Genomic DNA, 265168 nt, shown 5'->3' on the forward strand with positions numbered 1-265168 from the left:
CCCACTGAGCTCAGCCTGTCCCCCAGACCTCAAACCTCTCCTCGTCTGTTGGGGGTGGCCCTCCACTGTCCCAGGGTCCCAGGGGTCTGGCCCTCATTCCTCCCTTTTGCCCCCAGAATCGCCCGACTGTGTCCCTCTTCCCCTCCCCAGGGTCTGGACTCAGGCCTCTGTCCTCTCCCATCTGGACCCTCAGCCTTCTCCCAGGCCTCCTGGCCGCCAGGCTGTCCCCACACCATCCCCAAGGGGGCTTTCTGAGCCCAGGACTGACCTGTGCCCCCCCCAGCCCCCCCCCCCCCCCCCCCCCCACTGTCCTGGACCAAGTCCAGCCCTCAGTGACCCCTTGGAGGCCTTGTGGCCTGGCGGGGACCCACCCTCATCACCTGTCAGTAACAACTGCCCTCCTCGGATTCCAGGTTTCATTGAGAGTTCTTTCAGGTTCTGGAATGGCCCCCTTCCCTCCCACTGGCCCTCTGGAGAGCCCTCTTGGCCTTCTGGAGCCAGCAACCCCAGGTTCCCTCATCTTCCCCTGGCCCCTGAAGGTCCCCCTTAAAACACCCCCCCCCCAACTGGGACGGTGGGGGGCGGGTGCTTCCTGTCCTCTTATGTCTTCCTCCCAGCCTGAGAGCAAGCGCCTGGCTTCGGCAGCACAGGCCAGACCCAGAAGTAGGGCCAGGGAGCCGTGTGAATGGCTGACAGGACAAGGACAAGGAAGCGGCAGGGGCAGCGAGGGATGGGGGGATGGGGGACGGCAGGCCCCCGGGGAAAAGACCCAGAACAGGAGGGGGGTCCTGCTCAGGTGAGAATGTGGAGAGAAGACACCTAACTGGTGCCTGTCCTCCTGCTCAAATCCACGAGGGACTGACCGTCTTCCCCCTGTCACCTCCCTGCCCAGCGTCGCTCCAGTCACACCAGCCTCCTCAGGGCCTTTGCGCTCGCTGCTCCTTCAGCCTGGAATGCCTTTCCCCCCGCACCTCCCCGCAGCTCCCTCCTTCTCGGAGAGGCCCTTGGTGCTAGAAGAATCCTAACCAGTGTACTGGTTCCTGCGGCTGCTCGAACAAAGCCAGTGCCTTAAACAACACACATTTACTCTTTACGCTTGTGGCCGGAAGTCCGGTGAGCCTCCCTGGGCTGGAGTCCTGGGCAGGGCTGTTCCCCCCGGGGCCCGGGGAAGAATCCGTTTCCTTGCCGGTTCCGGCCCCTAGAGGTGGCTCCGCTTCCCGGCCGTGGCCCCTTCTGGTCTTCGAGGCTGCCGGCCGCGTGGCATCTCTGACCTGCTGCCTTCTTTCTGAATTTCCTGCCTCCTCCTCCACCTGTAAGGACCCTCACAATTGCCTCGGGCACCCGGATAACGCAGGATAATTTCCCTGCGTTCAGGTCAGTGGATTAGCGACCTTTGTCACCTACCGGAGCATATTGGCAATTCCGGGGGTCATCTTTTGGAGCAATTGATGGGGGAGAATTGAGAATCAAGAAACTTGTTTTCTCCTCAGCACTTATCCCATCGATCATTCTAGAAATGTTTATTTGTTTTGAGAGAGAGTGAGCGAGCTGGGGAGGGGCAGAGAGAGGGAAGAGAGAGAATCCCAAGCAGGCTCCACGCTGAGTGTGGCAGCTGACGCAGGGCTCGATCCCATGACCACGAGATCAGGACCTGGGCCGAAAATCAAGAGTCGGAGGCTCAACTGACTGAGCCACCCAGGCGCCCCACTGAACATTCTACATTGTTCCCGGTCTCTCCCACCAGCTCACAAGCATGGGTCTTTGTGCTGTTTTCTGCTGTGCTACAGACGAGGAAACTGAGGCCCAGGGAGGTGGGCAACTCCTACGAGCTGGCGAAGCCGGGAAGTGGTGGAGAGTCGGCGCCCGGACTCCGGGCTCCCGGCAGTGCCCGCCGGGCTGATGGCCTCTCTGGTAAACGGGAGTAACCGGAGGCGAGGGGCCCCCCAGGCAGACGCGGGCCAGGCCGGGAGCAAATCGGCAGATTTATTGAGGCAGCAGAGGCACTGGGGAGCAGGGGGTGCGGAAAAGGGGCTGGGCCTCCGCGGGGTCCTTCCCTGGCGTTCAGGAGCCAGACGTGGATGCACGGGGACCGCACGGACGGTGGCCTGGTTCTCTCCTCCGCGGGGTCAGTCTGTCCGCAGCCAGCAGCCCTTTTCCTCCACCTCCTTGGTCACCACCAGCAGCACCTCGCACAGGCCCTGAGCCAGCGCCCCCGCCAGGAAGGCCCTGGGCAGAGAAGCGAGGAGACTGAGGCCCGGGGGCCCCGCGTGCTGCCTCCTGGGGTGGGGGAGTCGGTCGCCGAGCCCCAGCCCGAGTCGCCTCCCCCTCACCTGACGCCGTCCTCGCCCCCCAGGGCCTCAGGCGCCCGCAGCTTGGAGTCCAGGTTGTAGTAGACGCCGTCCACCTGGCGGAGGGCCACCCAGTGCCGCCGGCGGAGCGGCAGGGACAGCAGCCCCAGAGACATGGGTGAGGGCAGGTTCAGGATCAGTCCCAGCACTTGGGGCAGGGCCAGCTGGGACAGGGGCCTGTGCGGGAGGGGTGGGGACGCCACCGTCTGGGTCCAGTGCTCAGCGAGCACCTGCCGGCCCAACGTTACTGAGCTCACGGGACCCAGGCTGGCGTGGCAGCAGTGGCCCCCCCCCCCCCCCCGAGCCTGCCCAAGGACTCTCCTCAGCGCCCCCTTCATCTCCTCCCACTCGCCCACCACCCAGGCACCCAAACTGCCAGCCGTCTAACAACCACCCCCGCACCCAGCTGCCCGTGAACTGTCCACCCGAACATCATCCACCTAATGACGCAACCGACCGGCCAGCCACCAACTCGGCTTACTCACCATCCTCCCGAGTCCGCATCCACTCGGAACCCGTCCATCCGTCCACCCATCCAATTAACTACTCGACCACCTATTTGCTATCCTTTATTCACTCAACCGCTCCTCTGCCCATCCACACCCCCCCCCCCCCCACCAACCACCTACTCAACACGTCCAACTACCCTTTTACCATCCACTCGGTCACCGGATGACCATCTCCCAGCCCGTCGGCCGGCCCTCCGTCCAGCACCCACCCGTGCCGACCTTCCCCCCGTCTGCCCCTTCTTTCTTCCCTCCTGCCCACCGGTTCCCCTCCTGCTGTCCCACCGCACCCATGTGCCAGGCTCAGCACACGTGATGAAGCGCTTGGGGTCCCACCTCCTTCGGTCCCACCACACGGTGGCCAGGCCCAGCCCCTGCAGGGCGGCCATGATCACGTTGACGTCATAGTTGCCGGTGCCCAGAAGGCTGCGATGGGGATTCAGCCGGGAGTCCGGGGCCAACCTGGGCGGGGGAGGGTCAGAGCCTGAGACGGGGCCCCTGCAAAGGTCTCATCCTCCCCACAACGCAGGAGAGTCCCGGGGCCCTTGAGTCACCCAGCCTTTGGACTCTTCCCTTTCCGCAGCCGCGTGGCTCATCAGCCCCAAGCCTGATTCCCCCTGTCCCCGACTCTCTCTGCCCCGTCCCGTAACCACATTTCCCCCCGCTCAGGTCTCGTCCTCCTCCACCTGGACCCTCACCCAGCCTCCAGCCTCCCCTCCGATCCCAGGGGCTCTTTCCACACCTGACACTGACCCCACCGCTCCCCTGTTCCCTGCCCTCCCTGGTGCCTTGTCACCCCAGGATAAAGTCCTAGTCCCTCAGCTGGCCTCCTAGCCTCAGTCCCGCCCCACCCCCTCCCAGCCACCTGTCCCCGACCACGTCTCCTGTGCTCCCCTCTCAGTCTTTCCTCCTGCTATCCCCCAGCTCAGGGGGCCCACCCCGCCACCACTTGGCTCTCTGGGTCCTGCCTTCTCCAAACAGTGGCACCTTTGTTCTTTCTCCGGGCCCTTGGTGGGCAGGGCAGGGGGAGGGGCCGGAGAGGAAAAGTCTGCGTATTATTTTCCTGTGCATCTGTTTCCCTGGCCTCCCTCAGGGCAGGGCTCACACTGGCCTCATCTCTGGGTCTCCAGCATGGCCTTGGTGTAAAAGAGTTGATGGATCCCTGTCGTGAATGACACACATGAATAAATTCTGCGATGTTCAGTTTGAGGGGCTGGGACTCTGCCTGCGGGTACTGGGGGTCCACGGGAGGGCCGTAAGAGTGGGGAAGACAGGGTCATCTCTGGGTGTAGCATCGTGTGCGTTACTGGCAGGAGGGAGGATCTGGGAGATGATGGGCTTGAGCCAGGGCGGGGGCTGCGGGGACAGAGAGGAGACAAGGCAGAGCAATACTAAAGAAGTGATGTTTGACATCTTGCATGGTGAGGAGGAACATTCCGGGCTGCTGAGAGAAGGAAGCTGTGCCAGAAAGAAGGCACAGCCCGGAGGCATCGTAGTAGGGCTCCTTCGGGGACTGGGGAGGCATCTGGTTTGGGGGGGGGGGGTACAGTGAGATGGGACACTGCAGAGGAAGGTGGGGCCCAGAGCATGCAGGGCCTTGGCTATTAGGCTGCATGACTTGGGACTTCTCCCAGGGCTGCTGGGGAGCCACATGAGGGCTGTGAGGGAGGGCAGGGTCAGCACTGGGGCCGTGTGTGGCGCGGACTGGCAGAGAAAAACCAGAAGCTAAGAGGCTGGAGGGGATGAGGGTCCAGATAAGGGAAGGGGAGGCCTGGGTCCAGATAAGGGAAGGGGGGCCAGGGCCATGGCCAAGGACGGGTGTGAGAGGCAACCTCTCCATCTCTCAGTCCCGGGGTTCCCCAGGCGGGTGCTGGGGCAGCAGAAAGCCCCGGGGCTCTGTCCCAGCCGTGCCCCGAGACCCGGGTGGGTCGCTCTGCGCGTCGGCCCTGTGTCTCCAGGAGTTAGGGCGGGTGATGGTCACCTCTTGCAGATCTCGTCGGCAGCCTCCTGGCTAAAGAGCTGCTGCTGCAGAACGTTGTTGAGGGCGTGGACGGCACACAGCTCCAGGCGTTGCCGCTCGTGATAAACGGAGGGCCGGCTCGGCTGTGCTCCTGGGGCCTGGGACATACCGTCCTCGGCTCCTGCTTGGGGGTGGGGGGGGAGAAGGTACTCAGGGGCTTGGGATCTGGAGGCCCAACCTGCCAGCGGGCCCTGGGGGGCAGTGCCACTGAGCTGGGGTCTTAGGGCAGCCTGAGGGGACACGAGGCCCCTGACCCTGCTCCCCAGGTGCTCTCCTGACAACAGGGTACCTCCATCCCCCATTACTAGGCAAAAGGCTGTCCTACTCACCTAGCAACAGAGGACCGCCCCCCCCCCCATCCCTAAGAGAAAGGGTCCCTCCGGTGGTCACCTAGCAACCTCTCTCCCCTGTCCCTAGGTAACAGGCGCCCTCTCTGGTTACGTAGCAACAGAGGACCCCCGCCCCACTAGGTAACAAGTCTCTTCTCTGGTTACTTAGCAATGGAGTAATCCTCCTCCCCTGTTTCTAGGTAACAGGGTCTCTTCCAGTCGCCTAGCAACAGAAGACTCCCCTCCCCTATCAAACAACGGGGTTCTCTTCTCCCATCACTCGGCAACAGGGCCCCCTCCCCGGACACCAAGGAACAGAGCCCTTTCCCCGACCCGTACCCCAACCACGGCGCTCGCCCGTTGCCTGGCAACGCCCCTCACCCCGCCTGCCTCTCTGCTCCCCGAAACCAGGGGCTCCCGCATCCCCCTGGGCGGCGGCTGTGGGTTCCGAGTGCGGGGCGGGCAGCACGACGCCGACTGGGCGGCCGCGACACACACAGCTCCCGGCGGCCCCCGCGTGCCCCGACTACAGCTTCCGGCGGCCCCCGCGAAGGCCCTTTGCCCCTCACGCAACTTCCGGGCAGCTTGGCCCGGAAGTCCACTGCCGCCCCGAGAACGCGGAGCTGCAATGCCATTCCCGCGGTGAATCCCGGAAATATGCCGTGCAGAGGCCCGCCCCTTCGCGTACGGCCGCGCCCCCTGGTGCTCAGAGGATTCTGGGAAATGTAGTGGGTAGGCTCTCGCGATAGCTTCCGGGAGCGTAGCTCCCGCGAGTGCTCCTCCCCTGTGATGGCGCCAATGCTAGTGTGAGATCGCCGCGTGGCGTCACAGGACGGCAGCAAGGGACCGGAGACATCAGGGCTTGTAGGGAGAAGAGTCTCCAATATTTACTGAGCCAGGAGGAAGGGCCGGGGTAACCGAGCTCAGGGCAGCAGCGGGCTGGTAGTGGGGGGCCGTAAATGAGACGAAGGTGTCCACTAGGGAAGGAGGCGGCTTCTCAGCAGAGATGGATCCCCGGCCTGGAGGGGAGCTGGCAGCAGCCTGCGGGGGAGATATAGGGACTAAAAGGCTGGGGCAGAGAGATGAGGAGGGGCAGACACCTGGTGGCAGGGACAGACCAGGGTGGGGGCGGAGGAAGATCTAGAGAGAGGGACTGAGACCGAAAGGGGGACAGAGACCTGGGGGATGAACAGAGACACGCAGCGAGAGAGGTGGTAGGGTCCCAGCGAGAGGGGGACACAAACTCAGAGAAAGGAGGCTTGGACAGACACAGATACATAAGGATTCAAAGTCGTGGACTAGAAGGTGGAGACACAGAAATAAAGATCAGTCAGCAGAGACCGAATCAGAGCTGCAGAACCAGGCAGAGGCGGAGACCCAAGCTCCGCAGAGCACGGGGGGGGGCAGGGCTTGGGGAGGGGGCCGCACCCAGGAGGCTGCGCCAGAACGCGGTAACGGTGGCAGAGCCCGTGACCGCGCCTGGCTCTGCGGGGTTCTCCCTGTGGGTGTGCACGGCAAAGCATCGTCCTGTGGGGCCCGGGGGGCCCGTCAGCTCCACGTCCACCACGTGCATGTCTGCGAGGCTGGGGCAGGCAGGGCGGTCAGTGTGGCTGGCCCGGCCCCGGCCCGAACCCCAACCCCCACACCTTAGCTCACCTGAGGTCAGCCACAAGCACTCCAACCACGCGGTCAAAGCCCAGGCTGGGGGCAGCCAGGGCAGCGGCCGCCATGGTATTGGAGTTGCGGGGGGCGAAGGGGCAGAGCCCGCGGACGGGACCTTCATAGAGCACCGTGCGATGCTCAGTGCTGCGCACTGCCGCCAGCGGTCCCTCAAGCCGGAAACCATTGGGGTGCGTGGCCATGGTGACACGAAGACTCTGGAAGTGACAGCCAGGGTGAGGGGATCGGGGGTCTCTGGAGGTCCCCCTCTGGATCGCCGGGGAGCCCAGCGGGCCCTCACCTGGAGGCCCCCAGCTGCGTCCAATCTGGTGATGTCCTCAGTGCCCCACAGGGCCCCCCGGGCCACAAACACAGCATGGTCCCAGCGGTGCGAGGCCTCCAGGAGCCGCTGCTCTGTGGCCTGATCAGCCAGTGCTGAGGGGGACCCCACCTGGGGCGGATGGAGGGGGGGGGGTCTGAGGTCAGGGGATGGATGCCACTTCGGGGTGACGTGGGGCCAAGGCAGACTGGGTGGGGCTCACCAGGAGATTGGCGTGGCGCAGGATTTGTGCCCCAGATTCCTGGATTATTTGGGGATGGGCCACTTCCACTACAAGGTCGGGGTGCCTGGGAGAAGGGAGAGATGGGGGAGGGTCTTGGAGAGGTGTCGGACCTCTCCTCCTCAGATTCCCTCAGAGTCTCTGGAGGCCTGTCCCTCTTCACCCTGGCCTGAGAGGGGAAGCAGAATGGACAGGCTTGTCCCGCTTCTGGTTTGGCCCAGAGAGGGTGACAGACTGGCCTGCGATCACAGCACCTAAGGGAGGCCAGGACAGGAGCTCCAGGGAGCCCCACTCATGGTGAGATCACTGACCTCTCCCCGAGGGCAGCGAGGTTCTGGAGCTGCAGGGAAGGAGGCACGCTCCCTGCCATTCGTCCTGGGTCGCGATTCCAGACAAAAACAAGTTCGAGGCCCAGTTCTGGTCCCTGAGTCAGCAGGTGAGAAACAAGGGACTGTCCTGGGGAGAGGGAGGGAGACCAGAGAGAGGGGACTGGGACCCAGAGAGAGGGGACAGAGACCCAGAGGGAGGGGGACAAGGACAAGGACAGGAGGGAGGGAGAGAGAGACCCAGGGAGCGAATGCCAGAGATGAGGGAGGGGGTACATGGACGCAGGGGGCGGGCGGGGGGCACACAAAAACTTGGGTGGAGGACAGAGAAGCCGGAAGGCGGGACAGGCGGGGCGGACACCGAGAGAGGGGAGGGGGCCCCGTGGGGTCGGGGGAGTGGAAGATATTTAGACAGACACAGGCAGAGCCGGGGCACCAAAGACACGGACGAAGGTGTGTTTGTGGAGGGCACGGGGTTTTGGGGGCTTCAGAAAGAGGCCCGGGAAGGGGCCCAGAGGGTCAGTGACTCACCAAGGCGGCCGTAGCCCACCACCCCGACTCTCCTCGGGACGCTGTCAGAAGCCATGACCCTGAATCTGAGCTCTGGCAGCTGCTCACCGCCCCCGTCCCCTCCAGGCCTGGGCAGTAGCTGATCTTTGGACATTGGACCCTTGATCCTCTCCAGAACCTTCCCCTCTCCCCACAGTGGTCCGGCGGCGGCGGAGAGGGTGCAGGTTCGCCAGGTGGGGGTGGGTGAGAATCCCGGGGCAGTGGGCACGAGGACTTGGGGTTCCGGGGCCCTGGGGGGCCCTCACCTTGCCCAGTTCCTTCCTTCCTGCATTCTACCTCCTCCCTTTCTGCTGATGTGGAAAATTTCCTCTGCAGTCCCCAGCCCCCCTTTCTGCCCTGCCAGGTTGTCATGGAAACCGCATCCTGCCTGGGGTGGGGGCAGAGAGGGTTGGGAGTGAGGGAGAGGAGACGGTGTTGGAGACTCTGGGCTCTCCGTCCCTTGCTCCTGAGTTTCCGGCCCTGTCCTTGGCCCTGCCGCGCCCCCGCCCAGCCCGGTGCCTCGTGCCCATGTTTCTTGTCTACCTCCCTCCATGTTTTCCTCCCTTGGTTCTCTGTCCCTGACTCTCTCCTTCCCTCCTGTCGCTGTCTCAGGGCCTCTCCCTGGACCTCCAGCCCCGCCCCATCTTCTCTGGGCTGGTGGCCATTCCGTCCGTCCCGGCTGGGCCAGGCCCACATCTCCTGCCCGCCCCGAGTTCCCAGGGAGGCCGGGCCTGGTCTCCGTGCCCCATCTCCCCACAGGCAGCAGGAGCTGGAGCCCCGCTCCTCCCAGCTTCCACCACCAGCCCTGTCCCAGTCTGCTCGGCCCTCAGTTCACCTTGACTTCTCACCTTTCATGCACCCTTCTTCCAGCCACGATGCCATCAGCTCCCCCCCCCCCCATCTTGTATTCTCACTCCCACACCGGGTCCTCCCCTCCCCCGACTCCCATTGACCAAGGAGAAGCTCGTGAGGCCTGGGGAGACACCCAGGTCCCCCCCAAGTGAGGCCCGGCCACCGCACCCTGCAGGTGCCTGGCACTGGAGATGGCGGAGGCTGCGGCAGCGCGGCTCCCCGCCCCCAGCCACCACCTGGTACCCGCCGCAGTGTTGCCATGGCAACCAGGATCGCACCGAACGAGGACGAGAGAGAGAGAGAGAGAGAGAGAGAGAGAGAGAGCGCGCGAGAGCATGAAAGGAGCGACAGGGGAGCCGGGCTCAGAGTCCCGGGTCGACAGGCAGGGGCAGACAGATGCAGACAGACAGGGCCGGAGACCCCAGAGGCAGGCGGCTGTCAGGTCCCTAAGGGAGGAATTTGCTTTTGGAGCCCCAGGTGGGGGAGAGATGGGACACCGTGGACCCTCTGCTTCCAGTGGCCTGGGCCTGGCTAGACAGCACTAAACGGCATCTGCCCACTGTCCCGGTGGACCCAGCTGGCACCACCTGCTGGCTCCTGTCCCTCCCAGGGCTCTGGGTGAGCCCCCGCCCTTCTGAGTTACAGCGCGGCCCCCTCCCGCTCCCGGGCCGACCCGTCCCCTCTCCTGCCTCGGCGTAAGCAGGACAGAGGCGAGGCTTCGGCCCGCAGGCCCAGCTACAGCGGGAGCACATCACTCCTTCCCTCCTTCAGCCTGACTCGCTTTCTCCCCCCAGTGCCTTGTGGGTCGGCAGAGGGGACCGACGGGGTTTGGCTGGGTTTGGCTCTGTGGCCGGTCGAGTCGCGTCCTCTAAAAAGGATCTGTTGAAGTCCTGACCCCCAGGACCTGTGCACGTGGCCTTATTTGGAAACAGGGTCTCTGCGGATGATGCCGCGAAGACGAGGTCGTGCTGGGCCCTGATCCTGTAGGACCAGTGTCCCCCTATAAAACAGGGGAAATCCGCACAGAGAGACGGAGTGTGCGCGGAAGGAAGGCCATGTGGAGACGTGGGGGACGTGGGGTGCCGCGGAGCTGGAAGAGGCAAGAAGGATCTTCCCCTAGAGGCCCCGAGGGGAAGCACGGCCCTGCCCACGACCTCGATCCTGGGCTCCTGGATCAGAACGAGGAGCCTCCCAGCCTGTGGAACCAGGGAGCATGAGGTGGGGGGCGGGGGGAGGCTCACGTGAGCCGTGGGGAGGCTAAACACAAGGGCCAGGTGTGCGGGGTGACTGAGCCCCTCTCTGGGGCTCTGGGGGGGGGGGGAGGGGGCCTAAGACCACCCAGAGGTGCTGACCCTGCCGACCCTCGGGAGGGGCCCCTGACACCTGACGTTTCCGTCCTCTCCTTGCACCGCCCCCTCCCCCCCCCGCATTCACTCTGTTTTCTGTCCTCTATGCTTTCATGACCAAAAAAAAAATTTTTTTTTTTTACTTTTTCCGTGTTTTTTTTTTAAAGTAATTACAGAGCAGGTAGTCATTGACGCAAACCTCCCTTCAGTATCAAAAGAGTCTGTGGGGCAGGTGAGGGCGGGGGGGTGGGCGGGGGGGGCGGGGCAGGGTGTCCGGAGGCTCTGACCGCGCGCGCGTCGTCCGTCTCTTCAGTTTCGGGGGGGGGGGGGGGCGGAGGGGCGGGAGGAGGGGGACAGGCGTCAAACTGCAAAAAATGAACCGTAAAAGGAGGGTTGTCGGGGATGAGGGGAAAGGACGCCCCCCCTCCCCGGAAAGCTCCTCTCTCCCCTGGAAGGCGGAGGGCGGGGAGGGGTCGCTAGAGAGAGCGAGGCGGAAAAGCGGAGGGTTCCGGCCACTTCTCCCGAATCCTGCATCCCCTCCCTTCGCCGGGGCTGGGAGGGGGGCGGGGCGGTGAGGCCAGAATCGCGGAGGCGGCTCGGTTGCCGGCGCCCCACCCTGTCCTCGCCGGAGGGGGGCCGCCCTGGGGTCCGCACGCGGGCGGGGCTTCGAGCCCTGCTTCCCCGGCCTCCCCTGCGCGGTCCGAGAGCGGCGGCGGCGGCGGGGCCGCGGGGAGGGTCCCAGTCCGGCCCGGGGCCCGGGGCCCCCGCCCGGCGGCTTCAGATCTGCGTCTCTTGCACATTCTCCTTGGAGCCGCTCTTGAAGAGGAGAGGTTCGTGGATGGAGTTGAGCCCCGGGGGGCCCTTGCCCCCGCAGCCCCCGCCGCTGGGGTTGCCGCTGTAGTGCGCCTTGAAGGCGGCCGCCACGTAGTGGTGGTGGTTCAGGTGGTCGCGCTCCAGGGCGGGCAGGGCCAGGTGGCTGTCCCCGCCGACGCCCCCGCCCCCGGCCACGGCGGCGGCGGCGGCCACGGACACGGCCGAGGCCGCGGGCAGCTCGTCCTCCACGTTGATGATCTCCACGGTGCGCGTGGGCCCGTGGTGCTTGTGGAGCTGGTGCTGCTTCCGCAGCTTGTAGAAGGCCACGAGCATCACGGCGGCCATGAACGTGATGGCCACGAAGCAGCCGATGATGATCTTGGTGGTCTTCATGACGTCGTCCAGGTCCTTGAGGGCGTTCTCCGTCACGTCCGTGATGGGCACGGTGAACGCCTTCTCCGTGGGCCGCGAGGAGCGCGGGGCGGGCGCCGTGGTGGACGACGAGGCCGGGCCGGCGGCGTCCCCGGGCCGGCCCCCGCCCCAGACGCCGTCCGTCGTGGGCCCCGGCGGCTCCTTCTCCGTCCCCCGCGGCTGCAGGGTCTCCTCTCCGGGCTGCGTCTCCAGGGTCTCCACGGTCACGGTGGTGAAGTAGGTGTAGCCGCCCCCGCCCCCTCCGCCGCCGCCGCCGCCGCCTCCCGGGCCGCCTCCGCCGCCTCCGCCTCCGCCGCCGCCGCCGCCGGCCGCCACGGGGTCGACGGCCGAGACGTTGAGCGTGGCCGAGGCCGTGGTGTTGCCGGCCGAGTTCGTCACCATGCACGTGTACTGGCCCGTGTCCTGCACGGTGACGTTGGTGAAGTTGAGCGTGCCGTCGTGCAGGACGGAGATGCGCACGCGGTACGAGCCGTGCGTCATGAGGGTGCCGTTGGGCGTCAGCCAGTTGACGGACGTCATGGAGGTGCCCGTGCGACACTTGAGCTCGGCGGCCATGCCCTCGGTGACGTTGAGGTCCGTGGGCGGCTCCACGATGACGGGCGCGTAGCAGGTGAAGTGCGACTGGTCCAGCTCGCCGATGTAGCGGCCCTTGAGGCCGGCGGGCGCGTGGCAGCGGGCGCAGCACGTCGTGTTGCTGGGCACCGTCTCCTTGAGCCACCAGCTCAGCCACAGCACGTCGCAGTTGCAGTGCCACGGGTTATGGTTGAGGTGGACGCGCTCCAGGCGGTGCAGGGGCGTGAAGAGGTCGTGGGGCAGCGACATCAGGTTGTTGTGGGACAGGTTGAGCTCCTCCAGCGACTTGAGGTCGTCGAAGGCGTTGCGCTCGATGGTGGCCACCTGGGCGTGCATGAGCCACAGCTTGCGCAGGCTGGTGAGGCCCTGGAAGGAGCCCGGGCGGATCAGGTCCAGCCGGTTGCCGGACAGCTCGAGCTCCTCCAGGCGCACCAGGGCCGTCAGGTTGGGGATGTCCTTGAGATTGCACATGCCCAGGTTGAGGTAGCGCAGGTTGACCAGGCCCTCGAAGGCCGCCTCCGAGATGTACTCCAGCCGCTTGAGCTCGCCCAGGTCGAGGCGCCGCAGGGAGGGCACGCGGTTGAAGGCGTACGAGGGGATGCTCTCGATGGGGTTGTTGCGCAGCCAGAGCTCCCGCAGCTTGGACAGGTACTCGAAGGCCTGCGTGGGCACCGTCGTGAGCCGGTTGTCGAACAGCTCCAGCGTGTTGAGGCTGGGCAGCCCGTTGAAGGCGCCCACCTCGATCTTGCGCACCAGGTTCTTGCTCAGCTGCAGGATCTCCAGGTGCCGCAGGTGCTTGAACGTGTCGGTCCGGATCACCTGCGGTGGGGGAGGGGAGACACGGATCAGCGACGCCGATGCTGGTCATCGGAAAGTCACCCAGAATGCGAGAATGCGGGCTGCGAGGGCGCAGAGCGGGCCCGCCCCTTGCTGGTGGGAGTATCAGACGGGAAGACCACCCTCGGGAAACGACTGGATTGTTTCGGTTAAGGCTAAACAACCCCCCCCCCCCCCCAACACACCACCCGGCCCTTCCACTCCCGAGTCTTTTTTTCCCCAGGAGAGAGGAGAGCAGCTGCCCATCCAAGGTTCTGTGATGGGCGCTCACGGCATCTGCGTTCATGACCGCCTGACCGGAAACGACCCCGATGTCTGTCAGCCCTGGAGAGGCACACGCTGTGTGTCCGTCCGTCTGCACGGTGGAACACGATTATCCACACACACCACGAATCTCGTGGGCCGGCATCGCGTTGAGCAAAAGAAGCCAGGCCCAAGAAGGCGCGTGTGGTAGGGTCCCGTCCGTTCCACGTCGTTGGTGTGCTAAGAGGCCCTCTCTGAGTGTGTGTGTGTGGGGGGGCGGGGGGGGGGGGGCAGGCCAGGCGGGAAAGGGGCGTGAGAGAACTTTCTGGGGATGATAGAAATGTTCCCAATTGGGGTGGTGGCTACGTGGATGAATAAGACGGTCAGACCTCCCCGCACTATTCAGATAAAACGGGGCATTTCATTATATGTAAATTACACTCCAGTATGTAAATTACACCTCAATAAAAAAAGGATTAAAAATACACCAACAGTTAACATGCACTGAGCCCTTCTTTGGCACGGGACACCGTTCTAAATGCTTTATGGGCAACAACTCATTTAATCCGACAAACTGTCCTACGAGATGGGTACTTACTCAGTATCTGCAACTGTGAAATCCATCAAGCTGTGAAAACCAGAAGATTGTTCATAACTTTGGCACCAAATGCCACTGGGTGGTAGGGCCCGATCAGAACTCGGGGGAGGCTATTTAAAGCTTTTATTGATCCCACTCATGTGACTATTCAAACACTTCACTCTAGAAATATTCCCACACTTGATGGGGTTTAGAAGAGCCAGGAGGTGCTATCAGATATATGCTGCGCATTAGTACCTCACCTGTCTTTTTTTTTTTTAAAGATTTGTTTTAATGTTTATTTATGTTGGGGGGGGGGCGGGAGGGGCAGAGAGAGAGGGAGAGACAGAATCCTAGAATCCTAAGCAGGCTCCACACTGTCAGTGCAGAGCCCGATGCGGGGCTCAAACCCACAAACTGTGAGATCACGACCTGAGCTGAGACCCAAGAGTGGGACGTCTAACTCAGGCGCCCCAGGGCCTCACTGTCCTAACATCAGATGCCAAAACACATCTGGCCTCAAGGGTTCCACTTGGGGGCTTATGAGTTATCTCCATCTTAGCAGGAGGCACAGAGAGGGGCAGTGACTGACCCAAGGTCACACAGGACGGACTTGGGATGGGACTGAGGCTGCCTGCCCCCAGAGTCCCAGCTCTTAACCCCTGAACTTGGCCGCCCCCTCTCAGGCTGAGGCTGAGGGGTCACGGGGGGTGGGGGGCAGTGCTGGGCTGGGCCTGGGAGGCGGAACCTTACCAGATTCTCCCTCATAGTCATGGTGCTGGGTACACTGAGACCATCAGATGGTGTTTCTGAAGCCTAGTTAATGCCTTGGGGGGACGCTTCATTGTAATCTTAAGGGGGAAATGGAGAACTCTAAACAGCATTCCATGCGGTCACGGCTTCGTAGGATTCTACGTTAAAGATTTCATTTTGGGGGCGTCTGGGTGGCTCAGTTCATTACACGGCTGACTCTGGATTTTGGCTCAGGTCATGATCACATGGTTTGGGAGATCCAGCCCTGAGTCAGAGCAAGGCCTGCCTGCGATTCTCCCTTTCCCTCTCTCTCTGCCCCTCCCATGCTTGTGCTCTCTCCCTTTCTCAAAATAAATGAACTTAAATAAACAGATAGATAAATCCTTTTTTTTTTTTTTTAAACCTAATCTCTATGCCCAATGTGGGGCTCGAACTCACAACCCTGAGATCAAGAGTTGCACGCTCCACCACCTATCGACCCAGCCAGGAGCCCTGTGACTTTGTAGAACTTTAAAAAGAAGCAGAAGAATTAGGTGTTCTCATCTATGCACCGAGAAAAGACTGTCAGGAACTACTCCAAGCTCTTCTTGGTAGTGAGCTTGGTAGGGATTATGGGAAATTTTTATTCTTTCCATATATTAAAACAAAATTTAATGTTTATTTTTGAGAGAGAAAGAGAGAGAGAGAGGCAGAGAGAGAGGGAGGCACAGAATCTGAAGCAGGCTCCAGGCTCTGAGCTGTCAGCACAGAGCCCGACATGGGGCCATCATGGCCTGAGCCGAAGTCGGGACACTCAGCCGACTGAGACACCCACCCAGTTGCCCCTCTTTCCAGATGTAAAAAAAAATATTTTTTAATATTTATTTTTGAGAGAGAGACAGAGTGGGAGCGGGGGAGGAGCAGAGAGAGAGGGAGACACAGAATCCGAAACAGGCTCCAGGCTCTGAGCTGTCAGCACAGAGCCTGACGCGGGGCTTGAACTCACGAGCCGGGAGATCATGACCTGAGCTGAAGTCGGACGCCTACCGACTGAGCCACCCAGGCTCCCCTTTCCATATTTTTTTAATGAACAAAAAATTATTTTTATAATAAGTAGAAAAACACTTTAAAAAGTTTTTTGGTTTTTTTTCTTAACCTGAGAGGCACCTGGTTTAAGGAACAGTGACAACATTCCCGGTCCTGCCATAATCTCAAAATAACAACAGTCACTACTTATGCCAGTGCTATGCAGCAGAAATGCAGTGCGGACTACATAGATACTTTTAAATTTCCTAGAAGCCACATGAAAGAAACAAACAAACCCCAGACAGGTGAAATTAATTTTAAAAATATATTTATTCAACCCAGTATATCCAAAATGTTATGATTTCAACACGTCAACAGAACTGACGAAGGAGGTACGTTACACTCTCTTTGCACAAAGTCTCTGAAATTCCATGCGTGGCTTGTAGCCCGCGCGCTCAGTGGCCCCGCGTGGCCAGCGTGTTCGGCTGTGCAGATGTACCGGGTGCTTCCTTGACTCCTCGATGCTTTCTGAGTACGACTGAGTTTTATCCTCCAGCAGCTTTATGAACTGGGACTGGTAGTGCCCATTTCTGACAGTGCCTGGAGGAAGCCAGTGGCTGGGGCACCATCTCTTAACATCTTTGTACCATTGGGCAGACGCAGGTGTGGCCGTGAACTTGGAGCCCGGTTCACGTCCCCTTCCTCCCCCCCACCCCGCCCCCCAGCTATCAGCCTAGCCCATTCTGAGCCTCCCACCCAGAGCCGGCCACGAAGGGAGAACGGGAGTCCCTTTGGGGGCCACGATGCCCGCGCTGGAGAGTGCTCAGGGGCTCTTGACCCATCGATATTATTGTTGGCATCCGGTGGTGCACCATTGGCCCCAGAGCCTGTGGAGGGCAGCTCCTGGGGCACAGAGCCCCCTTCCGGCACATCCAGCTGAAAATCAGAGGCGAGAGCCTGACACTGTTCTCCGCTCTCTTCTCGGTTCCCTGTCTCACCCCCTCCTCTCCATCCGTGGCCCAGCCGGGCTCAGCCTCCTCCTCTCCCGCCCGGACACCCGGCCCCAGACTTCTGTTTACACCCACACCCCCGGTCCCTCCAGGAACCCCCATTATTCCCAGCGCAAGATTCTCCAGCTCCGCACTGGTGGTGCCATCCCATAATAAGACCCAGTCTCTGGGCAGCCTGGGTGGCTCAGTCGGTTAAGCGTCCGACTCTTGATATCAGCTCAGGTCATGATTTCGTGGCTCATGGGATTAAGCCCCACGTCAGGCTCTGTGCTGTCAGCATGGAGCTTGCTTGGGATTCTCTCTCTCCCTCTCTCTGTGCCCCTCCCCTGCTCTCTAAATAAATAAATAAATAAATAAACTTAAAAAAAAAAAAAAGACCCTGTCTCCACCCTCCAGTGGCATCGATCGGCTTGGCATGAGCTCCCTTCCTCTTCCAGGGTCGCTCCCTCCCGCTGTCCTGCTCTCAGCAGGTCCCAGAACACAGCCCCTGGACTCTGCACTTCCTGTGCCCTCTGCCAGGAAGACCGTCCCTACTTTTTCTTCTGGCCTCCTGCCATCTGCCCTTCAACACCCAGCTCCTGTGTCACGAGCCCCCAGCCCCTGCCGCAGCTGTCCATATGCCCGTCACCCACCCGAGTCCAGGCCCCTCCAGGGGTCACCGCCGCAGGGCTTGGAGCACAGCACTGTCTTGGGGGTCCTTTCTGACCAGAACGGAGGTCCAGTCCCTTCCTGGAAACCAGATTCCCGAGGAAAACAACCCCCCCCCCCTCCGGCAGCTGCCCTAAGCAAGGTGGTCTCTGTGGGCTCAGGGCGAAAGGGGTAGACGACAAAATACATCTGGGCTGTTAAAACGTCGTGACCCTCAGATCACCTGAATGGTTTCCAGGAACAGTGGGATGGAGTCTGGGTGGTGGAGGAAAATGTACAGCTCAGAGCAGGAATCAGGACAGGACCCACCTCTCTACCACACATTGGCTAAAGTCCCCTGCGGGCCTCTGGGGATGTTAGAACAACAGAGCACATTTCCATGGGCCTTTTCCCCCTGCTGATAAAAGTATTATATATTCATTTTAGGAAAAAGTATACGAAGACAAGAAAGTCAACCATGGGACATGTATTTATGTTAACTTACGTGAACAATTTCATATATATCCTTCCAGTCTTTTCTCTATGCATACAATGCAGAGATATCTCTTTTTCATCTTTTTTTTTTCTCATATTTTACAAATTTTGGTGACATAATATACTTTCCTTCAGGGTGCCTGGGGGGCTCAGTTGGTTGGGCGTCTGACTCTTGACTTTGGCTCAGGTCATGATCTCATGGTTTGTGGGATTGAGTCCCGAATAGGGCTCTACGCTGACCGCTCAGAGCCTGCTTGGGACTCTCTCTCTCTCTGCCCCTCTCCTCCTTGCACTCTTTCTCTCTCAAATTAAATAAATAAACTTAAAAATACAAACGCGCGCACACACACACACACACACACACTTAGGCCCTGCATTTCCCCTTAATAGTAGTACACTGTATTTTCCCATATCATGATATATACTTTGAAAACAAGTTTCATGGCTATCCAGAATTCTTTCCCAGGGCTACACCTCCTTTGGGACATTGAGATGGAATTGCCAGGGTCAATTATTTATTTTCCTTAACACACTTCTGCCTTCTTTAAGTTCCTGCAGTGAACACAGCTAACTTCTAGAATGGGACAAAACCTCGGTAAATGCTATCGCAGGAAGGAGTCTGTCTAAAGCGCGCTGGTGGGGGATGGGTCCTCGCTGGCAGGGGATGGGTCCTCGGGAAGCTCCCCGCCCTGGAGTGGCACCTGCGGGATTTGACCTCCAGGGCTGGAGGGAAGGGGCACAGCACGCTGGCCTGGGGTCTCTGCAGGCGGCCGGCGGTGTGGCCGTGCCTGCGTCCGAGACTGGGGGCAGCCCCAGGACCCTGAGAGGCCCTGGGGCTTGGCTCCTGCGGCCTCATGGGTCACTGCACCCTCGCCTCCTCCTCCGAGGGAGCAAGGGGGAGAGTTCGGCCGGCTGGTCCCAGTGCGTTCCGTGGGGTGCTACTCCACAGCAGTGACAAAAAGCTTTCCTGATCAAACAGGAGCCGCGCGGTCCCTCCTGGAGGTGCCGCTGCCGGGGGCTGAAGTTCTGGGAAGTCCTGCGGGAAAGGACAGTTCCACTTCGCTCCATTCTCTGGGTTTCCCAAACATCACAAGCACAGAACCCTCCTCGCAGGGTGCCTTTGATCATCGCCCTGGGAAACGCTGGTGTTGCACAGAGCAGGCCCTCACTCGCTGTTTGTATTAAAAATAATAGTAACGGGGCGCCTGGGTGGCTCCGTCGGTTAAGCGGCCGACTTTGGCTGAGGCCATGGATCTCATGGTTTGCGGGTTCGAGCCCCGCGTGGGGTTCTGTGCTGCCGGCTCGGGGCCTGGAGCCTGCTTCGCATTCTGTGTCTCCCTCTCTCTCTGCCCCGCCCCCACTCACATTCTGTCTCTCTCTCAACAAGAAATAAACATTAAAAAATTTTTTTAAATAAAAAAATAATAATAGTAACAACAATAGCAGCAGCAGCAGCTGGAGGATCTGGCTGTCACTAATCACCAGGGAGAGAATGAGGTGGGCTCTTAAAAAGTTAGACGTGAGAGTTTGGACAGAGAATTCTAGAAGGACAAGTCCGCTGGGCCAGGTTCCTGAGACACCGCGCCTTCACTCGGTCTTGGTGGCACTCAGTTCTGAGGCCTCCCCAGGTCCCTGAAAGCCGAGCGGGAGCTCACTGAATGCCCGCTTGCTCCTCCCTCCTGCCAGGGTCCCAGCTCTCAGTGCGGTCCCCCAGCCCACCTTCCTGGTCCAAGGCGGGCCTGCAGCCTCAGACCCCACGCCACCTGTGGCCTCACCCGTGGGGTTGGCTAGCAAGCCTGTGGTTCTTCTCTTCTGGAAGGTCTCACAGCCACAGCCCATCTCCAGGGTCTTGCCACACCCAGGGCCTTCCTCTGGAGCCTTCCATGGCTCCCCAGTGCTCTCAGAGAAGAAGACTCGGCCTGCATCAGAAGCCCTGCTTGGCCCGGCACCTGCTTGCCTCTCCCCTCCCTTCTACACGTCCCCCCCGCACCCTCACTGCCGCCACTACCCTAGCCATCCTCACTCCAGTGACCTTTCACAGCCAACTCCTGGAACTATCTCACCAGGTCCTCCCCCTTTACATATGCTGTTCCCTCTTCTCAGGCTGCCCTTCCCTTTTCTTCGGCCCTTTTCTTCCAGCCCAAACGTCTCATTCATCATTCATTCATTCATTCATCCATCCATCGCTTTTTATTTCGTGGGGATAAACCAGTTCTGAAGGAGCAGATGGGGGAGGGGCCGTTCCCCGTGAAAGGGCTTCGCAACGTCCACCTTACAAAGCTAGCCTCAAGACTCGGGGGAATCGCTGACATCTGCCCGGCACGGGGTGTGGCACTGCAGGTGCTCGCTGAGCCCCAGTGACAAGTGCCAAGTTCTGGGCTGCGCATTCTCCATCCAAGGCGGCTGTCCCCCAGCAGCCCCCAAGGCAGGTGTTGTTAGGCTTTCGTTTCAGAGAAGGAACCCGCTTTGCCAAGTCACCCAATGAGGAAGCAGCAGAGCCGGATTTGAACCTGCAGGCTGAGGCTCAGTGGGGTCCAGTGACTCAGTAGGGCTGCCCGCTGCGCCCTCGGGGAAGGGCACAGGTGCGCCATCTCCCCGACCCTCTGCATAGAGGGACCCCAACTACAGTCTGTCCACAGTGTGCATCTCGGCAGCGTCTGAGGCTCTTCCGGCTCCGCATGCTTTGTCTCAGTTGCCACGGGAAGGGTGTGCGTGGAGGGAGACGAAGGGCATTTCCCGGGGGGGGGGGGGTGGGGTCCCCCCAACCACTTTACTAATGCGCTTGGGAACCGAGCGGGACGGGGGTGTTGCTGCAAAGGAAGCCTGGTTTTATTGAAGATGTGCTGTAGGGTTGCTTTAAATAGCGAGTGCTTTTTATTTTTACCAGGATTCCAGTAGTTCTCCCTTCTCCGCAGGATGCCTGGGGAGCAGCCTAGCGGGGAGTTGCTGGGTCTGGGTTTGAATCCTGGCTTTGCTGCCAATCAGCAATGTGACCTTCGGCAAGTGCCCTACTGTCTCTGAACCCTCTTTCCTCGCAGGTACTGCACGATTACTGTGAGGCTTGGACACGATCGTGAGTACTTGGAGCAGGGCAAGCATGCAGTATATATATACACATATACATATATATACATACATGTATATATATATACATACAGGTATGTATATATATGTATATATATATACATAACATTGTTGATTCAGCTATTAATGATCATGAACATTTGTCCCATCTCTGGGCATCCAGTTTCTTCCTCAGCATCCTTCCTCTACACAGGCTAACATGCAGTTCAGACACCGCCACATCCCTGCTCATAGTCCTCCCATGGCTCCCTATCACCCTTGATGTGGGGTCAAAGGCCCTGCAGGCCTGCCTCAGTGCCTCTCCTCTACTCCAGCCATATGGAGGTGTATGGATGGATTCCATAGGCTCACCAGGCTCTGCCTAGCTTCTCTGCCTTTGCACTGAGGCTGTGCCCTCTGCTTGGAATGCTGTCCTCCTCCTTATTCTCTGGGAAATTTCAGTTGCCTTCCCCCAGCAAGCCCTCTTTGTTCCCCTGCTCACTAAGGTGTCAAACACATTCTCTTATCACATTGCTTTGACACGTCCTTCTCCTCGGCTAGGCTATGAGTGTATGAGTAGAGAGTCCATCTGGATGGTTTCCGCATTCCCTGTCCCCAGTACAAGGCCTAGTTCATGGCTGACTTCAGCCAAGTGTGTTGAATGAATAGCCCAGAACGGACAAGGCTCTGGTTTGGAGAGCACCCAGTAACGCCAGTTGATGTGGGCCTACACACCTTTTGGCCTGGGTGACAATGCCACCACGTTGAAACCCTTAGTGATGGAACTTGGGAGCTGAAAGAGCACTAGCCTTCTGGTTCCAACTTACTCTTTTTTTTTTTTTTTTTTTTTTTGGTAAGCATTTGCCATCTTTTTTGCTTTCATCCATTCTGACCTGATGTTTTAGGTGCGTCTTTTGGATTTTTTTTTAAGTTTATTTATTTGTTTTTAGAGAGAGAGAGAGAACACACACAGAAGGGGCAAAAAGGGGCAAAGAGAGAGGGAGAGAGAGAGAATCACCAGCAGGCTCCACACCATCAGCATGGAGCCTGATGTGAGGCTCGAACTCATGAACCGTTAGATCATGACCTGAGCTGAAATTGAGAGTTGGGACACTTAACCAAATGAGTCACCTTGGTGCCCCTGGATTTTGTTTTTAGTACAGTCTGAAAATTGCTGTCTTTTAACTGGAAGTTTAGTCCATTTACATTTATTGTAATTACTAATACATTTGGAATTATTCTTACTGTTACTTTATGCTTTCTGTTTGTCCTGATTTTTTGCAGCCTATTCTTTCTCTTTTCCTGTCATCTTTTTCATTGATTTTTTTTTCTTATTCAATTTCCCCCATCTACTATTTTAGAATCTATATATTTTCCTTTTCTCTTCTTTTAGTGGTTACCCTTAAAATTTAACACGCATACCTAAAGACTAAAGTCAGCCAGTTCCTCTCTTCTCCTTCCTCTCACAAACAATACAAGGCTGATCCCATCCTGACTCTGAAACAAGATGCCCTCCTGGGCAGGTTCCCAATAAGGCAGAAGGGGAAAGCCGTTATTTGTTAAGTGCCTATTGTGTACCCGACCTTGTATTAAATGCTCTGAGGTGGTGATCTCATTTAGTCCTTGTAGAAATCCTGTCACATGGGTGTTATCAACCACACGTCCCTGCCTCTCTTCTTATTTGATGGTTTACCGCTGAGGAAATGGAGATTCAAAGAGGAAAACTTATCTGCCTTTGGTCTCACAGATCCAAAGTAGCAGAACCAAGATCGGACGTCTGCTTTTCCTCAATCTAAATAAATACAAAGTCTCCATCCGTCTGCGCATCCTAAGCCAAGAGGGTTGGACTCTCTGTTGGTTTCAATGCAGTTTGAGCCATGGGGCTTGTTCATTATTCAGCCATTACCCTCGTGTTGATTTGCTCATTTGACAGATATTCTTGGAGTGCCTGCTATGTGTCAAGTATCTTGCTGGGCTCTGGGGATCCGGCCGTGGACAAGAAAGAAGCAGCCCTGACTTCCCACAACCTGATCTTGAGTGGGGAGGGCACTAAACATAATAATTATGCAAATGATCCTTTAAATGGCAATGGTGTAAACAGATCATGGGTGCTTCCCTGGTTGTAGGGGGAGAGGCAGGTGTGGGCCGTTGTACAGCACAGTTTGACCCTCCCCCTCCCCCCACCCAGAGCAGATGATATTTAAATGGGGGTCACTGTTGTGACCACTGACACAAAGTAGGATGGACAAGGTGGGGACTGGTTCTTGGAGTGGGCAAATCCCCCTTCCCTCCCAGTCTAACATTTGGCCTGGCAGGACACTGATGTCCTCTTATGTTGCAGAGGAGATAGTCCTGGGGTCTTGCCTCTGACAGCAACCTAATAGCCAAGTACCCTTGTCCCCTCGCTTCTTCAGCCCATGGTTGCTGAGCCCTCTTCCCCCTAGGCCCGGCTCTGTGCTCACCGTCAAGGGTACAGACACCAGTCGGACAAGGGAACATGGCCCCATCGATGACCAGTCCCAACCCCAAGGTGGAAGGGGGGTCTCTCCTTCATCCTGGAGCTTGGTCTATTACTTAGGGGACTTGCCACTTCAGCTATAGTTGGTAAACATTACTAACACTGAAAAAAAATCCCACTGCGTTCTGTTGGGGTTTTTAAGAAAATAAACTGTCAAGAATTCCTTTATTAACAATTTAACTGTGGTGGGAGATGATTAAGTGAATTGTTCATCTAAACACTATTAAGATAAATTGTTCTTATACGTTTTGAACGTACTGAACCGACAACGAAGCTTAGCAGCTCGCTGTCTTTTCTTGTGTGTGTTAGTGTTTTGCATTCACGGTTTTAAAAACATTGTTATTTTTCTGTACTAAGTGCTTTTATGACGACTTCTCATAGTTCCTCCTTCCCTGAGATAAGGGCCTTGTGCCTCCTTTTCCGTGGGGATTTCCCTGACCGCCGGGACCCGCCAGGAGCCTGGCAGGCTTGGGTCTAGACTCAGCTTCCCCAGGCCTCAGTGTTCTCTTCTGTAGCACAGGTGCAGGGGCCGTGAGGACTGAGAACCAGCCCGTATCACCGCAACACAGCTCAGCCCAGGGGCAGGGTGGCCACTTAGGACGCAGCATCTCCTCCTTCAGTGAAATCCATAAATGTCACTTCTGTCACTAATATTACCTTGCCCAACAACAGGTTCTAAACTTGTCCCTGTTCGAAGGTTCCAGGCCATGCTGGCACTGACTTCTACTGGCAGGAGCCCAGAGGCTCCGGGCCCCACCTTCCAGGAGCCATATTGGGTGAGGGCAGCTGGGACCAATGTGTCAGCCTCCACAGCACCCCTGCTCCCACACCCACAGGCCGACCCTCAAGGGCGGTGGGTGGGGAAGGGCTCTGGCCAGAGCTCAGTGGCCCCCGCTATCTATCTCAGGGGAGAGAGCTCAAACCCCAGGGCTCCTCAGCACCCCAGACCACTACTGTGCTCAGACAGACTTGTCTCGTCCCTGCCCCAACCCGGCCGGCTGCTCTCGCTCTTGCTCGTGGGCCCTGTAGCCTGGTGGTTCAAGCGGTGGGGTCAGACAGCTGGAGTCCTGATTCGGGCTGCCTCTCTACCACTTCTGGGACTTGGGTGAATTTTTTTTATTATTATTTTTAAATGTTTGTTAATTTTTTTTTTTTTTTTTGAGAGAGAGAACCCCTCTGCACTGTTAGCACAGAGCCTGGCACAGGGCTTGAACTCACGAACCCTGAGATCATGACCTGAGTCGAAGTTGGACGCTCAATCGACTGAGCCCCCCCCAAGTGCCCCTTGGGTGCATTTTAGACCTCTTGGGGCCTGCTTCTCCATCTGTGCGACGGGGATTATAAAATCTACTTCTTAGGATTGGTGAGGGAATTAAATGTCTTTCCACACATGAGGGGCTTAGTGCCTTCAAGGTTAAGTGCACCATCTATGAACCTGTCACTTTCCTCCTCCTCTACACCTGAGCTCATGCTGTCCTGGAACGCCATCCCAGCCTCTGCACCTGCTCGGGGCCCAAGTCACTCAAGGCTCCCTAAAAACAGAAAAAAAAAGCCTTTCTCCTTGCTAAGGCTTCCTGACCGTCCCTGCCCCGTGAGAAGTCTTTCTCCCAGACGCCAGCTCCTCTCATCCATGTATGTGACTGTCCATCTACACTCACCGGGCCATTGCCCGCCCTCCGGTCCTCCCCCTCATCTCCTTCCATTCATCCACCGGGGAGTTGCCTTCTCGGGCCTCCTGGGCCAAGCCCTGCCCTGTTTGCTGAGTCTGGCCTGCTCCTCACCTCTGTACCCCTGCCCCCACCCCAGACAGGCGTCTGAACCTGTGCAGATAATGCCCTGGGAAGCAGGGGGGGGGGACGGGGTGGGTACGATCTGTATCAGGCGCTAAGTGCACCCCAGCTTTGCCTAAGGCGGTGGGTGGGTGGGGTTAGGTGAAGGCTCAGGCGGGGTCAAAGACCTCCTTCCCAGTGAGGTTCCCTGGTCCCCTGCCCCCCATCCGGCTTCCACCTCCATCTTGTGAGCTCACGGGTCCTGCCTTCCGTGTGCTTCCCTCTCTGCATCCAGCTGTGCAAAGGTCCTGCAGCAGAGCCTGACACATAGTAGTTGTTCAATAGGGAACTGGGGCATGAGCTGGGTGCTGCGGACTGACAGACCGGGGCCAATCAGACGCAGAAGGGACAGGCGTTCGGGGAGCAGCTTGCAGCCTGCTTCCACGTGGGGAGGAGAGCCCGTGCCCGGTGTTGTAAGGATTAAACTCTCAGTGTCTGGGGTCCATGAGGAAGTGTGCCTGGTGCCAGGCAAGTGCGGAATGTGACTCTGGCCCTTCAGAGGTGAGGTGTGTTTTCGGAAGGGCTGGAAGGGCAGGGCTGGGGCGGTGTCTGGGTCCAGCAGAGGGCACCCCCGAGTGTGGTGTGGCTGGGACAAGGACAGGCTGGCTGGCGAAGGGTCCTTGCAGCAAGGGGAGCACTGTCCGTCTTAAGGTCAAGGGATGGCATGGTGACTCTCACTGGGGTGGCGGGTGTGGGGGCGGCAGTGCACGGTAGGCTAGGAGGAAGCTGGGGCAGGTGTCCTGATGAGCAAGGACAAGGCCAGAGCAGGAGCTGGCTTTGTGGACCGCATCAGGACTGACTTAGCTTTGAGCCTGAGGCGCCAGGACTACACAGAGCCCAGCCAGCTACGAATTAGGAAACATCAGGAAATTAGTGTTGGAAAAATCAAATTCTGTAGCCAGTCGGCCTGGGCTAAGTCCCAACTCTACCCCCCACCTGCGGCTTTTTGCACAAGGGTCTCACTTCCTGCACCACAGTCTTGCTGGGAGCAGCAAGGACTTATAGGGTAGTTGTGGACAGAGCTCAGAGCATTGCTGGGAGGCTGCACACACACCCCTACTCCCACCCTCCCAAGCGGGAGGTGGGCTCAGAGAGGCAACCTGAGTAATAGAGGGGGAGATGTGGGTCTCCTGTCTCTCAGGCCTCAGTCTACTCAACTGAAAAATGGGGATCCCCACCTGTCCCTCTCCTGGGGCTCTCATGAGGCTCCGAGGCCACAAGACTCTGCAAGATGGCGAGACGCCCTCTGATTGGCTCATGTAACGGTTGCATTTTGGGCCAGTGGTGCCGTGAACAAGTGTGCACAAGTGCAATCAATGAATTTGGGGTGCCACGGGGACTGGGGGGCCTTGACCTGACTGGGGGCTCGGGGAAGGCGCCTCTGGGGTTGAGTCAAGAAAGACGAGGCCGACCTTGACAAAGATCTCACTGTCAATCCTTGCTAGAGCTGCTCAGCTCCTGGCCCCTCACCAGGGTCCTCTCCCACCTTAAGTCCGCATTCGAATGCACTGCCCCCAGGTGACGTCGTGTCCCCAGGGCATCCGGGAGCACCTAGAATGCAGTGGCGTTCAATACCTGCTTGTCCAAAGAATGAAAGCATTGAATTTCTCAGCGGCTCTATGACGGAAGGGCTGTTGTTACCCCCGTTTCACAGATGACAAAACTGAGGCCCAGACAGGTTTGACAATGTGCCCGAGGAAGAGTTGTGAGTGAAGCCTCAACTGTCCCCACAACTGTTAAGCGCTGGTGCTAAGTAGATGTAGGGGAGAGTGGAAGAACATTCCAGAAAGAGGGAACGTCCAGTGTGAAGGGGCCCAGGGATGCAGGAGGCCGGAGGCAGGGGCCATGTCCTGAAGGGCGCTATCTCAGTCAGAGAAGGTAACAGGTGGAGCACCTGGGGGCCTGAGCTCGATGGCGTCGGACTCCGCCACTTGTGACATGTGGCTCGTGCTGTCCTTCCTGGAGCCGGCTCGCTGACAGTCCCATTCCTGCTCCGGCCTGGAGCGCACAGGCCACTCTCCACGGCATGAATGGGGAGGAGGGACTCCACTACACCCTCCCCGGCTCGAAAAGATTCTATGTCGAAGGTCAGGTGGAGTAGGGACCGCCCCCAAATTGGAAAAGGTCCGAATGCCCATCCAGAGGAAATGGATCAAGAGATCGCGGTAACTTCATCGGACAGAATATTACCCAACAATAAAGAAGGAAAAGGAGGGAGCGCCGGGCTACAGGAGAACGACGAGGAGACCAGGCGGCCGAGAGGCACAAACAGCAGCTGGGGGGGCAGCCGTGTAGACGGTGTAGATGGTGTAGATGCACTATTCTGGCTGTTAGAAGTCAGGGGAGGGGCTGTCCCATTTTCCATCTGTCAAATGGGACAAACAGTCCTGTCCTTGTGAGAACGAAGAGGCCTGGGGAAGGGAGAGCACTCCCAGTCCCCCGGCTCAGGGTAAACGCTCCGCAGATTTGGGTTTCTGCTCCCTTTTCCAGGGACAGGTGAGCGAATCCCACCACAGACTGTTGCCTTCAGCTTGTATACCATTTTGTACATATTATATATTTAAGTAGAATTTTTCTTGATAACAAAAAGCACTAGGTGCCCGCACTGAAGAAAATTTAGCAACTGAAGAAAGCGAACAGAAGAAATGCAATTATCCTCCAAAATGCTAGTGTGATGGGAAAGGCGGGGCCAACGTTTCTGGGTGGTCCCTGCATTTTGTGTTTGCTTTCAGGACAGTTTTATTATTTTATTATTATGTTTAAAGTTTACTTATTTATTTTTGAGAAAGAGAGAGAGAGCACAGCAGGAGAGGGGCAGAGAGGGAGACACAGAATCTAAAGCTGGCTCCAGCCTCTGAGTTGTCAACGCAGAATGCTGATGCGGGCCTTGAACTCACAAACCCTCGAGATCATGACCTGAGCTGAAGTCGGAAGCTCAATCGACTGAGCCACCCAGACCCCCCCTCCTTTCAGGGCAGTTTTAAAACAAACTGGACGTCCTGCTTGCATCCTTTGAAAGCTCAGTGTTACATTCTAAGCACTTCCCTGTGTCCTTTGATATTCTTCGAAACTCTGTTTTAAATATTCAAGTAACACTCTGTTGTAAGAATGCGCCCCAATTCACTTGACCAATGCCCTGATTACCAAGAACTGAGGCGGCTTCTGTTCTACACTTTGGCCCCCTTGGGCCATCCTTCAACCTCTCTCTGAAGCACCTCTGAGCACTTCTTTCCGGTGGGTGGATGGGTTTCTTAGGCCAGAAGCACACGTCCTTGCAGAGCACCTTCACACACTGCCCACACGACCTCCCGGTGGACCCCGAGGGACCCTGGTTAAGCCCACGCGTGAAGTCGGATCCAGAGAGTTCCCCAAAGATGTTACCACGAGGCTCCCAAAGGGGTCCTGAGGGGGATTTTGTGGTGGAGGCAGCTCCAAGCCTCCTGGGTGTCTGTCCTGATTCAGAGGTGGGGGGGGCAGGAGGTGGGGGGCACCCACCAAGGAGAATTCTGCAGTGGGTGGCCACGCGCGCGCACACACCCTGATGTGGATGGCTCTTAAAACACCCCGGGCTGAGTGAAAACAGTAAGACAAAGAAAGCCATCTATAATGCAGCTTCATCTACATAAATTAAAAATACATGCACACAATAAGCATTTTGCAAGAACACACACAAGCAGAAAGATCCACAGTAAACACATTAGGATGACTGGCTCTGGGGAGGAGGGGAACAGAGCCGGCCGAGGAGAGGAGGAGTAGGCCCGGCCCAGGTGGGAGCTGTGTGGGGTCCCTGGGGCATGTGGCCTCAGGGCTGTCAGGGCTGGGAGGTCAGGGGGAAGGGGCGTCTCTAGGCCTCTGCCTAGAAGGTGACTCCACAGGCTCGGGCTTTCGCGCCCCTGTCCAGTCTCAGAAACGATTTGGGGGCCCATGGAAGGCTGCTGATATTTAAAAATTATTTTGCTTGCAAAGGCCATTAAAACAACCATTTCCACCACCTGCTGGCCCTGTCGTGTCCCAGGAGGGCATTTGAACCCTCTCCAGAGATGGACACCACTGTTCTAGACGGAAGCTTTTGCTCGGGAGCCAGCCGACCTTCCATTCATAGACAACTATCTGCTATGCACCTGCTGTGTACCAGGCTCTGTTCTCGGTGCTGGGGGTCCAGCAGGGAGCAGGGTGAAGACCCCCTTCAGGGAGTCATCGTCTGTGCAGAGCCAGATGACAAGCAAGTGACCACGGACAGGACAGGGAGGCTCTCAAATCCCCGGAACTCAGGCCATTTCTACGGCGCTTTGGTGTCAGGCTGCGTGTGTGTGTGTGTGTGTGTGTGTGTGCGCGCGCGCGCGCGCACGCACAGTCCCCTGCATGTTTGGGGAAGTACCAGCCACCACGAGCAGGACACATAGGGCTTGCAGGGCAGTGGCTCTATGATCATCCCTCTGACTCCGAGATTCTACTTCTAGGAATTTCTCCCAAGGGCAGAATCCGGAAAGTTCCCAAGACTGAGCACGGAGGTTGTTGACCACAGCGCTGTCTGTATCAGTGAAAACACTGGAGAGAAGAACGGACTAGTTAAGTAACGGGATGGCCAGAATCCTACACAGTGATTAAAACTGATATTTTGGACGAGCATTAGTGTCAGGGAGAAAGGTGTTCATGCTACGCTCTCAGGTGTCGAAAGTCAGCTACAAACTGATATCAAATGGTGTGATTTCATTTTTTTTCTCAAAAAAGTAAAAAAAAAAAAAAAAAAAGAAATCCCTTTACCAACCCCCCGTACCAGGGCACTGGCCAGAAAGACACTAAATGCTAATGGGAGTTACCTGTGAGTGTCGAATTACGCTTGGCTTTTGTCCCTGTGTTTTTACTTAGGTATATATTCTAGGTTTTCTAAATTAATTTGCATTCATTCTGTAATAAATAATTTAAAAGTCAATTTGTATAGGCTCAAAAAAGAGCCAGGAAGCCTTTAAAAACAAAATGTAAACAGTAGTTATTTATATCTAGGTGGTGGGACTAGGGGTAATTTTTTTTCTTTTTCTTTTTCTTTTTAACTGGATAATGAAAAAGTTACTTTCTCGGGGTGCCTGGATGGCTCAGTCGGTTAAGCATCTGACTCTTGATATCGGCTCAGGTCATAATCTCATGGTTTGTGGGATCGAGCCCCACGTCGGGCTCTGTGCTAGCAGAGCTTGGGGTTCTCTGTCTCCCTCTCTCCTTCTCGTGTGTGCGCGCTCTCTCAAAATAAATAAATAAACTTTTTTTTTTTTTTTTCCTACAGTTACATTCCCAAGCTCCTCCACTGGCTCCCTCGGCAGCCCCACTCCTGCCACCTGCAAGGTGCCCACGAAGGGAGGCCAGTCTGACTGAACGTTCACAAGCACCTGCTCTCGTGGACAGCACTCTTTCCACCCTGGGGGAACATGCAGTTTGCGGGGGGACGGAAGCCTCTGGGGTGGGGGTGCCAGAACCCCCAGGGATGAAACATGCCCACTTTTGTGTGTGTTTAGCACTGTGCACGCCGCGTGGCTGCAGCAGACCCGTGCGTGACTTATAAAGAAGTTCACTCACGTCCATGGGGCTCAAGTGCACACCCGGACAGAGATGTGGGTCAAACGTCTGGAGGCCAGTGGCCCCACGAGATGGGGTGACAGACGCGCCAGCAAACAGGCCCAGGCAAAGGGGCCAGCTCAACCCCAAAAGAAAACCATCCTCTCTTGCCTCTTCCCACACCCGCTCTGCTGGAACGTCCTGGTGTCTCCACCTTCAAAACACGCCCAGAACCGGCCGACTTCTCACCACCTCCACCGCAAGCAGCCTGGTCCCAGCCGAGCCCCCGGCATTTCTCACCAGAACTCTGCACCAGCAAGGAGACAGCAGATCCGGGATTCAAACCCAGCCCCCCTGGCGCAGGATCCACGTGCCGTATGGGCCTCCCTGCACCTCAGCCGGGGAGACCCAAGTCAGCAGCCCGTCTGCCCTCTGCTCAGAGCTTCCCCCGGCTCCTGGCTCATTCTGAGAAGAGCCCACGTCCTCACCATGAGGCCAAGAGGCCCTGCGGCCCTGCGGGATCGGCCCTCACCTCCCACCCTCTCTCCTGGCTCACTGTGCTCCGGTCACACCTGCTTGTTGCTGTTCCTCCCACACACCAGGCAGGATCCTACCCCAGGGCCTTTGCATTTGCTGTCCTCTGCCTGGAATGCCCTTCCATGAGATTCCACCTTCACGTCCTCCAAACGTTTGCTCAGATGTCACCTTCTCCACTAGGCCACCTGGACCTCCTGTCTTTAAAGCTGCAGCCAGTCACCCCTCCTCCTCCTGCACCCACCGTCCCCAGCCCCCATCTATTTCCTTTTCCCACAGCCCTCAGCATGTTTAACACATGCCATTTACTTATCATGCCGAAGTCTAGAATGCGGGCTGGGGGTAGGTAGGACAGGTTGTCTGTTTCGCTCACTGATGTATCTGGAGTGACTGGACCACGCCTCCCACGCAGAAGACAACCAAGAGATATTTAGCAAACACAAGCGTCCTGGGTAAGGGCAGGGATGTCTGGAGGTGGGGGCGGGGGGAGTCCACGGGCCCAGACTGGAAGGCGGCGAAGGAAGGCTAGGCTGGGGGACCCAGGGGCCACAGAGAGGCATATTTGGACGGAGGGGTGAAATGGGAGGGCAACTGGCGGCAATCGTAGGGGCCGGCAGGCCAGGCCCAGCTGTGTGGGACTCGGCTGTCACAATATAGAGGCTGGATTTCACTCCTGAGGCCAGGAGGCTTCAGTGGGTTTCAGGCAGAGGCCAGCACCCCTTGGGGGCCACTGGGAGGAGGGACTGGGCCTGAGAGTAGGGGCTGGAGGTGCCAGGGGAGCACTGCTCGGGCCGTTGTGCGCCTGCGGGCAGCCACAAGTCTGTGGGCGGAGCCCCGTGCCGGCAAAGGCACTGAATCGTTCATCGAGCTCCCCAAAGAGAAAATGGCCCAGTTCTACTGCAGGGTCACTGCCGCGGCCTGGGGCTGCTGGTGGGGCGGACTCAGCGGCCCCTCATCGCACGTACTTCCTGATGTGCTAACGTCTCCCCTCCGACTTCCATTCCCCAGAATGCAGTTGTCCCAGCCCAACTCGCCATCCCGTTCGTTTTACAGTCTCTTCCCTTATACGTACACAAGGGGAGGGCCCTGCCCTTCCGTCAGTGTCAGTACCTAAATCAGGGCTTGGCTCGGAGCTGGTGGCAACACGTGTGGAACGTCACGTGAGTAAAGAAAGGCCGGAACCGGGGCGGCAGAGTCCAGGGAACAAGGGCGAGAAGGAAGTGAGGGTGTCGGCCCCCTGACAGGAGTCAGGGGCAGGTCAGCAGGGACTCCAGCCTGAGGATGCAGGTTAGACTCCCAGCGCACTCTACAGAAGGCACCCTGTTGAGGAGGTGGGGCCGAGCTGGAGGACACGATCCTGACCCCAACACTGGCTTCACTGGTCCTTGCCGTGCAGCCACCAGGATAGCCTTCTCGACTTGGGCAGTAGTGCCCTTGGTGCTGCGCCCCTGAAAGATCCCCTCTGTCTTCTGCAGAGGGGAGCCCTGTCCCCAGGCTCTCCGGGACAGTGAGATGGGTGCCACTGACCCCTTCCCCTCCTAGGGACAGATAGGGAAGTGCCATGGCGGAGGGGAACCTTAGCTTCCAGGGGCCTGGGACGTCACACGCGAGCCGTCTTCTCTCCTAGCTTTATGGGCGGGGGTCGGGGAAGGCTTGCGTGGTGTGCGGTACCGACCCTGTGCCTTTAAAATGGTGGTTCTCGGGGCGGCTGGGTGGCTCAGTAGGTTAAGCGCCCGACTTCGGCTCAGGTCATGATCTCAAGGTTGGTGGGTTCGAACCCCGCGTCGGGCTCAGGGCTGACAGCTCGGAGCCTGGAGCCTGCTTCGGATTCTGCGTCTCCCTCTCTCTCTGCCCCTCCCTCACTTGAACTCTCTCTCTCAAAAGTAACATTTAAAAACTTAAAAAAAAAATAGTGGCTCTCAACTAGGGAGATCCCCCCCCCTTCAGTATCTGGCAACATTTGGAGACATTTGGGCACCAGGGGCGAGGTGCTGCTGGCGTCTGGTGGCCAGGGTTACTGCTCAGCACCCTACAGCACATAGGAGGTCCCCACAACCAAAGACGATTGGGCCCCAAACGTCAACAGAGTAGAGAAGGAGAGACCCTGCTTTAAAAATGCACAGCTCTGCCCTCGAGGCATCATTTATACCCCATCTTAGCCACAGTCACAATTAACCGGATGGCACCTGCCCCGTCCAGGCACCAGCCACGCGCTTGGACAGGAGACGAGGCCCACGGGAGTGCTCAGGTCTCCAAATGTCACGCCACCCTCCGGGAAGTGGGCACATGAGCCCCACACCGCACGGCAAAGGAGTGCTCGCCAGGTGCCAGAAGATTCTAAGTCCCTGGCAAGTCTGAAACCCATCAGCCGTCACCCAACTCCCCCGGGGCAGGAGGTCTTAGCATCCCCATTTTGCAGACGAAGAAACGGAGGCGCAGAGACCACATGAGCCCGAGGCCACGCAGCAGGTGTAGCGGCGCAGAAGGCATGGAGGCCTCGAGCAAGGGTCGCTTTGCCCACCTGTGACTCCAAGGGCAGGCCGAGGGCTTGCCTGTCCTGTGCTGGCAGAGGCAGGCAGGTGGCCGTGCCTCCGAGCCCCAACGCACTGGCACAGAGGTGTTTTCTCGTCAGAGAAAACCCGGGCAGCCTGAGCTCAAGTTAATAGGATGCAAACAGTATCTCCTAAGTGCCACAGGGACGGCCGTGAGGAGCTGGAGGGGACGCCCAGAAGGCCTTCGCCACCTCGAGGAAGAGGAACTGGCCACCACCTGTGCAGCGCCACTACCCTCCACGGCTGTGTGTCCCCCCTCCCCCACCCCACCGGATGCCGGCCCAGCTCACCTGGATGCCATTCTCCTGCAGGTTCAGGTACCGCGTGTTGACAGGGATGCTGGCGGGGACCTCGGCCAGCTCTCTCCGCGTGCAGATCACCCGGCTGGCCTGGTTGCTGCAGGAGCAGGCCGCGGGGCAGGAGGTAGCCGGCGGGGAGCCCCCTCCGGCGGCCAATGTCATGGCCACGCCGCCCCCGCCGGCCCCCAGGGGTGGGGAGAAGAGCCAGAGGAAGAGCAGGGCCCCATGGGGCCAGGACATCCTACCGGGCGGCAGTGGGGGGCACGGGGAGCTGCGGGCGCACGCCATCCTCAATGTTCATGCTCCGCGTGGGCGCCGGGGGGCTGTCGGGGTGGGGGGGAGAGAGGGAGAAGCTCAGTGAGGGACAAGGACCCCGTTGGCCCACCTGCTCCCCAACCCCCAGGCAGCTCTCAGCCACTGCTGCCACCGTCACCTCCCTGGTCTACTCAGGACCCGGAGAGCAGGGCTCCCCCTGCCCCGTGGGGGGCCGACCCACCCCCTGAGGGAGGCAGACAATGGCGCTAGCCCTGCCCTCCCTGCACTGTCTCACGTCCTTCCCCGACTGGAAGATTGTGCCCATTTCGCAGAACGGACAACCGAGGCAAGGGTGAGGTGGGGAGAGAACGGCTGCCCCAGGCGCTTGGCCAGTAACGGAGATGTCAGGTCCAAACCCTGGTTCTAGGCATGGTTTCAGAGATGGAGACAAAGAGGCAGAGATGGAGGGAGAGGAAGAGAGACGAGATGAAGTGCCAGAGAAAGGATGAAGTGCCGGGTCTGGAAGCCTGGGTGGTGGTCTGGAGTCTGGCTTCCGTCACAGTGGCCGTCTAGGCCCCCCTTGCCTCCGGCGCGACCTCCTGTCCCCTCACCCCACTCCCTACCCAGGAGCCTTTGCAAAGAGGCCGGGTGCCCAGCACCAAACGCCCCCCACACTGGGCCCGCCGCCCCTCAGACTCCTGTCACCCCCGTCAGGGGCCGGGGGTGGCCTCTCAGCAGCCAGAGAGACTTGAGTTAGACTCAGAGGAGGAACTTCAAGAAGGTAAGTGCCAGACAAGGCACCTGTTGAGGTGAAGTGTGGGCAGGAGAGGCTGGGAGCAGACTGGAGAAGGCAAGGGGGAGGAGGGGGCCGCGGGGGCCTGGGATGGCAGCACAGGCGGGAGGCCGTGGGATTGCAGGTGCCCAGGGCCAAGGCAGCGCCTGGTGGCTCCGTGCCAGCAGCTGCCGGGGATGGTGTCGGGGCGGTCGGTGGGGAGGGGGCTGGGGGCCAGAGACCCTGTGCTCGAACTCTGGGGTGGGCAACGGGCGGGGTGGGGTCAGGGCAAGACAAAGGGGGGACGGGCCAATCGTAACAACAGCGATGGTGAGAACGGCAACGATAATAACAGCTCCGGTCTTCCGGGTTAGCCCTTTCTATGCCCCAGACTCTGCGCACACAGTGTTCTCATGGAAGCCTCCCGGGAACCGTAGGAGGAAGCCGTTAGGACGCCCAATCTGCAGATGAGGACACTGAGGCGCTGGAAGGGGGACGGCTCGTCCCGGCGTGGAGCCGGCCAGCGAGTGGCAGAGGGGGCTGGTGGCCCTGGCTTTCCCTTCCCTTCCAGGCAGTGTCTGGAGCACATGCACGTGCACCCACATCAGCAGGCCGCCCTGAGTCCCCCGGCTAGCGGGGGGCGGGGGGGAGACGGAAGTGGTCTGCACAAACATGCCCACCAGCAGCAGAGACCCGGGCACACCGCAGACAGCTGACTCTCAGACCCACGGACACGGGGCCACCAGCCCCAACCCCGCACGCGCGTGCGCACACGCACACACACACACGCACACACACACACACACATACATTCGCTTCCTCCTTCTGCAGTTTCCAAGATCATTTTAACTCCGATAAAAATGCATGTGCGTAGTCTGTGCGCCTGGATGCATGTGTGAGAGCCAGAGCTAGACGGAGAGACGCAGAGACAGAGACGAGAAAGCCTGAGAGACAGAGATGAGGAGGGGTCGGTTCTGTGTCTGAATCCTGGACTCATTTTTCCACCTGGTGGGCTGGGGGCTGTGTGCGCCTCTATCTGTGAGTCATGTGAGCGCAGCGGGGTCTCCCCTTCCCGAGTGTGACGGGGGGGGGGGTCTCCGCTGGCCCTAGTCCTGCACCCCCATCCCCTTTCCCACCTCCTAAGACTGGCGACGACTCAGCCCACACCCTCGAAGCCAGGGGCAGAAATTGCGGCTGCAGCACTCGCCCCAGGTCCAGGCCTGCAGCCGCGCGTCTCTACCGCATCTGTCCCCATCTCTCCTGCAGCCGCCCGCATCCCTCCCCCCCTCCCATCACAGCTTCTGCGGTGGCGGCTGGGCCTCCCGCCCCTTCCCTCCTTCGCCCTCAGCCATCTCTGTCCTTGTCCCCCCCACCCAACCACAGTGAGGGACACTCACCCCGGTGGCTCCGCTTCCGCTGGGCCTCTCCCTGGGCCCCAGGCCCCCCCCTCCACATGCCTCCAGCCGGCGGGGGGGCTCTGCCTCCCCGGTTCTCCAGGGCTTCCTTCGAGGTCGGGCTGGGGGGGGGGCGCAGGGGCTTCTTGGGTCTCCCCGCGCCCCCCCCTCCTCGCCGGTCGCCCTTCCCGCCCCGGGGAGGCCCGTCCAGGCCACTGCAGCGGTCTCCTCCCCCTCCTCCCTGCTGGCCTCCTCTTGCTTCCTACCCCCACCCCCACCGCTACCTCCGCTCTCCCCCCCCCCCCACCGCCGGCTGCTCTGCTCTCCCCCCACCGACCCCGGCCCCCTTCTCCTCTCTCCCGGCCCCCTGGCCTTGTCCCTCCTCAGCCCCAGCCCCCTCTTCGGGGCTCCCCCTCACTGTCTCGCCTCCCTCGGGACGACCAGGCCCCCTCTCTCCTTCTCCTCCATGTCCTCCTCACTCTCGCTCTGTCCCCATCACCCTCTCCGTAGGTTGGGGAGCCCGTCTGGGTCGGATTCTCTGTCTGTCTGTCCGTCTGTCTCGGTCTCTCTCGGCCAGGCTCTGTCTGTCTCTCTCTTTCCCCGCGATTACAATTTCTAGTCACACGGCAGTGCAGAGCCAAGCTGTGCCTCAGCTCCCTCCCTCCCCACCCCCTCCCTCCTTCTTTCTCTCCTTCCGAACGGGGAGGGCGCCTCTCCTCCCTCCTCCTCGGCCCCCCTTCCCTGCACCGAGAGGCCTCCCCCTCCCCCGCTAATCAAAGGCTCCGTTATCTAATTAACCCATTGGTTCTGGGCGGCAGGGGAAGGTCGGGGGAAGCGGGGGGGAGGAAGGTTGACGGCCGGCTGCCCTGGGAAGGGGGGGGGGGCGTGTGGGCTGTGCCAAGCCCGGCCTCGTGGCACAGACTGGCTGCAAAACCAGGCTGGGCCACGGCTGACCCCACCCCCCCCCCCCACCGCTGACCACAGCCACCCCTCCTGCACCTGTCCCCAGGCCCAAGGACAGACAGCCTAGCACAGTCTCCCCTCAGGAGCTAGTACCTCCAGGCCCCCCCGGGGGAGCTCCCCGAGCCCCTCACCACGCCGCGTGGCCATTTACTCCTACCCCCACCACTGACACACCAGCGATCCTGGGCCAACATCCTCGTCACCCAGTCCTGCAGCCAAGGGCCGGCCCCCATTCGTGCCACAAAGAAACCCGGCCCCAGATGCAGCTCTCTCCCCCCCGGACCTCAGCCAGGGCCCGCTAGCCGCCTCCCCATACGCTTCTGCAAAATGGGCAGGGAAGCCGCTCGCGTTTCTTCCATTCACCCAGCCAGCCAGCCAGCCGGCAGATATTTTCTGAGTCCCTACTGTGTGCAAGCACTGGTGTCGGTGCCGCCAAAGGCCACCTCCATACTCAAAGCCCAGGGCACCCGCAGGGCACACAAGGTAAGTGGCAGCATTAGGGCACATGAAGCAAGGGGGACTGTTTCCCTTGCTGTGTGACCTCAGGCCAGTGACTTCGTGGTTCTGAGCTGCAGGAAATGCTGGGAGACGGGGCGGGGGGTGGGGGGGGGGTAACAAGAGTATCGGCCTCCTAGGGCTGTTGGGGGCTGGCTAGCTAGATCCTCAGTGAAAACGCTCTACCTGTGCCCCACATGCAGATCTGACCCCCTTTCCTCCTCGCCCCCAAGCCATCTCCCCTGAGATCAGAGTCCTTCTTCACTGGTGCCCCGCTTCTGTCCCGCCCTCCCTCCCAGTCTGTTCCCACAGGCAGCCAGAGGGGTCCTGTCAACATCCAACCTGCCCTCCAGACCCTGCCCTCCTCTGTTCCACAGCCCCTCACCCCCTCACTCAGGTGGTCTCACTAGGTGCAAGGGCAGGGGACATCACCTGGGTTCCCAGGCCCCCTCTCCTCAGGCTGGGCCACTTCTCTGGCTTCAGCTCTGGTCTCCTCCCCTGCTCACTCGCTGACTTCAGGCCACACTGGCCTCCTCAGTTTCTGGAACAGGCTGCATACATTTCTGCCTCAGGGCCTTTGCTCTTGCTCTTCCCTGTCTGGATCCCAGAGGCCCCCCCCCCCCCCCCCCGCCACCGCCCCGCCTCCCAGATTGGGCCTGCCTCCTCTCAGGTCTTTGCTCAGGTGTTACCTTCTCCGGGGAGACCATCCTGACGACCTCAAATCACAGCACCCTAGCCGTCTCCAGAACCTTCACTCTTGTACTTTTCTATATGACATTCGTCACCATCTAGCCTCTTACAAACCCACACACTTGAGTGTAAGCTCCCCAAGGGCAGGCACTCCATCTGTTGTGGGCAGTTTGGTTCCCAGTATTTATGACGGTGCCTGGCACACGTTAGGTGCTCAGTAAACTGAGTGAGGAATGAATGAGCGAGTTATCATGGCTGTTAGTCTATACTCCTCACGGACTGAACACTTTGCCTCGTTACAGTTGCACGGAGACCCACCCGCACCCAGCCCAGGACACACTCTTAACAGCTGCAACCTCTCAAGCTCACACCTCAGGCGGCCCAGAGCCTGAGGTCCCCGCCCATCCCAGGAGGCCCGCCCAGCAGAGGCAGCACATCCCTATGCAAACACAACTGCCTTCAGTTTGACGCCCACGCCGCACCAAGGCGCAACCTGGATGGAGAGGTCCAGGTACCACACTCTAGAGTCCCAAACAGCAGGCCCCCAGGGCAGCTCCTGCACCCCACTAACCGTCATGCTGTGAGGACAACCCTTCCCCTGCTGAGCACGTTCCCAAAGCCCTGGGGCACACGTCTGAGCGGTCTGACACCACTGACGATGTCGATGCCTGCCAGGTACCTGGCATTTCCTGGGGCACCGTTCTGGGCTCTGTACTTGGCAATAACCGCAGTTCTCCCCTGGGCCCTCAGAGAGGCGCTGCTACTACCCCCATTTCACAGATAGGAAAGCCGAGGCACCGAAAGACAAAGGCACTTGCCCCAGGCCATGCAAGGCTACGAAATGGTCCCTCCCTGGTCAGCCTCACCAGAGCCAACAGGTCCCAGAGACCCCAAAGCTTGTCAGGACAGCAACCTCAGTCCCACGGAGGTCTCTCAGGGTGGGGGGACATGTTAAACAATAGTCAGCATCCTGCAAAGCCTGTCTCATCCCCACTGCATAGGATGAGACAAACCTCCCCTGGTCCACACCCTGCTGCCAGGGGTCACATGACCTGCTGTCAGCGATCGCCTTGCTCCCCACAGTGCAATCCTAATAGCGATGGGAAGCGTTTCCTGGGCACCCACAACGTGCCTGGTGCTGGCCTAAGCACTGCCCGCGCCTGCAGCCACTGGCTTCTCCCCGTGGCCTGTTCTGGTGTCCATTTCACAGTTGGAGCAACAGATCGGGAGGGCTGAAGACACTGGCCGATGGCCGGTCACACAGCTTGTCCGTGGGACAGCGGGCATTGGAAGCCAAGGCCCAGAACCTGGCCAGGTCACCACGTGCCCTGGGGGGAGGCCTCTTGCCTGTTCTCCACCCCTACCTGGTCGAAGGAATGAAACAGCCAGAGAGGCAAGAGGCCCCAAAGAGAGAAGAGGGGCGCAAGGCAGAGAGGGGCAGAGACATGGGAAGACAGAGGAACAAAGACAGGGGCTAGAGACCAAAACACGACCGTGCACGAGGGGCCAGGGAGAGGGAGAGACTACAAGAAGGGCAGGAGAGCAGAGGAAGCCCGAGAGGGACGTGCGGGCCAGGGGAAGCATCGCCATCCTCCCCAGACCAAGCTCTGAGAGATCTCGGGCACCGTGCCTGAGAGGATTCGGGCAGACGGCAGGTCGGAAACTCGGGGGCCCAGGGGAGGTGGGGCGAGGAGAGAAGGGAGGCAGGGAACGTTCCTGTCGGGCATACTCATTTTTCTGGGGGGAGTTCAGAAGGTGAGAGAAAAGATAGGAAATTGACTGCCATCGCAGCAAGAGGGATGGAGGTTAGATCTAAAGAAGAACTTCCCGACTGTGAGGGACTGGGGCGGAAGTGGAACCTGGAGCCAGGAGGGTGGAGAGACATCAAAGCCAGAGAGAGCTGAACACTTCTCTCGCTGGATGCCTGTCATATGCGCAAGGCTGGGAGCTGTTAAGTTGGTGGGGGGGAGGGTATGGGCAGAGGCGGCTTCGGGGACGGATGAAACAACTTCACACGTGTGTCCCTCTGAGCCAGTCCCTGTCCTGAAGGCTTTTCAAACAAAAGCAACCCCAAAGCCCGGAGAATCGACAGTCCCCTAACTTTTGAGCTAGCAGAACCCTGGGAAAGGCTTGTGGGGGCTCAGCCCTTGACTTGCCCTGCCCCCACCTCTTACACTGACATACTTCCTTTGCTCCCCAGCCCTCGGATGGCCAGAAGGTACCCTGTAGACAGCGATTTGTTCTGTCCATTATTGTCCGTCTCCCACCAGAAGGTGAGCTCCCCAGGCGGGGAGTTTGTCTGGCTTGCTCACGGCTGCGTCCCCAATGCCCACACGCGGGCCCCCACAAAGCCTCGGCAAGAAGAGCCAGCGAGCACCCCCTACCGCCAGGTCCCCTGCTGGCACTGGCTGGGGAGGCCGGAGGGGAGCCTGTGAGCACAGGTGGGGGTTCCCGGAATGTCTAGGCAAATCACCGCCCATGGGCCCATGGCCGGTGGAGGGGAGTCGGGAGGAGGTGATCGCAAAGCTGAGACCAGAAGCAGGAGCAACAGGTGCGCAGGTGATGAAAGGACCCCAGGGTGCCAAGGCCTGGGGGCCAGAGAGGCGGGTGGGGGTCAGGGAGCCACACAGAGCCCAGCTCAGTTACAAAGACGCCCCACCCCCACAGTAGGCTGAGAAGCAGGGGTGCTGGGGGGGGTGGTGTTGGGGTAGGGGAGGGGCGAGTCAGCTCTGGGTTGGAAAGACCTCTCTGAGTAAACCAGGGCGTGGGGGGGCGGGGGAGCTGAAAGCTGGGGAGGAGCCGGACCAGGGGTCCAGGGGCAGAGGGTGAGGCTGGGGTTGAGGGTATGGAGAGGAGGGAGAACGGAGGCATGCAGCAAATTCGCCAAAGCCAAAGCTGCGGAACTTGGAGGAGATTTAGGACGCGAGGCAGAGGGAGGAGCCGCACTCTCCTTACAGATGTGGGGTCAGATTCTGAGAGCCAGGAAAGGAGACAGGGCACCAGAGGAGGTCGGAGATGGGGGCAGAAAATAGAGCGATCCCTAGACACAGGACCCCCAACCCCAGTCTTTGCCAGTAGGAGGTGAGCCCGCTCATGCCAGGGGCCCGGGATGCTCCAGGAGCAGTGATGGAAGGCCCTGGGTGGCCCCACCAGTCCCCGGCCGTGAGACGCTGGGCCAGCCCCTCCATCCCTCTGCCCGCCCCACCCCCGCTCCCTCCTCTGTAACACAGGCCGTTGGTGACACTTGGGGGCTGCGGGGCTGCGGGAGGCTCCGGCAAGGGGGCCCAGGGCAGGATCTGGCGCTTTGCAAGTGACCTGCAAGGGTGAGCTGGGACCCAAGACCTGGCTGATAAATGGAGAAAGGAAAACGCGGCTCCCATCTCTGCGTTGCTGTTTCCTGCTAGGAACGTTCCTCACTCCATTTCCTCATCGGAGAAATGGGGATTAATAAGATACCCTATGACAAAGGACTGGGAGGGCACGGGTTTGGGGGATGCATGAAGGCCTGAGAGCAGCAGCTGTCTACCAGCCGGCAGAGAATGTTCTGGGAACTGATGCGTCGCTGCCCAGTGGCAGTCTCTGCGACTACGGAAGAAACGCTTTCTGTGCTGTCCAACATGGTAGCCACGAGCACGTGCGGCTGGTGAGCGCCTACTGAGTGGTGAGTGTGACTGAGGAATTGAATTAATTTAATTTAAATTAATCTAAATGTCAATGGCCACACGTGGCTGTAGTGGTTACTGTATTGGAGAACGTGGTTCTGACTGCTGGAGTGGCTGTCCCAGTGTGTGTCTGGCTGAAGCTCAGGTCTGCACGGAACTGGCTCTGCCTGAGGCCCCCGCGAACACACAGCCCCGGGCGGGCTCCCAGCTGAAGCGCGACCTCCAGGCCCCCTCTCTTCTGTGTACACTCTGTGCGATTCTGTGTAGCTCTGGGATGTGGGGGTCAGTATAACGCTGCTGAATTGAATCTGCCTGGGTGGGGGGGGTGGGGGAGCTAGAGCCTGGCCTGGTATTGGAACTTTTCAAAACAGAGGTCACCGCCAAGGCTCCGGCAGGGGTGTGTGAGGTGAGTTTGCAGGTGGGAGGGGTGCAGTGCTAGCCACCTTGACCGTGGCCTCCCTGGCTCCTTCTCTCCTTGCTGGCCCCTGGAAGGGCAATTCTGCAATTTGTTTTCTACCTCAGGATGTGTGTAACTAATTTTATTTTTTTTGTGTTTATTTATTTGGAGAGAGAGAGAGAGAGAGAGAGAGAGAGAGCGAGCATGTGTGCACGCGCAGGCAGGGGAGGGACAGAGAAAGGGAGAGAGAATCCCAAGCAGGCTCTATGCGGCCAGTGCAGCACCCTACATGGGGCTCAATCCCAGGAACCGTGAGATCATGACCTGAGCATAAATCAAGAGTCAGATGCTTAACCGATTGAGCCGCCCAGGTGCCCCTGCGTGACTAACTTTATAAAAAGGGATGTGTGTATGTGTGTGTACTACTAAAAGTAATAAAAAGTGGGAAAGCACTTGAACTGGAACAGTGTTTCTGGGACATCCACACGTGTCCAGATCGCCTGGGATCTTGTAGTGCAGATTCTGACGGGAGTGGGGGAGGAGTGGGGAGACTCAGGGCCCGGACTTCCTGGGGATGCTGGTCTGGGAGCACCCTGCGCTCCATTTCAGGATGAATCACGAACTCTCCTCCTCCTTCCCCCTGCTCTGTGGAAGAGTGTGCTCCAGGCTGGGCCAGACCCTCGTTAGAACCTCCACTGCCGCAGTGACTAGCCCTGTAGCCTTGGGGAGGGGATGTCACCTCTCGGGGCCTCAGTTTGCTCCTCTGTGAAATGGGGAAAATAGCTCATCTACCTCCGGGGGTGGTGGAGACTCTGGTCCGATACCTGTGATGGGTTCAGCGTGGTACCTGGCACAGAGGAAGCTCGCACTAAAATTATTCTCTAACTGTGACCCTCCTCCTCCGTGTCACCACACCATCACTCTAGGACGACGGAGAGCTGGAAAGAGACTGGCATCAGGGAAACTTGGGTTCAAACTCTGACTTGCCACTGGCTCGTTGGGGTCCCCCTCCTGTCCCCACCAGGCTCTGTCTGCGGAGATAATGATACCCAGCTTACTGGGGGCTCATGGTGACATGTCTGGTGCTGGGCACTTGAATGACAGTGATATTAAGGCTATTTTCACTGGGTCTGAAGAACAAACCTCTTTCTCGTTCCGTGACTCAGTCTCCCTGCTCCCCATATGTAAATCCAGCATTTCCAGCCGGATCATTTATTGAGGAGTGGAGGCGGGGGGGGGGGGGACGGACATCGAATCACCTGAGGAATCCGTGCCCCCCCACCCCCACCAGCTAGACATGGATTGGACCCTCCCACACCTGGTGAGGAGAGCCCACTGTGAGAATCGGGGACGGTTGGTCCTGTCCCCTGGAGGCATTACAAGGGCATAAACGAGGGGAGGCCCTAAGTTACAGGAACCTTAATGTCTCTTTTAAAGTCTAACCTTCAGGGCACCTGGGGGCTCAGTCGGTTGAGCATCTGACTCTTGATTTCGGCTCAGGTCATGTTCTCATGGTTCAAGGGATCGAGCCCTACATCGGGCTCTGTGCTGAGCATGGAGCCTGCTTAAGATTCTCTCTCTCTCTCTCTCTCTCTCTCTCTCTCTCTCTCCCTCTGGCCCTCTCCCCTGTTCCCGTTCTCTCTAAAATAAAATTACCAAAAAAATAAAGTATAACCTGATATGAGTCTGTTATTAACAATCTGATTATTATTAACAATCCTAATTTCTACTTGGAGGGCCTGATGGACCAGCAAGTTCCACTCTCTGGGTCTCAGTTTACCCCCCTGGAAAGCAGTGGTCTCAGCTGGGGGAGACAATCCGGAGGGTGGCCCACGCCTGGGCTTGCAGCCCCAGCGAAGCCACTTCTGGCTGTTGACATTGGGCGAGGGACTTCTCTGTGAGCCTCAGTCTCCCTGTATGCCCAACTAGGGATGATGATCGTGCCTCCCTTGGAGGTCTTCCGTGAAGGGCAAGTGGAGAACAGCCACGCAGGCTGCCACAGAGCCTGGCACGTGGTAAGCTCTCCGTGGACTTCAGCTCTTTTCATTCTTATCTCGGGCCCTGTGCTTGAAGGTTCTAGGCAAGGGGAGGGCACATCTCAGTGTTTACCGCCTGGGGTTTACCCCTCAGGACAGCCAGGGCTGGCACCGCTCTCTGACCTTTGTCTCACTGCTTGGAACAAGAGCTCCAAGGCCTAAGGTCAATTCTGTGGGCAGGAGAGTGGGCTGGGGGCTTCAGGAAGAGAAGAGGGCTGCCTTAGCGGGCTGAGACAGGAAGGGGGTGGCCTGGGCTGCTGGCCCCAGCCTCCCTTCCCCCTGCTTCTGGGTCCTATACACGCTTCTCAACCCGCAGGCCGGACCGGGCATTCTTTCTCTTGGCAGCCTTCTTGGGGACCCAGTGGTCCCCTGGGATGGACTCCTGCCTGACCACGAACTGCAGGGTCCCCTAGCAGCCCATCTCCCGGGCCCCCAGTGCAGCTCCTCGGTCTCCACCTACCACGACAACGGTTGTGCCTGTAGGTTTCCAGGCAACAGAGGGGCATTTGGGCTCTTCCTACTCTCCTGCCACCCCCCTGCCTGGCAGAGCCACCTTACTTTCAGGGACCCGGAAGGGAAGGTAAAGGGGCTTCTGCTCAGTGAGGATGGAGGCGTCTTAAACTCAAGAGACGAGGAGAGGAAACAAAGCCATGCTCCTGACACCCCAAAGGGTGATGGTGGAGTAACTCAAGCTGGGCCCTAGCCCTGTCATGGCCCAAAAGGTACCTCGTTGTCTGCACCCTGACCTGGAGGCGGGGCCAAACTAAGCCCCTCCCCTTCCCAGAACAGGGCCCCGGGTCCATCACCAGGCCCTCTGTCCCCTGAGACCCGCACTTGGACCGGATGAACTCCCAAATGTGCACCCGTCCTCCAACACACAGGGAAACCTACCCCTGCCTGTGCTGCCATCCTGCACTAAGGGACAAGCGTGGGGTCTGTGGCCCGCCCCGGCGTCAGCCAGCCTCGACTGGCTGCCACATGGTGGCTTCGGGAACGCCGCAAGGGGCCAGCGCTTCCCAAGCAGATCATGGCTGTGGAGAGCTCCTGTGCGCCCTGCACCCTGGTGGTCTTGCGAGTTTCTGCCTCCACGGGAGGGAGGGGGCAGGTGAGCCTGGGGGCTGGGGCAAAACTGCCCCGGAGGATGATGAGGCAGGAAGGCCAGGCTGACAAAGCTCCCGGCCAAGGGGGCTCCAATTTTGGAAAGAAACCAGAGAGAAGCAGCGTGGAGAGAGTGACAGGGCAAAAACCAAGCCCGGGGCCAGAGAAAATAGCCAGGCTTGAGAACTCAGCTGCCTATGGAGCCGGGCAGGTAAGACAGATGGATACAGCAGGTTAATAGAGAGTGGGAGCGGTGGCCAGCAGGCACCTGAGCACAGCCCATGGCTAACCCAGAAGGGGAATGTTTCAAAAGAAGCGGGTAATCTGGATTTGGAGCGGGGGGAATGTCATTGACATATAACATTGTATGAGTTTCAAGTGTACAACATAATGATTCAGTATTTGTGGAATGATTACCACAATAAGTCTAGTTGACATCCGTCACCACACGTAGCTACAATTTTTTTTCATGATGAGAATGGATTTTTACGTGAAATCACTATTTTTTTTTTTAAGTTGACAACACATTAAATACTTAGAAAGCACTGGGGGGAAATAACACTCAGGGCCCACAGGACGCAGGGGAAGCGCTCAGGAATGTGGGAGAGTGAGTGCAGGGAAGACAGAGCAGGAGGCAGGGAGGAACCTACGGGCTGGTGGGGGTGAGGGAGAGTGACACAGAGGAGCAGAGAGCAGAGCCTACAGGGAAATAGAGGCAGGTTTCACAGCAGGTGGGCTTTGAGAAAGAAATACTGATGAATAAGTTCATCTGTGTGGACCCATACACTGGGCTGTAGGGCTGTAGGGCGAGGAGGGTCGCCCCAGGGGAGAGCCAGGGGAGAGACGGTGGGAGATGGGCTTGATAGACACAGGAGGTCCGGGTAACATCTAGTGACAGGTGCCCGGCCACAGAGGTGGGGGAGGTTCGTGAAAGATGGGGCAGGATGGTGGAGAGAAGTGGGGAGGAAGGGAGACAGAGATGGGGACCGTGGCCTGAGAATGGAGCCAGGGCGCCGGAAGGAGTTCAGTGCTTCCCCTCCGCCTCCTGCCCCTCTGCCCACCTCTGCCCAAAGACCTGCCTTTCCCCTTGAGGCCTCTGTGACTGTGCACGAGTCCCTGCGCGCCTGCACTTGGCCATGGCTCTACCTTGGAGGGATGTGTCAGTGGTCCTCTGGCACCCGATGGTTTAATCCTGCTGTCCTCGAGACCCCTGGGAGCCCTCGGACTCTGGTAGGCGGAGGGCATTCCCCCAACCGCCTCTGGGTGGAATTAAGGGTGATGGCCGGCTCCAGTCAGCACACACCTGTGCCCCTCACACTGGGCTCTGGGCTTGACTGTGTGCGCGCAGCTCTGTGACATCCCCAGAGCTCCGAGGCCACCTCTGTGCCTCTCACTTTGTGTCTCTTGGCGCACGTGAGTTCATGAGGCGACCGCGTTTGAGGGCCTCTCTGGCCAGCATGGTTCTCCACAGGGTGCTGCCTCTGTCTCTCCCTCCGGGTCTCTGTGCGTGAAGGGCTGTGCGTGTCTCTATACGTGCACTTGACTCCGGGTCTTTCTCCTGGCCTCTGGCTGACTCTGGGTACCGCAGCCCTGTTTGTAACTGGGTCTCTGGCTGCCAGTGAATAACTGTGTGTGTGTGCGTGCGTATGTGTGTGCTCTCGCACACCTCTGCCCACTCGTGGCTCTGTGTCTTTCTCACACTCTCCCACCCTCTGCCCATGGCTGGTTCAGGTCCCTCGCAGTTCACTGTGCCTCTAATCCCCCCTGCACCTCTGGTGGTGGAATGTTCTCTGGCTCCTTCGTGCCAGCTCTGTGGGTCTGCACACACCCTCCCTGAGTCTGTGGCTCCCTGTGTCTCTGCCTTAGGCCTCTTGCTCCTCTGTGCGTGTGGATGGTTGTGGGTTCCCCTGTCTGACTCTTGCTTTCTTTCAGAAATTAGGTGAGTAACTCTGTGTACGTCTGGCTCGGTGGTGATGCACCCTAATTGTGTGTGTGTGTGTGTGTGTGTGTGTGTGTGTGTGTGTGTGTGTGTTTGGGAGTCTTCTCTCACTCTGGCTGTGCCTCTATCTCTCTGGCTCCCACGCTTCTCTGCCTTGTCGGAGGGTCTCTCTCAGCGCCTCTCTGCTGCCTCATTCCCTGCCCCTCCTTTCTGAGTGCGCCCGCTGTGTGGACAGCCAGGTGGCCAGGATTAGAGGGGACCCAGCGAAGAGCAGGAGGAAGGCGGGAAGCGGAGGCTGCAAGATGCAGGTTGGAAGGAGCCAGGAGACAGAAGATGCTCCAGGAAGAGGGAGGGGCCGATGCTGGCCAAGGTCCTGGGGAGTGGGGAGTTTTTAGGGGGGAGAGGATGCTGCCGGCTGCCTGGACCAGGAGGGAAGCGACTCCGGCTACTCCCAGCTGCCGCTGGAGCCCGAGTTCCTGTCTGGCGGCTGCGCGGCCGGGACTAGGGATGTGAGGCGCATAGCAATGGGGCGCTGCGGAGGCTCGACTGCAGCTCCCAGCTGGGGAGGGGGGGTGGGGAGGGGGCTGTGGGGCAGCCCTGAGGCTCCCTTGCCCCTCCCCCTTCCCAGCTGGGCTCTCCCCAGGGGATTTCCCCACCCTGAGAAAGTGGCGACGGGAGAACCGGGCCTGAGGCTGCGGGGAGCAGGGCAGGGAGGAGAGGGTGCTCGTGAAGAGCAGCAGAGGTGGGGGCGGGGAGAGAAGGGTCAAGATGGGAGTGGCCGAGAGGAAGGGATCGGGGTGGGTGGGCGAGGGGGCATCGGGGGGCCTGGTGACTCAGACCCTGGAGAGAGACCAGTTGGGCCCCTGGCAGGACAGAAGGGAGGAGCCCGTGGAAGTGGGGGCTTGCAAACTTGGGTGGAACCCTGGACAGAGCCTGGGCCTCGGGCTCCGGGACTGATGAGAAGTTGAAAGTAGGCGATCGGCAGGAAAGAGAGATTTCAGAGAAGAGGGCTCCAGGACTGGGGGGTCGGGGGCTGGGGATCCCACGAGGTGAGGAAACAGGGATGGGGGGGGGGCTCTGAGTGAGGAAAGGTCATAAAAGGCGGTCCCAGACACAGATGGGTGTGAGCGAGAGAGAGGCTGGTGGTAGTGCTAGGGAGAAGCCCCCTGCCTCCCCATACAAGGATCGGAAGCAGAGAGGGGAGAAGACAAGGGTTCCGGAGAGGAACAGGGTAGGGAGTGGGGCTAGAGGAGAGAGGGGCTAAAGTCGGGATCTCCTGGAGAGAAGGTCAAGGGAGGGGATATTGGGGGGGGAGAGTCAGAGATGGGGGTGAGAAGACCCTGAAAGGAAGGCAAGGTGCAGTTAGGTCTGAGAAGAGCAGGTGTGAGAGTGGAAAGCCAGCAAATGGGGGGAGGGGTGGTCCCCAAGAGGAGAGGGCTAAGGACGGTGGGAGGGAGGTAGTGGTTCCGTGGAGACACATGCCCAAGGATAGAAGGCCCCGAAGCAGAATGGGGTCAAGGAAGGGGGTTTTGGGAAAAGGGAGGGGCAGGGGTTTCACTGCCCACCAGGAGGGGTTGGGGGACCCCAGAGAGAGAAGCGCTGAAGATTGGGGAGGGGGTTGTCTCGCTCCCCAGTCACCCCCTCCGTCTTTCCCATTCTCACTTCCCAAACTCCCCGGTTCTCCCTGGTTGCCAAGGCAACCGCTCCTGCCAGGCGCGGTCACCAAGGAAACCCCGTGCCCGCCTCTCCCCCTTCCCCATCACTGGCGTGCCCCCCCCACCCCAAGCAGCAGCGGTGTGGAGGGTGGGAGGGGCAATGGTGGGGGAAGAACTCAGGCTCCCACCCCAGAAAGGGGGGCCCCAGGTCTACACCCGGTGAGCCCCCCCCACAAGCCTACATCTTCAACCCCGCAGCTGGATACGCGTAGCGACTGCCGGACGTACACCACCCCCCGCCCGTCCCCAAGGCAGCGGCGACCCCCCAACACAGAACTCGCTCAGCCCGGAGAACCCCCACCCGACTGCTTCCCCCACCCGCTTCGGCTCTCCATCAGGCCCCGCCCACTGTCCTCTGCCGCCGACCCCCCCCCCCCCCATCCCGGAGGAGGCCTTAGACCACGGTCCCCTAATTAAGAGAATGCCCCCCATCCACCCTCCGCGGTTCGGCCTCCCGCCCCCACCCGGCGCCCCTCGGCAGCTACTCACAGCGAGGAAAGGGGCTCCTTCTCCGGGGCAGCATGCCCGGCCCGCGGGGGGAGGACCCCCCCAATGAGGCACAGGGATTTGGGGTGCGAGGCCCGCTGCGGGGAGGCGCGGGGGGCGGGGCTGCGGCCGGGCCTGGGTCTCTCGAGTTCTCCCCCCTCCCCGGCTCCTGGATGGGGAGGGGGCTTCCGCAGCGGTAGCGGTGGGGTTCGGGGGGCCGCTCTGCCTCCTCGCTCGCCCGCCCGCCTGCCGCCCGGCCCGGCGCCCTCGCCCGCCGGCCCGCCGCCCGCCTTCCTTCTTGCCTTCCTTTCTTTCCTTCTTTCTTTCCTTGCTTCCTTCCTTCCAGCCTTCCTTCCTTCCTTCCTCCCTCCTCGGGCCGCCGGCGCCGCTCTCCCCCCACCCCACCCCCCCAGGCCCCGGCCCCGGCCCCGGCCCCCGCCTCGGACGGTGCGGCAGCGACCGCGAGCAGCCGAGAGCGGCGGAGACGGGAGCGGAATACTGATGATGGAGGGGGAGCGGGAGGGAGGGGAGGGAGGGCGCCGGGAGTTGGGGGGGGGGAGAGGCTGCCCGGGAAGGAAAGGAGGGGGGAGAGGAGAGAGGGGAGGGAGGGCAGAGAGGAGGAGAGGGAGAGGAAGAGGGGGGTAGAGACGGGAAAGAGAAAAAAAAGCAGAGGATGGGTCAGGGAGAGAAAAGGGGAGGGACGAGAGGGTGGAGGGGGGGGAAGGGTGGAGGGGTGGAAGAAACACAGGAGGGAGGAAAAGGGAAGGAAGGAAGAAGAGGGAAGAAGAGAGGAAGGAAATCGGGAGAGGAAGGAAAAGAGGGGAGGTGAGAGAGAGAAAGGTGGGGAGGAGCGGAGGGGAGAGATGGAAAAAGGGGAGAGAGAGAGGCAGTGTCCTGGACTGAGGGGAAGCAAGAGGGGGAGAAAGTCCTGGTACACCTTTGGTAAATATTTGCAGATGAATGCAGGAGGGAAGGGTGAGGGAGATAGAAGGGAAGAGGGGGTAGGCAGAGGGGGAGGAAAGAGGCCCCAAAGGAGGGAAGTAGCCAGGGAGCCGGGACAGGAAAAGGCCCAGGAGCAGGGAAGTGGGGGAAGGCAGGCAGGTCCCCTTTGGGGACAATGTGGGGAGGGGGAGTGGGGGCTAGGCGCTACCTCTAAGGGCTAAGAGCCCAGGGGGAAGCCGGCAGGACAGGAAAGAGGGCCAGGAGGAGCAGAGTGGGGAGCTGAGAGGACAGAGGCTGGAGGAAGGCAGGGAGCCTGAGGAGGGGGTGGGGCAGAGGAAGAGCAGGGAGGTGGGGTCCTTGAATCCCACCGTGTCCCTGCTTCATCCTCCCCACCCCCACCCCGTCACTGAGAGAAAAGGATCCTCACGTCCATTTTCATCATGAGGACACTGGGCTCTCAGAAGATCAAGGGCAGGATCCAAATGCAGAGTCCTGGGTTCTGGAAAGGGTATTTTGAAGGAGCTGGAGAAGAGGTCGGGCCCAGGCATGGAGCCCCTGGCCCAGACCTGTCAGGTGCAGGCGCCTGGAAGGGGGCAGAGAACAGAGCCCCACAGCCTCCCCACCCTCCTCCTCTCACCTCCCCCAGGTGTTGGCAGCAGGTGTGGGGACACATTTAGAGTTGTGAAGGGGCGTTGCACCTCCGCTTCAGGGAGTGGGCGGGGGGGGGGGGGGGGGAGGAATGCAGAGGCCCAGAGGTCACCTTGCCTTCTCCCTGCCCCACCAACTTCCCTGTCCACTCAAAATGGGGAGTAAAGAAACCCAGCAGGGGGCTGAAAGGAGGCAGCCCCTATCCAGGACACAGAATTTCTTTCCACGTTCTGAAATTAGGGCAGAAATCTCACCTCTTCCTTGTCCCCCCGACCCCACCCCCAAGAAGTCAGGCTACTACGAACTTGGGACTTGGAGGAGAGAGAAAAGAGAACAGTTCTTTTCCTCATTGCTGATGTCCTAGAGAGACCGGACTCTCTCTTTGTCCTTCTTCTCAGAGCCCCTAGAGGAGGAAGGGTGGCCCCTCTACTCCACAGGCAGAAATGGGGCACAGCGGAGGAGGCTGGTCTGGGGAAGGAGGGGGCTGGGAGGCGGGATAGGAAAGTGGCCCAGACAGACATCTGTAATGAGCCAGAGCAGGAGACAGACCTGGAGCAGGTGACAAGTGAGGTCACATTTGGGTGCAGTAGAGGCATCTGTGGGTGGGGAATGGGCAACCCACAGACCTGAGAGCTACAGAGAGGGGAAGCCAAGAGAGGAGAGACAGGCTAGGGCCACAGGGCAACAGGTGGGGTGTGGAGCTCTGGGTCCCCACCTGAGTGCTGCTCAAACCTGGCTCAGGTGAAGGGCGGAGTGAATGTGTGTGCACCCCAGAGTGCAGCATAGTGTAGGCCCAAGGTCAAGGGCAAAACTGTAATTAATAATGGCAGCCAGCGTGTTCCAGGCGTACTATTACTGTGGTCAGATGTGGTGCTGAGCACTTCATGAACATCTTGTTGGCTCCTTACAACTACCCTGAACTTGACTCCTAGGGATGTGGGCAGGCCCAGGGGGAGCAGGGTCTTGGAGGTCCCTGCCGTGCCAGCATTAACCCTTTAGTTACTAGAGGGTCCCTGGGAGAAGCCAGTGCAGGGAAGAATTTCAGTGTCTTCCAACCCGTGCACCTACTGGTCCATACTCTGGAGCTCTGCCCGGAGGGTATAATCACCCTTGTGTGGCCGAAGGAGAAATGTGTTGCCATTAAGTTCACTGGGGACCTGCTGGGGACCTGGTGCTGGTCAGGGCCCTGAGAATCAGCTGGAGAACGGGCTGGAGCCGGTCCCTGCTCTCCTGGAGCGTACCTTCCAGAAGATAGGTAACCCAAGGACCTATTTCAGATAGGATACGTTAAAAGGGGATCCTAGGCAGGAGATGGGCTGGTCGGGCATCATTGGGAGGACAGACTTGAGATAGTCAGGGGAGGCCTCCCGGAGGACGTGGCCTTGGAGCCGAGACCCCCATGATGAGAAAGAGGCAGCCGCGAGGGTGCACAGAGAAGGGTGCCCAGGAAGAAGAAATACGGGGAGCAGAGGCCCTGCGAGGACAGCAAGCTTGGGCCGTGTGAGAGAGGAAACTAGTGTGGCAGAAGATGCGAGAGACAGGGAAAGTGGAAGAGGATGAGAGTGCCAAGTTTGGCTCAAACGCGACACCAAACCTCCACAGTATTCCTCTGCCCCCCAAACTTTGCCCTAAAGCTTAGCTCAGGTGGCAGTCGTGAGTGACCTACATCCTGACCCCCACTGTTCTTCCACATTTGCAACACTCACTGGGGCCTATGATGTACCAGAAACCATATTACCTCAGAAGGGGTGGCAGTGACCCAGGGGCCCCTGTCACAATGGAGACTGAAAGGTATGTTTACGATTTCAAAAAGCCAAATGTAAATTGCATATTTCCTTTGGGATGGCATTTCAGAGGCTAACCCAAACATCAAATTTCTCTGCTTCAGGCTGTTAAGAAAAAAAACCTTTTTTTTTTTTTTTTAAAGAAAAAAGTGTTTAATCCACTCAAGTGTGTTAACCGCTTTTCTTACCTGGATCAGAAGCTCTGATGGGTAGTTAGGTATACTCTGATAAATAAAATATGGGCAAAGGAAATTGCCCCTTAATTTACTTTGGTTTGCTCAGAAAACTCTTTCCGGGGGCACCTGGGTGGCTCAGTAGGTTAAGTGTCCAACGTTGGCGCAGGTTATGATCTCACAGCTCGTGAGTTCGAGCCATGTAACAGGCTCTGTGCTGACAGCTCAGAGCCTGGAGCCTGCTTGATTCTGTGTCTCCCTCTCTCTCTGCTCCTCTCCCCACCCTCAAAAATAAATAGACATTAAAAAAAAAAAGGCTTTCCAAGTGGGATCCATGGGGGACAGGGGTATCACCCCCACTCCGCCCCCACTGTTCATGTATTTTATCCAATATCCTACACTTAGCAACTGCTGTGGGCCTTCACCTCTGCCGGTGAATCATTAGGATCATCACCAACGGTGGAGAGTTCTAGGAAGGGGGAAACATCATAGTGGGTGCTAAGCTAGGCCCGAGAGCTTACCCCCAATTCTGCCCTTTACGACATCTCCAGTGCAAACCCTAACCTGAATTCTTAGGAGAGATGGTGACCGCTGGAAAGTGAACACGGGGTCGGATGCTCAGCTTTCACAGCAGAGTAACCTCTTGCTGTCTGCTCGTCGGGTTTCCAAAACATCTGTGGCTCGTCCTGCGTCAGGGTGGCTGACCAGATTTCCCAAAAGTGGCTGCAACAATATCCCCCACCCCATGTGCTCTGACCCTCCTCTGCGTCCCATCCCTCAGCCTGGCACAGCTTTTCTCACTTTTTATGACCAACGGAGCGTGGCAGCAGCAAAGCCACGTGACTTCCAAGGCTAGGTCATAAATGAGATGAAGCTTCTGCTTTATGCTGGAATAGTCACTCTTGAGCCTCTGGTGGCTATATACGCGCATGCTCTGCCCTGAGGCTGCCATGCCGGAGGAAGAGCAAACAAAGCCATGTGGAGAGACCGCGGAGAGAGGCCTGACGCTATCTGAAGAGGGAAAGGTGCCCGGCCAGGGCACAGCTGCTTTAGTTCTCCTGTCATAGCACTCCCCACGATCTCACCGTGTCTACTTTGAAGACCCAGAGCCAGAGCTGCCCAGAGGGGTCCTTTCCAAGTTCTCGATGCACAGAAACCTTAAGACATAACAAAATGACTTTGTTGTTTCAAGTCACTAATAACTGAGGGTGATCTGTTACACAGCAATAGATAAGTGCAACAGTCAGCAACACGGACCCCTCACACTATGGTTCTTTACCTGACCATCTCAAACCATCTGCTTCCACCGAAAGCTTGCCTGAAATAAGCACGTGGACCACGCTGGGCTTAGTTTCTAGATATTCTCCACCCCCCACCCCAAAAGAGCCAGACTTCTTGGCAAAGCAACTGCTTCCGGGTTTGGGGTGGGGCAAGTACAAAATAAACCTGGGACGTCTTTTGTACCAGAAAGACAAGGAAGTGCTCAGAGACGGATGGGATCATATTACAAGGACACAGGAGCCAGCTTGAAGGGGTTCTCCTGGCAAAAACTGGGACAATTGGAGCATCAAAAGGAATGGCTGTGACAGTAACACGTTTTGTGTGTATGTCATACACACCCATAAATGTACCTATATACCTATCGCATCTAGATATGACAAATATGATGACATATGATAGAATGAGATCACTAGTTTGAAGCCCCAGATTCACTCCTGCAAAGGATCATCAGGATATTCACATGTTACCTGCAGGTTACTCATACCTTTCTAATGGAGAGAAACCGTGCTCAGCACCTTAACAAGGTGAAAGCATCATTAATCTTGAGACAACCTGGCATTATGTGCCTCCTGAAGTAAAGCAGAATGAAGAGCCCAGCATCACTTATGGAGTTTCTTCGCCAAGAATATTTAAATTGAATCTACTAAAGCCTCAAGACCCCTGGTTCCCAAACTGTATGCTGAGGCACCCTGAGGGAACTGCAGCAAATTCACAGTGGGCCACAATGTGCTGGTGAATGGTTAACAACTAGTTCTCTGGAAAAGAGTGGTCACTGAACACTGTGACATCAACATTCAGGTATGAAGAGATGCACCGTGCCTTCTTCTTTCTTGGAAAGCCAGTATTGGCGGCCTCCTGGTTATACGATATTTCAAGTTTTCAGGGAAACAGTGATACTTGATATCTATTAGACACCACCTGACCCACTAACTCAGAGGCAGTTTGCTGTTTCAGCAGTAGATTTGCGCTGCGTTTTGGGGGACGATAGGTCGTTGGGAGACCAGGTTTTTAGTAGTTCTGTAATTAAAGGCAAGCACTGCCCGGAAAATCTCTGAGGAACAGGATATGGAGGTGGTGGTGTCCAGTGTGATTCTGAAGTTGGAGATGTTGTATGTTGCCATTCCGTTACTCAGTAATCCGTGTTAAGAATGAAATAAAATGTTTTTCTTTTAATTTATGTGCAATACTTTTTCAACTGGTGCTAAGTGGTTAGAACACAAATATTTAAGTTGTACATGTATAACCACTTAAACTGGTATTTTATTTTATTTTAATTTTTTTATTTTATTTTTTTAAATGTTTATTTTTGAGAGAGAGAGACAGAGTGCGAGTGGGGGAGGGGCAGAGAGTGAGGGAGACAGAGGATCCGAAGCAGGCTCCAGGCTCCGAGCTGTCAGCACAGAGCCTGACGTGGGGCTCGAACCCACGAACCGCGAGATCATGACCTGAGCCCAAGTCAGACGCTTAACTGACTCAGCCACCCAGGTGCCCCTTATTTTATTTTTAAATTTTATTTAATTTTTTAAGTAATCTCTACACCCCACGTGGGGCTCAAACTCACAACCCTGAGATCCAGACTCCCATGCCCCACTGACTGAGCCAGCTAGGCACTCTAATAAATGGGTATTTTAGTTAGGTGTTTCTTTGAGGCCTCAGTGCACTGTGAAAAAATTGCTGAGCCACTAAAGGCACTGTGGAGTGAGTATGGGAACCTCAGCTCCAGACCTAATTTCCATCTTATAGAAAATAGGATAGAGGAACAAGTTAAAAGGCACCATGAAGAAACAATCACACAAATCCAGACTGTGGAGCATTTACAAGATAAGTAACCTGGTCTCTTCAAAAAGTCCGTATCATGGGGCACCTGGCTAGCTCTTCGTAGGGCATGTGACTATTGATCTCTGGGTCATGAATTTGAGCCCCACACTGGGCATAGAGACTACTTTTTTAAAAAGTCACTATTATGGAGGAGATAAACAAGGGTGGAGTAGCTGCTCCAGATTAAAAGAGATTAAAGAGATGTAACAACCAAATGCAATGCATGAAACCTGCTTGGATCCTGAGCTGAAACATTTTTTTATAAGCCCCAAAAGACCATCTCTGGGGCAGCTGGGAAAATGTGAATTTGGTCTTGATCTTAGAAACATTAGGGAATCAATGTTAATTTTATTATGTGTGATATTATGATATTATGATTATGTAGGAGTATAGTCTTATTCTTCGGAGGTTCATGCTGAAGTATTTATGTCTGCAACTCACTTTCAAGTAATTCAGCATTTGAAACGTGAATAATTGTTGAGTCTAAGTGGTGGGTAGATAGATGCTCATTAATTTTTTTTTTTCAAATTTTCTGTAAATTTGGTGGGGATTCGGCTGAGAGAAGGAACATGTAGGGCAGGTTGCCACTTGCAGTTAACCCCTCCCCCTCCTGCATAAACAATGTCTCCTTCTTTGCACCAGATCTTTGCCCTTAAGATCTTGCTAGTATCTCTCATCATAAGACACAAGAATTCCCCAAATTTCCTTTGCTGCCACATTTCCCTGCAATGCACCCTGTTCTTTGTCCTTCTCAGCAAAACTTCTAAAATAGTTGGGAAGACTCACCATCTCCACTTCGTCATGTCCTAATCTCTCTTCAAACGCCAGCTGGGACGCTGCCCCCACTCCGCCCAACTGCCCTCGTCCAGGTCAACCATGGCCTCCGCGTTGCAAATCCTGGGGCCACTTCTCCACCCCTACCCTAGTCATCCACTTAGCCGCACTTGATAAGGTACCTTCTTGAACCGGTTTCCTCTCTTGGCTTCAGTGACTCCAAACCCTCTTGATTTCCTTCTCCCTTACCAGACTCCTTTGTCTGCTTCTCCACCTTTGCTTGGCTTCTCAATGTGAGAGGACAGCCGCGGGGACCAGGCCCTCCCTGGTGCTCTGCTCTCTCTCCCTAGGTGACCTCACCCAGTTTTAATCCCCCCACACTGGTGACTGTGGGTCTCCAGCCCTAACCTCTGCACCGAGCTCTCCCTGCATGCACACAAAGGGCTAGTGACACCTCTATTTCTCAAATGCAACATGTCCAAAACAGAGCTCTAGACTTCCGGCCACCCCCATCCCCGCCCCCCCCCCCCCCCCCCCGCCACACACACAGCCCGTTTTACTTCTAGTCTTTCATATCTCAGCAAATTGTACACCCAGAATTTATTTGTCGAAAGAATGTAGAAGTTGTTCTCAACGGTGCTCTTTTTCTCATCCTCATCCAACTCATCATCCAGTCCTGTGTCTCTACCTCTAAAATACATTGCAGACAGTCCCTTCTTTCCATCCCTTCTGCCACCACAGGAGCAACAGCCACCGTCCTCTCTCCCGCGGCCAGCCAAAGGCCACCTCACAGGCCTTACTGCCACGCCTGCCTCCCTACAACCCATTCTTCACACAGCAGCCAGAGTGATCCTATTAACATGTAAATTAGATCATATTATCCGTCTACTTAAGACATTCTGAGGACTTCCCACCCTGCTTCAAATTAACTGCACTCCCGAATGTGGCCTCTAGGGCTCGGCACAGCTGGGCCCTGAAAGCACTCCATTTCGTCTCCTACCACCCTCCCCTTCACTCCCTACACTCCAGCGTCTTCCAAGACAGTGAGTTCACTCCTACCTCAGGGCCTTAGCACCAGCCACCCTCTGCCCGCAACACTCTTCTCCCAGATCTTCACATGGCTGGCTCCTTCAGATTTTCAGATCCCAGTTCAAATACCACCTCCTCAAAGAGACCTTCCTTGTCCAACTTGTTTAAAGGAACCATCCTACTCACTCCTGGCCACTCTTTATAACAGGACTCTGTTCTATTTTCTTCATAGCATTGATTCATAGCTGAAATTTTCTTATTTGTTTGTTTACCTACCGCTCACTGACTGTTTTTCCTCACTGGAAGGCAAACTCCTTGAGAACAGAGACCTGCTCTATTCTCAGTGATTACTACATCCCCAGTGTATAGAAAGTGTCAGAAAAATTGTGTGTTTTCATTAAGTTTGTTGAATACGATACTTCATCCATCCGGTCTTCTATGTCCTTCAAATGTGCTTCTTGAAACAAAACCGTCCCTCAGTATGATGAAACACTACCCGTGTCTGTTGCACCTGCTGTGCATCAGACAGGGGCTCACGTTATCTCTAACCCTCCCAGCGATCCCACGAGGAAGGTGCCCTTATTCTCCCTATTTTACAGAGAAGACTCAAGTTCAAAGAAGTGAGTACTTATACCAGACCACACAGTAAGCAAATTTAGATTGGATGCCAAACCTGCTCTATCTGACTTCGGAGCAAATGTTCTTTCTACTCTGCTTTACCGTTTGGGACATAATTGAATCGCAATTTCTTTCCAGTGTGATACACGGGGAACTCCTGCTTAGGGCCGTGATGAAATAACTGATACCAGACTCGCCCTCCTGTGACAAACAACTTGTGTGGACAACATATGTGAGGCCACTGTTTCCAGGCGCGGAATAAGCAAGAAAGAAGGGGACTGTGATCCTAAAACCTGTGCTATATAACCCGGTAACTTCAGTCTTGGGTATTTACCCAAGAGAAATGAAAACAAGTACCCTAAGTAGCCGCACAGCTCATACCAAGACTCGGGGAAGACTGTTTGGAGAATCTTTATTAATAATAGCATAAAACTGGGGGTGCCTGGGTCGCTAAGTTGGTTGAGCGTCCAACACTTGATTTTGGCTCAAGTCATGATCCCAGGGTTGTGGGATCAAACCCTAGGTCGGGTTCTGTGCTGAGCGTGGAGCCTGCTTGGGGTTCACTCTCTCTTCCCCTTTGCCCCTCTCCTCTACTTGTGCCCACTTTCTCTCTCTCTCTCTCTCCAAAATAAAATATTAAAAAAATATATATATTTATAATATATATATATTACATATATATATAGTAATAATAACGTAAAACTGGAAACAACCTCAGCTTTCATGAATAATGGAATAGACAAATCCATTGCAGTGTATGCATAAAATGGAATAGTATTTAGCAACAAAAAGAATAAACTACTGATACATTCAACAACATGAATGAATCTCACAGACACTATGTTAAGAAAAAAAGGACACAAAAGGATACATATGACATGATTGTATTTGTGTAAAGTTCAAGAAAAGGCAGAATTAACCTTTAGTAATAGAAATCAGAACAGTGGTTGCCTATGGGGTTGGGGATTAATTGGAAGCAGGCACAAGAGAACTTATTGGGTTGATGGAAATATTTTGTTATCTTGAATGACAGTACTGGTTACATGCGTCTACAGATTTGTCAAGACTCAGTGAATTGTAACCTTAATATCTGCATTTCTCTGTATATGTAAATTGTTCCTAAAAATAATCCATTGGCCTCTATTTCATAGAAGTTACAAAAGTAAATCCTAGATGTTTTATATATCTAAATCTAAGAGGTAAAACAATACAGCTTTTAAAAGAAAGCAGAGGGGACCATTTTCATGTACTTGGAGCGGAAAAGATGTCTTAAACAAGACCAAATTAACCATAAAGGGAAAACATGGTAAGCTGGACTATAGTAAGAACTTCTGTTCATCAAAAGACACCATGAAGAAAGTGAAAAGGCAAGCTACAGACAAGATGGATTCTTATCTAGAAGATATAAAGAATTCCTTCTAATCAATAAGGAAAAGTCAGACAGACCAATGGAAAAATGGGCAAACTCTTACCCTGCTGAAGGGAGCACAGACTGGTATAACCACTCTGGAAAGCAGTTTGGTAGGATCCTTGAAAGCTGAGCGTCCGCACACCCTACGACTCCCAGGGATATATCCACCAGAAATGCATACATGTGTTCACCCAAAGATACGTACAAGGACTTTCATAGTAGCACTGCTCATAATAGCCAAAATCTGAATATAATCCCAATGTGCGTTGACAACAGAATGGATGAGTAAATGGTGGTACAGCCACAAATGGCGTCCCCACAGAAATAAGAATGAATGACCGACAGTCACATGCAACGACATGGATGGATCTCGAAACAATTAGATGGAACGAAAAAAGAAGCTCATCCCAAAGGAGGCAAAACTAACCTATGGGGTTTGAAGTTAGGGTAGTGAATACCCTTGGAATGAGCATGGTGCCTGGAAGGAAACGTGAAAGGGCTTCTGGGAGGCTGGGAATGTTCTCTTTCTTGATCTGGCTGCTGATTACATGGATATGTTCACTTTATAGAAATTCACTGAGCTGGACACTTACAAATGGTATATTTTCCAAATATACAATATGGTATATTGTATATATATGGTATACAATATACAAATGGTATATTCCCTGTGTATATTATATCTATATATCTATATATCGATATCTATCTATAAATCGATATATCTATCGAATATCTATCTATCTATTCAATATCGATATATAGATATATCTCTTTAAGCTTTTCTTTTTTTTTTGGAGTAAAGTAATTCATGATTGTATTAGTTTTCTATTGCTGCTATAACAAATTACCACAAACTTGGTGGCTTAAAACAACACAGATTTGGGGCGCCTGGGTGGCGCAGTCGGTTAAGCGTCCGACTTCAGCCAGGTCACGATCTCACGGTCCATGAGTTCGAGCCCCGCGTCGGGCTCTGGGCTGATGGCTCGGAGCCTGGAGCCTGTTTCCGATTCTGTGTCTCCCTCTCTCTCTGTCCCTCCCCCGTTCATGCTCTGTCTCTCTCTGTCCCCCCAAAAAATAAAATAAACGTTGAAAAAAAAATTAAAAAAAAAAACAAAAAACACAGATTTATTATCTTAACAGTTTTGGAGGTCAGAAGTCCAAAGTCAGTCTCACTGGGCTAAAAAGGTGTATTATGTCTCTGGAGGCTCCAGGAGAGAATCTGTTCCCTAGCCTTTTCCAGCTTCTAGAGGCGCCTGCATTCCCTGGCTCATGGCCGCATCACTCTAACCACTGCTACCACTGTCCCATCACCTTCTCTGACTGATCCTTCTGTCTCCCTCTTGTGATTACATTAGGCCCACAAGGTTATCCAGGATAACCTCCCCCTTTCAAGATCCTTAACCTGGTCACATCTGCAAAGCCCTTTTGCCATGTAAATCAACATATTCACAGGTTCCCGAGATTAGGATGTGGGCCTCTTTATTCTGTCTGCCATAATGATTGTGAAAGAACAGGTGTCAAAGAGAGAAAAAGTAGCAAAAAAATGTCCACACTCTCACCCTCCAAATACGATCGCTCTCTAACAGTTTGGTACATTTCCACTTAGTCTTCAAAAGCATAGTTACATTCATACTTCATGTAAAATGTGTGCATTCTGCTTTTGTTCACTGAACATTACCTCATCAACCTTTCCATGCTAAAATATATTTTGCAAAATGTCATCTAAGATGGCTGTGTAATGTTCTATTGAGCGGATACAGCATAGTTAACTTAACCATTCCCTGCTAGTTGGATACCCTGGCAATTCCATTTAAAAAAAAACTATCACAAATAACATCATGATGAACCTCTTTGTATATAAGTCTGTTTGAGTTGCAGGTGGATTCCCAGGCCTTAAGAGCACGACCATTTTTCCTGTGGTTGACAACCTACCGCCAAATTGCTTTCTAGAAGGGTGGCAGCAATTTCCATTCCAACAGTGCACGTGGGCAATGATGTCTGTTTCACTGCGCTCTCACCAGTGTTGAGCGGAACCTTAAAATATTTGTTGCTCATTTGACGGGCAGAAAAAAGAATCACTGAGTTGTTTCAGTGCTATGACCTTGGGCTTTATCAAAAGGAACAAAATGAACAGTTCACTGCAAAGTTTTGTTAATGACTCAGTAATTCAACTCATAGGAACTTATATGAAAGAAATAACCAGACAAGTAGACAAAAAAAAAAAAAATGTACTCAAAGATGTGTGTTCTTTGTGATGGCAAATTTGAAAATGTTAAAATGTTAAAAATAGAGTATGGGTGACGTTGGGGAAGTCACTGTACCTGTATCCTATAGTTTTCATTTCTAATCACCATTGTCCTATTTATTAATCATTCATAAATTCATCCATCTCACACATGGATTAAACTCTGTGCTGAGAGCTGAGAGCTGAGGATATAGTGATGAACAGAACAGTGGGAAACAAAAAGGCTGCACTCAGGAAGCTTACAGTGTTGTCTCGTCGACTGACCTACCTTACTGAAGGATCTCTTCGCCTCTGTTTGCCCTTTTAAAGACAAAGGGGAGGGGGGCGGAAGGGTCGGAACAGATACCATCTGTGGCCTTCCAAATCCAGTTTCTAGGTCTCTACTTCATTTACTTCTTATTCCCCTTGTTAGACTGAAATCTCCTTGAGGGAGTATAGTGGGGGATCTGCCCTCTTGTCAGCCCAGCAGGCACGTCTTCCTCTTTCAGGTAGTGGCACTGTCATTTCCCTCTGGGACCTCTTCTGGCCCACGGTGCCTTTACGTGACTTCTGTACAGCTAACCTATCACAGGTGTTAGGAGAAGGTGCCTGACCCGGGCCTGGCGTCTCCCAACGAATGAAAACCAATCTCAGCACCTTTGCTGGGGTTACCAGGGAAAAGGTGTTGGCTTGACCCTGGGGCTGGTTAGCTGGTAGAAATGAAACCTGGAGCTGCCGGTGACCGTTTGCTACACTCGGGGCTGCTGCACACGTTTGGGCAATCTGTGTCCTGCACAAATTCAGCCAGTGCTTGCCAAACCTTATGTCCTGGATACAAGACTGTACAGCCAGATGGAAGGGATGCCTTTTTGAAATTTGTCCACCCAGAGTTAGCGGCTTTTTGTAATTTGTCCAGTCCAGGGGCCTCTTGTTTTGTTTTGTTTTGTTTTATAATTCTCCCTCAAGGCACCCGGTGACCCTGCCGTAATAGAGAAGAGGCTGCCTGAGAATAAAGGCAACGCAGAGGAAAGCAAAGGGGAGAAACCAAGAGACACGTTCCTGCCAGCAATGTTTGGGTGCCTGAGCCAGCCATTCCTGATGCTGACACTAGTCCTAAACTTTTCAGTTACACGAACCAAGAAATGTACACTCTTCCCCTGCCGCTTCCCCCCACCTTTTTTTTTTTTTTCTTTTGCGTAAACCAGTTTTCACCGGGGTTCTGTTACTTCCAAGTGTAACAGAACTGACCGATACCATGAAGGACTGCTTGCTAACTCTATCTGGTCATACTGCTCAGCACTCTCTCATTTCCCCTCTACGGGCCGTCAGTTTACTTAACTCTAAAATGAAAGAAATGAGTCAGCAGTGTTTCCTATTTCAATGCTGATTATATATGCGTGATTTTAGAGAAATCTTGTTACATGAAGTAGGGAAGGTTGAGCTTATTGACCCCATCCTACAGCTGTGATAACGGCAGTTGGGAGCAATTACGTGATTTGTTCAAAGTTACATAAAACAAGTACACGGAGCTGCTGGGATTTGGACACTGAGCTGTCTGGCTCCAAGTCCTGTGCTCCATTGACAGGTGGGGAAGCTGTGATCCGTATAGAGAAAGCAACTTTAAAATCACAGGGAATGGGGGGCGCCTGGGTGGCGCAGTCGGTTAAGCGTCCGACTTCAGCCAGGTCACGATCTCGCGGTCCGTGAGTTCGAGCCCCGCGTCAGGCTCTGGGCTGATGGCTCGGAGCCTGGAGCCTGTTTCCGATTCTGTGTCTCCCTCTCTCTCTGCCCCTCCCCTGTTCATGCTCTGTCTCTCTCTGTCCCAAAAATAAATAAAAAACGTTGAAAAAAAAAATTAAAAAAAAAAATCACAGGGAATGGGAAGAGGGGCAATTAGTGGCAGGCTCTTCGGATTTCCACCTGGTGCTTTTCCCCCCCGCATTGTGCTACCTCTTGGCTGAGAGTGGCCATAAAAGCATTTTGGAAAAAAAAAGTCAATATATATTTCCCTACAGGACTGGTGAAACTAAGCTGACTGCTGTATTCCGTGTTGATGGGGATGTGGGAAGATGGGCTCTCAGCCCCACGGCGCGCAGAAACGAAACTCGGTATACCCGCACAGCACAGCCGCCACCTTGTCGTGGCTTCATCACGTGCGCAGGGTACCTTTTCCTACCTCTTCACTTTGTGCGGGGTCACATGACTTGCTTTGGACAAGGGCTCGTGGGTGAAAAAACGACCGTGTGCCAATTCCGAGTCTAGGACTTCGGTGGCCTAGTGTGTTGCCGTTTAATCCTCTGAATCTCTGTTCTGGCCACCAGAGGCTTTCCGCAGGAGCAGACCCTCCCTCCGCCTGAGCCCCAGAATGGAACACCTGGAACAGGTCGGAGCCAGCCAGCCCTGTAGCCTATGGCAGAGCAGCTCCAGAGAAGCCAAGCTAGATGAGCCAGCACATGAGCCAGAACACACGATTATTATTCGAAGTTGCTGCGTTTTTGGTATTCGCTGTATAGCAATAGTTGAAAGTTACAGGAGATGTTTATTAAAATAAAAGGAATACACCCACATGACCTGTGATTTCACCTGTCCTTATTGACCCTAAGGAAACAGACATTTACCCAAGGAAATCTGCATAAAGATGTTCACAGCAATATTGTTTTTAAGAGCAAAGAAACAAAAAAGAACCCAAATGTCCAGCGACAGGAGAATAGATAAATAAACATGAGTTTTCTGGAATACCATTGCAGTTCTTAAAAGAAATGGTACAGAGCTATTTAAGTAAATCTGGATAGATTTCCAAGACATATTGTTGAGTTAAAAAAGCAAGCTGCAGAACAATATGTACAGTATGATCCCATTTATGTTAAAACACACTCACATGGTTGCTCAAAACAATACTACTCATTTACTATACAATACTATGCATATACTATATTACTAGATATATATACACACTTTAAGACAAAGATCTGGAAGGACCCACCATAACAATGATAATAGTAGTTACTTCCCGAGGAGATACCTAGTTTGGAAAGAGGTGATCAAAGGGGACTTCCGCTTGATCTGTAACACTGTCTTTAAAAAGCGAAGATAATCTATCCGCACATTACTTGCACACTTGAAAACTAATTTTTCACAAGGGAAGAAATGTGAGTATGTGTACATGCATACGGCAAATAGAAACCTAAGCTTTTATTTTAAATGTCCTTTAGAGGCACACAAACCTGAATTCAAGTCCTGTCTCTGCCACCAGCTTACACAAGTCACTCCATCATTCTGAACTTCTGTTTTCCCATATGTAAAACCGGGATGCGAATTTATATTTAATAGGGTTGTCGCGAAAAGTAAGTAATATTGTATGTAAAGTCCCAAGAATAGTGTCTGACAGGTAGTGTATGTTCAATTAGAAGTTAATTCTTTTCCATTTCCCAGCCCCATCTAATTCTAACCTTGCTTCTAACCGAGGAGTCAGACTGAGATGATGGCTTTGTGGGTACCTCAGAATTTATCCCCTCTGTGCTAGGTAGAATAATGGCTCCCCCAAAACGTCCTAACCCCCAGAATCTGTGACTATGTCAGGTTCGATGGTAAAAGGGAATTAAGGTGGCTCTTCGCTGACTTTAAGATAAGGAAGGTGGCCTGGATTATCTAGGTGGGTCCCATGCAATCATGAGGTCATATTTCCACCAGGAGGGCAGAGCCTGCACGAAGATGAAGCCAATTAGAGGAAATCAGAGGGCTCAGAAATTCAAAGAGACACATTCCTGGGAACATCCTGTGAGCGCCCAGATCCATGTGTGAAGTTTGGAGCTAGCCATGACTTTTCATTTACAGTTGACCCTTGAACAGCGAGGGAGGTAGGGCGCTGACCCCATCCCCTGCACGGTTGAAAATCTCCATATACCTTTTGCCTCCAGAAACCTGAACCACTAACAGTCTACTGTTGACCAGAAGCTTTACCGATAACATATAAACAGTCAGTGAACACATATTTTGTATATGTATCATACACTGTGTTCTTACAATAAAGCTAGAGAAGGAAAATGCTATTAAGAAAATCATAAAACATATTTGCAATACTGTACTGTATTTATTTTAAAAAACTGCTTATAAGTGGACCCGCACTTCAGACGCATTGTTCAAGAGTCAACTGTATGTGAGACAATAACCACTCCCCTTTTTTCAGCCAATTTGAGTTGGCATTTTCCTCTTTGCAAGTGAAATGGTCGTTTTGAGACTCTGATGAGCTAGAAACTCATTCCCTAGAGAAAAACACATGCAGACAAACCTTTGTATACAATTCCCGGGAAACTTTTGACCCCCTGAAGTCAGGCCCCAGGTTATGAAGTCCTGCTCTGTTCTAAACATATCGCTGCCAGCAGGCATCAAAGAGAAGGAGAGAAGAGAGAAAGTCTTCAGGGAGTCCAGGATCCCTCCTTCTATTTCTGTAGAGGAGCTTTGATATGGGTCATAGACAAACGATTGGATCGAGGAATAAAAGATGGGAGCTCTCTGTGGAAGATGCGAAAAGGTTCTTTGGGAGCACTTTGCTCGCTTCCTTGAGGAAATCTCTGCCTCTTTTAGGATTTACTGGAGGAAGGGTGTAAAATGGGGGGAAATTCAGCACCTCGTGGACGTCCTTCTTCTGTCTTCCCACACTTGGCACAACTGAAGATCAGAGAGGTAGAGTGAATTGCCCAAGATACACGGCAAATGTGTAAAGGTTTTGAATTTTGGCCTAGTTAGCTCTTTTATATAGAAAGAGCCCTTCCAAGTCTTCCTTTTCTTTTTACAATAGAAAAGAAACATGTCCCTATGGTCATGAGGTCCTATACATTTTGGCCCCTGCCTCCATGCCCTTATTTTGAATTCTTCTCCCTCTCATTCATTATGCTCCCTCCGGTAATTCTGGCTTTCTTTCTGTATCTCAAACATGACAAATGTGTCCCTGTTTCTTCCTTCTGCCTGGAATCATACTGGATAATCCACGAGTCAGACGAGATACATGTTCAAGGACCAGCAAAGTAAGGGCTTTCCGAAGGCTTCTTGGGAAAGAATTAAATATTGCAATGAAGCCATTACGGGAAAAACCAGAATATGGATCCCTTACATTGATCTTAATATTTATATTTTTAAAAATGAATATTGGCCTATAATTTTCTTTTCTCATACTCTCCTTGTCAGGTATTGGTCTCAAAGTTAGGCCAGCCTCACAAAACAAGCTGGAGAGTGATCTCTCTTCTAGTCTCTGGAAGAGTATGTGTGATATTCAAATTATTTCATCCTTAAATGTTTAGTGGAAATTGCCAGTGACCGTGTCCGGATCCAGAATTTTCTTTGTGGTTAATTTTTTTTCAGTTACTATCTCATTTGTTTAAATGGTTTTAGAACTAATCAAATGCTATGTTTCTTCTTGAGTAATTTCTGGTAGGTTATGGTTCTAGGGAAAATGTATTAAGTTATTCTTAATATCTAATTTTTACCTTGTTAATATCTGTAGCACCTGTAGCAATGTCCCCTTTTTAATTCCTGATATTGGCTATTTGTACTTTTTCTCTATTTTCTTTATTTCTAAAAAATGTTTTTATTTATTTTTGAGAGAGAGAGAGCGCATGAGCCAGGGAGGTTCAGAGAGAGAGGGGGACAGAGGATCTGAAGCAGTCTCTGCACTGACAGCAGTGAGCCCAGTGGAGGGCTTGAACTCACGAACCATGAGAATCATGACCCCGAGAGATCATGACCTGATCCAAAAGCCAACGCTCAACTGCCTAAGCCACCCGGGTGTCCCATATTTTATCTATTTCTTTTAGTGCTTATCCTAGAAAGGGAAACTTACAAACTAACTTAAAAAGCTTCAATTAATCAACATGAGTAGGAAATAGTCAATCATATTATAAAACATGGATGGTGACCGTAACTAGAGTTATGGTGGGGATCATTTCATAGTGTACAAAAATCCTGAATCACTATGATGTACACCTGAAACTAATAGGATATTGTATATCAAATGTATTTCAATAACAGAAGTTAACCAACACCCCAAAATATTAATCAACACCTTTACTTACCTCTTTGACAATACGAGGACTTTAGAATATAGTAACACCATATAGCCCCTCCTAACATGTGTTTTATTATGCATTTATATTCTCTTTCTTTAATGTACAAGCTATTATTATTGCTGTTATTGTTTTACACAGTCAAAATCTGTTCAGATTTATTCACATATTTATCACTTTCTTTGCTTTTTATTTCTCCTTGCATTTCGGATATTCCATCTGGGATCACTTTTTTTTTTCCTGCCTAAATTGGAGTCCTCAAAATATTTTTTTTACTAAGGATCTGCTGCTAGTGGTAAACTCTCTTCACTTTTTTAAATCCCAAAATGTATTTTGATCTCATTGAAATTTATTTTTCACTGGGTCTAAAATTGGCCGCTATTTTCTATCAGTGCATTGAGCCTACTCTGGTTTCCATTGTTATTTTTAAGAAGTCAGTTGTTAGGAATTGATCTTTTGAAAGGCATCTGTTTTCTCTGTTATTGAGGTCCCTTTTCCTCTAGTATGCCTCAAATATGTAATAATGTTTCTAGGTGTGGATTTCTTTCTATTTATCTTGCTTATTACTCACTGGGCTTCTTGAATCTTTCAGTTAGAGTTTCTCACCAATTTTGGAAACTTGAAAAATCCACCATTGTTTCTTTAACTGTTCCTTTTGTCACATTCTCACTCTCTTTGGGGGACTCAGAATAAATGCAAAGATAAGACCTTCTGGTTCATGCTCCGTGTCTCAACTTCTTTTTTTTTTTTTTTTAGACTTCAGGTTTTTTTTTAATTTTTTTTTTTATGTTTATTTATTTTTGAGACAGAGAGAGATAGAGCATGAATGGGGGAGGGTCAGAGAGAGAGGGAGACACAGAATCCGAAACAGGCTCCAGGCTCTGAGCGGTCAGCACAGAGCCCGACGCGGGGCTCGAACTCACGGACCGCGAGATCATGACCTGAGCTGAAGTCGGAAGCTCAACCGACTGAGCCACCCAGGCGCCCCTCTCAACTTCTTTTATATGGTCTCTGCCCTGTCTCTTCCTGGTGTGTTATGGGTAATTTTGTGTGACCTCTGTTCCAGTTCACTATTTCTCTACCCAGTTGTTGCTTTTAATTTTAAGCCTATTTGCTAAGTTTTAAGTTGCTACTAGTTTTTCATTTCCAAAACATCTAGGTAATATTTATAGTTTCTTCACCCCTGTAAAAAACGGCGGTCTTAGATTTTTATATAAACAAACCACATGGTCTGATAATTCCAGTATCCCAAGTGTTTAGTGGGTTTCTAGTGCCTCTTACTTCTACTGGGTTTTGTTCCTGGCACTTTTCCTACTTGTTGATGTCAGACTTGTGCTACCCGCTTTCCTTAAAAATACGTTTACCAGAATGATTTGAGGCCTCTCATGAAAGTTCTTTTCAGCAGAGCAAACTTTCTGTGTGTGCTATTGTCAAGACTTTAAAAACACTGCTAGTCGGAGACTAAGTTAAATTCATAATCTGAGGTCATGACCGCAACTTCACAAACGGGGGCCAATTTACTTCTTGTTTCCCTCCCCTCCCTGAGGGTATAGCCCTGGCTTTCCCAGTGTGGTGTGGACTCCCCACCTTGGTTGGGCCTGAGCTTTTTTTTATTGCCCTCACCTAAGAAGCCATCCAAATAAAAGTTCAAATTTGCCAGGATTGTAAAATCCCCTCAGGGCAGAAGTATTCTGATTACTTCTCTGGGTTCTTGATTTCCCTTCAGTTATGGCCTGATAAATCTTGTGACACCTTCAATGCTTTTAAGACTTAAATTTTTTTTTTTTTTTTTTTTTTTTTTTTTTTTTTTTTTTTTTTTTTTTTTTTTTTAGCCAACACGTTTAGTTGTTGCAGTGGGAGGCTTGGTCTGAATAACCTAGCCTGCTATGTTTTTTTCAATTTTTAATGTTTATTTATTTTTGAGGGAGAGGGAGACAGCGCAGGCAGCGAAGGGGCAGAGAGAAAGAGATACAGAATCTGAAACAGGCTCTAAGCCGTCAGCACAGAGCCCACTGCGGGGCTCGAACTCACAAACCGCAAGATCTTGATCTGAGCCGAAGTCGGATGACCAACCAACTGAGCCACCCAGGCGCCCCAGCCTAGCCTGCTATTATCAACAACTTCAATTATTCTGTCCTCTCAGCTTTGCTTAAATTTTCTTCTTGGCTCTTGGGGCACCTGGGTGGCTCAGTCAGGTGGGTGCCCGACTTGGGCTCAGGTCATGATCTCGCGGTTCGTGAGTTCAAGCCCCGCGTCGGGCTCTGTGCCGCTCTGTGCCGACAGCTCGGAGCCCGGAGCCTGCTTCGGATTCTGTGTCTCCCTCTCCCTCTGCCCCTCCCCCGCTCACGCTCTCTCTCTCTCTCAAAAATTAATATTAAAAAAATTTTTGTTAGTATTTTCTTCTGGGCTTTTTTTTTTTTAATTTTTTTTTTTTTGACGTTTTATTTATTTTTGAGACAGAGAGAGACAGAGCATGAACGGGGGAGGGTCAGAGAGAGAGGGAGACACAGAATCGGAAACAGGCTCCAGGCTCTGGGCCATCAGCCCAGAGCCCGACGCGGGGCCCGAACTCACGGACCGCGAGATCGTGACCTGAGCCGAAGTCGGCCGCTTAACCGACTGAGCCACCCAGGCGCCCCAATTTTCTTCTGGGCTTTTAATACTACTTGACGTTATATAAATAAATAAATATATGTCTTTGTCTGCCGACCACGTTGAAAGCTCCATGGGCACGTGTACTTTGTCTTGTTCACGGCTGTGTCCCCGGCATCCAGAGTAGCCTCTGGCATATAGTGCGTGTTCAATATATGTTGAACGAACGAACGAATGAAAAAAGCGCTTTTGCCACTTGTGCTGTGGCTACAGTGGGCCAAAGCAAAACGGCTAGGGGGATTCAGAAACATGGTCCCAACTCCAGAATCCGTGTGGAGACGTTTCAAAACACAATCCCAAATCAAGGTCACAACTTACCAAAGCGGCATGAAGAAGACAGCTCAAGGCTCCATGGTTTCCAGGGCTTGCCAGGATGAGGTGCTGGGCCGGGGAGTGAGTCTCGCTCAGTTGGTAGCCACAGGCTGCGGTGTCCCTTTCACCCTGTCCGCTGTTTTGTTCGCTTCGCCACCCCTCTTTGCTTCGGCCTGTCGCCCTTCCCTCCCACTGAGTCTCAGGTGACCGGGCCCTTGCTTTCTTCCCCTTTGCTCTGGTCTCTCCGTTCACCTCTATGACTTGCTCTCTGTCTTGCTGTCCCCGTCGTCCCCTGTTGTGCCTCGGTCATGTTCTCCTTCTCCCTCTGTCCTCCTCTGTAAGATGCGATGCCAGTTTCTTTCCGGACTCTGCCCGCAGCCCGACTCCCTAGCTTCATCTCCAGGATGCCTGCCAGGCCACCCTTCGTCTGGGTCACCAATCCCTTGCTCTGCCCCGCTCCCCTTCCTGGTCTCTATACCTTTCATGTTTCTACGCTCTGTTCCTGTCTCCACCCCCTTTGTCACGGTCCCTCTGTCACCATCCTTTCTGCCTCTGTTTCTTCATCTGTCAGTGTCATGGAGTGTGCTTTGTTACTCGCACCGTGGTACTGTCACCGCTATCGCTATGCTCTCTGCGTTTGTGCACCGTTGCGGTTCCCTCGGTCTCTGTCTCCTCTGTCTCTGTCTCCTCTGTCTCTGACCCCTCCGGCCCTGTCCCCTCCCATTCTGAATCCTCCAACGCTGCCCCCCCACTCTGCGTCCATTTCCTCGATTTCCGTCATGGGCCCCTCTCTGCCTCCGAGGCCTCCAGCTCTGTCTCTGTCACCTCCATTCTGTTCCCTCTATTACTCGGCCACTTTCCGTTTTCTCTCTGTCCCCTCCGTGTACTGGTGTGCGCCTTATCTAAGATTGTTTCCTGTATCTCCAGCGTTGTTGTCTTGATCTCTGCCCCCTCTGCCTGCAGGTGTTCTCTCTTTGCCTCTGTCACTGTGGCCTCCAACTTTGGCTCCGGCACCTTCTCTATTTTTGTCACTTGTCCCTATCTTACTTCTGTCTGTTATCTCTGTCTTTTCTCTCTCTCTCTCTCTCTCTCTCTCTCTGTTGCTGTCCTCTGTCTCTGTCGCCTGAATGTGTCTTCCCTGTCTCTATGATTGTCACCTTCTCCATATCTGCCACTGTCCCCCTTATCTCTTCCCTCTCCATCACTGTCCCTTTGGTCTTTGTCCCTTCTGTCACTGTCCTCTCGCTCTCTCTCCCCCTGACACCGTTCTCTGTCTCTATTACTGTCCTCTTGGTCTCTCTCTTCTTTCTTAGGCTCCCTGGTCTCTGTGCAGACCCCCCCCGGGGGTCTTGTCTCTGTTCCCCTCTCGGCCTCTGATCTGGCTCCGTCTCCAACACCTCTACAGCTTTCTCCGCTGTCTGTGCGACTTGCCCCTTTGCCCCTGACGACCCCTTGGTGTGATGCCACTTCTGAGGCGGTCCCCTCTGTTGTCTTCCCTCTGTCCTTCTCTGCGGCCGTCCTCGGACCCTGCCCGTGAGACCACGGGCTCTACCTCGTCTCTGTAACAACCCCCTCCACGCATCCTGATCGCGGTCGGGGGCTCCCCTCGCCGCCTCGCCGTCTTGCCGTCACTTCCGGCTTCCCCCTCACTTTCTAACACCTTTGCCTCGTCTTCTGCTCACGTGGGTTTGCGGGTGTGGCAGGTCTCTGTCCCTGTAGGGCTCCGTTCCTTCCGGCCCGTCTCTGGCCGTCTCTCCCTTCGGGGCGCTGACCCTCATCAAGGAATTTTATGGGGCCACATCCCCTCCCAGGTCTTTTCTGGCGCAAAGGAGCCCACCTCGGTCCACCTGCCTGGCCTCACCCTGGCTGTCACCCTCGCGCCTCTCGCCTCATGCCGCGCCTCCAGCCCTTTCCCGCCCTTTAAGCCTCCGCGCGCTAGGAAAAAAAAAGGGAAAAGAAACAAACGCGAGCGCATGCGCACCCACCGACGCACTGGGCGGGGCGGGGGTGGGGGGAGAGCGCGCGACCTGCAGGCGGGCTCGCGGGAGCTCGCGCGAACTCGCGCCGGCGCTCACGCGCTCCAGGGGCCTGCTCGGCAACTGGTGACGTCACGGGGGCGCTGTCCCGCTCTGTGGGCTGCCTTCAACCAGCACGCGCTTGCTGGAGCAAGTGGCCAAGCGTTGCCAAGCGCCAGGTGGCGCTCAGTGCCTGAGCTCACCAACTCTGCAAACCCTGTGGAGACTCGTGTCGTCATGGCAACTCTGCCCCATCTAATTGGATACCTGCACTATTTCGTTGGATCCGCACCTCTGATTGGATGCCTGTATCTCGTTGGCTGCCGGGGAATTTTCATCTTCCCTTCCCCTCCGCATTTCTCTCTCTCGGCCGGGGTTTCTCCCACCAGGCACTGGCAACGTGGAGACGGAAGGTGACTTGAGGCACCAGGGGGCGTGAGGTTTATGGCACCCGGCCGGAGTCAGCGGACCAGATTGGCTCTCTCAGACACAGACTCCCTTTGCCCGCCAGAGGGCGCCACGGTGCGCCGGGTCCTTGGAGGCCTTGGTGACTGGCGACGTCACAAGTGAGCCACTCTTGATTGGCTACCTCTCTCCACCAGCCAAGTCGAAAAGGCAGGCCTGGAGAACTCTATCAGAGGGGAAAGAGAGCAACTGTGTGCCTAGGAATAATGAATGACCTTGGCCTCAAATACTTAAGTATACAAAGGGAATTCACCTTTATTTTGTCTTCTAGTCTCTAATAATCACACCCAGACATGCAAGCTGTTATTAGCGTCGACACCTACTGCAGCTATGGACCCGTAAAGCGGACACCTGTTGTTTTTCTCAGCTGATACCCACGATTTAAAAAATTGCCTTTTTATTTTTATTTATTTAAAAAAAATTTTTTTTAACATTTATTTATTTTTGAGACAGAGAGAGACAGAGCATGAACGGGGGAGGGGCAGAGAGAGAGGGAGACACAGAATCGGAAGCAGGCTCCACGCTCCGAGCCATCAGCCCAGAGCCCGACGCGGGGCTCGAACTCACCAACCGCGAGATCGTGACCTGAGCTGAAATCAGACGCTTAACCGACTGAGCCACCCAGGCGCCCCTAGAGCAGTCACATTTAGAGAGACGGAAAGTAGAATGGCAAATGGTGCCAGGGGCTGGGAGGAGGAGGATTGGGAAGTTATCGTTTCATGGGTATAAAGCTTCCATTCTGCAAGATAAAAAGAGTTATGGAAAGGGTGCCTGGGTGGCTCAGTTGGTTGAGCCACTGACTCTTGATTTCAGCTCAACTCATGATCCCAGGGTCATGGGATCGAGCCCTGTGTCAGGCTCTGTGCTGAGTGTGGAGCCTGCTTGGGATTCTCTTTCTCTCTCTTTCTCTCCCCCTCTGTCCCTCTCCCCGACTCATGTTCCCTCACTAAAATGATGATAATAAAAAAGAAGCAGAACAGTTCTGTGATCCCCAAATGTTCCTTTGTGTCAGTGTGTAATCAGTCTCCCACCCCCACTCCCTCAGCCCCAGGCAATCCTGATCGATTTCTGTCCCTATAGATTAGTGCTCCCTTGTCTGCAATTTCACATAAATGGAGTCAGGCTGTTTGTACTCTTTTGTGTCTGGTTTTTTTTTTCACAAGACATACTGGTTTTGAGATTTATCCACTACACGTATCAGTAGGTAGTTCTTTCCACTGCTGAGTAGCCTTCCATCCTGTGGACATACAATTTGTTGATCCATTCCTGTAGATAGACATTTCTATTGTTCCCAGTGTTCCAGACTGGGGCTATTATGAATAAGGTGGCTGTGAATATTTGTGGGGACATAGGCTTTTACTTCTCACGGGCAAATACTCAGGAGTGAGATTGCTGAGTCACATGGTAAGTTTGTGTTAACTTAAAAAAATTTTTTTTTAATGTTTATTTATTTTTGACAGAGATACAGAGCACAAGTAGGGGAGGGGCAGAGAGAGAGGGAGACACAGAATCCGAAGCAGGCTCCAGGCTCTGAGCTGTCAGCACAGAGCCCGACATGGGGCTGGAACTCACAAACTGTGAGATCATGACCTGAGCCGAAGCTGGACGCTCAACCGACTGAGCCACCCTGGCGCCCCTGTGTTAACTTTATAAGAAACTGATAGGGGCACCTGGGTGGCTCAGTCGGTTGAGCGTCTGACTTCGGCTCAGGTCATGATCTCATGGTCCGTGAGTTTGAGCCCCATATCAGATGCTGTGCTGACAGCCCAGAGCCTGGAGCCTGCTTGGGATTCTGTGTCTCCCTCTCTCTCTGTCCCTCCCTTGCTCGTGCTCTGTCTCTCTCTCAAAAATGAATAAAAATTTAAAAATTAAAAAAAAAAAAAGTGATCCCTGAGTCCAATGATTGGTGTCCTTATAAGAGAAGGGCAGAAGGGTACCTGGGCAGCTCAGTCAGTTAAGCCTCCAATGTTGGCGTGGCTCGGGTCATGATCTCATGGTTTGTGAGTTTGGGCCCCTGCATGGGGCTCTCTGCTGTTGGCACAGAGACTGCTTTGGATCCTCTGTCTCTGTCTCTCTCTCTCTCTGCTCCTTCCCTCCTTCCCTGTGCTCTCTCTCTCAAAAATAAATAAACATTAAAAGAGAGAGAGAGAGGGAGGGAGAGGAGAGTAGGTGATGGGCATCGAAGAGGGCATCTTTTGGGATGAGCACTGGGTGTTGCATGGAAACCAATTTGACAATAAATTTCTTATATTAAAAAAAAAGAGAGAGAGAGAGAAGGGCAGGAAAAAAAAAAGACACAGGAACAATTAAAACCAAGTTATACCTTTTCAAAGCAAACTGGTGAAAAAAACTGTCCTGTTTACACTTTCCTGCACTGAAACATCTTGCTGCCTTCTGGGACAGCTGACACTCATATATGAAGTCAGTCAGTGTTAAAATGATTATGGGGACGCCTGGGTGGCTTAGTTGGTCGAGCACCCAACCCTCGATTTTGGCTCAGGTCATGATCCCAGGGTTGTGGAATCGAGCCCCGAGTTGGGCCCCACGCTCAGTATGGAGCCTGCTTAAAATTCTCTCCCCTCCCTCTGTTCCTCTCCCCTGCTCTCTCTCAAATAAAAAAATTAAATATTATAAAAATAATAAAATAAAATGAAGCTTCTTAATGCACAGATATATTCTAATAATATATGATAATTATTAGCAAGTATAATCATCATTATCAATGTTAATAGCTAACATTCAGGTCACATCCAATGCGTGCTAAATGCTGTACAGCCTTTCATTTAATCTGTGTAACATTCTTTTTTTTTTTTTTTTTTTAACGTTTATTTATTTTTGAGAGAGCACAAGCGGAAGGGGGCAGAGAGAGAGGCAGACAGAGGATCCGAAGCGGGCTCTGTGCTGAGAGCAGAGAGCCTGATGCGGGGCTCGAACTCACTAACAGGTGAGATAATGACCTGTGCTGAAGTCAGAGGCCCAACCAACTGAGGCACCCAGGCGCGCAATCCGTGTAACATTCTTGGGAAGTAGGCATTATCACTTTCTCCATCTTACAGTTAAAGAAATTGAGACATTGAGAGGTTAGACACTTTGCCCAAAGTCACAGAGCGAATAGGCGTGGAGGAGGGATTTGAATCGAGATCGTCTGACTTCCAAGGTCACTTGGGTACCAGACAAACTCTTGTGGAAGATACTGGCATCATCACAGATTGCAAGAAAAGTAAACTAGCAGCACGCCCAAGAAACCAGTAGAGCATGACATTAATTTAAAACATAAGTTTCTTTGGGGGCGCCGGGTGGTCCAGTCAGTTAAGTGTCCGACCTCGACTCAGGTCATGATCTCGCAGTCCGTGGGTTCGAGCCCTGCGTCGGGCTCTGTGCTGACAGCTTAGAGCCTGCTTCAATTCTGTGTCTCCCTCTCTCTCTCTCTGCCTCCCCCATTCACGCTCTGTCTCTTAAAAATGAATAAACGTTAAAAAAAACTTTTTTTAAAGCGTAAGTCTCTTTGGCATGATGGACTGTCTCCTTAGGGGAATTTTCAGGATATTTATTAAGTTAAAATTAGCTTGCAATTCTTGTAGATGCTAATAGGCTGCCCTATTTACCTTCAGGATGAACTTTACAAGTGCGATTATATCTTTATAACCCTGACATTTATTAGGGTTTGAGAAGTGCTGCTCGCTCCTTGAGAAAAGAGAGTAAAATGTAGCCCTAGCTGGAGTTCAATGAAAAAAAAAAAAAATCAGTGCTGTATGTTCTCTAAAAAGCGGAGAGAGGGAGGCACCTGGGTGGCTCTCTCGGTTAAGCGTCTGACTGTGGACCTCAGCTTGGATCATGATCTCACGGTTCATGAGTTCAAGCCCCAATGTCAGGCTCTGCACTGATGGTACAGAGCCTGCGTGGGACTCTCTCTCTCTCTCTCTCTCTCTCTCTCTCTGCCCCTCCCCTGCTCATGCTCAAGTGCTCTCGCTCTTTCTCAAAATAAGTGATTAAACTGGAAGAAAAAAAAAAAAAGAAACTTATGACTTCAGGGGATGAATTCCCAGCTGGGCAGGAAGGGATGAGGTCCTGAGGGGTCCTGAGCCAATCCCAGCAAGGTGGGGAGGGGAGGGGGCCTCAGTCATGGGAGAGGGTGCCAACAGGAAGCTTGCCAGCTGGATTCGTGACTGGTCTGAAGTGGCCATCCAAGGCCCTAACAGGACCAGTCAGAATACTGTTCCTCAATGGTACGGAAGCAGAGAGAGAGAGAGAGAGAGAGAGAGAGGGAAACCAATTTTGTCTCCTCTGAAATGATCTTCTGAGGGCGATTGCAGTAGGTCCCGTTAATTTCCTGCCCAACGATCACTCCCCTCTCCGTGCTGCCTTGCTGGCAAAACCCACACAGATGGGTTTCCCAGGCTGCTTTGCAACCCGGGGTGGCCACTGCTCCCGGTTCTGGCAAATGAAAAATAAGGAGAACCTGTCTAGGGACCAACACACAAGGGGAGGGCCCTGCCACACTTCCCGCTTTATTTATTTTTTATTTTTATTTTTTAAAGTTTATTTATTTTGAGAGAGACAGAGATAGCACAAGTGGGGGATGGGGCAGAGGGAGGGAGAGAAAAAGAATCCCAAGCAGGCTCCGTGCTGCCAGCGCAGAGCCCAGTGTGGGGCTTGAACTCACGAACCATGAGATCACGACCTGAGCCGAAACCAGGAGTCGGATGCTTAACCGACTGAGCCACCCAGGCGCCCCCCCACATTTCCTGTTTTGGATGCCACCGTGTGAGAACGTAATGCAAGGTACTGCCGTGGTCTGTATTCACGAAGGGAAGGCAAAACGAACCTCAGAGATGTCAACCCTGTGCCTGACGTTGCTGAGCAGCTGAACTAACACCGGGCCTGCGTGTCTTTGAAAGGTTTGTTATGTGAGCAAAAGAAATTTCTATCTTTTCAGCTCTTTCTGGTGGAATTCTGTTTTATGCAGCTGAAGCCATCACAACAGATACAGCATTATAAGCTTGGAGCTCCAAATGGCTCCAAGCTTATTACTATTGCAAAGGCTTGCCTGAGAATGAGTTCATAAGGAGCAATGCAGAGTCACTTGAACACCTTGATCTGACCATGCCTGAAGTCCTTCTGTATGCTCAGACTCACCATGTACAAAGAGCTTTCAGTTCTGCCTGTGGCTTATGGTAGTTTGGGTTGCATTTTGTGTCTTACAATCATAAGGGTCATGGCATACGTAACATTTACAAACTAAGGCTCCAAAGAGACCGATTTAGTTGCCAGAGGTCACTCGGCCAGTGAATGAAACTTTGGTCTGAACCCAGAGCCAGGATGTTCCAACCCAGCTTCCCGGTCCCAGAGAGGACAGGAGCCCCGGGTGGAGTGAGACCCACGGTGTGTGTTTATTCCGGTGTTGGTAGCAGCAGCAGTGGGGGGATCGGCCAGACGCAGGGTGTGTTGAACAGAAAGGGTAGACACGGGTGTGTGTGTGTGTGGGGGGGGAATACGGAGGATCGGTCTGTTGACATTCACAGCAAGAACAAGGGTCAGGACACCAAGTCTTAGACAAACAGCAAAGAGACAGACAGAAAGACGAAGGGTTTGGGGGGCTGGGGTCCCCCAGACATGCATGGCCCCTTGCCTGGAAGAGGAGCCCTGGGGAAGGGAAGACAGACACAGTGGAGACTGAATGCCCCCCCCCCAACCCTGAAACAGGGAGCTGGGCCCGCCTGCCTCCCACCCTGGCGCCTCGCGGGGTAGAAGGATGGGTGGGCCCAGGCGGCCCCGCACCACGCAGCTCGGACGTTATGGCTTCGAGGAGATGAATTCACAGTCCGGGCAGGAAGGGATGGGGTCCTGAGGGGGCCTGGTCCGATCCTGGGCCTAGGCCAGACCTGCAGGACCAGACAGGGAGGAGATGTCAGTGACGGCAGAGAGCAGGCCCGTGACCTGCTGTAGCTCCGTCAACACTCCCAGGGACTCAGGAATCCCGGCCCATTGTCCCTCCGTCATCTGGCCCAGGATTCCAGGTTCCCAGCCCCTCCTCCCTCGGACCCAGGAGTCCGGGACTCCAACCTCCATCCTCCCCTGGTCTGGGTTCCTTACCCCTCACTCTGAGTTCTCTTTCTCTGACAATCCTTTGCTGCCTTTTGTGAAGCTGGACAAAGTCTTTTCCTGAAATGAGGAAATCCAGAAGGTTCAGATATGGGGGACAGAGGCAAGACAATCGCTAATAAGCAACACAATAAGACATCGAACCTCCCTTTTCACTCAGCTCGCCTCAGAGAAGCTGAGACCCTGTCTTGGAGCCTCTGGGGAGCCAGGGAGGGCTGTGGGCCCAGAAGGGGCAGAGTCAGTGGCAGGGGGCGGGGGGGTGGGGTAGAAAGACCCTCTGGGGCCAGGCACTATGGTGCGCCACTAGCTGAAAGTCGGGGTCAGGACCTCACTCAGCCCGGATTCCACCCCTCTCTGTGCTCCCAGCATTGCCCCGCACGAGCACAGCACACAGAAGCTTCTGGAGAAGTTGGTGAAACGAGCGAGTAAACTAGGGGAAGAGTGAGCGGTGGAAGGAGAAAGGAGCTACGATCTGTCCCTCTAAATAGACCCATGGTCTTTTCAAAACTCAGGCTTGAGCCCTGGGCTCTGCTGCTTAAAATCCCTCCTCACCCCTCAAAGAAAAGTCCAAAGCTAGGCTACAGTCAGGCCCAGGAGGAGTCCGTCCACCCTGGGTGCAAACTTTCAGCTGTGCCCAAACTCAGCAATCAAGGGAACTACTCTTGCAATGCGATATTTTGAAAAATCAAGATTAACCCAAGAAAAAAAAAAATCCACGATGTGCAAAATATCAAATTAAAAAAATTTTTTTAATGTTTATTTATTTTTGAGAGAGAGAGACAGAGACAGAGTGTGAGCGGGGGAAGGGCAGGGAGAGAAGGAGACAGAATCTGAAGCAGGCTCCAGGCTCTGGGCTGTCAGCACAGAGTCCGACGCAGGGCTCGAACCCACGAACCGTGAGATCATGACCTGAGCCGAAGTCGGACACTTAACCGACTGAGCCACCCAGATGCCCCCAAAATATCATATTTTAAACAGAGGCCGGTCCTGTGTCATATTAGAGACTGAGACGAAAGGAAAAATAAGCAGCCTTCTTTTTACATCTTTTTTATGGTTAATTTTTTTCCCCAGGAAGTTAAAATAGTTTTTAAAATGTCGAAAACCATGAAGAGGAAGTATACTGCAATGCACATCGCTTTATGATTATTATTTTTTAGTTTATTTATTTTGGAGAGAGAGAAAGCATGAGTGGGGGCGGGGAAGAGAAAGAGGGAAAGAGAGAGAATCCCAAGCGGGCTCCAGGCACAGGGCTTGAACCCGTGAACCGTGAGATCAAGACCTGAGCTGAAGTCGGATGCTTAACTGACTGAGCCACCCAGTCACCCCAAGACTTTATTTTCTTCTTAAGAAAAAATTTGTGGGGCATCTGGGTAGCTCAGTCGGTTAAGTCTGACTCTTGATTTCAGCTCAGGTCACTATCTCAGGGTCCTGAGATCGAGCCCTGTAGCTGGCTCCACGCTGCACATGAAGCCTGCCTAAGATTCTCTTTCTCCCCCGCCTCATCTCTCTCAAAAATAAATAAAATTAATTAAAGAAAAAAAAAAGAAAGAAAAAGTTGTTGATCCCCACCCAGTACACCACAATCCACTAACTTTCAACTACAGCCTGTTTAAAACAAACTGAACCAAAACCGAGCCCCCCAAAAACCCAACCCAGCTCCCTCACTCAGTTTTCCCCCTTTATTTTGGACTTAGTATCATGGGAAATAATAGTAACAGTAGCTGACCATTTGCTGAGCCCTCAAGGAGAGGCAGACACCGAATCCTGCATTAACTCACTGAATCCCCCTATCTGTCCTAACTTTAGATGCTATTAACAACCCCAGGGGTGCCTGGGTGGCTCAGTCGGTTAAGCATTCGACTCTCATTTTTGGCTGAGGTCATGATCTCCTGGTTAGTTGAGTTCGAGCCCCTCATCCGGCTCTGTGCTCAGAGCTCAGAGCCTGCTTGGGATTCTCTCTCTCTCTCTCTCTCTCTCTGCCCCTCCCCTGCTCATGTTCACTCTTTCTCAAAAAGAAATAAATAAACTTAAAAAAATTTATAAACAATAACAACAACCTCATTTCTCAGTAGAATTACCTGAGACACAGAGAGGTCAAGTGACTTGCCCTAAATCACACAGCTAAAGTTGGTAGAGCAGGGATTCCAACCTAGGTGGTCTAGAGTCCAACCTAGGCCGGAATGACTAGATGAGTGCATGAATGGCGTCCCGAGGGTCACTGGGAGGCCGCCCAGCTCACCTCCACCAGCTGATGCCAGTGTTCCACGGGCTTGCGGGGGTTGGCCAGCATCTCCGCCCAGTGCTCGCGGCCGTGGGGGTCGGCGGCGTCCGGGCCCACGCGGCACACACCGATCACCTCGTTGTGCCCGATGCTGGGGGGGGCGGGGGGGGGGGGCGTTGAGCACTTCGGGAGGGAGGGGGTGGGCTCGGTCCCATCCCCTGGCCTCCCGCCCCCCGGCCCGGGCCATGACCCTCACCAATCATAGTCTACCACCGCGATGCTGAGCCCCACGCTCTCCACGCTCTCCGGGGCCACATCGAACACGAGCGCCTCGTTGTACGTGGGGTTCAGCGTGTTCTTCTTGATAGAGGTTTTCCGCTTCTTCAGACGCCGCCCCTCGCTGATCAGAGAGGCCTTCACGTAGGGGTCTGGGGGTGGGCATGGAGAGCCCTGAACCGACTCGACCTCCTTCCTCAGACCCCAGTCCAACCCATGGGTCTGGGTCCCCATTGCCGTCCTCCCTCAGACACAGAAGTCTAGGCCCCCAGCCCCTCCTCCCTCAGACCCAGGAGTCCTCACCCCCAGCCCTTCCTCCCCCAGACCCAGGAGTCCTGCCCCCAACCCCTCCTCCCTCAGACCCAGAAGTCTGGGCCCCCAGACCCCTCTTCCCTCAGACTCAGGAATCCTAGCCCCCAACCCCTCCTCCCTCAGACCCAGGAGTCCTGCCCCCAGCCCCTCCTTCCTCAAACCCAGAAGTCTGGGTCCCCAGACCCCTCCTCCCTCAGACCCAGAAATCTAGGCCCCCAGCCCCTCCTCCCTTAGACCTGGGAGTCCAGGCCACCAGCCCCTCCTCCCTCAGACCCAGGAGTCCTGTGCCCAACCCCTCCTCCCTCAGACCCAGAAGTCTGGGCCCCCAGCCCCTCCTCCCTCACACCCAGGAGTCTAGGCCCCCAGCCCTTCATCCCTCAGACCCAGGAGTCCAGGCCCCCAGCCCCTCCTACCTCAGACCCAGGAATCCAGAACCCCGGCTCCTCCTCCCTCAGACCCAGGAGGCCTCACCCCCAGCCCCTCCTCCCTCAGACCCAGGAGCCCGGGCCCCCAGATGCTCCTCCATTAGGTCCCAGCACCTCACGAACCCACCTGAGAAGCCAGTGAGGTCCATCGCTTTGAGGTTAGAGGCTTTGATGATGGTCACGGTGAGGCGCCCGGCGGTGGGGAGGTAGCAGAGTGAGAAGTTGAGCTCCCCGAGATCTGCCTTTTCCTGCAGTTGGGGAAAGGGGTTCAGCCGTGCCCTGCCTCAGTCTCCCCTGTCTCTGCCTCACGTTCTCTCCCATCTGGAACCTCCAGCTCTCCTCCCTGACATCCAGGACTCAGGTTGCCCACCCACTTCACAATCTGACTCTGCCAAACCTGGTAACTCCTTGGTCGCAGCTGCCTGCCACCAGCGAAGCTGGTTTGTTCTGCAGGGAGGATGGGAAGAGGCACGAGTGCAGGGAGGGAGCAGGAGAGAGAGGGAGAGAGAGAGAGAGAGCACGCACGCACAGTGAAATGTAGGCTGTGACAAGGACCAAGGCACTGAGAGCTATAGCTTGAAAGGCAGACCCACAGAGTCCTAAAGCAAGAAAACCCAGAGAGGGGCATAGAGACTCAGAGAGAGAAAGAGAGAGAGACAGACAGACATACAGACAGACAACAAGCGAGACGTCAGAAAGAAGAATACAGAGACCGGGAGGAGAGGGAGACAGAGACCCAGAGGAGAGAGACAGAGTCCGGGTTGGTGGGGGGGGGGGGGGGGGCGGTGCCAGAGCCCCGAAGGGGTAGGAGATCCCAAGAAATGGGTATAGAGACTTGGTGGAGGGTATGGAGACCTGGACAGAGTGAAAGAGACCCAGAATGAGGTGGGGAGAAGGGCAAAGGCCCAGAGAGAGAGAGAGAGAGAGAGAGAGAGAGAGAGAGAGACAGAAACCTACCCAGAATGAGGGACAGAGATCCAAACAGTGTGTCAGACACTGAGAAGTCAGTCTTAGGGAGGGCAGGGGACACACCAGCCCTAAGTGAGGCCACAGAGGAGACAGAGACTCACACACCCCACACAGACCTGGAACGGGGGCTGAGTTGGCCCCGGGGCCCACGACCCGCCCTGCCCTGTCCTTGGGCGTCATCTGGGCCCCTGGCCTCCCTACCACACTGATGAGGCCCAGGTCCCTGGACCCCCCACTCCCTGCCCTTGACAGCTAACTGTGACCACCTAGACCTGGAGCCCCCGAGGACTGTGTGGGGTCCCCGGGGCCTGATCCTGAAACGAAAAAAGCCAACTGTTTAAGGAATGAAGGCACAAATAAATGAATGAAGACCTCTGGTGATAATGAGCGGGGAGGAAAGAAGAAGTGACAGACACAAGGAGACAAGGTGGAGGCAGGAGGAAGGGGACTGTAGCAAGAGCTGCGGGCACCCAATTAACTGTGTCATCATGCAGATGGTGAAACTGAGGCTCAGAGGAGGGCAGGACCTCGAGCGTGGCCATCATCTGGACAAAGCTAGGACAGGGCTCACACCCAGTGCACACACAGCTGCCCCACATCGACAGACAGCTGGAACGTTGTGACATGCACAGATCAGACCCGAGAGGGCCTAGGAATTGGGGGTTTGAGGCTTGGGGGTGCAGAAGGGGTCAGGACACCCAACGAGCATGTTGGAGTGACTGGATGGACAGAGGAAGTTGGCCAGTAGCGGGGGGTCGGTGCTGGGCGTTGTGGACCCTACAATCTGGTTGCCGGAGGAACTGGGGGTTTGGGGATACTGGGGACCCAGGTATGTCTGAGGCCTGGGGGGATGAGGCTATCAGGATTCAGGCGGAGACCAGAGGATGAGTTTAGATCTGGAGGTCATGGGTTTGAAACGTAAAATGTTCAGAGATCAGAGGGGCTGGGGTTTCAGGAAGCCTGGGAACTGGAAAGCCAGGAGGTTGGAAGGTGAAGGAAGTCAGAAAAATACAAGCTGGGAATTCCGGGGTTAGGACGGTGGAAGGTCAGGAATTTCGGGTCAGAGGGCAAACGTTGTAGGGATCACACCATGAAGTTATGAGGAGGTGGTTGGTGGGTGTCTGTTACAATTTTCCCGGTTGTTACCATCAGATGTCAAAGGGGGAGTCAGAAGTTGGGAGGTCTGGGGTCCAGGCATGACGTCAGCATTTGACGGGGGGGGGGGGGGGGGGGGGGGGGGAGGGAGGGGGAGAGGATGGGGGTCCATGATATCAACCTCTACACTTTGCTTGCATGCTTGCAATATTTCGCAATAAAATAAATTTCAAAAGAAAAGCCTGGGTCAAGAAGTTAGAGGGTTATGAAGTCCAAGGGTAGAGAGGTCGAAAACTGAGGGGTCCTGGGTCCCCAGGAAGAGGGATGCAGGGGCCACTGACCGAGCCGCCCTCCACGATGTCCCTCCATAGTGGGCGGTCGGGGGGCTGCTCAGCCAGTTCCAGGAGGTTGTCCAGCACCACTTGGCCGATCAGGTCGTGCCGTGAGAAGCGGTCGAAGTCATAGACGCTGAAGTGCAGTTTGCGCTGGGCCAGCTCGGCCAGGGGCACCGAGAACTGGAATGTCTCATTGAATACAGGGTTCAGAGTCTTCCTGTGCACCTGCAGGGGGTGGGGGAGGGGGACACCACACCCATCAGCCGCTTGCAAAGGACCCAGGAGTCCAGACCCCCAAACCCCTCCTCTCTCAGACCCGGGAGTCCAGCCCCCAGCCCCTCCTCCCTCGGACCCGGGAGTCCAGACCCCCAGCCCTTCTTCCCTCAGCCTCAGGAGCCAGACCCCCTCCCCCTCCTCCGTGGGACCCGGATGTCCAGGCCCCTCGCTCCGGACCTTGGTCTGGAACTTTTTCTTGCGGTCCGGCAGCAGGTAGATCTTGACGTAGGGGTCTGAGAAGCCATTGGAGTCCTTGGCCGGGAGGTCCAAGGCCTGCAGGATCCGCACCACCAGCTGGTCGGAGCCATAGAGGTACCGCAGGGCAAAACTGATGCGGCCGCAGGGCGCCCCCCCTCCGGCCTCTCCCGAGCCCGCGGCCCCGCCACCGCGCCGGCCACCGGGTCCAGTCCCCTGGTACAGCTCGGGCTTGATCTGCCCGATGAGTTTGGCTTTTTCCTCACCGCCTGGCAAGGGTAAGGGTAGGGCAGGCGGCCGCTCCTCACTGCCAGGGTCCGGCTGAGGGGTCAGGGTCTGCTGGGTGAGGGGCCGGGGTAGGGCCGGGTACCTGTGGGGGGTGGGGAAGACCAAGGTGGGGCCACTGACAAAGGTGGGGATCTTTGACAGCATCTAAAGACCCGGGAGACTCCTCCCTGCCTCTTCCCCCAGCACCGCATCCGGGTGGCCACAGATCCCACCCTGGTTCACTATGACCTCGAGCCAGCCACTTGCGCTCTTTGAGCCTCAGTTTCTCCACCTGTGTTGGGGGGGGGGGGGTGCGGGGTATCCCGGTCTCTAAACTAGCTCCAGCTAGCATCTGCTTATGCACCGGCTTCCAGAAGCCTTCCCCTGACCTCAAGTGCATGACCCAGAATAACCTCTCTGGACTCCAGAGGCCCCACACAGCCCAGACCTCCTGAACCTTCTTCAAATCTCCCCAACCTGCCTTAGCCCCAGTATCACATTTCCCACCTGACCACCGCTCCACCTGGCCTGTCCTTTCTCTCTCAACTCCCTTCTCCACCGTTCCTAGTGTCGATGGGACATTCTGGAAGCCCAGAGCTCCCCTCTCGGGCCCCTCTGGGCCTCTTCTCCCCTACACACACACACACACACACACACACACACACACACACACACACGCTTTCCCTGGACAGGCTCATCTGCGTCCCAGGTTTTCACACCCATCAACAGCCTTTTGTCTGCTAAATGTGTCTCCTGGGCTCCAGCCCAGACCCGCTCCCACCAGACCCTGCATGCCCTTCCCTGCTGGGCTCAGCGCCTTCTCCCAGACCCGCTCCTCCTCCCGGGTCCCCGCTCCTCCTCCCGGGTCCCCGTGCTCCACCGAGATCTGCAGGCCAGACGCAGGAGCCATCCTCGCCTCCCCCCAACCCCCTAAAGCCCGCCCCTCCCCTCTCCCGAACTCCCCCATCCCCGTGGCCCTGGCTCATCTGCCCTGTCCCAAGTGGACGATCACCCCCGGGGTGAAGTCCGCGTGACGGGGCGCCCAGCGACGGGCAGCCCCAGATGTGCTGAGAGGCAGGCCCGGGGTGGGGGGAGCAGGAGGCTCCAGCCGTGGAAAGGGATGTGGGGGTGGGGGTGGGGGCTCCAGCTACAGATCCCCCGCCACTCCTTGCTCCCGGGGTGACTTTGAGCAGGTCACCGACACCCTCTGAGCCTCAGTGTCTCCATGTATGTAATGGGGGCGGGGCTTCCCCAGAGACCCCAAACTACATCTCCCATGAGCCCCTGGGCCCCTGGCCAGGTCCTGGGATTACCAGGGTCCTGGGACCTTCTCCCATTACTGTCTGGGGCCCAAGATGATCCTTCTGAAGGCAGTGTCCCTGGTCACTGCCCCAGAGGCCTTACACTCAACAAGATCCAGATGAGCTCAAGGTCTCCCTCACACCCACTCCTCTTCCTAGATCCTCTGATCTGACACCCACCCAATCACCAGGCCAGGATGGGTGCTGTTAGCACCTGTCCCCACCCCTCCTACCCCACAGCCATCCGCCCCGAGTCTCATCTCTCCTGCCCCCTGACCTTGCCCTTTCCTCCCCGTGCCCACAATCTCAGCTCAACCTCCTCCTCTCCTGCCTGGACTACTGGCCTCCAGTCTGTCCCTCTAGTCCATCCCTATGTGGCCCCAGAGAGGTCTTTCTACCCCCAAAACTGGCCCTGCCCCTCCTGCTCACAGGACAGAGTCCCCGCCCCTCAGCCAGGCATTCGAGGCCCCGAATGCCCTGTGTGGTCTGGCCCCACCCACAGCCGCAGCCACATCTCCTCGGCTTCCTTTTCGCACATGTACTCGCAGGCCATAGTGACTGCCGGCAGTTCCCACAATGCGCTGTGACCTCCTTCCTCTCTAGCCTTTGCACTGGCCGCTCTCTCCTCCTGGAATGCCCGGCTCACACCCCTACCTCTGTGGCCGGCTAACTCTTCCTCACTCTGTAGGTCTCAGCCATCTCTGGAAGGCCCCAGCCCCCTCCCAGACCGGATCAGCGACTCCTTGGACTCCCACAGCTAAAGTGGCCCCCTAAGCCACTTTCCTGCAGCACTGGCCCGGCTGGGCTGGGCTGGCCTCTCTGGGGACCCACTTGCCCCGGACTGTACGCGGCATGACGGCAGGGTCTGGCTGCCACGCTCACTTCTGTTTTTCCAACACCCAGCTCGGGTCTAGTTCATATTAGGTGCTCAATGACATGCTCAGACGGATAGCGATCAGACGGATCCCAAGTCCCACCACCAATCCTGGCTTAGGGTGAAAGACACGAATTGCTTTGTGTCTCGGGGCCTCGGGGGTCTAATCTTCATTCTGCAGTCCTGTGCTCTCTGAATCTGAGAGTCCAGGTCTCTGGGCTCCCCCTCCCTCAGACCCTGGAGTCGGGGCCCCTAGCCTCTTCTCTCCCCGGGACCCAGGAGTCTACACCCCCCAGCCCCTTCCTGCCCCAGGACTCAGGACTCTGGACCTCTAGGCCTCTGGGCCTCTTGCAGGGCTCAGGAGAACCGTATCTGGGGAAGAGACACAGAGGAGGAACCGAAGTTCAGAGTGGACCCCCAGCCCAGTAGCCTGTCTCACCTGGTGGTGGGTGCCAGGCTTGTGACCTGCTGATGCGACTGGGCACTGGGCAGGCCCCCACCACTGGGGGGCAGCAGGAGCAGCCCAGAGCCCGCACCTCCCTCAGAGGGCAGTTCAGGAGATGTCTGGCTCGGTTTGACCCCAGCGGCCACTGCAGCTGCCGCAGCCTCTGGATACGAGTCCATGTCCAAGTACGAGGGCTCAGGGGGGTCAGAGCCCCCTAGGCTGCCTGGCTCCAGCAGCTCAGCGAAGGGCGGATGGTGGGCGGTGTGGGCGTGGTGGTGTGGACCCCCCAGCAGAGGATGGCCACCCAGGCCGGCCCCCAGGTGGGGCCCGCCACCGCCCACCAGGCCTGCCAGCCCGACCCCAGGGCCTAGGTCTTTGCGCAGGGGGCCCCCGCCCACCGCTGAGCCTCCCTTGTCCCGCCAGGGCACCCAGCACAATTTCCAGGACACGAAGAGGGAGACGCCCAGAAGGACAATGCCACAGAATGTCACGATGACCGACAGCAGGCTCACGGAGATGTCTGGAGAGAGTGAGGACAAAGGTCAGGGGTCAGGGTGGGGTCAGAGCTTATCCTCCCACTGCTGTCCCCAAAGAGCTAACCTTCAGCATTCGCCATGCATTGTCCTAGGCACCTGACGTCCGTTTACTTCAACTCCCCGGCCCCACAGGCTGGGTGTCTCTATATAACCGTTTTAAAGATGAGGAAACCGAGGCACAGAGAGGTGGAGCGACTTGAATAACGCTGCGCAAGCAGGTCAAGGACAGATCTGGGATTTGAAAGCGCGGTCTGTCCTCGGAGCTGATTCTGAATCACTAGCCCGTGCTGCCTCTCTAGAAGAGGACACACCCAACGTCCCCCCAAATGCTCGGAGATGACCAAGGAGAGAGGAGCCGGCGTGACCCCTCCCACGACAAGAGTTCAAATCTGTGTTTGCCGCGTGGCCCCGGGAGCATGTCTTAAGCACTCTGAGCCCCACGTTCCCCGTTTGCCAAATAGGAAGTCCTGCCTCTTACGGTGGAGGTAAAAGGGACCCATCGCTGAGATGTCTACTGAGTGGTTACTATGTCCCAGACGCCTAAGTGCTATATTGGCATTGGTTTACTCGTGCCTGACAGGCGCCCTGGGAGCTTGGCAACCTTATTAACACCTGCTTTCCACAAAAGGAAACTGAGGTCAATGGACCCAAAGTCTCCTGTGCAGAGTCCCCACAGGTCAGCGCTGGAGTCAGACCTTGACCCCGGAGCGCCTGGCTCCAGAGCTGTCACGCTTCACCATTTCCCAAGAAATGGTATTTGGGACGCGGGTTATTATTCGACTGACAAATATTGTTACGTTTGGTGATACCGCTGCCGCCGTGTGTAAGCCAGCATCAGCAGCCGCCACGGCTAACGCCTTGCAAATGCTTCCTGTGTGCTGATGTGCCTTTCAGAGAAACCCAGGGAACAGCCTAGTTCTCGAGCCAGAGGTTCCTGGGTCATTCAGGAAGTGGTGCCAGGAGTAGGGCTCCTCCCTCCAGGGAACGTGAATCTGTTTTGGGATTGACTCCTGGGTCTCAGCGAGGGAGAACACAGGGGTATTTCGTGCACCGTGCGGACTCTAGATTATGGCGGGTGGGGAGAAGCTATTGGCTAAGCTATTGGCAGCGAGGACAGCTGAGTGGACTGGCTGTGTCCTGTCCCTGCAGGGGACGCCGGGTGGTGAGGGGATGCCCTCCCGTCCCGAACTGACCAGGGCATCTAAGTCAGCAGTCTGTGGTGTGAATCCGCACGGCGCTGCGATCGATCCCATTTTACAGACGAGGACGAGGAGGCTCTGAGAGACAGGAAGTGACCCTGTGGGGCCATACAACTGGCGATGGCCAAACTCTGAAATTCCTACTCCCCTCCGCCCCTTAGGGTGTTCCTTTCCAAGTGACTAACATCTGCTTAGAGTTCTAGGGACCTGCTAAAAACCAAAGCAAGGGCTTGCCAGCCTCCTGAGCCTGGGAAGAATGGAGAAAGGGGGGCCGTTTGGGAGGACAAGGTGGAGACGAGGAGAGAAGAAACGAAGAGCTGCTTGCCTCTACCATCAGCCTGACCCAGACCCTCTCCAAGTCAAAACATCGATCCTCTAAACTCTGACAGATTTCTCACTTCTGTCCGCCTGGTCTGGGGAGCCATTTGGGCTTGGCAAGGTGATGTACCTGTGCAGTAAAAGATCAACCTTGCCCAAGGAAATGTTTGGCCCTGGATCGGCTCCTGGGAAGGAACCGCTAAGTCCTTGAACTTCCTCCCTGAAAGTGTTTTTGTTTACCTGTGGAACCATGGGCCCTGCCAGATGGTCCACAGCGTGATTGACGCTGGGGGACTAGGACGTGCCGTATCAGCTCGGCCCCTGGAGGGGCCGGAGGTGAAGGTCAGCCACACGGGCGGTCAGCCACGTCTACGTGACCGAGACTGGAAGCTCATGCCTGGTCTCTCCTGGACCCTACTCTCTGTGTCTTTCCCTTCGCAGAATTTCATCCCTATCCTTTTGCCGGATAAAGCGTACCCAGGAGTAGAACAGCATTTCTGTGAGTCCTTCTAGGGAAACATAGAAACTGAGGGTGGGCTTGGGGACCCCCAAATTGCCATAGTATACTAGACTTCCTGGGGTCAAATCTGGCTCTTCTGCTTACAGGCTGTGAGACTCTGAGCACAAACTGGCAGCTCTCTGGACCTCATTCCTCATCACTGTCCCTGGACATCTGGCGCGCGAGGTGTCGAGCTCCGCCCTGCACTCAGCAAGTGTGGCTCTAGGTATAACTGCTACACGCATGCTTCCTCTGGGTCCCTCGGGGCCACTCATGATATTTCCTGGTGTTCAGAACCCTGCCGCTTCCTAGCTGGGTGACCTTGGGCAAGTCACTTCACCCTTCTGAGTCTCCCCTCCGCCATCGAAAATGAGGATTCTGTGTACCGCAAAGGGGCGTTGTGGGTGGTTGATGAACAATGCAAAGGACCTTGCGTACTGCCTGGGACACGGTCGGTGCTCAGTAAGTACATCCCGGCATTTATTGAATGACCACTGTGTGCCCAGCTTGTTCTAAGCGCTTCACATGTGTTACATCACTTGAGTCACTCAGCCGCCCCATGAGGTAGTCACTTTTATTATCCCCATTTTCAGGAGGAAACGGAGGCACAGAAAAAGAGCTACTTGCCTAAAGCCATCCATTAGTAAGTAGCCGGGGGTGGGGCATGGGGGGGGTGGGGAGTGGGATTTGAATGCAGGCAAGTCAGACAGGCTGACTCAAAAGCCTGAGCTTTTAAGTACTATGCAAGATACACAACAGATGTGTGAAAGGGACATGTATGTGGCTGGGGTGGGGGGCAGTGGGCAGGAGGTTCACAGGGCCAAACACAAAAAGGTCAGGAATCAAATGGCCCACCTCGTTCCTTCTCCTTAGATCAAAGGTGTGGGGACCAGCAGCAAGCAGGATGGAGGCAAGACCCTAAGAGGGACTGGCCAGGGCCGCATAGAGAACAGAAAGCTGAACGAGTCTGCTCTGAATCTCTGAAAATATTGACTGTAGCAGAGACAGGGGGCTGGCCGAGACAGCTGGGGGTGCTGACCTGCATCTGGGCCCCGGGGATAGCCTCGAATTCGCAGGTCGTTGAACTCCTGGCACCTGTCACTGGTGTCGGCATCTCGGACCCGCGCACAGAGGTCCGAGACCAGGATGAGTGCCCGCCGGCAGAGGTCATCCTCGTAGTCTCCTGACATGGTGGCCGGTGGGTTCTGTGCTTGGAAGGGGCCGGACGAGGGTGCAGATGAGAGATGAGATTGAGAGAGGGATGGATAAAGGATAAAAAGGGAAAGAGAGAAAGGGAAGGACAGGCGAGGGGACAGAGATTGGGGCCAGGTGGATCAGGGGAGGTAGATTGGGGAGGGATAGACGATGAGAAAGAAATCCGGGGCCGATAGACACGACTGAAATTCGGGGTGCAGGCAAGAAGACAGTAACGGATTGGACAACCAAGGGGACAGAGATCAGCGTGAATGGACAGGAGGAAAGAGAACAGGGACAAATGGACAAGGAGGAAGAGACTAGGGAGGCCAGTCAAGGGGCAGAGATTAAGGACAGATAAAGAGACAGAGATTAGGGGTGCCCAGACAAAGGGACAGAATTTAGGCGTGGGCAGACGAGGGGACAGCCATTCTTCGTTCATGCATTCGACGAATATTCATTGAGCACCAACTACATGCCAGGCACTGTGCCAGATGCTGCAGAGCCAGCAGAGCACGCGCCCCACACAGTCCCCGACTTCCTGGTGTTACAATCCAGTGAGAGGAGACAGGGAGTAAGCAAGTCAACAAACACCACATAAACAAACAAGACGTGCTCACACCGTGAGAAGTGCTCTAAAAGAAACAGAGGAAATATCACAAAGGGACTAGGAAGTGGGCAGCTGGGGGGCTCTCTGTGGCCACCGGCAGTGGGTGGTGGGGCTGGCGTGGGGTAAAGCATCCAGAGCAGCAGGAACAGCATGAGCAGGGGCCTGGCCGGTTCAAGGAACGAGAAACAGGCCAGGTCCAGGTAGAAAGGGACAGGACCGAGAGAAAGGGAGGGATGGGGTTAGAGAGAGAAGAGATGGTTGTGTGCGGTGGCGGCTGGGGTGGGATGGGAGGTGCAGGATGCAGAGATAGGGACGAAGTTGAGGGAGGGAGAGAGAAGGGGAAGGGAGACAGAGATAATGGGAAGGGCAAACTGGGGCCCAGAACGGAGGGACAGATGCACAGACACAGGGAAAGTCAACGACTGCGATTTGGGATGGACAAGCCATAAAGAATGGACTAGTGTGTAATTTATGGGAGTGCAAGAGATGGGCGGACAGAGGGACAGTTAGAAGCGCCAGGACAGAAATATCTCTGAAAGAGAAACAGTGGTTGGCAGAACGGACGGGGTGCAGGAATAAAGGACAGACTGACAGGCGATGGCCAGAGATCACAGATGGGCGAGGATACAAAGGAGGGCTGGGCAGACAGACATGGGTGCAGAAGGAAGGTTGGATGGGGGTGGGGGCATACGAGACAGGGGACCGGGAGAAAGAGGCGCATGTGGGGCGAAGGGGAATTCGCCACACATGGTTTGGAGGCAGACATCAGAGATGGGCTGGAAGGAGAGTGCAGGGGGAAATTAGGGACGGGCAGACCAGAGCTCACGGATGGACAGGTGTCGTGGGGGTGTTGCAGAAGGCCAGGACTCCGAGACAGACGTGGTCAGACTCACCTGCGCTTATCCCTGCCGTGTTCTGGGTGGCAGCCGAGGCGGCGGCTGGCGGCAGCCCATGGGGGTTGTAGGGCGGACAAGGGGCTGCGGACCCGTCCCCACGCGCCAGGTGGTGGGAGGAGGAGCCGGATCTGGGGGCCGTGGCCAGGAGAAAAAGCTCAGTTCGAGCCTCACGTCTCGTCCTCCTCGGACCGGCTGCTCGACCCCAGGCGACCCCCGGGAGGTCCAGCCACCCCCTCCCACCTCCGGGGCCCCAGCTCCCGTTGAGCTTAGAGACTACAATTCCCGACAGGCCTCGCGCTGCCGCGGCTAAAGACTTCACAGACCCGGCGCTGTATGGGCTGCTGGGAATTGAAGTCCTTCATGCTTCTCCCGGCTGCAGAGAGGATGGGAATTTTTTTCGGAGGTGGGGAGGGGGGGTGGTTATGAGATGCCGGGGTCCCAAGGCGCTGCAGGGGGGAGGAATGATGTCCTGGACCCCGAGAGGCCGCGGAGTCCTAAGTCCTCAAGGGCCATGGAGTGGGTAAGCGATCCCCACCTCCGGAGGATCGGTGGGTGAGGTTGGGGTACACCTGGGTGTTTCGGGACCCCCCTTTCTAGGGCCACGTGCCCCTCCCCCGGGGCGGCCCGCAAGCGCTGCGGCACCCGCACTCGCGGGGAGGAGATCCGCGCGCCTCTGCACCTACCCCCGCCCCAACGCGCTGGGGCCTCCCCCCAGGATCGGCCTGGGGCGGGGGCTGGGGCAGGGGGGAGGGGGGAGGAGCGGACTCACCCGGAGCCGCCGCCGCCGCCGCCGCCGCCGCAGCCCCGCGCGCCCGCCGCGGTGCCCGCTCGACTCCTCCCCCCGCCCCTGGCGCAGGTCCGCGGCTCCTCCCCTTGCACCCCCTCCTTCCTCCCCTCCGAACCTGCGGCTTGAGAGCAGAAATCGCGCGGCCGCAGCGAGGAAGGAGGGAGGTTTCCCAGGACCGAGGCGTCCGAGACCCAGCTCTCTTACACAGCGGAAGATCCAGCTGTCTGGGATCGTGACCCTCTGCGCCCCAGGATCTAGGGGTCCAGGCCCCCCAGCCCCTCTTCTCTCAGCTGGAAAAATCTGGGACCCCAGTCACTTCTCCCAGAACCCAGGGTAATGACTTCCCACCCCCCCCTCCATTCTCAGATCCAGGACTCCACTCCTCCCCTGGCCCTTCCTTCACAGGACCCGGGACTTGGAGTCCTCCCATCTGGGGAGTTCTGGAGCCTGGCGGTGGGAGGGGAGGCGGAGCCTCAGAGTTAGCGGGTGTGGAGAATCTCAGCCCGGTGTGAGGTCCTAGCAGGGACCTGGGTTTGGATCCCTGCCTGGGCCGGCTCCTGCCTTTGTGCCCTCGCGCTCTTTTCTCTGAGGTCGTTTCCTCATCGCAAAAAAATACAGAGACAATCAAACTGTCTCCTAAGGGATCCAGACGTTTGAAAAAACCAGGCAACGTAGATAAAGCCTTGGCACCGAATAGGTGATGAATCTTGCTCAAAAGCACCAAGTAATTGTTACTGCCATATTAATAGCGGTTAATGATAATTGCCACTGCGACTGAGCTAAGTGCTTTGAAAGCGCTTCCTTGTTTAATCTTCACTGGCCCTGTTAGGTGGGTGCAATTATGCCATCCCCATTTCACAGAGGAGGAAACTGAGGTCCGTAGAGGTTTAAATCCCTTGGAGAAGGTCCGGAGCCACATAGTCACAGGCAGCAGCCGGCAGGGGTGGCTGGGATGAGCCACAGGCTTCCTTAGTGCTGCCTCCCCTACTCCCAGTGACACTCATAGAAATATAATCTCTTGGGTAAAAAAATATTTTGGGGGCTTCCGGGTGGCTCAGTCGTTGAGCGTCTGTCTTGGGCTCAGGTTATGTTCTCAGAGTTTGTGGTTCAAGCTTTCACATCGTGGGCTGTGCTGACAGGGCGGAGCCTGCTTCCGATCCTGTCTCTCCCTCTCTCTGCCCCTCCGAGCTCTCTCTCTGTCTCTGTCTCTCTCTCTGTCTCTCTCTGTCTCTCTCGTTCAAAAATAAATGAATTAACTTAAAAAAGAGGGGCAAATTTTCCAATTCCGCTCAGCCTTGTTTAAAAAACATTTTTCTTCTTCTGCCAAGGCAACTCTAAGACAAGTTCCCTAGAGCCTCCCTTTAACTAGATCCCACCCCCTCCCCACCTATTGCTACCTACGTATACATTTGCAGTTACTGTCACCCTGTAGAATCCCCCAGGAGTGCCTCCCTGGTGCACCTTGAATCCTATCCTCGGTGCTTCTTCGTTCTCCCCGATAGACCTGCATTTGCACCCAGGGAAGCTGGCATGGGGGGCGCATGCCCAGATGTGTGCACACAGACCCCACATGGCAGTCCATGAGCCCACTCACAACTAGACCTTCGCACCCAGCTGGCCTGCCCAGAGTCCACAGGCAGCCCTGTTCTGGAAGAGATACACAGAAGGAAGTGTGCAGCAATGCATACACCCAGAGATGTCTACACACGTGGGCTTGCCAGACTTCTGGGACACGTTTCCAGAGAGACATCGACTCATAGACTGGCAGCTGTGGTGTCCCGGTTGTGCCTGTGGTTTGGGACATGGCAGGGCCAGGGTTCAAATCCAAGGTCTGCTCTCAATATTGCCTGTGAATTGCTTATATTCTCAGTGCCTCAGTTTCCCCATCTGTAAACGAGGGTAGTTTTTAAAAAACCCAGATTCCACGTCATTAAGTTATTTTGAGGATTAAATTCAATTCACATGAGATGCTAAAAACAAAAAACAAAAAACGGGGGGGCACCTGGGTGGCTCAGTCGGTTAAGCGTCCGACTTCGGCTCAGGTCATGATCTCGTGGTCCGTGAGTTTGAGCCCCGCGTCGGGCTCTGTGCTGACAGCTCAGAGCCTGGAGCCTGTTTCGGATTCTGTGTCTCCCTCTCTCTCTGCCCCTCCCCTGTTCATGCTCTGTCTCTCTCTGTCTCAAAAATAAATAAATGTTAAAAAAAAAATTAAAAAAAAAAAACAAATAAAAAAAACGGTTCCTGTTTAGTATTGTCATAATTAATACTTATATGCATTTGCTCATATACTTTTTATTTCTTTATTTTTTACTTATTTATTTTATTTATTTATTTTTTAATTATTTTTGTAAATATGAAACTTACTGTCAAATTGGTTTCCATACAACACCCAGTGCTCATCCCAACTTTTTTTTACCTTTTTAACGTTTATTTTTGAGAGGCAGAGAGTGAGTGGAGGAGGGGCAGAGAGAGAGGGAGACACAGAATCCGGAGCAGGCTCCAGGCTCCGAGCTGTCAGCACAGAGCCCGACACGGGGCTTGAACTCACGGACCGTAAGATCATGACCCTGAGCTTAAGTTGGATGCTTACCCGACTGAGCCACCCAGGCGCTCCTCTTTATTTCTTTAAAGTAAACTCTACACCCAGCACGGGGCTTGCTACTCATGTGGCAGAGATCAAGAGTCACATGCTCTCCCAACTGAGCCACCCAGGCGCCCCTTACATTCTTTATAACTGCATTTGACAAGCGAGGAAATTGAGGCTCAGAGAAGGGAAATGCCCTGCCTGAGGTCACACAGCTGGGAAGTGTCAGCATTGAGATTCAAAACCCACGTGGGTCTGAATCTAGACCCTCGCCCTCCACCACGACGCCACTACGATGTTTGCATCCAGGAAGTGTGAGGACCTTGCCTGTTGTAGCCCCTGGGAGTGTGGAATTGCACAGAGCGCTGGACAGGGAACCGGGAGACAGAGTCCTCCGTGTTCATTTAATCCCATCCATGCAGCCATTTGTGAAACACTTACTGAGCATCTGCTGTGTGCCAGACCCTGCTCTAGGCACCAGGGATCCAGCTAGGAGCAAAGCACACAAAACCCCCAGCCTTGGGAAGGCCCAGGGTCTAGTGGAGGAGACAGATAATCGCCAGAGAACTATCTGTATGTATTCGAGTCAATGTGTGTCCAAGAAGGAGGTCATGGAAGGCTTCCCCGAGGAAGTGACCAAGTGACGTTTGTTTTTGTTGTTGTTGTTGTTGTTGTTGTTTAATATATGAAATTTATTGTCAAATTGGTTTCCATACAACACCCAGTGCTCATCCCAAAAGGTGCCCTCCTCAATACCCATCACCCACCCTCCCCTCCCTCCCACCCCCCATCCACCCTCAGTTTGTTCTCAGTTTTTAACAGTCTCTTATGCTTTGGCTCTCTCCCACTCTAACCTCTTTTTTTTTTTTTTTTTTCCTTCCCCTCCCCCATGGGTTTCTGTTAAGTTTCTCAGGATCCACATAAGAGTGAAACCATATGGTATCTGTCTTTCTCTGTATGGCTTATTTCACCAAGTGACGTTTGAACTGAGCTCTGAAGGGTGAGTAGGTATACGCCGGGTGAAGATGGGGAAGAGATGGGGAAATACTCCAGTGGGCAGGACCGTCCCATGCAGGGTCCCGGGCAGGAGGGAGTTTGGCTCACGGAGGACTGCCAAACACCTAAGCTCTAGGAGGCGGGTAGCACTTTCTTTTGTTTATTGTCGCATCCCTCCTGCTTGACACGTTGTCTGACACACCGTAAGCAGCCAATAAATATTGACTGTTTGAATGGAGGAGTGAACAAGTTCAAGAGCAAGTACAGGAATGTATGTGTGGACGGACGGACGGACGGACGGATGGATGAGTGGTGGGCTGGAGGATGCATCTATGTGGGTGGGTGGACGAAATGATAGTTGGATGGGTGAATGAATGATTCAACGGATGGATGGATGGGTGGATGGATGAGTCAATGGATGAATTTGTATCAGTCCCTACGGATTCACACACAAATGTTCCCAGAGACACGCACACATGCGTGTAAACAAAGGTTCACCTCTTCTCCTGGTGCTGACCCCGGAGAGGACAAACACGGAGAAGTTGGCCACGCTGGCCAGGGCCTGTGTGGATGAGGACGCAGTGAGGCAAACCCTCTGACCAGGGCTACAGCCGGGCCCCACCCCCACTGCGGCACTGACATAATTTCTGGAATAGGAAGAAAATGCCGATTCAGGGATTTTTGTCCCAGGCTGGGAGCCAGGCCAGGGAGTGGGACAGGAGTAGCCCAAGAAGGACGAGGTGAGTGCTAGAGGGAGGCATGTGCGGCTAAGACAGACAAAGGGGACAGAGAGAAAGAGAGACAACAGAGAAGCAGAGATAGGGTAATGGAGACAGAGACAGAGACACTCAGAAAGCTGCAGAGACGCAGAGAATAAGAGATGAACGCAGAAAGAGACACACGACGTAGAAATTCAAATTCAGACACAGGGCGAGATGAGGCAGGGTTCCAGAGACAAAAGAGGGAGAGAGAGACAGAGAGAGACAGAGAAATGGAGACACAGGGAGACGGAAACATACAGACCCAGATGCTCGAGGGGAGAGAGACAGAAACAGAGACACAGACATGGAATGACACCCAAAGAGGGCAGAAAGAGAGCTTCAGAAGAGGCAGCTAAAACTAGGCTCAGAGAGGGGAAGGCATTTGCCCAAGGTTGCACAGTCTGGACGTAGCATTTGACGCTGGGTCTGTTTGACTCGAGTCCATTCCGTGTTCTCTTCTTCACCCTATGTCGCCTCATGAGGACCAAAAGGCACACAGGCAAGTGGGGTTGAGACTGCTGAGCATGGGTCACAGCAATAGGAACAGTCATTTATTTACCCACTCAATGCATCCCGGCTGGGGTGACACTGGAGAGTCAGAGATAAATTAGGAGCTTCTGGTCTACCAGGATAGGTAGACCCCGCTCTGGAGTGACAGGGAAGAACATTCCAGGCAGAAGGCACGGGAGGTGGAGAGTGAAAACAGGACCAAGGCGGGAAGGATTGGAGAGTGTTTGGAGGGGTGAGGTGGGAGAGGAGGGTGGGACCAGACGGTGCAGATCTCACATGCTCATTGTCTGGGGGCACTGGGGAGCCATGGGAGGGCTGCAAGCTGGGGAGGGGCAGGTCAGCTCAGGGAGCAGAAAGACCCGTGTGGAACCTTTTGGGAAGGAATGAGGAGGGGGAGGGCAAGGGTCCAGGCAGGAGAAGACGAAGCCTGCGGGTCAGAACCGTGGGAATGGAGAGGAGAGGAAGCAAGAGAGAGAGTCCGCAGGCAGGAGAGCTAGAGCTCGAGGGGCTGTGGGGGCTTTTGTGCCTGTTGTCATGGGAATGAAAGATGTCTCGTGTCCTATAGGGATGGGGCTGGCCGCCAGAAATGGAGAAAGACAGCCTGATGGGAGATAAAGACATCAGGGTGACTAAAGGGAGTCAGGGCCACAGAGGAACGGGAACTGAGTCTCTTTAAGTGAGGATTGTTTTCTTTTTTAATTTTTTAAAATGTTTATTCATTTTTTGAGAGAGAGAGAGAGAGAGCATGTGTGGGGGAGGGGAAGAGAGAGAGGGAGACACAGAATCTGAAGCAGGCTCCAGGCTCTGAGCTGTCAGCACAGAGCCTGACGAGGGGTTCGAACCCATGAAGTGTGAGATGATGATCTGACCCAAAGTTGAACGCTTCAACGACAGAGCCACCCAGGCGCCCCTAAGTGAGGAATGTTTTAACTGGCAATGACAGAGACTCAAAGGACTTCAGCATAACAGGGAATTAATTGAGTGGATGACAGCTTCAGCCATGGCTGGATCCAGGTTTCCCAATCACCATCATCAGGAATCTGTCTGCATCTTTGGTTTCTGTTTTCCTCGCCAGGCACGTTCTCTCCCCGTATGGTGATGTGATAGCCCCCGGCAGCTCCAACCTCGACTCTGACCAGCCTGGCAACCGTGCTGGAAAAAGAAAGATCCTCTTGTATCCAGCAAAAGTCCAGGGGTTGACTCTGCATTCTAGATTGATTTTTAAGCTCGCCCCTGAAGAAATCACTGAGAAAATCAAGGTGCCACTAGGCTAGAAAGCAGAGAATCTATGCGTATCAGGCAGGAATAATGGGCATTCAAGGCAGAGACCATCTGGGAGTGGAGGGCAGAGGACTAGAGATACAGGTAACAGAGACAGAGATGGAAGGACAGACGGCATAACTAAGCAAGCCCAGTCTCTTCTCTCACAGTTCCTGCTGAGACCTCTGCAGACTGAGAAGAAAGAGTTGCCTTAGGGACACCTGCTTGGCACAGCCCTTTTACTCCTGCACTCAGGCGCAGGCGCCCCCCAGACCGTTCTCCTCTGGATCCAGGAATCCAGGCTCTCTTTCCTTCCTCCCTTAGACCCAGAGGTCCAGGCCCCCCGACCCCCTGCTCCTTTTTCCCTCCCAGCCAGGAGATGGAACCTCCAGCCCCTCCCCCTCCCTCTGGAGGTACCATGGCAACCAGGTGCCCTGACCAGCTTTCCCCCCCACCCCATATAGAATCCCATTTCTGTTTGAATCTGGCCTGTGTCTAACCAGTTCCTGCGTGAGACAGGGATGAGCGGAGGGCAAGTGGGACCAGAAAAGGGATGACAGAGGGCAGGGGAGCCAGTTATGAGAGAAGAGAGATGGATAAAGGAGGCTGGGGAGAGGTGGGGAGAGAGGTAGGGAAACAGAGAGGTAGGCTTGGAGAGAGGCAGACTCTGAAGAGGGCCGGAGGGCTGGGGAGATGGTGGGGAAACTAGCCGAGGAGTCCAGGGGGATGGAGGGAGAGAGGGGGAGAGAAGTGGGCGGGAAGAGGGCAGAGAAATCAAGGGAAAGAGTGGAGGAGAGATGGGGAGAGATCAGGGGGAAGAGATGGGGAGAGAGTAAAAGCGGGAGGGTGGTGGAGACATGGGGAGAGAAAGAGGACTGGGGAGGGAGAGAGGCGGGGAGAGGCAGAGTCCCAAGGAGATCTGGAGAGACAGAGGAAGACACGGGAAAGTGGCAGAGAAGGAACCGGGGCACACAGCATTTGGAACTCGTTGGGTTCCCAGAGGTTAGGGGAATCCACATTCCTATGTGGTCTCAGCCTTCCAGTTCTTCCATGGTTTTCCCCCGGGGCTTCAAAGAGAAGAAGGAGGAGGCGGCCGTGGAGAGAAGGAGCTGGAGAGGGTGGGCGAGTCAGGGTTCTTCTCCCCATCCTCCTGAGACATCCCTCACCCGCCTTCCCAGGATGCAGCAAGAGGTGGAGACCCTGTGCTCCTCCACCACCGGCAACCCCAGCATGCACAGGGAGGCAGGTACTGAGCCTTGTGAGTGGGTGTGTGTGTGGGGGGGGGGGGGGTTGGGGGCGGGCAGGGGGGGTTTCCTTCATCCGTGCACTGTGTGGTAACATTGGCTTGCAGTGTGGCCTTAAGCGAGTCACTGGCCTACCAGAGAGCCATCCCAGACTCTGATGTTGACCAGATTCCTGGGTGGCACCTTTTGGCCCTTAGATCACATGTCTCATGAACCTTTGCGGTTCCCTGGCCGATGGTCTGGACCCAGAACTACATTTCCCATGAGCCTCTGGGGCCTTAACAACTCTTCTGAGGCTGTGGTCTCCCTAGGTGCTCTGCCCTGGTCCCTCACGCTCCCCTTTTCTCCCTCACTGAGCTCAGCAGCTAACCCCAAAGCCGCTCCTCCTCCGTCCTGCCCACCTTCAGTGGTCCCACTGCCAACATGGCCAGTGGGCTAGACCCCAGATACTGCCCACCCCCACTTCCGCCCACAGCCTTTGGTCCCCAGCCCCATCTTCCTGCCCGCTCCCGTTGCCCTGTCTCCCTGCCTTTCCATCCCCACAGCCCCAACTCAGGTCTTGTCCTCTTCCTCTTTCCCTATCTAACTCCCGGTCTCCGGTTTCTCTCCTCAAGCCCATCCCCCATTTGGCTTCTGGGGGGTCATCTGACTGCCAGCACTGACCCTGTCCCTCCTCTGCTCACACCCCCCCCTTCCTTCTCCAACACTTCTGGGATGGAGTCCCAGCCCTTCAGCCTCAGACCCTGGGTGGTGGGCCACAAGCTGACAACTTCAGGCTCGTGCTCCAGGGCTCCCTACTTGCCCCCTACACACGTCACTCACTCATTCATTCATTCACTCAATCAATATGTATTGGGGATGCATTTGGCTAGCATGTAATAAAAATTGGACTTAGTGTAGAAGAAAGAATAGGAGAGCCCTCAAAAGGAAGCCTGGAAGTGGGGTGGGGTTTGGGTTTGGTGGAGTCAGCAGCTCAATGATGTCATTGAGAACCCAGTTTTTATTTCCCTATGTTTTAGTCCGGGATGTATCTCCCTTGCACACCAGCCTGCTTACCTCATGGCCACAAAATGGCTGCCACAGCTCCAGGCATCACTTGCAGAGGGTTGTTCGTCTTAAGAGCCCCCACATGATCCCTCCTCACGTCTTTTTGGCCAGCACTCAGTCACCCACTCACTTTGTCTCGACCCCTGGCAAAAAGATTATCATGATTATTTTAGTCAGTGGTCCTCAACTCTGGCCCTACATAAGGTGGGAGGATTTGAAACCAAAACATCTATACCCAAACCCGCTTCAGATCCAACTTAACCAGAATCTCTAGGACTTGGGTCCTTGCACCCATAGTTTTTGAATGCTTGCCAGGTGATTACAACAAACGGTAAGAGTTGCAAGGCATTGGTTCAAACTTGATGGGATGCCTTCGGAGAAAGGAGAGTGGGGAGCCTCCCCTGAGCTGCATGGACGAGGGATGGACACTTCTCAAACGGGGGGGAAGAAGGATGGGAATGGCTGAGTGGGTGTCTTTTTAGTGTCTTTGAAGGCCTCTTTTCCTTTGGAGATCCCTGCCCCACATCATCTCTAATCTGGACTGAGGCACCCGCCTGACAAATATAATTTATGTTTGGCTCCAGAAAAGTTGAGTGGAACTGAATTGACGAGTTGGCCAGTTTTGTAGATCAATATTTGTTCATTTCAGCTTTGTGGCTTTCTTGGTGGTACTTTGGGACGAGTGACGCTTTTTAACTTACCAGGTTGGCATCAGCCGACAGAAAGCCGGTGGCGGGACGCCTGGGTGGCTCAGTCAGTGAAGCGTCTGACTCTTGATTTCAGCTCAGGTCATGATCTCACGGTTTGTGAGATGGAGTCCCACGTAGAGCTCTGTGCTGACACGTAGAGCCTGCTTGGGATTCTCTCTCTCTCTCTCTCTCTCTCTCTCTCTCTCTCTCTCTCTCCCCCCTCTCTCTCTCTCTCTCTCTGGCTCTCTGCCCCTCCCCCACTCACACTCTCTGTCTCTCTCAAAATAAATAAATGAAAGAGAGAAAGAAAGAAAGAAAGCCAGCCCGTGGGTCCCAAGCGCTTTGCCTATGGTGCCTAATGAATGAAATGACCCAGCCTGTTCTCATGCAAAGAGGGCGGACATGAAATACACCATCTCACAAATAATTAATAACCTACAAATGCAACAACTGCTTCTTAGCTTGGGGCTGAAGAGAAGTCTGAGAAGTTCCTGCGGATGGCCATATTCTCTTGTGCTTAAAGACCTTAGTCCCTGGTGGTCCTCTGCATAGACATCTTTTTCCTGCCATTTCTTTATTTGGCAAGCTCCTCCTTATCCCCAGGTCTTACTGTAGACATTACCTCCTCCGAGAAGCCTCCCCTGATTGCCCCTAGACTGGGCTTCCCTTTCACCTTGTGACACCGCCACTGTAGCTCGTATTGCCCTTTGCACTGACTGCTTCCCCCGCCAGACTGGGACCTTTTGGAGGGTAGAGCACATTGTCTAGATGAGAGTGGAGGACAGACAGCAGACTGGGGAGACTGAGAACACAGGGTCTGGATCCAGACGCCCGGATTTTTATCCTGATTCTATCACTTACGGCTGCGTGACCTTGGGCAGGTCACGTAATCTTTCTACGCCTCCGTTTCATCAGAAAGTAGTCGTGAGGATGCAGCGGAAAACACTTTTGAAAGTGATTGGCCTTTTATTTTAAAGTAAGCTCTACGCCCAATGTGGGGCTTGCACTCAAAACCCCGAGATCAAGAATTGCCATGCTCTCCCGACTGAACCAGCCAGGTGCCCCGAGTGCTTGGCTTTTTAAAAGGGATTGTAAACATATATGGGGCGCCTGGCTGGCTCAGTTGGTTAGGCGCCCGACTCTTGGTTGCGGCTCCGGTCATGATCTCACGGTTCACGAGTTCAAGCCCCACATCAGGCTCTGTGCTGACAGCGCAGAGCCTGCTTGGGATTCTCTTTCTCTCCCTCTCTCTCACTCTGCCCTTCCCCTGCTCTCTCTCTCTCTCTCTCTCTGTCTCTCAAAATAAATACATAAAATAAAAATAAATAAATAAAAAGGCCTGTAAACATAGAGCTATTATTGTTATTCCATGGATGGATCTGTAGGGATCGCGGTGTTGGAGGGGTGTAGGGGAGGCCAGTATAGCTTGGAGAAGCCAACAGGGGTTACCGCACGCAGGTCCCGCGCTTCTCAAAGGGGATCTTGCTAAAATGCAGATTCTGATCCCATCGGTCTGGGGTGGACCCCAGAATGCTGTGTCTCAAACAAGGTGCGGCTCCCCAGATCACGCACGGAGGCGCAAGTCCCCGCCTCCGGGAGGACTTTATTCTGAAGGCGAGAGAAAGCCGCTGGTGGTTTGTGAGCGAGGGGCGCTGAGATGGAAAGATCGTCCCAGCTGCCCTGCGCAAACAGATGGGAAGGTGGAGGATGGGGACCAGAGAAGGGGATTTCCGATGGTACAAACTGAGCTATGTCAACACCCCGAAAGTCAAAGACCGCCAGGAGCATAGCTGTGACATAGCCGTGTGCTGGAGACAGCCTGTCCCTGCTCGCAAGAGCCGATTGTTAAGGTTTGCAAGCTGGTTGTTAAAACCGCGGGGAGCATGAAATTGGTCATGGTGGGTATATTGACAGCGTGAAAACTGGCAAATGCTACAATCTGTGTGTGTGAGAGAGACAGAGAGACAGGGAGCGTGACATTAATGAAACATTTGAGAGCGAGAACGAGATTAATTAAACATTTACCAGCACACCACTGAGTTTATTGGCTTGTACCGAGGGAGTCCCTAACACACGGAATGCCCTAGGAGGGGCTGTTAGGTTAGGTGACTTTGGGAGCCCTCGGGGGAGCAGGCTTGGGATGCTGGCAGGAAGTGGAGGCAAGTCTGTGACGCAGGAGGAATGAACGGCGCTAACACCGTGGGCGGGAACGAGGCAGCATCAGCTCTAAACCAAGCGGAGGCTCTTTGGTCACTTTGTGGTTCGGGCGGTGTTCATGTTCTGTCGTGTGGAGACGAGGCTCCGGAGTGGCCTTATTTTTATCTCGGCCCGCCCTGGTCACAGAGAGGCCTCGGCTGACGTTGGTGCTCCGTGAAATTGTTTATGGCCGGCAGGAGCGTGATCAGCGTCACGACCTGCTCTCTGTTCGGCTGCCCCAACAAAGAGACGCCCCCAAACGCAATGGCGTTAAGACGAGAGCGCGACAGGGGATCAGGCGGTCCGGCTTGCTGGGACATCCCAGCCGCATGAGATGACGCGGGGACCCGGGTTCCCGCCGCATTGTTGCTCTAGCCTCGCGGAAGCTGGCTCGTCGCTACGGTCACGCTTCCGTCGGAGGGAAGGGGCAGCGAGTCCAACAAATGAGCCCAAAGTTGCACCCCTCCCTCCCCCAACACCTTCGGCGAGAACTCGCTCGCATGGCCACACGCGGCCGCAAGGGATGCTGGGAACTGATGTCTCTAGTTGGGCGGCTGTGTGCCGGGGAAAACCCGAAGACTGCAGAGGAAGGGGAAAACGGATTATGGGGGACAACTAGCGGTTGGCCACAAGAGAGACCAGTTAGTCGAGGGAGGGGTCGTCTAGAAGGGCCGATCGGCGGCTGTTGTCGGTCTGGTTGGCCTCAGGAGGCCGGTTCTGAGACGGTGAGAAAACCACACACCGGGTTCAAATGGTGTTGGGGGTGCTGCGGAATGGGAAGCAAAACCGGGCGAGTCCCTCCCTCCCTCTTCCTCCTGCCTTGCAGCCCCTCTCTAGCGCCCCCTGTGGGCAGAGCCTAACGGGAACCCAGCAGTCGGAGCAGAGCAGGGGTTAGGAGAGTCCCCGCCCGGGGATCACCGACGGAGTGGATGCAGTGGGGCGTTGGGAGCTGAGAGTCAATAAATAGCCCGGTAACTGGCATAAGAGCCATTCGGGAATGGTACGGACAACACTCGGGGAAGCCCGCTGAAGCCGAATAGCGTCTGAGGGGTGCGCAGGGCGGCTGACACCCGGTCTCCATCCCCAGGAGCCCTCCTTGTGGACATGGAGACCCTAGAGGAGACGCAGACTCGGAGCCTGGGCAGGCCTGTCAGATCCTCGTGAGTGGCCCCTGGTCTCATGACTTCTGATCTCAGCCCCCCTGGGGGGCGATGACAGCCTCCTCCCTGACCGCCGAGGTCCCTGCCCGCTCGCTCTCTCCCCAGGAAGCAGTACCTGCGTCAGGTCATTGCAGAATACGAGGCGCTGGACCGAGAGCTACCATGCCTCCGGAGGTTTCCCACACCACCCGCTGCCCAGCCTCTCTGTCTGTGCATGGAGACCTCGGTGAGTGGCCCCCTGCCCCTGGGACCCCAGACCCCCAGTCTCTGCACAGCTTGGGTGGGACGATAGAAAGGGAGCAGGCTCAGAAATGAGGTGGGCAGGGCTTCAATCTAGGCTCTGCAGCTGGCCAGCTGTGGGCTCGGCACAGGACAGGTCGCTAAAAATTGATTATGAATTTGCCAAAGGGTCAGACGTCACATTTGTCACTGATGACCTGGGAGGGGCAGAGAGAGCGGGAGAACGAGGGGCAGAGAAGGGCTGAGGCTGAAAGGCAGGTGTCCTAGGGGCACCTGGGTGACTCGGTTGGTTAAGTGTCCGACTTCTGCTCAGGTCATGATCTCACGGTTTGTGAGTTCGAGCCCCGCGTTGGGCTCTATGCTGACAGCTCAGAGCCTGGAGCCTGTTCAGATTCTGTGTCTCCCTCTCTCTCTGCTTCTCCCCTGCTCACGCTCTACCTCTCTCTCACTCTCTCAAAAATAAACATTAAAAATTTAAATTAAAAAAAAAAAACAAAGGAAGGCCAGTGACCTGCTAATCGATCCTATGCAATTCTGTTAAGTTTGCAAATACAGCAGAGACTCAAGATGAAACCCATGTCTTGGGAAGATTCGGTGAACCGGTCATTCCTGGTACAAATCCTTTGGCAATCGCTGCCATCGGTCAGCAGAGGTATCTGTTAGGTTCTCACTCAAAAGTTACCCGAGAAGAGCTGACCTTAATGGGACGCTTCCCGTGTTTCAGGCAGTGGTCTCAGACGCACTCCCTCAGGTGATCTGTGTGACTTTACCCCAACACAGAGATTGTTGTCCTTGTTCTAGGAGCTCATTCCGAGCCCATCCTTCCTCTTCTTTGTGGCTTTGGACAGGGGACCCCGCCTCCTCCTCACATACATGGCACAGCTTGCCTTCCTGGAGGTGACCGATGTCATGATGTCACCCTATTTTCTCAGCAATTTTATATGTTCTGATGATGGGATATCACCTTCTGGATGGTAATCTCACGCTAAAAATGTGGTTAGTGATCAATATGTTTCCGAATGACAAGTCAAACCCCCTATGACCCTTATTGTTATTATTATTATTTTTTGCAACCGGACATTCCTTAAAATGCTGATAGGAACATAAACGGAAACGTGTACAACTTAAATCCTTGCGGGATCTTTAAGAGCCGCTAAAAGTCTGTCATCCAATGCAGGTTGCTGGAAAAGTTTTTGGTAGATTGGTAAAGTTGACCAAATTGGCGAATTATTTAAGCCAACTGCTCATTGACTACTGGCAAATCCGCCTGATGAGAACTGATATTTTTGGAGAATGACCTAGAATGACAGTTGATGCTTTTCTACCTGAGAGATACCTGTTCTCCCGGGTCTGACTAGAGCGATAGGCTCCCGAGATAGAGTGTGAAGCTTGCCCCTCAAATGTCACCTGGGATTCTGGCAGCTTCTACAGGTGGGTCTAAGGTGGGGGCTTCCGGAACCTTGCTGCCCACGAGCGTCACATGCTGAGGCGCTCTCTCCTGACTCCTCCAGCCAGAGGAGGACTTTACCCATCTGGAGGTGCTGGAGGCTCTGGAGGCCGAGTTACCCGGGGCCATGGAGAGCGGGCGCGTGACCAGTATCCGTTTTGAAAATACGAACGTCATCTGTGGGACGGCGGGGTGCCGGGACAGGTGAGTCTGTGGCGGATCCCAGGCTGGGAGCGACCGGGAAGGGCCTGGCGGCGGGGAGCAGGTTGCGCGGCCTGGAGTGGAGGAGGTGAGGGGTGTGGCCTAGGGAGGTGGAGGGAGGGGCGGAGCCAGAGCCAAGGCGCCGAGTCCCACTCGGGGCGGGGAAGGGAAGGAGAGCCGGACTGAGTCTGGAAGCACCGGATTTGGGTCCGGCTGGTGGTGAAAGTGCGGGACGACGGGGCAGAGTGTGAGAACCGGGAAGGGGCGGAGCCGAGAGTGAGCGCAGGGCGGGGGCAGGGCCAGGTGAGATCAGAGAGCAGGCGGGATCTGGAGTGAGGAAATGGACTTCGAGGGACCCAGGTGGTGACCTGGACGGATAAAACCGAAGCGTGGGGTCGGAGCCTGGGAAGGCGGCTATGAGGGGGCGGAGCCCGGGCCGAGCACATTGGAAGAGTGGGGCCAGGAGGGATCGGGTGGGCAAGGGACCTGGAGGGTCGGGTTGGGGGCGGGACCGGGAGAAACCTAAATCTGGGGACGCGCCTGAGACTCACTGAGGGGGCGGGACTGGACAAAGAAAGGGGCGGGCCCTGGAGCGGCGGTTCGAAAAGACGGGGAGCCTCGACAGACGACGACCAGGGGACAGAATTAGATTGAGAGAAGACGGGACCTAGAACGACCCGTGCGAGGGTCGAAGTCCGGGTGGACCTCGGCGAGAGGTCAGGGCTGCCGAGGGGTTTCGGGACAGAGTGACGGGATGAGGAACCCGAGTGGGTAAACGAACAGGGACCAGGCAGGGACCACCAGCGATTCCCTTCGGTCTCCGCCCCGTCCCTGTCCTCTTGGCCCCGCCCCTCGCAGGTGGCTCATCACGGTCGCGGACTTCCAGACTCGCTCGCGTCTGCTGCGCTGCGGCCTCCGCCTCCGCGGGCTCGGGCACCCGCTGGTGCGCCACGACGAGCTGCTGCTGGCCGATTACCGCCTGCACCTGCGCCGCTCCCTGGTCCGGCGGCGCATGCTCGAGGCCCTGGGGGCGGAGCCGACCGCGGAAGTCTAACGCTCGGGGGGCGGGCCCCGGCTGCGCTCGCACGCCGCCCGGCTGGCTCGGGCTACCCACCCGGAACCCCCGAGGGTAGGGGGCGTGGCCTCCCCAGGAAGGAGGCGGGGCCGGCTCGAGGGGGGTGGATACTGTGAGTTTAATTATAAAGAATGACCTGGTACAAAAGCCATTTCTCTCTGCAAAATCTTGGTGGGGAGTCAGGGCGAGGGAGGTGATTGGGGGGGGGGGGTAGGGATGAACCCCCGTAATATAATCCCGCCTCCCTCATCTTCCCCCAGTCCCTGCGAACGGACGCCTGGGTCCCGATCCCTTGAGGGATGAACTGAGAGGCTCGCGAGAGGGAAGACCCGGGTGGGCGCCGGGGGCTTTCAACCCATGCCAATCCCTGTCTCAGCGAGAACCTGACGTCCTCATCCTCCCCCCTCCTTTTTTCTTCTCCCACCCCCCTTGGAAGACAATTCTCGGGCTTTTATTTCAGGTTTTTTTTCTGGATTTTTTTTGTTGTTGTTGTTGTGTGTGTGTGTTCTAGGGTTTTTGTTTTTTTTTTTTTTTGTATTTTGTATTTTCATTATTGTTCCTCTTTTTGCTTTATCCTCTCCACCCCGCGCTGCCCCATCCAGTCCCTTCCCCACCCCCCACCCCGACCTCTCCTCCCCCCTCCCCACCCCCTACACCCTCCCCAACCCCGCGGCACCCATCCAGAATGAACAAGCCCTTGATAGACGGGCGCCGCGCAGGCCCCCTGCGGACGGGGGGCATCCGACAAGGGGGAGGGGGCGGGTAGGGGCCCAGCGCGACCTCTGCCCCCCTCCTTGCCATCCCTCCCCCCTCCCACGACCCTCCCACATGGTTCCCCGCAGATCCCTGACGTGGTGAGGGGAGAGGGCTGCAAGCACCCTCCCCCCATGGACGGAGCGCCCCCCCCGGGGGGTAGGGGGCAGCAGAGGGGGAATGGGCTTGGGGAAAGGAGGGGGAGCTCCCTTCTTTGGCAGCTGAACATGGGGGGGACCTGAGGGCGATGCCCTCCCCCCTTTACCCACAGTAGGAGAGGGGGCTTCTCAGGGGAAGGGGTGGCTTAAAGTTCCCAAGCCCCAGGAATAAAGGGAGTGGGGGTGGGGGAGCGTGCAGGAAGGAACAGCCATGCTGGAGGGAGAGGGAGTTTCTCTGAGAGAAAGAAAGGTTGGGGGGGGGGGGGGTCTTCGTGCAAAATGGATGGAGAGATGGTCCAGGAAGAACTAGGAAGAGCGAGACGAGAGAGGGTGTGCAAGAAGTCACAGACTGGAGCAGGGAGAAGAGGAAGAATGGAGGCCACAGTGAGCAACAAGGGGGCTTGCCTAGGGTCTTCTCTGGCCAGAAGGAGAAAGGAGTGTGGAGAGGGAAGAAAATGGGCAGGGTCAGAAGGTCTGCACGAGCTGTTCCTCCACAGGAACAAGAAGTAAGGATGCTCGGAAAAGCGGGGATAGCTCAGCCCCAGAGTTTTTGGACGGAGACACGTGTGCAGAAGGAGAGAGGTGGTAGGGTTCCCCCGGGGAGATGGAAAAAGTCACCCAGGAGCCGGCGAGGACAAGCAGACATTCGAGAATGAGTGTGCAGCAAAGCCACGGCGTGCAGGAACATTGTCAGAGGAAGGACCCGGCTTCGCGAGAGCAGTGAGAGCGCTGCAGAGGCTGTGTGCAAGAGTGAGGGTGGGAGAAAGTGCACAAAAGAGAAGGAAGCAGGACAGAGATCTGGAAAAGAAGGGTGCAAGGGAACGGGGCGGGGGGCGGGGGCTGGCTGGCGAAGAGGAAGGGAATGAGCATTTGAAAGACAAGCAGTTCCTGGGGGGGGGCAGGTGTACGAGATGTGCAAGAAATGACAGTGTGGGGGGGGGCACGGAGGTGCAGGGGAGTGTCCCTGCAACAGGGACAGGCAGGTCGAGTAGAAATGTGGGGGTTCAAGAAGGGGCTAATGCTTAAACAGAATGGATGGAAGCGTGTCAGGAAAAGTGCACGGGATAGCAAGTGTGCAAAAGCTGAACAAAGGCAGGTGTGCTCCGGAGAATAAGTATGCGTGCACAGAGTGTGGGAGGGGGTGGGGGAAGGGGTGTCCCAAGTGTGTCTGCAGCAAGGGTTTAGAGATTTTCAGAAGTGAGGTGTGCACGGGAGGGCACCAAGGACAAGAGTCTGAGAGAGTAAAGGTATGGAATGTGGCAGAAGAGAAGAAATGCAATGTGGGCTAGGGAAAGCAGGGGGGGGGGGGGGTCGGTGTTTGAGCGCTGAGAGGGCCTCGCGAGCCGGAAGCGAAGGCGGAGTGTGCAAGACAGCGAGAGGGCAAATTTGTGCAAAATTGTAGCCCGGGGAGAAGAGAGAGGCAAGCAGGCGTGCAAAGGGGCGTGCAAGAGGCCGGGGTGGGGGGCTGCTGTGTGTGTGTGCTGGGGAGGGGGGAGGGTGGGGAGAGCCCAGGGGCCTGGAGGAGGGGGAAGGGTTGTTAGAGGAGCGGCAGGTGGTGGAATCTGAGGGCACCCCCTTCCCCTGCGGCCGGGGACAAACCCCATCCAATCAGGCTCAGGGCTGACCCCCTATGGCTCTGTCTGTTCCCCCTCCCCAGAACCGACCCTTCCCTCCTTCTCCATCCCCCTCTGCGATTTCCTCCATCACCACCCCCCCTGCTCCCTGCTTCACACACAGTCTTGTGTCAGCTGCCCCCTCCTGTGAGGTGCAAATGTCTGGCCGGGGATCTGGCCAACCGGTGACCTCCGGCCTTGGGAGACGAGGGCAGGGCGCAGTTCTAGCAGAGTCCCTGGCCCAGGGGAGATAATGACGGTCAGGGGTCAGAGGTTAAGAGGCCAGTAGGCTCAAGGGTTCTGTGGACGGGCTGGTCCGTCCAGGCCAGCCATCACCTCTCCAGGAAAAATTTGAGAGCCCGGTCGATGTTCATGCGGTGGCCCACCCTGGTCACGCCCAGATCGACGTAATCTTCCTTGGTCAAGGCGGGCAGATGGGAGCCATCGATCTCGTGGTCCAGGAACTGTGCTCGGTGCTCAGCCAAGCCCAGCCACTCGAGCCAATCAGCCACGTCGAACTTGGTCCAGAACCCCAGAGGTTTAGCGCCGAAGGGCTTGTCCGGGGGCAGCGAAAGCAGGCGGGTTGGTGAGAGGGAGCGGGAGGCCCCTGACAAGGCTCCACCAAGCCCCCCGGACATCCCGGGGTGTGGTGGCACAAAGACGGGGGCGAAAGGGTCAGCGGAGCCTCCTGCCCCTCCGGTTGGGGAGCCACGGATGTCAAAGAGGCCCGGGTACAAGGGTCCAGAAGGCAGGATGGGCAGGGACGAGGGCCTGGGCGCAGGGCTGACCTTGTGCTCCGAGGCGGGCAGCAGTGAGGGGCTGGGGGCCCGGCGGAGCAGAGGCGGCCGCATCTCGAACTCCACGCCCTGGAGGTGGCGGGTGGACGTGGAGGAGGAGGCTGAGGGTGACGTGGCCCCCGGAGCTGCAGCGGCGGAAGGGGAGACCCCAGTTCCCGTGGGGAGTGGCGGCAGAGGTGGTTTGGGCCAGTTCTGAAACAGGCTGCTGACGGGTTTGGAGAGGAGCGAGGGCTGGGAGTCTTCGGAGAGTCTGGAATGTGACAAGGGGGCAGGGGGGGAGGCAGGGGGTTTGGAGGGCAGTGGCGGGGTGAGAAAGAGGCAGGGGTCAAGACACAGGGGAGAGAAGAGGAGACACCGGAGCCAGGGCGGAGAGATGGGAAGAGATAGAAGGGGCGACGGGGGCAAGACAGATGGCAGGACAGAAGTGAAGGGAGAGAAGAACGAGAGGTCAGGGAGAGGGTGACAGTCAAGAGAGATGAAAGAAAAAGAGACATTAAGTGCTAATAATAATAATCGCCACCACTCACTGATGCTCACGTGTGCCAGGCATTGTTCCAAGTGCTTTACAGATCGCATCTCAGTTTATTCCCCAGGACGACCCTGATGCAGGTTACTATTATTATCAACAGCACAGAGAGGTTAAGCAACTTGCCTAAGGACACACAGCCAGGAAGTGGCAGAGCCCGGTTATATGGCACCAAAGTCTGAGCTCTTAACCACTACTCTATACTGCCTTTTGGGGGTATGGCCAGTCACAGCAGAGTGGAAGACAGGGAGACGGTGAGAGGGGAACAAAAAGAAGGTGAGCGTTCAGGGGAGAGAGATGGAAGGGGACAGGGGACAGAGAAAGGGGGGGAGAGATGAGGAGAGGGAGATGAAAGAGAGAAGAAACAAGGGGAGAAAAAGGTTCCCCTCATCCCTTTCGCTCCCTTCGGGGACAGTCCTGCCTCAGGGCCTTTGAACTGGCCTAGCTCGCTTTCCCGCAGGTGGCCATGTGATCTGCTCCCTCCCGTCCTCTAGTTTCTGTTCTTCTAGCTGGTTATTTGAGAGGCCTTCTCTAACCATCCCCCATCCCTGCCTCCTGAAACTACAAGCTCCCTGAGGGCCGGGCTCCACCTGTCTTGTCCACTGTGGGGTCCCCGTCACCCAGAAGGGCACCCAGCACATAGCAGGTGATAGTCAGTGAGGCGCCTGTCGACTAAATAGAGCGTCCTCTCCTCTACCCGGAATTCTTAAAAAGAATCAACAGGTTGCCTTGGGATCTCAAAGGCCTGGTAAAACCACATTCAACTATCGCCAAAAGGGCATCGGACCCTCCAAGTTCGAGTGAGCTCTGCAGATGGACAAGGGCAAGGGTTGGATTCAGAAACCTCTCGTCACGCTCTCCGTGGGCCCGGTTCAGGAATGTGACTCCACTCTCCCTAAGACTAGGAGCTCCTAGGGACGAACTGAGCTCATTAGTTCGAACGAGCTCGAACCCAGTGGTGATCCTAGCTAAGCTAGCTGCCTTGGGAAACTTGCGCACCATCCCGCAGTTGTCCGGTTTTACTCGCTGGGCTCTGGTGAGAGGCCCCTCCCCTCCCCCCTCTCGTGTTCTAACCACAGCCCACAAGCAATCGTCTCAAAAACCCTTTTAGGTGGGTACTGTCCCGTCCCCCTTCTACGGAGGGGTGGACGCCTTTGCCTAAGGTCACGCAGTTGGGAGTCGGGGGCTGAGACCCAAGCCCAAGAAGCCCGGCTCCAGGACCACACTCCAAACACGCTGCCCCCTAAGAGCATCTCATCTTGAGCCGCGCCGGGTTCAAGGGACTCGAAGACTTCAGGGACTGTCAGAACTGACAACCCACCATGAAAACGAGACATCGGCAAGTCGTGCTCTGGTCTCTTTTGTCAGTAACTTTTTTTGTTCCTCATGGGATGTGGGTTGCCACGGTGATGGGAAGAGACCACAAAAGCTCCTGAGATAAAGTATCTGTGAAAGCATGCTTCTCTGGGGACAGACTTCGGCAGGCCAGCCTGGTTTCTGTGTTCTCTCTGCCACCCGGGACCCTCAAAGGACACAGCTAGGGGGAAGGGAGACCCTGCTGCCCACAGCATCGGCCCCTCTGGCCTCCGTCACCAACCAGCAGCCCCCCCCCCCCCCCGGCCCCCCTGCTCACCTCTGCCGCTGCAGGGAAGAGGTCCTCTCGGGGACGTAGCTGGCTCCCCCGTGGTGGCTGTCCCCGCTTCCCCCGCTGCCTCCCCGGGCCCAGGGCAGAGCGCCACCAGCTGCCGAGGAGCCCCCAAATTGCTGAAGCTTGGAGCTGAGTTCACTGATGATGCTGGCTTTTACTGTGGCCAAGGCTGAGGCCTGAGGCTGGGCCAAGGGCCCGGGCAGGGGTGGTGGCGGTGGGCCCGGGCCCTCCTCCCAGGGCAGCAGCTTCCGAGGCAGAGAGGAGGCTGACGGCAAGGGCACCGGTGGGCCTTCTGGCTCTATAGCCACCGGACCCCCCGCCATACCCGCCGATGAGGGTCCTGTGCAACCGCTCAGGGCCAGCAGCCCATCCGTTCCAGCCCCCGTCACGGAGACCGTGGGGCTGGTGGGAGTGACGGGGTCCCGGAGTCCCCCACTAGGGCCGGGCCGCAGGCCTCCGCTGGTCCCCAGAGCCCGGCCCCGGAGCTTGGAAGGAGTCATGAGCTGCGGGGGGTACGGTGGCCCGGGAGCACCACTCCCCCCGAAGGCCTGGCCGTCCAGGTAGGCCACATACGTGTCCAGGAGCTCCGGCCCACTGGCCACACCGGCCCCGCCGCCGCCGCCGCCGCCGCCGCCTCCGGCGCTGCCACCCGCCTTCGGCAGAAAGGCTGCTCAGTGTGGACGCGCTGCTGATGGTCTCCAGCGGGTGGTCACTGCTGCTCCGACTGTCCACCTCCTCGATACCAGAATCCGTGCCAGGCGGCGGGTCGGGGCCAGGCTGTGGGGCCGGGGGAGCAGGGGCGGCCGGGGCCGGCGGGCCTGGCGGAGGGGGGTCCCCGGGAGCCACGGGGGCCCCCTGGGTCAGCGTGGCCACCTCACTGTCATAGGAAGTCAGGCTGGACGCCGTGGAGTCCAGGGTGGGAGGCGCGGCGGCCACGGCGGGCGGCGGCACGGGGGGCAACGGGGTGGTTGGGGTGGGGGGGTCCGGCAGCGGGTGGGGCGGCCCGGGTGTGAGCGGCGACTCCGGCTTCTCGAAGCTGTTGGAGAACTCCAGAGGCGGGGGCAGCGGTTCCACAAAGAGGAATTCGCCGTCTTCCACGTCCACCGAGGGAGCGGGGGGCGGCAGGACCAGCAGGGGGAGCCCGTTCTCTTCGCCGCCCCGCGGGGAGGTGGGCGAGGGCGGTACGGACCGGCGCGGGCTGGGAGGCGGAACCCCCGGCCCGTCCTCCGAGGGGGGCCCCCTTCCGCCCGCGCCGCCGGCCCTGGGCTGGCAGTTCTCGAGGAACCGCACGTGGAGGGGCAGCCGTTCCGGCTCCTCGGGGGCCCCCGACCTCCACGCCTTGCTCACCCCGGGGTGCGGGGCCGGGGGCTCGGGCCCCAGCTGCAGGAGGAGGGGCCCGACCCCGGGAGCTGTGGGGGGCAAGCGGTGCAGCAAGGAGCGTCGGGCCGCTGGAGGGCTGGCCGGAAGGGACTTCTCCTGGCTGCCCAGCCCTGCCCGGTACCCCAGCTCCCGGCGGGCGGGGTCCGGCGGTGAGGCCCCCCAGAGACGCAGCACGGGCTCGTGGTGGGCGTGGGGCGAGTGGTGGTGCGGGGTGGGCGGCGGCGCCTCGTAGCGGGGCGATGGGGGCCTTGGAGGGGGCTGGGGGGGCCCGCCGCCCTCCGAGGACTCCTTCAGCGCCCGCTCTCGGGCGGCCAGGGCCAGCCCGAGCGGGGAGGCTGGGTCCAGGGCCTTGCCGGTCAGCGGGTGGACCAGGGGTCGGGGCGGCAGGAAGCTGGTGAAGGCGCTGCTGCCCCCGCTGCCCGCGTAGGCTCGGCCCCCGGCCCCGTAGCCCCCGTACCCGACGCCGCTCCCCGCGCCCGCGGACTCCAGCCGGAGGTAGGGCTCGGCGGAGAACATGCCCTCGTCGATGGATTTGGAGTGGCGCAGCCGGGGGCCCGGGGGCGCCCCGGGGCCCAGCCCGCCGTCGCCGCCGTCCTCGTCCCCCGCGTCGGTGGAGAGGAAGAGCGTGGACCGCCGGCGGGCTTCGTTCTGCCAGCCGCCTTCCCTCCGCGCCGCTCCCACCAGGGCCGCTCCGAACTGGCTGGTGAAGTCGAGGGTGGCCGGGCCGCTGGGCGAGCTGGGGGTGGGCACCGGCGAGGGCGACGGCGGCACCGGCGACATGGCCGGGGCGGGGCTGGGCGCCGAGGAGCCCCCGCCGCCCCCGCCGCCCCCGCCGCCGCCGCCGCCGCCGCCCGCGGCCTCGGGCTGGGTCGGGGGCTCCGCCTCGGTGCTGCTGCCCTGGCTGCTTCGGCCGCTGCTACTGGTGGACGGAGCCTTGATGATGATGGTGGGGATGGGGATGGAGTTCTTCTCTGAGGGCGCGGCCGCGGCGGGCGGCGGCTGCGGGGACGCCGGGGACGTGGGCGAGGGGGCGGGCGGGAGGCCGCCGCCCTTCTGGGGCTCGCCTTCGACCTTGGTCTGCTTGACCAGGGGCCCCTTGCGCCCGCGGCCCGAGCGGGCTGGCACGTACATGGCCGCGCTGGCCGCCCGGGGGGGCAGCTGGAAGTAGCGCAGGGCCGGGGCCTGGGAGGAGCCGATGCCCCCGCCCCCGCCGCCGTGGTGCGACGGGGACGGGGCCCCCGGGGTGGGGCCGGGCCCGCCACCCCGCCAGCCGCGCAGGCTGGGCTGGGGCCCCAGGGCCAGTCGGGGTGGGGGGTCGTCGGGAGAGCCGCCCGTCTCCATCTCCGGGGGATGAGGGGGGTGGGCGTGGTGGTGGTGAGGCTGGGGGGGCGGGGCGTGATGGTGGTGGTGGTGGGGCGGGTGGTGGTGGGCGGGGGGCAGGGGCCCGCTGTGGTACAGGCTCTTCTCACGGCCCCCTACACGCGTGTCGGGAGGGGAGGGCCCATCGAAGGACGCAGGGGAAGAGGAGGGGAGGGGGCCACCCGAACTGGGGTTGAAGGGCCCTCCTCTGGGGGATGGGGTGAGGCGGCCAGAGGAGGAGGGGGCCGGAGGTGTGCTGTAGGGGGGCTCCGGTGGGGACGTGGTGGGCGGCGGAGGGATGTCCTCCGAGCCGGGCACAGACAGGCTGCGGCTGAACTTCATGGCTGGGGGTGCTAGGTAGGGTCTATCATCTTCTGCAGCCCCTGGGAAGACACAAGGGATCCAGGAGAGTGGGGGGAGGGGGTCACAGGGCTACTAAAACTGTAGTCGCAGTGTTAACGAAACCATTAAGAAGGAGAAGAAGAATGATGATAAATACGACGACACTTCGCAAGCCTACGCTGAGAACCTCACGCAAGGATTAGTCCAGAGCTTCCCCAGGCGCGACAAATGCGCTCGACCACACAGGTTGCGCACGCACGACAGCAACCGGCAGAGGGAGCGAGGGGGTCGGGGCGGGGCGAGATTCAGCTGAACTTCCGCCCCGTGCCAGGAGGGGGCGCCTTTTTCTAACTCGCACGGAGGCACGTTAAGCGCCAGGAGTGGCTGGGGGTGAGCAAAAGTGGCCGGAGGCGAGGGGGAGAGAGGTACCATGTCCGCGCGCGTCCGCGCGCGTCGCCGTAGGTTTCTTTTCATGGAGACGCAGAAAGGAAATGCCATTAGCACATCAAACCTGCGATTTCCCAGACGGAACGACTTAGGCTGAGGCTAACGTTTAGCAGGCAGAGCCGCCTTAGAGGTAAGCAGTGCTGGGTGGATTTAGAGGGAGTCGAGATTAGGTACATGATGGGACACAAACGCAAGACTCGCACGGGTGGACTGTGGACGCTGGAAGGAGGAGAAAAGCTAGACCCAGTTAGCAAAAGGCCTCAGAGTGGATGCGGAGAGCAAAGACTTTTGCCTACTCATCACTGCCAGGGCTCAGGCTTTGACCGTGTCCTCACCTCTGACTACTCTCTCTCCCTTGGGGTCATCTCAAGCCGCGTCCTGCATCACTCACTCCGTCTCTGCTGAAGACGCCTGTGTCTGTCCTGGGGCTCAGTCCTCTCCCCTGAGCTCCAGGCTCCTATATCCAAATGCCACATCTACTCGGATGTCCCGCTGGCATCTGAGACTTAGCAGGCCCCCAACTGTACCCCTGATCTCTTCTGACCCCATAGTCTCCCCCATCGGAGCAAATGGTGGCTCAATCCTACCTCAGGACCTTTGTCCCGGCCGTTCCCACTACCTGGAATGCCCTACTGCCTGTATATACCCACATGGCTCTCCTCTTCATTTCCATGTCTTAAAGATTTTTTTAAATGTTTATTTAATTTAGAGGGAGAGAGTGAGGGGGGCAGAGAGAGGAGGAACGAGGATCCGAAGAAGGCTCCGCACTGTCAGCACAGAGCCTGATGCGGGGCTCCAACTCCCGAACCGTGAAATCATGATGTGAGCCGAAGTCGGATGCTCAACCGACCGAGCCACCCAGGCGCCCTTCATTTCCATGCTTTGGCTCAAACCTGCCTCCCAGAACTCCTGACTTCTCTTATTCTGCTGTTCCTCCTCCCCGCCCCCCAGAGAACTTAACACTGTGAACATACTATATCATTGTCTTGTTTCTTAACCTTATAAGCCAATATCTGTCTTCCCCTGCTGGAAGGAAAACTCCACGAGGACAGGACCTTTTGGTCTGTTTTGTTCACTGCCATGTATCACCAGCAGTCTAGGACATATGGTAGGGGGTCAATAAATATTTGTAGAACAGATGGATGGATGGATGGATGGATGAAGTCAGATATGAGAAGACACCAGGGTCTGTGGTGGGGGCTTCAACCCACTGCATCCAGGCGGGAACAATAAGGTGCCCATTTTCTAGAGGAAGAACCCAAGGCCCAGAGAGGTGAAGCCCCCTGCCCCAGGTCACACAGCTAGGAGGGACAAAAGCCAGGATCCAAACGCAGATTTGCGCAAACAACAAAGCCTGAGCTCTTTGCCCAACTCAACGGAACCGTGGTCACGTGCGGAAGTAGGAAAGAACAATTTCAAAGCCCCATTCATTTCTCCCGTAAACTGTCACCCTCCCCAGCCTCCCCCTCCCCCGCTGGCATCCGTTATACCCCCCCTTCTGCGTGACATACCGATAGATTTTTGCCGGAGCATAAGCCCGGGTCCTGGAGGCAGGTAAGAAGGACGTTCATAACTTGGCTGGGAGCGGTGGTGCGGATCGAAGCTTGACTTCGGGGTCGCGGTCGGGGAGGAAAGACAACAGAGAAGGATGAGTCTGGGTGTGAAGTCTCATGGCTTCACCGCACAGCCAGCCCCCATCCCTTCTCCAGGCCTCTGCAGGAAGGGTGAGAGGCGTCGAGGAGGCAAAAGGGAATTCTGGCGAAGGGAAGGGTTTCTGAGTTTGGGCAGCGGGGAGAAAGAAAGGAAAAGAAAGCAGATTCTCAGTCCACCCAGATCACCAGTCTGGGTCTTTTCTCCATTCCTGCTGTCAGCCCCTCCCCAAGTCCAAGTCCCCACCGTTCCTTGCCTACATGGGCCGCAGTAGCTTCTTTTGTCATCCTGCTGCCACCCGTGTCCCCACTGCCTCTTTCTGTTCTGCTTCCCATGCAAGAGGCAGAGGGATCTTTCAAAAAGAAGTCCAGTCATGTCATTGCCTTGCTTAAAATCCTACAGCGGCCCCCCGCCCCACCATCAGTTAGGAGGGGATCGGAATCCCCCACTCTGGTCTACAGGGCCGTCTGTGGTAGACACTGTTGGTGTGCACCCAGATCCCCCTGGCTGAGGTGCCGTGACCATCCCCAGCTGCTGTGTCACCTGCCTGGGCTCTCAGCTGCTGCCCCTCGCTCTGAAATATGGCCCTCCTCCAAAGGAGCTGGTGAGCCCAAGTAGTCACGTCCCCCTAGCTCTGGGAGCGGCCTGCAGCCAAGGACTGGCTGACACGGAGGTCCGAGGCAGGCCTGACTCCCTGTGCCATGCACGCTCCAAAGCTCTGGTAGAAATCGGGCTGAAGGGGACTCCAGCGGGGACCGGCTTTGCTGACCTCCACAGCCCATCCTGCCTCCCTCACTCCCTCGCAATTTTCCCCTTAGGATGCTGGAGGTGCAGAAATCCCCATGTCAGGCTTCGACTGTGGGAGACCCAGGTACCCAGGACACTCTGGCCCCACCTGCATCTCCTGCCTCCTTAACTCCGGTCCCACCGTGGCCGCCCGGCCTGCCCCTCCAATGGCCCAAAGCCCATCCCCGCTTTAGAACCCTTGCAAGTCCTGGGTTTTTGTCTCTGCCACGGTTTCCTCCTCATCGCCACACGTTCCTTTCCATCTTCATGTTCTCCACTCAAACGTCCCTCCCAGTCCCTGTCCACTGCGTCTCCCTGTCCTGTTGTCCTTCTGGCGCTTATCCTCGTCTGAAAGGATTTGTTTACTTGCTTACTTTCCGTCTCCCTGCCTAGAATGTCAGCTCCCAGAAGGCACCACAGGTACAGAATCCGGGGCCCAGGATACCTTCAGGGAAAATAGTTCAATTTCCTTTAAAATCAGAGGTTGGAGGGGGGATGAATAGAATCCAGCCTGGATGATAATATTCATCTTTGCACCAAGACAACCAGACAATACAGATTTTAAGGCTTTTTGTTGGAGGGGGAGGAGCTCGTGAAGGCAAAAATGCCAAAGACCCATGGAAGTCCTAACACAGCCTGTTAGGGTAGCAACTTTGTTGGTCTTGTTCACTTTTGGGTCCCCAGTCCCCAAACAGGACCTGATGTTCTACAAGCCTGTGTCACATGAAGAGTAACTAAATGACAATGAGCCAGCATCAAGCGCTGACTCCCTTCCTTCCGCCGGGTGACCCCATATGTCTCTCTTCTCTGTCTTTGAGACCAGAAGTGCAGAGAAAGGAAACCCTTTTTGGATGAAGTCCCTACCCTCACCTCCCATCGCACTCCCTCCAGCCCCCTTCCTCTAAGTACTCCCCCCCCTACCTTTCCTGTGCCTCCGCATATGCTGTTCCCTCTGCCTGAAACATCCTTTCCCCCTGCTCTGCTTGGGGAAACTTGTCATCCTCGTCCCCACCCTGGTCTGGCCTCTCCCTTCCTCTAAACCTACATTGCCCAATACAGTAGCCACCGCCCTTTTGGATGTAAATTTTAATTAATTAAAATAACTTATAATTAAACATTCCTTTCTTCCATTCATGCCGGTCATTTCAAAGGATCCATCGTCACACATGGCTGATGGCTGCCATATGGGACAGCACAGAGGTAGGACAGTTCCTTCAACACAGAAAGCTCTAGACCTTAATAGGGTGTGCCTAAGCTACCCTCTCACTGTGCTCACCACTCCGGATTGAAACTATCTACCTCTGTGTTTCATTCATTCATTCATTCATTCATTCCAGAGGTATTTATTGAGCACCTGATCCATGCCAGGGGCTGTTCTAGACGCTGTAGATGCAGCCATACACAAAATCGACAAAAGTCCCTGCCTTCGTGGAGGGCAGGCAAAATAAATTAGTAACATAACGTGGGTCAGGTGGAGGTGTGCCATGGAGGAGAGGGGGACTGTAATTTAAAACAGGGCAGGGGTGCCTCGGTTAAGCGTCCGACTCTTGATTTTGGATCAGGTCATGATCTCGTGGTTCGTGGGTTCAAGCCCTGCATCGGGCTCTGCACTGACAGCACGGAGCCTGCTTGGGATTCTTTCTCTCCCTCTCTCTCTGCCCCTTCCCCTCTCTCTCTCTCTCTTTCTCTCTCTCAAAATAAACAAACTTAAAAAAATAAGATAAAGTACTGCGGTCAAGGAAGGACTTTCTGTGAAGATGTAATTTGAGTAAACCCCAGAGGAAGGGAGCCATGCATACAGCCAGGGGAAGAGTATTGCGGGCAGAGGGAACAGGAAGTGCAAATGTCCTGAGGTAGGAGTGAGTGTGGTGTGCTCAAGGAACCGGCAGGAGGCCGACATGTATGGACTGGGTGAGCAGGGGTGTTGAGGGGTGGGAGAAGAGGTCGGCCAGGTTGTAGAAGGGCGATAATGGACGGGATCTATTAATTTCAGATGTCTCCCTGGAGAGGATTCCTTTTACTACTCTGCACCCACTTATCCCAGTGTAGAGTTATTATAATTATTTGCTTTTTTGTTTATTGTCTGTCTCCCAGGGCAAGGAGCCTACCCAATTCCCATTCTACTCTTCTTCCTTGATAAGAAAACCCCAGGGGCGCCTGGGCGGCTCAGTCAGTTAAGCGTCCAACTTTGGCACAGTTCGTGGGTTCAAGCCCCACGTCGCGCTCTGTGCTGACAGCTCAGAGCCTGAAGCCTGCTTCAGATTCTCTCCTTCTTTCTCTGCCTGACCCCCCCCCACCCCGACTTGCACTCTTTCTCTCTCAAAAGTAAATAAAACATTTAAAAAAAATTTTTTTTAATCTCCCTTAGCACCTATTGAGACTATATTTCCCAGACTCCCTTGCAGCTGAGCGTGGCCATGGAACAGATGCACGAGTGGAAGCGTTGCGTGTTTCTTTGGGGAGGTCTCTTCAGAGGTGACCCCAGAAGCAACAATGCGCCCTCTTTTGCCTTTCTGCCTTTCCGTTCTTCCTTGTTCCTGCCATCTGGAAGGCTGGTGCCACAGCTAGCCCGCCAGCCATCTTGGACCGTGAGGTGACCTCATGGTTGGCAAGAAAGCCGGGATGGTGCAGCGGAAAGTGGGAAGGACCCTGGGTCTTCCTGACTATGGCGCCTGCCCCTGGGACTCCCTACTCCAGCCTTTGTCAATATCACAGAGACGGGACTTGCCTTGTCAGCCCCCGCTGTTCCGGGGTTTCTCTTACACGTAGCGGACCCCAATTCTGCCAAATCCACCCCCTGCCCCCAAATGTAAATTCTCTAAGTGGCCTGGATTGGCTTACTCCCGCATCCCCAGGGCTGAGCAGTGGGTCCAGTGTATACCGGGTGCTCAGTAAATGTGTGCAAAATGATGGGGGGGGGGGGGGAGTACCCAGTCAGAAAGGATGCAGGGACCACGGGGGGCAAAAGCAGTCCTGGACAGGACACTGAATACAGAGTCCAGGCTGGGGAGGGCAAGCAAGGGATAATGGGGAGGTGGGAAGGAAGGTGAGGGAAGCATCTGGCAGGAAGCATGGGAGTCGGGAGGGGTGGGGGGCAGAGTGACAAAAGGGGGTTCACAATGACAGGGGAGGGGTGCCTTTGTCTGAAGAGAGTGCAGAGTGAAGGCAGAGGCGCCAGATTGGCACACGAACAGAAGACACTTCTAAGTGGAAGAGGAGGGATCAAATAATGGGTTAGCTTGACACAAAAGGGGTCAGCGTGGCAGAGGAGACGCCAGACTGATGGAGAAATCATAATAGGGTCTGAGGAGGCGGTTGGACTGACTGCCTGAGGAGCACACTGACTCAAGGTGGGACAGGCTGACCTCCAACGATGAACGCGGAGCGTCCCCTCCCGCGCAGCGGGGGCAGCCAATCAGAGTGCCCGGGTGCGCGTGACGTCACCGGCTGCGGGCAGACTCCTCCCCAGCGACTCAGCCAGAGGTCCAGCCCTCCTCCTGTGCCACCTCGTGGGCCGGTGGTGGGTCTGGGGCCTCAAGGGCAGAGTGCGTGCCCAGGCTGGAGGCTGAAGATGGGCTGAGAAACGAGTGCCACGGAGACAGCCCCTGAAAGGGGTGACGGGGGAGAGAGCGGAGGGAGAGACAGACGGAGAGACAGAGACAGGCAAAGGCAGACAGATGGGGAGAAAGAGACAGAGATGGGGATTCAGAGCCGGGGGTTGGGGGAGGGCGGGAGGGGAAATGAGACAGCGATGGCAAGAGAGAGCGCCCCAACAAAGCAGGAAGAGAGGCAGTCCTGAGAGGCCCTGAGACGGGGAGGGCCAGGCAGGCCCCAGGAGGCAAAGAGTCAGAGAATGGGACCAAAAGGGTACGGTCACAATAATCAGGGGGAAAACTGAGTCCAGAGAAAGGCTGAAACTGGCACCCAGACAGAGACTGGGCAGAAGGGGGGGACAGTAGTGGGATGACCCCTTGGAGTCAGTGACCAGGCAAGAGAGAGAGCAGCTGAGATAGCCAAAGCCTCACAGAGGGGAGGACAGATGGATGGACAGCAGAACCCTAGGAGGAGACAGCCCAAGAGGCACCTCGACCGACCTACGGTGGACCTGCCTGGGGTCTGCACCCCCACTGTTGGCATCGGCAGGTCCCTCAGTACCGCCCCCTCCCCACCTTATTGGCCCACGTCTGGGCCCATCTGGGGGATGTCTCTGGAGCTCAGATGGTGAATTCTGTGAGGGCTGGGATCTTGTCTGGCCGTAACCACGGTTCACACGGGGAGGGGCTGGCATGCTGGCTGGCTGGCACTTGGTGGATACGCCACGCGTTTGTTGTGTAAACGAAAACGGGACTCGCCCTCTGTGTATTTTGGAGACTCTGCACCTGAGATGCCGTTGTAGGATCTCTGGGGGGCACGTGCAAGGCTCACTGGTAAGTCGTTGTGGGGTCTCCAGTTTATTTTATGGCCTAAGTGGGCTCAGCGTCTATTGAGAGCCTGCTGTGCTAGGAGCTGATCTCGTTCAATCCTCAGAAAGACCCGCAAGATTGGCTTCAGCCCCACTGTGCGGAGCGGGAAACTGAGATGCAGAGAAATGGAGCAGTGTGGTCCAAGTAACACAGGAAGTCAGAGGAGGTCAGGGTTGGAAGGCAGGTCTGCCTGGCTTGACTGCTTGTGCACTTCTGTGCTGACCTTCGGGGGAGGGATGGAGGCAACAAACGGAGCTGGTCTTGGCCAGACCCGTGACTGTATCCCCAATAGAAATCACAGATATTTCCATATCCCATCACATGGTTGCAGATTTCTTGAAATAGTGTTTATGCTCCTCATGACTTTTACGTTAGAGGAGTTAAGATCCATCACGAGGTCTTGGTGGCTAATGTGTTGACAAAAAGGCACCAATATTACTGTATCACAAGTTTTGCTTTTACTGTGTGTGTGTGTGTGTGTGTGTGTGTGTGTGTGTGTGTTTAAGTAAGCTCTAGGCCCAACGTGGGGCTTGAACTCGTGACCCTGAAATCAAGAATTGCATGCTCGACTGACTGAGCCAGCCAAGCGCCCCACGAATTTTGCTTTTCAAAATATTTTGAGCGGCACCCGGGTGGCTCAGTCGGTTAAGCGTCCAACTCTTGGTTTAGGCTCAGGTCATGATCTCACGGTTCGTAAGTTCAAGCCCCGCGTTGGGCTCTGCGCGGACAGTGCGGAGCCTGCTTGGGATCCTCTCTCTCTGTCCCTCCTTCTGCCCCTCTCCCGCCTCTCAAAATAAATAAACGAACTTAAAAAAAATATTTTGATAACTGTAGTATCAGTGTAATTGGCTTCTTTTGTTTCCTTATGTATTTTATGTTTATAAGCATTATTCTGAGGACTATCCCAGCCTTCCAAGGGGGATCCATGGTCCCCCAAAAGCCAGAGAATCTGGTTTTAGAGTAAATAGCCCCTTGGCCACCGAGTGGTGGGTGCAGCCTATTGGAAGAGGGGTTCAGAGGTCAGGGTCAGAGGGCAGGGCCTGAGCACAGAAAAGTAGGAAGCGCTAAGAGAGAGGAAGGGTGGTGTGTGACCTTTGGAGGAGAGGCTGGAGGGTGGGAAGAGGCACCAGCAGGGCTGGTGGCCCCATGAAGGGGCCCGGCCCAATGACAAGCCTGCCACGGAGGGACCAGCAGGCCCACCAGAAGAGTCAGGGCCATGGATCCAGTTGAAATACTGCCTCCCTCTCTGAGCCTCAGTTTCCCCTCTGGAAATGAGCTAATAACCGATCCTACAAACGAATGAGATAACCCATGTGAAATGTAGTGTCCAAAATATGATCAACGCCCACGACACTCTGTCACAGGGAAAAGCAGAGCAGAGACAGAGCTAATAATTAATATTTGAATAACCCCCACTTGTTGAGCACCTATTATCGTGTGCTGGGCCTCTGCCAGGGACTGCCATCCAGGACATCGTTTGGCCTTCCCTGAGACTCTTGAAGTGGGACAGAGATGGAGGAGAGAGTGTGAGGAGCAGGGGGTGAGGGAACAGGAAGCAAGATTTAGGAGGAGAATCAGGAAAAGGATGGGCAGGGAGGAAAGGAAGCCCCCAGAATGGGGAGAAAGGAGGGGACCCAGGAAGCGCGGTGCCCCTCCTGGATCGACGGTAAACACAGTGGGGTCAGGAAGGGTTTGCAAGGAGCAGGACAGAGGTGCCAGGTTGGCGTGTGCACCCCCAGCCTCTTCACCACTACGCCCCCATCCCCCAGTGCAGGCAGCTTACCTCGGTGGCAAAGAAGCCTTTGGGCCGGTGTTTGCCCAGCGACGCAAGGCCACCAGGTCCAGGACTCTCGCTTGCACTGATGGTCTGCTGAGCTGCCGCCAAAATTTCATCCAGTTTGTCTAAGGGGAGGCGGAAGAGGCAGTGCAATGAAGCTTGCTTTGGCCTCACCAGAGACGGAGCTGCCGGGAGCCCAGACAAAGTTTTGTGTGGACCAGAAAAGGGCACCCATCCCCATGGACACAGTCTCCAGCCCAGAAGGCGGGGCCCAGCGGTGGGAAGAGGTGAGGGCAGCAAATAGGACAATCGTCCTAGGAGGGAAGGTGGAGGGGTGGGGGTGGGGCAAGAAGAAGTTGAGGGAGAGGCTGCGGACAGAAGTGGGAGCTCATACTTGATGGCTGGGGCAAGGTTGGGGTGTGAGGTGATCGGCTCAGCTCGGAGATGGCTAAAGGGTGCACAGGCGGGAGAAGGGTCGGAGTGGCTCCTGCACCCCAGGGGGCGTGGGGTCAGGGGTCCTGGGCAGCCCGGGGAGCCCGGGGTGGGCCATCTTACTGAGAGCCATCTGATACACGGTCCGCTTTTTCTCCATGCTGGGCACCGGCGGAGGCTGCTGCTCGTACTCTGTGGGCAAAGGATGCGGATGAAGTCCAGGGGCGCCCCGAGGGACGGGGCGGAGCGGGCTCGGCCAGTGGGCGTGGCCAGCGGGTGCGACCAGCGGGCGTGCGCAAGCGCGAGTGGGGCAGTGAAGGGCCCGGGTCGGGGAGGGGCGAGTCCGCCGGCGGGATGGGGACGGGGGGGCCCCCCCGCCAGTCCTGTGCCCACTCACCACTCTTCTTCTTCCAGGGGGAGACTAGCCCGGGGGAGAGGCAGTAGAGGAGCCAAGAGTTAGGACTTCAGGGGGAGGCGAGGGGCCCCCTCTCTGGAACACCCTCCTCCCTCAGGGTAGGGGTGGTCAGCTGCCCGATCTGCCCCCTGTCAGGGGAAACGGGACCCCCCAGGTCCACTCGGCCCTGTCTGGGGAGGGGCTGGCCTTCCTTTCTGTCGGGGGAGGGTGGGGAAGCTGGTGGAGGAAGAGATAGAGAATGGGGGTGGGCGTGAGGTGGGGCAGGTGGAGAGAAGCCAGAAAGGAAATAGGGACCCGTAGGGAGGGACGTGCAGACCCAGAGAGAGACTCGACAGAGAAACAGATGTAAGAGGACAGAGGAAAGTCGACTCTCAGACGCCCCTTCCCAGCGACACACACGCAGGCCACAGAGAGTCTGACCCATGGACTGGGGGACAGGTTGAGGACGAGGACCCCTGGTCACTAACAACACTAACAAACTCAAGGTCTGGTTCAGCCCCCCTTCTGCCCCTCTCCCTCCCCAGCGCCTGGACCCCAGCAGCCCCACAGGCTCACCCATCTCCTCCAGCTCTGAGGTCATGGACTTGGAACGAAGAGAGATGGCTGGGGGCGGGAGCCGCTTAGCCTGCTGGGGTGCTGGAAGGTGATGGCGGGGGCGAGGTATCAGTACCATGGACAGAAGGCCCGTGACCCCTACCACCACCACCAGTGCTCCCGGATACCAGAGACAGCTGCCACCAGCATGCTGAGCCCTCCCCGTGTCAGTTTCTCCCCAGAAGGGTCACAAACAAGCAGCCCTGGGGAAGGGAAGGCCAGTGGTGGGGACCATTAAGCCATTAGGGCTTCTGAGGACCTTAGTCTGGTGGCAGTGGGGTGCCCAGGTCTGGCCACGCAAATGAGGAGGAGAAGCACCTTTCTTATGGACAGCCTCATCCATGTCCGGGTGCCTGGTGACCATCACCACCTTGACCATCAGCGTGTTGCCCCCTTGGCGGATCATGTTCACCACCTGTCGGTGGCCGACCTTCACCACATTCTGCCCGTTCACCTGTGGCACAGATGCCCCCAAACCACACAGAGTAGGTGAGGCGAGGGATGCTTTCAGCTTCAGAGTCCCCAGCTGAGTGACCTCCTGCTTTGCCCGCTTTACAGCACTGTTGGTCATTCCTCCCTCCCCTTGACCCTCCCCCCCACCCCTTCCCCTTACAAGGCCCTAATTTTCCTGGCCCCAGGGTTAAGGGGCTGGGCTCACCCGATTCACCTTTCTCTCCCTCCTTGTCCCCCCGCCCTTGCAATGTGTGTGTGTGTGTGTGTGTGTGTGTGTGCGCGCGCGCGCGCGCGTGCACCAGGGGACAGCTCTGTTTTCTTTTGAGATGCTTCAGAGAGGCCTTCAGAAGGAACCCCTGGAGAAAGAGGAGGCTGGCTGGGGTGCGGGCTGGGGGGCTGGGAGGCCTGGTGCAAAAAGAGTCTACATTTGGGCAGCCAGATCCTGGTGTGAATCAGGAGGGGCCTGGGGATTCGTCGCCAGGGTTCCTGGCGTGGGGGAGGGGGAAGCAGTATCTGTGCAAGGTGTGCTGAGGCTGGCACTTGGGAAGGCCCCTGGGGCCGGGGGTCAGGACTCACCTCGATGAGGAAGTCTCCCATCCGCAGTCCAGCTCGCCATGCCACGCCACCCTCATCCACGGACTCCAGATACTGCAGCGCCGGGAAGGCCGGGGTGGGGGTGAACTCCTCGATGGGGGTCTGCGCTGCAGATGGGGAGGAGCCGGCGGGGTCGGAGGGGAGGGGGTGGAGAGGCCGAGCAGGGGATGGGGCTCAGACCCAAGTCACAGAGGCCTCATCGTAGCTGAAGGACCGGCACCCTGGGGTGGGGTGGTGGGTGGGCTGGGGTCCCTTCCCCTGTCCATCCCCCTGGGTCGGAGAGCCCTTCTCCCATCTCCTCCCCGGCCGGCACTCACCCTTGGCCCCCCGGAGCACGAACCCAAACCCCTCACTGTCCTTCTTCTGCAGCAAGACTGTCTTCTCCTTAATGATGTAATCGCTGGCGAGGGGGGTGGGGTGGGGGGGTGGGGTGGAGAAGGGATTATGAGACACGGAGTCTGTGCTCCATCAGCAACCCGGTGACCTGAGCCCCTGCTCCGGAACCATTCATCCCCCACCCCCCCGCCCTCCGAGGATCTTCCTCACCCACTCCGCTAGTGTTTGCTTGCAGCAGCCCTGACAGGCCTCCCCCTCAGAGCCCGGGCTGCTTGCTCTCCCACTCAGCCTTTCCTCATTCATCCATCCATGCCTCCATCCACCCATCCATTCAGCAAGCGGCTACCAAGCCCACTGTGTGCCGGCACAGCGTGAGGGACAGGGAGGTAAGCCGCCGGATCACCAGACAGCCCGCTTTGAGCTCCTGCTAGCCACTTCCTGTCGGTGACCTTGAGCCCAAGACTTTAACCTTTTGGGCCTCAGTTTCCTTGTCTACCATGTGAGACAATAAAAGGCCCTACCAGACGAGGTCGCTGTGGGGGTTCAGTACCAAAATAGTTAAGAGGCACAGTGCCGGGCACATAGTCATCATGCTGGGTAGGATTCTTTCAATGCCTTTGGTCGAGTTACTAGGTCCAGAGGACACGTGTACTTCCATGATACCCCTCCCAACTCCTTGACTATATATATCCTACAGTAACACCTCCCCAGGTACCCAGGCACATTGTATCATCGCTTATTCAGCATGGCGCAATATGGTGGCTGCTACACGTATGTGGCTACTTATACGCAAAGTGATTAAAAATTAAATTGAGAGGGGACCTGGGTGGTTCAGGAGGTTAAGCGTCTGACTCTTGATTTCGGCTCAGCTCACGATCTCACGGTCCGGGAGATCGAGCCCCCACGTTAGGCTCCGCACTGACCGTGTGGAGCCTGCCTGGTATTCTCTCTCCCTCTCTGCCCCTACCCCCCGCTCGCGCCCTCCCTCTCTCCAAATAAATAAAAAAACACTTAAACAAATTTAAAAATAGATAAAGATCAAACAGGGAAATTCAGTTCCTCAGTCTCACTGGCCACGTTTCAAAGTGCCCAGTAGCCACATGTGGCCAGTGGTTACCATGCGGGACAGTGCAGATACAGAGCATTTCTATCACTGGAGAAAGTTCTAGCGCACAGCAGTGACTTCTCTGTTCCCTGGTCTACCTCAAATGCGTCTCCTTCACGCGCTGGATAGATTCCAGTAAAATGCAAATGCAAACGACCCGTGAATACGCGGATAGTCCCCTACCGCCACCAAAGCCTGTCAGCACATTTAGGTAATGGTCACGTACCCAGGAGAGTTCAATGAAACCCAAACATATTCCACGAATCTCAACCCCTGCCTGGGCTCGCTCAGATAACAGCCCCAAAGCCTTGACATCACCACTGCGCGCCTCAAGATGACATATCCATTCCGTTCCAGGAACCCCAGTATACAGCGGAAATACCCAAGCACCCTGATCCAGCCCCGCTCCCCTCGGCAGCCCCAGGAACACCCTCAGTCCGCCAGAACGCACGCCCCGCTGCACCCCGGGCGGCCTGTGGTCACGTCTGAGACCCTTCCAGCACAGACGCAGACCCCTCAGTATATCCCAATAATATCCACCAGCCCTAACACACTCCAGCAATAAGCGTGCTCCCCGCGCACTTTAATCACCGAGTCTCACGGATTCGGCAAAACAGCCCTCCACGCATACTCCAGTAGGTTTCGGTAACACCCCCACACATCCCAGTATGCTCCAATAATAACTCCCCCTCACTTGGATCTCAGTATATTCCCATAACCCGCCCCCTGAACACATCCCAGCACACGCCAATAATACCCACTGTGCTCCTACTGTATTTCGGCACCGTCCCCCGCCACACCGGCAGCCCTGTGCGCTCTCATGACCCCACGACCTCCACTGTCGCCGCCACATCCATACATCTGGACCACAGAGACAGCGTTCTGCACATGCGTGTGCACACGCAGACACGCCTAGCAACCGCTCTCGCTCCAAGTTCACCACGGTCCATTAAACGCGCCACACCCTACCTATCAGGTCTCCTTGATCTTCTCTTCAAGCCAGGGATAGGTCGCCCTTGTAGCAGGGTGGAAGGGGTGTGGGGAGAGCGGAGGGACGGGGTTTCGGAGGAGTGAGGGAGGAGAGGGGAAGAGAGGGGAGGCAGAAGGAAGGGGCCGAGGCCAAGGCCCACAGAAATTGGTTCAGAGGTCGGGGCTCCCTTGCTCTCTGGGACGCCCACCGCCGTCCCTGCCCGACAGATTCCACGGAGCCCTTCTGCCCTTGCTACGTCCATATCCGCTCCGGATCTCCAGGTCCCCAGCAGCCACCAGTGCCCATCCTTCATCCCTCGCTGGCAGCCGTTTCTCCTTCCGTTCCTGCTACCAACCCCTACATCTCCCACACCTCTCCCCGGCCCCTGGCATCCCTCTTTTACCCCCACGTTATCCTCCCACTCCAGACATAAGCCTTCCTTAAACCCCCCAGCCCCCAATGTGATTCAATAAAACTCCCATATCCATCATATCCCAGGAAGAAACACTGGCCATGTGCAAGTCAGTATCTGAAACCCTTCACAGCTAAATAACTCAAGTGTCTCTCACAGCCAGCCTCTGAGGTAGGCATAAGTGCTATTTCCACTTTATGGGTAAGGAAAGAGCGGCACAGAAAGGTCAAGTAACTTGCCTAAGGTCACGCGGTGAGTAATCTTCAAAAACACAGAAGGAAACACCTGGGTAAATGCAGGTATAACATCCCCCACTCGACTGCACTCAGATACCTCCACACACATACATCTGCCCCAAATTGGCCATGAGCTTCCCCGCCCCCCGCCCCCATTCAGTGCCTGAAACGTATCCCAGGCTATGCCAGTAGCACGGCAATGAGTGACATTCAGTGACCCATTGCTGAATGCCAGATGCCGTTGCGTGCATTTTACATTTATTTATTCACATTGCCTCACAACACCCCTGGGAGGGGGTGGCTGTTACTGTTCCCATTTTATCAACGAGGAAACTGAGGCACGGGGAAGTACATGCTCGAGACCACACCAGCTGGAAAAGGGTCAGAGCCAAGATCTGAATTCCTCACAGGCAACCCATACACCCCAGCGATGTCCAAACCCCCTCAGATCGTCACAACGCCACCTCTGTCCCTCCCTCTCAAGCGTCCCCATCCGGTATGTGCTCCTTTCTGTCCCCACTCCCGTGACTTTCTCACCCAGTCTCCGGCCACCGTGATGTTTCCCCCATGCCACCGCGTCCTCCTCCAGCCTTCCAACTGTCCTGTTGCCCCGACAGTTTCCCTCAGCTCAATGTCCCCCATCCTCGGCTCCTGTGGGTTCCCCTTCACCCCTCTGCACCTCGCCCCCTGCTCCTCCACGCCATCTGAAAGCTCCACGTTGTCCCAGCCCCCCCTCATTAGCTCTCGCTTCTGTCAGCCCTCATCACACGCCACGGGGCCACCCCTCCACCTCAACTTGGCCTCTGCACACCCGCCAGCCCCTTCCCCAAAGGGTCCTCCGCAGACCTCCGGGACCTCCCTGCCCCTCCCTTGGCCTCACCCTTCCCAGGTCTTCTCACGCTTCAGTAGGCAACCCCACCGTGTCCCCTACAGCACCCCAGGTCCCTCCCATACTCCCGAGTCCCCCGCATTCTCATCCGTGGAAGCCTCTTCCCACTTCTGCACCCTCAACTCACTTCCTCACACACCCTTCCGCCTCCTGGTACTTGCACCTGCATTTCATTTGTATTCCCTGCATCCTCTCCGTGCTCTCCCTGTGCCGCCTTGGATCCCCACCCCCAAACCCTCCTCACAGATCCTGCCTTTCCCTCTTCACCCCATTTCCCCACACACCCCACGCACCCTCTCTGCTCCAGCACCCCTGTTCCCCCCAACTTCAGGGTCCCCCACTCTCCCCTGTTCCATTCTCCTCGGCCACCCTCCGACGGAGACCCCCTGCCCCCACCCCTGCCCCAGTACTCGCTACCCACGCGAAGCCCCATCCGCGCTCCTACTGCTGACTGACTACCTGCCCTGCAGGAGCACGCACAGTGCTCCCCCCCAGGCCATCCCTCGGCCACCCCAGAGTGGCCTCTGGAGCCCAGCGGCCAGCTCTTGTTCTCCGGATCCCACACACAGAGACCGCAGCAGCATCCACTCCCCCCACCCCCACCCCAGAGGTGCCTCTCACACACCCAGGATCCCACAGCCCAGAGCTTGCCGCCGTACAAGGCACCCCCTCGGGTACTGGGCCCCTCCCCATGTCCCCGGCTCCAAGCGTCTCTCCATGGCCTGCACAGAGGCCCCCCGCGCGGGGAAGCAGCCCCTTCCCGTGCTGAGAAGTAGCACACACAAGCAGATGCAGCTCCCTGGTGCAGAAGCCCGGCCGGGGCTCAGCACACCTGCCCCACACAGGCACAGACCCCCGGGAGGCAGGGAGAGGGGACATGGGGACAGAGACACATGGAGAGTGTAGAAAAGGGGGGCCTGTGGGGGAGGGGACGGGCCTGGCATGAGAGGGGAGGTATTGGGAAACACAGCCGCAGTCCCTGGGACAGGCCCACTCCATCACACACACACACACACACACACACAGTCCCCAGACAGCCTCTCTATCGCTCCAAATTGCACACAGAGACAGACACCGTCAAGCAGGGACACACAGATGGACACAGCTGTGGTGGGGGGCTGGGAGCCCACCATCTCTCCATCTCTCTCTCTCACTCTCTCCTTCTCTCTCACACACACACATACACACACGCGTGCGCACACGGCTGCAGGCAGTCACACACGCACGCACATCGACACAGCCACACTGACACATGCACAGTCGCACAGTGACACGCAGCGGAAAAAGAGGAGGGGAGGGGAGGGGAGGCCGGGGGTGGGATGTGTGTGTGATGGGGGGGATGACTGTGAATGGGAGAGAGGGGTATGAATGGGGGGACTTGCCAACTCTGCAAAGGGGTGTGGGGAGATGGGGATCAGAGGAATAGGGGCCTGGAATGTAGGTGCCTGAGGGGGAGCGCTCCACAGAATGGGGGCGGTGAGGGGGGCAGGAAGAGGTAGTGGGTTCGAAATCCCCGAGTGGGGTCCGTTTGGAGGGTCTGACTGGGGGCAAGACTGTGGAGGAAGAGACAAGGGGGCCTGGAAGGGCCTGGAAGGGGGCTGAGGAATGTATGCGTGTGTGTGGTGGGGGGGCTCGGGGAGAGAGGCCCAGGGACGGGGATGGGAGAAGGATTGAGAAGAGGGGTCCAAAACGGTTTATCACTGAGAGAAGGTGAGGGGAGAGGGGCTGGAAGAGGGGCGGCTTGGGGGGGGGGGGCGGGGAGGAGTCCCAAGGCTGGGGGATTAGCGGCGGGGGGGAGGGTCGTCACAGCGGGCCGGGCCGGGGCCTCCCAGCCTGCCGGGGAGAAAAGGGGCGGCGCGCTTCGTTACCTGTAGATGTACCAGACGCTGCGCCGCCGGGGCCCCAGGGCCGGCCAGCTGGAGGAGAGCGCGGGGGGCGGCTGCGGCAGGGAGCCCCCACCGGGGCCGCCCCCGAGACCCCCGCCGCCGCCGACCGCAGACAAAGCCATCGCCGCCGCGGCCCCGGCCCCGGCCCCGGTCCCGGTGCCGGCCGCCCCCGCCGCCGCCGCCGCCGCCGCGTCCCCGTCCCCGTCCCCGCTCGGCCGAACCCCCGTGTCCGGGCCCCCAGGCCCCGCCTCATGCTGACCCGCGCCGGGAGGGGGGAGGGGGAGGGGGCGCGCACCCTCCCGCGGGAGGGAGGGCAGGGCCGGGGGCTCACATGCCGGGGGGCGCGGGGGCGCGGGGCGCGGGGTCGGGCCGCGGCGGGAGCGCGAGGACCGCGGACGGCGCCGGCTTCAGCACCGCGGACAGCTCCGGAGGCGGGCGCCGGGCGCGAGGCTTTAACCCCTTGGCGTCCTGCGCCGGGCGGCGGGGGGGCCGGGCAGGGGGGGAGGGGGCCGGGAGGGGAACGCGGGGGCCCCCTTGGCGGGAGAAGGGGGAGGGGCGAGGCGCGGGGGGGGGGGAGGAGAAGGGGGAGGCACTTCCGGTCTGGGCCCCCCCCTTAACCCCCTCCCCCCTCCAGGGCCCTCCCGCGCAGGTGCAGAGCGAGGGAGAGCGGAGAGAGACGCACAACACCATACAAGATGCCTCGCGACCGCGTGCGGGGACGCGCGAACAGAGCCCCACTTCCCAGGCAGGGATACCACGGTGAGAGAGGCCCCAGGAGGGGACGCACAGCCCCCTCCCCCGCCCCCCATCGCAGACCGACGCATAACGCACCCCAACACAGTGTGGAAGGGCCAGGAAGGGAAGGCTAGAAACATTGAGACTGGGCCCCAGAGCAGTGAGAGACGCCCCTCCCCCAAAGAAGCTCAGGAGAGGGACATACACACACCAGAGCTCACTCAAGAGAGGAGAGACCGTAGGCTCCCAAGGAGAGGAGAGAGGGTGGCACAGGCCAGGACCTTACAGTTCCAGCAGGGATGCAGGGCACACAACACAGGCAGGGCCACCTCAGACAGGGTCAGGGAGAGCAGCGGGGAGGCCGAAGGGGAAGAGCCTCAGACACACCACACAGAGCAGCACATGCCAGTGGGCACAAAGAGGAGAGAAGGGGAGGGAATGAAGTTGACAGGACAGAGCTAGGGAAAGGAGAAGGAAGAAGCTGAGGGTAAGAGGGGCCACCCCCCCATCCAGCTGGTAGAGCAAGCGACTCCCAGACCGAGGCCAAGGAGAGACCCAGAGAGACACTGTCAGAGACAGGAGGCAGAGGCTGATAGGGAGATTTGGGGTGGGGGGACCTCGATACTCACCCGGTGCCCAGAGCCAGAGACGTGCCAGGTGAACACACACAATGGTCAAGCGCCTCAGACACTCCGGGCGCAGGGTGGCACCCCAGCCCCACCCTCTCTCCCCATCTTGTCCCCCCCTTCCCCCCCTGCCCGTCCCCACTGGCCAGAACACAGACACATAGGTTTGGACACATTTAATGGAAGGATGCTACAAACAAGGAGACCCTTCCCTGGATGGGGGGAGTGGTGGGGGAGGGTGTCATCTTTCAGACACCCAATTATGACCATCCCTCCCCCACAGTCTTGCCCTTCTGGAAGCCCAAGGCCTGGAATCCTCCCCTCTTCTGCCCTCCCCTCCCCCAATGCCCCAGGTCCTCAATTCCAGATCAATCGGACAGATGCAAATGCATGCACACGATTTTATGGGCTGACACGCACGCACAGTGACATGCAGAGAAAGAGACAGAGACGTGTGCAGAAACCCACCTGTCCATACAAGGTAAGCAGACACACTGACATCCCCGGAAACACTTGCCCTCGTTCTCAGACACACAGATTCAGGGAAACACAGATGTGCAGAGGCAGCCGCACGATTAGCCTCAATCGTGTGCCCGTAAATGAAAGCCACAAAGCACCCATCTACACAGACTGGGACAGATCCTTTCACCGTCATGGGCATGTATATACACAGGGCTATACGTCTAGGGGCCTCTTGAGCCACCCATGCACACAGACACGTGTCATGCGCACCTACAGAGACACATGGGCAAGAACACACTCGGAGAATCCGTACAAGGACGCTCGCCTGTGTAAGATGTTCACGCACAGGGAAACCAACTCTGGTCGTGCACACACAAGTCCATACATCCCCAGGCACCCCTTTCTTCCCATTCCTGACCCCGTGCCCCCCCCCTTCCCCTCCCCTCTCACCTCCCTGGGCCAATCCCATCCATCAAGCTTCTGAAGCAAGTCAGCCAGCAGCCAGGGAGGGGAAAGGTGTCAGTGTGCCCGTCTCTCCACCCCCACCCCTCCTGGCCCAGCTCTGCCCGCCCCCCTCCCCACGCCGGTGCGAGGCATGGGATGTACACACCTGTGCTGCACATAAAGATGGGGCACATGAAGGAGACAAAGGCCTCCAGCCAGCCACACACACGAGCTTCCCCATCCTCAGCTGTCCACCCCACTGGTCTCAGGCTACCCCAAAACTGGGCAGTCTCAGTGGCTGCCCAGGATGGTTTGGGACTGGGCTTGTGGTCTGAAGCTACCTCTGCCTTCTCCCACCTCTGGATCAAACTTTAGAGGGAGCAGGAAGGAGGCTTAGAGGTGGTGGAAATATTTAAAGGTGGAATATGAAGGGAGCTTGGGGTGAGGGGCACCCGAGGGTGTAGGACATTTACCTTGGGGCATCAAAGCTGTCGTAGGAGCCCACGGTATAATGCCGGAAGAGTCTCTTTGCCTTGTCACTGCGGCTTTCTGCAGGGGGACAAGGGACGACCTTGGACCCTCGCTCTGGAAACCATGAGCCCACCCCTGGGGGTCCTGGCCCAAGCTGTCCCATCTACCTCCCAGTGCCCCACCCCCATCGGGAGGGGGAAAGGAAGGGACATGAGACCCTAGGATGCACTGGGGACAACTGGCAAGTCTTCATTACCTTGCTTTCCCTCCTGGGAGCGGTTTGCCACCTCTTCCAGGCAGTCAGAGGGGAACCAGCCAATGCGACCTTTGACCTGGCCTTCCCAGAAGCCTCCTTCCCCGATGCTAAGCACTGGATGGGGAGCAGGGACACAGAAACATTTCCACGTTTCCATGTTGCCCCCCACCCCCAACGTACCCGATGCACAGCCTTTCCACAGTGCCCGGCGCCTAGCACAGGGCCTGGCCCAAGAGCATCTTTAAAAAATGCCCAAGGAAGGGATGAGGGAGCTGGCGGGGGGAACCAAACCATATCGCTCCTGCTTTCTAGCTTCTGAATCCAATGGGGACATGAGGATGCACTGGAAAAAGGGCTGGGTCTGGTGACACGGTCCTCATGGGTTATGGACACATTCACAAAGAGCCCTCATCTCCCCTGGTAGCCAGGGACAGCTTGATTGTTCTGTAATTTTCCTAAACCCTCCTAGACTCCCTAAACCCTTTGGCATTCTTATCAGTGCCCTCTGCCACCGGCCGCCGTCTCCTTGCCACTCAAACCTCTGTCATTTGCTCCCAGACCCTTCCCTCTGCCTCTCTTTGCTTCCCCTGGCTCCAGAAGGGAGGAGAGATTGGAATCCCCTCTTTCTCTCCGCCACCTGTACCTGACAGCCCTTTCCTGCCGGCCTCATCTCTTAGCCATAGAACACGTGTCCTGACTACCTGTTCGGCGTCTGCTGTGGCCGTGCTGGGTGCTGAAATGCAAAGCTGGGCATCAGGGACAGCTAATGGTTATCGAATTCTCACTTGTGGCCAGAGCCCTAAGAAGGGACACTTTTACTCTCCCCATTTTACCGATGGGGAATCTGAGGCTCAGGGAGCCCAGGTCATTTGCTCTGTCTCCACTCGTCCCTTCACATACTTCCCTCACTCACTCCTTGCACCTACCTGGGGAGGCAACAACTGATTTCCCATTTTACAGACACGAACGCACAAGAGCCCCCTGCCCAGAGATGGCGTAAGCCACACTAGGATTGGGCTGGGGCCATCTGATGCTTTCCCCCGGCTTAAACACTGCCACCCTCGGAGGGGGAATCTGGGGAAACCAAATCGAGGAGACACTCAAGGTCATGGAAGAGAGCGGGAGATGGGGTGACGAGGGGTCTGGGTTCTTGGCTAGCTCTCCAGTGACCGGCTGGGTGGTCGTGGAATCAATTGTTCGGTCACTGAACAAATATTTTATTTAGTGCTGGTCGTGAGTCAGGCCCCAGGCTAGACGCCGGGTAGAGGGCTCATGGACACAACAAATGTGATTCTTGCCTTCATGGATCTTCCCTGCTGGCAGCTGTTAGAGGCGTAGCTCCGTAAGTGACTGCGTGATTGAAAATTAAGGTCAGCATTTTAGGGGAAAAGGACAGGGTTTCCGAAGAAAGGCCACATGGGGGTATATAAAGTCGAGGTGCAAAGGGCAAAGAGGTGCCAGGATGATGTCCCAGGGGACATGCGATGCAGACTGAGACCGGAAGGATCCTAGGAGGAAAAGAAGCAAAGAGAGGAAGGGGAGGTTTTCCTGGCAGAAGGAACGGGTGTGTGCAAAGAGCCTGGTGTGGAAAGGGGCTTGGGCATTCGAGGAATGGAGAGAACAATGAAGTCTCTGGTGCCCTGTGGGTGGAGGAAAGAGACCGGATGGGGGGGAGGGGCTTGCAGGCCGGGCTAAGGCACTGAGGGCCAAGGGAGCCTGCTACCTCATCGGGCTGTGGAGGAGCTCAGGGGCACTGTGGATTTGGCCCCCTGTGAAGCAATTCAGTGTCTTCAAGGAAGTGGAAGGATACAAAAACAGGGCCGTGTATAGAAGTACTGGGCTCGAATTTCAGAAAGAAACGCGGAAGATACAGCGCATAGAAGGCATGGAAGTTGTCTCCCCTCTGACCTTAGCTTCCCTTTCTTCTTTCAAACTCTGTCTCAAAGCACAGACCTGACCCTCTGCGCATGAGTATGCGCGCGCGCGCACACACACACACACTTCCAGGCACCTGCTTCTGGAGGCACTGCCCCCACAGTTAGCCCCTGCATCTGGCCATCCATTCATGCACTCATTCACTCACTCAGCGCATGTGCACTGAGGCCTCCTGTGTGCTGGGTCATCCAACTGGGTCCTGGCAACTCAAAGCTCAGTGACATGTGACCTTGCCTTCAGGCAAGGCAAGAGATGCTGCAAAACAGATACCGATACACAATCGACCTGATGCTCCGATCCCTGCACACCTTTCAAGTCCCCACTCGAACCCTGTCTCCCGTGGGAGGACCCCTCCCGCCCCAGCTTTCATGGGCAGCCGGGGTCTGTCTGTCTGTCTGTCTGTCTCTCTCTCTCCTCTCTAAGCTCCTGCAGTGGGGACCCACTTAGCATAATGACAACTGGTGCTGACTATGTGCGAATCAGTGTCCTGGGTGCCTTAAGGGAACTGACTTTTTAAAATCCTCCCCAGGGTCCCCTTGCACGGATGAAGAAACTGAGGCCCAGAGCAGGCACTTGTCTGAGGGCGCCCAGCTGGAAAGCGGTGGTGGAGCCAAGATTTGAACTCAGGCAGCTTGGCCCTCCACCCGCTACACTACTCAGTTCCTCTGTAGCCTGGAGTCGGCAAAGGATCGCTCCCCCGCCTTGCATTAACCGCCGCGTCTGCTTGCTTCCTGTTTCCAAGCTTCATTCTATCCAAGAACACACGTCAACAGCCCTGAGAAGTCTGCATGTGAGGGCTGCTGGCACCATTTTCCAGAAGAAGACAGGAAAACCAAAGAGAGGCAAACCCCAGTAACAGCAGCCGCCGCTCAGGGAGCACCGGCCCCCCGCACGGGCCAGGCTTCGAACACCTGTCTCATTAGAGCCCCTTGAAGCGGGTCCCACCCTGGTTCTCGGAGGAGAGCACCTGGTGGGGGCAGGAGGTGCGGCCAAGGTGGCTTGGCCTCCACGCTTCACACCGGGTGGCAGGGAAGACCGTGGGCTCAGACCCCGGGGCAAGTCGCTGCCCCTGTGTGAGGCTCTGTCCCTTCAACTAGAAGATGGGCTCCTGACACGCTTCCAAAAGGCTGCTCCTGCGAGGGGAGCACTCCCACAGGGCCTGGTGTGGCGTCAGTGTCCCCCAAATGCTAGTTTCCACTCTTTTGCCTCGACACCTCCTCCCGAGGGACAGGATCGCTGCAGCTACCCATCATGCTCCTCCAGAGTGTAAGGGGTGTCTAGGGGCTCTCTGAGGTCTCCAGAGCATTGGAAATTCTAGGCCCTGGAGAACTGTTCGTGCTCGGCCTTCCCGTCCTTGAGGGATTAGCTCACCTGCCGACCCCCGCCCCCCAGCCTGGCCCGGCCCTGCCCTGTTACCTTTGATCTTCTCGCCCTTGCTCAGGGAGATCTCCCCCTCCGCTTGGGCCTGGTAGGACTTCACGGCCATGAAGGAGCGTCCGGGTACCGCCGAGTAGAGCTTCCTGCGCCTCCCGCGGCTGCCCAGGGAGCCCCCAGGGCCCCCTGAGCCCCCTGTGCCCCCTGCCGGCCCTTCCCTGGGCGTCCCGCTGGAGCTGCATACACAGAGGGTGTGAGAGGCAGGGGAGAGTGGAGGGAGGGGGAGCCTCTGGGAGAACAGGGGTCCATGGGGGTGGAGGATGGAGCATAGAGTGGGGGCGTGGGTTTCCCAGCTCTGGCATCCTTGGGGGAAGAGGGCATTTGGGGGCTCCCTCTGCCTGCCCACTGCTGCCCCCTGGGCCCCTCCTCTGCCTCCTCCTGGCTTCCGGCTCTGCCCCTCCCACGGTCCTGCACGCCGTGCCTGATTCAGCTTCCTGAAGCGGGGCTCTGAATGTGTCATCCCTCAGCTCGCTCACGAGCCTTCAGCGACTCCCAGCTTCCTCCTGGTGCGGGTCCAACTCTCTGCCCGCCGTGCGCAGCCCGCCATGATTTTTCGCTCTCCTGTGTCCTTGGGACACACTGGCCGGCCACATCCCCCTTGTCACCCTCCTCCAGCCAGCCTGGCCTCTCTACCCCGGAAAGTCCCCTGCCATCCTCCCCTCTACCCCGAGTGGCTCCTCTGCCCCCTCTCCCCTCCTCTGGCCCATCTCCAAGCTCAAACACCTTCCCCCAAGCCCCTTGCCCACCCCCACCCTGTGTGGCTTCTTCTCACCTTGCCCTGTCTGTCTGTCTGTCTGTCTGTCTTCAGGGGCTGGAACCAACATTCTATTGGGTTCCCTTCCCCCAGCCCCTGGCATTGAGCAGGTGCTTGGCTAAACTGTTCCATTTGGGGACAGGTGCAAGATTGTGGCTTCCTCCCCCTCCCTTCCTCAGGGGTCCGGAGAGGGATTTGGAGGCCTGAGGGCGGGACCGGGGACTTGGGTGGTTGGGGGGGGGCCAGCCTGGGTGAGGGGAAGTGTGGCTCCAAGGATGGGATCCGGTTGGGTTGGGGTCAGTGGGACCAGGGCTGAGCCTTCCCCTACCTGGGCCGTCCACGGGGCTGCCTCTTGGCCTCTTCAGGGTGCCTCCCGCGGGATGGGGAGCGGGCCCGGGCACCCCGGGGGCTGCTGGCACTTCGGAGGGTCCCACTGCTGAGCTTGGTGCTGGGGGCCGAGGGCTGCGACTGGCCCTGGGGCCCTGAGGTAGGGCCGGGGGCCCCAGAGGACGAGGTCCCCGGGGCGGCAAACACCATCCAGTCAGGCAGGGCCATGCTGGTATCACTGTTGGCCCGAAGCAGTGCCGGGGGCACTGTCAGCCCTGCGCCTGGGGGTCCCCGTCGCCGGGCTGCGTACTTGGGGGACTCCTGGAAGGGCACTGAGAGGGCACAGTGGCAGGAGGCAGAAGGGGCAGGGGAGACAGGCAGGCGGAGGGGGTGTGCAGGCAAGGGATGATGGGGGAGAGGCATGAAGGGAGAAAGATGTAAGACTGGAGGTCTGGAATCGCCCCTCTCACTACTACTCAGACGCTCACAGTCTGCTGACCCCCCAGTCCCCCCATGCACCCCCAAGTACGCTAGGTTCTCCCCTCAGCCCCACCTCCCTCTCGCTCACCCACATCCTGTTCTCGATGGTTTCGGATCAGCTCCCCCAGTTCAAAATTCCCAGCGATCACAGCCACCTGGAGGGAGGTGGGGTGGCCCAGGCAGAGGGCGGGAAGCACTGTGAGGTCCCCGGCCAGCTGCACACACACCCCCCCCCCGCCCCTGCCCCTCTCAAACCTGGACCCCCGCAACTGCGCCCTCCGTCCTCTCCCGGACCGCCAGCCTCTCAGCCAGCACTCCTACCTGCCTGCCTTCCTCACCCCCTGTCTCCTCTGTGCCCCCCACCAGCCCCGACAGCTCCAGACCTGGAAGGGGGTCTGTCCATTGTTATTCTTCACATCCTTGTTAGCTCCTCGATAGAGGAGGATCCTAGCACAGGTCTCCTGTGGGCGACGGCCGGCCGGTGGCACGGGGTAGGGGGGAGAAAAAAAGAAAGAAAACCATTAAAGTCACCAGGAGCAGACGCAGGCACTGTGCTAAGAACTTCAGGAACAGCCTGATCTAAACCTGCCTTGCCCGGGACAGCAGTCACTTACTACCGGTGGCTCAAGAGCCCTTTAAATGTGTCCCATCCAAACTGAGATGAGCTGTGTCTGTAAAATACAACCCACACTGCAAGAACATAGCACGGGAAAAAAAATCCAAATGTCTCTAATACTTTTTCTATTGATTCCAAGTTGACACGGTAATATTTTGGACACCATGGGCCGAGTAAAATGGGCCACAAAAATCCACGTTACCTGTTGCCTTCCTGTCTTTTTTTAATGCAGCTCCTGGGATACTTAAAATCACACACACACACACACACACACACACACACGACCCGTGTTGTTTTCTACCGGGTGGCGCTAATCTAAAGCCGGGTTTCTGGACCTCAGCGCTACTGACATTTAGGGCCAAAAAAAGAATCTTCGTAGTGGCGGCTGTCCTGTGCATCGTAGGACGTCTAGCGGCATCTCTGGGGTCTGTCGCTAGATGCCAGTAGCACTCTCCTCTCCGGCTGTGAAAACCAAGGAAGGCTGCACACATTGCTAAGTGACCCCTGGGGGACCGGGCTGTTCCAGTTGAGAGCCACCAATGTAAACCTCACGGAGGGCTTCCTGTGCTGCGCGCCAGGTGCTCAGCACTTCCCCATTTTACAGACGAGGAAACTAAGGCATCAAAAGGAGCACAAGGTCACACAGCGGTTGACCATCAGTGGTTGGATCTGAACGAAGGTTTGACTCTGGAGTCTCTGCTCTTCTCACACACTCTGCTGGACTCAGAAGAAAGGGGACAACGGGGGCCAGGGCTGGGCAGTGGGGGTAGGAATGCCATCCACATACAGACCAATTCCCTACTGATGCCGACCATATCACACCCTGTCACGCTTCGGATCAGACCCAGTGCCCTGGGCATGGCCTAGAGGCTCCCCCTCCACCCGATCTGCCTGCCCTGGCACCCCCAGCCTCGCCAACTTCATCTTCTGCCACCTTTCTTCGCTCCCTATACTGCAGTCACACTGGCCTCCTTCTTCCTCTGACAGGCATGCTCCTGCCCCAGGGCCTTGGCACCTGCCGCTCTCACTGCTTGGAATTCTCTGCCCCTAGATTTCCACATGGCTCACTTTCTCGCTTCATTCAGGTTTTTGCTCAAATGCCACCTCTTCGGAGAGGGCTTCTCCTTCTACCTCGTCAAAAATAGCTGCCGATCACATTCCCTGTTTTATTTTGATTTATTCGTTTTTACTTATGTGATGCCCACTATACGCCAGTATTAGCTCATTTTCTTCCTAACACGGTCTCCTTGAAATTACGTTTCTCTTTTACCTGTCTCCTTAGCATCTCTCCCCCACCATCTGGTAAGTTCTATAGGTGCATGATTTTGTCCGTGGCACCCACCAGCTGGATTAGTGCCTGGCCCACTGGAGCTGTTCAATCAACGACGGCTAAAGTCCTTCACCCTCTGTCTCGGCCTGAATGAACCCAACCTGGCCCCCAGCTCGACTCCTCTCTCCAGCTCCCCCAGATGCAACTCAACCAGCAAAGTTAGCTCAGGTAGTTTTCTGTGTGTGTGTGTGTGTGTGTGTGTGTGTCCAAGTGTGGACATGCCGGTCCCAACTAGACTGTTAATTTCCGCCACTGACATGTGTTTTCGCGTGTCTGTCCGCCTCCACTGCCCCCTTGCCTAGCACGGGGCCACAGCACGCCCAGCAGCCCAACCAGCAATCCACCCTGCTCCTCGACGACCTCGATTTACTGGTGTCCTGGCGCTTATCTTACAGTCCCTCTGTCCCCTGCAATACTTACAGTATTGCCCTTCCTCCTTTACACATCTGCCTCTTTGCCACACGCGAAGTCCCCCGATCCGCCCCGGCCCGGGAGCCATGCCGTGTCTGATTCATCCCACGTCCGGACGCACAGTAGGGACTCAAGAGACGTGCACGGGACGTATGAGGATGAAGGGAGCCGAGTCATTCCAAATTCCTTTGTTCAAGCCATTCGTTCATTCACTGAGTCATTCAGTCTATCTCAGAGCCAACACCTGTTGAATATTCTGAGGGGGGCAGGGTGCTGTCTTGGGGCAGACTCAAGGTGGCCGGTTCACAATTCATTCATTCACTCACTCACTCAACAAAGTCCCTACTATGTCCCGGGGCCTTGGGACACAGTGACTGAGCAGACTTAGCCCCTACCCTTGAGGAGCTTCCAGCCTAAACATGGACCTGACCTTCACCACCAGGGGACGGGGGACGGGCATGTCAGGAGGCCAGGGGAGGAGGGAGGGAGGAAATCTGTCAGACCCAGCTCTGGCCCTGGCGAAGCTTAAAGTCTGAGAGGGAAGACAAGGGGAGAAAAGCAGACGAAGAACTCTGTCAAGCGCTGATTCATTAGGCATCTTGCCAAGAGCAAGCACAACATTCACCCACGTGATCCTTTGTACGGTAGGTGTTACCGACCCATTTCACAGGGAGGGAAACCTCAAGGAGGGAAAATTACTGGCTCATCCGACCCCCTGAGAGTAATTGTTCCCGCCCTATAATTCTTTACACTGAATCTTCCCCGTTCAAGTGAATGGTACGGTTTGGGTCTCCTGACTGGATCCTGACTGAGAGAGGTAATGACAATGGCGTTGCCTTCTGGGGACGAGCGCTTAACGTCCATGATGTCTCATCGCCTTCAATCAGCCGCCCTACCCCCATTTCAGGGAGAGGACGGAGCCTTGGAGAGGGCACGGCGCTTGTCAGGGGGACCCCGGTCTGCCCACGGGACATGCACATAAGCCGTGCCGTCAGGGAATCTGGGCTCAAGGCCGGTGTCAGGGAGCAGGAGAGACGGAACCACCAGGGAGGGGCAGTGACAGCACCGCGTTGGTCGGGTTTGACAAACACTGAGTTCTCTCCCGGCAGAGCAGACTGCTTGCTGCCACAAGGCGGCACGTGGCTACCTGCCACGTCCCCGGCACTGCAAGTTCTGATGCGGCAGAAGGGGCTGGCGCTGTCTTGGAAGGCTTCCTGGAGGAGGGGAAGAAGGGCTTGACAGACCAGCACCTGTGCGCCAAGCCCCGTCTTCCCAAGTCCCCGAGGCAACCCTCCGAGGGCAGGAAGCCCCTACAACAGGTGGAAAGACTGAGGGGGCTGACCCAGGATCACCGAGGGCGGGGGTCACAGCCGCAAGGGGGCAGGTACACGAGGCCCCTCCCGGCCCTTTACTGCTCACCTCCACTCGTGGCTCCTGAGGTGGGGACTGTCCACCCGGCCCCGAATTGCTACAACCCGCAACATGCTCTCGTCCCCCTCAGAGCTGTGGTCTGGCCCTTCCTCTGTCCCCTGCGGTGGCCCCCGCACGCACTGCACACAGTAGGTGCCTCCTGATGCTCTCTCCCCTCCACCTGTGCCCACCGCCGAGAATACCCTTTCTCGCCTTCCTACTTGGCTCACTCCCGCTTCTCTTAGCACAGGTGGCACATTTTCCAGAGAGCCACCTCCACCCCAGGCCCAAGGCCGAGCCCAGATCTGGCCTCCCCCGGGGACCTGCATTCCCTGGGACCTCCCTCTGAACACTCTGGATTGTGACGGGAACGTCTGTCTCACTCACTGCTTGGTCCTCAGCATCCCGCTCTGGGCCTGACATGGGGAAGGTGCTCAGCAAGTATCTGCTGAGCGAATGAATGAATGGATGAGTGAATGAATGGATGAATGGATGGATGGACGGATGGATGAATTAATGAAATAGTGAAGGGACAGAGGGCAGGGAGGCTAGAGTCAGGAGGAGGGCCTGGGCGGGCTCTGCCAGAGCAGACCTTATTGTAGAGGGCGCAGATGTGCAAGGCCGTGTTCCCCGAGGCATTCTGGGCTCCCGGCTCAGCCCCATAGAAGAGCAGGTGTTCCAGGTGCTGAGAGTGGCCTCGCTGGCAGGCCTGGGGAGGACAGGAAACCCAGGAGGCCGGATCAGACTCTCCCAACCATGGCCTCTGTCTAGATCCTGAGTCCAGGAAACCCCTCTCCTTTCCTCCTCTGTTTCCACCCAGGGACCCTGGCCATCAACTTCATGAGTCATTCCAAGACCCAGGCGTCTGGATAGGCTCCTTGAGAGGCTCAAGAGACCACCCCCCACCCATGCCAGAGATCGAGATGTCCAGTCCTGAGCCCATGCCCTCTTAGGGCCCTGGCGCTGACTCCCTCACCTTTTTCTCTTTGGGGCCCATGCTACTCCCACCCCCATACTCTATGAGGACCCCAGCATCTAGATCCCCAGCATCTGGATCCCCTTTGCACCAGACCCGATCAGGGCCCAGGTGCCCCCGCCATGCACACACCGCGAACCCCTCCTGGCCGAGTCTGGAGCACCTGGTGAATCTCCTGCCAGCCGTTCTCATCAGCTATGCCCAGCTGGGCCCTGTTGTACAGGAGCAGCTCGCAGCAGCGGGGGTCGCCCCCCACCATAGCCGTATGGAACAGAGGGGTCAGGCCTCGGCGGTCCTTGTAGTTGGGGGAGCCCCCAAGGTCCAGGAGTGCCTGAAGAGAGAGACCAGAGAGAAAATGGTCACATTAGCAGTACTGGTTTGTTCTGAAGGGCCAGTCGGGCAGGGAGTCACGGGTGACCCACACTGGCCAAGGTGGTTTGGGAGTCTGCACGAATGCCCTTGTCTGACCTTGAGCCTGGCCCTTCCCCTCTCAGGGCCTCTCCCACGAAGGGAACAATGAAGGGGCTGGGAAGATGCCTCCAGAGGACCTTCCCACTCTGACGTCCTGCCCAACCTTCCCCCCCCCCCCCCCCCGCCGAGGCTGGCTTTGGATGAGCCACTGAAGGAGTCTGCTGCCTCAGTGCATCACAGCAGCCGGATGGTTGGGGGGCCACCTGAGAGAACAGAGTCTGGACGCAGGAGGACCCCTGGCTAAGCAGGAGGTGTTGTTAGGATCAGGATCCCCGAGAGTGGGACGCAGAGGGAGACCTGGGAAAAAGGGTTAGCTGGGACCAAGGTGAGCCGCGCCAGCCGTGCTGGGGCGGCAGCGGGGGTGGTGGGGGGGGTGTCTCACTCGAGTAACAGCTCCGGGCACAGCGGCCGGTGGAGCTGAGCATCTTTAGAGGGAGGTGTTGGCAGCAGCCCTGTGAAGAGCCCACAGCCGCGCTGTCCACCAGAACCTCTGCGGTGACGGAAGCGATCTACGGCCCCATGTGGGCTCCCGAGCGCTCGAGCGTGCTACGGCGCCCGGGGAACAGACACGTTCGCCCTAGCTCATTGTAGTTCATTGAAATCCGAACGGCCCCCGTGTGGCTAGTGGCTACTGGGTTGGACAGCACGGGTCTGGAGGCCGGGGGTGCGAGGTGAGAGCAGGAGCTGTCTTGGGGGGAAGGGAGTGCACTGGGGGTACATATAGAGGGTTTGTCAATTCCAGGGGCATAAAGCCAGATCTTTGTGGCTGGTGTCCGCATTTAGGCGCTTCAAGAAAGAGCTGGAAAAGGGAAGGGAGGGTCCATTAAACTGGAGCATCTGTGAGTTAGGGTGTTTCTCAACAACGATGTGTCTTTGCGGGGGGCGGTCTATCCTGACCTGTGTATGAAGAGGGAATCACGTGCCATCGGGCGGCAGTGGGGTGGGGGAGGAGAGAGGGAGAGGAGTTTAAAATAAGACCATGTAAGCCCCCTCCATGTATGTATCTTGCGGGCATACGGTGCGTCTGGGAAAGTGCATTTTAGTTACTGAACAGGGCGAGAGGCTGTGTTTGCAGGGTGTGTGTTGAGGGGTCTGTGTCTGGAGCTCACTCTGTATTTTAAGGAGCAGAGGAGGGTCTACACTTTGGGGAGACTGAGGCAGGGCTGGTGGTGAGCTGGATCAGAGGGTACAAGAAGGTCTGGGTGTCGGGAGAGTATAGGTATTATGATCCACTGGGGCCCTTTCAGGGGAAAGGTCTGTGTGACAATCAGCTGTAGGGTGGGCATCCCCGGGGGGTCACCAGAGGGTCTCGGGTTCCACTGGAGGAGTGACAACGGGCGGGGGCGGGGGGGGGACTGTGTGTTTGTCAGTCTATGGAAAGGGGCTTTGTATTTGAGACACGAAGAGAGACTATTTTTAACAAACCTAAAGACCTGAGGTTCGAGAAAGAACAAATGGAAAAGGGAGAGGAGTCTGAGGAAAGAGCAGAAGTGGCACCCCCACGGGGACGGGGACGCGGCAGGGGACATCCAGGAGGCGGGATGAGAAGCAAAGTGGAGGTCAGGTGGCTTCGTGGGGTCAAGGTAGATGAAGGGGAGGAGGGGACGGGTCTGGGGCAATTAGCTCACTGGCTTCAGCGTACTGGGGGAGACACCGAGTCTGGGGGCGGGTCCCCGGGGTCTGGCACCTCACCGTGAGAGCCAGGCAGTGACGGGCACACGCGGCCTTGTGCAGCGCGGTCATGCCATCCCGGGCCCGGAAGTCGATGTGGGCCCCTCCCAGGCACAGGGTTCGAATCACCTCTACGGAGCCTTCGGTCTGGGCTGCCAGCGTCAGGGGGGTCTCTGAGGGGCAGAAAAGGCCAGTCACGCGCAGCCCTTATGCCTCGTTTCTCGGCTCCCCACCTCTTCCAAAGCCCCTGGTTCTCCTCCTTACCTCCCGAATCCGAGTCGTGATAATTGGGGTCCAGCCCCTTGTCCAGCAGCCTTGCCACCTTGTCAGACGTCCCGAGCTGCACGTATTCCAGGAACTTCTTCAACCCCGTCTGAGCCATGGACAAGAGAGAGAAGACAGGCCAGTCAGGGAGCAAGGGGAGAAAAGCTGGGGTCTTGAGCAGCGCTGTCCAGTGGAAATACACAGCGAACCGCGTGTGGCACTGAAAAGTCTCTAGTAGCCACCTTTAAAAAAAAAAAAAAAAGCAAGGGGCACCATTGGTCGCACGGAAATTCGTTTTGACAACGTATCTCTTTAACCTAACACATCCGCAATAGTACCGTATCGACAGGTAATCCATAGGCAGTGTTTTAACGAGACGTTTTACGTTTTTGGGGGGGAACTGAGTCTTCGAAATCCGGTGTGCATTTCACACTCGCAGCGAGGCTCAGTTTGGGCCTGTGACACCGCGTGTGTTCGGGAGCCGTGTATGGCCGGTGGCTCCGGGAGTGGATGGCGCAGGTCTGGAGGGATGGAATATTTGGGGGGCGACAGAGACAAATGCATGGTGGGGGAGGGGTGGGGGGGAGGAGGGGACAGGGAGGCTTTTTTCCCAAGCGTCAAGAATCCTTCACTTCACCTCGGACTAAAGCAGCTCCCCCCGCCCCGCTTCCTCCCAGTTCTTAGGGGACCGGGGGAGGCACAGGGGACATATGGCCAGAGTCCTGGAGGGCAAGATAGCCAGATGTGGCTGGGGGCGGGGGACATCCCCGGATCTGGGAGAGGTTTAGGCTATGGAATTGGGGGAGCCGTGGGCTGTGTATGAAACAGCACTGAGGCAGAGGGACACTGGGTGTCAGAGTTCAGGCCAGAGGGTGGGGGGCAGGCAGGTGCCCTGCGTGGATACGGGGGACCCAGAAGACGAGAAGGGAGCATCTCAGGATGAAGAAAGCGGGAGCCAGGGGCCTGGGCAGGGGAATGCAGGCCAGAGAGGGGATAACACGGTTGGCATCTGGGGCCGTCCCCAACGCCACCAGCATCTCAAGTTACTGGGGGACCCTGGCAGAGGAACAGAAGGGGATCAGGGAGTGTTGGAGGGCTGTTGGACAGAGGTGAGAGAGACAGTGGGAAAGGCTCCAGGTCTCTGTGGGGGGGGCTGCTGTGGGGTAGGGTTCTCTCACCTTCGTGTGCAATTTAGCCAGCTGCTTCTCATCCAGGTTGGTCTGTTTGTAAACCCGGGTCTTGTATCGGAACTGTGGCCAGGGGTGTATGGGGGGAGAGACACAGAGACTCAGAATCAGGGGCCTGGGGAGGAGGCTGGGCTCCTTCTGAGCCAGGGGGTGGGGGGGGGGGACGGAGGGGGAGGTGGTCAGCTCAGGGTCAAGGTGGAAAAGGCCCTGGAGCCTTGGCTGGGCAGGCAGAGGAGTGCGGGGCTGCCGTGGAGTATGTGGGCCGCAACCCCTAACGTGAAGGAGTAGGGAGCCTGGACCCCACACAGAATGTTCTAGAACACCTACTGTAACTGTGAATCCTTTCCCACTTTGAAAGGCGAGGAGGAGTCTGGGGCAGGCAAGTGACTTGCCCAAGGCCACTCTGTTGGTCAGAGGCAGAACGGATCGTCATTTGAACCCAGGCCTCTCTGACTCTAATGCTTAAGGGATCTGGAAGAGCCCACTGGGTTTCCCCTTGCCAGGGCCTGACTGGGAGAAAAATGGGGCATGCCTTCTCTCCCCTGCGGCCAGGCTGGGAAGGCTGTGGGCCTCACCTCCAGGTAGGGCACCCCCTTCTCAAAAGACTGGGGGTACTCTCGAAGCAGCCGCTCCTCCTCCAGAAAGTTGGCATCGCGGCCGGAGGTGGCCGGCTGGAACAGACCATAGTTGAGCACATCCTGCAGGCTCTCGCTCAGGGCGCAGAGCACCTGTTGCTTGGCTGTCCAGATGGTGGCATCAGGGTTGAAGCGGAGACATTTCTGGTTGAGGAGGTGACAGGGAAGAGCCTGAGGTGGCTTGGAAAGGGCCTGGGGGTGATTCTGGGGACAGGAGGGGCAGCTGGGGGAAGCATGTCGGGGACCTGGAGATGGGGCCCAAGTGGGAGGACACCCAGCACCGGCAGCCTCGTCGTGTGGGCTTGGGGCCCTGTCCCCCGCCGGCCAGCGGGCAGTCAGTCACTCACTGTCTGGTGCAGGTCCGGGATGCCAATCCTGAAGACCATCATGCTGAAGTGGGCGTCGTCCGGGACAGACATGGAGCGGCCCTGGAGGCCTCGGGTGGAGGCCAGACTACCAGGTGCCCCACTGCCCTGGCCCCGGGTCCCCCGGGGGCCTCTGCTGGGCCCGTCTGGGGAGCTGTCGGACTCTGAGCCCCCCTCGGGACACTCGCTGGCACTGTGGCGTTCCTCGTCCTCGCTTGACGCGGGGCTGTGGGTCATCGTGGGGCCACGGGGCGACAGGGGACAGCAGCATCACAGGCGGCTGCCGGGGCCAAGGGTGGCTGTCAGATGAGGGACCCGGGACCCCTCGGAGGCCACAGGCACCCTCACGGACAAGTGGTCTAGGGCAGCCGCCCCACATGCCCCAGGTCGGCAGGAAGGAGGCTGGACACACCCCCAGATACTCCAGCTGCCTCTGCTCACACACACGCCCATCGCTGCCGTGCTTCCAGCGCGTCTCCTTCCCTGCCCTTGGCCCTGCTCGCGGCCCCCCACCCCTCCTGCGCCCCACTTTGCCGCTGACCCAGCATGGCAGTGTCCCAGAAACCGCAGAATCACCGCGGGAGCTACTGGCCCACTTTGGCAGGCCACGGAAAATGCAGCTAAAATTAGCTGAGGACAGACAGGTGGACGACCCACCGGCATCCTACCCTCCTGGCCCCAGCCTGGCCCCTCACCCGAGGCCCTCCCGTCCTCCTCCTCCTCCTGGCCAGCTGGCGGAGGGGGCTGGGGAGAGGCTGAGATGTAGTAATGGGGGGACGGAGGTGCCGAGAGCCTGGGGCGGCAGAAGTGGGAGCCGCGTGTTGCTTGGGAGTGGTGCCCGGCAGCGGGTGGAACCGGTGACTTCACCGAAGTGTGGCTGACAGCGTGTGCAGGGGACTGCTGGGAATCGGTGTCCCAGAGGAGCAGGGGTGCTAAGATGGGGGTGTCATGGGGCAGAGTATCATTCGTGGCGTGCCCCCAAGGGAGCCACGAGGGGTGGCCTAGGCAGGTTGTTGGGGGCATCTCGAGACGGGGGTGGGTGGGTGCGGAGACTGGCCTGGGAGGGCTGTCTGGAGACCGTAGTGCGGTGGCCTGGGTCAGCTTAGGGTGGCTGCGGATAACCTGTGGGCATATTTGAGGACTGGCACTACAGGACAGGTGGCTGGACATTGCCCAGTACAGGTGGATCCACTCTGAGGGAGACTGGGGGTTGGGGGGGGGGCTGGGAGGGAGGCTAAGAAGTGGGGTGCCGGTCTGGGGGACTGGGGTGGGAGGTCATCTCCAGATCCCCACTGTTCTCTCCTGAGGTGGCCTTAGAAGCCTGGGTCCCAAATGGGGTCCGCCTCCCTCATCTCCCTGTCTCCCACCCCAGCACCGGAAACCAGAATGTCTGGTCTGGTCCCTCCCCCCCACACCAGGCCCAGCTCCTGCACCGTTGCCATGGAGATGGGAAGCAGTGGAGGGTACTGCTGACTTTGGGGGAGTGGGGATGGGCTGGGGGGGTTGGGGGCGGGAAGACAAAATGAGTGTTCGGGGAGGACAGTTCCAAGAGCTGTGGGTGAGCGAGCAGCCTAACCACCAGCCGGCCGACCCCTCCCCCATGCGTGGCCCGGCTGCGAAGCCCCCTCCCTCTCCAGGTACCCAGCGGAACTGCCCCACCTTGGCCTTGCGGAGCCCCCCCCTCCCTGCCTGGTCTCCTACCCGCCGGACTCCACCTCCCACCTCCGGGCCTGGAGCCCAATGCCACTCCCCCTCGGCTGACCCTGGCTGACCCCGGCTTCAACCGGGCACTAATGGTGTGGCCAGTGGGATGAAAGCAAAGCTGGCCCCGGCCACCCCCCCCCAACCCCCGCCGTGCGGCTGCCCCCAACCCCCCAGACCGGCTCCGGCCCCTCCCCCTCAGGCCCGAGGGAGGGAGCGGGCACACTCCGCCGGGGCGGCATGAATCAAACGCTCCGCGGCTAAGAATAGCTGGCACGCAGCTGGTACTGAGACGGGCTGAGGAATCGGCGGGGGGGGGGGGGGGGGGTGGAGAAGGGGAGAGAGGGGGTGCCCTGGAGGGTGCGGGGGGACAGGGGGCGGCTGGCGTGGCCGAGAGCGGGGCCCGGGAGAATGAATGGAGGCGGAGAGAGGCGGGGAAAGGCGGGGAGAGGAGCCGGGGCTGGGGCCGAGAAACTGGTGGGGGAGAGCCCTGGGCCGGGGAGAGGGGGCGGGGGCACCCGGGAGCGGGACTCGGAGGCGGGAGCCGAGGGGGCGCGCCGGCCGGTGGAGAAGGGAGCGGAGACGGGTGGGGATGGGGGGGGAGCTTGCGAAGGGGGTGGGAAGGTATCGGAGGAGCCTAGAAGGTGAAGCCCGAGCTAGAGGGGGTCGAAGGGGGCGGAGGAGGCCAAGGCCCAGACCCTCGACGGAGGGGCGGGGGACCAGGGTGACCTGGGGGAGGGGCCTCGCGCGGTGGGTCTACGGAAGGGGTCTAGGGGCCCCGGTAGGCCGGGGTGGGCGAGGCGGGGGAGTGGCCGGGCAGGGCCAGGAGGTGGGTACCGCGACCGAGCCCTTGGCCTGGGAGCGCGGGGAAGCGGGTTTGGGCTGGGGCCGGGGGGTGGGGGGGGTGGGGGGGGGGGGTCTGCTGGCGGGGGCTGGGGGGCGCATCCTCCTAAGTCTGCTATCTGGGACGGGGCACCGGGGACCTGGGCGTAACCCAATTTGGCGTCTCCCGGGGCAACGCTCCCCACCTTACCCCCACCCCTCACCGCACACCCGGGCCCGGAGCCCGGCGCCCGGCCAAGGACGTCCGGGGCGCCCCCGCCCCCTTCCGCAGCCCCGGCCTCGGCCCCGGCCCCAGCCCCGCAGCTCCCCCCAAACCCCGGGTTCTCGACCCCCTTACCTGCCTGGCGGGGCTGCTGAGTCCCGGTCGGCGGCGCCCGCGGCCCCTCCCCCCTCCCCCCCACCCCCCACCCCCCCGGAGACGGGGGACCCTCAGGCCATGCCCCACCGCCCCGGAGGGCGAGCGGGCCGGGGAGGGGGCGGGCGGGGGCCGGGGGGGAGGGCGGGGGGGCCGAGGACCTCACCCCCCCCGCGGGCCGGGCCTGGCCATCCGCAGAGCGCCCCCCCTTCTGCCGCGGCCGCCGCGCCCCTCGGAGCTAGCCCGCCCCCGGCTCGGTCCGGCCGGCTCCGGGCGCCGCGTCTCCGCCTGTTCTTCCTCCTCCTCTTCCTCAGGCCGCCGCCGCCGCCGCCGCCCGCTCCGCGCCTCCTCTGCCTCCCTTCTCGCTCTCTCGCTCTCACCGTCTCTCCCTCACCCTGTCTCTCTCTCTCCCTCCCTCCCTCTCTCCTTCCCTCCCCTCCCTCCGCCCTCTCCCCTCCCTCCGGAGCCGGTGGAGGAGACATCGCCCCTCCCCGCGCCCCCAAACCTCGCCCATCCCCCCCCCTCGCCGGCTCCACCCCCTCCCCCTGCCCTCCCCCACCACTCCCCGTCGCCACCAGCTAGCCCAAGCCGGCTCTACCCCTGCTTGCCCCCCTACCCGGACCTTGCGGCCCCGCCCCCCTAAGGGTTCGCTCCACACACACACCCCAGGACCGCCCCTTCCCAGAGCGTCTCCCACCCCCTCTACACACAGTAGGACGCGATAAATATTTGTTGCTAGACTCTGCTCCTCCAAATTGGATGGTGAGAGCTATAGATTGCCGTCCTGTCCCTCCAACACACACACACACACACACACACACACACACGCACACGCACACGCACACACACAAACATCTTCCCCCAAGGCACAGGTGCATAGAGTCACTAGCTGGCCCTGCACGTGCAGACGTTACCCATGCACACACTGTCCTGGGCGTGCATGACCTAACCTCCCTGTGGGTACATCACCACAAACACACTGCACTACAACACGTACATGTCACACGCGCATGCCAGAGCATACATGCCGCACAGCATTTACCCACCCCTCCCCCAACAAGGGCACGCACCCAGGTGTGCATGCTCAGATCTCCAGCTCACACGAAACCCAGAAACGGAGACGCACAACCACGTGTGCCTGCGGCTCCACCACACTCACCCACCTCCGAATTCATCACACAGGTGTGCACACACCCATTTGGATGCACAACACCGTGCCCTGCCTCCCCTCCATAGTTATTGCTGACGTTTCTTGAGCACTTCCTGTGTGCCAGTCTCTGCTCTGGATTTACTCATCCACTTCTCACACCAATCCTATGGGCTATGCACTTGGACCATCCCCGTTCTCAGAGGGGGAAACTGGGGCACAGAGAGGCAAAGTCTCTTGGCGCCCAAGGTCACCCAGCTACAAAGAGGTGGCAGCAAGGATCAGGGACAGGTAGGCTGGTTCGGTCTTTATGCCACTGTTGTTCACCACTAGGCACGCCACGGTTGTGTATTCGCCTTCATTATACACAGACATGCCCAAAGTCTCCTTGCAGCTCAGGTCTCTGGTGCCTGGGACATACCACAGACACAGGGCAGGTCCCTTGGGGTGAGAGTGTCCCCATAGCCCAGGCTCCCACCCTTCTTCCAGCTCCGCCAGGGCTGCCAGCTGGGGCTCAGACACCTGCAGAGGGTGGTTCTAAGAAGCCTCTGGATGCATCTCCAGCTGTGGGCTCCAGGGTACCAGGGTAGGAGCCAGCCCAGCCCCAGGAGGCCCCGCTCTGGATGCATACCCACCAGCCCAGGTGGTGAGCATCTGGGCCCAGGGAGAGAACAGCTGCCCATGTTGGCAGCAGCAGCGAGAGAGGCTGTGTACCCCTCTATGGTTTACAAGGCCTTTCCTGGCTTGTGCATTATCTCTCGAGGCCTTTAGCTGCTAGTGAGGGTTCCCCAGGCCCCTAATGGGCACCCGAGAGGCCCAGGCTCTGAGGCGGTGAGCAGCCTGCCCGATGTCACATTGCCCTCTGCTTTCTTGGATTTCTTGGATTTCCCAGGCCCCTCCTGGGGCTCCCAGCAGCTGAGGGCAGATGCCCGGCCCTTGCGTAGAGCCAGAAGCCTTAGCTAGCAGCTGCCATGCTGGTGACCTCCAGCAGGTTGCCCCATCCCTTCTCGGAGCCTCAGTTTCCTCCCTTGAAGAGCGGGCCCTGCCATCCCTGGCTGCTGAGCTCCACATTCTCGCTGGCACAACAAGCCAGGCCCAGGCTGGGAAAGCCCTGAATGACTCACTGGTCTGGCACAGAGTGGGCACGGCATGGCCTCCTGTTTCCCGTGCCTCTCCAGCTTCTCTCCCACTGCCCTCATCACCACCCTGGCTATCACCCCTCAGTGCCCCCGTGCACCTGCCTCAGGGAACTCGGGGTGCCCCCAAAACAGTGGTCAAGCCTTCAGTCTTCTGGCTAACCCGCTACCCTGCCAGGAATGGCTGTTTCTGTCCTCGCTAAGCAGACTGATTGAGCACCTACTATGTGCTATCTCCAGGGATACAGCAATGAATACGTACCTACACTGCCTTTGCTGGCAGGAGACAGGCAACAGACAAGAAAACAAACAACAGGAGATGGTCTTGATTATACCAAGAAGATAAAAAATGGGGTGTTAATTTGTGGAAGTGCAGCTTCTTTAGATAGGATAGTCAGGGAAGGCCTCAGATGAGCTGAGACCTCAGCAGGGAGAAGGAGCTGGGAGAGAACATGAGAGCGTCTAGAAGGAAAAGGCCAGTGTAAAAGCTCTGAGGGAGGAAGGAGCTTGGCAATCAGGAGATAGTGAAGAGGCCAGTGTGGCTGGATCCCCTAGGGGGTCCAGGGGGAGTGGGGGTGATGAGCTTACAGAGGTGTAAAGGGCCCATCCTTCCCAGCACCCCCCCCCCCACACACACACACAAGGCTGGGCAGGCCAGGCTCTTGCCGAGGACCGGGTTTGGCTTCCCTCCTGCATATGATGGGAAGCTGGGGGAGCAGGGGAGTGGGGAGTGACGTGATCTGATTTACGGTTTGGAAGCATGGCTCTGGCTGCGGCAAGCGGCGTGGATTGGAGGGGCTCGGGAGAAGGGAGGTGGAGAGTCAGGAGGAGGCCACTGCAGTGGTCCAGGCGGGAGAAGAGGCACTGGGCTGAATGCTCAGAGCTCCAGAGCCCAGCCTGCGTCTGTCTACTCCACCTCCTGGAGAAAGCTTCCTTCACCACCCCCACCCCCACCCTTCCGCCTCCCTTCTGCCCCAACCCCCACCTTGTGGGAAGGTCTGCACGTCTGGGAGCAGCTGGAGTCCCCAGCATCGCCCCACCCCGGGCCTGGCCTGCAGGACGCTTCCAGGAAAGTACAGCAAACGAATCCCAAAGCCCCACCCACTAGAGTTGCATACACAGCCTACATGCACGCTCTTCACCTGTGTCCCCGCAGACGGGCACACACACTCATTTTCAGGTTGGGGCAAGGGCTCCCGGCCAGAATGGGAGATCTGAGGGCAGGAGGCGCCCTAGAGCCTGAGAACTGTGGGAAAGCCTCCTCTGGCAGAGTGTGTGGGCAATGGTGGCCACAGAGTAATAAAAACCTTATGGAGACCCTGCAGTCTCCTTGCTCCCAAGGAGTGGCCAGGGGGAGGAGTGGGGAGCAGGGCCAAGCCCCAACAACCCCCTGAGGGGGTTCCTCGGCAGAGGCTGTGTCCCCAGGAGCCCTTGGAGAGCCGGCTCTATTCTCTTCTGGCCATCTGAGCTTTTGGCCATGGTGGAAGGAAAGAGCAGGGCGGAAGTGAGCTCTGGAAAGTGGGAAGAGGGGGGTATGTGGAGAGACCCAAGGCGGGATCCAGGCTTTGGAACGTTGGAGGTTTCCGGCCACAGAGGCAGGGCCTCGGGGGAGCCAAGAGAGGCGGGGAGAGACACACACAGAGGAGCAGAGACCAACGGACAGAAGAACAGACGGGCGGGCTGACAGAGACAAGAGCTGGGAGAGGGACCAGGGACTAGTGATCTGCACACACTCCAGTCCCAAGAGACATCCCCCCTCCCCAGAGACAACCCTTTGCGGCCTTGGGTGCTGCGGAGCCCAGCCTGATGCAGGCAGCCTGGCTGCTCGGGGCCCTGGTGGTCCCTCAGCTCCTGGGCATCAGCCATGGGGCTCGGGGAGCAGACAGGGAGTGGGAGGGGGGCTGGGGAGGCGCCCAGGAGGAGGAGCGGGAGAGGGAGGCCCTGATGCTGAAGGTGAGTTGCTTAGGACTCTGCTGGGGAACTGTGGGTGTGGGAGGGAGTGTATTCCAGGGTTAGGGAAATGGGCCAGGGAGAGAGATGGGGCAGGCTCAAAGGATGGGGATGATGGGTTCAGACAAGGGACTCAGGGGCAGAGAGCCAGCTTACTGCTGCAAAGGGGTGGCTGGAGTGTGTGGGCAGTGAGAATAGAGCTGGGCTGGTAACCATCCCTCCCCTGCCTCAGCATTTGCAGGAGGCCCTGGGGCTGCCCGCTGGGAGGGGGGACGAAAATCCTGAGGGAACCCCAGAAGGCAAAGGGACCTGGGGCACCGAGGAGGACGGTCAGGGGGAGGAGGAGGAGGAGGAAACAACGACAAACCCCACCACAGGCCCTAGCCCCTCTCCCACCCCTGAGGACACCGTCACGTATATCCGTGAGTAATCATTAGCTCCATCCTGCCCCCAGGCCTCCGTGGTCATTTTCTCAAAAATGAACGGTCCCTTCAAGGCCCGGCACCTTTCAATTGCCCACCACCCCGCCGGTGCCCGTCCCCCCACGTCCCTGGGAGTTCCGGGTGTCCTGCCTTGCCTCCCAAGAGCCCAGGCCCACCGGCCCCTACATTCCAGGAATCCCGAGTACCCCCTACCCCAACTCTGTCCCCTGAAGCCCTAGTTCCCCCTGGTCCTTTGGTCCCTCAGCTCCGCCCCTCGGGCCCCGTCCAGCGTGTGCCCTGTCTGTCCGCAGTGGGCCGCCTGGCCGGCCTGGACTCAGGCCTGCACCAGCTGCACGTCCGTCTGCACGCGTTGGACACCCGCATGGTCGAGTTGACTAGGGGGCTGCGGCAGCTGCGGGAGGCGGCGGGCGACACCCGCGACGCCGTGCAAGCCCTGCAGGAGGCGCAGAGCCGCGCGGAGCGCGAGCATGGCCGCTTAGAGGGTGAGTCCGCACCGTGCGGGGCGGGGAAAGTGGGACGATGCGGGTCAAGTGGAGGACTGGTGGGAGGAGGGGGCCCGGAAACGTCTGAGGAGACGTGAGGACCTAAGGTATCCGGGGCGAGCGGGTTCCTAGAGACTTGGAGGTCACTTGTTGGCTTCTGCGGAGCTTAGAGTAGCGGGGAGAGCGAATGCGGAGAGCTGGCGCGCAGAGGGGGAGGTACGCTCCTTACCGCGCGGTGAAGCGTACCCGTCTCGGGCCGCGCCACGCCCCCTACAGACAGATTCCAAAAGTCTGGCCCCACCCCGAGCCGTCCTAACTCTCCGCCTCCTTACTCCCCGCGGTTCTGACCCCGCCTCCTCCCGGCCCGGCCCCCGAGGCTCTAACCCCGCCTTCTCCCCGCCTCCGGAGCCCCTGACCCCGCCCCGTTCCCCCCTCAGGCTGCCTGAAGGGGCTGCGCCTCGGCCACAAGTGCTTCCTGCTCTCGCGCGACTTCGAGGCGCAGGCGGCGGCGCAGGCGCGCTGCGCGGCGCGGGGCGGGAGCCTGGCACAGCCGGCAGATCGCCAGCAGATGGAAGCGCTCACCCGCTACTTGCGCGCGACGCTTGCTCCCTACAACTGGCCGGTGTGGCTGGGCGTGCACGACCGGCGCGCCGAGGGACTCTACCTCTTCGAGAACGGCCAGCGCGTGTCCTTCTTCGCCTGGCACCGCGCGCCCAGTCCGGAGCCCGGCGCCGGGCCCAGCACCGCGCCGCACCCGCTCAGCCCCAACCAGCCCAACGGCGGCACGCTCGAGAACTGCGTGGCGCAGGCCTCGGATGACGGCTCCTGGTGGGACCACGACTGCGAACGCCGCCTCTACTACGTCTGCGAGTACCCCTTCTAGCGGGGCCGGTCCTCGCCTCTCCGGTCCATCCCACCACTCGCCCTTTGGCTGGGCCGTTCATCCTTCTAGAACGCCCTTCCCTCCCTCTCTCCCTGCCCGTGGATGGAAGCGTGTTCCCCCTGGCTGGGCGATCCCGGGGGGGCCTTCCGCGGGGCCGAGAGCCCTGACTTTCCTGTGTCTTTTTGGGGGAGCGGCGGGCACCAGGCTAAGTCCGGCGCCAATAAAAACGTGTGGAATCTGACTTGAGCAGGCAGTGGAGGCACTTTTGGTCTTTAGCTCGTCGAGGAGCAAGCTTGGCAGGGCAAGACCCTGGCCTTTGGATGCCTGTCCCGTTCTGCTTTTACAGGTATTATTTGATCCCCAGAACCAGAATGATGGAGAACACATGTACATATGTGCTCACATCATCCGCTCCTGCACACGCAGCTGATGCCTCCACCCCCATCGGGTCCCACTCACAGCCTTTGGGACAACAGGGCCTGTCAATCATTGTCCAGGCCTTGGCCTTGGCCGTGGTCAAAGAGAGCTGGGAAATACAAAGGAGCTAAAGGTTCTGATGAGTCCTGCAGGAAAGAGCCCATTTAATTTTGTTTCAATAGTGTATCTCAAACTTGTTCCACCAGATGGAAGGTTCCTTAGGCCCTGCCCCGCTCCCTGCCCCTTCCCCCAGCCCCAGGGGCAAGTGTTTAGAGGCAAACTTAGGAACCTATGCAGCCTGGAAACTGAGGCTCCCTCCCAATGTTTCCTTGCCTACTCCCTGCCTATGTGGCCATAAGCCAGTCTCTTCTCTCTGAGCCTCAGTTTCCTCACCCATTGAACATGGGTACAATCATCTCTACCTTGTATTAGCCCTTGGGAAGTTCAGGTGAGCCCAGGAAAGTGAGCATTTGAAAAATGGTTGAATGTGCATCACGTGGTCCCTTTGCGCCCCCCCCCCCCCCCTTGTCATACCTTTGTTCCGGGAGTCAGAACACTCGGGAGTGGGCCAGCTTGGGCATTGGCATTGAGGACAGCACTCTTTGAAGGCAGAGCCCTTGTTTTGGAGCCCCCCAGTGTCTTTCCCCCAACACTGGCAACATGGCCCTGACCCCAACGTCATCATGGAGCCCAGGAACTGAACTGTGACGCTGTTTGTCCTTCTGCCCTTCCCTCTCCATCAGCCGTGGTACCACCAGCCTAAAATGTCACCATTGGATCCACCAGTGGGAGGAATGAGCCACCCCGGTCATTTCTCAGCCCCACAGCCCCTGTAGGAGTAACAGAATGGAGGGTGGTAGCAAGCTTGGGGGAAGGAGGCCCTGGTCAGGAAGGCTTCCATCAGAGGACCAAAAACGTTGCTCAGGATTCTTACCCCGGTGAACTTGTTTACTGGGGTTGGGGAGGGGTGGCAGGATGTCTTATAGGCAACCAGAGGGCACATTAGGCAGACATTGATGGGTATCTGCTGTTTCCTGGAAGGGGGCCACTATTACAGACCTCATAACATTCTGGAAAGTAAGTGGGTGGGACAGATCAATGGTTACCTGTCTGGATTCTGGAACCATATATCTCAGGTTCTAGTCCTATTTGGGTACTTACCTACCAGGCAACTAAAGGGAGACACAACCTCGCTGTGCCTCGGTGTCCCCATCTGTACTTGGGGGGGGGGTAATAATATCTACCTCCTAAAATAGTGCTGAACACAAAGGCGTCCTTGCAACATCAGATCTGACTCTCACATGGCAATTTGAACCTCACCTTCACCTCTGCATCCTCTCTCTGGACACTGTTTTTGCATATGTACAGGTTCTTTGAAGAACTGGCTAATGTATCACCCTGAACAACCTGCTTCCCCCTTCCCCCAGGGTTAGGTGCCCCTTGTGATTTTCCATAAGCGCTGAGTTCTCTTCTGACCCAAGCCCTGATCAGCCAGACCGGGGAGCCTTGCTGGTCAGAGCTGGGTGTGACCAACTCTGTGCCCCCAGCATCCCCTGGCACAGGGAAGCCCTTTGCAGGAAGGGAAATGTCTCTGTGGAGCCATGTTGGGGACCCTGAGACGAATCCAATCTCCGCTTCTCTTCCCGGCCTTCCCCAGGCCAGGTCAGGAGCCTCCCCTGGGCTCCCACAGAGTCTGGGGCTTTCCTCATCACACCGTGCATTACTCTCTGTGCCACTGTCTCGTCGCTGTCATACTAAGCCCAGGGACGTAGTCTTGTGCGCCCACACAGAGGTCAAAGGTGGAGGGCATTTTGCAAGGACTGTTTAAGCATCAGATCAGCTCGCCTGTACGCTGCATTCTGGGCTGATTCCTGACTCAGGTCTGTTTATGGGAACCTTGCCCTCCCTCGCCCACCTCTGCGGAGAAGCCCTCCCAGGCCTGCCAAGGGGCCAGCGTTTGCCAGTGCCCCGTCCCTGGCTCTCTGCGGAGCACCTGCGGTTTGAGAGCTCAGAGCCGCGGAGTAGAGAAGGCCTCAGCAGCTGCCTGGGATCGATGCGTGAAGAGATTCCGGGGAAGTGGCGGAGGAAGGGCTCACGGCCTGGGATGACCCAACCGGTGGAAGAAGAAGCGGGTCGATCACCGGTTTGCCAAGACTACAAATCCCAGGAGGCCGAGCGGCAGGCCCTCTACCTTCTCCTCAGAACCACGTTTCCCAGCAGCCACCGGGAACCCCATGCCATCCTCTCGAAAGCCCCGCCCTTTCCTCCCACGTGAGGCTCGCTTATATTTCCCAGAAAGCAGGACGACCACGCCCTTCGCAAGAAGGTCAGAGCTTGGCAGTCTCGGATCAGAGCCGACACCCCCTTCTCCCCACCCGCCGGGCCTCGCCCCAAGGTGTTTTGGGAAATGTAGTCCCACATCAAAAGGAAGAAAAACCCGAAGCCACCGTCTGACATTCACTGAGGCTTAGACTGTAACCAGTGCTCAGATCGGTCCAAGAGTTTTTAAAAATACCGCTGAATCTCCACGGATGATTGGAAATTGATAAGAAGCATTTTTTTTTAAAATATAAGTGCATAGAAAGTATCAGAATGCATAGAAAATGGTAAATATTTCTCAAAATTTGAGTGTCTTGACTATGTACTACTGAATTACAATATAAAATACAATATAAAAATCCTTCCTTGGCCTGGAAAAAAATTGCTAAATACTGGTCCATACTAATTTAGTTTCTCCAAAAACAGGAAAAAAAAAAAAAAAACAACACCCTTTTTATTAGGAAGTAATCTCTAGCTTACAGATAACGTGCACAAATACAAATAGTATTTACCCAGATTTCTCTATTGTTAACAGTTTCCTCCATTGCTTTGGCTTTATCAGTATTTATCTATGTATCCATCCACGCATTCATCACCCACCCATCCTAACCCAATTACCAGGAACAAATCAAAGTCAGGGTTACTGACCTATTGCAGGGAAGGCCACATCCCACAGGAGAAGCTCTGATCAACTTATTGGATCCGGGGGAAGAGAAGAATTCGGGTGAAATTTAAGTGGAACTGTGTTTGCTTCAGAGCAAAGCAGGGATGTGTATAAATGAGTCAACAGTTATGGACTGCAAAGTGGACTAAGGATCTTGTTTCCTTGGAAACTACAAAGTTATATACGTGGCATGCTATGTCCAGAAACTCTATATAAAGCTCTACCTCAGGGCTGGAAACTGGGGCTTCTTGTCTCTGTCAAAGTGACTTAGATCTTCCAGGAAGAATAAGATAAGTTTCATCTTTCTGGATATACTTTCTAATTTTTTTAAATGTTTATTTAATTTTGAGAGACGGGGGCGGGGAGGGGGAGGAGCAGAGAGAGAGGGAGACACAGCATCTGAAGCAGGCTCCAGGCTCTGAGCTGTCAGCAGAGCCTGACATGGGCCTCGAACTCACGAACTATGAGATCATGACCTGACCTGAGGTCAGATGCTTAACCGACTGAGTCACCCAGTCGCCCCAATCCTTCTGGATATACTTTCAAACAGCAAAGTTACTAAAAGCCTACGATTTTAAAGAACAAACTTTCTCAGGGAGTAAGACAGCAGAGTCGCTCACAAGGGGGGGTGGTTAGGACACTTTACAGCTGCAGCATATCTCTGGGAGAAATGCTTCCTGTTAACTTTGCAGCTGGCCTTATCTGTATGCACAGATAGATGGTGGACAGAGTTCTACCGTCCTCACCAGTTTTTGTTCTGAAGCATTTAAGTGTTAGTTACGCACATCGTTGCCCTTTACCCCTGATTACTTTGATGTGTGTGTCCTTAGAGATGCTCTCTTACTTACCCACAGTAATCAACCTCAAGAGATGTAACATTTACTTAATACTTTTAATCTAATCTCCTTGTGATATTTCCATTTCATCAGTTGGTCCAAATGCTGACTTTCATAGCACTTTCCCCTTATGGTTCAGGATCCAGTCTGGGGTCAGGTACTGAATTTTGTTGTCGCGTATCCTTGAATCTGGAACATTTCCATATTTATGATATTGACATTTGGGAAAAACAACGCCCGCCATTTTTTTTTTTTTTTTTTTTTTAAACAGAAGTTCCTCGCTTGAGTTTGCCTGATGTTCCCTTATGATGATTAGATTCAGGTCTGGGGCGCCTGGCTGGCTCAGTCAGTGGACTGTGCAGCTCTTGATCTTGGGGTTGTGAATGTGAGCCCCACATTCGGTGTAGAGATTACTTAAAGTTAAAGGAAAAAATTTTAAAAAATATTCAGGTTATACATTCTCCACCAGAATATATGAGGTGAGGTGTGTCCCTGTTCGGGTCCATTGCAGAAAGCATGCAGAGCATAGAATAACTTATTTTATTATTATTATTATTTTGTAATGTTTATTTATTTTTGAGAGAATGAGAGAGAGACAGAGACAGAGACAGAGAGAGAGACAGAACTCGAACAGGGAGGGGCAGAGAGAGAGGGAGACCCAGAATCCAAAATATGCTCCAGGCTCTGAGCTGTCAGCAGAGAGCCCATTGCAGGGCTCAAGCTCATGAAAACCATGAGACCATGACCTGGGCTGAAACCAAGAGTCAGACGCTTATCCGACTGAACCAACCAGGTGCCCCTAGATTTTTTTTTAATTTTTTTAAATGTTTATTTATTTTTGAGAGATAGAGACACAGAGCACAAGTGGGGGAGGGGCAGAGAGAGAGGGAGACAGAGTGTGAGTGGGGGAGGGGCAGAGAGAGAAGGGGAGACACAGAATCCAAGCAGGCTCCAGGCTCTGAGCCATCAGCACAGAGCCCCATGCAGGGCTCGAATTCACAAAACGTGAGATCATGACCTGAGCTGAATTCGGATGCTTATCGGACTGAGCCATCCAGACGCCCTAGAATGACTTCTTCTAAGTCATGTTTCTGGCCTCAGTGGTTCACTTGGAATACGACTGCCTCCTGGCTTCTACAGTCTTTTCTGTGGTAGCCCCATGTCTTCTTTCATTCCTTTGAACAACCTCTCCTCTCTTGCAGCCCCAAGCTACCACCTCTTCCTAAAATGCAGCAAAGTGCTTCTTTTCAAAGCATAGGGGATTATGAGCTCGGGTTTTGGAAATTCCTGCAGGAGGCAAGTAACCTTGCCTTCTCCTTGTCTGTTAACACCGATTCCAAACACAACTGGACCTGGGGGTCTGACCCTGAGCAGTGATAGCTCCTGGCAGCCTTCCGGGCAGGAAGCCTTAACTGGGGTGGTTTTGGAAGATAGAGGTGGCAGGAAGTGGAACACCAGCTCTGCCTTAAAAATAATCTTTTGGGGGCATCTGGGTGGCTCAGTCGGTTGGGCGTCCGACTTCGGCTCAGGTCACGATCTTGCGGTCCATGAGTTCGAGCCCCACGTCGGGCTCTGTGCTGACTGCTCAGAGCCTGGAGCCTGTTTGAGATTCTGTGTCTCCCTCTCTCTCTCTGACCCTCCCCCGTTCATGCTCTGTCTCTCTCTGTCTCAAAAATAAATAAACGTTAAAATAATAATAATAATCTTTTGGGGGGGGGGGGGTGGTGGCCTGGATGGCTCAGTCAGTTGAGCATCCGACTCTTGATTTCTGCTCAGGTCATGATCTCATGTTGGTAGGATCGAGCCCAGAGTCAGGCTCCGAGCTGAGCATGGAGCCTGCTTAGGATTCTCTCTCTCCCTCTCCCTTTGCCCCTCTCCCCCACTTTCTCTCCCTCTCTCTTTAAAATAAAATAAAATAAAATAAAATAAAATAAAATAAAATAAAATAAATTAGGGATTCCTGGGTGACTCAGTCAGTTAGGTGGCCGACTTCAGTTCAGGTCACGATCTCATGGCTCTTGAGCTCAAGCCCCACCTTGAGCCCTGGCCTGACAGCCTGGAACCTACTTGGGATTCTGTCTCTCTCTGTCTCTGTCTTTCTCTGCCCCTCCCCCACTTATGCTTCTTTCTCTCAAAATGAATAAACATGTTTTTAAAAAGTCTTTCTTTTTCTAAGAGCAACTTTAGGTTGACAGGAAGTTGAGAGGAAGGTACAGAGATTTCCCATAGCCCCCCCCCCCCCCCCCCCAACGGTAATCTCCTCCATCATCACCACCCTCACTAAGTAGTATATTTGCTATAATTGATGAACCTACATTGACACATCATTACCCCTCAAAGTTTTCCTTAAGGTTCATTCTTGGTATTGTACATTCTATGGGTTTGGACAAATGTATAAGGACATATCTTCACCATCATAGTATCATACAGTACTTTTGGGGAGTCACTTAAGAAATCCTTCCCTGCCCCCAGAGGTGAAGGACATTCTCTTGCATTCTTAACATTTTCTCTCCCACCTTAAAGTCTCCAATTCATCTGAAGTTGAGTTTTGTGAGGTGTGATGTAGAGATCCAATTTCAATGTTTCCCCCTAAGGATAACCAATGATTTCAACAGCATTTGTTGAATAGTTACCCTTTCCCGATTCTCTGTGGTCCCTGCCCCATATATTTTAGAATTTCGGGGTCTTTTATGGGGTTCTCTGTTCTGCCCATTGATTAATTTGCTTAAGCTTGCATCAAGCCCATCCTGTCTTGGGGCACTTGATTGGTTCCCTCAGAGGAGCATGGGACTCTTGATCTTGGGGTTGAGAGTTCGAGGCCCATATCAGGTGTAGAGATTACAACAAAAAACAAATAAACTTAAAAAAAAGACCATCCTGGGGCGCCTGGGTGGCTCAGCCGGTTAAGCGTCTGACTTCAGCTCAGGTCACGATCTCACGGTCTGGTCCATGAGTTCGAGCCCCGAGTCGGGCTCTGGGCTGATGGCTCAGAGCCTAGAGCCTGCTTCCGATTCTGTGTCTCCCTCTCTCTCTGCCCCTCCCCCGTTCATACTCTGTCTTTGTCTCAAAAATAAATAAACGTTAAAAAAAAAATAAAAAAAAATAAAACCATCCTGTCTCAGTAACCATAGCTTTGTATAACATTTATAACAGTTCAAGGAACGGATCATTACAATTTTGTATAAACCCACCCAGAAATTAGAAAAAGAAGTCATGCTCCCTAACTCATTTTATGAGGTAACACTGTAGAATGTGAACACAAAAAATAGTCAAGAACAGCATAAAGAAGGGAAATCGCCATTTATTTCTCTCATTAATCAAAAAATCCTATGTAGAATACCACCATAGGATATAATCAATATATAAAAAACAATGACACTTGATGTATTTATGCCAGATATGCAGGGTTACTTAGCATTAGAAAAATTTATTAATTCTCCACATTAACCGATTAATGGAGGAAAACCAGGTGATGATTTCTACAGATGGAGAAAAAAGCATTTGATAAAAAACTTGACCCACGAAATAATTTTTTCTACAATGAGCAAACAATTTAATGCAAACTGTGGGAAAATACGCCATAAAGCAAATCCACAGAAGCCAGAGAAAAAGAAATGATTAAAGGGGGAGGGGCAGAAATCAATGGAATGAAAGGGGGGAGGAAAGTCTAACAAAACAAGAAGTTATTTTATTTAATTGACTTTTTTTATTTTAAATTTTTTTTTCAACGTTTTTTATTTATTTTTGGGACAGAGAAAGACAGAGCATGAACAGGGGAGGGGCAGAGAGAGAGGGAGACACAGAATCGGAAACAGGCTCCAGGCTCCGAGCCATCAGCCCAGAGCCTGACGCGGGGCTCGAACTCACGGACCGCGAGATCGTGACCTGGCTGAAGTCGGACGCTTAACCGACTGCGCCACCCAGGCGCCCCTAATTGACTTTTTTTAATTGACATCCAAGTTAGTTAGCATATAGTACAACAATGATTTCAGGAGTAGGTTCCTTAATGCCCCTTCCCCATTTAGCCCATCCCCCTCCCACAACCCCTCCAGTGACCCTCTGTTTGTTCTTCATATTTATGAGTCTTTTATGTTTTGCCCCCCTCCCTGTTTTTATATTATTTTTGCTTCCCTTCCCTTATGTTCATCTGTTTTGTCTCTTAAAGTCCTCCTATGAGTGAAGTCATAGGATATTTGTGTTTCTCTGACTGACTAATTTCGCTTAGCATAATACTCTCCAGTTCCATCCACGTAGTTGCAAATGGCAAGATTTCATTCTTTTTGACTGCTGAGTGATACTCGATTGTACATGCATATGACATCTTCTTTATCCATTCATCCATCGATGGACATTTGGGCTCTCTCCATACTTTGGCTATTGTTGATAGAGCTGCTATAAACATGGGGGTGCATGTGCTGCTTTGAAACGGCACACCTGTCTCCTGTGGATAAATGCCTAGTAGTGCAATTGCTGGGTCGTAGGGTAGTTCTATTTTTAGTTTTTTGAGGAGCCTCCATACTGTTTTCCAGAGTGGCTGCACCAGCTTGCATTCCCACCAACGATGCAAAAGAGATCCTCTTTCTCTGCATCCTCGCCAACATCTGTTGTTGCCTGAGTTGTTAACGTGAGCCATTCTGACAGGTGTGAGGTGGTATCTCATTGTGGTTGTGATTTGTATTTCCCTGATGATGAGTGACAAGAAGTTATTTTAATTTTTGAAAAAGTTACTAAGATCAATTGACGTTTGGCAAAACTGAAAAAGAAAAAAAAAAGACGTAGGCTACAAATACAATACAAATTGTGAGCGCAAGTAATTATATCCAGGACTGAAATACAAGAGGTAATTAGGGGTGCCTGTTTGGCTGTCAGAAGAGTGTGTGACTCTTGATCTCAGGGTCATGAGTTTGAAACCCACTTTGGGGGTAGAGTTTACATAGAAATAAATAAATAAGCTTAAAAAGAGTAATTAACAATACTATGACTAGCTATGGGCTAACATTAAAAAAAAATAAATAATAAAATAAATAAAGAAGTGAAAATGGGGCGCCTGGGTGGCTCAGTCGGTTAAGCATCTGACTCCCGATCTCACTTCAGGTCATGATCCCAGGGTCATGGTACCGAGCCCTGCATCGGTCTCTGAGCTGAGTGTGGAGCCTGCTTAAGATTCTCTATATCTCTCTGTCTCTCTGTCTCTCTCTCTCCCTCCCTTGCCCCCTCCCCCGCCCCTTCCACACTCTTTCTCTCTCTCTCTCAAAAAAAAAAAAAAAAAAAAAAAATAACAAAGGGGCACCTGGGAGGTTCAGTCAGTTAATTGTCTGACTTCCGGTCAAGTCACGATCTCCCACTTTGCCAGTTTGAGCCGCACATCAGGCTCTCTGCTGTCACTTCGGGGCCACTTCAGATCCCTCTCTTTCTGCCCCTCCCCGACTTGCACGTTCTTGCTGTCTCTCTCGAAAATAAACATTAAATACTAATAATAAACAACTTAGATTAAATCATTAAATTAGTAAAAAAAAAAATGTAAAGTGCCAAAAGTTACCCAAATATCAAGAACTCAGTAAACCAATAAGTAACGAAATATATGAACTTATAGTCAAGGATTTCCATTCTCTCTCTCTCTCTCAAAAAAAAAAATCCCCACAGACACAGATGGTCTTCTAGGCGGCTGATATCAAACATTCAGGAAATGCTTAATCCTTATCCTATACACATTATTCTGGAAAATAGAAATCATGTAGAATCTGACTAGTTCATTTTTGGAAGCTAAGGCAATGCTGATTCCAAAACCGGTTAAGGAAACTGTACAAGAAAAGAAAATTATAAGTCCATTTCACTTGTGAATGTGGGTGCAAAAATTCGGCATCGCTTAATAGTCTACTAAATCCAATACTGTATCATAATTCATCATGATCAGTTGGGATTTGTCTCATTAACTAGCAAGGGTGGTTCAAAATTAAAAAGAAAACAATTATTTCAGGGGCGCCTGGGCAGCTCAGTCGGTTAAGTGTCTGACTTTGGCTCAGGTCATGATCTCACGGTTTGTGGGTTCAAGCCCTGCATCGGGCTCTGCGCTGACAGCTCAGAGCCTGGAGCCTGCTTCAGATTCGCTCTCTCTCTCTCTTTCTCTCTCTCAAAAATAAATAAACTTAAAAAAAAATTAAAAAAATCATTTCACTGTGATTCACTAACAGACCAGGGAGGAAAATGTAATGACTTCAGTCAACGTGGAAGAATAATTTTATAAGGGTTTACATCTATTTAGGGTTAAAAATTAGTAAACTAGGGGGTGGGGAGAAGGATATGTTCTTCACTTTATAAAGCTTCCAGCAAACACCATAAAAATTTTGGATGCCTTCCTTTTAAGAACAAGAATAACATCAGAATGTCTTCATCATGGCTATTGCTTAACATAGTACTGTATATAAATCCTGATTAATGGTTTACTTAAAAAAACTATTAGAACAAGTAAGAAATATCAGCAAAGTCCCGAGTTACAAGATTAACCTACAGAGGGCGCCTGGCTGGCTCAGTCAGTGGGGCACGTGACTCCTGACCTCAGAGTTGTGAGCTTGACCCCACATTGGGTGTGGAGATCACTTAAAACACACACACACACACACCAAGTTTAGCCTACAAAAATCAATTCCATTTCTTTACATCAAAAATAAACAAATGTTGGGGCGCCTGGGTGGCGCAGTCGGTTAAGCGTCCGACTGCACCCAGGTCACGATCTCGCGGTCCGTGAGTTCGAGCCCCGCGTCGGGCTCTGGGCTGATGGCTCGGAGCCTGGAGCCTGTTTCCGATTCTGTGTCTCCCTCTCTCTCTGCTCCTCCCCCGTTCATGCTCTGTCTCTCTCTGTCCCAAAAATAAATAAAAAACGTTGAAAAAAAAATAAAAAATAAAATAAAAAATAAACAAATGTAAAATGTAATTAAAAATACTATTCACCATCTCTCCAAACTATTTAGAAATCATCTAGGAACTAACGAATAAAAAAAAAAATTGAGATTCCGTGGAGAATAATAAGGGTCCCTAATAAGGGACCCAAAAGATGATCTGAATAAAAGTAAAGACACTCTATGCTCTTGGTTAAGTGATTGAATATTATACAGATGCTAATGCCTCACAAAGAGTTGATGGATGTAATACAGGTGTAAGCAAATTTCTACTTGGGTTATTTTAACAGTTTTATTGAGATTCACATACCATACAATTCCTACAGCTTAAGTGTATAATTCAGTGGTTCTTGGTACATTCGGACATGTGCAACCATCACCACGGTCAATGTTAAAGCATTTTGGCCATCTTAAAACAATCAAAAACAATCAAAACAAAAACAAAAAGCCCTGTATATTTTAGCTATTACCTCCCTATTTCTCCATCCACTCCCAGCCTTAAGAAACCACAAACCTATGGGGCCCTTGGGTGGCTCAGTCGGTTGAGGGTCTGACTTTGGCTCGGGTCATGATCTCATGGTTCATGAATTTGAGCCCTGCATCAGGCTCTCTGCTGTCAGCACAGAGCCCACTTCTTTTTTTTTTTAATTTATGTTTATTTATTTTTGAGAGAGAGACAGAGACAGAGTGTGAGCAGAGGGGAGAGGAGCAGAGAGAAAAGGAGACACAGAATCCGAAGCAGGCTCCAGGCTCTGAGCTGTCAGCACAGAGCCCGATACGGGGCTTGAACCCAGGAACCGCGAGATCATGACCCAAGCTGAAGCCGGACGCCCAACCAACTGAGCCACCCAGGCGCCCCTCAGCTACCCAGGTGTCCCAGCACAGAGCCCACTTTGAATTCTCTGTCTCGCTCTCTCTCTGCCCCTCCCCTGCTCTCTCTCTCTCTCAAAAATAAGTAAACATTAAAAAAAAAAGAAAAAACAAGAAAGCAAGAATCTATTTTTGGACTTTGTAGATTTTCCTGTTAGGGATATTTTGGACAAATGGAATCATGTAAATGTGTGATCTTTTGTGACTGGCTCCTTTGACTTACTGTGATGTTCTCAAATTTCATAATTTCATGGAGGTCGTACCGTGGATTAGCACCTCATTCCCTCTATGGCTGAATAACATTTCGTTTACAAGGATATGTCACATTTTGTTTATCATAATGCTCCGTGAATAAGTTGACACATCTTTCTGTGGACATTCGTGCCTCTTGGATATATATACCCAGGAAGGGGATTTGCTGGATCACACGGCAACCCTACGTCTATCTAACTTTCTGAGCAGCTACCAGACTGTTCCCCAGAGCGGCTGCACCGTTTCACATTCCCACCAGCGGTGTGTGAGGTTTCCAATTTCTCCACATCCTCACCAGCACTTGGTATTCTCTGACTTTTTAATTTTAACCATCCTAGTGGATGTGATTTTGATTTGCGTGTCTCTGATGACCAGTGATGTCAATATTTTCATGTGCTTTTTGGCCTTTTGTATATCTCCTTTGGACAATGTCTATTCGGATCTCTTGCCCATTTAAAAATTGGGTTATTTGTGTTTTTGATATTGAGTTGTAAGAGTTCTTTACATATTCCATTATTTCTTTGGTTGTTGCTTTGGGGCTTACCATATACATTTTAATTGATCAGAATCAGGTTCCAATTTATACGAACTTAATTCCAATAAGATAGAGAATCACTACTCCTCTAGAGCTCTATTCCCTTTTCTCTCTTTCTGTCGTATTATAGTCATACATATTAATATTACAAACCCGACAATAATTATTATTACGTTACCATCCATAGTCATTTCCTTCGCTCAACAGAACTTTCCTCCCACCCACCTCCTTTGTGCTGTTAATGACAAGTATATTACAAATACATTACATCTCCAGCCGCCTGGGTGGCTCCCTGGGTTGGGCTTCCGACTTCGGCTCAGGTCACGATCTCAAGGTCAGTGAGTTCGAGCCCCCGTCGGGCTCTGTGCTGACAGCTCAGAGCCTGGAGCCTGTTTCAGATTCTGTGTCTCCCTCTCTCTCTGCTCCTCCCCAGTTCATGCTCTGTCTCTCTCTGTCTCAAAAATAAATAAAAGTTAAAAAAAAATTAAAAAAAAAATACATTACATCTCTATGTGTTATAGGCCAATAATATATACATACCATTTTCTACAATCGATTTTAAAATCAGTTAAGAGAATAATGGAGAAAAATGATGCCTGAATACTGTCTTCTAAGGGGAGCCTGGGTGTCTCAGTCAGTTAAGCATCCGACTTCGGCTCAGGTCATGATCTCGCGGTCCGTGAGTTTGAGCCCCACATGGGGCTCTGTGCTGACAGCTCAGAGCCTGGAGCCTGCTTCGGATTCTGTGTCTCCCTCTCCCTCTGCCCCTCTCCCGCTTGCATTCTGTCTGTCTGTCTGTGTGTCTCTCTCTCAAAAATAAACATTTTAAAATTTTAAAAATTAAAAAAAAAATTAAAAGTACATAATTACCGGGGCTCCTGGCTGGCTCGGTTGGTGGAGCGTGTGACTAACAATCTCCGGGTTGTGAGTTCAAGCCCCACTTTGGGCGTAGAGATTACTTAAAAATAAAATCTTCAGAAAATAAAAGAAAATGACATAATTACCATAACTAGTTTTTCCTGTGGATTTGCATTCTCATCTGCAATTACTTTGCTTTGAGCTCAAAGAATTTCCTTTAGCATTTCTTCCAAGGCAGATCTGCCGGCAACAAATTCTCTCAGTTTTTGTTTATCTAGGAATGTCTTTACGTTGTCTTGGCTTTTTAAAAAAATGTTTATTTTATTTTATTTTTTAATTAATATTTTTTATTTATTCTTGAGAGAGAGAGAGAGACAGAGACACAGAGAGCAAGCGGGAAAGGGTAGAGAGAGAGGGAGACACAGGATCCGAAACAGGCTCCAGGCTCTGAGCTGTCAGCACAGAGCCCAACGCGGGGCTCGAACTCACGGACCGAGAGATCATGACCTGAGCCGAAGTCGGATGCTTAACCGACTGAGCCACCCAGGGGCCCAAAATGTTTATTTTTGAGAGAGAGAAAGTGTGAGCGGGGGAGGGGCAGAGAGAGAGGGGGAACAGAGGATCCGAAGTGGGCTCCAGGCTGACATCATCAAGATGGACACGGGGCTTGAACTCACAAATTGTGAGAGCAGGACCTGAGTTGAAGTCAGACGTTCAAGCAACTGAGTCACCAGGCGGCCCTGCCTTCACTTTTGAAAGATTACTTTGCTAGGTAGAAGATTCCTGGTGGTGGGGCGCCTGGGGGCTCAGTCGGTTGAGCGTCTGACTTCAGCTCTGGTCATGATCTCGCGGTTGGTGGGTTCGAGCCCCGTGTCCCCCTGTGTCAGTTGTGCTGACAACTCGGAGCCTGGAGCCTGCTTCTGTTCTGTGTCTCCCTCTCTCTGCCCCTAACCTACTTGCATTCTGTCTCGTCTCTCTCAAAAAAAAAAAAAACAAAAAAACAAAAAAAAAACCATTAAAAAAAAATGAAAGATTCTTGGTTGATATTTTCATCCTTTGCGCACTTCGAGGGATGCCTGGCTGGCTCAGTCGGTAGAGCGTTCAACTCTTGATCACAAGGTTGTGAGTTTGAACCACACACTGGGTGTAGAGATTTCTTAAAAAAAAAAAAAAAAAAAAAAGGAAAAAAAGAAAGAAAGGTTTTTCTCCTTGTCTTTATTCCTCTTAGGGGACTGGCAGGGCTGGAGGGTGCCACACGGTGCCTCACCAGCATAACCACTACCTTCCACGCACCCCCTCCTGGAGAACAGTGGGATTCCAATGAAGTTTTAAATTTGTATTGATTTTCTAATGAATGTGGTTAAATAGCCTTTCAGGAGTCTCTGTGGTTTTAAGAGCGCTTGAGGGCTGGCCCCTGGGGAATGGTGGTCTTTGGTTGGTTTGGGAAAGCCCGCAAGGTTGGTAAGGTGGGTTTGAGACCCAAAGGGGGTGCAGTTTCTTGGCAAGGCCAAAGGAGGGAATCAGCATTTCCTTGGGGAACCTTCTCAAGAGAAGGTTGTGGAGGGTGGCCTGAGCCTCAGATGTTGGGGACTGAAAATCCCTCTTTGATAAGATTTCTATGAGAACCCAAGAAGGCGATTCACACCTTCATTCATCAAAAGGGCAGTTCACAGGCTTTGATCGTGTCCTGTGCACCAGGTCCTGTCCGGAGCTTTACAACCACGTGGACTCCAGAAATCGGCATCTCGACCCGACTAGGGTGGTTTTAAGATTATGCCCATTGTACAGAGGAGGAAGCTGGGGGCTCAGAGAGGTAAAATCAGTCACCAAAGGTCACACAGCGAGTAAATGGTAGTCAGCACTTGGAAAGACTGACCCCACTATTCACTCGTGATTATCGAATGCCTGTGAGCTGAACAGCACGGTTCTAGGCACTGGAGATAGAGCAGTGACGGAGACAAAGATCCCTATTTTGGGGAGACCGACATTCAAGGGAGAGGGGCTGACATTTGAGAGGGAGGGGTGAACCTTCCGGAGGCAGGAACTGAAGTCCCAGGAGGGGGAACTGACACCCCAGGGGAGGGGCTGACATCGCAGGGGCGAGGTTGACTTTCTGGGGGAGGGGGACAGCATTCTGAGGGAGGAGCTAACATCCAGGGGAGGGGTTGACATTCTGGGGGAGGGGCTGACATCCCAGGAGGAGGGGTTGACATCGCAGGGGGAGGTGTTGACTTTCCCGGGGAGGGGGCGGCATTCTGAGGGAGGGGCTAACATCCAGGGGAGGGGTTGACATTCTGGGGGAGGGGCTGACACCCACAGGAGGAGGGGCTGACATCCCAGGGGGAGGAGCTAACATCCCAGCGGGGAGGGGCCGACATCCCAGGGGGACGGGTCAACGTCCCATATTATTCAGAGCCTACTCTGTCCCTTCAAGTGCTGACTGAGCCCACGGTACAAATCTGTGCCACCCTCTGGATCCTTGTGCCTGAACCAGAACAGGGCCTCTGCCCCCACGGAGCCCGCAGCCTAGGGGAAGACGGTCCTGAAGGAAAAGATCCTGCAGAAGGATATTTACCTCCCAGGCAGGAGGGAGGCAATTACTCGTTCTTAATCACTACCTCTGTTTCTCTCGGCACGGAGAGAGGGGAGGCGGCACCCTCAATCTGGCCTGGTTTGAGATGTTCTCAGCCGTGGGAGACAGACAGACTGTCATCAAATGTCGGGAAATAGCTGTCATGAGACTCCTCACCCCCTGACACACCACACGACACCTCTCCCTTCCCGGCGCCAGAAGCCCTCCTTCTGTGGCTGCAAAGTCATAGGTTCTATTCTTTTTTTTTTTTTTTTTTAAGTTTATTTATTTTTGAGAGAGAGAGAGAAACAGAGCATGAGCGGGGGAGGGACAGAGAGAGACACAGAATCCGAAGCAGACTCCAGGCTCCGAGCTGTCAGCAGAGACGCTGCGCTGTGGGGCTCGAACTCACAAACCATGAGATCATTATCTGAGCCAGGAGCCGGACTCCCCCACCGACTGAGCCACCCAGGCGCCCCTCGTAGGTTCTGTTCTTGTTGACTGAGTGCCCAAATGCTTCCTAGCCCTCGTGCATCCCTGCTGGGGTACAGACCCACTTTGCCCGGGGCTCCCAGTGCAGGGCAGGATGCCCAGAGTCCAGAGCCCGAGTCCCCCCGGAGACACACGCCCAGCTGTGCCCCAGGTCTGTGCCCCGGGTCTCCTGGTTCCCATTCTTGTCCATGTGGAATCAGACGGAGAGGGGTCCCTGTGACAGTCTTCCTTCCACCCTTGTCGGTTTCATTTGCTTGTGTCTCTGGCTCCTGAGACGGTGCCTGTCATGAATGAGATGCTGCCCCGCCCCTTGGGTCGCCTGTTGCCCGAGGCCAGGGTTTATGCAGTGTTCATGATGCACTTCTTTGAAAATGGGGGCCTCCCACGTGCTCCCCCTGTGGTGGGTGATGCTGGGGACCCCAGAGGAGTCAGACCAGGACACTGATCTCAAAGAGGTGGCAGGCTGGCCACAGAGACAGGACGGACACAGTCAGTGAGCAATCGAGGCTGTTACGTCACGTCAGTGAGCAACCGAGCAGGGACCGGGTGTAAGAGGGAGGCTGTAGAGACGGGGTGGAGGGCTTTGATGGGGCCTGGAGGGGGCGAGTGGGGGGGGGAAGGCCAGGCTGAGGGGCACTGGGGAGCCATGGGAGGTGTGTGAGCAGGGGAAGTTGTGGAATCAACACTGAGTGTACAGAGGTCCCTCTGGGGTTCCATTGGGGGGGGGGGGATGCAGAGAGGCCAGGACAAGCTGGAGGTGGGGGTCCTGGGGGAGAGGAGAGAGCCTGGGTAGGAGCCAGGCCACGGATGGAGAAGACAAGCGTGAAGGGCTCGTGTGGACTCTCATCCAGGACCCCCCCTTCTCCCCACCTCCTCACAGGCTGACGGGGCATGGCTCCCGCTTGCTCCTCTGGTCCCCAACGCTAACCCCCCCACCCTGTCTCCCACAGCCTGGCCACGCCCTGCAGGCCTCTCCTGCCCATCCTGTGTCCAGACTCCTCTCGACTCCCGACCCCCCCTGCCCTTCCAGATGCAAACTTACTGAGTGACTGCGCGGCCTTCAGAGCCCCTCCATTTGCCGGTCTATAAAATAGGTGTGTTAGCTTCTAATGGCTGCTGCAAGTTTCTAATGTTGCCGTGAGTCAAAGGGGAGGGGAAGGGTGCGGGCAGACAAACAATCAGAAATTAAAACAACACGCGAGCATCGGTGTTACGAGGGTCCCGCTCTTTCAGACTCGGAAGAGGCGACCCTGAGTAGAGACCCGGCCTAGAGGTGGGGGTAGCTAGGAGGTTAAGCAACCGTGGGGACGGTCTTGAGGAGGCCCCAATATGGCCACGTTGGTGGTGCGCCCTATCGTTCCCCACTGAATTGTTGATGGGACACCGCGTCCTCCAGCCAGACAAATGGGGCTCTGAGATGCGCAAGGGATCGCCACTCAAGGAGGGGAAGCGGGGTGAGGGTGAGAAGGTGGGTCATCTCTGGACTCCTCGTATAGTGCTCTTTCGGCCTGCCCCGTGCCCTGCAGACCTGGCCCCCTCTTTCCTGGAGAACCAGCTGGAGGGGTTGGTGTCTTTCTCCTTGTTGGCTTCTAGCTCCTTCTTCCTCATTTGTCACATTAGGAATTGAGATATGAATATGGGAGTTTGCCAGGGGGTAGATGGGCTTGGCACATTCATTTACATACATGTTCCGAGTTCTCCGCTGGGTTGGTTTTTCAAAGATGACATTCATTCATTCATTCATTCATTCATTCATTATGTATTTGGGCAAGACACAACAGGTGGGCGCCTGGCTGGCTCAGTTGGTTAAGCATCTGACCTCAGCTCAGATCTTGATCTCAGGCTTGTGAGTTCGAGCCCCACGTTGGGCTCCGTGCTGGGCCTGGAGCCTACTTAAAATGGACAACAACAAAAAGATAATCCAATGGGTGAGACTTCAGATCCTGGTGTCAGTCAACCTGGACTTCTTTCTGAGGTGTTTTATTTACTGGATGGCCAAGTAACTTAACCGTGTTCTATGCCTCAGGTTTTCCCCTGGATAAAATGAGGACAGTAACGGCATTGTCCTCACAGGGTTCTTAGAATAAATTAAAAGGGTGCATGTGAAGGGCATAGCACTCTGCCCCGTACATTGTTGATGCTTAGTTCCTGCCCTTGACTTAGCTTGAACTCCATCTCAGAGACCCTGCATACAAGGAAAGTGATGCCTGATCCAGTCTGGCAGGGTGAGCAGAAGTCAGAGAAGGGTTTCTGGAGACGGTGGCTCTCGTTTGGGTTTTGAAGGATGAGTAGGAGTTGGCCAGCTGAAGTGACAAGGTGAAGTAAAGTGCTCCAGGATGAGGAGATAAGGACGAAGGTTGGGTGTGTCCATGTGGGCATGAAAGCACGTAGGTTGTTCTAGGGACTCCAGAGGAGAAGGAAGCGGTGAGCTACCCGGCTGGCCGTGTGGGCGGGGCCACGACAGGCAGGGATGCAAATGCTAGGCTGAGGGCTCAGACCTGGTCCTGGGGGCGGGGGGGGGGGGGGGGGGGGGTGTAGGAAGGAAGGCAGGGCCCAGGCTAACAAGCTAATCCTTCAGTTCACAGACGGGGAAACTGAGGCCCATACTCAGACGCTGCTTGGAAGCCCCTCTGATTTCCTGCCAGGCCCAGGATTCCACTTCCTTTCAGCCACTTGTGAGCGCCCACATACCCCATTTTGAGTCCTCAGGAGCAGACCAGGCTACAAGTTCCTGAAAGACACCTGCCCCCGAGCTGCTGGTGAGCTCAGGACGATGAAGGAACAGAGTGGGTCAGCAAGCCTGTGAATGGACCAGGGCCTCAATGTGGATCTCCTTAGGTCACTAGGTCTCTGCTTGGTCTTTGATTTTGAGCAAGTGAATCACCCCCTCTGAGCCTCAGTTTCCCCACCTGAAAGGTTGACCTGTTAATAGCACCTCCCCCTCCCCATAGGGGGCACCTGGGGGGCTCAGTCGGTTAAGCGTCTGACTCTCGGTGTTAGCCAGGTCATGATCTCACAGTTTGTGAGTTGGAGCCTCACGTCGGGCTCTGTGCTGACAGCTTGGAGCCTGCTTGGGATCCTCTCCATCTGTCTGTCTGTCTCTCTCTGCCTCTCCATTGCTTGAGCACTCCTCTCTCTCTCTCTCTCAAAATAAATAAATAAACTTAAAAATAACATAGGAGCTGCCCCATAGGGTTTGCACAGCAACGGTCCCCCAGTCCGGGAGGGAGAGAGGGAGAGAGTCCTCTTGGGGTCTCCGTGGAAGGTGGGCCCCAAGTCCACTTGGGGTCTGGGTGGAAGGCGGGTCCCGCCCTGAGATGAAGGTCGTGGGGAAGTCTGGGGGGGGGGGGGGGACAGGGACGGGACTTGCTAACATGGAGGTTTGTGGGTCCCAACAGCACCATCCAGTTCACGGAGGACCCCTCGGGGAGTTGGTGGCTGGCACTGGCCGGAGCCCTGGGCCTGCTGGGGCTGCCCTCTTCCTCCTCTACTCCCTGGCAACCCTCACCTCCTGCCTCCTGGAGGCGGCCGGCGGATGCCTGCCTCCGGGTCTGACGGCTGCCTCTCCTCTCTGACTTTCTACTCCAGTGGCTGCCAGCTGTCCCATGAGGCTGCCCCCGGCTACCCTCAGTGCTCGCCCCCCTGGGTGGGGCAGTCTTCTGGGCCGGCGGGTTCTGGCTCCTTCTGCTGGTCCTGGACGGCCCTGCGACCTCGACCTCGGGTGCCACGGACTGGGCAGACCTTTGTAACAGGACCCCCGCTGGGGCCCGGCCCCGCCGCCCTCCAGCCCCGCACCGAAGCAGCCTCCGTTTGGCTTTGGGATGCCGCGGGGGGTGCCGAGCCCCTTTCACAGTCTCACGAGGACCAGGCTGCAGCTGGCAAGACTGGGGGTGCTGTGGGCCCCCGGAGGAGGGCATGCTGTTTCTCTGCTGGCTCCCCTTCCACCTGCTGCTACTGCTGAGTCGGGGGGGGCTGGGGGAGCCCAGGCTGGACGTGGTGGGGGTGGGGTGCTGCTCAGAGTGCTGGAGCTCACCCTGGGGAGGGGGGTGGCGGCTGCCTCAACCCTCTGCCTTGCGCAAGCGGGGACCAGGCCTTCAGGCAGCGTCCCAGCCAGGCCTTCTTGTTCTGCCAAGGGGAAGAGTCTGAGAAGGACACGGGTGAGGGGTCCAGCCATCCTGGGAGCACCTGGAGGGAAATTCCTGGGGGTTGGAGACTGTATGGGGGAGGGTGGAGGATGGGGGGGGGTCCTGTCTCCTCAGACTCTGGAGAATATGAGACGTGGTGATTTAGTACAATGAGGCGGAGAGAAAGAGAGAGAGGTGTAGAGAGAGGGACAGAGACACAGCGAGAGGGACAGAGATGGGAGCGGACAGAGATCAGGGCGGAGACACAGAGACCCTGAGAGAGAAGTGGAGGGAGAGGGACAGAGATGGTGGCAGGGGGAGCGTGGAGACAGAGACCCTGAGAGACACAGGAACACGGAGAGCTCTAGAGAAAGATGAAATAGCACTGGCCTCAGCCTGGGGAGAGGGCGGGGAGACAGAGAGACAGGGGGACAGACATGGAGAGAGGGCCATGGGCTGCATGTAAAGGCAGGACAGTGGACATGGCGTAGGAATGCGGAATGAGGGTGACCAGACGTCCCCATTATCCCGGGACTGGGCAATTCCTGGGATATGGGGCTCTGGGGGCTAAAACTGGGAAGTCCCACGCGAAGCAGGACGCCTTGGTCCCCTAGGTGGATCGGAGCACCGCAGGGCAGCACTGAGCCACCAGATTTTCTGGCTCACTGGGGCGCTGGTTCTTCTCTTGCTGCCCTGGGAAATGTGCCTCCCAGCGGATGGGATTTTGGGGTGATGGTGGGGTTCGGAGCTGAAGGCCAAGAAAGAATTCTTGAAGACGTCGTTGGTGCAAAAAGGTGATTTTATTAAAGCACGGGGACAGGACCCGTGGGCAGAAAGAGGGGCACTGGGGTTGCGGAGAGTGACTGATTATATACCCTCAGGTTGGGAGGGCCTTAGGGACAGCGTAAGTCTCTAAGGAATTTTGGAAGCCGGATGTCCAGGACCTTGAGGGGCGAGCTGTTACTAGGAAAATGTCATTTATTACTGTTTAGTAAAACCTCAGTCATGAAACCCCTCAGATATATATCAGGGACCATATGCTTAGAGTATAATTGCCAACATATACTTGGGGGCTAAAGATCAAGGAGGTTTGCAAAGGAATCTTTATGTATTTAAGGAGACTCACAGGATCCTGGTTGGGGGGGCGGGGGTGGCGGTCAGGATAATATTAAGCCAAGATCGCCTTTTGCCCCTAGCAAAGTGTCATCATTGAGGCAGCCGAGCTCCTAGAGGAAGGTCACTCTGCCTGTTTCAAGGACTTTGTCAATCGGCTGTAGGCGGTAAGGGAAGCATTCACTGGTCTTTGTTTCCCACATCACCCCGGCAAGCACTTAAACCCCCTCCATCTTGATAAGCGTGATATTAGGGCTCCAGGAGACAGAGTCTATAGGTTTCTGGAGATTAGGCTCTGGATAAGATTGACTGTTTCCTGCAGTGACTAGGTCATCCGGAAACTGAAGGAGACGCCTGTCCTGCATGACTGTGATCTCCATCAGTCAGACACTTGCTTTCTTTCCATGTCCTTGGACAGCCAGGAGAGTCCGAGGGCTATCACACACACCTGACCTGGGGGCGGGGTGCTGTTAGCCTGTACTTTGTCCTCGGTTTCCCCCACGCTCCCTCATCACAGCCACACTTCCAGTGCCCCTTGCTCCGGGCAGAAACAACATAGCTTGCTTTCTTTGGTTTTCAAAACTCCCAAATGTTTCTAAACTAAAGGTTAATTTTTGCTCCGGGATCTGAGTCTTTTCGGGAGCTGCCTCAGAAATGCACCAAGCTCCAAGAGGCGGGGCGGGGGGGGAGGGGGCGGGTGTGGGGAAATCTATCTTTTATGTCTTCAGAAAACACATTACAGAGATGTCTCTGACCCTGGCTGCACATTAGACTCTCCGGGGGAGCTTTTAAAATCCAATCGATGTCCAGGCCCCAACCCCGGGGCGTTGTGGTTTAAGTGGTCCGGGGTGGAGCTGGGCTCTGGGAGTTTCAAAAGCTCCCCAGGGACCCCCACGTGGCCACGGGCTGAGCCCCATCTATCCCAAGTGCCTGTGGTTGTGGAAATGGAAGCTTAATAGCTCCCAGGGGACTGAGAACCCCAGCACTAAGTGGTTGAAAACCCGGGATGGGCGGGGGGGGGGGGGGGGGGGGCACATGCAAAGACCGACTTCTTTGTCTATATTTGGTTGTTTCACAAGCGTTAACAGCCCAGACCCAAGCTGGGGGTCCTGTAGGCGTCAGATCCTATTCTGTGCACCCCACCCTCAAGCTCCCACTCACAGCCAGGAAGGATGGGAGGGGAGAGCAGGCAGCTTCACTTGGATCACGTGGGGTTTTAGGAAGCCTTCCAGAGGAAGCTGATGCAAATTTGGGCAGCGAGCACAGCATGTGCAAAGGCACTGGGGAGTGGCATTTTTTACTATCTCTGAGTTATATGTGGTTAAGGATATACTGGGGGGCGGGGGTGTGTAGGAGGTAGGTGAGATTGAGAAAAGAAAAGAAAGGGAAAGCAAAGCAAAGCAAAGCCAAAGAAGGGAAAAGAAAAAAAAAGTAGAAGGAATCAGGTCGGAATACAGCCTCCAATGTCAGGCTGAGGGGCTGGGACTCTTGTCCTCGAGGAACCTGGGGGACACGGGAAGGCTGTGAACAGGGAGCGACAGGGTCAACTCTGGATGTAGCAGGATCCCTGTAAGAGCTGGAAGATGGAGACAGGGAGCAAGGCGAAGATCCCGGGAGAGAGAAACCCTGGGCCGGGAGGGGGAGGAAGGTCTCCAAAATTCAGGTTTTCCCTCACGGAGCCCTGCGGACTGGCTTCTGGCTGGGAACGTGGTCCAACACCGCCTCTGTGTGGTTACTCCTGGTTTTGCAACCAGGGCCTCCTGTGAGTAAAACTATCAGGCCGCTTCCGAGGATTGAAGAGGGCGTTATTACCACTTGCGTTGCAACGGGCCCAAAGTGTTTGCCATCGGCGAGCCCAAACGGTAGCAGGGCTGTAAATCCGTTCCTAATCAAAATTTGTTAGGCCTTTGCTAAGAAGCCCAGGATGTTCGGCCACCCTATTCAGAAGCTGCCTTTTCAGATGTTGCGTTGAAATGCAATGGTTTACCAGATGAGGAGGAGGAGGAAGCTCCATCAAAGGCTGGGGCCTCACCCAGGGCATTCCGTGTCTACTGCGGATGAGGCAGGGAGTGGGGAGGAGGAGGGTCGTAAGGGAGCCGGGGACAGACTCTCGGCCTGGAGGTCTGCACACTTCCATAGGAAGGGGCATTGGCATTGGGTACTGAAGGTTGAATAGGAGTTTTCTAAGAAAAGAGCAAGATGTGTTGATACAATACAGCAATGAAGATGATAACTGCCGACTTTTTGCAGCTGACAAATTCATGTCTTTGATCTCAAGTTGTTCTGGCTGTGGCCTGGGCCCACTGGGCAAAGATTTTTACCTTTGTCCGATTGAGAAGAAAACCCGGGTTCAGGGAAGGGTATATCTGAAGTACGCCAGTCTGTGCTGATGCCAGGTGAATGAGCCCTGCTCTCTCTCCTCTCTGTGCTTTTGCACCCAAAGTTCAAATGTCCTTCCTCTTCTCTACTTTTTCCCGAAAGACTCCTACTCGTCCCTCAAAACCCGGCTCAGATTCTGGGTTCCTGGCCTCAAATGGGAGAGTCCAGCCCTCTAGCCCTCTCCTTCCTCAGACCCAGGAGACTGGACCCTTGGCCCCTCCTCCCTCTGACTCGGAGACTCCAATGGAGCCCGGGAGGCTGTGCACCAGCCAGGGTGGTACCATGGAACAGGTATGCTGATGCAGTCACATTTATTTGGTCTCAGAGGCCAGGGTCATGATCCAGGGTGGAATGCTCTTGGATTAGGCGTCCCATGTCTTCTCATCGCTGAGCCTGAGGGAGGAAGACGCAGAGATATACAGAGGCACGGGAGAGGAGGAGAGGCTAAGACAATAAAGCAGGGGCCGCAGAGTCAGAGATTCAGTCGGCCACCTCTGCCCTCTGCCCGCTCACCTTGTTGAAGAAGTAGATGGAGGCAAGGATGGTGATTACGGCCATGGCCAGGGTTACGTTCTGGGGGGGGGGAGGGGTCAGAAGTCAGGGCCTACCTCCTCCCTTCCCTCTCCCCAGGCCTCCCCCCACCCCCTGCCAGCCCCCTCCTCACTTCCTGAAAGTTCATGGCCATGGCCTTGAGCTGCACACTTGTTTGACCTCCCTCTTCCTTTCCTGGACTCTGAGCCAGAGGCAGCTGATCAGCCACCAGAACCTCAGAGGGGTTGCCTGGGAGACCAGAATGGTGGCCGTGGTGACGAGAGAAGGGCATTCTGGGTAGGGGGGGGGCATTGGGCAGATGGTTGAGGGTGGGGGGCTCGGACGCAGAAAAGGACCTATAGTGTCTGAATTTGGGATCGGGACACTTGAGACCGGAGAATCCAGACCTCCAACACTGAGGAGTTTGTTCCCCCACCCCCCACCCCGGGGTGCTGGGGAGCCACGGGAGGCTGTGAACAGGGGAGGCACCCAGTCAGCTCTGAGTGTCGGTGTCTTGGAGCAGGGAGGAGGCTGGGAGCCTGGAGAGGACGTGAGGCGGCCCAGACAAAATTTCCTCCAGCAGTGCTGCCGGACACAAGGGCGGGAGAAGCAGCAGTCGGACGGGGCTTCCCAGAGCCTCGTCACCACCAGTTCTAGGGGTGGGAGCGCCGGCTGCCGCAATTTGCCCACCTCTGGGCCAAGGGCCCGCGCCTCCCACCGCCCCCTGGCGGTCCCTGAGTTTTACTCCGCCAGCCTTCCCGCTAGTATCGTAGACATCTAACCCTTCGTCCGTGACGCCTTTAGAACTCACTCCCAGGTCACCAGAAATAGGGAGAGTAAAGAAACAAGTACAGTCGCCCGTCGTTACCCGCGGATTCCATCTTTGCGAATTCGCCTACTCGCTACATTATCTGTAATCCCCCAAACGCAGACCCGCCCTCTCGCGGTCACCCATGGACATGCGCAGAACGGTAACATTTTCAGTTGCTGGATGCGCCCATGTTCCCAGCTAAGGTCAGACGAGGTGGCAGAGGTGACACTGTACCCTTCCGTTTCAGCTCTCAGAGAGATGCCCAGAGGAGGGAGCCGGGCGCGGGCAGTGCAGCGCACGGACCTCCCGCTGGACGAGTTTGAATCCCAACTCTGGCACTTGCGAGTGGGGTGACCTTAGACAAATTTTCTAGTTTGTAAAATAAAGAAAATAGGACCTCCCAGGATCTATCTATCTATATATCTATGTATCTATCATCATCTATATCTCTATCATCAACATCTATCATCTATTTATCATCTAACATCTATATCTATCTATCTATCTGTCTATCTATCTATGTATCTATCATCATCTATATCTTTATCATCAACATCTATCTACCTATCTATCATCTATCTAACATCTCTATCTATCTATTTATCTATCATCTATCTATCTATCATCATCATCTATATCTCTATCATCAACATCTATCATCTATATCTATCTATCAATCGTCATCATCTGTATCTCTATCATCATTTATCATCTATCTATTTATCTAACATCTATATCTATCTACCTATCTATCTATCTCTCATCATCTATATCTTTATCATCAACATCTATCATCTATCAACATCTATATCTATCTATGTATCTATTATCGTCTGTATCTCTATCATCAACATCTATCATCTATCTATCATCTATCTAACATCTATACCTATCTATCTATCTAGCTATCATCATCATCATCATCATCATCATCATCATCTATATCTCTATCATCAACATCTATCATCTATCTATCTATCTATCTATCTATCTATATTCCTATCTATCTATCTATCTATCTGTCATCTTTGGAGTTCCTGCTGAGGCCAATTGTTATCCAGAGAACAGGGAACCAGGACCGAGCTGAAGACACGGGCTTGTCTCAAGGGCACGGAATAGGACGGAGAAGGTCCTGAAGCAGGTCAAAGGGCTGGGGTCGGCCAGTGGGTGAAGAACCAGGGTGTTTCCCCATGTTTACTTGCGTGGTTGGCTGAATAATGGCCTTGAAATGCCTTAATCCCCAGAACCTGTGAACACCTTCTCTCACATGGCTAAAGTGACTTTGCAGAGGTGCTTAAGTTGGGGTCTTGACACGGAGAGGGTGTCAGTCCATTCATTCTGCTACAGCAGAGTATCATAGAGGGGATGACTTATCAAGAACACACATTTATTTCACACTTTCCTGGAGGCTGGAGGGCCAAGGTCCAGACATTGACAGATCTGGTGTCTAATGAGAGCCTGCTTGGTGGTTCACAGTCAGCCAGCTTCTGGATGTGCCCTTTGGTGCTGGAAGGACAAGGGAGCTCTTGGAGTGTCTTTTATTACAAGGGCACTGATCCCACTCATGGGGGCTCCTCCCTTAGGCGACAGGACTGCTCTGCGAAAACAACAAAATAGGGTGGGACTAGTGGAGGAGACTTCTGAGGTTAGTCTACAAGAGACACTGCTGTCTCTTGGTCAGTCACTGTGGGAGGAACCAACGGCCATGTGGTGGTGAGTTGAGGCCTCTGGCCAGCAGCCGCCCTGGTGAGCTCAGAAGCGACTCGAGTTAGGGGCACCCCGGTGACTCAGTCAGTTAAGCGTCCGACTTCGGCTCAGGTCATGGTCTTGAGGTTCGTGAGTTCAAGCCCCGCATTGGGCTCTGTGCTGACAGCCTTTGGATGCTCTGTTTCCCTCTCTTGGCCCCTCCCCTGCTCCTGCGCTTATAGGCTGGGCTCTCTCTCTCTCTCTCTCTCTCTCTCAACCAAATAAACGTTAAAAAAAAAAAAGTGGCTCAAGTTTCCAAATGACTGCAGCCCCAGCCACAACCTGACTTCAATCTTGTGAAGACCCTAAGCCAAGATCACCCAGGTATGCCACTCCCAAATTCATGACCCACCAAAACTTCAAGAAATAAGTGGCTACTGTCGTAAGCCACTAAGTTTTCAGGTAATTTGTCACACAGCAAGAAATAACTAGTAGTTGGTCCGCAAACCCCTGTTCTAAGTGCTAATATATTTGAACTCGTTCACCCTCAAAGCAACTCTCTGGGGGTACAGATTGTACTCGTTCCCATTTTATGAATGAAGAAACTGAGGCACAGAGAGGCGCAGTAACGTGCTGATGGTTGCACAGCTTGTAAATGGTGGGTGAGGTTAGGGTTGGAACCCAGCCTGTCCAAATCCGGGGTCTGGGTGTTCAACCACTGAGCCCTGCTGGCTTGGGCCAGCTGTGGGCAGCACCGGAAGAGGGTGACATCTCCAAGAAGCCCGAGAGAGCTACAAAGAGCTCCAACATTTAAGGGGTGAGAATAGGAAAAAACCGATTTGTGGTGGTGGGGAGGGAGAAGAAGGCAGAGCATGTGTCTAGAATGTGGGGCTGGGTGGGGGGTCTCTCTGCCTTCCTCTGCACCCAGGTTAAGGGCCCCCGGTTCAAATCCCAGCTTTGCCACTCACTGCCTGTGTTCCCTCAGGCAAATGATTTTTTAAAATTTTTTAAAATGTTTATTTATTTTTGAGAAAGAAAGAGAGAGCACGAGTGGAGGAAGAGCAGAGAGAGAGGGAGACACAGAATCTGAAGCAGGCTCCGGGCTCTGAGCTGTCAGCACGGAGCCCGATGTGGGGCTGGAACTCACGAAGCGTGAGATCATGACCTGAGCCGAAGCCGGAAGCTCAACGGACTGAGCCACCCAGACGCCCCGCTCAGGCAAATGATTTAACCCTGCCATGCCTCAGTTTCCCCAGCTGCACAATGGGGACGGTGATAACCATATCACCCCCTGCTAGAGTCGCAGAGGAGATTAAATGGGTTAATCCAAAGGCCTGGGGTGCGGTGGGGGGGGGGGGGGGGAGTCGATCCCAGGAGCCCGCCTTGGCTCCCGGGAGAGGCATGCCGGGACCTGCGTTTCTGGGGGTGCTGAGGCAGGGGTAATGAGTGGGTGGGGCTGCGGCACAGACAGTGGGCTGAGCTCAGCGTCTGGGCTGTGTGGAGATGGCCGGGCCAGGGTTTTGGGGCCTCCCCGCTGGACCTATCCTGCTTCTGCTCCTGCCCCAGGCCCTGCCGGAAGGACCCCTGGTGTTTGTGGCTGTGGTGAGGTGTCCCCCGCCCCGGCCTGGCCCCTCGCCTCTCCCAGGCCGGCCCTGACCTGGTCCCGTCCCCAGGTGTTCCGGCACGGCGATCGGGCCCCGCTGGCCTCCTATCCCACCGACCCGCACAAGGAGGCGATCACCGTCCTGTGGCCCAGGGGCCTGGGCCAGCTGACTGGGGTGAGAGGCCGGGGTGCGGGGGGGGGGGCGATGGGGGGGGAGTGGGCGGGGCAGGGAGGGGTCTGCTGACTCCCGCTCTGTCCTCAGGAGGGGGTCCGCCAGCAGCTGGAGCTGGGCCGCTTCCTGAGGAACCGCTATGAGGCCTTTCTGAGCCCCGAGTACCGGCGGGAGGAGGTACTGCCCACGATGACCCTCACCTGCCTCCTGACCTCTGACCTCCACTGACCCCAACACTCACCGTGGGCCTCTGCCTCTGGCCTTTGACCCCCCCCATAACCCAACCTCCACCCCAGTTCTGATCGCTCACCTCCAAACCATTGACTTACTCGTGCTGACCTCTGACCCCATCTCAGCATGAATATGCTTCACCTCTGACCTCTGACCTCTGTCAACCCTGACTTTTTCTTTTTTAAGTTTATTTATTTTGGGAGAGAGAGCACACAATCAGGGGAGCGGCAGGGGCAGAGAGAGGGGGAGAGGGAGAGAATCCCGAGCAGACTCTGCATCATCAGCACGGAGCCTGACACGGGGCTCGAACCCACGAACCGTGAGATCATGACCTGAGCTGAAACCAGGAGTCTGGCGTTTAACCGAATGAGCCACCCAGGCGCCCCAACCCTGACTTTATTTTCCTGCCCTCACCTCTCTCTTCTGACTCCCACCAACTCCGTCCAGATTTTCTGACCTCTGGTTTCTGATGCCAAAACTTGCTGGTTGTGACTTTGACCCTTACAGGTTCAATTTGCCCTCCCAACTTCCCATCTTTGATCTCTGCCCTTCAGCAAATCTGAATTTCCTCCCTGTCTTTTGACACCCCCCAATAGGAGCATTCCTCCTGACCTCTGACCTCTGATCCCTGATAGACATGTACTGAATTCTGGTCCCATGTCCTTCAACCTCCCCTTCTAACCTTGAACTCCACCTTCCAGCCACCAGCAATTCTGATCTTCCTTTCTTTCAATGAGGCCACTGACCCCTCTGGTCCCACATGTTCACCCAACCTCTGACCTCCAACCTGGCTGCTCCTGACATTGACCTCTGACCCTTGATCCCAACTTCCAACACTGAGAACCAGATGCTCCAATTTGCCCTGGGTTTTGACTCCCAACCCCTAACCTTCGACCCCAAACCGAATCTGAAGCTTTCGGTTTGCTGCTGCAGCTGACCTGTGACCCGACCTTGGTCCCCTTGCCTGTTTTCTCCCCGCCACCCCAGGTGTATGTTCGCAGCACTGACTTTGACCGCACGTTGGAGAGCGCTCAGGCCAACCTCGCAGGGCTGTTCCCTGAGGCTGCTCCGGGGCGCCCAGAGGCTGCCTGGAGGCCCATCCCTGTACATACAGTGCCAGTCACCGAGGACAAGGTCAGGGGGCTGGGCAGGTGCAGGGGGGTGGGAGGGATGGAGAGAGACAGACACCTCTGGGTGGAGGGAGCCAGTGGCTGGGAGGGGCAGTTTGGCCCAGCTGAGCGGCTCCGGTGGGGGGGGGGGGGCGTGTGCTGTCTCCCCCCCGGGGGAGAGCTGTCTAGGTGAGGTGACCCGCCATCCCCGTGTGGCGCGGCCAGATCTGGGAGGGACCGCGTAGTTTGAAGAGAGATTTGGACCAGAGACAAGGCCTCCACAGCCCCAATTCCCCGCGCCCTCTGCTGTGACTGGGGTCCCAGTCAAGCTGTCCTCTCTGAGCCTCAGTTTCCCCCAGCTGCTGAGGTTCCCCACGCGCAGCTGTCCCCGATACCATGAGCTGCTCAGGGAGGCCACGGAGGCAGTGGAGTACCAGACCGCCCTGGAGGGCTGGACAGTGAGCGGGGCCGGCGGGGCGGGGCCCGGAGGGGCGTGGCGGGGAGGGCGGGGCAGGGAGGGGTGAGGAGGTCCGTTAGACTCACCCAGCCCGGTGCACCCAGGACTTCCTAACTCACCTGGAGAACTACACGGGGCTCTCGTTGGTCGGAGAGCCGCTCCGCAGGGCGTGGAAGGTTCTGGACACGCTGATGTGCCAGGTGAGCCCTCGCCCCACCCACCCAGCCAAGGCAGCAAGGACACCTGGATTCAAATCCCAGGTTTGCCGCTCACTCCCTGTGTTCCCTCGGGCAGGTCCCCTAACCCTGACTGCCTCAGTTTGCGCATCTGCACAGTGGGGACAGCAACGCACATATCAACACCTCCTGGGGTTTCTGTAACGATCGAGATCCATGCCATGTGCTTAGAACAGTGCCGGGCATACAGTGAGGCCCGCAGGGAGGCCAGAGGCTGTGTGTTTGTAATTCCTCCTGTTAGTTTCCTTGCGGGAAAAGTGCCCGAAACCAACATGCCGTGAAAATCATCCTAATTGCACGGTGGGGATAGTTGCACTGGGCGTGCTCTGGTGTAGATGGTGACGCCACCATCGGACCCTTCTAAAGTCCCAGACGTCTGAAGTTTGAGACACCTCTGGGTCCGTGGGTGAGGGCTCCTGGACGGTGATGGTCGTTGTTAATTAATGATTGTTATCGGCCGCACCATAGCTTTTTGACCAGATCCGGCCCATGAGGGGTTCCCATGAGGGAGGTGGGGGAGAGGGCTGCAGCTAACGGGACAGCACAAGCACTGCGGGGGGGGTGGGGAACTGAGGGGAGCATGGAGAGCTCAGGATGTCCTGGTCACTTTGTCTCCTCTCCCTGTCTCTCTCCAGCAAGCCCACGGTCTTCCCCTCCCATCCTGGGCCTCCCCGAATGTCCTACGGACGCTAGCGCAGATCTCAGCTTTGGATATTGGGGCCCATGTGGGTCCACCCCGGGCAGCCGAGAAGGCCCAGCTGACAGGGGGTGAGGCCGTGGGGCTGGGAGGCCGGGAGGCCAAAGCGCCTTCCTCTGGGGGCTTCTCCAGCGCTCTGTTCGTGCCCCCTCAGGGATCCTGCTGGAGGCCATCCTTGCCAACTTCTCTCGGGTCCAGCGCCTGGGGCTGCCCCTCAAGATGGTTATGTACTCAGCTGTGAGTCTTTGGGAAGGGGGGCAGTGCCATGTGGGCACAGGGATGAGGGGAGGAAAAGCCGGTGGGGTGGTCCCAGTGGAACCTCCGCCCGCTGCCTTGGGTAGCTCATCTCCAAACCGTACTCTCAGACCGTTTCACTAGAGGTACGCAGTCTGGAAGGAGGGAGGTGATGGTGTTGTAAGAGAGTTTAGCTCTTCTGGAAGGACAGGCTGTTTAACTGAACTGCCCGATCATATTTTTGCGTCTACTTGACGAATCTTCATTAAATGATTACCTGCAATTAGTGGGATTGCCTCCAAGGTGAGCAGATTTGGGGGGTGGCGCTAAAGGGAACTGGGGGACATCTGGGAGGCAGCTGGATGCACCAGCCTAGAGTTCAGGAGAGACAAGACGTGGAGAGAGGAGCCCTGTCTCAGCCCTGGGATCCACCCGCAGCACGACAGCACTCTGCTGGCCCTCCAGGGAGCCCTGGGTCTCTATGACGGTCACACCCCGCCGTACGCCGCCTGCCTCGGCTTTGAATTCCGGAGGCACCTCGGGGACCCGGACGAGGATGCTGGGTAAGGAGGGGGTGGCGCCCAGGAAGGGGCAGGACAGAACTGTCGCGGGAAGAGACTTGGGGTCCCGGGCAGTGGGCGTGGCCCGAGCCCGGAGCGGGTATTTGCCCCGGATGGCACTTGGAGGTTGACAGGTGGGAGTCAGGAGCCCAGTCTCCCTATTCGGCTCCTCTTCTCCAGATTTAAGTCAGTGGCAGGGGGGCGGTGGGGAGGGGCTCGGGTGCCACCACCTCCTGTCTCCCTCCAGGAACGTCACCATCTCCCTTTTCTACCGCAACGACTCCTCCGGCCTGCCCCTGCCCCTCAACCTCCCCGGGTGCCCGGGCTCCTGCCCACTAGGCCGCTTCCGCCAGCTCACCGCCCCCCGCCCGGCCTCCGGCTCACGGGGTCCCCTGCCACGGCTCCCGCGAGCCTGCCACCCCTGCAGGTGACGGCCACGGGCGTTGGGTTGGGAGCGTGGGGGGGCCCGAGTCCCACGACTCACACTCCCGTGTTCTCCCCGCAGCCACGGTGGTGCCCCTGCTGGCCGGGGCCGTGGCGGTGCTGGCGGGGCTCAGCATGGGGCTGGGCCTGCTGGCCTGGAGACCCGGCTGCCTGCGGGCCTGGGGGGGCCCCGTGTGAGCTGGGAAACCGGGCGCCCCCTTTCCCGCGCTGCCATTGCACCCCAACATGTCTGCTCACCCGCTGCTCTGGCTCCCGTGACTTACTGTGTGCGCCTGGCCCCGTGGGAACCGAGGGGAGGGCTCCCGGGCCCCGGAGCCCCGGGCGGGTCTGCGTGCGCATGCACGCGCGTGCTGTTACCTGTGTGTGGGGGCCTGCGTGAAGGGCGGCTTGCGCACACGTATATGGCACGTGCGTGCACGTGCGTACAGACACTTGTGCGAATGTTTCTGCGCTTATCCGGGTGCCTGTGAGGTGTCTGCACATACGTGTTGGCACAAGAATGCGCGTGTCCGTGTGACAGGCCTCTGTGCGTGCGTGCGGTGCGTGCGCAGCCTCCATTTGTGCATGTTGTACGCGTGTGGGTGTGCCTGCATGTGCGGGTGTATTTATGCGGGTGCATTTATGCGGGTGCATGGGAGCGGACGGTAGGTGAGTGCCTGCGGGAACATGCATTTGTAGGTGCAGCACGTGAGGCGCGCACCTGGCGGGCAACGGAGCCGCGCCTGCTCAGTGAGCCCCTCCGTGGGTCACACACTCCCTTGAGAATGGCAGTCACCCAACCTGGCTTTGAGCTGTCACCTTTAGTCTTCCCCACCGCCCCCGGGCGGGGGGGGGGGGGGGCTCAAGCGTGCGCGCAGAGGGACAGCTCACAAGGAGGTGCAAGGGCCAAAGCCACCGGCAAACCTGAGGCTCTGTGACTCCCGGCACGTGACTGGCCTCCGTGCCCCCATCTCCTTTGGCAGAGCTGAGACTCCTCAGACCCCACATCCCTTGCCATTGAACTCCTGCTGGAGGCCAGCAGTGCCTCCGTGCTCCCATCTCCTTTGGCAGAGCTGAGACTCCTCAGACCCCACATCCCTTGCCATTAAACTCCTGCTGGAGGCCAGCAGAGTGGGCAGGGCCGGTGACATTCTCATTCTGGGGGCTGCAAGTTTGCAGGGGGTGGGACCTGCCTGTGTGCCCAATGGCTCCCATGGGGCTATTTAAATAAAGTGGAAAATTCAGGTCCCAGCTGCACTGGCCACACGTGGCTGGCCGCTGCCGTACTGGGCAGACGGCCGTTTCCATCCTCGCAAATATAGCACCGGATGGCACTGAAGACTAAAAAACGCTCCTGCAGACCTACTAATAAAACAGCAGGCCCTGTGGGGGCACCTGGTTCCAGGCCCGTTCCGGTGCCCCTGCACTTAACCTCTCAGACCGGGAGGGGAGACGTCACTCTCCCCACCACGTGGCAAGCACTGGGTGGCCAGATCTGAGGGCTGCCTCCCCCTGGGTGGCCTGGGCCGAGACACCAATCCCCTCACTGGCCATAACCCACATGCATCACACTGATGAGCACGCCTACATCAAGTGGTCTGTGTGAACCCACCAGCACCATCAGTGGGGAGCCTGGGATGCAGGTGATCACAGGTGGGAGGCGGGTGCTCATAGCAAGAAGCTACTCCTAGCCACGGGGACCCCAAACCTCCCCCCCCCCCACGGGGAATAAGGTACAAGCCCCTCGACCTTGGGGGGAGGGTGCAGAAAGGGCTGGGCAGGGTTGCACTGGGGTCAGCAGCCCTGTCTGCACAGCTCGGAAAAGCCAGAGAACCCCCCATCCTTTATGTTGAGACCACCAACAGACCCACCCGTAAGGGCACCTCAGAAGGTCTTCATGTACCCCTGGAGAGGCGGGCACTTTCTTGCTTACATTGACCCACAGAACTCGCAGGTTCTTTGTTAAGTGGCTCCAGCAGGATGACAGGAGCCCAGCCTTCAGCATACTGAGCGAGCCTGTGGAAAGATGGGGGCTCCTCTGTGTGACCCCTGCCCTTGCCCCGAGAGGGTTCCGGATGCAATCTCACACCAGGACCACGCCACAAACCCTGTCCTTTAGGACAGCCCAGACACAGCGACACGCATATTCAATGAGCGCCCTGTGCCTAGTGCTGACCATCCGGGTGGTCTGTCCCCATGGAGCTGGGATTCTTGGCCCCAACACTTTCAACCCGGGCGTGACAGACCCGGCCCAGATGCCACACATCCAGCTAGAAAGCAGAGAGGACTGACTGCCCCTTCTCCAGGTGAGCCAACAGCAAAAGTCCACTTTAGAAGGCAGGCATTGCATGCGCACGCGCACACGCACACACACTCAAGAGAAAATCATTCCAAGCCACAAAGAAGCACCCGGAAAACCAAAGTGTTGTACATGCTTAAATTATTAGGTAAAAACATTGCATTTAAAAATAGCTTAAGAAAAAGGGTACAAACTTCAAGGTGCTTTCAAGTTGTGGGCTGTGGGGAGATCCCACTTGGCCCGTAGTGCTTTGGGGGCTGGTGGGGCAGGGTGGGGGTGCCCGCCCACCATGCCAGTGGGCCTGAAGTGTAACAGACTGAAATGTAATGGCATGTGCCCCTGGGGATGGGGGCACAGGCACCCAAGGGCTACTGGCCGGCTCGCTTCCCTCCACCACTCTGGCTGGTGACACTGATAGGGTGCCAGGGGGCAAGGGCACCTCGAGCACTCAGAGAGGCCTGGAGTCTGGAGAAGGGCAAACGGACCACCCCTCAGTCCCCCCTGGGGGTGCTCAGGAGGCATGGACTCTGTCTCTCCTGGAACCCAGCACCATCCACCCCGCAGAGTAGCAGCGGGGAGACCGTGCCCAGGGAGGGGCTAGTCATGGCGCACGGGTGCGGGCGGCTCCTCCCCACAGGCCTGGTCTGAGTAGGGGGGAGGCGGGGGCTGCTCGTCCCCCAGCACGTAGGCAGGGTGGCCGCGGCTGCGCTTGGCCTCCTTGATGTAGAGCTCCAGGAGGACCTTGGTGGGCTGCTTGTCCACCCTCTCCTTGGGGACGCCATGGCTCAGCAGCCAGCCCGTGAGGTCCTTGCGCGTCGGGTTGGGCCCCAACATGAGCTTGGCGCGGCCCGGCTGGCTCTGGCGCCACAGCAGGCCCACGTCGGCGATGGTCTGGATCTCCATCACCGCTTCCAGCACCGTCATGCCCTTGACCAGCAGGCTGACCAGCGAGAGCCGCAGCTCGGAGGGCGCGGCCGTCAGCAGGCGCCGCTGGAGGCCCTGCGTGAAGGGCACGTCCTCGGGCGCCGGCCAGGGCCCCTGCTCGGGCGCGGGGGGTGAGGGCGGCTCGCGGTAGATCCAGTCGAGCATGCCCAGCTCGCGCACCAGCTGGATGCCCTCCTCCATGGTGGTCCAGGGGCGGAAGGGGAGCTCGGTGGCCTCAAAGTGCAGGAAGGACTCCCAGCGCTGGCGCCAGGCCAGCAGCAGCCAGGTGAGCAGCGTCTGGCAGCCACCCCGCAGCGTCTTGCAGTGGTAGTTGAAGATGGCATCGCCGGTCAGGTCACCCAGGAGTGCCAGCTCTCCAGAGTTCAGGAACAGGGCCGGGCCCCCCTGGTCATACACTCGCAGGATCCAGGTGATCATGAGCTCGTTGGGGTTCTGCTTGAAGCGCCGCGAGATGGCCAGGAGCTCGGTGTACGTGTAGTAACGGTCCCCCCGCCCCAACTGGGTGGGGGCCAGTGCTCGCTCGGCCATGACGACGGCTGTCCCCTGCAAGGAGCAGCAGGAAGCCAGGAGGGGTGCTGCTGGGCAGGAGCTTCAGGGAAGGGGAGAGGCCGTCAGGTGGGAAAAGAGCCACACACCCCAGCACCTCCCCCCCACCGGGACCCCTCAGATCCCCGGGTGTCAAAGGTCCCGGGGGGCACCATGTCCTCAGGGGAGGTCAGAGCCCAGTGCTAGACATCATGGGGGTCCCGAGCCAGCCCCTTCAGGAGCGCTGACAGGGTCGCTGCAATCTCTCCTGTGTCCTCCCCCTCACTGCCCCACACTTCATCCAGTGCTTAGCAGGGGGCCCAGCTCTGGGCAACCACTCGGCATTTGCTTTTGTATTATTACCATAATCTACATATTTCACGATAGATTTATTGCTATGGTACGGCCAGTAAGGAGCCTCTTCTGTTCTTACCAAGGACAGGGACAGCGGCGCTGTTTGACTCTGGAGGAACCACCTGCAGACAGGAAGGAGCCGGAGGGGAAGAGCTGGTCAGCAGGGCACAGGCAACCACGGCCCCCAGCCCCCTGTCCCCAGAGTGGGGCCCCTCAGACCCCCTGGGTGTCAAAGGTCGGGGGGGGGGGGGCACCATGTCCTCAAGGGAGGTCAGAGCCCAGTGCTGGACATCATGGGGGCCCTGGTGCCCTTGCCCTCCTCACTCAGGTCACAGAGCCACTTGGCTCCAGTCCTAAGGGGGAGGACAGACAAGAGCTCACCCAGGCAGGACAAATGACCACCATACCCGGCCACTGGGGTGCCAAGAAGCCCTGATCACGTGCCTTTTGATGCCCCTTGACCAAGCCTCACTGTGGCTTGTCCTTGGCTGTCACCTTGTATGATCCGCCACAACAGACTTCGGCACCACCAACCCCCACCCCGCCCAGCTCAAAGCAGTGCCCCACTGAAGACACCCCCACACCTGCTCAGCCTGCACCCCAGGTCTGTCTTCCCTAGCTGCCTCCCAGAGCCTCCAGCTCTGCTCTCCCCTCACACGTCCCTCCACAAACGGCAACTTCCTACCCCATCTTCCCGGAAACGCCCTCTCTCTCCGCTGCAGCAAATATTCAGAGCTCCGCAGAGGACGCCTCAGGCGAAGAGCACAGGCCCTCAGACTGAGCCCCACCCCCAATCACGGAAAGGAGCTTCTCCCCCCAAAGTACCGGCCAGCGAGAGCGGACACCCCCGAGCTCTCCCAGAGAACGTGCCTGCATCCTACTGCACCACGGCCATCGTCCTGTCCACTCCCGACATCCAAGGACCAGGGACAAATCGCCCCAGACCAGAGAACACTGGCTTCTTTTCAGACAACAGGTCCCGTGCCCATTTTACGACTGGGCTTTGAAACATTTGTGCAACATTCTCTAGGTAAAGGGTCACTTTAAACAATGGTTACTGTGCAAACTGGAGGATAACTTTACTAACTGTATCAGTGTATCCACCCAAGGACGGCTGTCCAAGTTCAATCTACAAACCCCTCAGTGTGAACAGAGAGAAGTGCTGACAGCTTGTTTCTTTTCTTCTGCTGACTTTGAAAATCAGCTTTGATTAGTCCGTTTCCTTGAAACCCAAACACATGTTCAGTGTTTCCTGCCACAATCCGTGTATTCTCCATCTTGCCCAACCCTTACCTTTAGGTAGGAAATACCACCACCACCCACCCCCAACCATGCAGAGGATTTGGGCCCATACGCTGCTGGGTGTGCTGTGCCTGCTCTACGGATATAGAAACTGAGGCTCGGGAGACCAGCTCTCTGAGCCCATGAACAGCAGAGCTGGGATTTGGACTCGGCCCAACTCTGGCTGGATTTCCACTGCTATAAATGAACAGGGATTTGCATGTAAATCTCCAGCACAAATGCTGGCACATAAATTAGGTCCCAGAGCTATCTGATGTGAAGTCATCCCAAAGAGGGTAAGGTTATTTTAGATGAGGGGGGGCGGGCGGAAGCAAGAGTTGTCACTGACAGGGGATATTAGTGGCCGGTCCCCCTGCTTGAAGACACACCTGTAACACAGGAAGGACTTGAACAGTCTGGGAGGGTCCAGAGACATCAAAACCAGGGCTCCTCAGATCCCCAGGTGTCAAAGGTCCCGTGGCGCACGGAGTCCTCAGAGCCCAGTGCTGGACATCACAGGAGCCCAGGTCCCCACGGCCACTCACCTTCAGGAACAGAGGCCCAACTAACTGCACTTAGAGACTGGGAAGCACAAAACCCACCAGGAGGGTATCAAAGTCCACAATTCTTCCTGTGCAGACCCCAGGCAACCCCACCTCCCCAGTGTCACCGGTCCGCAAGGGGACCGTCGTCAAACCCCCTACATGGAGCAAACCCAGTGTCTACCTACCCTTGCCTAATTTTACAGACTTTTGGCACTGGCTACACCTGTTACTAACCCTTAACAGTGAAAGCTGCTAAGGTGCAAATCCCTTGAAGAACCTACCGGGGTGGCAGAAGGAGGGAGCTCTCCTAGGGGGAAAAAACCCAACCCTAACATAGAAGCAGCACTCACGATGAGCAGAGACCCTTTTCTGCAACCATTTTGGAACAGACCAGAGGAAGACATTTTGGAGAGGGCTCAGGAACCACAGACACAAAGCACACAGGAGACCCCATTATTTCTGATGAAATTAAAAACGTGCTTTCAGAACACCAGGCAGAAATAAAGCATGCGTGGCAAAATGTTAAACTTATGTGTATTTCCCCGCACGTGTGAGGATTTTAACAAGTAAAAAAAAAAAGGGGGGGATGACAAAGGAATACATTGGAAAATGGCGAAAAGAGGGCGCGCCAGTGATGGAGGAAAAAAATCCTTCCACTTGTGACAGGGCAACACTTGGGATGAAGTTCGACAGACTTTCAGGTGGCTGCCTGAAGTGAGAAACTCAGGGAGGATTTTTGCTGGGTCTTGGTGGGGACATAGAAAATCAGCGAGCTGCCCCGGGGCCGGGCTTCCTCGGCGATGGGGAAACGGATGTCCGAGACCTGAATTAAGGACCAATTAGCTCAGAAGTAACGTTTCCCGCAACTCGTGCATGGGGTGAATACAAAACTCTGGTATTTGGAGGGACCGTGTCCGAATGATTCCTGAGGATAAAGGCCCCACTTGCTGTCTCCTAAGACCGCACCCATGTGGTTCTCAGAAACCCCGTAATTCATCTAGAGACTCCACACTCCCACTTAGCTCTTGGTAAACCCTGAGATCCTGCCTCTACCTCCCCCATATCTTTATTCCACGTTGCATAAAATGCCAGCCACGTGGAACGGAAAAAAACAGCGACTTCCTAAGGGAAGCTCATGTAGCCAGCACAGAAGTGGAAAACCTCAGCAAGAAAAACTCAGGGTCACACGCGCTCCCCCCCAACCCCCACCCCCACCCCCACGAAAAACGGACAAAATGGCGGAATTCTGCGACGTGGGAAACAGAAATGGCGCAGCCCGGCTGCGGGGCCAAGGAGCGCTGGCCTTGAAAACCCTCATTCGCTCCGGGGGCAGGAGTCCTCCCCACCCTGAGGGCCCCTAAAGGGCCGCCAGCCTCTTCGGACGCCACTGCCCACCCCGCCAAGATCCCCAGGCTCGCCTCGGAGCGCGCGCTGGGGTCTCACAAGGGCCTGACCCCTTCCACGCGACGACGTGGCCGCCCCGCCGCCGCCCCGGGCACCTCACGACAGGCGCGACCCAGACCCCAACGCCCGGCCGCGCAGACGGAAAAGAGCCATAAGACAAAGACAGCTCACCCGACCCTCACTCTCTTCAAAGTGTGCGCGGGCGACCTCGCGTCCCGCTTTATAGTGCGCGCCGCTTGTAAGGCCCGCCACAAGCCCCTGCCCGGGCTCCGCCCCGAGGCGTCCAACACACGCGCCGGGGCCGGAAATCCAGCTTTGGTGCTTGGGGTAGCGAATAATGCCTGTTCCCTCCAAAAATCTTCCTAAGCAGACGATACAATGTTGTCCCTAGAGGCGGAGAAAAAAAAGCAGGGGACTATCAGGGCCCGTTGTCCTCTCATGAGCGTCAGGCAACTCTGAGGACAGCACCAAAGGCGGGCGGCAAAGGGGAAGGACCCCGAGCCCGGACCGAGCCAGAAAGGGAGGCTCCTGGAATTGCCAGCGCGGCAGTGGCGCGAGCTTTGGCTGGAAGGGGCGGGGCCGACCCAGACTGAGTCCGCAGGCAGGAATGGGAGGCGGGGCCAGTGCGGAGATCGACGGGGGGACGTTCTGGGGTAACGCTAGCGTGGCGCGGAATGAGAGGCTCGTTCCGCGCAGCAAGAGGAGGGGTCGATGCCTGGACGCCGGGGCGAAAGGCTGGGCTTCTGGATCTAAGGGAGGAGGAGGATGGGGGCCAGGACTCCTGGGCTGTGTGAGGGCCGGAAGTGCTCCCTCCACCCCCCAGTTTAGATGGTTTAAGACCTGGGGGCTTGGATTCTTGGTAGGGAGGGTTCAAGCTCTAAGGAGTGTCTTTCAGCTGACTTGATTGGAAACATTCTTTTCAGAGATAAAAAAGGAAACTCCTCTACTTCAAACCCACTCACCAGAGTCGCCACTGTCAACAGTGTGGTGTGGACTTTTTATTTTATGGCTGTATACACACACATGTTATGGGTAGCGATTTTTTTTTTTTTTTTTCATTCCAGTTTGTCCCCTAAATAGTCTCCCCCGGATCAGTACAGAGTGACCTTATTCCTTAAACGGGGGCCAAATATTCCCTTCTGTGAGTGGAACACACATTGTTTAGCTGGTCTCCCTGGTCATTTGGGTTGTTTTCTTCCGGTGAGGAGACACCTCCCACGAAGCTTATAGTCTGATGTAAAAGGAACATATCCTTATATTAACAAAAGGAGACCTTTCTTCACTGGCTTTTTGCCTCACCCAGAGTAAAAAGCAAAGTCTTCACTGTGGCCCACAAGGCCCGGAGGGACCTAGCCCCTGTTCCCCCTCTGTCCCTGTCTCCCTCTCCCTTGCTCAGGGTACACCAGTAATTGGCTTCCCTAATCTTCCTGGAACCTGCCAAGGACGTTTGTACCTCAGAACTTTTGTTGTTCCCTCTGCCGGGAATCCTTTCCCCCAACCTATCCCCATGGCTCTCCTCTCTTCAATCATGTCTCTGCTCAGATATTACCTTGGCATAGAGCCCCTGCCCCTTCCCAGACCCATCTCTATTCCCCTCCTTTATTTTTCCTCATGGCACTTATCCCTAACATATCTGTTTTGCCTCCCTGCGGAAATGTGAAGCCATAAAAACAAGGATGTGTGTTTAGTTTGATCACTGCTATAGATCCAGTCTCTGGCATATAGTTGCAGCTTATTTTCATTAAAGATGAACAAATTTGAGAGCCTTTTGTGGGAGAGAAGCGGATTATTTTAGCAACCCTTAAAGAGCACAAACTAGGTGTTATGTTAAACTCTATCTAGATTGAAGTACTATCATTACCCCCATTTTACAGATGAGGAAACTGAGACCCAGATGGGTCAATGCCTGGACACAGGTCACGGAGCTAGTAGGTGGCAGAGCCTAGACTCAACCCTTCCAGCTTAACCACTGTGTGAAAGGGAGGTCGAGGGGACCCCCCAGGTCAAGGGCCTGTAGGGGGACCCAGGTAGTGAGATAAATTTGTACTTGAGTTTCAACCGTGCCCTGTTCAACAAATGACTCTGATAGCAAAAATATGCTACATGGAACAGCCTTAAAAATGGATGGATGGATGGATGGATAGATAGATAGACAGACAGATAGACAATTTTTAAAAAGAACAGCCCTGTGTTGGAGGAGTTTGGCGAGAAGAAAGAGGAAGTGATGACAGGGGCTGCTGGTAAGGGCAGGAGGTGAGGTGTGGGTGCAGGGAGAATTTACCTCAGGAGGGGCACATTATTGGGGGTCTGGGAAGTAAAAGATGAAGCCCTAAGGGCTTGGAGAGAATCAGCTATTCAACAAATATTGATTGACACCATTTGTATGTATACCAGGAACCATTGGCACAGCCTCTTTGTTGACCTTGTGCCTTGCGTCTCTTTCCTCTGAATCGCTTCCCTCACCTGTCCCTCTACCCCAGAGGGCCCAAGGGATGGCCCCCGTGAGAGTTGGCATTTCCACAGAACACTTAGAAGGTACTGAGCTAAGAGAATATTCTGGTCAAAAGGTACAGATTATTTAAATATACAGGTTATTAATCTGAGTGGGGGGATTAAGAGGGGACCGAAAAGGGCAAGACTCTCAGTGGGGGTGGGGGACTAGAGAGTAGGGTTGTCAAGTGCTTGGCAGGGAGCTGTGGGAGCAGGCCAGCGGTGGGGTCATTCCTGTGTCCTGGAGCGCCATCAAGTCCAGATGGCCTGGAGCGCCAGGATGGACCAGAAGTTCATGTAGTTCAGATAGGAAAGGAAACCTGAAGAAGGAAGAGAGCAGAGGGGGTGAGGTGCAGCATTCATAGCCTACTCCAGATCCTGATTCTTTTCCCAAGCCCAATCACGCCCCTACCCTGTCCCCAATCCATTTCCCAACCCATACCCAACCCCATCCCTTCATCCAGCCCTATGCCCAACCCCACCCTCATCTCCCACCTCAATCCCAGCTTGTCCAGCCCTGTCCACAACCCATCCTCATCCCAAAGTCTGTCCCACTCAGTCCCTATCCATATCCCTGAAAACCCATGCCCAAAACCAACCCCAGCCCAGCCCAGACCACTCATCAGGAAGAGAAAGATGCCGGTCCACGCCAGGTAGAAGCTGAGCCCCAGAGTGTAGGTCATGCCTTCCTGCAGGTACTCATGGGCCTGCATCAGGTAGAACAGGATACCCAGTATCATGCTGGCCCCTGCATGAGTACAGGTGTTAGGAAGCTGGGCATCAGGTGTGTGCAGACCCCTGCCCATAGTTGTATGGCTGCCTGGCTCTTGCTCAATATTCTCCCAGTTTCTTTTGCCTCCCTGTACCTCTGTGCGCAGGCAGGAAAGCAGGCTCTTGATAATGTCATGGTAGAGCACATTGGGACCATTGGGTTGTGTCTAAAACCATAGGCTTTGTGGCCAACCAGAACAGAGCTCTTGTCCTGCCTCTCCCTCCCACCTTAGGGTAACTACTCTGTCTCTCTGAGCCTCACTTCCTTCATATGTAAAAAAATATGAGTCATAGGACTCATCTCCTTGGGCTGTCGTGAGGAGTTGTTGAGATTGGCACAATTCCTGGCACACAGTGAGCCCACAAGAATTGAGATGATGATGATGATTATTATTGTATTGGGTCTTTAATTTTGGGCTTCTGAAGAAGTAGACTAGGAACCCACTCATTCTGCATATTTCAACTTAAAAAAAATTCAGGTAGTGAAGACCTGGGTCATTTTTTCTTTATGTTGTTGAAAAATAATATAAGAGGTGTTTCTCATTTAATTAAAAAGACTGAGCAGAATTTTTTTTTTTGTAGAAAAATGTCTTATATTAGATGACATAAAACTGAGGTGTTTTCTACCCTTTGTACCTTATATGTAAACAATTGGGAAGAGCTACCAGACAAATTGGATAAATACTATTTGCAAACAAGGAAATAGGAAGTTGAATGTTTCCTACTCTTGACTTTGCTATCATTGTCCAAAAATGTTTTCCTGATAAAACTAAAAGCTGTGGTCAATCATTACAAGTGATAGGAACGTAATATCCTTCATTTCCAAATTAATGTGCCAACCCAGCTCCTTTTCTAAAAAGTGTGATTTGGCAATGCAAATTGAAAACTAGACTAATTCTAATCAATTAGAATTAGCATATCAATTTTGAGACATTTGGGTCACGTGGAAGGATTATCATGGTAAGGAATTGTGCAAGGTTAAAGAGCTCCATCAGGTGCCAACATTTTCTAATCCAATCCTCACTACATCTCCACGTGATAGGAAATTTCACCCCCACCCTACAGAAAACTGTAGGCTCAGAAAGATTAAGTAACTTGAACAAAATCACAGAGCCGGGGACAGGGGGCGGGGGGGGGGGGTGGTGAAGAAAGGATTTGGGCTGGGTCAGCACTGGAAATGGGTATTGGGTAGAGGTTGAAGTTTGAGTGGTGAGGACAGAGGGTGAGGTGGGGGACGGGTTTTGGTTGAGTTTGAGAGTGAGGTTCACAGGTGATAGAGTTGGGTTGGGTTTGGAATGAGTGCTGAGATTTGGAAAGGGGTTGGGGATGGTAGTGAGGATGGTTTGGAGATTGGAAAGAGATAAAATGGGAATGGGGGGTGGGGACGTGGAGAGGTGGCGGGTGAACTGGAGGCTGGTATTGGGGCTGGAGGTGAGGTTGTGTTGTTGGAAGCTCATATATTTTTTATTGGGATTGATCAGAGATTTGGAGGGAGATAGAACTGGGATGGGCAATGTACGTGAGGATGCGGATGGTGTTGGGATGTGGTGGGGAGGGGGTTGGATATCATCATGGGCACTGGGCAAGGTACTCCTCGCCTTGGTTCCTGAGGGATAAATCGCACTGCCATGCCTGTCAGGATGCTGATGATGACGTTGGAGAAGTCCAGCACAGGTAAGTTGGAGCTGGTGAAGAAGATGATGTTTATGAGCATGATGCAGAGGCAGAAGCCGGCAATACTGGCAAGGATGAGAAAGGCCCAGGCAAAGTCCAACAAGTCTGGGGAAGGAAGAAAATCAGAACACCAAGAGGCCCTCCGACTGAGCATGGGGGACAGGGTCCCCCATGAGGCTGGGAGTATTCCTGAACCCTCTCCCTTGCAAATTTTTCTTTCTCATTTTAAGAAAATTGAAATTGGGCTGTAGAGAAGGGATATTAAGGCAGATGCCTTTAGCATTGAGGGCACACCTCTGGGTCAGTGAGAACAGTGTCTTGGGCAGTGAGAAGAGGGGTGGGAATTGAGGAACCAGTTCTGTGTGATGAGGAAAGATTCCTTGGGGTGAAAAAGTCTCAGGATAATGTGTAAGATCCTAGGGTTAAGAGGACTGTGGGGATGGGTATCATGTAATTGAAGGTGAGCATAGGGCAATGGGGATGATCCTGGGGCAATGAGGACCATCTGGAGGAAGGGATGACTATCCGGGGGTAGTGAGAACTATCCCAGAGAAGGGAAGACTAACCCTGGGCAGTGAAGACCATCCTAGAGAGGGCAGAGAAGGGTCCCCGGGACAAAGAAGAGAGATGAGTCCCAGGAAGGGTGAGTATAGGGTAGGCCTTACAAGCATTCTGGTCGTACTCATGAAGGCAGGAGATGTCAGGGCACTGCACAAAGAAGATGGTGTTGATGGGGATGGTCGAGGGGCCATCAGGATCCCCAGGGGATGTCAATGGAACCCGGAAGTGGATCCAGGGCTGGCCCAGGGTGATGAGACCGATGATCACCATGCCAGCCAGGCTCAGTGCCAGGCTCACCTGACGGCCGATCTTCTTGGCTCCATGCAGCAGCCGCCAGCCCATGGGCAACTGTGAATACCTGCATTTACTCCTTCTCTGACACCTGTAGCAGATCGCCCACCACCAGTGTCACCACTGAGTCCAGCCACCCAGCCCAGTCACCCCAGTCCAACTGCCAGACCAGACCATGACCCACCCAGTGTAGCCTTCAGACTATCTTCTCTACGTCCATTCTCCCTGGCCTGTATCCTTCAGGTCCTGCCTCTAGATGTTTAGCCTCTAGGCTCCCTTGCCTCCAGATCTAACTTCCAGACCCTGCCACCCCCAAGTTCAGTTCCTAGGTTGAATTACAGGTCCAGCCTTTATGTTATGCCCTACCCAGGGTCAGCCTCACTTGGGTCCAACCTCTAGTTTCCAGTAGACTGGCTTTGCTTCTGGTCGCTGACCTTTGACTACTGCCCCTCCCCCAGAATCCTAGCCCAGAACCTGGCCCACTGCCTGGACCCCTGCCTCTCACCCGCCAGAATCCATCTCAGCAGATCTGCTTGATCGTATGCTCTGGATATTGTCGTCTAGAGTACTTGGGTTGTACAGGGAGCTGTCCATAGAGTCTTTGAAACTCTCCTGGGTGGTCCAGATAATTGAATCAGTGCTTTTGACACTGGCCGTGGGGCTGTGAGTAATTGAAGGGGGGACATCGACTTTGGCCCGGCTTGGCAATGTGAGGCATTGAGTACTTAAACAAGGACTCTGACTTGTTGGAAGGTGGTCTTGGCTACTGACTTGACTACTATTGTAGTTAAGGGACTCTACATTGTCCAGGGAGACGTGAGGAAGTAATGGAGAGTTTTGGATGCTGAAGTGGTGAGTTTGGAAAATTGGTGGAACATCTTGGGTCTTCAAACGGTGACTGTAGGTAACTGACGGTGTATCTTGGATACTGAGCCGATGACCGCTCACAGTGGATGGCATGTCCTCAGTACTGACCCAGCAACTGTTGATAATGGGTGGCACATCTTGGATACTGGCCCAGCGACTGTGGACTAGTGGAGGGTCTTGGATGCTGACCCGGCGATTGTGGATAATGAGCGGGGGTTCTTGGATGCTGACCCGGCGATTATGGATAATGGGTGGGGGCCCTTGGATGCTGGCCCGGCGATTATGGATAATGAGCGGGGGCTCTTGGATGCTGACCCGGCGATTATGGATCATGGGCGGGGGCTCTTGGATGCTGACCCGGCCACTGTTGATAATGGGCTGAGAATCTTGGATTCTGACCTGGGGCCTGTAAGTAATTGGTGGAGAGACTTCGGTCTCATTTTGAGTATTACTGGGAGCTCCTGGAAGGAAACCTGGCTGGGTGCTCTGGGGTCCAGACTGGGACCTCTGGGACATGTGGGGATGCAGCGTAAGGCCAGTCCCCAGATGCACTAAACAGTCACCAACTGCTTTTAGCCCCTCTTTCCAGGCACCTCCATGGCCACCTGGAAGTCTGTTGGTCTCCCTCCCAGGTTCAGGCTTGGCCCTTGGCGGTTTGGATCTCTCTGACCCTTCTTCTGTGTTCTCTGGTCTCTCCTGCTGTCCACAGGCAGGCCTCAGGGCTTCAGTCTGGCCTGCATCTGGGGTTGGGGGGGAGGTTCCATGACAGTTGGAGAGATTCCAGGCGGTTGGGACATTGGCCATGGACTCATGCTCTACCCTGTGTGAGTGACATGGGGGCTGGGGCTGGGTCAGAGTGGGTTCCATGTGAGGTATGGGCAGGGTCAGGATTGGGTCAAGAAGAGGTCATGGCTGGGTCTGAGAGATGTCAGGACTGGGCAAAGGTGGGGGAGAGGGGGAGAGAATGATCAGGGTAGAGAAAGCGCAGGGCCAGAGAGGGGCCAGAATAGGGCCAGGGTTGGGCAGGGCTGAACCAGCACTGGGGCACCAGCATTTCTGAGATCAGTTCTTACAGTTTCTGGAAGGCCTGAGATCTGAATTTATAATTCCCTCCTTCCACCTGCCCCTACCCCACCCCACTCCCGGGGCCTTTCCTGAATTGATTTCCTCCTTTTATTCCCTTTTCAAGTTCAGTACATCTCTCCACTGTCTCTGTCTTTCTTCACCTTTTCCTGAGACCTCAGGGACCTATTCTCTGACCTCAAAGACCTCCAATCCAGGCTTGCGTTCTCTCCATCCTTTCTTTTGGCTCGTGTGGTAGACTTTTGAGAAACAAACAAACAAGCAAACAAATAAAAAAGAAAGGAAAAGAAAAGAAAAGAAAAAAGAAAAAAGGAAACCCGCAAACTTTTATGTCTTTAATTACACAAATATCCATCTAACTCCTCAACTGTCAAAGGAGACAATGATAATTCACAGGATTGTCATAAAGACGAAGTGTAAAAGCATCGAGAATCCATTGTAATAGAAACCTGTTGAATTTTTTGCACTTCACAGATACTGATTTTGACTCTCAAAGACACTTTCTCCATCCTCCAAAGCTCGTGCCTGAGTCCTAGACCCAACCTTCTCTGAAATCCAAATTGAGAGATGCCACAGGACAGGAAGGAATTACTATACATAGATAACCATGGATGTGTCTACCAGTTCATACACCCATGCATTCAATCGTTACCATTTTAAAAAATGTTTATTTTCATTTTTGAGGAGGGGGAGGGGCAGGAGAGAGAGAGAATCCCAAGCAGGCTCCGCACCAGCAGTGCTGAGCCTGATGCGGGGCTTGAACCCACGAACAGTGATCATGACCTGAGCTGAAATCAAGAGTGGGATGCTTGGGGCACCTGGGTGGTTCGGTCGGTTAAGCATCCGACTTCGGTTCAGGTCACGATCTCCTGCTTTGTGAGTTTGAGTCCCGCGTCAGGCTCTGTGCTTACAGCTCAGAGCCTGGAACCCACTTTGGATTCTGTGTCTGCCTTTCTGCTCCTCCCCTGCTCATGCTCTGTCTCTCTGTCTTCTTCAAAAATAATAAACATTCAAATAAAAAATTAAAAAAAAAAGAGTGGGACGCTTAACCAACCGAGTCACCCAGGTGCCCCTCAATTGTTACCTTTTTACTTTAACAACCAGCAAAGGCTCTGTACCAGGTGATGAAGGTACAGTGGGAAAAAGAAGAGATCTGTTCTCTACCCTCAGGGGGGTCTGTTCGGTAAGATGGGTAGGGAAAAAGTAGTGAGATAAGGGATGCCAGTGAAGGAGACTTGCGTGTTGCACTGATAAGGGAGCACTTGGTGGGCGACCTTGCCAAGAACTGAAGTTGAAGGGTGAATTGAAGTTGGGCTGGGCTGGGGGGCTCAGGATGGGAGATGTGGGTGGAGTGACGTGGGAGGTGAGATCTAAAGGGTGGCCAAGGCAGTCTGGGCACAGGTGGGAGAAAGGTGCCCCAGGCAGAAGGAGCAGCCTGGACTGCTTCTTGAATTGCTGAGGTAGGAAAGCTCGAGGTGTGAGAGGAACCCTGTGAAGTCTCGTGTGGCTGGAGGTAAGTGAATAGTGGGAGGGACAGGATTTCCCTGCCAGTTGGGAAGTCTGGTAGGATCACAGGGGGCTTGGTGAACGCAGGGCACGCCACTGGCATTTCGTTCTGCTGGCACCACGGGTCTTGGCCTCACGAGCACACTGGAACGCACGTCGCAGTTGTCCGTGTCCTGGATGGGGATTTGTGACAGGGGTCTAGAGAAGCAGTTGAGGTCAAGGGCAGAGATGGAGCTGGGGTTTGGGGAACAGGGACCGGAGGATGGGGGTGGAGACAAAACAGGTAGGTCTGGGCTCCGAATGGGGTTGTGGGCGAAGGCTGGGCTGGACGTCAGGGTTAGAGGTGGGAGTGAGGGTGCATTTGGGATCAGAGATGGGGATGAGGTTGGGATTGGGGTCTGGGTGGAGGTGCAGACGTGGCTGTGGCTGGAAATGGAGACTAGGCTGCAGCAGTGTGGTGCAGGTGGATGTGGACCCGAGGAACTCTACTCTTTCCCAGCGGACATGGTCTCTTCCTGGGAGGAGGACCGCAAGTTCATCCTGCGGGGCTGGTCTCTGGTCTTCAGCATCCTCGCAACCCTGATGATGCTCAGCGTGGTGGATGGACGTCTGGCGTACTTGCAGGGCTCTTACACTGGCTACCTGGGCTTCTGGACAGACTGCAGGAAGCACAAGTGTGTCAGCCTGGGCCAAGTCACCGGTCAGTAGGAGGCTGGACAGACTATGGGGCACTCGAAGTGGGGCATCTTGGGAAATTATCAGGGGTGGGAATCTCTGGGGGAAGTTCTTTGCATGTTCTTGGGGATAAATGTTTAGAATTCTCAGGAGGGTCTCTGGAGATTCTCTGAAGGGACTTGTGGAGAAGTCTCCTGGAGTTATACATGGCTTTTGAGGAGACAGGGAAACAGGACTGTCACAGCTCATGGGAAGAGCATTACAATTCACTGGAAACCAATCTGCCTCACGATTAGATGTTAAAGTCACCATCATTTTCTCCCTCGCTTTTTAAAATAGGTTTTTTTAAACGTATTGTTTACTTTTGAGAGAGGGAGCGCAAGTGGGGGAGGGGCAGAGAGAGCGTGGGGGACAGAGGATCCGAAGTGGGCTCCGTGCTAACAGCAGTGAACCCGATGTGGGGCTCGAACTCACAAACCACGAGAACACGACCTGAGCTGAAGTCAGACACTCAACCACTGAGCCACTCAGATGCCCCGAAAATAGTTCCTTTAAAAAGATGATTGTTTTAAAAAAAGGAAATTTCCAGCTCCTTCGGAAACATTTTGCTTTATCTTATGTCTCTGTGTGTGTTTCCAGTGCTTTTGAGCATTGCAACAGGAGGCAGTCCAGAACCTGGAGCCAGAGTGCCTGGGTTTGGATCCTGGCTCAACCATTTGGTCGCTGGGTGATCTTAGGCACATTCTCTCACCTCTCTGTGCCTCAGTTTCCTCATTTCTAAAATGGTAGTGGTGGCGCACCTGGGTGGCTCAGTCGGTTAAGCGTCTGACTTCGGCTCAGGTCATGATCTCACGGTCCGTGAGTTCGAGCCCCCCGTCGGGCTCTGGGCTGATGGCTCAGAGCCTGGAGCCCCTTTCAGATTCTGTGTCTCCCTCTCTCTCTGCCCCTCCCCTGCTCATGCTCTGTCTCTCTCTGTCTCAAAAATAAATAAACGTTAAAAGACTTAAAAAAAAATAAAATGGTAGTGGTAGTAATCCCTATTCACGGGCTGTTGGAAGAATTAGCAAGTACAGTGTCTGGCACATATTAGGTGCTACACCAGGGTGGGCTATTATTATCCTAGGGAATTCGTTTTTCAGCCAATGCACCTATCGTCACTTCAGATCTCAAATAAGTTTACGAAACTTCCAGAACACTGTGTGGTATTAATCTTATTTATTTATGTTCAACATCTCTTTCTTCTATACCTCCCAAACTCAAGTTGGTGTAAGCAAGACAAACATGCTTTCAAGTGATGGTAAAGTCCAGAGGTAAAGTCCAGTTCAGGTACTGCTGGATCCAGGTGCTCAAAGCCTGTCAATAGGGAATCTGTCTACGAAGGCTTCCTCTGTGTAGGGCCCTCAGGCAAGCTGTGGTAATGGGGCATCAGCAGCACCCAGATTCTGCCCTTTGTGTGAACAACCGTGGGGAAAAGAGAGCAAGTTGTCTTCTGTAGCCCTCAAGCAAAGATCTCAGGATGAGCTCTGATGGGATCAGATTTACTTCCCTGGGATTCTCACTCCTCCCGCACCCGCACTGAACAGGAAGATGTCATGCTGTCACACTTTTCTTAAGAGTCAATGGAGGGGTCATTTCTGTCTGAAAGCACAAGGACAGAGGGTGGGCACAGGGTTCCTCTGAACAAAGTCAAGTTGCTGTTGCCAGAAGAATGGGAATGGATGCTGGGTGGACAACTTTCTTCCATATTTATGATACATTAATGGAGCAAAATTATCCTGGGGTAGACGCCCAAGGGTGGGATAGCAGGGTTTCTAAAGGGCTGAGGAGACTTTGTAAGGCTTTGATATGTCAGGATTCTCATGACAAGCAACAGAAGCCAATTAAACCTAGTGTAAGCAGGAAATGGATTTATAAACAATGTTGCGGGAGTTTGAAGAATCTCTGTGTGGCCAGAGAATTGGGCTCCAGGGGCCAAGTGATGGCGAACATGCCCCAAAAATTCCCTGGAGGACTGGCTGGCTGGGCATTCATACTACAGCTTGCTCTCTAGACCTGAACTCCACTGGGGAACCTCTTTCTCGGATGCCCTGGGACTCTGCAGGTAGCAGTGGCCACACCTACCAGAAGAGAGTCCAGGCCTCCCTCTGGCTGTGAATTCCAAGTCTAGCGTGGCTCTTCTTTATTGGTGGATCCTGGTCACGTGCTGCGGTCTTCGCCTTAAGGGAGGCTGGTTTCCTTTCTGGAAAGTGTGGATGCATACATTGGGGAAAATTCCCCAGATGTGGACTGGTTTCCAAAGGTGCTGGGAAGACAAAAAAGAGAGGTGAATGTTCACTACATTTCCCATTTGTTCCTAAATGTTAACTTTGTGTGATTTAAGATTTTTTCTTTATTTTGAGATTTAAGTTACTTTTATTTTATTTGAACGAGGAATATATTTATATGGTTCAGCACTTTAACAAGTGCAAGAGTCTCCCTTACATTTCTGTCTCCCATCCCACCCATTCCCCTTCCTGGGGGGTGACTGATGCTACTAAGCCATTAAAGAAATTTTTTTTAAACGCTTATTTAGAGAGAGAGAATGACAGAGTGTGAGCAGGGGAGGGGAGGAGAGAGAGAGGGAGACACATAATCCGAAGCAGGCTCCAGGCTCCAAGCTGTCAGCACAGACCCTGACACAGAGCTTGAACAGAGGAACCTCGAGGTCATGATCTGAGACAAAGTCGGTCACTTAATCTACTGAGCCACCCAGGGCCCTGCTACGAAGCAATTTTTAAGCTCTTATGTGTTCCTCCAGTTATATTTTCTTTTTTTTTTTTTAATTTTTTTTTCAACGTTTTTTATTTATTTTTGGGACAGAGAGAGACAGAGCATGAGCGGGGGAGGGGCAGAGAGAGAGGGAGACACAGAATCGGAAGCAGGCTCCAGGCTCTGAGCTGTCAGCACAGAGCCTGACGCAGGGCTCGAACTCACAGACCGTGAGATCATCACCTGAGCCGAAGTCGGCACTCAACCAACTGAGCCACCCAGGCGCCCCTACAGTTCTCTTTTTAAAAGTAAACCAGCATTTACTGAATGCTCAGAATGTACAATGCTTTATGGTTGGCATAAAGACACAACATACAGGTTATGAGGGTCTTTTGTTAAGGTGTAGAAATTCAGAATTTTTATGTTCTTATTTATCCAGCTTTGCCTCTGTGACTTTACCAATTGCTTCTCAGCTTGAGGAGTTCTTCTCCCTCTAGATTGTTGATGAACATTCAATTCTGGGTGTGTGTGTGTGTGTGTGTGTTACAGTTTGTGATTTTAGTGGGTGGTATGTAGGCAGCATTGAATCCTGCACTCCTTGCCAACTTATGGAAGGGATTTGAATTAGTCAGGAGTCTTTGGATCACAAGTAACAGAAACTCCTAACGTGAAGTAGCTTGAGTGAAGGAACTTCTGGTCTCACCTAAATGAAAAAGAGTGGGAGTAGGAATGCTTTCAGGCATGGCTGAATTCAAGAGTCCAGGTGATAGTATCGGACACGTTACTATCTGTCTGTGTCTTGGCTACTTGGATTGGCTTCATTCTCAAGGCTCCCCCTAGTGGCAAGTCAGGATCTAGTTAGGAAAATAAATCATTCTAGGTGCTTTAGAGGGTAGTAAATATAGGGGATTGATTTCATGGGTAACAGAATAGCTGAGAAGCTGAGTAGGTAATGGTGAGGCAAAGCAGAGATTAGCAACTCAAGAAGCTGCTACACCCTTTAGCCCAGAAGAACAAAGAAAAGAGGTGGTATTACCAGAGCCTGGAAGCTGGAGCCATCGGGAAGGCTTAGACTCGTAGTGCTATTTGCTTAGAGGTGGCTAGAATCACAGAAAAAAAATAAAAATGAATCTACTGCTAAAGACACCAGCTGAGGTGGGGGTTGGGGAGAGGGAAATAAATACACTGGCTTGTTCTCTTCTTCCAGAGCCAGTCTTCTGCCAGTGTCTCCCATTAGCCAAATGTACTGATAAGCCAGTGATCAAAGGAGGTTGGGAAATGTAGTCTTTGCAACACAGAATAAGGAAGCATGGGCAATGGATCTGAGAGAAGACAAACAGCTGGTAGAACTGCTAACAATGTGGGCTCAAGCCTGGCAGGAAAAAGAACACAAAACGTTCCTGCAAAAGTCTTGTGTGGCTGGGTCACATGAGCACCTCAAACCAAGTATAGCGGCCAGAGGGATGCAATGCACTGATTAGCTTATAACTGGGGCTGAGAGTGGGGAACAGGCAGGAGGGTGAGTCAGGGAAGTAAGCCACAAATGTCTACTTCTGACCAAACCACAAAGTGGGCTCATCTCTGGGTTGACAAGAGCCAGGGACTTGAATGTCATCTCAACTCTCTTCCTCCTCTCGTCTGCTTTCCTTTCTTAGTTTTACCCTATCAGATCTCCTATCCCCCATGAGGCTAGGTCCAAGGCCAGGAAGCTCCAAGCTCATAAACCTCCTGACTAGAGGAACGAGAGCTCTTGGCAGCTTCAGTCAGAGAAAGTCCCAGGGCAGAGCATGACTGGTTGATTTTGGTCATATGCCCATCTTTGGGCCAATCACCGTGGTCTGGGGTATGGGGCACTGTGATTGACCCGGGTGGAGTCATATGACTATTTTGGTGGCCCCCAGAAAGCAGGGTATGTCATGAGAATCTCTCAACCAGGATTATGTGACTGATGCCCAGAGCACTATTGCTATTCTGTATATATGTCCCAGCTTTTGCTTTCTGATTATGTGTTAGAGATATGCCGTTTGCCAGAAACAAAGCGGATGGAGTCTTAGCTCATTTGGCTGAGACAGTCTTGCACTGTTCAAAAGTAGGCAATGTAGAGAAGGGCTAAAAAGAGATGTAATTCTCAGAAGGGGCCAAAACTCTTGTTCTGAAATGTACATTGGGTAAATATTCACTGAAACTGAGTGTGGTTCTGTGGTTTTCAAGTATCTGGAAGTTTTTCTTGTGTGTACATCAGAGTGTGTATGCTCTGGGGATCGAGGTGGGTGATTTGGAGAATGTCTGTGGGAGGGCTCTGCGGTGTGAATGGGGGTGATAATGGGGGGAGGTTCTGGGTGTAAAAATGGGATCATTAGGGGACCTTGGGATGTGAATGGGAGACGCCTGAGCAGAAGCAGGGTGTCTTTGGAGACTAGGGGAACTAAAGTGTCTTGGACAATTTTGAGGGTGCTATTGGGGGTGTCTGGGTGTGATACTGAGGGCATTACTGTGAGATGCTGTGGGATGCCTTCTGGGAGTATGAGTGAGATGACTTTGGAGGTGTCTGTGGGGATGACTCTAGAAAAGATTGAGATGATTCCGTGGGGTGACTTTGAGGATGTGAGTGGGGATGGCTTAAGGGTCATCTGTGGGGTCACCTTGGAAGTATGGGTGGGGTTGATTACGAGGGTGGACTTTGGAGTAGGTGGGGGTGATTGGGACAACTTTGAGGGTATCATTGGGGATGATTTTGACTTTACAGGTGCCTGGGGGTGATTCTGAGAGAGAGAGAGATTTTAGGATTTTTTAGAAGGGACTTTGGTGGTGGAAGTGGGGTGATGTTGAGGTTGTCTGTAGCCAAACTTTGGGGGTGTCTGTTGGGCTGCTCATGGGCTGTCGGTAGGGTGAGTTTGGAGGGTGACCTTGGAGAGCATCTGGGGATGACTCTGCAGCATTTCCTCTCCCTCCAGTTCTCATCCATATGAGCATGGGCTTCATGATGCTGGCCCTGACCCTGTGTCTCATCCTCCTCCCCTTCATGTGCCTGTCCTTCCGGCCAGTCTTCCGACGCCTTACTAAGATCGACCTTGTCTTCAGTTTTCTCAGCTTCAGCACTGGTAAGTGTCGGCCTGGGGGAAGGGAAGATACCCCCAGTGTCTTGCCCCAGGACTCTCTTTTTGGCTTTGGGGAGGTGTATCTCAAGATTTCTGTCCTGCTGACTCTGTCTTTGAACGTCTCTTGGGATCTCTGCCCCACTGTTTCAGCTCTTTCATCTTTCTCAGTCGGGGTGAGTGTCGGGGGCATCTGTCTCTCCTTCCTGCTTCCCTGTTTTTCTTTCTGCTTCTCTCCGGGTGTCTTTGTGTCTGCACAGGAGTTTGTGTGCCTGTGTATGCACACACACCTGCTTGTCATGGAGGGTGGGAGGGGAGAGGCTGTCTCTGTCTCTCTTCTCTTTATGGGGGTATCCTGGGGTTGCTGTCCAGCCTTTGTGTCCGTCTTTCCGGCCCCACCCCAGTGCAGGGTTCCTGATCGTTCTCAGTCTGACGCTCTTTGTAGTCAACTGTGAGACGCTACACCCGAGGCCACAAGTATCCTACCTGGTGACCACCTACCTGTGCTGGGGCGCCGGCGCCTTGATGCTGTTGGCCGGTGAGGGCGGGACCTCGGGAGAAAGGGGCGGTGCCTCGGTAGGGCAGGGGGCGGGGCCCGGGAGAGGACTCGGGGCAGGGCCTGGGGCCGGATAAGGGCGGACCGGAGGGGAGGCCGCCTCGAGGGGTGGCGCGGGGTCTGCGGCGGGGCCCGGAGTTCAGCCGCTCACCAGCCCCCGGCCCCCAGGAGTGCTGAACTACTTCAACCACTTGGGCATGTGGGGCAGAAGTTCGCCCTTCATGGAGCGGCGTCTGAGCTGCCGTCGGTGGGTCTCGCAGCAGAACGCTCAGAGACGCGCGTCCGAACTGCAGTCCGACGCGGACCGCAAGCTCAGCCGGGACCTGTCCAGTGCATTCACCCCCGAGGGGCGCCCCCTCGAGCCTCTCTAAACAGTTGCACCCGAGCTTCGCAGGAAACTGACCGGTAACCGCAGCCGCATACCGGGCCCGCCCCCTCCGTCGTGGCAACGCGCCGGAGAATAGACCTCCCTTCGAGGGCCCGCTCCCAAAGAACAGGCCGTGCCTTCTGAGGACAGGCGACAAACCCCCACCCCTCGAGCTTGGGGTTTCCCTTTTCGGCTCTGTTCCCGCGCACCGAGTCCTCAACCTGCCTTCCCTCCTGCAGCGCGACACCGCCCCCTTCAGTTCTGTGCGCGGCGTGCCGCGCTCCCGGCTGGTGTGGCCCCGCCCCCGAGCCTAGCTAGGGCCCGCCCCTGGGTGGTTGGGCCTCTTAGGCCACGCCCCGAAGTTGCACTCCCTGGTCTCGACACCTACCCCTCAGAGGGGGAGCCCCGCCCCTGGATACCCAGTCGGGACCTCGGCCGGTCACAACATTCACCGCCTCTGGATGTAGCTCCGCCCTTCTGCGGAACAGGCCCCTCCCCAGAAAGGCGTGGCCTGCAACCACATTCCCCTCCCCCCCCCACACTTCCGGACTTCTCTGCCACAATAAAACCTGGGTGCCTCACAACCTCCACGTGTGACCCTCCGTGGCGTCCTCTCTCCCCAGGGCAGAGTCGGGCCCAGCGTGTGTGAACCGGTGTGCGAACCGGTCTTGAGTCCCTGCCTGGCCCCTTAGGGTCTGAGCCTCTCTCCGTGCCGGTTTGTCTACACCCGTCTTTACTCCTTCCTTTCCCCCAGCTCATAAGCTTCCGGGCGAGAGACTGAGAGGACTGGGCTCTAGACTGGGCGGGGTGGGTCCCCAGCTTCCAGGTGCGCAGGGCCTGGAAGGCCAGAGGACAGCACACGTGAGGTGAGTCTGATGCGTATTGAGTTTACTGGGGTAGGAAACACGATGGGGGCATTCAAGGGTTGGCTGTCATGGTTTCCCTGATCCACTCCAGGTGCGAAATCACTTTGGTGAAGACAGCAGGCATATTGGGGCTGCCACATGGGATGTGGCCCCAGGACGTGATTCCTTGAAACACGCCACTGCAGATCAGTGGCCCCCCGGAGTCCCCCTGCAGCACAAGGGGGAGACAATGACAAAGGTCAGCCGTGGCGGCGGCGGCGTTCTGCCTGTGGAGCCCCAGCTCTCACACCTGGGCTCACAGAGCTCGAGACGGTGACTCCCCAGGCCCGGGGGGGGGGGACACGGTCCTCTCCACAGTCCACGGCCAGAGGGCCGGCGGGATTCCAACAGAGGAGACAGCGGCTGGAGTCATGGCCAACGGGGAGGGGACTTCAGGGTTCAGTTTCTGCACAGGGGGCGGGGTCCAGAACAGTCCCAGCTGACAGGTCAGTGGGGAAGAGGAGCGGAATCCATCTACCGGACCCTTCTACCTTCAGGACTCCCCTCTGATGTCACCTCTCCCAAACAGCTTTCTCTGACTAGACAGTAAATATGAGGGAGGGACAGGTGAACTCTGATGTGGTGGAGGGAGGTGCCTGTGATACCAGGATGGGGGTGTGGGAAGGAAAGGGGGCAGGGAGAGGGCGCTGAGGCTTGGTTGGGGGGAGATACAGTCTGGAAGCCGCAGAGACAGATGCCCAGTTAGCTCTCAGCAGCAGTCCAGAGCCCGAGTCCCCTCCCCCAGCACCTTGAGGCCCAGGAGGGAGGGGAAGGGGGGACAGACTGGCTCACCACACAGGTGTCCTTGCCGCCCTCCAAGTATCCAGCACACAGCATGAACTCTGTCACCTTCTGGGAGTGGGCTTTGGCACACACGTCGTTGGACAGGAGTTTGAGGTCCACGCACTGGAGATCGTCTGGGTATGTGACTACAGAACAGAGATGAAAAGACCCCAAGTGGCTCCTCGGCCCCTCCTCCCTCAGACCCTGGAGTCCGGGTCCCCAGCCCCTCCTCCCTACACCCAAGGGTCTGGGCTCCAGGCTGCAGGGTCTGGCCCGGGCATACACTTATCTGGTTCGATGCTGCCCCAGCCGGAGGCGTAGCAGGTGCTCCCCACTTGGGGTTCCTGGGTGGGCAGGTCCAGGACCCTCACAGCATCCGTTATCTGGGCGGGCTCTGCCAGGCGGAGCAGCATGAGGTCGTGGCTGTAGTCCTCTCCCGGGAGGCGGGTGTGGTTCTCCAGGAGACTCAGGTTGAATCCAGGGTGTGGGAAGCTACCACTGACCTGGACAAACTGGGCTGTGTCTTCGTGCTCAAACAGGTTGTAGCGACCCAGCCACAGCTGATAATTGCTGGGGAGAGAGGGGGCCCCAGGGAATGAGGAGAGAGGAGGGGGAAAGGGCGATGGGGAGCCTGGGGGGGGGTGGTGTCGCGGGGAGAGAGAGAGAGAAACAAGGAGTAACCATGGAGAGAGAGAGACAGTTGGGAAGGTAAAGAGCTATGAAGAAAAGACAGTGAGTGAAAGACAGAAGGATGTGACAAGATCAAAGCCAGAGACAAAGACAGTGAGAGTGAAAAGGAGAGAGCAGAAAAGGAGAGAGGGAATGAGAGGCAGAGGGAAGACAGAAACAGAGCCCAAAGGAGACAGAGACAGAAGGAAGGGTCCCGGGGAAGAAGAAGAAGTGAAGGAACAGACTTGGAAGGAGCAGGGGCAGCAGGCAACGTGACTGAGGGAAGAGGAAGCAAAGGGAGAGAGTGAGGAACACAGGCAGTAGGGCGGGGGGCGGAAAGAGAGAGAGAACAGGAAGGGAGCATGGGAGTGGGGGGAGGGCCTGGGACCTGCTCAGCTGCAGCGGGGGCTGTGGGGCTGGCTCCCCAGGAGCGGGTGGCCTGGCCCCCAGCCCAAGGACGGCGTCCCCCTCCCTCCCCAGACCTTCCCACCCTTTCCTCCTCCTTCTCCCCCTCCTCCTCCTCTTTCGCCTCCTCCTTCCTCCAGGGCTCCCACTAGGCTCCAGCTGAAACCAGCCCTTCCCTGTGTCCCCCTGGAGTGGATCATTGTCCTGGAGGGAGGGGCTGAGCACGTGGGAAGACCCCTCACACAGAGACATATGGGGATAATCCCTTCCTCTTTCTGGGGTCCCATCCTGGGGGGTGCTCAGAAGCATTGGGAGTGAGGCAGAGACCCAGAGGCAGAGGTGGAGGGTGAGACATACAGTGACAGGGATGCGGCAGAGGGACCCAGAGAGGGACAGAGACCTGGAGAGACGCGGAGGCGCTGAGACCAAAGAGAGGGAGACCGAGAAGAATCTTAGTCATACAGACAGACACACAACAGAGCCAGTTATGGAGAGACACAGGGAGGCAGGAGGGGGAGACACAAGAAGACATTTACAAGGAGAGATGAAAAGACACAGGTACCAGAGGAGGGCTTTCCTGGGGTTGTCCCTGCCACTCTCCATGACCTAGACCAGGAATGTCTTTCTTTCTCTCAGTCCTCCAGCCTCCCCTGAGGTTAATCCGGGACAGTGCCCTCTGTTTATTCCTGTGGGAGCACAGACCGCCCCCCCCCCCAGACCCTCTGCCCCCACTCACTCATTTATGCAGTGGGCAGCTGTGAGCACCCACTGGGGGTGCACCAGGACGCCCCCGCACTGGAATTTGCTGTAATGGTACAGAGCTGCCTGCCAGGGCTGGGAATTCTTCTTACAGTCCCAGCCTCCTATGATCCGGGACTGGATGGGAGGCGCAGCACCTGTAGAGAGGGTGCCGGGTCAGAGCAGGTGGGGAGGTGGCACCAGGAAGGCCTGGGCTAGGAGAGGGGGTTGTGTGGCGGGGTTGGGGGGACATGGGTCCAGAGGAGCAGGGCTGGAGGTCTGGTGAGACGGGCAAGGGGTATGGGAAGGGCCTGGAAGTCTGGAGCCTGCCCTGGGATTGTGGGTTGGTGGCAGGTCCTGGCGGGGGAGACTGCTGAGAGCAGAGCCAACCACAGGGATCAGGCAGGAGACAAGAAGGCGGCATCTGGGGCAGCATGTGGTGTGGGGGTCAGGTGATACAGGGGTGATTTGGTGCCTCTTGACTGGGACTGGGAGAGGGTCCTCTGGGGGTCTGGGGTCCTGGAACTAGGGTTGGGGTCAGGACTGGGATGGGGCTCAGGAGGAGGGAGAGCCAGATGATAGTTCTTCTGGGATTGGGTGATTCTCATGGAGATTGGGGTCACGGTCTGAGGGTGTTGGAGGGATCTGGGGTTCTCCTGGGGGTGGTGTCGGAGAGGAAGGAAGGTGGAGATGTGTTGGGGCCAAGCAGCTGTGGGTCCTCCCTGCGTTCCCACTTGGTGTGGGGTTTTAGAATCACATGTTGGGGTCCTGCGGGAGGTAGGGGAGGACAACTGGGCTCTGAAGGTACTTGGGATTCTGGAAGGAAGTCTAGAAAAACAGAGCTTCACAGGAGGGGTGCATTTGGGGAGGGCTGCAGCGTGGGCAGGGGAAGGAAATTCCACAAGGAAAGGAGTGTGTGGTTGGGGGTTCTGGGTGTTCTTCCTCAGGGAGAAGGCTGGGGGTGCTGGACTGGGGTTCAGCGGCAAAGAGGTGGGGAAGGAAGAGACATCTGTAGCATCCTCATACCAGGAGGGGAAGCGGGTCCACCTGGAGTCATGGAGTCTGTTTGGGGAGAAGTGTAGGAGTCTGATGGAATTTAGGGAGTCTTGGGAAGATTTGAGGGAAACCAGATGCCAGGGACTGGAGGACCTAGCTGAGAACTGACAGCTGGATGGGAAAAGTCACCAGGGTATGGAAGGATTTGGGGACTCAGGAGCTAGAGCCAGAGAACCACTAAGGACTAGAAGGGGGCTGTCGGGGTCTCAGGATCTGCTGGGACTGGGGGCACTCTTTGCAAGAGCAGGAGTCCCCCAAAGAGAGAGACAGATGGCCCAGCCTCTGCCTCTTTAGTAAAGTGGCTCAGGGCAGGGGTCGGAGTGGGGAGGAGGAGAAAATTTGGGGGGTTCCTGGGAGGGAGCAGGACCTAGCACAATAGTGGGAACTGTGACCACAGAAGAGGGGCTGGGAGAGAGCCTGGGACCCGGCCTGGGACGGACTGTGGGAGAGGAAGAAGTTATTGGGGGTGAGGGCAGCATGAAAGTGGGGTCCACTCTCCCCCTCCCCCTCCCATCCCTCTGTCTCACCAGCCCCCGCCAGGGACAGGGCAAGGCACAGAACCAGGAACCACATGGTGACCACAGGCAGGCAGGTGGTGAGCTTGGAGCTCAGGAGCCTCCCCAAGGAGCATTTTAAAGCCTTCATCCACCCCCTCCCCACCCTGAGGACCCGCCCCTGCCCTGCTGGCATCCAGATGCTGGCCAAGGCCCTGCCCCCGCTGCCTCCTGGGGGCTGGACACCTCCTCCCACCCCAGAGCTGTGGAAGGGGCGGGAGAGCAAGCACCTGTTGTTCTGCGGGCCCTGATTGTGCTGGAAGCATTCCTGGGGCCTGAGGCCAGACAGGGCAGGGCCTGGAGCTCCCGGGCCCCTGCTTTTGGAGACAGAGCCGGTGAGGGGAGTTGGGGGGGGGGCGGTGAGAAGAAACAGGAGCACGGAAGAATCAATGACCTCCAATACAAAGTCCGATATATACCTGAACCCCAAGGAAGGTCACACACCTGAAGACCCAGGGTATCCTCAAACACCAGCTGAGGGGCTCCGATTCCCTTCTCCCCGCACCACTTGGAGCCAACACGCCAGTTTCCCAGCTTCAGCTGCCTCCGAAATATAAGGCTTTCAGAACACCCTGATTCTTGCACTCCCAGACTCAGGATCTAGGTCCAAATCCATTTATTGTTTCTCTCCGAATAAAATCTCAGGGTACCTACCACCACCACCTAGTGCCCCCAGATCCAGAAATGAGGTGTCAGTGGTCTCCCTAAATAAGTCCCCTAGCATTCCAAAATCCAATGTCCCCCCCCCCCCCACTCCCAGAACAACATTGGGATCTCATCACACCCCACCACTACTCCTTGAGCGTCCAAGTCTGGACTCTCAAGTTTAGGTCCTTTAAAGTCCCAGGAATTCCAGATTATCTGCCTCCCAAGGTCAAGAGAGGCCTCTCTACAAACTGTAATTCCCCTTCCCCCCAGTAGAATATTTAGATCTCAGGAGCCAGGTTCATGTGGTTCAACATTCAGTGACCTTGAAGACCACATTTTGGGAGGAATCTCTGTTGAGAATCAGGAACGAGATTTCTGCAACCTCAATGGTAAACTCTTGGGCTTCTGGCATATTCTCTGAGCTCTTCAGCAAAATCAGAGTAGGCCACAGGGTAGCCCAGCCTCCGCTGCATGTCGGGAGACTGCCTAAGGAAAAGGAGAGCATTTGCCTTTTTGCCTGGCTGCCAGGAGGCCCACAACTGAATCTCGAAGAAAATGAAGTCATTCTTGATCATCTAGCGTGTGCTGGGGGTCTTTTCTGCTGGGGTCCAGAGATATATTTGCCCTGTGCCAGGCACTATTGGAATGAGTTCATATAACCTTCCTCATTTAATCCTTACAACGCTGTGAGGTAAGCAACATGAAGATCTCTGTTTCACACCTGGGGGAACCGAAGCTGAGTGGCATCGAGTCTTTTCCTCAAGACTGCACAGCTAATCCTGTGTGTATGTGACTGAAAAGCCCTGCTTCAAGCTATTTCTTTTCACCTAGGCATCGGGGCAGCGAGTGAAACGGAGCAACGCACAGTGGCCTTGGGTTCCCCACCCAGTCTCTGGCTCCCACTTCCCTTCATCCCCAGAAGAAAGTCACAGCAACTCCTACAGAGAAACTTGCATCAGCACTGTTATCTCAGTGTTTAAACAGGTGACCTTGAGCACCAGCTCTGGCTTGACATGGGACAAATCCTTGGCCAACATGTGCGTCTTGGACAGATGGGGTGTGAAGGGATGGCTCAGTTCTGTCCCAGGTCAGGATGGGGTGGCTGGCCAGCTACAGGAGTTTCTGCTCAGTCAGAGACACAGGCGGTAGACCAAAATAGTCAGTTCCTCTTCACGGTGTCCCTGATCCACCCCAAGTAGCTGCAGACTTTGGTATAAACACCAGGCTTGTGAGTAGTGTCACAGGGGACGTCACCCCAGGACCCGATTCCCTGCAGGACTCCCCCACAGACCAGCCACCCTGTGTGGGGTCCCCCGGAGTCACCCTGTGTGAGGAAGAGAAAGTCGGAGTGGGAAACTTCTGGATCCAGTGCCCCCATCCTTAGCCTAATCACCGGGCACGATCTCAGTCAAAACCCAATCCGACCCCACCCCATGCAATCCCTCTCCAACTCAAGTCAATACAACCCAGTTTAACCCAATCTAATCCAACTCAACCCCAACCTAACACAAGTCAATACAACTCAGCCAATCCGTGTTCAATCCCCGCCGTGTAACGCCAACCCGACCCAACCCCCACGTCGTCCCCATTCAAAATCGAGCCAGGCCTATGTCCATCCTTACTGCCAACACAGCCAATCCCAGCTGTTATGGCTTTCCCATCCCAGACAAAACTTACCCCATCTGCATTTCAACCCAGCATATTTTCCTTCTAAAATCAAACCAAGCCCATTCCTATTCTCAAATCAAAGCCAGGCCATTCCAGACCAACCACCACATCATCCACCCCAAACACAACCCACCCCTACCCGCATCTCCAACCCCATCTCCAACTCCACCCCCGTTCTAACTGCTCTTCCTTCTCCACCCCCACATCTATCCCTAGCATCTTCTCTGGCCCAAAGCAAGCACAACCCGACCCCCTCCCAACACCCAAGCCTGTTCCCCTCCCCCATGGCTCTGACCTCACAGGAGTCCGTGCCTCCGCCTTCTACTCCTGCACACACGTAGTGCTCATAAGGCATCCTGGGTAGTCCTTGCTACAAGATGTGGCCGGGATAACACTGATGTTGGCACAATGCAGCATATCTGGGAGACTCACTGGGGAGGACGGTGGGCTTGGAGTGAATCCATACTTTCAGGCCCTTGTGTCCTTCGCCCACGAACCCTGGAGAATAGGGTCCCTGGAGGCCTGACACCCAGCGCCATCCTTTCATGCACCTTGTGACCTTGTGCTCCCTTTGGTCCCAGGCTTGTCATCTGTCACCAGGCCCCAGCCGGACACCACGCAGGCCTCGCCTGGTTGGGGACAACGCGTGGGCAGCGCGACGGGACGCACTTGAGGGGAGAGGCACGTGGGCCGGGTTAGACGTAGCAACATGACGTCGTGGCGATGGCTGCGCGCTTCGTGGCACGGGTGTGGGACGAGGCGAGCCACAGTCCACAGCACTTCCGGGCCATCGCGCTTGCGCAGATTGTGCTCACCTAGGTGCACGCTCATGAAGCTGTGCGCGTGCGCGGGTGATTATCCGCAAGGGCAGTGAGGAGCGGACAGAAAGACCAAAGAGCCGGCTAGCTGGGGTCCTTCACCCCTCGGGGAATCTGGAGATGCCTTTACCCTCTGTGTCCGAGGCGCTGAAGCCAATAGTTCTAGCCCCTGCCCCTCCGGGGCCAAGGAGGTGCGCACACTTGGAACTCAGCCCCCAGGCTCCAGCTCTCTCCTCCTCAGAATCCAAGATTCTCAGATCCCTAGGCCCTTGGCATCCTGCCCCTGAGGACCCTGAGCCCTGCCTTCATACCCGGTGTGGCGGTGGGCAGCAGACAGCATCCGGCTTGCAGAGTGAGGGAAACACCGCAGTTAAAGCGTCCACGCTCCAAGAGGGCCGCTTGCCTCGGCTGGGAGTGGGGCTCACACGCCTCACCTTTCAGCGTCTTGGCGGAGTGGTGCTGGGCCGCTGGGAGAGGAAGCAGAGGAGGATCCCTCAGGACACAGTCTTTTCTCTTGTGGCACCTTGCCTACACCCTGCCCATAGTATGTATTTTTCACCTGTGCTTTCCCCCAATGTCTTAGGACTTCCCCATCCTTGAATTTCAAGTACTGTCTTCTCTCGGGCTTTGACAACTGCTGCTTGTTTTCTCCAGGACTGTCCCCTTGCCCTTCGCCCTCACCAGTTTACTACAGGATTCTGGGAGAGCGGGTATGTGGGGAAGGACCAGAAGGCAAGAAGTCGTCTGAGATTAGAAGTGGAGACAGGGACACTGGATAAGGATCCAGAAAGATGGTCACTTGGGACCAGCCATTCGAGGTCACCACGCTGCCACAGGCATCAGATGGATGGGATGTGGCCACTCAGTGTATGACACCCAGTCTTGGCTCCAGAGTCTGGACATCTCCGCCAAATGCAGATGTGGCCACACAAGGTCATGGGCAAACATACAGCTGCAGCTTCAAGGATCACAGCACAGAGATTCATAGGTATATATGAGTCTGGACAGTTCCAGTGTGGGTGTGCATGTGGATACACACACGCGCGCACACACATGCACAGACACTGATTTGGACATACAAGCTCACATCTAAATTTACAGTCTCCTGTGTGGGTCTGAACGTACTAGGTCACAGACTTGCACGCTAGCACCCAGGGGCTGGACAGCAAGGTGGGGTCCTTAATAAGGGTACATGGGGAGAGACATGGATATGCACTCGGTCCCCCAAAGACTTGTGCGCAGACGTGAGTCTGAGTATAGTGGTTATATCGGAATGTTAGAGTAAAACCCCTGTGTCCATGTTATCTGTGAGCCTTTGAGCAAATTATTTGACCTCTCTGAGCCTACATTTCCTCATCTGTAAGATGGGATTGTTGTAAGGAATGAATAAGAGAGACAGAGAGAGATGTCTGGCTTATTATAGCTGCTTAATAAATACTACTTATTTTTTTTTAATTTTTAAAATTTTTTTTTTTAAATTTTTAACCTTTATTTTTTTGAGACAGAGAGAGACAGAGCATGAACGGGGAAGGGTCAGAGAGAGAGGGAGACACAGAATCTGAAACAGGCTCCAGGCTCTGAGCTGTCAGCACAGAGCCCGACGCGGGGCCCGAACTCACAGACCTTGAGATCATGACCTGAGCCAAAGTCGGATGCTCAACCGAATGAGCCAGTCAGGCGCCCCAAATACTACTTATTTTAAACAAAGGACACGTAGACGTATTTATGCAGATGTACATGTGGATGTTCAGGTTCTGGACAGAAATTTAGCCAAAGTAAGTCAGCCATATGACCAGGCTCAAATGAAGATAATCAAGGTCAAAACTATGATTCATCCTCAAGTCACTTTGTGGGGATTCAGAGTAATAGACACTGACCCAGAGGGCCAACACTTAGATGTGGCCCCACTAGATCACACCCCAGGGAAACAAAGGACACAGGGCTAGGCATCCAAGGTCAAAGACATAGCCAGAGGCACAAGACAGGACTGGTTTTCCCATCTCTAGACCTGTTGCCTCGTCAGTCACTTGGTGTTCAAGGTCACTCATTGCGTTTCACATAGGGGACCTGGTTCACACATGTGGGCAGGATGTGGACACACAGGGCCTTGCAAACCCACCACACACACACACACACACACACGCAGGGCACTGCAGCATTGTACCATGCACAAGGACATAAACAGCGATGTTTCAAAGTCACAAAACCGTGACCCACTACTGGGCAATGGGGATATGAGCCCTCAAGATCACAGCCAAACACACAGACACCCACACTGGGGCAGGAATTTGCACAGCTAGACAAAATACCCACATTCTGCCTGCCAGGGTCAAGAACTGGGCCAAGGGCCCTGGCAAGGTTGGGGGAATGCGGATGTGGTAGACAGGGGGCTTAACAAGGGAAGGGTGGGGTTGTCCTGCAAAGAAGGACAGAGGGTGCGGGCTGAACAGCTGGGCATCGAGGCTGCATCTGGCCAGTCCAAGCCGGAGGAGGGTGGAGGCCCTGGCTGGGTGCAGCGGCAGGCGGGAGGCAGGGAGGAGAGAGCACAGAGAAAGCCTGAGGGGAGGCTGGCAGCAGGGGGGAGCTTCAAGGGGCCCCCAGAGGCGAGGGTCACGTGGGGACATAATGAAAGTCCACCCTCAACTTCTCCAGGTAGAGGCGTCAGGTTACAGTTAAGTTCTCCATGGGTGGTAGCTGAACATGGTTTGGAGTTTTCCTGCTACCCAGGGTCACCTTGACATTGTGGCCACCCCTCTCCAGCCTCAGCCCTCTTCCCTGTCAAGTGAGGCCGGTAGAGCCCACCCTACAGAGATGTTTTGAGAATTAGATGAGCTGTAGCATGTACCCAGGACTCAGCAGTGCTAACAACACCCTCACGGGGTACTGCCCTGGGCTAAGTCCCTTCTCGTGCCCCACACACAGGACCACATTCAATCCTGCCCTGGGGGCATCAGTTCCTATGTCCATGGTACAGTTGGGGATCTCGAGTCGCAGAGATGTTCAGTAACTGCAAAATGGTGAGCTGGAATTCGAACCTGGAGTCTGTGCTCTTGACCTTGCTAACACTTGTTGAATGCTTATTATGAGCTTTATCTACAATTGTGCTATTGAAACCTCACCGTGGTGGTCATGGGTAGGTGCTGTCTTCTAGAGAAGGCACTCTAGGTGGAGAGAGGCGAAGTCATTTCCTCAAGGTCACACAGCAAGGAAGGGGCGGCCCCAGACCTTGAACTCAGGTCTGTGTCATCCCCAGAGCTGATTTGCTGTCGGGAGCAGCGAGAGACCCAGTTGGCTTGGGGACTCCAGAGCAGCCCCAGGTTTCTGAAAGTTCTTGGGGTAGGGTGAGCACTCAGGAGCATCGGGTGGCTGGGTGGGGTGGGGCGGAGCAGGGCTGGGGGTGCTGGCAGATCGTAGGCCCTGGCTTTGCTCCTGATGGAGCGGAGAGGTACCACACCCCCACAGACCCAGACCTGACCTGGGCCCACCTCACCTGCAGGCGTCAGCAGGAAGGAGAAGGTGAGAAGCCACATTATGGAGAAGGGATGAGGGTTCTGCTGAAGTCTGGGGAGGGGAGAGAGTGAATGGAGTTGAACCTGGACACTTCCGCCCTCCCCTGAATCCCTCCAGGCACAAACACATCCATCCCACCTGCTGCTTGAGAAACTTCTTTCACCATCTTGGTCCCCCCTATCCCCACCCCAGACTGCTCTCCGCCCCCCCCCCCCCCCGCCCAGGTTCTCCATCTCTGAGGGGTCCTGTTGTTTCTCCAGGCACCAGAACAGGCCCTCAGGTGCCCCACAGCCCATCAGCCCCCAGCACCATCCCACTTGCCCCTGGATCTCTCTCCAACCCTGAGGCTCTGGTTCAGGATACATTCTCCCCCCAGACCCTAATCCCAGCCTCCTGTCTGGCCTCCTGGGGGTGTGTCTTCCCCCCATTTGTCCCTCCGGTCAAGTTCCCACTCCCCTAGCTTGTTCCCCTACATGCCCCCTCAGGGTCTTTCCATGCCCAGAGTTGACCCTGTCCGACTCCTGCCTATAGCCCTCATAGATCCCCAGCACCCTCAGGATAAAGTCCTCGCTCCCCAGCCTCACTTTTGAGGATATGGGGGTTTCTCCCTTTCCAGCCCCTCTGATCAGGTGTCTCATGACCTTGCCTTTCTAGGCATAGCTCATTCTCCCATTTTCCTTTCTGCGATTTCATGCCTCCCTGCCTTTGCTCAGGCTGTTCCTCCTGGCAGGTATGCCATTCCCTTCAAGGTCCACTTCCTCCTTGAGGCCTTTTCTGACCTTCTCTGGTCCATGGTGTCTACCTTACCCACCAGACTGGGAACTTACTGAGGGCAGGCCTGGCCTGACTGGACTCTGGATCACCAGCACTGCCCAGTGAAGGGTCTAGTCCATGGGAGGCCCCAGCAAGCTTAGGGAGTGGAGGAAAGCCTTCCTCTCATCTTCTAAATTCATATTCTGCCCCCAAGGCTCAGCCCCCACCTCTTCTGGGAGGCCCTGGGACCTAACAGGTATCCTTTCTGGGCCGCCCAGCCCTGGTTCTGCCTCCATCACATCACAGATCCCCAGACATGCTCAGGCAAGGTCTTCTCTGTGTCCCCAGCACTGCCCAGCCTGGAGCCTGTCACACGGGACACCTTGGGGAGGTTGAGCTGAGTTGACCTGAACCCCTGATGACTCCTGACTTTGTTCTTGGCTCTGATACAAGTGTTTTTGGGGACGTCCTCCTGATTCACTCCACCCCCACCCCTTCCCTGTCCCCCCCCCCCCCCCCCCCCGCAGCTCCTTCTTTCATCTCCGGGACATTTTCTTGGTTCAGGTTCAACTTGGAGCCTCAGTAAAGGACACATGAAATTACACAGGTGCCCTTGAAACTCAGCTCCCTCAGGGCAGTCCATGTCTGTTCCCGGGGATAGGGCACCCAGTGTCTCTTCTAGATCAGGGCAGACCTGTGTCTCCTCTAGTGTCTCTCACCTCCCCCCAACCCTGACTTTTGTCTCAAAAGATCTCACCCCCTCCAGATCCCCCAGCTTCATCTGGGGCAGCTTGGATGCCAGAAGAAGGGGAGCAGGTATCTGAATACTTGAATTTATAAGTTCCCAGCCCCACCCGGGTCTAGGGGGTAGGGTGGGGTGGGAGGTGGTTGAGATTCAGGTTTACAGGCGGGGATGCCTAGGTGGCTAGTGGGGTGGGGGACAAGGCCTAATGAGCATTTATTAGGTTGAAGTTTTTGTCTGAGTCTGTAAGGAAGAATTCCCTGCCAGGGACAGTTCCTCAAGGGAGAGGAAGTAGGAGGGCAAGAACCCCAAATCAGAGATCAACACACAGGACCAGGAGTCTGGAACCTGGAATTTGGGGTCTAGAGTGTGGAAACTGGATTCTAGAGTCATGCTTCTTGTGCCTGGAGTAGGGTTCTGGACCTTGGATTCTGGATGTTGATCTGGATCCCTGGTTTTGGATTCTGAACCTTGGATCTCTGATTCTGGACAGTGGATTCTGGATCTGGATCCCCACTTCCTGATCTTGATTTCTGGATTCAGATCTCTGATTCTGGATCTTGGTGCCTGGGCCTCCTAACTCTGGCTTCTGGATATTAGATTCTGGATCTTGGGTTTTGCAGTTTTTGCTGTGGCTCTCCAACTCAGGACTGTGAGTTTGGAGGTCTAGAGTCAGGCATTTATGACTTGAAGTATAGAGTGTGGATTTTAGAGTCTGAATTCTGGAGTTTGGGTCTGGAATCTGGATCCTAGAGTCTGGTCTTTGAGGGACAGTTCTTAGTTTTGGATCCTAGAAGCCTTTGAATCTGGAGTCCAGACTAGGAATCTGGAATTTGGTGTTTGGAATCTAAGACTTGAGGTCTTGAGCCACCTTCCTTTGTGGGACCTGAGTGGGTGGCGGCGAGGGGAAGGAGGTGAACCCCTGGGTATTTAATCATCATGAGAACTTCCTGGTGCCAGGCTAAGCGCTTTCCATCGTGATCGCATGTGTTCCTCCCACTAAGTCACGCAGGCATGTGACACAGATGGGGACCCCGAGGGAACTGACACCTAGCTCAGCCCAAGCTCGCGGGCTCACTGGGAGGGCGCCTGGCTCCGCCTCCGACGCGGTGACGTCTGCGCCCCTCCTCCCGCCCACTCTGACCGCGGCAGACCTGGGCTATCGATCCTAGTCCTCTTGGGCATCTTTCCAGTTGTCCTTCACCTCCAAAGGCAGGCCGAGTCCCGCCCTCTGCCTTGCTCCTCCTCCTCCTCCTCCTGCGAACACTCCCCGGAGCCTTTCTTTCCTCGACTCCTGTGGATCAACCGCCAACCACCCAGGTCTCTTTCATCTGACCCTGAACTCCAGCCTCTGGAGGCACTCGCTCTTTGGCATCCTCCCGCCCCCAGTGTCCCCAGGCCCTTCTCACTCGCGTCCTAACTCCTTTGTCTCTCCCCAAACTCCTCCTCCCTTGTTTCTCTTCTCAGGGACAGCTCCACCCACCACCCAGTTCCCCCAGGCACCGTCCCAGCCCCTCCCTTTCCCTTAGGCCCTGCAGCTCCGCCGTCCCCAGCCCCACCCCTTCTCTCTATTCCCTTGGCCTGGGTGCAGCTTCTAGATCCTTGCCTCCAGCCTCCCTCCCATCCATCACCAGGTGGCCTCAGAAGGTCTCACTACACTGAAGGTCTCTTTAACACTCAGAGTTGACCCCTTTCTCCTCCTGCTCACAAGCCCTTCTGTGGTGACTCCGCATCCCACTGGACAAGGTTCCTGCCCTCAGTGGGAGGTTCGAGGCTGGGACCCCCTTGTCTGAACAAGACTCACCTTGAATCCCTCCCCTAGGGAGACAGTCACTGTATGCTGACCACCCTGGAATAACCCTGGATTCCTGGTGCTGGAAGCTCCCCCTTCCCCTTCATTATGGGACCACCCGAAGGTGGTGTTTCAGGGTGCTGGCCCTAAAGTCAGACAGCCTGGGCTCAGGCCCCTGTTCCCCCATTTGCTAATTTGGGAGATCCTGTTATGTATTTTCGCTTCTTTGTGCTTCTGAGTCTCATCCTTAAAATCAGGTCATCAGAGGACCCCATCATAGAGTTTTCCAAGGAGTATCTAAGAGCTAGTGCATGCAAGGAGCTGAGAGCACATAGCAAACCATGCCTGTTAATTTCGCCCCATTTCACACAGGAACAGATAGGGGGAAGGGGAGGGCCCCACTGGTTCAAGATCACCCAGGCTGTAGAAGTTGGGAGGAGAGCAAGAGAATGGTCCAAGGGATCCTGTTACCTCTTGGGTGCAAAGCGTCACTTCTCTGGTTATCAGGGTCTTAGTGTGGGGTAGGAGTAGAAAAGGGATGGGGATGGTCTGTGGGTTGGATGAAGTAATACGCATGGAGCAGGTGTGTAAATCACAAAATTAGGTTGGCGTTTGAAAGACTGGTTAACACAGGGTGTGATTCAGATGTGGACTCCAGAACCAGGGGGCCTGGGTTGGACTTGCCTCGAACACATAACACATCCTTGGGAAAGTCCTTGGCTTCTCTGTGCCTCAGTTTCCTAATCTGTAAGACGAGAATAATTGCTTCTGCCTCACAGGAGTGTTTTGAGGCATGAATGCCTGAAACCCGTGCCTGGCGACTTTTGAAAACATTGCCTCTTTTCTTCTTGTCCTGGGAGGCTCCCGCCGCTAGGTGGCGCCAATGTGCACTTGTCCGCCGGAGAGTTTGCTCCTGGGTCTGAGGGAGGAGGGTTTGGGTGAAGGACCCAGAATCTTGGAACTCTGACTGAAGAACGAGGTGAATCTTGGCGGCTGCAGGGGCAGGTATGGAGGTGGGTGGGGGGTGGAGACCTGTCCCGGGATTTGTCCCTAATTGGTCTACAGGAGTTTTGGGATCCAATCAGTGATGGGACGGGTTTGTGTAGGCGTTTGGTTTCCCACAGGGGTGGACTGCCGTGGACGGTGGACGCAAGGCCGTGTCCCTCCACCCAGACCAGAGAGCTCCCACCGTCCTTCATGGACAGAGGGGGAGGGACCAACATCCAGTCCAGCCCTTCTGGGTGTCCCCCAGCCTGCCTCTCTCTCCATCTATCTCTCTTCCCCTCTAGTTCCCTCTATTTCTTTGTTTTCTTTACTCTTTTTCTTGCCTTTCTGAGTGCTTCCCTTCCTCCCCCGTCTTCATCTCAATTTGGGCATCTCCTTCTTCCTTTTCTGTAACCTTCCCTCCTCTCTGCATGGCCCGCTCTCTCCCATCTTGTTCTCTTTGCGCCTCGGGGCCCCACTGGAACAGAATGTGCGTGCGGGGAGGGTACTGCAACCAGCAGGTGGCTTTGCTGACCTCCTCAGTCACCTCCTGCACATTGCCACGCCACAGCACTGGAGGACTGGCTTGGGACACACGACGAGAGCAGAGACAGTCAAGGATGGAGACACAGTGACACTTAAAGATAGGGCTCATTTTCCCTCCTCCAGACCCAGCTGGAGATGAGGCAGGGTTACCTGGGCTGGCACACTTGGGGCGCTGCCGGTGGAGCTGGTGGCGTCGGAGTTGGTGGTTGGTGCTTTCAGCTTGAGTAGCGTGAGGCTGTCACTGCTGGAACGGCTTTCTCTGGTGTGGCACAAAGAAGGACCAGGGGGCAGGTCAGCTTCTGGGCAACTGCTTCATCACGTCCGTCCCCATTGCTAATCTGGCTCCGCCCTCAATCCCAGACTCATCTTCAATTGCCTCTCCATCCTGGACCCCCAGGATGAGGACCCGGGCTCAAAGACAACCTTCCTGATCTCACGCACTGCCTGAGAGGCTGATTTGGGATTCGGATCCAGGGCTGAAGGAATCTCCCATCACAACAGACTCCACTCTCTGCCGTACCCTTTAGGTCCTCTTGTCCAGCTTTTAATCATCCCTCCATGCTAAGTCTCCATAGCCGGGCGACCAGCCCTCTCCCGAATAGAGATTTTAACTTAATTCCACGGCTCTCTCCTAGACCTGCCCAGATAACATCTGGCCTAGGCCCCGCCCCGCCCCCGGGAGGTAAGGCCACGCCCCCATCCAGTTCCCCCCCCCCCCCCCCCCAAGCAGCAGAGAGACCACGCCCCAAATCCTGGCCGTGTCCAACTCTTGGAAGGCAGCTCCTAGAGTGAACTCAAGTTCCTTGAGCAAGGGGCTCACTGCTTGCAGCACTGCCCTGAAGTGAGTACGCAAGGGCAAGGTCAGTTCTGAGTTTAGATTGACCTACTGGGGCAGGACGGGGATGGGATAGAGGGGGAGAATGAGGGACAGAGGCGGGTGAAGAAGGCTGGAGGTGCTAACAGGCCTGATCTGGGCTGGGGCGTAGGAACAGAGAAGGGGACAGTCAGTGAGAGCCGGGAGGCAGGAGGGGCCAGGCTTGGGGAGGGATGGGCTGGGGGAGGGGAAGTTAGGGGTGTGCCCCAGAGACTGGGGGACTCACAGACCCAGGGGGTGGAAGAGGAAGAGCAGGGCTCTTGGTGGAAAATGCTGGGCTCAAGTGGGGCTTGAGGAGGTGAGAGGCTGGGCTCCCACCTGCGTGTTGTGAGGGGGGGGATGTCGTGAGTGTAGATGTCTCCTTGGAGCTGCTCAGCTGAGAGACTGGGGCCAGAGCTCAGATCATCCTGAGTCCCGTCTGCCCCTCTCCTCACTCGCAATCGCTCAGCACACCCTGAGGGCTCCCTTTAGAGGTATCAGGAGTGGACCCCTTCTCCCTCCCTGCCTGCACCCAGGCTAGCCCAGTCCTCACTCCGCCTCTCCTCAGCCCTGTGGTCTGACCCCCGCACAGATGCCTGAGGGACCCGTGAGGTGAGGCCCTGTCCTGCTTCTGCTCAACATCGCCCACGGCCCCTGGGTCCCTCAGAGGAACGGCCGCATCCTCCCCATGATGCCAGGTGAGGCCCCTTTCTTCCCTCTGGCGTCACCTTCCCCCCTCCCCTTGCTCCCTGGGCTCCATCCACACTGGCCCCGCTGACACCCTCACACACACCAGGCCCGCCTCCCCGGCCTCCTCTTCCCCCACGTTCTGCACGGCTCACCCTCACCTGCTGCAGGTGTTTCCTCCCTGTCTCCCCTTCTGCACGCCTTCTCCTCCCCCGTCACACCTGCTGTCTCCCCCAGCTCCACTGGGTCGCCTCCTGACATGCACTATCCCTTCTGGGTCAGGTTCACTGTTTCTGCCTGTGCCCCCTGCCACAGTGGGGCTCCAGGAGGGGCGCTGTTCTCTGTCTGGTCACTGCGGGCTTCTCAGGGGCTAGGTTGGTGTTGGGCACGTGATGGATGCTGAGCTGATACGTGCTGCACGGAGAAGGGGGTGGACTGTGGTGTGGACGGAGGTGCGGGTAGTGCCGGATGGGGTGTGGGATAGGGTAGGGCAGGCGCGGAGGCCTTGGGGGGCGGGGCTACAGCTGGGCCTGGTGAACCCTCCACCCCAGCTCTGAATCTGGTCCCCTCCCCCAGCCCAGGTGGCCAGCAGGCAGGTGTCTTTGCAGTGTTGTGTGCTCTCTGTTGTTGTGTCTCTGGTTGCTTTATGTCACTACTCAGAGTGGTGGTTTGGACCTTCCACTAGGTGTGCTTTGATTTGTTCATTGAAGAAATCCTCTGTCCCGCCAAGCTGTCTCCGTGGACCCCTGGAGACGTTTCTGTCACTCTGTAGCCCGGATTCCTGGAATTCCAAGTGCTCTGACCTCAATACTGCCGAGTTTGAGGGAGGAGGGAAATTCGCGCCCCCCTACTTCTCCGCCATCTTGACTCCTTTTATTTTAACCATTTTTCCAGGCAGGTGTCCTTACTATCCTCTTACTCCCCGCCACACAGCATGAAGTCTGTCACCCTCTGGGCGAGGTATCTGGCACACAAGTCGTTAGACAGGTTTGAGGTCCACACAGTGGAGATCATTTGGCTTTCTGGCTACGGGCAATGGAGGGACAGGGGTGCGGGCGACATCATCTGGCTCCTCAGCCCCTCCTCCCGAGGACCCAGAGGTGTCAGTTTCCAGCCTCCTCCTCCTTCAGACCCAGGTGTCCTGGATGCAGTCGGCGAGGTCGCCCTGGCATGTATTATTTGGGTCGATGATGCCCAGCCCGTGATACGGGTTGGCACAATGCACCATGGAGGAGAGTCGCTGGGGAGGCCGGTGGACTTACAGTGGACCCATTAAGTTCGGGTCCCTCCGCCCAGAAGCCGAGGAGTCTAGGCTTCATAAACTGTGGGCATCTGGCTCTTCTCAACGTCTTCCAACTCAGGGTTCCCTGTGGCCCCGGGCTCTTCGTCAGACACCAGGGCTCAGCCAGCTGCCACGCGGAGGGCGTCCACAAGGGGGCAGGCGTGAGCGGCACGCCGGGAGGCACCGAAGAAGGAGCAGCGCGGTCAGGCTAGTGGCTGCGAGGGACGTCGTGCGCGCACCTCAGCGCGGTTGTGGCCGACGCCTGGAGCCCCCCACTGGTGCTTTCAGTCATTGCCTTTGCGCTGATGATGCTTGTCCAGGGGCACCGGCATGGAGGCGTGCGCCCGCGTGGTTACCCGCACACCGAGTGAGGAGAGGACAGAACGATCAACCAGTGGGCGACCTGGAGCCCTCTGACCCTTCGGGAATCTGGAGATCCCATTACCTCTCCCCAGACCCCGGGGCACCATCCCTGACTCTGCCTCTCAGCTACCTAAAAGTCCCAAACCGCTCACGATGGCTCGAGCGGCAGTCAGACCCGCCGTTTTCTTCCCCTCTCCGACCAGGAATCCAGAACCCCGTCCGTCACGTCCCACGAGATCCAAGAGTGCAAACCCTCCAGCCCCCCATTCCCTCAGGTCCCCACTCCGAGCGTTTTGGCGTCCTAGCCCTACCGCCTTGGGACGCGGGAGCCTTTTATACCGTGACGGCAGTGGGCCGCAGGCAGCGCCCCTGTGGGGAAATGAGGGAAGCGCACAGTTAGTGCCTGGGTTCATAATACCTTCCTGATACACTATTTTCTTTTACTAGGAATAGTTTAAAATTTTTTAAATGATTTTTTAAAATTTATTATTTTGTATTTTTTTAAATTTTTTTTTAACTTTTTATTTATTATTTTTGGGACAAAGAGAGACAGAGCATGAACGGGGGAGGGGCAGAGAGAGAGGGAGACACAGAATCAGAAGCAGGCTCCAGGCTCTGAGCCATCAGCCCAGAGCCCGACGCGGGGCTCAAACTCACGGACCGCAAGATCGTGACCTGAGCTGAAGTCGGACGCTCAACCGACTGAGCCACCCAGGCGCCCCTATTATTTTGTATTTAAAAATTTTAACGTTTATTTATTTTTGAGAGCACGAGTGGGGGAGGGGCAGAGAGAGAGAGGGAGACACAGAATCCAGCTCTGAGCTGTCAGCACACATCCCGATGCGGGGCTCGAACCCATGAACCTTCAGATCATGACCTGAGCCGAAGTCGGACGTCTAACCGGCTGAGCCACTCAGGTGCCTCGAGATGATTTGAAACATGTCATTTGCTGTTACTCTTTTTATCCTGTAGATTTGCTATTTATATTTTTTATTTCTTTTCTCATTAGAATAATCAGGTTCATATATAAGTTTACACCGGTAATCTTGTATTTTTTATTAGTATTCTTTAGAAGCTGAAGACCTACAAAATCTTGTCCACCTGTCCCGCAGGCAGTCGGAGGGGGTGCTCTCTGGCCATTTCAGACTCCGTCCCTCCCTCCCTCCTGTCTGCCTCCATCCCTTCCTCCCCTCCCTCCTCCTCCCTCCTCCTCCCTCCTCCTTTCTCTGGGTTCCTCTCTGTCTCTTTTTTTTCTTTTAATAACTTTATTTTATTTATTTTTTGAGAGAGAGCACAAGTGAGCGAGGGGCAGAGAGAGAGAGAGAGAGAGAATCCCATGAGGTGCAGAGAGAGAGAGAGGGAGAAAGAGAGTTCGGAGCCTGGAGTGGGGCTTGAGCTCACCCAAAGCGGGGCTTGAACTCATGAGCAGTGAGATCATGCCCTTGGCCAAAGTCAGATGCTTAACCGGCTGAGCCACCCAGATGCCCCTCTGCCTTTCTATGTCTGTTCCTTTCTTTCCTCGGTCTTCCTCCCTCTGCCCAGCTCTGTTTCAGTTAGATCTCTCTCTCTGTCTTTCTGGTTCTGCCTCCTTTCTGACTCTTCCTTTGTCCATCTCTCTCTTTGATTTTCCACCCATGTCTCCACCCCTTTGCATATTAACAGACCTGCCTTACCCACCCCCTCCCTCGTGCCCTGGCACCAACAGGAGAGGCTGACAAAGAGCCCAAGGACTTGGTGGTGATGAGGAGCCAGGCCCCGAGATCCTGGAAGTCAAAAGGCAGTACTGAGAGAGGCAGAGTTCCGAAGGAAGAAGTTGGGAACCACGGTGGATGGGTCAGAGTGACCAACATCCAGAAATAGCAGCTGGGCGCTTGCCACTGAAGTCTGGAGCCAGAAACTTGGGACCAACAATCTCGGGTTTCTAACCTGGATTCTGGAGTTTGTAACATCAAGTCTGGAGTCCAGGGTCTGGGCCTGGGGTCTGAGTGTGGGAAGTGAATTCTGGAATTTGCTATTGGAATCTGAACTCAGAAAATAGGACAAAGGGGGAGCCTGGCTCTGGCTGGCTCGGTCAGAAGAGCATGCGACTCTTGATCTCGGGGTCCTGAGTTCGAGCCTCACAGTAGGCGTAGAGATTACTTAAATAGGTAAAAGTTTAAAAAAGAAAAGAAAATAGGGCTGTGGAAGTGGACTGTGTTCTCCAGAGGCTAAGGTCTGAGTCTTGGGTCTGAAATCTGTATTCCAGAGTAGTGGTTCTCAAAGTGTAGTTAGTGGAACCTTGAAGGGGTTCCTGAGACTGTTATAGGGGGTCTTGTGAGGTCAAAAACTAGTTTCCTGTTAATCCTAACGCACTATTTACCTTTCTCGCTCTGACTTTCATGAGTGCATAGTGAAATTTTCTGGAGCCTACATGACAAGTGATAGCACAGCAAATTAAATGCAGAAGCAGATAGGAGAATCAACCCAGCTGTCTTCTGTTGCCACATTTTAAAGAAACTTGCAAAAATGTAAAAACATTATCTTCTCAATAGTTTTTTTGTCTCAGAAAATAGAGTTATTTTTCATTAAGATACATTATTTATATTCACATATATTTGTTATTGTTTTATTTTTTAATTTTTGTTAAAAAAATTTTTAATGTTTATTTATTTTTGAGACAGAGAGACAGAGCATGAATGCGGGGAGGGGCAGAGAGAGAGGGAGACACAGAATCCGAAGCAGGCTCCGGGCTCTGAGCTGTCAGCACAGAGCCCGATGCGGGGCTCGAACTCACAGACAGTGAGATCATGACCTGAGCGGAAGTCAGACGCTTAACCGACTGAGCCACCCAGGCGCCCCTGTAATTGTTTTAAAATGAATCAATGAAGGCCATTTGGGTGGCTCAGTCGGTTAAGCGTCTGACCTGGTTCGGCTCAGGTCATGATCTCACGGTCCGTGAGTTCAAGCCCTGTGTCGGGCTCTGTGCTGACAGCTCAGAGCCTGGAGCCCGCTTCGGATTCTGTGCCTCCCTCTCTCTCTGCCCCTCCCCCACTCATGCTCTGTCTCTCAAAAATAAATAAACATTGAAAAAATTTTCTATTAGTATTAGTATTAGAATATTAGTATTCTTTAGAAGCTGAAGACCTACAAAATCTTGTCCACCTGTCCCGCAGGGAGTCGGAGGGGGTGCTCTCTAAATATTCTAAATGAATAAATATTTTAAAGATGTCTCCATTTTAATTCCTAATATGATAAATATTGGTACATACAATCCACATAAACAAAAATTTCAAGTGTGTTAAGGTGTTCTAAGATGAACATGTTTGCAAACCTCACCTGAAGCCTAGAGTGTGAGAATTCTAGACCCAAAGCTTGGATTCCGGAGTCCAGAATCTGGGATTTGGAGTTAAGCTGTGAGGCTTGGCTTCAGTGCTGTGGGGCTGGATTCTGGAACACAGATCTGACATGCTGGGTCTGTGCTTTGAGGCTTGCTGTCTGCCTGGAGTTCTGGAATCTGGCCTCAAAGGGTCTGGAATCTGGAGTCTGTGGCCTGGTCTGAATTCTATTATCTCTAGCTGAGTGTATCTATTCTGGGTTCTGCTTTCTAGAGCCTGTGATCAGAAGCCTGGTGTCTGCAGTCCCAAGGCAGAATTGTGAGGCCTGGAGTCACAGATCTGAGTCTGTAATCATGGGGTCTGGAATCTAAAGTCTGGAATTCTGAGCTTGGGACGTGGAAGACTAAAAAGTCATGCTTGGATTCTTCTCTCTCTCTCCCTCTGCCCTTCCTTCTCATGTGCACATGCTCCCTCTCTCAAAATAAACATTAAAATAAAACTTAAAAAAATACAGAAATAAAAGAGCAAACAACTATAATAGAATTCTTTTTAATAATAAAAATAGTAAAACAAATGTATCCGATAAATGGGAAAACATACATAAGGTCGCTACATGAAACACAAAATTTGAATGGATTACAATCATTAAAGACATTTAAATAACAGTCTGAAAAATGTTGTGACCAAACTCTCAAGCAACAGATAATTCTTGCTTATACAAGTTCTTCTAGAAAGAAGGAGAAAGGCAGGAAGCTGCAATTTATTTTTGAAGTTCGATTTATTTTTTGAAGTCTGGATAATGATAGAATATGACAACTATAGGCTGGTTTCAATTTGCATATAGATGAGAAAAAAAATTAAATATAAGCTAACCAAATCCAACTGTGTGTCTTAAAATGATACATCCTGGGGCGCGTGGGTGGCTCAGTTGGTTAAGTGCCCAACTTCTGCTCAGGTCATGATCTCGAGGTTTGTGGGTTCGAGCCCCACATTGAGCTCTCTGCTCCCAGCACAGAGCCTGCTTAGGATCTTCTGACCCCCTTCTCGCTGTCCCTCCCCTGCTAGTCCTGTCTCTCTCTCTCTCTCTCTCTCTCTCAAAATGAATGAATAAGCTTAAAAAAATAAATAAAAAACAAAATGATACATTCTGATCAAGTAGAGCTTGAACTTGCGAACCGTGAGATCATGACCTGAGCTGAAATCATGAGCTGAAATCAAGAGTCTGATGCTTAACCGACTAGCCACCCAGGCACCCTGTTTCTGCCTTTTAAAATTAATGTTCTTGTGTCTTTGTCTTTATTATTTGCCTCTCATTAATCTTTTTAAGAGAGCTAATATTTGGTTGAGAGAATTATCTCAACATTTTTGCTGTTGTTCTCCGTATCCTCCTTGATTTCCACCCCTCTTTCGATTATTTGCTAACCTATTGGTTCTTTGGGTTTTTTCTATTCTGTCTTATGAACACTCAGCTCATTTCTTTTAAGACTTCCTTCTAATTGTTACTTCCACTGTTTTCCACAAATTTTTACATATTTTATTGTCATTCGTTTCTAGGAATTTCAAAATTCCTTTTCTGATTTATGTTTAATTGAATAGTTAATAAATAATATGCTTACCCATTTCCAGAATGTGAGCTTTTTTTTTTTTTTCTAACATAATATATGGGATTGCTAGCAAACCTGCCTGACCTTTGCCCTGGAGAGAGATATTCTCTTTATCATCCTGGACCACAAACAGACTTGCTCTGGAGGGACATATTTGCTATTCTGACAGCAGACAAATCTGTTGTAAGGGAGACCTTATCTTCATTATCTAGGACAATAAGACAACCTGCTCTCAAGGAGATACTATCTCACAAGCCTGTCTCTATCCAAACATCCTTGAAAAGACAGTCCAGAAAAAAAAAAAAGCGTGAATACCTTTGCCAAGAAGACGTGCAAACACCTGAAAGGCCCTGAAAGTCCCACGGAGAATTGTCTGTCAACACTGGTCAGCCTCAGGACAACCACATCATTCCATTGTTAAACACTATCTACCACTCGCTGGTTCCCCCTGTCTAACCTGGTTCTCCCACCTCCCATCTAGTTCCTGAACATGTCAGAAATTGGTCTGGCCATATGCAAACACAGACACTTGAACTGAGATGCTTTCCCCAACACTGTGCTTTTTGCAGCACACTGTCAAATTGGGGATGAGGGCAAGGCTCAGGATCCTGAGGTGGTGTGGTTGGAGATCAAAAATCTTGGGTTTGCGTGGGGAAGGAACCCAGACTCCTGGGTTCTTTTTTGTTTTGTTTTGTTTTAATGTGTGTGTGTGTGTGTGTGTGTTTTTGAGACAGAGAGAGACAGAGCATGAGCAGGGGAGGGGCAGAGAGAGAGGGAGACATAGAATCCGAAGCATCCAAGCTCCGAGCTGTCTGCACAGAGCCAGACACGGGGCTCGAACTCACAGACTGAGATCATGACCTGAGCCAAAGTCGCACGCTCAACCGACTGAGCCACCCAGGCACCCCTCTTTTTTTTTATTTTTATATTTATTTATTTTAAAAAAAAAAATTTTTTTTTCAACGTTTTTTATTTATTTTTGGGACAGAGAGAGACAGACAGAGCATGAACGGGGGAGGGGCAGAGAGAGGGAGACACAGAATCGGAAACAGGCTCCAGGCTCTGAGCCATCAGCCCAGAGCCCGACGCAGGGCTCGAACTCACGGACCGCGAGATCGTGACCTGGCTGAAGTCGGACGCTTAACCGACTGCGCCACCCAGGCGCCCCTATATTTATTTATTTTTGAGAGAGCGATAGAGTGTGAGTGGGAAGAGCAGAGAGAGAGGGAGACACAGAATCGGAAGCAGGCTCCAGCCTCTGAGCTGTCAGCCCGACGCAGGGCTCAAACCCATGAACTGTGAGATCATTACCGCAGCCAAAGTCGGATGCTCAACCAACTGAGCTACCCAGGCACCCCCAGATTCCTGGGTTCTGATGGAGGATGAGGCTGGAGGTCAAGGTCCTGGGTGAAGAGGAGTGTGGGTTCCCTAATCTTAGGTCCCCGAGGGATGAGTGAGGAGACTGGGAAGGGCCCATCCCCTGAGGTTCTCATGTGGGAATGGCCTAGGGGGTCTAAGAATCCTGTATCCTGAGGAAGGAAAGGCTGGAACTTGGCAGTTGAGCTCCAGGTGTGTGTGGCTTAAGACTCGTTGGTCCCAGGAGGCTGGAACCATTGGCTCCAGGGTCAGGAGGAAAGGTAATGGGATATCCAGATTCCCAAAGGGTCAAGGGAATAAGAGTTGCCCATTCTTTGATCTTCCCATCTACTCCTCATTCCACTTGCAAACACTCACCCCCCTGCATGAGCAGACCCATGAGGGTCCACTTGGGTGAGTACAATCTGTGTGTGTGAGGTGTCCCAGCACAACTGTGGTCGGTATCCCACATCCTCCAGGAAATCCATTACAAGGGAGGGCGTAGCCACCGCCAAAATGTCATGCTGCTACCACCAGCCTGTGCACTTCTCCAGTCATGTGCCCACCACTGTGCACTACTCACATCTATCCCTTTGTGTGCACGGGACCTTAGGGGGCTGAGGGTGCTTTAGATTTGGGCCTTTCAGGGGGCGCCTGGGTGGCGCAGTCGGTTGAGCGTCCGACTTCAGCCAGGTCACGATCTCGCGGTCCGTGAGTTCGAGCCCCGCGTCAGGCTCTGGGCTGATGGCTCGGAGCCTGGAGCCTGTTTCCGATTCTGTGTCTCCCTCTCTCTCTGCCCCTCCCCCATTCATGCTCTGTCTCTCTCTGTCCCAAAAATAAAGACGTTGAAAAAAAAAATTCTACTTTAGATTTGGGCCTTTCAGGATGTCTCAAGGACTTCTGGACAGAGTGAGCAAGGGCCTGATCTTATGAGTTTGCTCCAAGTCTATGTCCTCCCCGGTGAGTCTCCCAAATATGCTACATTGTGCCAACATCAGCATTATCTCAGCCACATCTTGTGCCTATCCAGGGCACCTGATGGACACCAGAGTGTGTGCATGTGTAGAAGGTGGAGGCACGGATTCTTGTGACGTCAGAGCAGAGTGGATCATGGTGGGGAGGGGAAGAGGAATATGGGAGGTTTTAAGAGTTGGAATGCAATTGGGTTTGCCTGCATTGGGCAGAGAAAATGCTAGGTGTGGATTTGGAGATAGAATATGACAATCACTTAGAACAGAGGGTGGGGCTGGAATTGAGTTAAACATGGGGATAAGATTGTGCTTGGGTTGGGTTTGGGATTGACAGAGTCGGGGTAGTTTAGGAATAGCATGAGTTGGACTGCGATCGGAAGTGGGTTTGGTTTGCGGATAGATGGAAAATACGTGCACACTGAATTGGGAATGTAGATAGGTTTGGTTTGGGATATGAAAAGCATGGAGCTAGGTATGGGGTTGTGTTGACTGTGACAATGGATAAGGGTTGGGCTTGGTTTTAAATGAGTGCAGATGTGGGGGTTGGCTTGGGTGAGGTTTAGTTGGGTTGGAGATGTCAGGTGCAGTTGGATTGGGTAGTGTTAGGTTTGGGTTGGGGTTGGGTAGGCTGTGACTGGATCAGATTGTGTTAAATTGGATTGGGCTGAGTTGGGTTAGTTTAAGTTCGGTTGAGTTGAGTTGAGTTGAGTTAGGCTGAGGGTTGTGTTGAGTTAGGTTGAACTGGGTTAGGCTAAGTTTGTTTGGGTTTTGGTTAGGTCAGGTTTTGATTGGGGTTGTGAACAGGGATTAGGATGGTTTACAGGTCTTTGGACCCAGTGGGTTCTCATGCAAGCTGAGGCAAACTTCCCTTCACAGGAGAGTCTCAGGGAATCCTTGATCTCTGTGTGTGAGAGGTCAGTCCACTGGCTTAGTATATATCTTAACTTAGACCTCATGGTCTTAAATTGTGTTTATTTGAGTTCAGTTATTTGAGCTCATTATACTGGAGTTTCTCTAGTTTCTCACCTGGGAAAGGGGGAAGATTTTATAAAATTCTATTTATTTATTTATTTATTTATTTATTTATTTTTATTTAAAAAATTTTTAAATGTTTATTTATTTTTTTGAGAGAGAGATTGACAGAGTGTGAGCAGGGGAGGGGCAGAGAGAGAAAGGAAGACACAGAATCTGAAGCAGGCTCCAGGCTCCGAACTGTTAGCACAGAGCCTGATGCGGGGCTGGAACCCATGAACCGTGAGATCATGACCTGAGCTGAAGTTGGGTGCTCAACCAACTGAGCCACCCAGGCGCCCCATAAAATTCTTTTTTTTATGCTTATTTATTTGAGAGAGAGAGAGAGAGAGAGAGAGAGAGAGAGAGATTGAAAATCCCAAGCAGGCTTCATCTTATCAGAGGAGAGCCCAAAGGGGGCTTGATCTCATGAATCATGTGATCATGACCTGAGCTTAAATTAAGAGTCTGACACTTAACCAGCTGAGCCACCCAGGTGGCTCATTTTTATCAAATTCTTGAGACACAGTTAGAGGTGGACTTATGTTAACTGCTGTGGCTACTGAATATTTGAAATAACCTACTTCTTGGAAATAAATGGAATCTTATAGGGTTAATAGTGGATGCTGCAAGGGTCTCATTCCTGATTCACTTCTGAAACTCAAAAGATAATTTCCAATGCCACTTAATCTTGAATTGTCTGAGTCTGGTTCGTGAGATCTAAATAGCTTCATTAGGGAGGAGGAATTGGATTTTGTGTGAGGATGTTCTTGATTTGGAAAGGGCACATCAACAGGAATCATTCCTGGAGCGTTGAGTGCATACATCTGGAGAATGAGGACTGGGGGGTTACTGTAATCTCACATTATTTGAAGGACATTGGATTTTGAAATGCTAAAGAACTAAATGAAATCGTTTTGGTGGACTCCTGGACTGTCATGGGTTAGGAGGTGCTAGGCATGTGGATCTCTGGGACTACAACAGGATTTTATTATGGGAGGAACAAGAGATTTGGGGAACTAGATTCTGGGTGTAAGAGTTCTGAATGCCAGAGCTTTGGTATCAGGAACTTGAGAAGTTCCTTGTTTCCACTCATAGGGGGAAAGCATCTAGTCTCTCACTATTAACCAGTGTGATCCGTGAGATTTTTGTTCTTTATCGAGTTGAGGGAGTCAACTATCTCTAGGTTTATGCTGCAGACATAGTATTTTGTACCATAACTGAGGAAACCGAGCTTAGAAATCCACAATCTTACCAGCGGGCTGGAAGGAAATCTTCTCAATCTTTGCTCAGGAGAGAGATATTATCTTTATTAATCTGGGCTATAAACAGATATGCCCTGGAGACATATTTATTGTTTGGACAGCAAATAAATCTTTGTGAGGGTGGGGCATTATATGTATTAGCTAGGACAATAAACAGATTTTTCTGGAGAGAAGTTTTTATTGTCCTGGACAGTAAACAAACTGCTTTGAGGGAAATAACCATTTAAGACTGCTTGCTAGACCCACATCCTATCCAAGCAAAATATGTTAATTCCATTGCTCACAAGACATGCAGAAGCATGAGGGTCCATGGAGAATTCTACCCCAGCACTGTTCACAGCACACCCTCCATCATTATTTCAGGACAACCTCGTCCATTCTTCCGTATGTCTTACTTACCACATCCATGTTTCCCCAAGCTGCCCAGGCAGAATGTGGTCATTTGACCTGTATGTGCAAATCCTGCCTAATGTATGTGTGTATGGCTGTGATCTTAGGAATATATCTGTGGACACTGAAGCCATGACACATACACACACACACACACACACACACACGCATGCACACACAAGTCTATAGCAAATGAGGTCAGAGGAGGTGGGGGTAAATTCTGGAAAAATAAGCAGCAGTTGTAAAACCTAAAGAAAGAATATTGCTTAAAACAACCCAGGGGCTTCTGGAGAAGTTGCAGGAACATACGTGAATAATATGTAGGTAGAGCAGGGCACAGGGAAGTGGTAACAGTAGAGGGGAAGGTTCCTGTCCTCAGGGATTTTCCACTTACTTGCCCAGAAACCCAGTAAGGTGACAAGTTCCTGGAAGGTGAGGAGGGTGAGCTCCACTCCCAGCCCTGGCAAGTGACCCTCAGTGTGTGGACATTTAACTGGGTTGCTTCCCTCCTCTCCCCACACAATAGGCTACATGGGTCCCACTGACAAAGACTGTGACAATGCAGGGCTTGTGGTCCTGATGAGGCATGACTGAATAACTCAGAACAACAGGATTCTGGATCCGGGGATGAGAGGTCTGGGGGTTGGCTCCTGGATGTTGTGGGAAGTAGTCTAGAGACCTGGACTCCAGGGTTGGGGAAAAGGATACGGGACATTTCCCAACTCCCATACTATGTGGAAGGATGTACTGGAGTTAAGAGGCTGGACCCCAGTGTGTGTGTGTGCCTTGGGACTCCAAGGAACCTGAGACACAGGGCTTGGACCCTGGCTCTAGGATGTTACCAGTGGATAACTGGAACTCTAGCACCCCACAGTGTTGAGAGAGCCCAGCTTGCTAGCACTTCAGTCTTTTTGTGTACCCTGCACTCTACTTGTGCATAGCCCCTGCCTACACAGCCCCGCATGGGTGCTTGTGGTGAGCACAGTCTGTGTAAACACAATACCCAAGAGATACTGTGGGCTGTTTCATGCATCATCCAGCAAGAGTTGTGAGACATAAGGTTGCCGCCATGACACCATGTTGCTGCAACTGGCCCCACCTGTGCCACCTCACCCACCACTTGTACTGCCCATGGTGCTGCCCATGGTTTCCCCCTTGTGGGTAGGGCCCACATGGCATCTGGCTGAATCCTGCTGTCTGACAAGCAGCCCAGGATCACAGGGAGCCATGGTGGAAAGGTGTATGAGAGAGGCTGGATGTCAGCTGTCCAAGAATCTTAGACTTCAAGGCTTCACTGTGGAAGAGCCATTGGCCAGAACTTGGATTGGGTTGAAATGAATTGAGTTGGAGTTGTATGGGGTTGGGCTGGATTGAGTTGCATTGGGTCAGGTGAGATTTTGGTTGGGGTTGTGGATGAGGGTTAGGATGGGGATGGGCTGCTGGATCCAGAAGGTCCTCTCTCCACAGGGTGACTTGGGAGAACCTCTGATCTACACGTGAGGGATCAGGCCTTTGGCTGGCTATCTTCGTCTTCTGTAGTCTTGATGGTCTTAAAATGGGTTTATCTCTGCCCACTTTTTTTGTTGCTGTTGATTCCAGTATTTTTTTTTAATTTTTTTTTAACATTTATTCATTTTTGAGACAGAGAGAGACAGAGCATGAATGGGGGAAGGTCAGAGAGAGAGGGAGGCACAGAATCTGAACCAGGCTCCAGGCTCTGAGCTGTCAGCACAGCGCTTGACACGGGGCTCGAACTCACAGACTGTGAGATCATGACCTGAGCCGAAGTCAGACGCCCAACTGCCTGAGCCACCCAGGCGCCCCTGATTCCAGTATATTTAACATACAGTGTTGTATTAGTTTCAGATGTTCAACACACACTTTAAAAAAAAAATATTTTTAAAGTTCATTTATTTTGAGAGAGAGAGAGAGAAAGAGCACACAGGGGAGGGACAGAGAGAGAGGGAGAGAGAGAATCCCTCTGTGCTTTCAGTGTGAAGCCAGATGTGGGGCTCGAACTTGTGAATCGTGAGATCATGACCTGAGCCAAAACCAAGAGTTCGACACTTAACTGACTGAGCCACCCACGTGCCCCTAATTTATTTTTTTAAGGAAGAGATTTTATTATATTTTTTAAAAAGTAACACTGCCCCAATGTGGCCTCAAAACTCACCTGCACCACTACTGTGAGATCAAGAATCTCATGCTCTACTGACTGATCCAGGAGGGCACCCCTCAGCGTCCACTTATTTTTTATTCATTATCTTGACAGTTTCTCTGGTTGCTTAACTAAGAAAGGAGGAAGATTTTCTATCAAGTTTTTAACACGTATCTTAGGTTGGACCTCATGAGTTGGTTTGGTTTTCCTGAACAGCCTTGGTCATCAAAATTGTGGACACCTAGAGAACCTTCCTATTTTACCTCTGAGACGCTCCAAAGACTAACCTTGAGGTGCATAAATCTAGCTCCTGAGACCTACATAGTTTGTTGCAGGGGGTGCTGGATTTTGCATGAGAATACTCTTGATTTGGGTAGCCAAGTGAACCAGGATCCCTAGGCCTTTAAGTGCTTTGCCGCCTTTTCCATACTTGCCCTGAGACCACCCTTAAGAGAATCCCAAGTCCCTCCATTACCTCAGTCCATGACTTCCATTGTCTTCAGAAACAAAAGGCCATCCTCACTCCATCCCAAGATGACTGTCGCTCACCTCTTTCCTCCTGAGTGCAGTCCACCTTGACCCCAGCCCTGTCCTTGGGACTCCAACTCCCTCTTAGAATACCAGCAGCTCATAGGAGACACTCCCAGCCTTGACCCTCACTCTCTCTATCATGCCGTGATCTGGGAATACCCAATTCTCTCAGCCCTCAGTCAAGCTGACTGTTTCCAACCTCAGTCCTGGAACCCTGCTCCCCAACACCCTAAGCCCATCCAAGATGCTCTTCTCAGCCCACCAGAACTATCACCTAAGTCAGTGATCTTCTACAACCTCCAAAGCTCACTCCAGGCCTTATAAGTTTCTCCAGCATGGGACTCACTAAAACTTTCCTCTCTCAGCCTCTCACACTCTGGGCCCCTTATCCTGGGTTTCTGGAAACTCTTAATACTCCAGACCCCACAGCCTCCTATCCCCTAGTGTGAGACCTCAAATCACCCAACCCTTAGACCACTTGCTGTTCCAGATGCTGCCTTCTTGGCTACTGCCTGATCCTTGTGGTTGGCTCTGCTCTCAACATAGTCTTCCCACCCAGGACATGCCACTAACCCACAATACCAGGGATTGTTCTAGAATTCCAGACGCTTCCCAACAACCCTCACACATTTCCCCAGAACCCCCTCTGCTCCTCTGCCCCTTTGAACTGAGCCAAAATCTAGTGGGATGCTCAACCAACTGAGCCACCCAGGGGCCCAAGAGATTCTTGATCAGAAGCAATGTTGTGTGGGATACCATGGCAGTGGGTAAGGCTTTCTGTAAGTTCATAGATGGCTCTTTTAGCAGAGTCATTGTATGTAGTGATGGGAACTCCATAAACAGAGTACATGACTCTTCAAGTAAGAAGAAAACACTTGCCCTTTTATGATGAGAGTGGTCTAATGTCATCAACCTGCCAACAGGAGGCTGGGTAGTCACCCCTAAAATGGTGCCTTATGTGTTGGTTTTCGTTGCTGGCAGATTTAACCCTCAACAGTGACTGAGTGATGAAACCTTTGGATCTCTTGGTTCACACAGACTGAATGACAGTGCAGCTTGTATGGCTGACTGGACCTGTTGCTGAGCCTTCATTTGTTCTGAGGTCCACGGCCAGCTAATGGCTTTTCTGTTCTCCCGTTAAATGGACCAGAGTAGCAATCCTAGATAAAGAATATGTTACCACGTGGGGGCACCTGGATGGCTTTGTCAGTTAAGCATCCAACTCTTGATTTTGGCTCAGGTCATAATCTCACGGTTCGTGGGATGGAGCCCCTCATCAGGCTCTGCGGTGACAGTGTGGAACCTGCTTGCGATTCTCTCTCCCTCTCTCTCTGCCCATCCCCCCCTGAGCGGCCAAATTACAATGCCAAATGAAATCAGCCATCTCGGTGATTGTTGCTAAAAGGAAGGCATGATTGGGAAGGAAGAACATCCTGAAGTCAGAAAGGCTGCATATGGGGAAACCCTGACTAAAGGGAGGATAATGTGGAGAGGGTCCAAATAGAGATGTGGTCTGAGTTACAGCCTGGGGCATGGAGAAGATCCAGGGAGCAAGTGTGATATGGCCTGTGTTTTCAAGGCTGTGAAGCACCTGGGGTCTGTCCTCATGCCTCAGGGAACAGTGTACTCGCCCCAGATAGAGAACCTGGAAGGAAGAGCTCTTTGCAGGATGGGGAGGGACAGGAGATGTGAAAGGAATTTTCTCAAGCAGCAGGTGGAATGAATTTGTGTCTGGAGGGATCCATCTGGGAGAAGGGTCCAGCTTCTCCACCAGCTTACAACTCTCCCCCAGAATTCAGCTCAGTCCTGGTCTGTCCTCCACCATGTTGCTTCATGCAGCAGGTTCCCTATCCACCCCAGCTCCATCCGACCAGGTGGTGCCTCAGTGCCTAGCTGTTTGTCAAGAACTCTGAAGAGTGTACGATTTTATTGTCTTGCAAACAAACATTAGCTGGCCAGTTTCATGAGTACTGGCAGAACACGCCAGATCCTGGGTCAGAGGCAGGATTTTACTCTTCATGGCGCAGCAGGTAGCATGAGTTTTACATTCGCTTCAGTTTGCCTTGCCCCCCAAGTCCCATGGGGGTGATCAGAGGAGCATAGGTGGATTCTGTGCACACAGTGGTTTGTGCCACAGCCAAGGAAGGACTGGAGCTTAGAAACTTGTTTTTTTTTTTTTTTTTAATTTTGAGATAGACCAGAGACAGCGCTAGTGGGAGAGGGGCAGAGAGAGAGGGAGACAGAGAATCTCAAGCAGGTTCTGCACTGTCAGTGCGGCCCGACGCAGGGCTCAAACTCATGAAACCATGAGATCATGATCTAAGCTGAAACCAAGAGTTGGAAGCTTAACTGACTGAGCCACCCAGATGCCTTTGGAGCTTAGGAATCCTTAATCTTAAGGATAAGGGGTCTGCAGGCAAACCTGCCCAAAATTTGTCCCTGATGGAGATATTATCTTTATAATTCTGGGCCATATGCAAACATGCTTGGAGGGACATACTTTGTTTAATGTCCTTGGCCATAAACAGATATTATCTTGGTTATCATGGACAGTAAACAAACCTTCTCTGAGGGAGATACTATCTTGAAAGGCTGCATGATGGACAAACAAACTTGATAGACAGTCTGGAGTATAAAATGTATTTATTCCTTTGCTCTGAAGACATGTGACATACCACTGGAGAATTTCTCCCAACATGAGCCAATTTTCACCCTGTACCTTTCCCTGTAAGACAACATCACTCTGTTTTCCTCAAGCACTTCATCCACTACATCTGCTGCCCTGTGGTCACTAGAGTTCCAGATCCAGATCCCACAACAGGGGGATTAGCATGGTCATTGGATCTGTAGGATCTATATCAAATCCTGCCCCAGTGTTGGCACCTGTGTGTGTGTGTGTGTGTGTGTGTGTGTGTGTGTGTATCTATATGTAGCAAGAGTGCAAGGCCCTACCTGTCTCCTACTTGCCTGCAATTGTGAACCTTGTCATCATATGTGAAACCCAATGAGAGACCTTGAATATCAAGCATCTGGCTTGGAGGCTGATGTAGATATGGGTAAATATGTCCGGTCCTGGCTGCCTGTATCTCCGGCTATGTCTCTTACATCTTCAATGCCCAGCCCTGTGTCCAGGTGATGCCCTGGGGTCTGATTCACGAAGGCCACATCTGAATGCTTGGCCTCTGTGTTTGTGCCTGCAACTTTGAATCACCACTAAGTGGTTTGCAGATTCATCAAGTATTTGACCTTGGCTATCTTTTTGGGGTCTGCACATATGTTTGACTTTGACCATATTTGTGCCCACAACTTGAATATCCAAATATACGCCCCATATATATCATGTATCCTTGATTAAAGTAACTAATATTTATTAAGCAGTCGCTATGTTCTAAGCATTGTGAAACACACACACACACACACACACACACACACACCTATTTAACCTTACAACAACCCTCATTTAACAGATGAGGAAATGGAAACACACGTAGGTAAAATTCTGGATATAATACCATTTTACAGATGCATGTTTGTGAACATGTCTTTAGGGGTCTGAGTGCATATGGATGCCTCTGCCCTGTGTATCCTTATCAGGACCCGAGCTTGTATGTCTAGACCCTGTGTACAAGTGTGTGCATGTCTGACACTGGATGTCCAGACCTCCATTGGAGACTGTGAAATTAGGTGTGATTTTGTACATCCAAAGCTTTGCGTGTGTGTGCATATGCACTTATGTCTTAACTACCTACATCCATATGCACATATGAACACCTGCTGTGATTCTGGCATCACATGTATACGTCATGTGAATTTCAGCTTCAAGTGCTGTCCATATCAGTACTTAAGTCTAAACGTCTGATTCTCATGTGTGCACATTCCTGAAATAGTATGACCACATTCATAACCTTGTATGACATAGAGTTTGGCCAAGTCATGTGGCCCCATTAGTCACATGTACTGCATGGCACTGCCCATGACTGCCCCCTTGTAGATATGGCCTGCTTGGGTCTGACTTAGGCCTTTGTGGGATAAGGAGCTCAGAAACCCTGGAAGGCAGGGGGTAGCAAGGTGCTTGAGAAGGGTCACAAGGCTGCTATCCAAAAGCCAGGACTCGGGTTTGTTGGCAGAGGGATCAGAGGCCTGATCTTATGGGTCCACTCTAAACTCACTTACCTCCCCAGTGAGTCTCCCTGACACATTGCATTGTGCAAGGACAGTGCTATCTTGGCCACATCTTGTAACAAGGACTCCCCAGGCCCCCTGCTGGACACCATGTTGTGTGCAGGCAGGGAGAGTGGGAGCACAGACTCCTGTGAGGTCATAGCCTAGAGGGGATCATGGGTGGAGGAGGGATGTGGGCAGGCTTAGGAGTGGGATGGGGTTAGGTAGGGTTTCCCTTGCCCCAGAGAAAATGCTTTGAATAGGGTAGGGGATGGAGTAGGAAAAGTTAGAATGGAGGTGGAGTTGTGATTATGGTTTGTACTGGGAACAGGGTTGGATTGGGCTGGATAAGCTTTGGGCTGGATATTGTGAGGGTTGGTTTTATTATTATTATTTTTTTTTAATTTTTTTTTAACATTTATTTATTTTTGAGACAGAGAGAGACAGAGCATGAATGGGGGAGGGGCTGAGAGAGAGGGAGACACAGAATCAGAAGCAGGCTCCAGGCTCTGAGCCATCAGCCCAGAGCCTGACACGGGGCTCGAACTCACGGACCGCGAGATGGTGACCTGAGCTGAAGTCGGACGCTTAACCGACTGAGCCACCCAAGCGCCCGAGGGTTGGTTTTAGATGGCATTGTTAGCGTTTGGAATGGTTTTGGTTTGATTTGGATGGGAAAGATGTGGGGGTTGAATTGGGGATGGTGGGAGATGTACTGGGGATGTAGACGATCTGGAGGTTAATATTGGGTTGTGCTGGATGTGAGGATGCTGTGGGTTTGGTTTGATTTTGAATGGAGAAGATGTGGGGGTTGTGTTTGGTTAGGCTAAATTGGGTGGGTTCGTTTGCCTCAGGTTGGACCTGTGTGGGGTTGGGGCTGGTTGGGTTGGGCTGTATTGGGATTGGGTTGAGGTTGTGTATGGGGATTAGGATGGGGATTGGGGCCTGTATCCAGAGGTTCCTCACTCAGTCTGAGGCATACTTCTCCCATAGGGTGACACTGATCTGTGTCGGGGGGAGGTCAGATCACTAAGTATATTCTTTTACCCCAGCCTTTATGGTCTTTTTTTTTTTTTAATTTTTTTTAACGTTTATTTATTTTTGAGACAGAGAGAGACAGAGCATGAATGGGGGAGGGGCAGAGAGAGAGGGAGACACAGAATCGGAAGCAGGCTCCAGGCTCTGAGCCATCAGCCCAGAGCCCGATGCGGGGCTCGAACTCACGGACCTTGAGATCATGACCTGAGCTGAAGTCAGAGGCTTAACCGACTGAGCCACCCAGGTGCCCCCCCAGCCTTTATGGTTTTAACTTGTGAGTGTCTGAGACCACTTCTCTCACTTCCTATCTTGGGAGCTTCTCATGTTCCTCAGCTCAGAGAGGGGGAAGATTTGATCAAGTGCTTGACATGGCAGGGGTTGGACCTACATGTGTCCCACGGGTGAGAGCCTGCTTCATGGCTCATAGATGGCTGTCTTCTTGCTGTGTTTTAACATAGCAAAGGGGTCACCTTTATGACATAATACTTCCCCAAAGCTCCATTTCCTCCAACTGTCACACTGGGGAGTAGAAGTTCTGTATATGAATTTGAGGGGACACAGATATTCTTTCTATAGCCCCGAGGAAACCTTGCAGGTCAACATTGGAGGTCATGAGGCTCTACCTTTTCCTTCCTTTCTGAGACTCCAAAATGTGATTTTCTTTTTTTTAATGTTTATTTATTTTTGAGAGAGAGAGAGAGACAGAGTGTTAGTGTGGGAGGGGCAGAGAGAGAGGTGGACACAGAATCTGAAGTAGGCTCCACGCTCTGAGCTGTCAGCACAGAGCCCAAGGCAGGGCTTGAACTCACAAGCTGTGAGATCATGACCTGAGCTGAAGTTGGACACTCAACCAACCAAGCCACCCAAGCACCCCCCCAAATGTGATTTTCAATGTCACTTAATCCTGAGGTTCACTAGCTCGGTGTCCCCCAAGATCTAAAAATTTACTGGAACGGGGCCCCTGGATTTCCTAGAGGATACTCTTGACCTGGAAGTTCAGGTAATCTGGGTGTCCTGGGTCATCAGATGCCCAGGGAGAGGTTTGGGGAGTTGAGACGGGTTGTGATGTTGGGACCCCAGCATTTGCAGAACGTTGGATTTTGAGATGCTAGGAAACTCGCCCCAGGAGACCTTTGGGATTTCATATCTCAGTCTGGTAAGCCCTGGGATTGTGGAGCTCTGAGATCCCAAGAATTGATTTTTAGGGGAACAATGTAATAGGGGAACTAGTTCCTGCATCTGGAAGTATAGGAATCAGGGAGTTCTGAAAGCCAAAGCTCATAGTTCAGGGATGTGGGAAGTTGGGGGAACAGGCATCTTGGCTCAGGGAGGTGCAGAGATCAGAGAGCTCCAGAGACATAGTGCAAGTATTTCAAGGTACAATGGGCTTTGGTGTGCAAAATCTCACTTGGGGTTTAGGCATCTGAGGCTTTGTAATGGGCATCAAGATCCTCCAAAGCTGTGGATTCTGTCTTTCTGGGCCTCCCCCTCACTGCGAGCAAGGCGACAGAGCCATAAGCCCTGGCCCCTTTGGTCTCAGACCCCGGAATACATCCAGCATGGTTAAGGATAAGCATGGTTAACCATAACCATGGATAACCATAAGCATGGTTGAGGACCTAAGAACAACAGGTGCTTACTGTCATCCCTTCCATAGGGCTGGGGGTGGGGGGCTGGGGCTGTCCACACCCAGAAGGAAGGGCAGACCTTGGCCAGCTTCTGGGTGGCGGCAGAGTAGGGGCCTCCCTGAGGTTGCTCCCCAGCTACTAGCTCACTGTCTGCCACCTCTTGGACACCCCTGCCACCATGTGGTTCTTGGTCCTGTGCCTGACAGTGTCCCTGGGGCTGACCGGTGAGTATAGAGGATCTGGGAGAGGGAAAGGGGTCCTGACTCTCATGAAACCCTCACCCACCCCCTGCCCGCATAAGGCCTTCCCCTCTCACCAGGCAGTGCGGCCCATTTTTCCAGCCCTCAGTCCAGCCCTGACAGGGTACCAGGTGCCTCCTACCTCTCCCTTTCTCACCCCAAAACCCTCCTTAGCTCTCCACACTGCTCATTCCTCACAATCCTTACTGCCACACTGGCCTCCTGCTTCCTCAGACAGTTACCAGACAGGCACCGCCTGGGGCCATCTCTGTCTCTGTCTTTGGGGTTCCCCAATTCTTCCAAGGAGTGCCCCCTCCTCACCGGACCCTGGGATCCTAATCATCCCCTCCCCCCTCCTAGTTCTCTAGGGTTCAGTGCTGTGGCTCCTGACCCCCTGGGTGACCTTTGCCATCCAGCTGTTGGCTCTCTGCCCCATCCCTTAAATACTGAAACCTTCTCAGAACCTGAAAGTCCCATCCTAGGCATAGAAGTATCTAAGCCTGAGGCACCTTAAGACCCCCCCCAAATTCTTCCCTTCTAATCAGCGACCCTCTCTTTTGGGGTCCTTAACACTGGTTCCTAGAACCCTTTCCTCCTCTCTGAGCCAACACCTCCACCAAGGCCACCTGTCCCCCAGGCCAAGACCTCCAAATCATGCCCAAACACCTGGCCTCCACATCACAAGTTGCTCTAGATGCTGCCTTGTCTCCTACCTGATCCATGGGATGGGTCTATCTCAGAAGAAAGTCTCCCTACCTGGGACCGGCCACCAACACAATTAAGGGACTGATGGAGAATTCCAGACCCTTCCCACACCCCTTGCCATGTCCCCAGCCCCCCCAGTCTGCTCCTTTACGACCAAGGTCCCTTTGACCTCAGAGCACTGCTCTGTCTTTTAGTCCAGGACCTCCCAGCCCCCGTGTCCCCTCCCACCTGCCCTGACCTAGCACCCCTTCCACAGGTACTGTGCCCCAGAGTCATCCCCAGGCCATGGGATACTGGGGCTGTGAGAAGAATTTCCAACCCTGGCAGACACTTGTGTACAATTTCACTGATAACAGGTGTGGGGGTGTCCTAGTGCACCCCCAGTGGGTGCTCACAGCTGCCCACTGCATAAATGAGTAAGTGGGGCAGAGGGTCTGGGGAGGGGGCAGGAATGAAAACCAAGCACTGTCCCAGGTTAACCTCAGGGGAGCCTGGGGGGCTCAGGGAAAGAAAGACATTAATGGTCTATGTCATGGAGAGTGGCAGGGACAACCGCAGGAAAGCCCTCCATTGGTACCTGTGTCTCTCTGTCTGTCCTTGTCACAGTGCTCCTATGTCTCCCCCTCCAGTCTCTCTGTGTCTCTCCGTAACTGGCTTTGTTGTGTATCTGTGTGACTAAGATTCTTCTCTGTCTCCCTGTCTTTGGTCTCTGGGCCACTGTGTCTCTCCCTGTCTCTGTCCATCTCTGGGTCCCTCTACTGCATCCCTGTCACTGTATGTCTCACCCTCCATCTCTGTGTCTCCTGGTCTCTGCCTCACTCCCTCTCCCCCTTCACTGCTGAGCACCCACCCAGGATGGGACTGAGGGGGACACCAGAGGAAAGGAAGGGATTGTCCTACCATGTCTCTGTGTGAGGGGGGGTCTTCTCACGTGCCCAGCCCCTCCTTCCAGGATAGTGATCCACTCCAGGGGGATACAGGGAAAGGCTGGTTTCAGCTGGAGCCTAATGGGAACCCTAGAGGAAGGATGGGGGGGGGGGCGGAGAGGAAGGAAGCAGAGGAGGAAAACAAAGAGGAAAAGGAGGGGGAGATGTAGGAGGAGGGGGGAGGAGAAAGAGGAAGAAGAGGAAGGAGTGGGAGGAGGGGAGAGGGAGGGAGGGGAACTCCGCCGTCCTTGGGCTTGGGACCAGGTCACCCTCTGCTGGGGACCCCACCCCACAGCCCCAGCTACACCTGAGCAGGTCCCAGGCCCCTCCCCCGTCCCTCCCGTCCTCCCTCCCTGTTCTCTCTCTTGCTGCCTCTCCTCCCCAACCCCCCCCCCCCCCCACCTTTTCTCTTCCTCTCCTGTCTCCTTTGTGCTCCTTCTGGCTCACTGTTCTCCCCTCTGCCTCATTCCTGCTTCTGTTTCAAGCTCTCTCTTTTTCACTGCTTCTCTTTGTCTCTGGATCTGCCCTTCATGCTGTTACAATCGTCTGTTTTCTCAAGGTCTCTGTTTCTCCATGACTCTAAATCCTTCCTGCACGGCCTCTCTCCGTGTTTACTCCTCGCTTCTCTCTCTCAGGGACCCTCCCCCATGCTCCCTGGCCCCATCTCCTCCCCCTCCTCTCTCCTCATTCCCTGGGACCCTCTCTCTCCCCCAGCTATTACCAGCTCTGGGTGGGTCGCCGCAACCTGTTTGAGAAGGAAGGCACAGCCCAATTATTGGACCGAGTTACAAGCTTCCCCCACCTTGGATTCAACCTGAGTCTCCTGGAGAACCACACCCGCCTTCCGGGAGAGCACTACAGCCGTGACCTCATGCTGCTCCGCCTGGCAGAGCCCGTCCAGAAAAGAGAAACTGTGAGGATCCTGAACCTGCCCGTCCAGGAACCCAAACTGCAGAACATCTGCTATAGTTTTGGCTGGGGCGGCATCCAACCTGGTAAGCATACTCCAGGGCCAGACTGTGCAGCCTGGAGCCCAGACACTTGGGTGTAAGGAAGAGAGGGCTGGGGACCCGGACTCCACGGTCTGAGGTAGGAGGGGCTGAGGAGCCACCAGGAGTCTGGCCACAGCCCTTTTTCCCCCCGGGTCCTAGTCACATACATAGGTGATGTCCAGTGTGTGGACCTCAGACTCCTGCCCAGTGATGAATGTGCCAAGGCCCACTCCCAGAAGGTGACAGATCACATGTTATGCACCAGACCCTGGGAGGGCAACAGCGACAATTGTCTGGTGAGCCAGCCTGTACCCTTGGGGCCGTGCATAGCTTGGCGGGGAGGTACCAGATTCAGAGCTGGGGTGGAGGGTGGAGGGTTCACCAGGCCCAGCTGTAGCCCCGCCCCCCAGGGCCTCTGCGCCTGCCCTACCCTATCCCACACCCCATCCGGCACTACCCGCACCTCCGTCCACACCACAGTCCACCCCCTTCTCCGTGCAGCACGTATCAGCTCAGCATCCATCACGTGCCCAACACCAACCTAGCCCCTGAGAAGCCCGCAGTGACCAGACAGAGAACAGCGCCCCTCCTGGAGCCCCACTGTGGCAGGGGGCACAGGCAGAAACAGTGAACCTGACCCAGAAGGGATAGTGCATGTCAGGAGGTGACCCAGTGGAGCTGGGGGAGACAGCAAGTGTGACGGGGGAGGAGAAGGCGTGCAGAAGGGGAGACAGGGAGGAAACACCTGCAGCAGGTGAGGGTGAGCCGTGCAGAACGTGGGGGAAGAGGAGGCCGGGGAGGCGGGCCTGGTGTGTGTGAGGGTGTCAGCGGGGCCAGTGTGGATGGAGCCCAGGGAGCAAGGGGAGGGGGGAAGGTGACGCCAGAGGGAAGAAAGGGGCCTCACCTGGCACCACGGGGAGGACGCGGCCGTTCCTCTGAGGGACCCAGGGGCCGTGGGCGATGTTGAGCAGAAGCAGGACAGGGCCTCACCTCACGGGTCCCTCAGGCATCTGTGCGGGGGTCAGACCACAGGGCTGAGGAGAGGCGGAGTGAGGACTGGGCTAGCCTGGGTGCAGGCAGGGAGGGAGAAGGGGTCCACTCCTGATACCTCTAAAGGGAGCCCTCAGGGTGTGCTGAGCGATTGCGAGTGAGGAGAGGGGCAGACGGGACTCAGGATGATCTGAGCTCTGGCCCCAGTCTCTCAGCTGAGCAGCTCCAAGGAGACATCTACACTCACGACGTCCCCCCCTCACAACACGCAGGTGGGAGCCCAGCCTCTCACCTCCTCAAGCCCCACTTGAGCCCAGCATTTTCCACCAAGAGCCCTGCTCTTCCTCTTCCACCCCCTGGGTCTGTGAGTCCCCCAGTCTCTGGGGCACACCCCTAACTTCCCCTCCCCCAACCCATCCCTCCCCAAGCCTGGCCCCTTCTGCTACCTGTCTCACCCAGTGTCCCTCTGTGTCCATTACCGAGTTCAACCTATGTTTGCCCTTGTTCTGACTGGACCCTCACCCCAGCCTTCTTCACCCACCTCTGTCCCTCATTCTCCCCCTCTATTCCATCCCTGTCCTGCCCCAGTGGGTCATTCTCATCTCAGAACTGACCATGCTCCTCCCATGGCTCCCCAGTGCCCTGTGGAGGGGTATCGTGTCAAAAAAAGCTGTTTCGGAGAAGTGACATCAGAGATGAGTCCTGAATGTAGAAGGTCCTATAGATGGATTCCGCTCCTCTTCCCCACTGACCTGTCAGCTGGGACTATTCTCCTGGACCCTGCCCCTTGCACAGAAATTGGACCCTGAAGTCCCATCCCCATTGACCAGGACTTGAGCCACTGTCACCTTTGTTGGAATCCCGCTGGCCCTCTGGCAATGGACTCTGGAGAGAACTGTGTCCTCTCCTGGGGCTGGGGAGTCGCTGTCTCGAGCTCTGTGAGCCCAGGTGTTAGAGCTGGGGCTCCACAGGCAGAACCCCGCCGCCACCACTGACCTTTGTCATTCTCTCTCCCTTGTGCTGCAGGGGACTCAGGGACCCCACTGATCTGTGATGGTATGCTTCAAGGAATCACGTCCTGGGGCCACATCCCATGTCGCTGCCCCACTATGCCTGCTGTCTACACCAAAGTGATGCCCTACGTGCAGTGGATAAAGAGACCATATTGGCCAACAGTTGAATGCTCCTGCCCTCCCCCTCCCCTTACTCAAATCAAATACACATGAAATTCTGGCATCCTCTGGCTTTTCCAGATGTGGAGGACCCACCCAGCCTGTGTCCCGAAGTGGAAGGGTGTGGGAAACAGAACACCACAGTGACCAGAGGCACATATTCATTCAGGCTCCAAGATCTGAGAAAACTCGAGATCGAGATTGTAAGGTTAAAAACGACCTGAGAGGACCTGAGTGAATTGCCCTTGGGAAATGTGGTCTGTTCTTTAGTACGCACATAAGGATGTTTTGCTCAAAGGAAGCCAGCTGTATATAGCACAGTGCGTTCACTCCCTTCTTTGTCTTTGCTTCTGTCGTAAAGATTCTTATCAGAACATATGTATCTGCTAGACTGCTCTCCTACGCAAGATATGTACGATAGCTGAATCAGATGTACATTGTGGACATGCTTTGCTAAGTTTCTGTTAATCATTGCTGATCTGTTTTTCCTGAAAACGTATATAAGAAGATGTACAATAAACCTTGGTGCCTCGGGCTGTTGGCTCGGGGTCCCCTGTGCCTCGCTACACCGTCATCTCTTTTTCTCAGTTCCTTCGCCACCCCAGGTCCACGGCCCTTTGAGGTCGACAGAAGGGGAAGACCAGTGGTTTTCCAATGGGGGCAATTCCCACCCACTACCACCTCCAGGGGACATTAGGCAATGTCTGGAGACATCAGGTTCGGCAGAGACACCCTTAAGGCAGGGGTGGCCGTGTTCTTTGTGGGACATGTG

The 265168-nt window shown here is 55.2% G+C and overlaps 13 protein-coding genes, 2 long non-coding RNA genes and 3 other non-coding genes across 33 annotated transcripts; 6 read left to right on the forward strand and 12 right to left on the reverse strand.

Annotated features, from left to right (window-relative positions):
• Nucleotides 1-980: 980 nt before the first annotated feature.
• LOC109253007 (uncharacterized) lies at nucleotides 981-4063 on the forward strand. The gene is made up of 3 exons (XR_002074202.2): nucleotides 981-1113; nucleotides 1318-1374; nucleotides 1788-4063. It is a non-coding gene; the product is annotated as an uncharacterized LOC109253007 (long non-coding RNA).
• JOSD2 (Josephin domain containing 2) lies at nucleotides 1970-5869 on the reverse strand. Of its 5 annotated transcripts, XM_019425549.2 has the most exons (6): nucleotides 5585-5869; nucleotides 4836-4995; nucleotides 3960-4016; nucleotides 3191-3316; nucleotides 2331-2525; nucleotides 1970-2226 (listed from the first exon to the last, which is right to left on the reverse strand). In XM_019425549.2, the coding sequence occupies exons 2-6, from the start codon at nucleotides 4979-4981 to the stop codon at nucleotides 2127-2129; spliced, it is 624 nt and encodes a 207-aa protein (XP_019281094.2). In that variant the 5' UTR covers nucleotides 4982-4995; nucleotides 5585-5869; the 3' UTR covers nucleotides 1970-2126. The 5 variants fall into 5 exon arrangements, with proteins under 5 accessions (XP_019281094.2, XP_053761648.1, XP_053761649.1 ...); XM_053905673.1 differs by lacking the exon at nucleotides 3960-4016 and having other exon boundaries at nucleotides 4836-4998; nucleotides 5585-5747; XM_053905674.1 differs by lacking the exon at nucleotides 3960-4016 and having other exon boundaries at nucleotides 4836-4998; nucleotides 5543-5747.
• A 194-nt stretch (nucleotides 5870-6063) lies between these two features.
• Nucleotides 6064-9164, reverse strand: ASPDH (aspartate dehydrogenase domain containing). 3 transcript variants are annotated; one of them, XM_019425542.2, is made up of 7 exons: nucleotides 8280-9135; nucleotides 7734-7846; nucleotides 7405-7489; nucleotides 7164-7313; nucleotides 6860-7080; nucleotides 6632-6786; nucleotides 6064-6244 (listed from the first exon to the last, which is right to left on the reverse strand). In XM_019425542.2, exons 1-7 carry the CDS (start codon nucleotides 8991-8993, stop codon nucleotides 6201-6203), a joined length of 1482 nt encoding a protein of 493 aa, XP_019281087.2. In that variant the 5' UTR covers nucleotides 8994-9135; the 3' UTR covers nucleotides 6064-6200. The 3 variants fall into 3 exon arrangements, with proteins under 3 accessions (XP_019281087.2, XP_019281091.2, XP_019281090.2); XM_019425546.2 differs by having other exon boundaries at nucleotides 7734-7878; nucleotides 8280-8427; XM_019425545.2 differs by lacking the exons at nucleotides 6064-6244; nucleotides 6632-6786; nucleotides 6860-7080; nucleotides 7164-7313 and having other exon boundaries at nucleotides 7320-7489; nucleotides 8280-9164.
• A 1593-nt stretch (nucleotides 9165-10757) lies between these two features.
• On the reverse strand, nucleotides 10758-72492 carry LRRC4B (leucine rich repeat containing 4B). Of its 3 annotated transcripts, none has more exons than XM_053905666.1 (3): nucleotides 71839-72492; nucleotides 34194-34525; nucleotides 10758-13132 (listed from the first exon to the last, which is right to left on the reverse strand). In XM_053905666.1, exons 2-3 carry the CDS (start codon nucleotides 34488-34490, stop codon nucleotides 11273-11275), a joined length of 2157 nt encoding a protein of 718 aa, XP_053761641.1. In that variant the 5' UTR covers nucleotides 34491-34525; nucleotides 71839-72492; the 3' UTR covers nucleotides 10758-11272. The 3 variants fall into 3 exon arrangements, with proteins under 3 accessions (XP_053761641.1, XP_053761639.1, XP_053761640.1); XM_053905664.1 differs by lacking the exon at nucleotides 71839-72492 and adding an exon at nucleotides 50108-50479; XM_053905665.1 differs by lacking the exon at nucleotides 71839-72492 and adding an exon at nucleotides 36627-36898.
• Nucleotides 72493-79678: 7186 nt separating this feature from the next.
• SYT3 (synaptotagmin 3) lies at nucleotides 79679-95839 on the reverse strand. 5 transcript variants are annotated; one of them, XM_053905667.1, is made up of 11 exons: nucleotides 95560-95839; nucleotides 94655-94785; nucleotides 92997-93162; nucleotides 89400-89925; nucleotides 86501-86888; nucleotides 86054-86272; nucleotides 83776-83896; nucleotides 82892-83063; nucleotides 82654-82786; nucleotides 80406-80474; nucleotides 79679-80194 (listed from the first exon to the last, which is right to left on the reverse strand). In XM_053905667.1, exons 3-10 carry the CDS (start codon nucleotides 93145-93147, stop codon nucleotides 80409-80411), a joined length of 1776 nt encoding a protein of 591 aa, XP_053761642.1. In that variant the 5' UTR covers nucleotides 93148-93162; nucleotides 94655-94785; nucleotides 95560-95839; the 3' UTR covers nucleotides 79679-80194; nucleotides 80406-80408. The 5 variants fall into 5 exon arrangements, with proteins under 5 accessions (XP_053761642.1, XP_019281084.1, XP_053761643.1 ...); XM_019425539.2 differs by having other exon boundaries at nucleotides 92997-93167; nucleotides 95560-95734; XM_053905668.1 differs by lacking the exon at nucleotides 95560-95839 and adding an exon at nucleotides 95427-95478.
• Nucleotides 95840-102482: 6643 nt separating this feature from the next.
• Nucleotides 102483-110999, forward strand: CUNH19orf81 (chromosome unknown C19orf81 homolog). Its single transcript, XM_019425534.2, has 5 exons — nucleotides 102483-102801; nucleotides 107819-107891; nucleotides 107997-108117; nucleotides 109643-109782; nucleotides 110638-110999. The coding sequence occupies exons 1-5, from the start codon at nucleotides 102579-102581 to the stop codon at nucleotides 110831-110833; spliced, it is 753 nt and encodes a 250-aa protein (XP_019281079.2). The 5' UTR covers nucleotides 102483-102578; the 3' UTR covers nucleotides 110834-110999.
• Nucleotides 111000-112047: 1048 nt separating this feature from the next.
• SHANK1 (SH3 and multiple ankyrin repeat domains 1) lies at nucleotides 112048-157414 on the reverse strand. Its single transcript, XM_053905663.1, is given in 25 exon segments — nucleotides 112048-114425; nucleotides 116335-116987; nucleotides 116989-119471; nucleotides 121389-121485; nucleotides 128560-128678; nucleotides 129109-129177; nucleotides 129956-130036; nucleotides 130313-130448; nucleotides 131024-131148; nucleotides 131359-131441; nucleotides 139149-139178; nucleotides 139616-139691; nucleotides 139870-139983; nucleotides 143221-143414; nucleotides 144321-144651; nucleotides 144888-144954; nucleotides 145183-145260; nucleotides 149159-149275; nucleotides 149706-149873; nucleotides 151706-151857; nucleotides 151949-152057; nucleotides 153127-153198; nucleotides 153711-153914; nucleotides 154118-154415; nucleotides 157017-157414. Coding segments are annotated over 24 exon segments (6528 nt in total). The 5' UTR covers nucleotides 154373-154415; nucleotides 157017-157414; the 3' UTR covers nucleotides 112048-113710.
• A 3495-nt stretch (nucleotides 157415-160909) lies between these two features.
• CLEC11A (C-type lectin domain containing 11A) lies at nucleotides 160910-163316 on the forward strand. Of its 2 annotated transcripts, XM_053905669.1 has the most exons (4): nucleotides 160919-161270; nucleotides 161500-161689; nucleotides 162001-162192; nucleotides 162630-163316. In XM_053905669.1, exons 1-4 carry the CDS (start codon nucleotides 161124-161126, stop codon nucleotides 163073-163075), a joined length of 975 nt encoding a protein of 324 aa, XP_053761644.1. In that variant the 5' UTR covers nucleotides 160919-161123; the 3' UTR covers nucleotides 163076-163316. The 2 variants fall into 2 exon arrangements, with proteins under 2 accessions (XP_053761645.1, XP_053761644.1); XM_053905670.1 differs by lacking the exon at nucleotides 161500-161689 and having other exon boundaries at nucleotides 160910-161270; nucleotides 161955-162192.
• Nucleotides 163317-187696: 24380 nt separating this feature from the next.
• LOC109252998 (uncharacterized) lies at nucleotides 187697-188196 on the reverse strand. Its single transcript, XR_002074200.2, has 3 exons — nucleotides 188067-188196; nucleotides 187916-187975; nucleotides 187697-187795 (listed from the first exon to the last, which is right to left on the reverse strand). It is a non-coding gene; the product is annotated as an uncharacterized LOC109252998 (long non-coding RNA).
• Nucleotides 188197-191875: 3679 nt separating this feature from the next.
• Nucleotides 191876-196415, forward strand: ACP4 (acid phosphatase 4). Its single transcript, XM_053906442.1, is given in 11 exon segments — nucleotides 191876-192032; nucleotides 192104-192208; nucleotides 192296-192382; nucleotides 193424-193570; nucleotides 193905-194003; nucleotides 194107-194202; nucleotides 194874-195006; nucleotides 195090-195172; nucleotides 195608-195732; nucleotides 195977-196091; nucleotides 196093-196415. Coding segments are annotated over 11 exon segments (1347 nt in total). The 5' UTR covers nucleotides 191876-191933; the 3' UTR covers nucleotides 196351-196415.
• Nucleotides 196416-198575: 2160 nt separating this feature from the next.
• On the reverse strand, nucleotides 198576-203759 carry LOC109252993 (Friend virus susceptibility protein 1-like). 2 transcript variants are annotated; one of them, XM_019425525.2, is made up of 3 exons: nucleotides 203677-203759; nucleotides 200355-200397; nucleotides 198576-199985 (listed from the first exon to the last, which is right to left on the reverse strand). In XM_019425525.2, exon 3 carries the CDS (start codon nucleotides 199922-199924, stop codon nucleotides 199049-199051), a length of 876 nt encoding a protein of 291 aa, XP_019281070.1. In that variant the 5' UTR covers nucleotides 199925-199985; nucleotides 200355-200397; nucleotides 203677-203759; the 3' UTR covers nucleotides 198576-199048. The 2 variants fall into 2 exon arrangements, with proteins under 2 accessions (XP_019281070.1, XP_019281071.1); XM_019425526.2 differs by having other exon boundaries at nucleotides 202383-203698.
• On the reverse strand, nucleotides 200053-200143 carry LOC128778145 (small nucleolar RNA SNORD88). The gene has a single exon (XR_008423513.1). It is a non-coding gene; the product is annotated as a small nucleolar RNA SNORD88 (small nucleolar RNA).
• Nucleotides 200482-200578, reverse strand: LOC128778146 (small nucleolar RNA SNORD88). Its single transcript, XR_008423514.1, has one exon. It is a non-coding gene; the product is annotated as a small nucleolar RNA SNORD88 (small nucleolar RNA).
• On the reverse strand, nucleotides 202001-202081 carry LOC128778098 (small nucleolar RNA SNORD88). Its single transcript, XR_008423479.1, has one exon. It is a non-coding gene; the product is annotated as a small nucleolar RNA SNORD88 (small nucleolar RNA).
• Nucleotides 203760-206081: 2322 nt separating the features above from the next.
• Nucleotides 206082-210916, reverse strand: LOC109252992 (uncharacterized). Of its 2 annotated transcripts, none has more exons than XM_019425521.2 (5): nucleotides 209798-210916; nucleotides 209106-209383; nucleotides 208399-208545; nucleotides 206615-206743; nucleotides 206082-206315 (listed from the first exon to the last, which is right to left on the reverse strand). In XM_019425521.2, the coding sequence occupies exons 1-5, from the start codon at nucleotides 210673-210675 to the stop codon at nucleotides 206248-206250; spliced, it is 1500 nt and encodes a 499-aa protein (XP_019281066.2). In that variant the 5' UTR covers nucleotides 210676-210916; the 3' UTR covers nucleotides 206082-206247. The 2 variants fall into 2 exon arrangements, with proteins under 2 accessions (XP_019281066.2, XP_019281065.2); XM_019425520.2 differs by having other exon boundaries at nucleotides 206083-206315; nucleotides 206612-206743.
• A 2302-nt stretch (nucleotides 210917-213218) lies between these two features.
• On the forward strand, nucleotides 213219-220268 carry LOC109252994 (uncharacterized). Its single transcript, XM_019425529.2, has 4 exons — nucleotides 213219-213448; nucleotides 219126-219272; nucleotides 219676-219804; nucleotides 219991-220268. The coding sequence occupies exons 1-4, from the start codon at nucleotides 213253-213255 to the stop codon at nucleotides 220191-220193; spliced, it is 675 nt and encodes a 224-aa protein (XP_019281074.1). The 5' UTR covers nucleotides 213219-213252; the 3' UTR covers nucleotides 220194-220268.
• A 792-nt stretch (nucleotides 220269-221060) lies between these two features.
• Nucleotides 221061-225354, reverse strand: LOC109252996 (kallikrein-1). Its single transcript, XM_019425530.2, has 5 exons — nucleotides 225273-225354; nucleotides 223688-223847; nucleotides 222161-222447; nucleotides 221887-222023; nucleotides 221061-221263 (listed from the first exon to the last, which is right to left on the reverse strand). Exons 1-5 carry the CDS (start codon nucleotides 225316-225318, stop codon nucleotides 221108-221110), a joined length of 786 nt encoding a protein of 261 aa, XP_019281075.1. The 5' UTR covers nucleotides 225319-225354; the 3' UTR covers nucleotides 221061-221107.
• Nucleotides 225355-259524: 34170 nt separating this feature from the next.
• LOC109252991 (kallikrein-1-like) lies at nucleotides 259525-264962 on the forward strand. Its single transcript, XM_053905676.1, has 6 exons — nucleotides 259525-259596; nucleotides 260573-260732; nucleotides 261957-262237; nucleotides 262394-262530; nucleotide 262603; nucleotides 264251-264962. Exons 1-6 carry the CDS (start codon nucleotides 259551-259553, stop codon nucleotides 264448-264450), a joined length of 825 nt encoding a protein of 274 aa, XP_053761651.1. The 5' UTR covers nucleotides 259525-259550; the 3' UTR covers nucleotides 264451-264962.
• Nucleotides 264963-265168: the final 206 nt, after the last annotated feature.

This window comes from Panthera pardus, unplaced genomic scaffold, assembly GCF_024362965.1.
Source record: "Panthera pardus isolate Hobbes unplaced genomic scaffold, ASM2436296v1 HiC_scaffold_18, whole genome shotgun sequence".
Taxonomy (NCBI): domain Eukaryota; kingdom Metazoa; phylum Chordata; class Mammalia; order Carnivora; family Felidae; genus Panthera; species Panthera pardus.

Coding starts and splice junctions, on each gene's coding strand:
- JOSD2 (XM_019425549.2), bottom strand. CDS start 4,981: ATGTCCCAGGCCCCAGGAGCACAGCCGAGCCGGCCCTCCGTTTATCAC. Junction 4,017..4,835: donor GCCGACGAGATCTGCAAGAG/GTGACCATCACC, acceptor CATTCACGACAG/GGATCCATCAACTCTTTTAC. Junction 2,227..2,330: donor GGGGGCGAGGACGGCGTCAG/GTGAGGGGGAGG, acceptor TTCTCTGCCCAG/GGCCTTCCTGGCGGGGGCGC.
- ASPDH (XM_019425542.2), bottom strand. CDS start 8,993: ATGTGGGCCTGGCCCAGCCGGGACGGACGGAATGGCCACCAGCCCAGA. Junction 7,847..8,279: donor GGTGGGCTACGGCCGCCTTG/GTGAGTCACTGA, acceptor CTGCTGACTCAG/GGACCAGAACTGGGCCTCGA. Junction 6,787..6,859: donor GTGCTTGTGGCTGACCTCAG/GTGAGCTAAGGT, acceptor TGCCTGCCCCAG/CCTCGCAGACATGCACGTGG.
- LRRC4B (XM_053905666.1), bottom strand. CDS start 34,490: ATGGCGTGCGCCCGCAGCTCCCCGTGCCCCCCACTGCCGCCCGGTAGG. Junction 13,133..34,193: donor TGCAGGAGAATGGCATCCAG/GTGAGCTGGGCC, acceptor CCCCCACCGCAG/GTGATCCGGACCGACACGTT.
- SYT3 (XM_053905667.1), bottom strand. CDS start 93,147: ATGTCAGGAGACTACGAGGATGACCTCTGCCGGCGGGCACTCATCCTG. Junction 83,064..83,775: donor GGACCTCACTGGCTTCTCAG/GTGGGTTCGTGA, acceptor GCCCACCCCCAG/ACCCCTACGTGAAGGCCTCT. Junction 80,475..82,653: donor ACTGGCATCAGCTGGTGGAG/GTGAGCTGGGCG, acceptor TCCTCATTTCAG/GAAAAGACTTTGTCCAGCTT.
- CUNH19orf81 (XM_019425534.2), top strand. CDS start 102,579: ATGTGGTCTCAGCCTTCCAGTTCTTCCATGGTTTTCCCCCGGGGCTTC. Junction 108,118..109,642: donor GTCTGTGCATGGAGACCTCG/GTGAGTGGCCCC, acceptor TGACTCCTCCAG/CCAGAGGAGGACTTTACCCA. Junction 109,783..110,637: donor ACGGCGGGGTGCCGGGACAG/GTGAGTCTGTGG, acceptor CGCCCCTCGCAG/GTGGCTCATCACGGTCGCGG.
- CLEC11A (XM_053905669.1), top strand. CDS start 161,124: ATGCAGGCAGCCTGGCTGCTCGGGGCCCTGGTGGTCCCTCAGCTCCTG. Junction 161,271..161,499: donor GGGAGGCCCTGATGCTGAAG/GTGAGTTGCTTA, acceptor CCCCTGCCTCAG/CATTTGCAGGAGGCCCTGGG. Junction 162,193..162,629: donor CGAGCATGGCCGCTTAGAGG/GTGAGTCCGCAC, acceptor TTCCCCCCTCAG/GCTGCCTGAAGGGGCTGCGC.
- LOC109252993 (XM_019425525.2), bottom strand. CDS start 199,924: ATGGCCGAGCGAGCACTGGCCCCCACCCAGTTGGGGCGGGGGGACCGT.
- LOC109252992 (XM_019425520.2), bottom strand. CDS start 210,675: ATGTCCCAGAGGTCCCAGTCTGGACCCCAGAGCACCCAGCCAGGTTTC. Junction 208,546..209,105: donor TGAGTACGACCAGAATGCTT/GTAAGGCCTACC, acceptor TTCCTTCCCCAG/ACTTGTTGGACTTTGCCTGG. Junction 206,744..208,398: donor CATCATCAGCATCCTGACAG/GCATGGCAGTGC, acceptor GTACTCATGCAG/GGGCCAGCATGATACTGGGT.
- LOC109252994 (XM_019425529.2), top strand. CDS start 213,253: ATGGTCTCTTCCTGGGAGGAGGACCGCAAGTTCATCCTGCGGGGCTGG. Junction 213,449..219,125: donor CAGCCTGGGCCAAGTCACCG/GTCAGTAGGAGG, acceptor CTCTCCCTCCAG/TTCTCATCCATATGAGCATG. Junction 219,805..219,990: donor CGCCTTGATGCTGTTGGCCG/GTGAGGGCGGGA, acceptor CCCGGCCCCCAG/GAGTGCTGAACTACTTCAAC.
- LOC109252996 (XM_019425530.2), bottom strand. CDS start 225,318: ATGTGGTTCCTGGTTCTGTGCCTTGCCCTGTCCCTGGCGGGGGCTG. Junction 222,448..223,687: donor GCTGCCCACTGCATAAATGA/GTGAGTGGGGGC, acceptor CTCTCTCCCCAG/CAATTATCAGCTGTGGCTGG. Junction 221,264..221,886: donor GCGGCAAGGACACCTGTGTG/GTGAGCCAGTCT, acceptor CTTGTGCTGCAG/GGGGACTCCGGGGGGCCACT.
- LOC109252991 (XM_053905676.1), top strand. CDS start 259,551: ATGTGGTTCTTGGTCCTGTGCCTGACAGTGTCCCTGGGGCTGACCG. Junction 260,733..261,956: donor GCTGCCCACTGCATAAATGA/GTAAGTGGGGCA, acceptor TCTCTCCCCCAG/CTATTACCAGCTCTGGGTGG. Junction 262,238..262,393: donor CTGGGGCGGCATCCAACCTG/GTAAGCATACTC, acceptor CCCGGGTCCTAG/TCACATACATAGGTGATGTC.